Source organism: Lagenorhynchus albirostris, chromosome 1 (assembly GCF_949774975.1).
Source record: "Lagenorhynchus albirostris chromosome 1, mLagAlb1.1, whole genome shotgun sequence".
NCBI classification, from domain to species: domain Eukaryota; kingdom Metazoa; phylum Chordata; class Mammalia; order Artiodactyla; family Delphinidae; genus Lagenorhynchus; species Lagenorhynchus albirostris.
In genome coordinates, this window is record NC_083095.1 from 175,664,621 (window position 1) to 175,952,978 (window position 288,358).

The 288,358-nt window shown below is 42.9% G+C and overlaps 1 protein-coding gene and 1 pseudogene across 7 annotated transcripts; one reads left to right on the top strand and one right to left on the bottom strand.

Annotated features, from left to right (window-relative positions):
• The first annotated feature begins 73,340 nt into the window (after positions 1-73,340).
• Positions 73,341-213,799, top strand: NRP1 (neuropilin 1). Of its 7 annotated transcripts, XM_060161072.1 has the most exons (19): positions 73,446-73,598; positions 74,179-74,693; positions 78,065-78,239; positions 129,960-130,141; positions 136,242-136,469; positions 142,377-142,532; positions 144,549-144,715; positions 170,580-170,735; positions 173,858-174,002; positions 182,667-182,998; positions 187,533-187,677; positions 191,810-191,914; positions 195,976-196,035; positions 202,163-202,300; positions 205,830-206,104; positions 206,594-206,690; positions 208,801-208,851; positions 210,965-211,274; positions 211,594-213,799. In XM_060161072.1, exons 2-18 carry the CDS (start codon positions 74,621-74,623, stop codon positions 211,252-211,254), a joined length of 2,775 nt encoding a protein of 924 aa, XP_060017055.1. In that variant the 5' UTR covers positions 73,446-73,598; positions 74,179-74,620; the 3' UTR covers positions 211,255-211,274; positions 211,594-213,799. The 7 variants fall into 7 exon arrangements, with proteins under 7 accessions (XP_060017048.1, XP_060017055.1, XP_060017040.1 ...); XM_060161065.1 differs by lacking the exon at positions 73,446-73,598 and adding an exon at positions 73,341-73,424 and having other exon boundaries at positions 210,965-213,799; XM_060161057.1 differs by having other exon boundaries at positions 210,965-213,799.
• LOC132526776 (protein archease-like) lies at positions 83,360-83,919 on the bottom strand (annotated as a pseudogene).
• Positions 213,800-288,358: the final 74,559 nt, after the last annotated feature.

Here is a 288,358-nt window from a genome sequence, read left to right on the forward strand (position 1 = left end):
GCCTTGAGGAAATGTTGTGTTATGGAAACTGCTGTGGGGATAACTTGGGACATTTCCTAAGACCCAGGTAAAAGCAGAAGCAAGAGAAAGACTGTCTCAGCTGCTTCCCAGGGAGTTTTCATGCACTGAAAACTGTGAGAGTATCTCCATGACTCACTTAGTGGAGAAGGTACTTGGGATCAATTCTCCTAACTTTGGTGGAGTTGGACCAGTGCTTAATATAAGCACAAGGACAGCGGCCCCAGCAGCCTGCTTTCTGAAGTCTTTCTGTTGGTCCTGGACTCCTTCTCTGTGGTGTTCACACCACCTCTTCAGCTGGAAGATCCTTTTGAAGCCTATAGCTATGAAGACCCATATCTCCTCCAGTCCAACGTAAACCCATTCATCCATAATAACCAATATGATGGATTCACTTTCTCCCTTTGACTTTGAACTCTTAGGTATCACCTTCAGAGTCCTTCAATACGAAGATGTACCGAAATGGCTGAGGCTGCACGATGGCCACAACTTAAAACCTGGTTTAAATGTTACTTCCGGGAAGAGTTAGTTATTGTCCTAATGTTGCCCCAAACTGGTCCCCTCAGACCACTCCTGGGAACTCTGTCACAGTTGCTCGCACTGTTTCACCTCTACGATTTTAATACATATTAGCAAAAACTAAATGAGCTTTTTCATGGAGGTAATTTCAATTCCTTCCCAAAGATCAGCAGAGAAAGCAGCATGACACTGTGCTAGCTGCAGCTTTAGGGCTTTGATGGAAGGACGCAAGCTCATTCTTTATCTCTTTATGGGTCACAAAGGCCTGAACTAATTAGTACTTATTAGAAAGCCAATTAGAAATACATTTTATTTCTCCGTGTGGTGTAAATGGAATATACCAAGGTGGATTGTGGGCTAAGATACCCTCTACAGCACTAATGCCGAGATGCAGACGCAGGGTCTGGAAAGCACTGCACACGGAGTGGGGGGTTTTCACCCCATAGATGCTGGGTGGATCCAGTGCTATGCCAATGCTGGGTCTACTGCTAGGATCCATATGCTTTGGGTAATGAATATACTTCCCCAGTTTGGGTCTAACGTCCTAGCATTGCAACAGGCCCCTCTTCTATAGCATTTCCTTTTCATTCTCATTCTCCTCACGCTCAATCTTGCACATCCTGGATTTTGTTTAACTGACTTTAGACACCGACAGTTAAATATATGTCATCTATTTTTGAGAACCTTCCATCTTCCTCTCTGACAACGCTCTTATTCAGTTACCCAAAGCTGCACAATCAAGGTTGGTGCGTCTCCCCCGCTCCCTCTAACCACTCTATCCTGGGCTGACCTACGTGTGCTCCTGATTTTTCTCTAAGGAATCTTCACCAATTATCCAGCTGATGAATCCAAAGGATGCAGAGCCATATTCTTCCACAAATTTCCCATTCACTCAGTTGATATTAGAATGTTAATGACTATTTATTAACTATAAAATTCATGTATATCATATGTATGTATGTATATATCCATCCATCCATCCATCCATCTCTCCATCCATCTTTCCATTCATGCATCTATATCTCTATCTAGCTACCTACCTATTATCTATCTATCTTTTTCTCATATGTACAAACTTCAATAGCAACCTATATACTTATATGGCTTGGGAGGTTGGAAGGGGGATGACTTTTCCTATCATATGCTTCTTTTGATTCAGACTCAGTAAGTAAGCTATTTTTGGCCCTCCACTCACCATTTAGGTTAGGTGTCACCTCTCCCCTCATTAGGCTAAATTTTTCTTGCTAGCCAACACTGTGTCCATTTAGAAATGGATATCATAATCTCAGGAACCTCCATGCAGAAAAAGCTATTTGCTAGTTCTCAGAAGTACTTGCTCAGGACCTCAGTTCTGTCCCACTGTCACCGCTGAGCTGACTAAGCCATCTGCCCGCCTGCTTTCTTTTCTTGTACACTTTGGGGCCTCCCGTGTGTCGTTCTGAAAGCTGCCACTGCTGCTCCCTGAATTGCTTTCCACTGCTCATATTTTTATTGCCTTTGTCTTATTTTAGAATCTTACATTATTCTCATCCTTCACCTGCCTTTGAGCTTAGAAGAAATTGGTCCAGTTGTATGGGTCACTCTTTATGGTTATTCAAAATGAAATGAAAGCTTTAGCACAGAAAGGTCTAATAAAGACATTTACTTATTTCCTCCTGTAATATCAATGTTTATTTGGGGGGATGGGGGACGGTGGTGGTAGTAGGGACAGATTTTCAAGGTTTGTGATTCTAAACAAAAATGTTCAAGAAGTCCCATTACCCATAAAGTACAAAATAAACAGGCTTCCACAGAAAGGGCGCTTCCTTATGCCCCCAATATTGCTTTCAGGGCACTGGCTGCTTGGCTGACATTTACAATGGTATTTTCTTCTAGTTTTTCCATGAGATTTGCTTCCTCTTATGGGCATCTCCCTCATATCAATTTGCTATGAGTAGAAATCAGTCACATGTTTCTTCTTCTATCAGGTGCCAACTAATATATAGAACCTCATCTGTTCCTAAAATCAACCTTTTCTTTTCATTCCAGGGCATTATAATATGCTTTTTTATCCGCTCTCATATATCTTCATTTTAGACAATCGAAGTTTTGTGCCCACCTTGTGTCAATTAATGAACACAAGTGTATTAATGATTTTGGAACAAAAAAGCTGGGACTAGATTTTGAGTCATTGCTGACCCAGGGGTGCCTCCGGCATTCCCTGATCCTCAAAACCTTCTCTAATATGAAGACGGTTCCAATAGAATCTGGGTTCACTTGCCACAAATTAGAAGTGTAATTCCTTCTCTCTTCAAAGACTCATTGGAATCTCAACAAGGAGGTTCCCCAACTGTACAAAAAATTTCACATCATCCTTCTGTATCACGTATTATTCATCCTTTTTGATTTTATCCCAAGTTCCTTGTTGCTGTATAGTTCGCCAACGCTACATTTTCTATACATATCTCCAGCCCTATCCTCAGCTTCTCTCTCATCGTTCCTTCAGGCTTCAGGAAGGATCCGTAAGCATAATGTCTGTTCTGTCCCCACTTTTCTCTGCTGGGTTATGGGAAGCGTATTCCTGGGTTTGTTACACAGCTCCCCCTCATCCTCTTGGACCACTCAGATCCAAGCCACTTCTGCTATGGGAATCAGAGTTAGCTCCTGAGATAAACATAGCTCTTGGATTTGCACAGTTTTTCTGAAAGTAGGGGCGGATTGTCAAAGCAGGGGTGGATTGTCTCATCTCCTGGGAAATAAGACTGCTGGTGTACTCTCATTTTCTGAGTAACTAAAAATGCATTTTTGTGATCTATCAGGACATGATTTAACTATAACTGATCTTCAGTTATAGTTTTGATATCTAGAAATTATGCATACTTGGTCATACCTTTTTTGAGATTGAACTGAATTCATAAATTGACTTGGGAAAACATTACATTCTTATGATATTGAATCATACATTCAACAAAGAGAGGATTTAAAAAAATATACCCTTGTACTTTATTTACTTTATACACAGTAGTTTGTACCTCTTAATCCCTTACTCCTCTCTTACCTCTCCCTTCTTTCCTCTCCCCAGTGGTAACCACTTGTTTGTTTCTGTTTTGTTATATTCATTCATTTGTTGTATTTTTTAGATTCCACATATAAGTTACAGCATACAGTATTTGTCTTTCTCTGTCTTATTTCACTAAGTATAATACCCTCCAGGTCTATCCATGTTGTTGCAAAGGGCAGAATTTCATTCTTTTTATGGCTGAGTAATATTCCATTGTATATATACACCACATCTTCTTTATCCATTCATCTGTTGATGGACATCTAGGTTGCTTCCGTATCTTGGCTATTGTAAATAGTGGTGCTATGAACACTGGGGTGCATGTATCTTTTCAAATTAGTGTATGGTCATACATTTTCATAATCTTTGCCATGATGTGCACTGTTTAGAATTTGGCAATCCTGAGGAAGGAAGGCTAAATCTCAGAAAGATACTTTTCATTGTTTCTCCTGTCTCTGGTTCCTTCCTCACAGGCCTATCCTTTACTGACTATGAGCCACAGAAGTAAACGCAGCTTTCCCTGCCACGTGAGGTCACAAAGCACCACTTCCACTGGGCCCGGGCTCATATGTGAGTCTGAGAAAATTATTAATGAGAAAATGGTCTCTGAAGACCTGCAGTGTGGGTGTGCAGCTACAGAGCCTACCTGTAGATATTTCTCACTCCTTCCCAGAGAAGGGTTTCGGAACAAAGCAAAACTCCCTCTTCACTCTGGCATGCACTCCCATGATTCCACCCCAGGTCAGGTCAGGCGTCTACGACAGACCCTTGCTTCTGTCCATCCAGCTGTGCCCCCTCTAGTAAACGTGATCAAATAACATGCCTTGTCCTTGGTCTGCTTATCAGTATGGCTGCCAAGTCAATGCCCATCTCAGCTCCAGAATAAGTCAGAAACTGCCCCGTGGCTAAAGGTTACTTTATACTCTATACTCTCTCAACTCTGGAATCTGAATCATGACTGAAATGTGAGTGAGTCAAGGCCAGTGTTTGAATAATGAAAGTTCCCAGGATGGATGCCCCAGTGTGGACAGTCACTGACTTCTCTTTCCAACCTCGTCCTGATGATGAATCAGCTTTTGTCCGTCTCGTGATTTGCCCTCTTCCTCCTGGTTGACCCTTCGCAGATCTGCTCTCTTCACTGTCAGCCAGTTGTTGCCTTCTGAAACTTTAGAGGAATTAACTGAGTAATTCTACCCACGCCAGAAACATCAACTTTTTAAACCAAGCATTTTCCCATCCTTATTATTTCTCCTTCCTTCTTTTTCCTTCAAACAGCAATTTCCCTCATGAGGTCGTCTGTACATCTCTTTCCCGGCTTTTACTAGACACCCATTCTGTAGGCGTCTGCCATCTTCCAGGACATTCCGTTCAAGCCCTGATCTTCTCCTAGGCTCTCACATCGTCTCCTCCCTCCCCACACCATCGCCCTCTGTGGTTGCTGTGGAAGTGGTCCTCCCCTCACCCCACTTTGCATTAAAGTGCCCATCCAGGCTGAGCTCGTGCATCTCTCAGACTTTCAGGAACTTGCACAGAAGTATAAAACCTCAATTTCATGACTGTACTTTGGGGGGAGTGTTTCTCATCCATCCAAAACTATCACTTCCAGAATGGACAGAGAAACTAAATAAATAGTAAATCTGGGTAACAAAAATATTCAGAACAAAACCCCCAAATCTTATAACTATGTTTTAAATGACAATGAGAGGTAGAGTAGCAGTGAACTGAAGCGAGCAACCCTCTTTCTTCAGGTCAATGGGCCAACAGTCGCTATGGTCAGCTTCCTCCCTTCACCCTCCCAGATGCTAGAATTTCTGCAGTAAAAAGCCACAGGCTGTTGGAATTCCTGTCCTAACCCCACTTTTTTCCTAACCCATCTTTGCTGCACTAATTCTTTAAGTGAAGGTGGATGAGAATTTCTGCCTCTCCAGAGCATCAGGGGACACCCTACAGACATGAGGCGACGGCAGCAAAGGAACAACCAGCTTGGCTTTCTCACTGTGGTGGCTTCTCTTGTTGGGAGCACAGGCTCTAGGCGTGCAGCCTTCAGTAGTTGTGGCTCATGGGCTTAGTAGCTCCGCGGCATGTGGGATCTTCCCGGACCAGGGCTCGAACCCGTGTCCCCTGCATTGGCAGGCGGATTCTTAACCACTGCACCACCAGGGAAGTCCGTCCCACTTATTTTTATATCTCCCTTAGTGTCTGATGTGGTAACACCTACCTACCTAGAAGGTCAACAGATTCTTGTTGCATGAACGCCTCGTTCCCAGACTCCTATATGGTGTATTTGAGGGCTCAAATAGCTCCCCAGAGAAGTCAGTGTAAAATGGGATTGGGGAAAGTCTGGCACCTGTGTAAGGTGATAATTTATTATCAGGTGTTGGACTCTGAGATGTGTTACTTTTGCCAGTTGGATCAGCTGTGTGTCAAACTCCTTTCCAGTGTTAATATTAAATTCTCTATCTGTATGTGCCTCCCTCCCCTGGTCCCCTAGGTCTGAGGGCTTGACAGTTTCGGTTAATGCAAAACAATGGTAGTGCTCGGTTTTTGCCTGATTTGTGATTAGTTTTTCTTGGTTATTTTTGTACTTTCGTATTTCATCTGCCTCCAGAGACTTTGATGCTGGGCACATATTTTATTTATCTGAATTTTAAAATGCTGTCATCCTTTGTGAGAAAAGATAAGTAAGAGTGCTTTTCGTTTGGTCCCCTGTGGAGCTGTTCTTTGTTTTATCGGCAATGCGTGTGCTAGAGAACAACGTTAAAGGGATCTGTCCTGAGTGTCTGTAGGACGTATACGAATTGGAATTCATTCCTTTAGAGAAGATTTCACCATCTTTACTGTGTCCATGCGTTAGCCTGTTCGGGCTGCAATAGGCTGGATAATAGCCTCCCAGAGATGTTCATGTCCTAATTCCCACAACCCGTGAATGTTAGTTACCTTATGTGACAAAGGGGCATTTATTTGCAGATGTGATCAAGTGAAGGATCTTGAGATGGGAAGATTATTCTGAATTAACCGGCCAATGAAATCACAAGAGTCCTTATAAGAGGAAAGCAGAGGGAAATGTGACGACAGAAGAGGAAGAGGGGTTGTGAGGATGCAAGGAGAGATTAGAGTGATACCCTTTGCAGACGGAAGAAGAAACCACAAGCCAAGGAATACTGGCGGCCACTAGAAGTGGATAAAGGCAAGGAGACAGAACTCAGAGTTGCCAGAAGGAGCCAGCCCCACCAACACCTTGACTTTAGCCCAGTGAAGGTGGGCTCTGAGTTCCAGAACTGTAAGAGGAAAAACATTTGCTGTTTTAAGCCACTGATTCTATGGCAATTTGCTACAGCAGCAACAGGAAACTAATACCCATGTCATATAGTATAAGTATCCAACTTGCTTACAAAATGGCACAGAATCCTAGAAGCTCTCACTTAAACAGGGCTTTAAAGCCCACATAGTCCAACAGCCCAAGGGATGTTTGAATCCCCATTACAATATCCATGGCAGTGATCACTGGGTGGATTGGAAACTATCTACCTGGCACGTGGTCCATTTCACCTCAGATAGCTCCACTCAGGGGGGAATAAAACATTACAGATTAGCTCTTCCCAAGAGAACCTTGAAGTATCAGAAAAAGAGAGTCAGACAGATAGGTTTGCGTCTCGAATTCACCTGAGGCCCCTCAGCTGCACAAGGAGGAAGAAAACATTTATCTTACAAGGTCGTTGAAAGGATTGGAGATCCTAGCGTAATATCTGGTGTGTATTAGTCACTCACCAAATGATAAGCATCATAATTTTTATTGTGCACTAAATCACATTTTCCTTTAGCTTCATCCAATTGTACAACCTACAGCTGTACAGCAAAAGTCAAATCCCTCCTCCTACATGGAAAACACTTTTAGTACTTAAAAATAGCAATGTCTCCTGTGAGACTTCATCTATCCCAATAAAACCTTCCCGTATACTTCAGCTGTGGCTCCTATGTCATGATTTAAATCTCCTTCATAATTTTCCAATCTCAAACTCTATCCCACCCCTAGTGGAGAAATAACACACATCGATGAGGACAGGATTCATCTGAGGGGTTCCCAGCACCTGTGAATGGGGAGGACAAGATATCAGCACCCATGATCTCCATCAGCTTCCCCACCCAGTTGTGATGACTCAGTGTTCAGACCTATGTACAGACCCTGCCAGGTGATAATCTCTGTCCACTGACATTTAAAGGATAGTCTCTTTGTAGCCCAGTGTCCAGAGAATAGGCTGGGCTCCGGAGGAACAATTTGATGGTAAAATATATATATTAACACTCTGAACCACAAGGTATTGGCTTCCCGATTTCACTTTCTCTGGGCAGCTAGCAAATGCTCTGAGCATGCAGCAAAACTTTCCCCTAGTTATGCATTCTCTTCGTGTCATTGGCCTACATCAAACCCTTCAATAACTGTCTGTCCTTGGCTCTTTCCCACCTTTGCAGCCCTCACCCCTTCCCCCTTCCAGACACCCCACCATAGCAAACTACCAGCAGTTGGGCAGAGAGTCTCTTGTTCTCCCCCCACACTTCCATCTGCCTGGCACAATCTTCTCTCCCCACTATGTCTGCTGAGCACATTCTTATTTCACCCTCAAGACCAATCTCAGTGCTCAACTCCTCTAGGACATCGTCCCTTACCCATCCTACCCCATCACCACCACAGGGATGAATCAGAGCTCCTCTGTCTGTCACTAATACCACGTGCTTGCTGCCATCCTAACACTTATTATATCCCTTTCTATTAGATGATCATTTGCCTCTCTCCCATGTGAGTTTCTGAACTTTTTGAGAGCTGGGATTTTTTTATTTGTGGATTGCAGGTACTTAGCACAGAACTAGACTATGGAAGGAGCTTGATGTATACATGCTGGATGCAAAGATAAATGTTCCGGAGTTCTCTGGTCCTATGTGCGCACCTCTACCTAACCTCTGGCGCTCTGGTATTGTCATTATGCCACCAGTAGGGCCTGCCACACATCCACCCACGTGGAGAGATGGCGTGTTAGAGTACCATCCTGCTGCAGATGCCTGGATCTGTTCCAGGATGGCTTCTCCAAAGAACAAATGCTTAATAGAGCCAGCAATCCCAGAACTTCCAAAATGGAAATGATTATTCTTCCATGTATTTTTTTTTATTATTTTTGTTTCATTTAATTGTAAGGTCTTACAGAATTCTTTTGGTTATATTCTGTGCTAGAGAGAAAATCTGTACAAATGGATATGCTTGTAAGTTTGTTGGAGAAGGTGGAGAAAATTTTCACTTACACTTTCCAGCAAGGGTCTTTGATAATTCTCCCTATTCCTCTAAATTAACTATTTACATATGCTTGATCTTAATTTTGTTTAGAAAATTTTTATAAATACTGATCCAGCAGTTATGACTTACTGAAGAGAGATAAAAGGTATGTCCGTCTTCTTGAACTCATTGGGTAAAAAACACAAATAGTAAATCTAGGACACATTTCACAGGATACACCAGAGGAGGGGAAGTGCCTCAGGTGCTGAAAGGTGGTCCTTTCTATCAATAAGTGAGAACATTTTTCCAGTTTCCAATCAAACACAGACCACTGTACAATGATCTTCTCTCCCTTACCTGGCGCACCACCTGAGTGCCTGGCCAACAGTATCCTTTAGAGATGCACAAATAACAAGCTTTAGCTGGGCCTCAAGCCAGACTTTTTTGCTTCAACACAAGTCCCATAGTACCAGTCTAAGTAATGAGTCACCCTTCAGCAGCTGTATGCAACACAGGATACTAGGAAACATCCAGTGGCTTCGAGGGAAAACTAGTCTTCGGGACCAGTTCCCATTTGTTTCAACAATAAAATGACTTATACTAAGTAAGCCATCTAAGTAGAATGGTTGGAGATTTAATGGGACTTTTGATTCTTTCCCATGGAAAATCTCTTTAGTGAAAACATAAAAATAAAATTCAGACTATTGGGGCTTCCCTGGTGGCGCAGCGGTTGAGAGTCCGCCTGCTGATGCAGGGGACACGGGTTCGTGCCCCGGTCCGGGAAGATCCCACATGCCGCGGAGCCGCTGGGCCCGTGAGCCATGGCCGCTGAGCCTGCACGTCCGGAACCTGTGCTCCGCAACGGGAGAGGCCACAGCAGTGAGAGGCCCGCGTATCGCAAAAAAAAAAAAAAAAATTCAGACTATTTTCTGGTTAGACAAATGCACAAGAGGCTAAGAGTAAAAAAAAAAAAAAAAAAAAGACATAAACAGACACTTCACTGAAGAGGATATACGGATGGCAAATAAGCACATGAAAGAATATTCCACATCAGTAGCCATTAGGGAAATGCAAATTAAAACCACAGCAAGACATCACCACACAACTGTTAAAATGACTAAAATTAAAAATACCAAATGCTTGCAAGGACGCTGAGAAACTGGATTCCTCAGGCATTACTGATGGGAAGATAAAATGGTATAGCCACTCTGGAAAAGAATATGGCTGTTTCTTATAAAACTAAACCCATGCTTTACCATAAGACCAAAAAATTGTATTACTAGAAGTTCATTACAGAGAAATCAAAACTTATGTTCACATAAAAATCTGTACACAAATATCTGTGGCAGCTTTATTCCTAAGAGCCAAAGCCTGAAAACAACCCGCGGTCTTTCTGTGGGTGAAATAATTAATAAACTGCGGTCCATCTGTGCCGTGGAATACCACTCAGCAATAAAAAGGAACTTGGAACAATTGATACACAGATCTCAAGGAAATTATGCAAATTTTAAAGTCAATATTGAAAGGTTCGATACTATATGATTCATTTACATAACATTCTTGAAATAACAAAATTACAGAAGTGAGGAACGTATTAGTAGTTGCCAGAGACCAAGGAGCAGGAAAGAGAGGGAAGTAGCTGGGCTATAAAGGGTAACGGGGGTAAACCTGGGATGAACTGTTCTGTATCTTGACTGTGGTGGTGGTCACAAATCTACACATGGGATGAAACTGTATAAAACTAAATACATACACGGATAAATAAATGCATGTAACCGGTGAAATCCGAATACGGCTGGCAGAGAGCATCAGTGCGGTCTAGTTACCATGAGGGGGACGCTGGATAAAAAGTACACAGGAGCTCTTGTGTTATTTCTTACAACTGCCTGTGAATCTACAGTTATCGCAAAACAAAAAGCATTAACATTGTTAATGTCTGAAGAATATCTGTAGGCTACTGATTGATAGGATTGAGGTTTCAGGTTGATGAGTTGCTCCTCCGAAAGATCACCTTAGGGCCACGTGGCCGGTGAGTAAGAAGTTGGAGCCTTAATTCCGGGTACCAAGGCAATGGATAATAGACCTGGATATCATTCCCACTTTTTCCTTTTCTTCATCCTCCTCCACACTAAATCATCAAGTCCTGCTTCCTACGCCTCCCTTAAATCTTATCTCCTCCTTTGTTTCCACCGCCATTGTCTTGGTACATCTTTGTTCCCTCAATGGACCAGACTATTCCAATAGCATTTTGACTAGCCTCTACTCTTCTCTGCAGTCCATTCGTTATCAAAAGTACCAAAAGCTAGGTGCCTTTCTTAAGAGAAATGTTGCCACTCATCTGCTTCACCAGCTCCCAGTTACATCCAGGATAATAAATAATTCTTAAGCATTAGAGAGAAGCCCCAGCAGCTCACACCATTACCTCATCATCTACCTCCATCACTTATCTCCTGCTTCCTCCTTCCCACAACCCGATACTTCAAGGATTCTGAACTACTTGGAATCCCTATTCTCACCACAAGCACTTATGCCTCTAACCTTTGTCCATACTCTTCCCTCTCCTTTGACTGATCCACGTCACCCCCTTGTCTCCCAGGAAACCTCCTGTTCTGCAAAGACCCAAGTTAGGTACAATCTTCTCTAGGATACTCCCTCATCCCCCAGTGGAATGTATCACTTCATTTTCTCTCTTGAACGTACTGCTGAATTTATAACATTGTCTTGTACATGCTGGTTCACATGTCCAGTTCCCTTTTTAGACTATGAACTCCTTGAGGACAGATTCCAAGTCCTTTCACCTTTGTCTCCTCAAGATCACACATAGTGTTTATCAAACGACAGGCACTTGATAAATATTTGCTGAATTGAATTGGGGAAAAACTATGGAACTCCAGCTGTCCGATTGAACTGGCTGTGGCTATCTGGTGTCCGTGATGAAATAACAGCTGGGATTGATGGCAATGATGGCCTCAATTAATGGTCTCCCTTTATGATGTAGCTTTTCAGCCCCTCCCATCAAGGGGGGAGTCTATTTCCCGACCCCTTGATTCTGAGCTGGCCTTGTGATTTGCTTTTTCAGAGAGAGCACAACAGAAGTGTCTGTGTGCCGGTTCTGAGCCCAGACTTTCAGGGGCCTCGTGTGGTTCTGCTCTCTTCCTGGAGCCTTGCCCAGAGGCCTCGTGTGGTTCTGCTCTCTTCCTGGAGCCTTGCCCAGAGGCCTCGTGTGGTTCTGCTCTCTTCCTGGAGCCTTGCCCAGTCACTATGTGAAGGAGCCAGGCCGGCCTGCTGGAGGACAAGAGCCCACATGAAAGAGAGCCCACTGGCCCTAGCCAGGCCATGCCAGACAAGCCTATAGTGAGCCAGCCCCCAAGAGAGACCAACAGAGCTCTCTGACCTACAGCTGACAGCAGGTACATAAGCGAGCCAGCTGAGACCAGAAGGACCATCCAACTGACCTGCAGATTCATGAACAAAACTAAATGATTTGGGCTTCCCTGGTGGCGCAGTGGTTGAGAGTCCGCCTGCCGATGCAGGGGACACAGGTTCGGGCCCCGGTCCGGGAAGATCCCACATGCCGCGGAGCCGCTGGGCCCGTGAGCCGTGGCCACTGAGCCTGCGCGTCCGGAGCCTGCGCTCCGCAACGGGACAGGCTACAACAGTGAGAGGCCCACGTACAGAAAAAAAAAAACCAACTAAATGATTATTATTGCATGCCCCTGGTGTTTGATGTCTTTGATACAACATTATTTTGGTAATAAATAATGATGTGGAAATTGGTACCAGAAGTAGGATGTTGATGTAACCAAAATCTAACATGTGCAGCATTGATTTTGGAACCAATGGGTGAGTGGAAGATGGAAAAGCAGGAAGCACACTGTTAGCAAAGGCTGGAGAAGTGGTGAGGAAATTGTTTTCAAAGCTAGGAAAAGTGGTGACCTGTGTTAGGTAGTAAGGGGCAAAACTATTACTTGTAAAAGTAGAGCCCATGATGATTATGCCCAGAGAAAGAAGCCGGTCTCAGAAAGCCCCCTGTTGTATAACTCCATTAGCGTGGAGTGGCCTGAATAAACTAATCAATAGAAGTAGAAATTAGATTAATGTTTGAAATTAGAAAACAGAAATATTAGAAATAGAATGAGAATAACGTGCAGGGGCTGAGGTAGGAGAGTAATGGGAGGTGACTCCTGATGGATACAGGGTTTCTTTTCGGAATGACAAAAATGTTCTAAAATTAGACACTGTACAGTTGTAGCATTCAAAAGAGTGAAGTTTAGAGTATGTGAATTTCTTAATAAAGCTATTATTGAAAAAACTGTCACCTGCAGCAAAATCAAAGATACTCGATTGATCAACTGATCAATACAGTTATTTTCTATCATATAGATACCTGTATTTATAGATATGTGTTTATCACTGTATATGTATATAAACTGACCCTTGAACAACACGGGTTTGAACTTCATGGATCCACTTTGGATCCATGGATCAGGGCAGCAGGCAGATGCTCTCGGCATGCGGCAAAACTTTCCCCTAGTTCTGCTGTTCTCCTCAGGTCATTGGCCTACAACAGACCCTTCAAGAACTGTCTTTCCTTGGCCCTTGCCCACCTCTGCCCCTCCCCGTCCCCTTCCACACATCCCGCTGCAGCAACCTACCAGCAGCTGGACAGAGGGTCCCTTGTGCTCTCCCGCCCCTCCACCTGCCTGGCACAATCTTCTCTGCCACCTATGTCGGCAACTAGAAGTGTCCAAATGCAGCTCCGAACCTCGACTGTCTGCCTCCAAAACCTCTTTCACACTGTCCGTCCCAGACTGGACTCGGCCCCAGAATGTCCTGATTCGCATGGGTGATTCCTATTCACTCCATAAACCAGTTAATTGTGCCACTGAAATTATATCTTTGGGAATTATAAAGAAGAATTATTTTTTGTCCTGTTCTCCAAGATTTTCTGGGTTGATTCCTTCGGCTTTCTTCTGAAAATTCCCTCCTCTCTCGGCATCACGTTGGAGTCCCCTCTTTGCTCGCCCTCTCTCTCCCCTTTAATGGCAGCCATCCCACAAGCACACTCTCTGACGTGTGCTGGCCCCTCCTGGACCGTCCCCCCACCGAGACTCCACCGAGAGCATTCCAGGAAGCCCCGCTCTGGGCAAGTTCCTCCTGAACCTTCCTCTGAGCCCCACCTTGTCCCCAGCTCGCCTGGTGGGTGGCCACCTGCCTGTGGACACTTCGTCCCAGGAACCTGCTCTCAGCCTCAGGCTGTGATGTCCGAAATGATACCTCTTACCTTTGCCGCCCCTCACCCAAAACTAAAAAGAAAACTTAAATAAACTGACTCTGGCTTATTTTCCTTTTTATAGCAGAGTGTCATTATCTTCTGTATTACCCAAGCTCTAAACCCGATAGCTGCCCTGACTTTTATTCTCCTTGGTCCGCAGTCCCCTCCCCGCTTTCTCCCTCTATTGTTACCCCTGTGTCAGACCCCAGCCTCCCCCGTCAGGGCACTGGCCTCTCCAGGCCTCACCGTGTGCAAGCAGCGTGCCCTGGGACTTGGAGCCTATATCCCTGCAGCTTTCTGTCTCCCTCATGGGTTCCCAGAGCCCTGCACGCTGGCTCCCTGGGGCCCACCCGGGACTTAGATTCAGGGCAGGATCCTAGAGTGGACCATGGCCGTGGCCCTCTCTGCCCCGGGCTGGCAGCACCTCTGCAGAGGCGAGCCTCTCACCCAGCTGCATCCAGGATCCCAGCACATCCAGGGGTGATGCGTGCGGTCACCCACCTGCCCTGGGCTGGAGTCGTGGGCCGTGTACCACGGGAAAGGACGATGCCTGGTTCCACTTCGTCACTAAGGCACACTGATCCAGCGGCTGGCAGGAGGGAAAACTTGGTCGCTAGAGGATACCACCCCTTACCACACCCCGAGTCGTGGGCTGGGCTTCTCAGGCCCCCAGGGAGCACTGCACTTTCCCTGAGAGTATCCTGTGCCTAGGGAAGCATGATATTAAACAGCAAACCAAACACCCATAAAAGGTAAAGACCACAGGGGGAAAAAACTAGCTTTCGATTTTAGGAATTCAAAGGAACTCTCCCCCCACCCACGTTTTTAACAAGGGACCTCGTGTTTTCATTGTGCACTGGGTCCTGCATATTATCCCTGAAACTTCCCGTCACTCTAGTATCTTCATCTCACTTACTGGGTAACCTAGCCAAATGCAAACCTGTACAAGCTTTGGCCTCGCACGTTAAATGGCTCCCTGCTCTGGACACCTGACCCCGTCCATCTCCACCCCTCCCCGTCTCTCTCCTTCATCCTGCTTGCTGGCCTTTACTGTTGCTGAGCCCCGGTGGGAATTGCCAGTCCACGCCCCAGCCCATCGAAGTCTACCTATCTGAATATTGCTTGTCCTCCAGGGCTCAGTTAAACGGTTAAGTGCCCTCCGCGATGTCTCATGGCTTCCCAGGGGATGAGCGCTCTCTGCATTTCTACATCACTCCCACGCACTGGGCTATTTTATTGCCTTATGTTTCTAGTTATCTGTTATACATTTGTTTCTTTTCACTCTGAGGAGATTTTAAACCCCTTGAGGGAAGTGCCTGGGTCTTAAAAATCTGAATTCCATACACTTCAAGCAGAGCAAAGACTCCCACACAGCCGGGCTGCAGTGAATCCGGGTTGCTTGTTAGGAGACACACAAAAGCCTGTGGAGCAGGCAATCTGGGTAGAGCAAAGGCAGGGAGGTGGGAAGGGGAGTAAGGGACAGGAGGGACCTAGGAAGGGTGTGGAAGCTTCAGGAGGTGGCTTCCTGACAAGAGCTGGGGCTCCTGGTGGAGGTGTGGCAGCATTACAAAAGAGTCCCCTTTCACCGTATCTAACAACTGTGTCAGAAGAGTTGTTGAATCCTCAGCACAGTTTTGCATTCCCACCTCAGTAGCCCCAGGTGCTGTTTTCATACACTGATCTCCCTAATTGTTTCTCACTGCTCGTTTGAAACGTGATTTGCAAATCCAGCCCACTGTTTCGGAGCCCAAGCCCTGGCCGCTGCCTGTCACCCGATTCAGACGTTCTGCCCCGACCTCGCCCAAGTTTGCTGCAGGACTTGTCTCTTGGAAAGAGCCTTTGTGCCACTGTTTTACAATAATATTTTGGGTAAAATGTTCAGTTTCCTCTTTGTGATTCCAGGCAGAAAGAGAAGATCCATGAGCTCCGCGTGCAAGAAAGGGTAGAGGATCTGTAATTTTCCTTAAAACGGTTCTTGGCCAGAGCTCTGGTCTAATTTGTATGATGCATAGCTCGACAATGTTATGAAACACCATGCTAGCCTGCAAGGCTAATTTATGGAAATTACAAACATGCATGGATTGGATTCTTTTTTATATTAGAAAATGGTTTGAACGGTTTGAATTTTTGTTAGGTTTTTAGTCTCCCAGGGATGAGCGGACCCAGAACTTCCTAATGTTTTCCTCTGCACATCAGAATCTTGCTGACCTTTGGGTGGTCTGTGAGTCCAAAGGCAGAAAAGCTTTTGAAAACGGCTCCCGCATTCTGTTTGGCGTTACATTTCTAAGTTTCTCTGAGATGATTTTATTTTCGTGAGACCTGCAGAATACTGCATGTGAGCTGCCTGTTTTGTTCACCTTGCTTGATGTTTCACTAGCATCTCAACCGACGGGAGTTCAGCCCAAAGGACCATAGGCTCATACATCAATGAAATCCTTAATGAAAGTACATTAAAATCAGCCTTCAGGGTCTGACTTAAATCACTAGAAACACATTTACACTGCAGAAAAAGATTTAATTGAAAGGATTTTCTTTTTCCCCAAAATATGTGTAGTCATCTGATCCTGAGTATATGCAACACCATCAAATCCAAGGTTATCTTTATAATGTAGCAAATAGCTACTGATTTGTTTAGCTTTGATGATAAATTCCATTTTTTTCTAGGTGCAATATAAACTACCAAGGATTTGTTTTTTAGGAACTAAGGATGATGCAGTGGGTTTGTCTCAATTTAATATGTAATTGCTATTTGAGATAATGTTTAAATAGGTCCTAGATACTCCTTTTATACCAAGAAAGGTAGCCTAGCATCAGTTTTTGTCTAAATGAAGAAGGTTAGTAAATAATAAAAATACAGTTTTTACCTCTTTAATCCCATCTTCAATCCTATAGACCAAAACAAAAGCAAAACTGTTTCTTAAAGTCATAAATTGCTCTCTTATCTTCTTAAAAACCTCAATTTCTTTGCTAAAATCTTCCTGTAATTAGGTGTGGAATATCTCACTTTTGATTCATTCATTCATTCATACAACAGACATTTTCCCCAAGAATTCTCATTTCTCCATTCCAATTTTAGCTTTGCAAGCAAGCCTGCTATTTATTTCTGGAACTGATCGATGTCTTTCAGTTTAATCCTCAAATAATTGTATTCAAACACCCAGAGAGCACAAGTGTAGCAACCTAACTCTAACTCAAATTCTAAATCACTAGTTATTCATGTCAATGGTTATAATGAGTTTTTCAAGCATATATTATCATTAACATGCCAGAAAAGGAGTTTAGTGTTTCTTTCCCTTGATAAATTTCAAAAATCTCTGGGATTAAAATAAGGCCAAACCCCTTTGGTTGTGTGTATCACAGGGCAGCTGTCATCCTTTTCCATGCCTTTGTACCTCCTTTTGTTACTGAGTCCAAGCTCATACTGCTAGCCGCACGACAGGCTGATAAATCGAGAGATGAGGTATTGGGACAAGGAAGAGTGACTTTATTCAGAAACCCAGCAGACCGAGAAGATGGTGGACTAGTGTCCTAAGAACCATCTCACCCAAGTTAGGATTCAGCCTTCTTTTAGACTGAAAGGGGAGGGGCTGTGGCTGGTTGTTGCCAACTTCTTGGTTTTGAAATCCTTTGTTCTTGCAGCTGTCCACACAGGTCTGGCCACAATGTTTCTGTAAACCTCCAGCAAGACAAAGGGTATTCTCTATTCTGCAACTTTTTATCTCTATATGAATGGAAAAGGGTTACACCTTTAAAGATCAGAGCCTTGAGAATGGGCATCCTGTGTACCAGCGGTCCCCAACCTTTCTGGCACCAGGGACAGGTTTTGTAGAAGACAATATATCCATGGACGGGGTCGAGGTCGGGGTCAGGATGGTTCAGGCAGTAATGTGAGCAATGCGGGGGCAGCAGATGAAGCTTTGCTCGCTCGCCCACCACTCACCTCATGCTGTCCGGCCTGGTTCCTAACAGGCCGTGGACCAATACTGGTCTACGGCCGGGGGATTGGGGACCCCCGCTGTATATTTCAGGCTATAGACAACATTCTTTTACAAAAGGTGTAGAGCCAGCATGACTAAGCTCAGGCAACAGAGCACAGGGTTAGAGCTAAAGGAATAGATCCGATATGGAGTCAGGTTTGTTCTCCGTAACACTTTCTCCTTCTACAGGTAGACAGTGAACAGCAACAGGGGATCAAATGAACTGTATCTTTTCTGTATTTCCATATCTCGACCACACACTTACACAGGTCTAATTGGCAAGATAATAAACATGATGGTGGTTTTCTGACAGGAGAGTTTGTGACACCATGGGTTCCCCCCATGCCCCCTTCACACACACACACGCACGCGCGCACACACACACACACACACACACAGAGGCACTCTTACTGCTCCCTGATCTCAAGCCCTTGGGAAACTGCTCCAGCTGTTTGTGCTGGGAAACTCGGCATATCTGTGGGTTTACTCTGCAGCAAGTCAGCTCGTTCAGACAACGAGAGCCTAGAAGCTAGAGTTTCGTGTTTGGCTTTGAGCTCCTCCACAAAAGGAGGCAAATGCCAGCGCTGTCACCAGGCTCTGTACCGTCCCCACTATTCTCTCCCACTTTCCCTGCCTCATCCAGGTCACTGCCAAACCAAGCCATGGGGACGGAGTAGGACCACAGACACCGGGGGACAGGCTTAGACCAGTGGGGAAGCGGCAGGTGTAAAGAACCCAAGTCTCGATTCCAGAAGGACTCCATGCCTTGACCCTGCTCTCCCCTTTTCTCTCCTGTTTCCAGCCACATTCAGCCTTCTAGGGCCAAACTTCTGATTTTCTTTAACCTCTCTTACTCAAGCCTTCCTCGACCTGACATCTCTCCCCACCTACTGCTCCAAGAATCTCTCTCACTTCCTTCCCAGAAGAAAGCCCGGAATATGCTACTGAAGTCTACCCTGCAGATTCACCCTAATTCAGTATTCTGTCCTGAATTGTTGGTCTGCAGGGCGGTAACTATACCTGTGACTCTGGAAAGGATCTCCTTGTCAAGTGGGTCATCAACCCTCAGGTGGAGACAATAGCAGTGAAGGCTAGTTAGTCTATGGATGGGCTTTTGTGGGGTTCATCTAGCTGTGATGCTTTACACCCCACCTATCTGGCCTTGTGGATGTCCCCTGCTGTCTGAATCTAGCCCAACATTGGAAGTAATTCAAAAAGGTAATCTTCTTAATACCGATTCTTCCATCAAAGGCTGCCTGAGTAACAGGCAAACATTCAGGCGTTGATCATAGCGAGGCTTTCCTTTTCACTTAGGTTGTCTTCCAAAACATACTGTCTAAGCCAAACACGACAATAGCTGCCCTGCCTGCCTGCCTAACCACCAATGACACCGTGGGAAGTTCTCTCCGTCAACATCAGAATGTCTTCACGATGTTCTTTTGGCTGTCTCCAATGTCATTCCAAAAAGCATTCCTCCGGCTCTGTAATAGAGGCCAACTTTGGTATTCAACGGCACAAAGACTTCCCTTCCCTTTCTGCCAACTTGAGGCATCTCTATAGCTGCAAAGGACAAGAAAAATTCAGTAAGTGCCAAGACTAAATGAATCAGTCCCCAAAAGCCATAGTGAAGATTATGTAGGAAATAACAGGCCAAGAACACCCAGTGCAAAACAATGGTCATTTTGAGTGTAAATTTCATGGCCTTTATGTTACAGAAGAAACAAACAAATTAGTCAAGATCTTAGCCTCAAAGAAATTAGCCTGGAATTGCGAAAGAAAGTGTGACAAATAAATTTAAGGATTTTAAGAGAAATTGGCATTTTTATCCAAAGCACACGTCTTGTATTTCTTCAAACTTCTCCTTAGAAGATCATAAAATGCTCCATTATGAGTGTAGTGGAAACTTGATGAACTATTGTTTTTGGCTCGTTTGCAAGAAAGCAATAAAGTTGCCTTCTCTTGGCTGTTACTAGATTGTTGTCATTACCCAGGACATAGCATGAACCTATGTTATCTTCAATTTTGTTTTTGCAAGCTAACAGTCACAAGAAAAATACCCTCTTTCCCACTTGGTAAATTACTTTATTTTCAGTCTCTCCTTTGGTATGATCTCAACTCAGAGGGAAAAGAAGTGGAGAAATACATAGAAGATCTCAGTCGGCAGATAGAGCTGTGATAGAGCCCTGGAGAATCGATAAACATTTTTGGTTCAGTATCTTAAGCACCACTGTCATGCCAAATTGGCCCCAATATAATGCTAGTAAGGAAATGATTCCAAACTGTGAGACACTTTAGTGGATATTCTCCTTTCTCTGGTCACCCAGCGCTGCAGGACAGCCATGCTTTGGAAGCTGAGCTATTGTATCTGTGAGACACTTTAGTGGATATTCTCCTTTCTCTGGTCACCCAGCGCTGCAGGGCAGCCATGCTTTGGAAGCTGAGCTATTGTATCTGACTGATGTGTGAAGGGCAGGTCTGTCGTCTGGAGAGAAAGGTATGGTCAAGTGGTTAACTTCGTCCTCATTATGATGGAAAGGTTAGGTAGTTAGCTAGAAATGAGCAGCTTGGGAACGGAAGGGTGAAAAACTCAAGGCCAGGGGCCTGCCTCAGCCAGTCTTGACAAGGAGGGGCTGAGGTACAGGCTGTGGTCAGCACATCCTGAGAAGACAGGAAGAACCCAACCAAAGAGGAACTCCCCGAGGTGTGCAGGCGCAGCAGACACCTGCAATAACTTGAAATAACCTGACCCTCATTATGTCATCATTGTAATAAATTTACATTGCGGCTTAGCCGTCCCACCTCCACCCAGTGGGCTTTTCGAATGGATTAGGGGTGATAAGAAGGAAGTTACAACTGGGGCACGTGCAATGTCACCCGTCACTCAAATGACGAAGCCTGACCACCAGACCTCAACCCAACCCCTCCCCTCCTTATAAACTTCGCACAACCTGTGCAGCAGGGCTGCTTTCACTTCACAGAAGCCACTCTGCTCTCCCTCCGAGAGTGTACCTATGCTTTAAATAAACTTTGCTTTGAGCTTATACCTGAAGTGTTAGTCTGCTGTTCTTCCCTTACTATCACAAGGACCGAGACTGCTGGTCCGGATTCGTCCGTTGACCTCCTCGGCTGAAACTCTCCAACCAGAACGCATGCCAGCCCGGTAACAGAAGCGTAGATTATGAGACAAACCCTCCAGTGTCCAAATTTTTACCTTGGAGTCCCAGGGCCGGCCCCTCCAGAGTCTTGATTTACTGCTCAGGGATGTCATTCACAGAACAAGGTGGGGATTGTGATGGCAACTAAAAGAAAAAAATGATTATTAAAAACATTTCAACATTGGATATGAAGCAAGCAGAAGGAGAAAGCTTCATGTGTGTCAAACAAAGGCATCCTGGTCTAGAAGAAACATGGAACGCTTAGCATCTGGTAAGGCAAAAACAACCAGGACCAGTGATGGTGGCAGTCAAGGACACAGGGGGAAAAAATGTGGGCAAACACTAACAGCACACAGAGGGGGAGCTGAGTGCTTGAGACCTTCCAGGTCACAGAGCTGTGCTCCCCACTCCCCGTCTTCCCTCTGTCTCTTGGGAGCCTCTTTTCTTTAAAAAGCTCATTTAGTTGAAATGTTAAAACATCTACAAAGAACGGACAGACCCATAGTGAGAAAAGCCGCCTACAAACAAGACCCCACACCTTCAGGTCCTGGAGGATGCCTGGGGAGGGAGGGAGAGGAACGCGGAAAGAGACACTAGTATAGGCGGAGAGGTGGGAGCATCCCAGAAATCACACAATTGGCTCTAATCTTATGAATAAGGAAGGATTGAGATTTGCTCAAGATCATGGTCACCAGTAGGACCCAAGTCTTCTGGCTCCATCCATTTTGTAGCACTGCCTATCCAGGACTCAGATTTCTGAGGAATAACGAGGCTAATGGAATTAGATAACTCATAACCCAATTACTCATTTCTCAGTGAGATCAGGAAGGGAAATACAAAGTCAGGATGTGTGTGACAACAAGATAGGGCAGCTCAGAGGAGACCACGGGCAGACACGGGCTTGCGCTGATGTTATCAGGGAGGTGACTCTTGTCCAGGGTCTGGGACGTCCGCAGTGGTGGGCAGGAAGGGCTGAAAATTACAGGCAGGTGTGCGGGGATGACCACAAAGGTCAACAGCAGCCGGCAAGACCAACCTGTTCAGAGGTGGGGCTGAGAATGGATTATTTACTCATCCCAGGTCAAAGGCTCTTCATCTCCCAGGTTTATGGGGTCCCTGCTGTGTAGAAACACAAAAGATTGTCCCAGAGACAGTCGCTGAGTCACAGGTGCAGATAAACGTTGCTCACAGCAGATACTGGGCACGAGTTTCTCTGAATGAGGATTCAATGAATCTAGTCAACGTCCAATTAAACGAACTTTCATTATTGGGAAGAATGTATGTGTATATTTAGCTGGGCCTCTGAATACAAGTAACAAACTAATTAGAGCTACTTTTCATCCTAAAAAGGGGGAAAGGGGAAATTGACTATCAGTACCCAAGCCAACCTAAGGCACCCGCGGTTAGAAGGCTGTAGGCTTCAGGGAGAAACTGGGAATTGCCGGAACTCTCCGCTTGGCAAGCCTGCTCTGCTCTGTAGACTTCTTTTTCTTCTCGCTGCCTTCTGACTCTGCCTGTCTGTCCACGCTGGGCAGGAGGTGGCCACCCCAAAGTCCCCAGATCCACAGGTCACAGCATAGCCAAAAGCAGACTCTGGTTGGCAGGTGTCCAGGCCTAAAGCCACATACCTAGAGAAGAGAATGGGATCGTCCTAGCTAGGTTCCAGATCCACCCCTGGACTGATGGCTACATCCAGGGAAGGTGGTGCAGCAGGTGAGAGGTAGCTGGGGGCTGAGTCGATGGTTCCCAGAGAAAGAGGTGATGGCAGGGCCCTGAGGCACCCACCATGGATTCATTTAAGGAATTTAAGGCTGGGGACCTTGGAGAACTTCCTGGCCGAACGAGCCACTTCATAAATAAAGAATCTGAGGCTCTTAGAATTGAAATGCTTGCCCAAATTTACAACTTATAAATTTCAGAGCCAGCATTAATCTGATTCCATCATTCATTCATTCATTCATCAACTCCTGTCAACTTACTATATGTCCGGCTCTTCTTGACCTGGGACTGTTAATAAACTGGGTACAAACCAAACAGGATGTCCAGCTTCCTGGAGAGTACAGACATATGGAGAAAAGATCATACAGATAAATAAAAGTATAACCCTGATCAGTGCTAAAAAAAGCTAGACGGTGCCAACTCCCATTTTGCTGTGTGGGGTCATCAGCCAGGTCAAAAGAGTAGGTCTCAGCATGGGAACTCAGAAGAGGAGTTACATCTAAAATAAACTTTGACATGAGTGACATCACCACGATGGTGACACAGGAGGCTCCTGACTTTTCCTCCTGCCACAGATACACTGAATATACAGCTGCACATGGACCATTCCTTCTGGAAGAGATCCAGAAGTAGTTGAGTGACTCCTACACATTGGATGACAGAGAAATTATCCACATCAAACTGAGGAGGAAACGCTGAGACATGCCCTTGCCATAAACCACTCCCTAGTCTCAGTGACATACAATCCGAAGAAACCCCCAAATCCCAGCTTCTCCCTGATGAGCAAAGGGCTAGGACCACACGTACAGTACTCCAACTTTAAAGCATCCAACCAAGGGGCAGACCCCCAAATCACCTACTCCGAGAGCCTACAGGGCTTGCATTCATAAGCCCCACAGAACTATTCACAGCGCAGAGGGAGAAGGCAAAATGCCCATCTCCCAGTTTCTCTCTGGAAGAGGATTGACTGCATACTTTTCTAGCTGTTGCCTGAGGGTCCAGCTTCTAATCAGCCTGCATTGAGGTGCTGAGTGCGATCCTCCCAGCATCCCAAAAGACCTGCCCTACCTCCTCCCTGCAGCTCACTCCATCAGAAAAAGCAAGACTTCAGCTTCTCCCTGGAAGGAACTTGCCCTCACATCTAGCACTCCATCTTTTGTGGCCTGCACCCAAGGAATGGGCCCTCAAATCACTTAGGATGATAGCCAATCCAGGTTGGCATTTACAGAGCCATACTAAACAAAACAAACAAACAAAAAAAGCAGTTTTCAAAGGAGTATGCAAACACTTCCCACAGCTATGCCCCCTGGGCTCAGTGCAAATCCCAAACAGAAATAAAGAAAACAATCTCATTTACAATAGCATCAAAAGAATAAAAATTAAGAATAAATTTAACCAAGGAAATGAAAGATCTGTACATGGAAAACGCCAAAACGTTGTTGAAAGAAACTGAAGAGGACATAAATAGAAAGATATTCCACATTCATGGATCAGAAGAATTCATGTTTTTAAAATGTCCATACTACCCAAATGATCTACAGATTCAATGCAATCGCTACCAAAATTCCAGTGGCATTTTTCATAGAAATAGAAAAAATAACCTCAAAATTTGTATGAAATCACAATAGACCCTGAATAGTCAAAGAAATCTTGAGAAAAAAGAACAAAGTTGAAGGCGTCATGCTTCCTGATTTCAAACTATATTACAAAGCCATAGTAATCAAAACAGTATGATACTGACATAAAAACAGTCACAGAATGGATGGAAAAGAATAAAGAGCTCAGAAATAAACCCATACATATATGGTCACTTAATTTTCATAAGGGTGCCAAGAATATACTGTACAGAAAAGATAGTCTCTTCAATAAATGGTGTTGGGAAAATTGGATATCCACATGCAAAAATATGAACTTGAACCCCTCTTTTACATCATACACAAAAAATCAGCTCAAAATGGATTAAACACTTGAACATAAGACCTGAAAATGTAAAACTCTTAGAAGAAAACATAGGTGATAAGTTCCTTGACTTTGTCTTGGCAATGATTTTTTGGAATTGACACCAAAAGCAAAGGCAGCAAAAGCAAAAATTTTAAATGGGACCAAATCAAATGGGACTAGAAAACTTCTACACAGAAAAGGAAATCATTAACAAAATGAAAAGGCAAGCTACTGAATGGGAGAAAATATTTGCAAACTACATATCCAATAAGGGTTAATATCCAAAATATATAACAAACTCAATAGCAAAAAACAAACAACAATTAAGAAATGAGCAAAGAAATAGAAAGGGCATTTTTCCAAAGAAGCATACAAGTGGCCAACAAGCACATGAAAATACAAATCAAAGCCACAATGAGATATCACCTCACTCCTGTTAGGATGTCTGTCATCAAAAAGATAAGAGCTATCAAATGCTGGTGAGGACACAGAGAAAAGGAATCTTCATGTATTGTTGGTGGGAATGTCAAATGGTGCAGCCACTGTGCAAAACAGTATGGCGGTTCCTCAAGAAGTTAAAAATAGAACTCCTATGTGATCTAGCAATCCCACTTCTGGGTGTATACCCAAAGGAAACAAAACCATTATCTCAAGACGATTATCTGCACATTGTAGCATTATTCACAGTACCCAATGTATAGAGACAACCAAAGTGTCTGTCAGTGGATGAATAGGTAAAGAAAATGTGGTATATATATATGTATACAATGGAATATTATTCAGCCTTAAGAAGGAAATCCTGAGAATATAGATGAACCTGGAGAACATTCAGTATTTGGAGACAAATACTGCATGGTATCACTTATATAAACAGAGAATAGAATAGTGGTTGCCGGGGGCTGGGGGTAGGGAAATGAGGAGAGGTTGGTTAAATTGTACAAATCTTTGGTTATAAGGTAAATGACATCTGAGGATCTAATGTAGAACATGGTGACCATGGTTGATAGCCTGGTATTGTATAACTGAAATTTGCTAAGAGAGTAGAACTTCAGGGTTCTCACCAAAAAATAAAAATTGAAAGGTAAATATGTGAGGTGATGGGTGGGTTAATTAACTCAATTTTTGGAATTCTTTTACAATGTATACATATACCAAATCATCACATTTTATGCACTAAATATCTTACCATTTTACTTGTCAATCATACCCCAATAAAGCTAAAGAAATAAATATAATAAACGTTGACATTTTATACTTTTGTCAATCAATATCACTTATATAGATACCATATGCTGTTTTAGAATCTTGAGAAGCAGTTTAAAAGCACCTGTAACTGTGGCCCAGTCCTCACACTGTGTGATTGTTCACCAGCAAACAGCATTTTCTCAAAAAATCTTTATTTTGTTTAATTGGTACTGGCTGAACATTTGGAACTAATGGAGCTATTTTGTCAATTCAAAACATACTGTCTTTTTCAAAGATTCTTACAGTACAACCATCCTAAATATTTCCTTTTCAGACATTTGTGACTCCTCCACTTAGACGTTGTCATCAAAAATATAAAGGCCTATGAAAAATTAAAATGACTTTGTCTTGGCTAAGGCCCTCAGCTAGGATAATACAATCACATGTCTTCACTTCACTCGTATTTATGAAATTGTACTTGGGGGGATTTTTTCTCTTCTTTTCTTTTCTTTCTTTTTCTTTGTAACTAAAACCAAGTCCATTTTAAAGTAGCTGGCTGCCTTTCTTCTTAAGGAAGTACGCTTGATTTTCGTGTATCATTGTTCTGTCCTATTATAACGCAGCTGACCCCATTCTCTGAAAAAGTGACATTCCTAATCTTTTCTTCCATTCCATAAAACACAAACTGAGTTGGAAAAAAATAACTCCAAAATAGCATCCTTCTATATCTGCAGTTTTATATGATCATAGCATGCTAGAAATGTCACTATAATTATAGTAACAAATTATTTCAACAATCCTCACAAGTGATGCTATTTATAGACAATCAGAAGAGTTTATACAGGATAAATCCATCCTGGTAGGAGAGCTGGTAATGGCTGTGCTTGAACGTTAGGCTGCGACTACCTGGAACCAGGTGACTCAAGTGTCCTGTGAAAACAAGAGGTTCTATTCCAACGCAGACCATGAGAAATGGGATAAATAAAAGAGGATTTTAAATGATTATAGCTTGGCACTTACTCTGCATTCCTAGTGCCTTAGGTACTATTTTTAAAATTACAATCACTGCTTAACTCTCTTTCAAGGCTTAAAACTGATTGCTCTATCAGAGAGACCTCAGGTTCAGAAGAGGTAAATGACAAGAGATCAACTCAAACAGACAAACAACAACAACAAAAAAAACCCCAGGATATCCACATGTTCTTTATCTATGCTCATTTATAGACTATTAAAGTTGGAAAAAATTACAAATAGTTATCTGTGCCACGCTTACTTTCTTCATTTCATCTTGGGCAAGGGAAAAGAGCTGGCTGGATTTGCTTGTTTGTTATTGGTTTTTCCCTTTTTATTTTTAGTCTCTTTCGTTTCATGGTTTTTATATAGTTTTGCTTAACAAAGCTGTAAATTCAGGGATGCAATACATTTCGCAGTGGCTCTTTAACCTCCACTGCTCGGATGCATTTACAGAAACTCCCATTTAGCTCAGAGATTCGGCTTGGGATAGGGTTTAGAGAGGAGGGAAAACCACTTAACCAAAAGTAATCCCTCAGTAAATCACAATTTGCTCCAAATTATCTGTGTTTTGGCATATTGGGTAATGCAGCTCTCTCCCTGGGTCTCTGAGTAGAGCTGACAGTGAGGCCATTCTGAGGGTGTTGGGTAAGGAGATTCCCACCTCTACCCCCAAACCTGACCGTGGGACTCTGGGATGTCTCCTGCGTAGGTGAGTACCAGCAGGAGAAGCTGATGATGCAATCCTGGGTTTGACCTGTTTAAGCTGACATAAACAATGTCCCTAGTTTTCCTAACCTCTTTGAGAATGGCTGCCTTTGTGTCATTAAATGTTCACCTACCATATTTTAGACTCTATCAAAGACTGCTTTTTTTCCCATCTCTACATCTCTGCTGTGCATCATTGCCTAGAGACTGTGAGGGTAAATTTGCCACTAGTTGGCTGTCATTACGTTGTGGGAGCACATGTCCAGAGTGAAGCTTAAGGCATGAGGTTGAACTTCAGTGACTATTGCATGGCGTCCGGAAGGTGATCTGGGGATGCACCTTACAGGTAAGTGGCAAGTGCAGAAAGGTGCCTCAGAGACAAAGGACAAAGATTTCTGGAGTTAATTGCTGGTTGCTTCTTCTAATCCTTGGGCGGAATCAACCTAGGGAGGAAAAATAATAACAACAACAAAACAAACCTAATAACATGTGTGCAGCAGGGACTGTAGCCATAGCTCCATTTGGAATGAATAAACACGTGTTAATCATTAGAGTTTGAAACTGATCCCAGAGTATGTTGCATTATAGGTACAGGCATGAAAAAAATGAATCTCTGCACAGACAATAGCCATGAAGGCTTAGATGGCAACCAAGCCACTCCTCAGAGTGTGGAGCTCAGGATGGGGTGGGGGAGTCTGCATGATGTCACTGGGTCACCCTTAAGGAAGAAGGAGGTGAATTTTCTTCGGATGCAGCAGGATGTCCTCTGGTACGCAACCTACCAGCTTTGTAAGAGAGCTCCAGATGGATGCTGAGTGTAAGATACCAAACACAGCAACACCATGCTAGTTGGACAGCTACCTGACAGCACTGGAAGGAGTCTGCAGAAAGGGTCCCTTCATTAAGCTAATAATACACCAGCTTATGTGGTTAACTGAAGCCAAGGGCTGGGGATAATTTTACAAAAAGGAAAAAATTTAGCTGCCATGGTAACCTGGACAACGACAGATCTTCTGGATGTGACAAGATTCCAGTCTGAATTACACAAAGTCACCATAAGCCCAGAAAGCAAAATGGATTTAATTAGTTGGTTAAATCTGCAGCACAGATAGAATGGTAACATTTGTCCTTTATTTTCTTTCCAAACTAACAATGCATCGCGAGTATGTACGTTCCTGGCAAAGGAGCAGTTTTAGCTAAGCACGTGATGGCAGAACGAGGCTTCACATGGGAAATCCCCACATTTAAATTCCCTCAAACCTCCAAATCCAAATTAGCTGTGACTGCTTGAAGGAGGCTCAGAGAACAGGCTTCACTATATGTCATTTCTAAACATGGAGTCCTCAGCGGCCCCTTCCCATGGCCACAGTTGCCAAGATTACCACTTTCTAATTTTAAGTCCATAAAGATAACTTTAGCACAGGAACCTTCTTCATCTTATTAATCAAAATATATTTGGTAAGTACATATGGCATTGTATTGAGCATTAGATAAAGCGACTTTCAACAGAGCAGAACTCGGATTTTACTACACAAAATTACATCTGTGTTATCATAGAGAGATCTGTGGAGGGACATTAAAGGGCACTGAAAACTTTTCTAAAATGGAACGATTTATAGGACTGTTTTGCCTTTCTATAATCCTCATTTCCTTGCTGTCTTGGCTGTGTTTCATAGACTACTACCATTAAACTATTAATTACGGTTACTACTTTTGGTAGCAATTACTATTACTATTATATTTGCTTTTTAAAACTTTCTCCTTTGGTTTCCATGACCCCCATCTTTGGCCACTCTTGTTCTCACCCGGAGCCTCTCTCATGTTAATGAAGGACCTGATCTCTCCTTTCTCAAATTTACCATTTGATATTTATATCTAGTTTCCCCAAGTCTCCTCACATACCTAAAGTTGAATTCTTCTCCCTTTTTCCTTTATTTCCCTTGCTTTATGTTGCCATCATTCTTCTGGAACTTCAGAATTGGTGATCTGTGTGTCCCATGTGTACTCAGACACCAAGTCCTGCAGGTGCTTCCTTTAGATTTTCCTTCAACCCACATATTTTACACTCAGAATAGCAAGCGAGTTAAAGCTTTGTAAGCAGATTATGGTCTCTTAGGTCTGCATGCCTTGGAGCACATGCTTTAAGCAAACATCACTTAGAAACTCAAAGTTGTTCATCATAAGGGAATCTTGACTGTGAAGATTCCGAAGAGACCTCACACCACTCGAGGTAGGAAGCACAGTCAAACTTGGAGACCTGGAGCTGAGGATGGAAAACTGCTGGGAAGCAAGGTGGCATTTCTGTCCACCCAAGAGGGGCACCATTCCCTCATTTGCTGAAGCCCACTCTCTTTGTTTATTCATCAACATGCAAGTGACAACCAGGCAACAAGACCTACCAGCTCCCTTTTCTATCACCACCAGGCGACATGCCTGGCTTTCTTAGGTCAAATGTCAAGGGAAAGAATAGACTGGACCAAATTAGCCATTTAACCAAGACCACACATGGCTGGTTGCTGGACCATGGGTAGGTTTCCTGTGTGTCCAGTACCAGGTACCCACCCCTTAGACAAGCAGTCCTGGCTCAGGAAGTGGGAGAGGTAAACACCGCTGCTGTTCGGAGAGCCTGTGGGTGGAGGATGGTCTTTGGAAGGGGCCATGGGGGAGGGCAGGCAATGAAACAACTCTTTTCAAAAGTGCTGTTTCGTAGAATACGCTTTCCCCACCCATCCACTCAGAACACTCCTCTTCCTCATTCTTTGAAACCTAGGAAGGGTCACTGTTTTGTTCCACATTTCACTCATTTTGTGCCGAGCTCTGAGCAGAAACAATCACACCCTGCTCTTTCTTGAGCTCATATCTATTTCTGCACATAATTCACTAAACTGTAATTATCTAGTTGCGTGATTGGGTCCCCTACTGGACCAGGCATCTCTCAAGGATAGCTTCAGAATTTTATTCGTCTCAGTATTCCCAATGTACTACCAGCACAGTGTCTGGTAGTAAGTGCTCAACAAATGTTTTTTCAACTGAACTGCTTTTAATATGTTAATTAATATTTATGAATGTTGTCTCCCAAGTCTGCCCCTTGCTTTAGGGAATTAATTGTATGTAATTGAAAGGGCAGAAGCTGCAGTTAGAAGCAATGAATTAGAAGCATCCATAGAAATATGGATGAATCTTTAAAAATATGTATATAGTCCTTAGTGGAAAAAACGAAGGGAAGCTATATAATTAATATCATTTCTATAAATTAAAAATATATGCACACAAAATAATACTGCTCATTTTTCAAGAACACATAAAGAATGCATATCAAACACACTGAAATTTTTGATTATGGAAATAGAGTAATGGAAACAGGGTATAGGGATTTTAAAAGGGAGAAAAATAACATAAGAATGAGGCCTTGCTCAGATGGAAGAGGATGATGTGCCTTGAACCGAGGAGAAGGGTTAACTCAACCACCCACTTCCACTTCAAAATAAAGAATAACAAACGGGATCAGCCACCAGTTTGATTGAACAGTGGTGGTAAAGTCAAGGTATTAGAAATGACTTAGACCTTGTTATCCGTGAGTGTGATACAGTGGGGGATTGAGGTGACTGGTAGCGATGGCATGAGAGGACAGAGAAGAACTGCCCCATATCCATGGAGTTGCCCCTGGACACCCATCCCTCTTCTGTAAGATAAGGAGTGGCCTCAGCTGCCACCCACTGACCCACAACTCAATGCTTGGCCACTCAAGGCTGTTCTATCAACTTCCTTTCATAAACCTTCATCTCTTGGTAAACTGATGTTGTTACCATCTTCAATGCAGGAGCCATGAGATTTCCTAGATCTATGACTTTACTGAAGATATTCCACACTTGGAATGTCTTGTCTTCTGTCCCTTATTTCAATATTATCCATTCTTTAGGGACAAGCAAAAAGCCCCAACTTCTGTAAAAAAGATACTTCCCTATATCACCTCAACGTTTGAGTCATTTCTTCTCTCGAGATGTTCACACTTATTTGGCACTATCTCCTACTTTCTCAGAAGTTTAAGTCATCTACTCAATCTGAATTATAGCTGTATTGAGTGTATAGACATTTATTTTTATGGTATCTTTGATTGTGCCTTGTATATAGTAAACCATCAAAGAATACTGTTTAATGAAGAAGCCGCTTCAATAGTTTAAATTGGGAGACGCAAGAGGGAAGACATATGGGAACATATGTTTATGTATGACTGATTCACTTTGTTATAAAGCAGAAACTAACACACCATTGTAAAGCAATTATACCCCAATAAAGATGTTAAAAAAAAGTTTAAATTGATGTCATGTTCAGGTGAGTTAATTAAGGATTAAAATCGCAACTTACTCAATCACTCAGGAGAGGGTTGGCAGAGAAAATAACTATCCAATCTGTGAGTCAATGGGCAAATCTGTCCATTTAAATTTTGAGTTTCCCTCTCTTTTTTCTAATCCATAGAGGTTTATGATGATCTTGGGATAAAAGTCACAACTACAGTGGGCCTTAGTTTGGCCACTCGTAAAATGAAAGCGTTTGATTCGAACTTTCTTCAGTTGAAATCTTACATGGAAACACAATCAATAATACATTGAAAATACATAACTGCCGAGACTGAAGTTGGGCAGGGGCTTGGACGCCCATCTTCTTGTCCTTGTTCCACTTCCCAGTCTCTTTGAAGATGAGCTTGAAAAGCCCAGGATGAAACCATTCCAAAGGCTCTCAGACACCTACCAGTTGCTGACTCTGTGAATGTAGAAACCAAACAGTCTCTTGCTTCTTTCCTGCCATTTACCATTAAGCTGGCTTTCAGGTGATACAAATCACTCAGCAAACTGTTCTAACTGGTAGGACCCTCACTGCCTTCCCAAGGTCCTATGAAGATTGGGTGGAATAGCACAGGTCAAAGTGTTTGCCAGTACTAAGCCTTAGCATAAAGGTATAGTGACATTATTTATGTTTAGGCAGCAATTATTTTTACTGTTTTTATTACTACTTTGCAACGCTACTTAGATATATATTAGTTTTACTTAAAGAAGAGGAAATGGGAGCTTAAAGAAGTTAAATAAGTATCTCAGATCAGGCTAATCGTAATTAACAGAACAGTGATTCCAATTGCAGGTTTTTCTTACACCAAAATCCATGATATTTTCACAATGCCATGCTGCCTCAAGCTGAATTAAGAAAGGCTTCCTTAAAGGAAAGATGACTTTAGAAGAAAGTGTTTAAAAATAACACAACTTATAGTGTCCATCCTAATGACAACCCTGACTAACATCTCAGAAGAGCTTGGGGTCCATCTCGTTGGATCCTTGATATGCCCTGGAACATGGGCAGTGCTGGGGGTGATGGGATAAGAGCCTTGCATGAGCTTGGGCTACAATAAAAGATGTCAGAGGGAGCAAAGACCGACAGGTGGAATTTACACGGAGCCAAGGACTACAGCTTCTAACATGAGTAGACTGGATTTCTGGGCTATTTCTCTGGTTCCTCTTTGTTAGCGCCCACTCTTGGTAATGGGTTGACCCATTTCTATGTTTAGTTTCTAGGCACCAAGCACATGCTAGTTAATTCAATCTTTGCTTCCCAAAGACCTCAGTCTAATACCTCTCATAGCCCGGATAAGACCTGCACACGTTCACACGCTTACTCTTTGCTTTCTGGTGTCAGACTTGTGTTCTTGTTTATGCTTCTGTCCGCTCAGGGCCCATCAATCACGACAGGAAGGACATTGATGTTGCCTAGATTACGAGATGAAGCGACTTGACCAAGATCATGCAGACAGTAACAAATTCAGTTTCCAAACCCTAAACCTGGCTGTCCCTCCACGGCATAGCTTTTGGACAAAACATTAAAAATTGGCCTGCCTATTACTCTATTGGCTCCTGATCCCATTAGTGACATACAGACTGTGTGAAATACTGTTTTCCTCCTCAGGAAGCCAGTTGATTCTTGTATAATCAGACACTGCAAATGTTGTGTTTCACGATCTCTATGGATGGTGATAGGAATGCAGCATGTCAACCTGTTTCATTCTAAGAAATCTCTACTCAAGTGTGAAAGGGAGCAAGTATTGGCGTTTACTCATTTCTTTGACCTTTCAGTTTCTTTTCTTTTGCAAGTTCTTGTTTAAATAATTAATCAGCCCCAATGAATGAGGCTTTCTTTTCTCTTTCCTAATGTCTTCTCCTTCCATAACCCCCTCTAGATCCCAAAGACTTCTATTCAGAGAAGAGAACCTCGGAGGGAGCCATGCTTTGGAGAAGGCCCTCAATACAGGCCACGTCTTAGGGTTCCACATAGCTCAGTAGCTTTACTTCCAGGAAGCACTGACACAAGAATTCAAACCCAGGACAGAGAATCCAAAGCCTCTGCTTTCAACCTCTGCTCTACTATTGTCAGTGTCTGAGTCTTCCACCCAAGGGTTCATTGTTGCCCTCAATACTTCAAAAATAGATGTGTTTTTGATATAATTCACAAAAGCCAGTTACATTTGGTACATTATTAGTAAAACCAAATAGCTAAACCAAAATAGTTCAACAAAATTTGAAAATAATATCACTGAGGCAATTTCCATTTAGAATTTCTATTACATGCTCTGATTTAGTCTAAAATTCATACAAAATATACTTACAATTCACCAAACCTTAAATCTCATACTTCAATGAGGTAAGAGAAACAGGGAATGAAGAAATAAGATTATTACAGTCCTAAATTTCTAAAAACATTCAACGCTAGTTTGGGGGTTTTTTTACTTGGTTTTCATCTCATTCAAATTAGTGTAGGCACTGCAAATAAAATTTTGGAATGTAGACAGAAGGTCTGTGAAGCATAAATTATAGGTGTTTTCCCAACTGGTTTGTATGAAGGATTTGCTAAGATCATAAAAGTTTAATTCACTAAAACTCAATTCTTCTGAAAAATAAACTAACTTGGCTTAAAAAATCACATTCAGTCCCTTAAGGGATTTTTACCGGGTGCCTAGGATTTGCCAAACATTGTGCTTAGCACCATAGGAGACACAGAAATACATATATATGTATACAGTGTGTGTGTGTATAAAATAATCTCGAACATTAATTGGTACACAATCTAGAAGTTTGGCTGGAGTTATTTGAAAAAGAGGAGAAGGACAGAAAGTACATCTATTATCCTGGAAATGTCTGGAAATCCAGTTGTTATAAACACGATATGTGTTGAATTTCCTCTGCTCCACTTTGGTTTCATATACCTTATTTACAAAACATATATTTATCTAGTATTTAAGCACTAATGAAGATACAGTGATGAATAATCTGTAATCCCTGCCCTCAAGGAGTTGACAGTCTTGTAGTCATTTTGATAACTAGGTGGTTTTAAGGAAGAGAGGGAGATCTCTCTGTCCTCCCAAAGCAGGAATAGATAGCTCTGAATAGAGGAATTAGCAGACAAAAGAACCAGGCAACTTCTGGGTTGGATTTTGCAGAAAGAGGATAATGTTAAAAAAAAAATTGACCATTGACTTCCGAGAGACAAGCTCAACATAGAAGAAAAATAGACTTTAGGGAGCCAGCTGGGTCAAGAATTGACTGTGCCTTGGACAGATTATCCAAGCCCAGGGGAAACTGTAAGAATGGTCTCCTTATCTGGACAAAGCTAGATACTTACATATACTCTATGCCTACGTGTTCTTATCAGTAAGAAACTGGTACTCCTATCTGACTAGAAGAAGCGGTGACTCCTGCCCCCAGCCCCGCAAAAGTGGTTCAGAGATGGAAGACTGAATCTCAGAAGCTGGAGGATACACATGCATGCTGCCTCTGCACCCCTGCTGCCCGCCCCCCCACCTCGAGCAGAGCCCAGCAGCCCTAGTCCCCCCTCTCATCATCGAGAGGCAAAGCGAGGTCACTGAAAGGACTGTGTCATCATTGGCAGTAACTGCAACAACCAGTTTAGACCTTTAATGACTGTCCTCCTGCACTTTCTCCCTCTGAAGAATAGAGACGAAATAACAAGCACATCAGAGATGAGGTAAGTGAGAAATTGAAGTCGTAACTTGGACTTTAAGACTGTACCTTGTGGGCTTCCCTGGTGGCTCAGTGGTTGGGAGTCCGCCTGCCGATGCAGGGGGCGCGGGTTTGTGCCCCAGTCCGGGGGCATCCCGCGTGCCGCAGAGCGGCTGGGCCCGTGAGCCATGGCCGCTGAGCCTCCGCGTCCGGAGCCTGCGCGTCCAGAGCCTGTGCTCCGCGGCGGGAGAGGCCAGAGCGGTGAGAGGCCCCCGTACCGCAAAGAAAAGACTGTACGTTGTATAACATTTAAGCTTTAGTATTAGAGATTGTGTATCTATTCATAGTGTAAAGAATAGGACACCAGTAAACCTTTTAAAAATGTGGATCGGAAACTTTTTCATGAATTAGCAGATTTGAAATAGAATCTATGACAAAGAGCTCTCCTGAAAACCCATGAATCACGTAGACAAGAATCTCATAGAACCATAGAAACTCAAGGTATGGATAGTACCTGAGGATGTAATAGCCATAATTAACTATGGATTCTCCTGGGAATTCTCTATTTGGGAATACCCGCGGTATTGGTGATTCTGCCCTGGGGCTAAGGGTTACCTGTGCTTCAATATTCCCCCCAACATCACACTTGACAATATCTCCCTGTGTGAGAGGCTTAAACTAATTTGCAAACGGGATTCTATGCTTGCCTCCAAGAGACAGGATAAGGTAATATTAAACAAGAAAAAAAAAATTGAACTTCAACAAGGAAACACATGAAGGAGTCTAGGCATTCAAAGCAGAAAAAGGAATGATGGAAAAGGAAGCTTCTCTTCTCCCTCACTTTTCTCAAAAACTTGAATTCCTGGCATATCTTGTTCATTCTTTCAATTCTCAAACCCCACGTTCTCTGTTCCCAGCGTCTACATTTTTCCTTAATGTCCTAGTCTCCTCATTTAAAGTCAAATGTGGAATTACCCCAAAAGTCATGTTTTTTAAAGAGAAATAAAATATGGAGGGTATGCAAAAAACCCTACATATTATAAATTATACATCTGAGGCATAAGAAATTTAGGACTTGCTTGAAGTCATACAGCCAACAAATCAAAAATAACAGGGACCCAACTTCTAGGAAGATTATGGTCAGATAGACCTTGACTCTGGGGGCAGAAAAATAATGAGATAATTCTTATATAGTAAATAACTAATAAAAATCATCATCACATTTCCATCCTCAAAGATCTCAGGGTGATAAGTGCTACGGAGAAAATAAAATAAGATGGATGAGGAAAGTGCTGAGTCAAGGAGAGCTGCTCATTTCATGGGGGGGGGGGTCTTGATCAATTCACAGTATGCCTGCCTCCTGCCCCTTAACACAGCCCCTTTTTCATCCTGGCTCTTCGCTTTCTTTTTTTTTTTTTTTTTTTTTTAATTTTGCCTAGTCACGTGGTGTGTGGGATCTTAGTTCCCCAACTAGGGATCGAACCCATGCCCCCTGCAGTGGAAGCACAGAGTCTTAACCACTGGACCGCCGGGCGAGTCCTGGCTCTTTGCTTTAAAACAGTCTGTGGCCTTATATCTTTGGTTTCCTCTACTTCTCTGATCAGTAAACTTTGAACTCCCATCAACATCAAAAATAGCAGCTTTGTGGGCTTCCCTGGTGGCGCAGTGGTTGAGAGTCCGCCTGCCGATGCAGGGGACACGGGTTCGTGCCCCTGTCCGGGAAGATCCCACATGCCGCGGAGCGGCTGGGCCCGTGAGCCATGGCCGCTGAGCCTGCGCGTCCGGAGCCTGTGCTCCGCAAGGGGAGAGGCCACAACAGTGAGAGGCCCGCTTACCGCAAAAAAAAAAAAAAAAAAAAAAAAAGCAGCTTTGCATTCAGTAAAGGGGGACATAAATGCCATGGATACGAAAAGTTTCTTCAGCAGACTGCATAGGAATTAGCTTGACTTTTTGTCAAATGTAAAAAAGAATGTGTTCAAGCTTTACACTTTACACAAAACTAGTAAGCATTGGCCTATTCGTATTCTCTTGAGTGTCCATCAAATGTGATTCTCCAAACACTAATAAGAAAAGGGAATTACAGGCAGGGTATTCAGATAACGTACTGAGAATTTCTACATTTGACATCTGTTAAACTAACTCACCTGTAGGATAAAACTAAAATATTTCATGGGCATCTACCATCTTAAAAAACCTTCATTTCCTTTTTAAAATCGCAGAGTAAATGTTTTCCTTACCACAGTCTACAAAGGCCTCCATGGTTTGGTCCTGGCTGTCTCACCGACTATGCCCACACTCTCCCTTTGCTCAATCCCTCCAGCCATACTGACCCCCTCGTGGCTCCCACTCAGGGCCTTTGCACATGCTGCCCATGTGGCTGGAACCCTCTCCCCTCCTGCACAGGATCTACTGTCTGCCCTTCGCAGAGAATCATGCTGACCTTCACACCTGAAATAACCACGCTGTCACTCTCTATGGATTCCCTACCACCTGCCTTATTTTTCTTAGTACCTCTTATCACCAACGTGTTAGATTGTATCCATAATGGTCCACAATGCATCATGGCTCCTGGCAGCCATCCCATATGTATCTGTCCCTCTGACCTTGGCTCTGAGCCCATTAAGACATGAGCATATATGATGCACAGGGTAAATGCTTTCTCTTTGGTGCTTGTTCCCATGGAACCCTAAGTCCACATGGACAGAGGGGCCTGGCCAGCCCAGCTCTGCCAACTGAGCCCAGCCTCAGCGGACCCTCCAGTTCAAGGCAGCCCCACAAGTGAGCCCAGGGGAGGCCAGCAGGAGAACCCGCAGCTCCTCCACAGAATCGTGGGGATAATAAACCATTGTGCTTTTAAGCCATTCAGTTTGGGGTGGATTTTTGGGGTTTTTTTTATATTGGAGCATAGTTGATTAACAATGTTGTGTTAGTTTCAGGTGTACAGCAAAGTGATTCAGTTATACATATACATGTATCTATTCTTTTTCAAATTCTTTTCCCATTTAGGTTATTACAGAATATTGGGCAGAGTTCCCTGTGCTATACAGTAGGTCCTTGTTGGTTATCTATTTGAAATATAGCAGCGTGTACATGTCAATCCCAAACTCCCCATCTCTCCCTCCCCCGCACTGTTCCCCCGGTAACCATAAGTTCGTTCTCTAAGTCTGTGAGTCTGTTTTGTAAATAAGTACATTTGTATCATTTTTTTTTAGATTCCAGTTTTTATACACCAAAATATAACCAGTACAGCTCAGGTGGCATATTATTTCTCCCACTGTGAACTTCCCATTGGGATGTACATTCCGTGTACAGGGAGGGGCTTGGAGACAGAGCAAACCATGATGCAGAAGTACCAGTAAGGACAGGAAGAGCATCTGAGAAGGGGACCCAGCCAGAAGGAGCTCAGGACAGTCAGAAACGCCATACAATGTTTCAGTTCATTTATAGTCTGCAACCGTGACCCAAAGCACCAGTGTCTTCCCATCCTGTCTTCCCACTAGATCAGAATTTCTTTGAGCCAAAAGCTTGGCTCACTGCATTACTGATTTCTAAACAGGGCCATCGCTGAGCTTCTAATCCCAAGTACAAGGAACAATACACCTTTTAAGTAACAGTTATCATCTGTGGGGTATAACTACAGTTACAAACCTGCCATTCCTCCCAATGCATTCGAAAGACAGCTTCCCTCCCCCCTCGTAGCCTCGGGCCCCGAGGAGTGAAAAAGGCCATGTCCACAGAAGAGCTCAGTCTGCCTACTGAGGATGTGCATACAGATTCAGAAGCCAGACCTAACACCCTGTCCCCTGCAGAGTGGGCTGGGGGACCGAGACTCGGGGAACCAACAGGCACAGAAGCTTTAAATAGAGCGTTAAATTGAGCCTGCAAATGAGCTGAATCGGAGCAGACAGGAGAAGGTGGATGTCCCTTGCTTTCTGCAGCTGCTCTCGGTGGGGATAGGGTCAGGGAAGCCAGATCTGGGCACTGGGACTGGGCTTGCTTGGGCGCTCCTCTGAGTCTGTCACACAGGCTGCATGGTCTGGAGCAAGTTCATCCAGCCGTCTGGGTGGCAGTTTTCTTACCTGCAAGATGAGGACATTGCTCTAGATGAGCTCTCAGGCCTTTTTAAGCTTAGACCGTTGTGAGCATAAATCAGTAACGCCAGAAGCACGCTGTTTTACCCCAGCTGAAGAGGTGAACCATGAAATCACTATTTTCACCAATTGTTAAGCACAGATTAATAGTCCTGTGTAGCAAAATCATTTTCATGAAACTGCTTCCTAGAGGTTGTGTTACGTTGCTTCTAAGGTAACGTCGTGCATTGGTTCACCCCACATGTATGCACTGAACACCATGCATGTCAGTCTGTGCACCAGAGCCGGGGTTGGGGGTGGGGGAGGGATGAAGACCAGCCTCATGGAAGGAGTGGCCCTGTAGTAAAGGATGTTGAGTTCCTGACGGCTTCAAAGTAGGGAGTTACCATCAGAGTGGTGCAGAGGACTCTTTTGGGGTCAGGGCTATGGGAAGGGGAAGAAGCAGGTGGCAGGAGGCCAGCAAGGGGGCGGCTACAATAGTGTGAGCATCCTCTGTGATGCAGGCTGACGGCTGTAACAAAGCGACCACACGGACCACAGCCCAACACGAGAAGCATTGCTCTGGGCAGTGGGTCAGTTCCACACAGTCATTCGGAGACCCAGGCTCGGCATCTGTGGCCCCTCCACCCCCCTGGGCCTCGCTGTCAGCAGGACTCAGCCAGCAGATGACGAAGAGCACAGAGGTTCTTGGTGACCAAGGCTGGAAGGGACATGTGCCATTTCTGTTCTCTGTTCATTGTCGTGGCCACGCCTGGAGCGTGGGAAAACTGTGTGCTCCTAATGTGCCCAAGGAGAAAAAAGAAAGTATTTTGGAGAAGAGTTGGAAGTTTCTGCTAAGAGAGCTCTGAAAGTAACAATGATGATAAAAATGGGGGCATAGAATTAGGACATTTCAGAAGAATCATCACAGAATGTGGTGTCAGTTTGGAAAGAGGCTAAAAAATGAAGGGAAGAAGTTGGATGATGACCCTGATGTTCTATCTTGGAAAACTGAAATTTAAAATACTGGCAATAAAAATATTGGCAATTTTAAAAGTTGGCAATCTTGGAGAATAGAATGGTAGTTGCCAGGGTCTGGGTGGAGGGGGAAGTTATTATTCTTCAATGAGTATAAGGTTTCTGCTATGCCAGATGAAGTTCTAGAGATCTGCTGTACCATCTGTAGAGGTAACACAGTACCTGTAGTTAGTGATGTGGAATTGCGTTTTTAAAAATATTTTTATTTTGATTGTACCACATGGCTTGTGGGATCTCAGTTCCCTGACCAGGGATTGAACCTGGGCCACTGCAGTGAAAGCAAGGACTCCTAACCACTAGACCACCAGGGAACCCCCTGGAATTGCATATTTTAAAATGGTAAGAGGATAGATCTCATGTTAAGTGTTCTTACCAAATACACACACACATATACAAAAAAGAACACAAGGGAAACTTGAAGGTGATGGGTATGTTTAGTACCTTGTTAGTGATTGTATCATGGGTGTATGCCTATGTCCAAACCCACCGAGATATATACACCAGACGTGTGCATCTTTTGTATATCAATTATACCTTGATAAGGCTAAGTATAAAGGGAAAAAATCTGTAGTCTTTTTAGAGGGAAGCTGGTGTTATCAAAATCTCAAATGCACCATTCCTGTCACACAAACATTCTACTCTAGGACCTATCCTACAGAAAAATTGATGTTTTATATCTATATCTATATCTATATATATATGCAAAAACATCAAGAAAATTCACTATAATAAATTATAACGTAGCCATGTAAGTGACAACCGTTAAAATTTGCAAGATTGATCTAGTGTATGTATTGACATGAAAAGGAGTCTGAATTGTACTGTCACCTTCAAGAAGCAAGTTGCAGAATGATATATACATCTGTGTTTGGGAATAAAAATACATGTATGCATATTCATTGAAGAAAAACTCCAAAAGAATATACCAGAATAAGGCAGTAAGTGACTATTTTGAGAGTTATATATTATTTAAATTTCTCTCTACAGAGTGTCTTGTCTTCACTTGGGTAATCAAAAAATATATGATTCGGGGAGGTTTATTATTTATTTATGTGTTTATTTTTTAGACTCTATAAGGCCACGCCTGTTTAGTTTTAGGGGAAGGGCAGGATGTGAGTGTGTGCATGTGTGGACATGTGTGTTATTTTTGTTGTTCCTCTGAAACGTTTTCTAACATCAGCAGTTTTCCCATTTTAGAAACAAGAAAACAAGCTCAGAGAAGCTAATGTGCTTCCCCAAGATCACAAACATCTGAAGGATCTTTACTTGGGTGTCATGGAAACCGTGGGGAGGCCCCCTGCCACCCTTCCTCTGGGCACAGGTACCCACAGACAGATGCTGGGGTCATGGTGGGCCAGGACGGGGCAGAGTGGGCAGGGCAAGAAAGGCCGTGAGCAGAATAAGGAGGGCCCCGTCTTTTCCAAAGAGCATGTGTAGTGGCAGCTAAAACAACCCCTTTGTCTGTTTTCACTTTGACCAGTTCCTCTTACTGCCCCTTCAAGTCTTTTTGCTCCTTCCTTCTCTTCTTTTTTTTTGCGGTATGCGGGCCTCTCACCGCCGTGGCCTCTCCCCTTGCGGAGCACAGGCTCCGGACGCGCAGGCTCAGCGGCCATGGCTCACGGGCCCAGCCGCTCCGCGGCATGTGGGATCTTCCCAGACCGGGGCACGAACCCGTGTCCCCTGCATCGGCAGGCGGACTCTCAACCACTGCGCCACCAGGGAAGCCCTTTCCTTCTCTTTTTGATTCTCCCACTTTTTTTTCTTCCTCTGCTTCCCAACAAAAGAAATAAGAGTAGGCATCAGATGACAAAGAGATGTAAAAATCAAGCCCTTCTGTCATTTTCTATAATTTTCAAATGTTGCCATGGGATTTTTTTGGTTTGGTTTGACTTGGTTTGGTTTTGTTTTTTGTTTCTAATCACAAGCCCTTGAGAGACATGGGCAATGCAGTTTTGAGTATTTGGTACCCTGCTTCCCATCGGGACACAGTCATGCCCATAAAACTGTATTATTAAGCTCTTGATCACAGGGACCATTGGAGAAATAAATGCAATTGTTGAGTTTTTTAATTACATATCAGTGCTTCCAATTAATTTATGTTTTTCTCTCCTTTCTTATCAATCCAATAACCTTTTTCAAATGTGTTGAGTGAAATAAATTACAAGGGTGTGTGTTTTGTTGTAAATTTTTGGTCTTGTTTTTGATGAATCGTAAAAGGATTCATATGAAAGAATATAAAATATATTTTATGTGTTAAGATATTTCATACAGAGTGAAACTAAAACATAAAATATCACATATATTTGTATAAGCTCACAGAAGCCTGTTATTCTGACGTTCCATGAGCTACACCTGAAAGCTGTTTCTTAGCTTTATAGTCACTACAGAGAGAGAGAGAGAGATGGCTTAGCAAATAACCAGTAATGTTGCAACTTCGTCCCTGTTGCTTTACTTGTAAAAATAAATTTAAATATATATTTAAGTAAGAGGATGCTGTTTTGCATTTAATGTAACAATGAGTTTGTTACAATCATTAGCATGCAGATGGTGACACTTTGTTTCTAAATAAAGTTAGTGATAATTACTGAAAATGGTTTATTAGGTTCTTTATTTAACAGAAGAATATAATAAGAATGTAATAAGGCTCAGTGTGTGTAGGATGTGTCTGCATCATGCAGGCTTACTTAAAGCATAGGAATGCAAACTGCTTCAAAGTTATTGCAGTGTATTTGATAAGAAGAAAGAAGGTACAATATTTTAATTTGTAATCCATGGAATAGGCTTTTCAAAAATATTATCATGTTTGAATACCTTAAATGGCTATCATTTCTAGGAATCTTCTTCGGCTTTCTCTGTCCTCAAGAAAATCAAATAAATTAGACTAGACCAACCATTAATTGGTTGCCAAGATTCATTTTTGTAAAAATCATTTTGGAGTTGTAGGCGTTCATGAAAAGACTAATTGCTAAGTGGTTTAAATTCTTATTATTATGATTTAATTGTTCAAAACAATTTTCCTTTGGGAGTATTTTTTTTTCCAAGTCATTTCTTTTACTTTACCAAATGACCTTTTAAGAAGTTCTATAATCAAGCCAAGATAGGCAATATTCAGATACATTGGCACTACTAGCTTTCTTTTCTTCTCTCTCTCTTCCTTTCTTTATGAAAGTCATGCATCTTATTATTAAAATAATTCAAGTAAGGTAGAAACCTATGAAGTTAAAAACGAAAGTTCCACTTTAATTCCATCAGGCTAGTTTAGAAAAACAAAAACAATATTTTAAAATAGCATACTGAGCATTAATATGAAAAATAACATGAAAAGATTTAAATATATATTATAGAATATTAACATATAAAATATAATATGTAATATATAAATATAATAAGAATATATGTATGTTTCTTCTGCACAGATCTTAATTTGCAATGAAGTATAGCATGTTGATTTAAAGTCTCCCTTATGGGAAATCTTTGAAAGCCCTGAAAGATGTTCCTTTCCACAGAGTACAAGTTAGTAACATTTCCTTGCTGTGCACTGACTAGTGGTACTCAGGTGTTTCAATCATCAAAATATATACAGAGGGCTTCCCTGGTGGCGCAGTGGTTGAGAGTCCGCCTGCCGATGCAGGGGACGCGGGTTCGTGCCCCGGTCTGGGAAGATCCCACATGCCGCGGAGCGGCTGGGCCCGTGAGCCATGGCCGCTGGGCCTGCGCGTCCGGAGCCTGTGCTCCGCAACGGGAGAGACCACAGCAGTGAGAGGCCCGCGTACCGCAAAAAAAAAAAAGGATGGAGATGAGCCACACAAGGAAGGGAGGTCAGTGGATTTCAGATGCAGATAACACTGAAGAATCGCTGGTGCGAGTTAGAGGGACAGGTTATGGTGTCTCAAGAGAGAGGTGCTTCAAATCAAGATAGTTTCTCCTGCATTTCAGGTCTTAATCAGTAATTCAAAGCCCCTTTAGCTAGAGTTCAGAGTTTTTCAAATTTCACAAAGCAGATCTGGTCCAAATGTCATATCCTAATGGGATCCATACAGGTGGTACCCTCGAATCAATCACATTAATATTTCTGTAGCAAAACCATGAATTGTCACACTAAGTGGGACAAATAAAGACCATTAAGAGCCTAGCAACAAGGCAGATCAGGTCATCTTGCCAAGTGAGTTGTCCAATCTGGTCAGTTTTGGCCTCCAGATGAATAGTCAACAAATAAATAAATAAGTAAACAAACAAAGGCATCAGAGCTATTTGGTTTGGATTGGGATTTCAGATAAGAGATTGTAAATATAACAATCCTCCGTGCCCCAAGTCGTTTGACTTTTTATTTTCTCTTTTTCTCCAAGAGACTTTACACACTCCTTGAGGAAGAGGGCCATAATGCTCAAACAATAGGGTAATAATTGATGTGCTGTTTCTCTGAATATCACATACGTCTACCACTGCTCATCTAGAGGAATAAAGTTTTACACACGACCCATGAAAAACTTAACCTCCTATAAAACTATAGGAACAAAAGTAGGCTCACTTCTGTAGGGTCGGAGAGGGGTGGAGGGAAATTATCCTGGAGTGAGCCAGCTCTGAGGTCAGCCCCCTCCTCTGGTTTACATTTGTGGGGAGGATCCGCCCAACAGCTGTGCTTCGATCATCTTTAGAGACACTGTCTCCCACCCCCTACCCTAAGTTAGTGAATTGTAATTAGGAAACACAGCATTGAATGTGCCGGAAAATATACATTATGCTCCATTGTGTAACTGTGTAATTACTGTACTATACATGCCGGACCAGAGATTGACTGAAAACTGGAGAACTGAACAAAGTTTGGCTACTCCTGAAACAAATCCAAAAGGCAGATGAATGGGGCCATCGGATCTTTCACAAAGGCTGGAGCTATACGTAAGGGAACTGGGCATGGGGTAGGTGAAAGAACTGGTTGAGGGAAAGTTTAGATTAGGAGGTTAACAGATGTGGTAAGTTCGTTCAGAATGGTTGTTAAAAAAACAACAACAACAACGTTCTATATCCTTCAGTTTCAATCATCTTTCCATGTTTCAAGCAGTGTTTCTGGCAATGTTTCATCATGTTGATGGAAGTACCAATTTCTTTTCTTCTTTTGTAATGTACCAAAGTGAATCGGTTTTTCTTTAGGGTATTTTTGCAGCGGGACATTCCTGAACTGCCATAGAGTTTGCAATGGTGGCCCATTAAGAATTTCATTTTTCCAAAAGCTTACGAAAACCATATATTTAATTATGATAAGGCTAAGTAAGCTAATTAGCACTGCAAGTATCTTTCTGACAAAGTGCATTCCAGGGGGGAGGAAGAGTGAGCAAAAGTCGGAAGGTAGAAGGATGCATAAGTCCTCGGAGTTCATTCCACCAGGACAGAGCGTGTAGGTAGAATTCATGGCCGTGAGGGGTGGAAATGAATGTCGCCATCCAGCTTTTTGCTCCTAAACGCTAGGCTGAAGAATTGGAATTAGTTAGTTTGTCTGCAAAAACAATGCAATTGAAAGGGTTTGGAATAAGAAAATGTCATTATCATATTTATATAGCTTTTTTCCCTAGAACTCAGACCACTTCTCGTTTCTTCTGAGTCATTTAATGTGTCTATGGCTTTAGGGGAACTCAAGTTAATTTGAGTCCTTGTCATAGTTTTTACTGACTTCCAAGACCTGGAATCTATAAATTAGAGTCTGCCAGTGACTCAAACTCTCTGAACTTCATTTTACTTAAATGTAAGTGGGGATAATAATACTAATTTTATCACATCCCTAAGAGGATCAAATGAGCGAAGATGGAAACCACATTGTGTAGCGCACGGCACAAAGTAGATGCTCATTACAAGTTAGTTCTCCTCCCAGGCCTCCCATGTCTTCTAATAATTAGGATGCTAACATCAGAAAGAAAATATCCCCTATGTCAACCTTTTTATTATTTCTCTATTCAATTTAACAGACTTTTATATGACACACTGCGAGGCCCTGGGAAAAAGATGAATCAAATAGAATCTCTCTTATCAAGGATTCTGTAGTCCAGTAAAGGAAGCGAAGACCACATTAGTAACCAGAACACACCATGTAAGCAGGAGAATTAACAAAATACCACGGAGCATAGAGGGTAGGGAGTCTTGTAGCGGGTGGTTCTGGGAATACATCACAAGAGAGCTGATACCTTAGGTCAGCTTTGAAGAATGAGGAGACAGATAGATGAGCAAATCAGAGATATCAGACTGGGAGTTCCTAAACCAAGAGGGTGAACAGGGCAGACCAGCAGAACATGATTCCGGAAGGAATATGAGACCAGCTTATTAAGGAATATATTTATCCTACCATGAGTGTGAATTTTATCCTATACCCACGAGAAACCGTAAAAGGTGTTCAAGCAGACTTGATATTTTTGAGAGTGGTATAATAGGGTGGATTGGAACATCAGAGCTGGGAGACCCACAAGAGCCACAGAAACTTCCAAGCTCTTAGCTTTGGTATCTTGATGGATGATGTAACCAAGATGAAGAGTCCAAGAAGAAAAGTTGGGGGAATGGATTGAGGAGAGACATGAAATTATTTGGGACCCTTTGGATTTGCATTGACTGTGGCTCATCCACATGGAAATCTGTAGTTTGAAGTGCAGTAGAGAGATCACACCGGATTTGAGGAATCACAGATTATAGGTGAGAGCTGAAGCCAAGGATGGGACCGGGTTCAACCAGGAAAATTTGGAGTGTGAGGGAAAGAGGGCTAAAGGTGGAATGATAGGAATCATGGTGTGGGACATAGTATGGAAAAAAGGAAGGAGCAATATCAATTATACAGAGGGAAAAAGAACCAGGGAAAAGAACATCTAGGAAGTCAATGGAGAAAGCCAGAAAAGGCTAATTGTGCTTAAAGCAGAAAGAAGTCAAAACATATTTAGGGATATATATATATATATATATATATATATATATATATATATATATATATGGACTAGCCATTCAAACACCAGGTGAAATGTTCATCTGATTTTTTCCTTCTCCGTATCTTATTACAGAATGGCTCTAGGAAGAGATTATTAGTTCTCTTCATTCTCGGATGATCTCTGTCAGATGATTTTCCTTCTTAGATGGCAGTTTGGTCTTCCTGTGTCCACTCTCTTTACAATACGATCAATCCCATTTAATGACACAAGACACATTTTCCTGAGACTCTACCAAACATGCTACTTTCCTATCCAAACAGCTTTAGTTGCTTCTAACTGCTTACAGAATCAAGTACGAAATCCTTCTCTTTGGCATTAGCGACCCTTCACATGCAAGCAACAACCTCGTGTTCTGTTGCCGTACTACGTCTATCTTCTCCCTCTTGTCTACTTATTGTCCTCAGACAAATCTTATTCACTTATGCCTCTAACAGTGTTTAAATATTTGACATAATTCCCTCTACCCTCCACTTAGATGGGAACAGAGAAGCCATGTCATCCTTACACGTCCTTGAAGGCTCAGCTCAAGTTCCTTTCCTACTGAAGTCCACTCTGCCTTTCTAACCTTCCATGGTTTTTACTTGGTATTTATCAGGCCAGAGACCAGTAGACCTGAGCCAGGCCCCTAAATGACTGTGTGACCTTTGGAAACATCTCTGGGTCTTGGTTTTCTCACCTGTAAAATGAGATCATTTTTAAGCTTCTTAAGCTCCAAGCTCCGAAGCTCCAAAGTCATTTGATCCTATGTGCTACAGTGTGTATGCAGCTGAAAAGATAGGAGTCTCTAAAGCAGAGCAGAACAAAACCAAACCATGATACTGGGCACGTGCATGCACATACCACACACACACACACACACACACACACACACACACACACACACACACACAATTCCAGCAAGGAATGAATATTTTCCAAGAAATGAATGTGCTAACACTAGGACTTCACCAATGGAATGACGGTGACACAGTCATGGACTTTATTAAGGACCTCACAAAATTGGAAGCGAAGTCCAGAACAAACTTTAGCTTTTGATCTTTTTTAAACTTTTTATTTTATATTGGAGTATAGTTGATTAACAATGTGTTAGTTTCAGGTATACAACAAAGTGATTCAGTTGTACCTATACATGTATCTATTCTTTTTCAAATTCTTTTCCCAATTAGGTTGTTACGGAATATTGAGCAGAGTTCCCTGTGCTATAGAGTTGGTCCTTGTTGGTTATCCATCTTAAATATAGCAGCGTGTACATGCCAATTCCACACTCTCTAAATATCCCTCCCTCCCCCCCACCCTTCCCCCCTGGTAACCATTAGTTCCTTCTCCGTGTCTGTGAATCTGTTTCTGTTTTGTAAATAAGTTCATTTGTATCATTGTTTTAAGATTCTGCATATAAGCAATATCACACGATATTTCTCTTTCTCTGTCTGACTTACTTCACTCAGTATGACAATCTCTAGGTCCATCCATGTTGCTGAAAAACACTATCAACAAAGTGGAGTTAAGGCCCCTGTTACCTGGCTTGGATGACTCACCTCGTGTTCCCCTCTCACGAATGTCGCCCCATCTTTTCAAGTTCCTCTGAGTATCCTAGTCATAGTTTCTGAGTATTTTTTAAGTTCTTTTTTCCTCCCTGAATTATTTCTCTTTCCTTTGGGGTCGGTTTTCTTTTCTGGTGTTTTACTATTGTGCTGCAGGCTTTTCTCAAATGCTTGGTGACCCATGGTTGGCCCTTCAGATTTAAGAATGAGAGAATAAGAAAGTTATTTATGTGTCTGCCTTTCTTACTGGACAGTAAAATCTTTGAGGGAAAGCCTTATGTTTTGTTCACCTTTTTTGCTACAGTACCTTTGCAAACTTGGGATGCAATATTACAAGGATAGTATTTGGAACATAGTAATTGACCCTCTCTTTTCTATTCATAGTTATTTGGAGTAAGGGTGGCATTAATAATCAACAAGGAAGACTGAGTCAGTTATGATTACAGCCTATTCTGTGATCAACAGTTGAATCCTTATACCATTAATCACACAAACGGAGGGGTTTCACCTGGAAAAGAGCAGGCAGAAGGAGGAAGAGGAAATGAGACATTCAAGGTACAATGAAATATTTGAATGACTGTTGAACAAATACCATTTGATATGATGGTCACTTACCCCATATCAGACACTATTCTGAAAATCAAACATGGAACTCTCCCAAGCCTATGAGTAGGTATATTTTCCCCCGTTTTACATATGTGAAATCGAAAGGCAAAGACATTAAGTAGTATTGCCAAGGCCACAAGGTTAATAATTGATAAAGCCAAAATTTGTCTCCCAGCTGACGATTCCTAAAATAGTCATTTAACCTCTATAAACCTAATTATCATACATTAAAGGCTTTAGGATTGAGAAGTGGGTAAAGTTTATTAGCAATTGGAATTTCCCAGTGATGAACTGATAGGATCAAAAGCAGGGAAGTCAAGAGGAGATATTTGCAGCAATCAATAAGTTAGAGCTTCAAGATCTACACCAAATTCAGGAGTCTCTGATGGTAGTTTTATGAACATAAATGTATCTACCCTCTCCCAATGAAATATAACGTCTTGGGGGTAAGGATAACACCATATTCCTTGCTCCATATTGTTCTATCTACATATTAAGCACAGATATTTGTCAGTTAATTTTGAAATACTTTCCACTGCCTAGCCTTTTAGAACAGGCTAGGTTACCTCTTCTCTGTGATGTTTAGCATGAAGGCAACGGCACAGACCAATGACTTATAAAGCCCCTTCCAGGGCTATGCTATGGTAGAGGACAAAAATAGACAGGAAAAAGCACCAGCGTCCTTGTGGCCTTCTGTGGCACAGTTGGAGAGTGCTATGTCGGGGCTCTGATTTTTAAAAGTTGTTTTAAAAAAAAAAAGATAAAATGGAGTTCTGAGCAATTCTCAAAATGGCTTATTGATCATGTCACCCAGGTTTTCTAAACTCCACCCTGGATATATAAAAAATATCAAATTGGTGTTGGGAAAATGAGCTAACCTTTCTGATGGCCTCAAGGATACGTCTGACATAACGGCAAGCCATCTAAATATTTCTAGACTACAACATTAAACAGAAGAAGAGCAGTCAAAAGATTTTACAAAACAATCTTCAGCTACAAAGCATACATCTGAAAACGTATAGCAGGATTGGGGATAATATTTCTTAAATGCCGCTCTAGATTGTTGAAATCATTTTGAAATGATTTTTTGCCTCCAAACAATGGCAATTTGATATTAAAAATAGCAGTTTTGAAGCAAAAGCTCCTGGGGTCACTCTGCAATTGACTTCATCCTTGGATCCATTAATCTAGTTTTTTAAAGGCTAAATGAAGTGCAAAAATTATTGTTGAGTCATGAAAGGAAGAGTAAAGGATAATGATACTAATCCTTCAAATATACTCTGGAAAATTTAAAAATAGTGCATTGTATATAACCATTTTCATCCAATAGCAAAAACATAAAGGCGTGACTCAAGGAAAGAGAACTAGATGGCCTTGCTTTAAGAGAAAAATGATGAGTGTTCCTCAAATCTTTGAAAACATCAAATGATCCTATAATAGAGAAATATGGCTGACTTTTAAAGTTGTAACGACATTGACTAAGAGAGCCCCTAACTTCCAAATAAGCCATTTACCAATAGGAGCAATCTGCTTACCTGCTGCTCCACCCTAGGTGACAAAGCCATCCCTGGCCTCACCGATAACACCCGTTCCCTCTGACGGTCTTCTTCAAATTGATGTCCTCGGTTGTGAGGGCCCTCCTTCCTGGAGCCGTGAATCCTGTTAGGACCCCAAGCTACCACAGCGTTAGGGGCCTACTACCAAGAAATTCCCCTCGCCATCCCAACAGAGGAGCACTGCTAGCTCTTGCTAGCCTGTCCTTATCAGTACGCTATTGACTTAGTGCCCTGACCCCTCTTAAAAATAACCAGGGCTCAGGTCATCAAGGGTCCCACAGCTCGGAGCTACCAAGAATAGAAGTCCAGAGTCTAGAATGTGAGTCTAGAATGTCTTGGTGGACTGGCCTGTGGTTTATCTTTTATGACATTGTTTCTGTGGGGAACCCTGTAGAACTTTAACAAACTAATTTTTTTTAAAAAAACATACTTGAGGGCTTCCCTGGTGGTGCAGTGGTTAAGAATCCGCCTGCCAATGCAGGGGACATGGGTTCAAGCCCTGGTCTGGGAAGATCCCACATGCCGCAGAGCAACTAAGCCCGTGAGCCACAACTACTGAGCCTGCACTCTAGAGCCTGCACGCCACAACTGCTGAAGCCCATGCGCCAAAACTACTGAAGCCCACACGCCACAACTACTGAAGCCCACATGCCTAGAGCTCGTGCTCCGCAACAAGAGAAGCCACCGCAATAAGAAGCCCGTGCACCACAATGAAGAGTAGCCCCCACTCGCCGCAACTAAAGAAAGCCCGCGTGCAGCAACGAAGACCCAACACAGCCAAAAATAAAAAATAAATTAATAAAATAAATTAATTAAAAAAATACTTGAAATATCTTCTGAGTTTCTTTTATATGTATATATTTATTTATGGCTGCGTTGGGTCTTCGTTGCTGCGTGCGGGCTTTTCTCTAGTTGCAACTAGCAGGGGCTACTTTTCGTTGCGGTGTGCGGGCTCCTTGTTGCGGTGGCTTCTCTCATTGTGGCGCACGGGCTCTAGGCTCACAGGCTTCAGTAGTTGTGGTTCGTGGGCTCTCGGCGCGTGGGCTTTAGTAGTTGTGGCACACGGGCTTAGTTGCTCTGCAGCATGTGGCATCTTCCGGGACCAGGGCTCTAACCCATGTCCCCTGCGTTGGCGGGTGGATTCTTAACCACTGCGCCACCAGGGAAGTCTCTCTAGCAAACTAATTTTGAAACACATACCTAGAGCATAACCCATACCTAAGCTAGGGACCACACACAATAATAATGACCCAAAATAAGCAGCAGGAGCTGAAATTACAGAATTGAAAATATTCCACCAGGGAAAGAAGAGGAACTAAGATATTGGGAATGTATATTTAATAGTTGTAGCTATAGAAAGGGAAAGTAAATTGGCCAAAAAAAAAAAAGAGAGAGAGAGAGAGAAGAAGAAGAAGGACATTACGAAGGCTATTTAGGTAAAACTGCTAGCTAATAATGCTGTCATGGGAACCCCTATAAAATGCTTACACTGCAGTCTCACAGATCCCAGAATCCTCCAATGGTTTAGGAAATGGAGTTGTTGAAAGTACAGTAGCTTTTGTGTTTAGAATGGCCTCCCTGCTTTAGGCTAAGTGTGTCAACCCTAGATGCTAACAATAACCAAAGATAAAAGAAAGCAAAAATACCACTCTCTTGGTTCTTCTTTTAAAAGAAAGACACTAGAAGAAACAGAAAAATAACAAGGCCATGGCACCGATCTAGGCAGAAGGGAAAGGTCACAGTTGTGTAGAAGGCACGAACACAACACCAACAGGATACAGAGTCATTCAGCTTTGACATAGGACTGTGAGAGTGTTTGTGTTTAATTATGAAGCCCTTGAGGGCTCTTCCTTTTCCCCTTCAAATGAGGGGAGTCATCAGGAATGGAAACTACCCGATTGTGAGATTAAGAAGACAAGGTGTTGGAGTCCAATCAAGGGCCACCACAGTTCAGACAAATTGCAACCCGGCTTCTCTTTCAGGGAGGCAGGATACCACCCTGGGGGATTTTTCCATCATCCAGAGCACACCTACCTAGATCTTTGTAGACCTGACCTTCAATTAAGGCATTGATTTCCTCATTACCCACAGGTTAATTTTATAGAGAAACTCCCAGGGAGCACGAAATGGGAAAACTCAGAAGGAACAAGACAGGGGATTTTAAAGTCAGGATCATCATTACAGCCTCAGGGGAACAGGTGGAATCTTCGGGGGCCTTTATAAAACTTTATTTTATTTATATTGTTTTCCAAGGACAGCTTTTATTAAGGGACGTGGTTGTTAAAACCACAGCCAATGTAGGCTTTGTTAGGTGGATGGAGAAGTTTCTCTCTGACCCCCTCAAGCTTTGGGCCAGCACATCACTGAGGAACATTTTTATGTTAGCAACAGACCCTACATCCTGGATTTCACAATACTGAGAATATTTGCTGCAGCTAGCCACAGCTTCAACAGTATGAGCCCACCTAAGATCTCCGTGAAGACCCCCATATTGGCCAGAAAACTTCTCGGTCAAAAGCACAGTATGTGGTAGGTAGAGCTTGCAACCTTATATGCAAATCTGCAATTAAGCTCAAGACTGGTCTGAAAAATACTCTAAAAATAATACTGCTGGTATAGAAGAAGCTAGATGCAAAGTAAAAGGAGACCTACAACCAAAATGTGTTATCATTTGTCTTCAACTTGACCTGCCACTAGGGATGCTCCATTACTGCTCCTGATTGGAACTGGAAATGGAGAGCAGAAACCCAGTTTGGTGTTGATCTGTTTCCATTGACAAGGGTGTCTAGAAGGGCAGACATTTTCCAGTAGCACAACCGCACATGATCAGAGAAATTAAAGAACAGCCATGCTTTAACCCGTATTTTCTCAAAAAATCATTTCCTTAATTTTTAAATTTAGTTAACTCCCAAATATCCTTCATGAAACAAGCACACTCCTGATCCCGCTGGATGGGAATATTGATTTGCCCTATACTTAAGAGACATCAGGCAGAGAAGAGTTTTGATGAGGGGTGTCTGTGTCTGTGTGTTTTGTGGTTTCTTTGTTTGACTTTCTCATGATTTTGATCATCCCCTGCCATTCCTCTGATAGTACGTTATTTTATTATCAGATTTCTCATGCGAGCTCACAGTATATACAGATAGACATAGGACACGCACTCCATGTCACCGTCCATGTTAGGAACACAAACAATTCAGAAAGAAAATATACTGAGAAGGTTTCAAATATCAGAAGCACAAAGGAGCCCCGTTGGTATGAGTTACTCCATGTGACGTCCTGGTACAGCCATACCCCCATTCCAGGTTTCACGTGACGTTGGATGATAATCCACCCACTCTCAACAACGTTTAAAAAACTGCTCACAAGATTGTAGAATCACTCAGTTTTGCAACTGATAAGGTATTAAAGGATGACGTGATTCAATATCTGTCTTTTACAGATGTAAACCTTGGCAGTCCAGCAGGATTAAACAATGTGTTCAGAATTGCATACAATCATGGTGGAGCTGGGTCTGGACTCCCAGCCTCTGAAACTAAGTTGTGCTTTCTCTCATGTGCTTGCATGGGTGAGGCTTTCCCCCGCCATTGGTCCCATCCCCTTTTAGGCATGTATCTTTTTTTTTTCCTACGTTGTGGTTGAATGTTTTTTGGGGTTTTTTTAACATCTTTATTGGAGTAAAATTGCTTTACAATGGTGTGTTAGTTTCTGCTTTATAACAAAGTGAATCAGTTATACATATACGTATGTTCCCATATCTCTTCCCTCTTGCGTATCCCTCCCTCCAACCCTCCCTATCCCACCCCTCTAGGTGGTCACAAAGCACCGAGCTGATCTCCCTGTGCTATGAGGCTGCTTCCCACTAGATATCTACCTTACGTTTGGTAGTGTATATATGTCCATGCCTCTCTCTCACTTTGTCACAGCTTACCCTTCCCCCTCCCCATATCCTGAAGTCCATTCTCTAGTAGGTTTGTGTCTTTATTCCTGCCTTACCCCTAGGTTCTTCATGACATTTTTTCCCTTAAATTCCATATATATGTGTTAGCATACGGTATTTGTCTTTCTCTTTCTGACTTACTTCACTCTGTATGACAGACTCTAGGTCTATCCACCTCATTACAAATAGCTCAATTTTGTTTCTTTTTATGGCTGAGTAATATTCCATTGTATATATGTGCCACATCTTCTTTATCCATTCATCCGATGATGGACACTTAGGTTGTTTCCATCTCTGGGCTATTGTAAATAGAGCTGCAACATTTTGGTACCTGATTCTTTTTGAATTATGGTTTTCTCAGGGTATATGCCCAGTAGTGGGATTGCTGGGTCATATGGTAGTTCTATTTGTAGTTTTTGAAGGAACCTCCACACTGTTCTCACAGTGGCTGTATCAATTTACATTCCCACCAACACTGCAAGAGGGTTCCCTTTTCTCTACACCCTCTCCAGCATTTATTGTTTCTAGATTTTTTGATGATGGCCATTCTGACTGGTGTGAGATGATATCTCATTGTAGTTTTGATTTGCATTTCTCTAATGATTAATGATGTTGAGCATTCTTTCATGTATTTGTTGGCAGTCTGTATATCTTCTTTGGAGAAATGTCTATTTAGGTCTTCTGCCCATTTTTGTATTGGGTTGTTTGTTTTTTTTGTTATTGAGCTGCATGAGCTGCTTATAAATTTTGGAGATTAATCCTTTGTCAGCTGCTTCACTTGCAAATATTTTCTCCCATTCTGAGGGTTGTCTTTTGGTCTTGTTTATGGTTTCCTTTGCTGTGCAAAAGCTTTGAAGTTTCATTAGGTCCCATTTGTTTATTTTTATTTCCTTTTCCCTAGGAGATGGGTCAGAAAGGATCTTGCTGTGATTTATGTATAGGGTGTTCTGCCTATGTTTTCCTCTAAGAGTTTGATAGTTTCTGGCCTTACATTTAGGTCTTTAATCCATTTTGAGCTTATTTTTGTATATGGTGTTAGGGAGTGAACTAATCTCATACTTTTACATGTAACTGTCCAGTGTTCCCAGCACCACTTATTGAAGAGGCTGTCCTTTCTCCACTGTACATTCCTGCCTCCTTTATCAAAGATAAGGTGACCATATGTGCATGGGTTTATCTCTGGGCTTTCTATCCTGTTCCATTGATCTATCTTTTTATTTTTGTGCCAGTACCATAATGTCTTGATTACTGTAGCTTTGTAGTATAGTCTGAAGTCAGGGAGCCTGATTCCTCCAGCTCCGTTTTTCGTTCTCAAGATTGCTTTGGTTATTCGGGGTCTTTTGTGTTTCCATACAAATTGCGAAATTTTTTGTTCTAGTTCTGTGAAAAATACCAGTGGTAGTTTGATAGGTATTGCATTGAATCTATAGATTGCTTTGGGTAGTAGAGTCATTTTTACAATGTTGATTCTTCCAATCCAAGAACATGGTATATCTCTCCACCTATTTGTATCATCTTTAATTTCTTTCATCAGGGTCTTATAATTTTCTGCATACAGGTCTTTTGTCTCCTTAGGTATGTTTATTCCTAGATATTTTATTCTTTTTGTTGCAGTGGTAAATGGGAGTGTTTTCTTGATTTCACTTTCAGATTTTTCATCATTAGTGTATAGGAATGCAAGAGATTTCTGTGCATTAATTTTGTATCCTGCTACTTTACCAAATTCATTGATTAGCTCTAGTAGTTTTCTGGTAGCATCTTTACGATTCTCTATGTATAGTATCATGTCATCTGCAAACAGTGACAGCTTTACTTCTTCTTTTCCGATTTGGATTCCTTTAATTTCCTTTTCTTCTCTGATTGCTGTGGCTAAAACTTCCAAAACTATGTTGAATAAGAGTGGTGAGAGTGGGCAACCTTGTCTTGTTCCTGATCTTAGTGGAAATGCTTTCAGTTTTTCACCAGTGAGGACGATGTTGGCTGTGGGTTTGTCATATATGGCCTTTATTACGTTGAGGAAATTTCCCTCTATGACTACTTTCTGCAGGGTTTTTATCATAAATGGGTGTTGAATTTTGTCAAAAGCTTTCTCTGCATCTATTGAGATGATCATATGGTTTTTCTCCTTCAATTTGTTAATATGGCTTATCACATTGATTGTTTTGCATATATTGAAGAATCTTTGCATTCCTGGAATAAGCCCCACTTGATCATAGTGTATGATCCGTTTAATGTGCTGTTGGATTCTGTTTGCTAGTATTTTGTTGAAGATTTTTGCATCTATGTTCATCAGTGATATTGGCCTGTAGTTTTCTTTCTTTGTGACATCCTTTTCTGGTTTTCATATCAAGGTGATGGTGGCCTCATAGAATGAGTTTGGGAGTGTTCCTCCCTCTGCTATATTTTAGAAGAGTTTGAGAAGGATAGGTGTTAGCTCTTCTCTAAATGTTTGATAGAATTTGCTTGTAAAGCCATCCGGTCCTGGCCTTTTGTTTGTTGGAAGATTTTTAATCACAGTTTCAAATTCAGTGCTTGTGATTGGTCTGTTCATATTTTCTATTTCTTCCTGGTTCAGTCTTGGCAGGTTGTGCATTTCTTAGAATTTGTCCATTTCTTCCAGGTTGTCCATTTTATTGGCATAGAGTTGCTTGTAGTAATCTCTCATGATCTTTTGTATTTCTGCAGTGTCAGTTGTTACTTCTCCTTTTTCATTTCTAATTCTATTGATTTGAGTCTTCTCCCTTTTTTTCTTGATGAGTCTGGCTAATGGTTTATCAATTTTGTTTATCTTCTCAAAGAACCAGCTTTTAGTTTTATTGATCTTTGCTATCGTTTCCTTCATTTCTTTTTCATTTATTTCTGATCTGACTTTTATGATTTCTTTCCTTCTGCTAACTTTGGGGGTTTTTTGTTCTTCTTTCTCTAATTGCTTTAGGTGCAAGGTTAGGTTGTTTATTCGAGATGTTTCTTGTATCTTAAGGTAGGATTGTATTGCTATAAACTTCCCTCTTAGAACTGCTTTTGCTGCATCCCACAGATTTTGGGTCGTCGTGTCTCCATTGTCATTTATTTCTAGGTATTTTTTAAATTTCCTCTTTGATTACTTCAGTGATCACTTCGTTATTAAGTAGTGTATTGTTTAGCCTCCATGTGTTTTTTATTTTTTACAGATCTTTTCCTGTAATTGATATCTAGTCTCATAGTGTTGTGGTCGGAAAAGATACTTGATATGATTTCAATTTTCTTAAATTTACCAAGGCTTGATTTGTGACCCAAAATATGATCTATCCTGGAGAATGTTCCATAAGCACTTGAGAAAAATGTGTATTCTGTTGTTTTTGGAGGGAATGTCCTATAAATATCGATTAAGTCCATCTTGCTTAATGTATCATTTAAAGCTTGTGTTTCCTTATTTATTTTCATTTTGGATGATCTGTCCATTGGTGAAAGTGGGGTGTTAAGGTCCCCCACTATGAATGTGTTACTGTTGATTTCCCCTTTTATGGCTGTTAGTATTTGCCTTATGTATTGAGGTGCTCCTATGTTGGGTGTATAAATATTTACAATTGTTATATCTTCTTCTTGGATCGATCCCTTGATCATTATGTAGTGTCCTTCTTTGTCTCTTCTAATAGTCTTTATTTTAAAGTCTATTTTGTCTGATATGAGAATTGCTACTCCAGCTTTCTTTCGGTTTCCATTTGCATGAAATATCTTTTTCCATCCCCTTACTTTCAGTCTGTATGTGTCTCTAGGTCTGAAGTGGGTCTCTTGTAGACAGCAAATATATGGGTCTTGTTTTTGTATCCATTCAGCCAATCTGTGTCTTTTGGTGGGAGCATTTAGTCCATTTACATTTAAGGTAATTATCGATATGTATGTTCCTATTCCCATTTTCTTAATTGTTTTGGGTTTGTTGTTGTAGGTCTTTTCCTTCTCTTGTGTTTCTTGCCTAGAGAAGTTCCTTTAGCAGTTGTTGTAAAGCTGGGTTTGTGGTGCTGAACTCTCTCAGCTTTTGCTTGTCTGTAAAGGTTTTAATTTCTCCATCAAATCTGAATGAGATCCTTGCTGGATAGAGTAATCTCGGTTGCAGGTTTTTCTCCTTCATCACTTTAAATATGTCCTGCCTCTCCCTTCTGGCTTGCAGAGTTTCTGCTGAAGGATCAGCTGTTAACCTTATGGGGATTCCCTTGTGTGTTATTTGTTGTTTTTCCCTTGCTGCTTTTAATATGTTTTCTTTGTATTTAATTTTTGACAGTTTGATTAATATGTGTTTTGGTGTATTTCTCCTTGGATTTATCCTGTATGGGACTCTCTGTGCTTCTGGACTTGGTTAACTATTTCCTTTCCCATATTAGGGACGTTTTCAACTATAATCTCTTCAAATACTTTCTCAGTTCCTTTCTTTTCCTCTTCTTCTTCTGGAACCCCTATAATTCGAATGTTGGTGTGTTTAATGTTGTCCCAGAGGTCTCTGAGACTGTCCTCAATTCTTTTCATTCTTTTTTCTTTATTCTGCTCTGCAGTAGTTATTTCCACTATTTTATCTTCCAGGTCACTTATCCGTTCTTCTGCCTCAGTTATTCTGCTATTGATCCCATCTAGAGTATTTTTAATTTCATTTATTGTGTTGTTCATTGTCGTTTGTTTCATCTTTAGTTCTTCTAGGTCCTTGTTAAATGTTTCTTGCATTTTGTCCATTGTATTTCCAAGATTTTGGATCATCTTTACTATCATTATTCTGAATTCTTTCTCAGGTAAACTGCCTATTTCCTCTTCATTCGTTAGGTCTGGTGGGTTTTTATCTTGCTCCTTCATCTGCTGTGTGTTTTTCTGTCTTCTCATTTTGCTTATCTTACTGTGTTTGGGGTCTCCTTTTCGCAGGCTGCAGGTTCGTAGTTCCCGTTGTTTTTGGTGTCTGTCCCCAGTGGCTAAGGTTGGTTCAGTGGGTTGTGTAGGCTTCCTGGTGGAGGAGACTAGTGCCTGTGTCCTGGTGGATAAGCCTGGATCTTGTCTTTCTGGTGGGCAGGTCCACGTCTGGTGGTGTGTTTTGGGGTGTCTGTGGACTTATTATGATTTTAGGCAGCCTCTGGGCTAATGGGTGGGGTTGTGTTCCTGTCTTTCTAGTTGTTTGGCATAGAATGTCCAGCACTGTAGCTTGCTGGTCGTTGAGTGAAGCTGGGTGCTGGTGTTGAGATGGAGATCTCTGGGAGATTTTTGCCATTTGATATTATGTGGAGCTGGGAGGTCTCTTGTGGACCAGTGTCCTGAAGTTGGCTCTCCCACCTCAGAGTCACAGCACTGACTCCTGGCTGCAGCACCAAGAGCCTTTCATCCACACAGCTCAGAATAAAAGGCAGAAAAAGTAGAAAGAAAGAATTAGTAGAAGTAGAAAGAAAGAAAGAAAGAAGGGAGGGAGGAAGGAAGGAGGGAAGGAAGGAAAGAAAGAAAGAAAGAAAGAAGATAAAGTAAAATAAAATAAAGTAAGATAAAATATCATAAAGTTATTAAAATAAAAAATAATTGTTAAGAAAAAAACAAAACAAACAAACAAAAAATAACGGACGGATAGAACCCTAGGACAAATGCTGGAAGCAAAGCTATACAGACAAAATCACACAGAAGCATACACATACACACTCACAAAAAGAGGAAGAGGGGAAAAAATCATAAATCTTGCTCTGAAAGTCCCCCTCCTCAATTTGGGATGATTCGTTTTCTATTCATGTATTCCACAGATGCAGGTACATCAAGTTGATTGTGCAGCTTTAATCCGCTGTTCCTGAGGCTGCTGAGAGAGATTTCTCTTTCTCCTCTTTGTTCTCACAGCTCCCGGGGCTCAGCTTTGGATTTGGCCCCGCCTCTGCGTGTAGGTCGCCGGAGGGCGTCTGTTCTTTGCTCAGACAGGACGGGGTTAAAGGAGCCGCTGATTCAGGGCCTCTGGCTCACTCAGGCCGTGGGGAGGGAGGGGCACGGAGGCGGGGCGGGCCTGCGGCGGCCGAGGCCAGAGTGACGTTGCACCAGCCTGAGGCGCGCCGGGCGTTCTCCCCGGTGAGTTGTCCTTGGATCCCGGGACCCTGGCAGTGGCGGGCAGCACAGGCTCCCGGAAGGGGGTTGTGGACAGTGACCTGTGCTCGCACACAGGCTTCTTGGTGGCGGCAGCACCAGCCTTATCGTCTCATGCCCGTCTCTGGCGTCTGCGCTTTTAGCTGCGGCTCGCACCCGTCTCTGGAGCTCCTTCAAGCAGCGCTCTTAATCCCCTCTCCTCGCGCACCAGGAAACAAAGAGGGAAGAAAAAGTCTCTTGCCTCCTCGGCAGCTCCAGACTTTTTCCCGGACTACCTCCCGGCTAGCCGTGGCGCACTAGCCCCTTCAGAATGTGTTCACGCCGCCAACCCCAGCCCTCTCCCTGCGCTCTGACTGAAGCCCGAGCGTCAGCTCCCAGCCCCGCCCGCCCCGGCGGCAGAGCACACAAGCCTCTCGGACTGGTGAGTGCTGGTCGGCCCTGATCCTCTGTGCGGGAATCTCTCCGCTTTGCCCTCTGCACCCCTGTTGCTCCGCTCTCCTCCGCGGCTCCGAAGCTTCCCCCCTCCGCCACCCGCAGTCTCCGCCCGCGAAGGGGCTCCTGGTTGTGTGGAAACTTTTCCTCCTTCACAGCTCCCTCCCGCTGGTGCAGGTACTGTCCCTATCCGTTTGTGTCTGTTTATTCTTTTTTCTTTTGCCCTACCCAGGTACGTGGGGGTTTCTTGCCTTTTGGGAGGTCTGAGGTTTTCTGCCAGCGTTCAGTAGGTGTTCTGTAGGAGTTGTTCCACGTGTAGATGTATTTCTGGTGTATCTGTGGGGAGGAAGGTGATCTCCGCGTCTTACTCTTCCGCCATCTTCCCGGAAGCTCCGTGGTTGAGTTTAAGCATGTATCTTTTAAGAAGTTTTAATGGGTAACATTTTGTAAAAGAAAATAAACTGGCACTGCAGAGGCTTGTTTCCAATATATCTCAATATAGTCACCTGGTTTTGATTCTTCATTTTGTTAATGTGGTGTATCACAGTGATCAATTTGCAGATACTGAAAAATCCTTGCATCCCTGGGATAAATCCCACTTGATCATGGTGTATGATTCTTTCGATGTATTGTTGGATTCAGTGTGCTAATATTTTGTGGAGGATTTTTGCATCTATGGTCATTAGTCATATTGGTCTGTCATTTTCTTATTTTGTGGTATCATTGTCTGGTTTCCGTAACAGGGTGATGCTGGCCTCGTAGAATGAATGCAATTTTTTGTAATAGTTTGAGAAGGACAGCTGTTAACTCTTCTCTAAATGCTTGGTAGAATTCACCTGGGAAGGCATCTGGTCCTGGACTTTTGTTTGCTGGGAGTTTTTTTTTTATTACTGATTCAGTTTCATTACTGGTAATTGGTCTGTTCATATTCTCTATTTCTTCATGTTCTGTGGAGCTTAACATAATTCAAGAAAACATACTACACAAGATTTGAAGAAGAACATAGTGTTCCAAGCCTTTCCTTTTATGATGTGATTGCTGTTTATTACAAACTTCATTCCTAGAGTCCACCAATCATGTTAACCTAAAAACTTTTCGTTTGTTAAAGAAAACGTATTATTTTATTGGGAAGTCTTAGGCCATGTCTTCATGGCAATCTCTCCAGAGTAAATATGTCTTCATTTTCCCCTCAAAGGCAGCTTAGAATTTATGAACCCCCAGTGATATACCCTGACACCAGTGCACACAGGTGCCTTATTCAGTATCCTTATGAGGGTATCCTGGAAGATTCCTCACCTCTAAAACCTTCCCTGAATCTCACCATTCTGTGGGTTAAGTATTGTGCTCTTAAAGTGATCTATTTATTTCAAGGTCTTTGTGAGGGAACCGGGAAGAGAGAATAAAATACAGGACATTCACCAAAAAGAAGATGAAGTTAAAACTGAACTGCTTCACCTGCTTTATAATTTTGACTGACAGTCAACCCTGAATGAACTACTACCCTCAGATCGTGAAATAAAAGCTATGGATTCATGCTGTCTGCTATGAGTGGATATTTAGGTGAAAAACTAAAAATAAAGAACACAATAACATCAACCCTAATCAAAATGAAGAACTAAAAGTTTCAAACGCTCTCACTTGAAAACAGCTAAGTAACAAAGAGAGGGTTCTTCTGAAGAGCAGACAACTGTGGCTTCGGTGGTCTGGCATTCCTTCCCCTTTCTTCAGAGTCCAGAGACCCTCTTTTTCTCTGGGAGAATTCCTCTCTGCATTTTGTCCTCATGGCCACAGGTAGGGTGGGCAAGTGACCCAGGTTGGCTAAAAAGAGTAACCCATCTCCCTTGTGCACATGATCCAAGTGGAGCCAATCAGAATTTTATTAAGATAATCACATTCTTCTGGGGGAGGAAGCACCCTGCCCCTGAATCCTTCTTCTGTGATCACAACCTGGAAGGAAGGCTCACTTAGCCCGGAACAGCCATGACCACCTGGTAACTCTACCTGGAGAGCTCTTGCTTGAGTAGGAAGCCAGCTCAGATGAAACACAGAAGATGTCCTGCTGATTGGCACAAACTGAACCTTTGGCTACACTTCTGCGGGAAGCCAAGTCCACTCCTTCACTTCCCTCAGATATGACCATTAAATTTTTTGTTTAATTAATCCAGATTTGTTTCTTGCTATGCAATGGACAACCCTGATTACCACACACTCATGTATCCTGGAATTGACAAGGTGCTTCCTCTTATATGTTACAGGAAAGTTGCAATCTTATATCTACATAATAAAAGATGTTTGCTTGATATGATCAAGGGTAACATCAACTTCATAGATGGCAGAGTTGGTCTGTCTAGGAGAGATAAGACAGACTGTTTAAAAGATAAAACTTGGGCTGTTTAAAAGCCCAAGGCAGACATTTTCAAATCAAGGCCCAAAGAACCCTAAAAATCAAAGAGATGGGAGTCTGCTTTGGCAGACAGCATTAGATCTGAGTATTTTTGAGTCAATTTGAGTATGAGTTAAATTTGAGTATGTTTGACAGCATCCAGTCTGTGCCTCAATATAATCCCAAAGTCTGTAAAATCACAAAGGGGTTTTAGAAAAGAAAAAACTATAGTGGAGAAATGTGCCTTGGCATACCAGACTAGAGACAATAGCACAGTATGAATTTAAGAAGCCGTTTGATGTCATAAAACACAAGCTATTGAATATTACTATGAATTTTCAAAAGAATAAACCCACTGTGTTAGTTAATTTTATTAGAAGGCCTTACTTCCAGCTTTTATAAGATACAAACCTAAATTCAAAACATCAATTTCCTATATTTTATTCCATCACAGAATTGCTGCATAACCTTGCTAAATTCGAACTCACCATGTATCCTGGTTCTCCCATCTGTGGCATGAGAGAGACAAGCAGTGCCTCTAGAGGCTGGTAAGACCCAGGTCTACTCTGAACTCTGTGAATGCAAATTATAATTAGAAAGGCCTGATGTGCACTTGCTTTTTGGCCTTACATTTCAAAAGGCAAACCTATACATATATTTTCTTATTCCCTGTCACTTTACAATTTTGCTGTCTAAACTTTTACGGTTCTATTATTTCCAGCTTCTGCAACTAAAACTTACACTGAAAAAATGAAGGCGAGAAAGTGCAGGAGTGACTCTTGACAAATATTTTTCCTTCCTGTCTACACTGCTATTTATTGTCCCTGCTGGGGTGTTTACAGCTTTTGAGCAGAAGGAAAATGTGCCTGCAAAGGTAACCAGCTGTACTAATAAGCTGAAAACTTTTTAAAATAGAAAACTTCCAAGAAAATCTGCCTTGTTCTGCATGACTTTCTCACCTCATGCAAGCTTTTGTATGGCATTAGGGCAAGTCCATCCAGGCAGTGAATTTTGTAGCTGAAAATCAACAAGTATTAATGTATCACCTCTTACATAGGAGAAAAAGCACTTTAACAATCTGATGGTTTAACATAATACATTGAAGGAAGATGCCCACTGACAAATAGTCTACCCAATACGTTTGTCCAAACTATCAAGGCAGGAAATTATACAATTCAAAGCAAGCAAAAAATTCACATAAATATCTGTGAAAAACTTGTGCAACATCGATGTTGATTCTGGAACTTACAAAACTAAAGAAATATTTTGGTGGTATTTCACATGAATTATACAAATATGCCAGTCTGTGGATGTCTGGTATAGGGTGTAAATATGCATTCTAAATTCTCCTTTGGCCATCTCTAGGAGATTAAAGGACAAAGAAGGGAATGGGTAGGGGCAGACGTTGTTGCAAAGAGATATTTGGGGTACTTCCCTGAACATCAATAGATACAGTCACTGATTTGTTGTAAATAATGGTTAGAAAAATCCCCTCTTCTATGGGGATTCCCCTTTTTGAATGCCTTCAAAAAGCATTTATTGAGCACCTACTTTAAATCACTAAAGCTGAAACAATACCATTCATATGCTATTACTAGTTCAGTAGGAGTTAAGCAGATTTTTGTGAGTTTCAGGAAAGACTAGCCAGTTTTTCTAGGAAAATGTGTTTTTCAGTCAAATTCCCAACCTAAAAAATTATCAAAACCACAGCAACAGCAATAATAGCTCCTCTGGTGAGTCAGGTCTTCACACCAATTTCACTGCTTTCTGTTGACTTTCAGTACCTCTCTATCTCTTGTTATAGGAGGAAGGAGATATGAAAGAGAGAAACTGCTGTCCACTCATTCGACAGAATAACAAACCTACTTGCAATTATACTGATCCAGCTCCTCTTTCCCTATAGTTATAACGGAGGACCTGTCCCTCTTTCAATCTAGGGTAAATCTGTCCTTCCGTAATCCAGATTATTATCCCCTCCTGCCTTCTCAGGCAATTTACACTCTGATTATCTTTTCTGTGGCTTATCTTCAACATCTCCCCCAATACTAGATTCTACCCAACAGCATTTAAGAATGATCAAGACCAAAACAAGACAAGGATGCCACAGGAAAAGAAAATTACAGGCCAATATCCTTGATGAACAGAGATACAAAAATTCTCAACAAAATATTACTAAAACTGAATTCAACAATACATTAAAAGAATCATACACCATGATCAAATGGGATTTATTCTAGGGATGCAAGTATGGTTCAACATCTGCAAGCTACACAGTGTGATACACCACATTAACAAAATGAAGGATAAAAATCACATCATCATCTCAATAGATGCAGAAAAAGCATTTAACAAAATTCAATATCGATTTACAGTAAAAACTCTCAACAAATTGGGTATAGAGGAAATGTACCTCAACATGATAAAGACCATATATGACAAGTCCAGAGCTAACATCATACCTAACAGTGACAGGCTGAAAGGTTTTCCTCTAGGATCAGGAACAAGACAAGGATGCCCACCCTTTCCATTTTTATTCAACATTGTATTGGAAGGCCTAGACTGAACAATTAGGCACGGAAAAATAAATAAATAAATAGAAGACATCCAAATAGAAAAGAAGAAGTAAAACTGTCAGTATTTGCAGGTGACATGATAGAAAATCCTAAAGACTCCATCAAAAAACTTAGAACTAATGAAAGAATTCAGTTAAGTTCAAACTACAAAATCAATACACAAAAATCTGTTGTGTTTCTGTATGCTAATAATGAACTATCAGACAGAGAAATTAAGAAAACAAGTCCAGACTCCCCGGTCGTCCAGTGGCTAAGACTCTGCGCTCCCAATGCAAGGGACCTGGGTTTGATCCCTGGTCAGGGATCTAGATCCCACATGACACAACGAAGACCCAACACAGACAAATAAATAAATAGACATTTAAAAAAGAAAGAAAAAAATTCCATTTACAATTGCATCAAAAAATAAATAAATAGAACATCTAGGAATAAATTTAACCAAGGAGGTGAAAGACCTGTATATTGGAAACTATACGACATTAATTTAAAAAATGAAAAATACACAAATAAGTGGAAAGATATTCTATTTTCATGGAATGGAAGAATTCATATTGTTAAAATGTCCACACTACTCAAAGCAATATACAGATTCAATGCAGTCCCTATCAAGATTCCAATGGCATTTGTCACAGAAATAAAACAATCTTAAAATTTGTAAAGAACCACAAAAGACCCCAAATAACCAACACAATCTTGAGAAAGAAGAACAAACCTGGAGGCATCACATTCCTTAATTTCATACTATAATACAAAGCTACAGTAACCCAAACAGTATGGTATTGGCATAAAAGCTGACATATATATTAATGGAATAGAATAGAGAGCCCAGAAATAAACCCACACTTATATGGTCAGTTAATCTATGATAAAGGAACCAAGAAAATACAATGGGGAAAGGATAATTTCTTCAATAAATGATGTTGGGAAAAATGGACAGCCACATGCAAAAGAATGAAACTAGACCACTATCTTGCACAATACATGAAAATTAACTCAAAATGGATTAAAGACATGAATGTAAGACCTGAAACCATAAAACCAACTGGTACATGAAAAGATGCTCTATATAATTAATCTTCAGGAAAATGCAAGTCAGAACCACAATGAGGTATCAGCCCATATCTGTTAGAATGCTTATTATTGAAAAGACTAGAAATAAGTGTTGGTGAGGATGTAGAGAAAAGGGAGCCCTTGCACACTGTTGGTGGGAATGTAAACTTGTGTAGTCACTATGAAAAACAGTATGGAGGTTTCTCAAAAAATTAAAAATAGAACTACCATATGATCCAGCAGTTCCACCTCAAGGTATTTATCTGAAGAGAACAAAAACATTAGCTTGAAAAGATATATGTATCCGCATGCTAATTGTAACATTAATTGCAATATCCAAGGTATGGAAACAACCTAAGTGTCCATTGATGGTTGAATGGATAAATTGTGGTATATGCATATATGTATATAAGATGGAATAATAGCCATTAAAAAAGAATGAAATCTTGCCATGTGTGACAACAAGGAAGGAGGGTATTATGTGAAGCGAAATAAGTCGGACAGAGAAATACAAGTAAGTGTCTGATCTCTCTTATATGTGAAATCTGAAAATAAATAACCTAATAGCTAAACCAAGCTCATAGACACAGAGAACAGACTGGTGGTTGCCAGAGGAAGTGGGGGTGGGAGAAATAGGCGAACTGGTTTTTTTTGGTTTTGTTTTGTTTTTGTAGTTTAAAAAAATTGAGGAAAAAAACATGTTCAAGAGTACCCCAGCAAACAAAAAAGAAAAAAAAAATCAACCTCCTTCCACACCATTTCCTTCTAGAACTACTGTCTGTCTCCTTCCCTTCAGTAGGAACCTTCAGAGAGAGTGACCTTTACTCCTTGTCCCTATCTCCTTACCTCCATTCACTTCACTTCCACTTCCACTAGTCCACTCCAACCTGGCCTCTAGTCCTGTCTCTCCCTTACTCCTCTGAAATGACTCTTGTTCAAGTTAATCCTCAATAACCATCAAGCCACTACATTCAAGTGTATTTCAGTCCTCATCCAACTAGAACTGTCAACATTATCCAACTCCTTTGCTTAGCACTTCCTTTTAGAAATCCCTCTTCTACCTGACTTTTATGACACTATGTTCTACTGTAGGTTTTCCTCTACCTCTCCAGATGCTCATTATCAATGTACATCAGCAACCCACAGATACATATCTCCAATCCAAACCATTCCTCCATATTCCTGACTCATCCGATTATCTCAAAGAGACTAAAAACTGAACCTGGACCCAATCAAACTCATGATCTTCCTTCCACACTAGTCTAGTGTTCCATGCCTAAGTGAAGGCTATCACTACCACCCATCCAGTTATGGAAGCTGGAATCTTAACAGTCATCCTTGAGAACACCCTCTCCTTTGCTGGACTATCCATCTCATCATCTGTCTTGTTGATTACACCTTCTAAATATGTCAGGAATAGAACCTTTTCCAATCTCCACCGCATGATCCTTGTTCATGGTCTTCTCTTACTTCCTTCCTAACTAGTCTTTTCACTTCTTCCCTTGCTCCACTCATACCCCATTCTCATGTAAATAGCTAGAGCCATCTACTAAGAATACAAAATAAAGTTCTGTTAGGATAAATTCAGCTCATCTTAACTGTGGGTTTTGCGGTTTCTTTTTTTTTTTTCGCCTTTGGTTGATAGTTTTTTAATTTTTTTTTTTACTGATTTTTGAAATGCTTTAGAATTTTTTTTGGCCATTGGTTGTTGATGGTTTAAATTTAGTTTTTACCGATTTTTTAAATTCTTTAGAATTTTAGTTTTCTATGATTAAATTTTGAGATAGCCTTTCCTTATTTGATTGCTCAAATTATATTTTATAGATTGTCCTACTTAAAAATAGTCCTTTTGAGATGTTGAATAGGTTCTCTCTAATGATGTTTTTATTGGTTTTATGAGTGTTTCTATTGGTTATTATTATTTTAATTTTTTTAATTAAAAAGTAATTCAATGAAGGCAGAATAATCTAAGATTATTCTTTCAGACAAATAATAGTTTTCAAATTCTAGCCCTAATGTCTAACACCAACAAATACTGTGAATCTACTCACATGATTCAAAATTTAACATTGTCTTCCTGCATCTGCATGTACTTGTATTATAGAAACTTTACAGTGTAACTTTGTTTTAAAACTTTGATGGCAGGCTTTTCTCCAATATTTAAAGAATTTTCAGTGTAACTTTTAAAAGGCCCAAAGTGAAAGATCAGAAAGTAAAAGTTAATTTGTTTATTTTCGTCCTTCCTCTGCCAATCCAAATGAAGGAGACAGCTCTACATGAGGTCCAAAAGACACCCCTTGAATGATATTCATTTAACAGCAGTGCTATTTTTAATAGAATTATTTTAAATAATAGGAAATTAAATTCCAATTTTTAATCTTTTCTGTTTCACTTCTTCCATTCTTACATTTCAAATGTAGGTTAGCTCCTACTAAAAATATGTTGTGTCCTTGCTTTTCTGAAATATGTGGACTTGATGCTTTAAAAAACTTGACTAGACTTGATACAGATCTGAAATACCAGTCTCCATATGCACCAACCTGAAATACTTTGAGGACGTTAGCGGCTCAAATGGCCTTATGGGAGCAATGGCTCTCACCTTATTTTTGACAAATTGATGAGCGCTTGATGAAAGAAACCATACATTTACCACCCAGTCTATTTTTTTAACATCTTATTGGAGTATAATTGCTTTACAATGGTGTGTTAGTTTCTGCTGTATAACAAAGTGAATCAGCTATACATATACATACATCCCCATATCCCCTCCTTCTCACATCTCCCCTCACCCTCCCTATCCCACCCCTCTAGGTGGTCACAAGGCACCGAGCTGCTCTCCCTGTGCTATGCAGCTGCTTCCCACTAGCTAGCTATTTTACATTTGGTAGTGTATATGTCGATGCTACTCTCTCATTTTGTCCCAGCTTACCCTTCCCCTTTCCCCTCCCCGTGTCATCAAGTCCATTCTCTATGTGTCTTTGTCTTTATTCCTGTCCTGCCCCTAGGTTCATCAGAACCATTTTTTTTTTAATTCCATATATACGTGTTAGCATAAGGTATTTGTTTTTCTCTTTCTGACTCACTTCACTCTGTATGCACCCAGTCTGTTCTTAATGATGGGCCTCGGTTCCAGCCCCGCTCAGGAGGCAGAAGCGAAGGGCCTTCTTCCCGCAGCAACCCCTCCTTGGGAGTCCATTGCGCTGGGCACTGCCCATCCAGGGCCTCTGACTGGCTCTCGGGTGTGATGAATCTTCCCTTCAGTGGAATTGGGTCCTACCTAGTCTGGGGATTTGTGGTGTCCGGAAGAATGATGTGTTCACAAGACCAAAATAAAATCAACCTAGGAATACTGCCAAACTCTTCCTGTGTCTATCACTTACATCAAGTAAAGGTCGGTCTGTCTCCCTTTGCAGGGGAATTGCAGAAGTCTAAAACTGACCCTTTTTTGCGCTTAGTAGAATCCAACAGCAGAGGAAAGAGGTTGTTAGCGAGAACAATTTGCTCTGCACCAACCCACTTATTTATTATCAATCAATAATAATTATCAATTATTATCAATCAGTGCGGTAGGGCAATTATCAATCAGTGCGGTAGGGCTCCCATTACCCAGTACTGCGTGTGGAAACTCCGGAGTCCAGAAAAGCCTCAGATCAGCTGAGACCAGAAAAATCAGAGGCAGAACTTAAATATGATATTTCCCCCAGAGTACCTTCTGCGTGTCTTATTAGTTGGTTGGAGAGAGACTGGCGAAATGCTCAGCTGGGGAGCAAGAAAGAGACAGACGTTTTCTGCGCCTCGACCCGCGGGAGGTGCCCTTCCCCGGGAAAGGCGGGAGGGAGCCCGGGGGCGAGGTTGCGGAGTGAGGGCAGTGCCTTTCTGAGTGTAGGATCTGGTGGCTTTATTCGTTAGCTGGTGGCTCCAACCTGGGAAATGCACACTCAGCAGGGAAAGGGAAGAGAGATTGGCGGCAGTTTTCTAAAAACAACACAGATCAAGTCTCCGCTTGTGCCCCTTCGCTCACCCCGCGGAGGCACAGAGACGGGTCAAAACCGCTTCCCGGACCGAGCGCGGCCGCGCAGTTCCCACTAGGAAGGAGGAGGGCAGCCTTGACTCCAGGACGCCCGGGCGCTGCGCCGCCCGGTTCGCCTTCTCTGTCAACCGGCCAGGTTCAGAGAGGCGCCTCTCCCTACGAGCCTCGGGCTAAGGTCGCCCGGGGTCACCCCAAATCTGACGATGCCGCTCGCCCCGCGCAGCCGGGGACTGGGACTGGCGGGGGTGCGCCGGGGACCGAGAGGAAGGCGGGGAGGAGGTGTCGCACGCTCGCGGTAGCCAAGCGCCCGGGCTTCCCTCCGCGGCGCTGACTCCCCGGGGTCTGCGCAGGGCGCCTCTGGCGCCCTGTCTCGCCCCGCCACTGCCCCTTCCGCTCCACCCAGGCGTTTGACTCCCGGCCTCGTAGTGCCCCCTTCCAACCCCGCGTCCGGGGTGGGATAGCCGAGAAGCAGGAAACCAGTGAGGGCGAACAGGCGCTCTCGGGCAGGGCGACTCGCGGCGCCCTGGGTGCTGGTCTCCAGCTTGGAGGCGGGGACTTCCCGGGCGCGGGCGGGCGAGCCCGGGGTGCAGCTTTGCACCGCGCGGGGCTCGCCTGCACCCCAACCGGCGCGCGCCACCGCGCCCAGCCGCCATCCGCGAGCGCTGAGCCGTCGCCCGGGGCCCGCGCGCCCTGGGCCTCCTCTCTCCCGTCCCGCCCCTAGTTCTTCCGCCAAAACCTTTGACCAGAGTCTTCCTGCCAACATTCCTAAATCTCTTTTGCCAGCTCTTTGCGCCAGGTAGGAATAAGGCTCTGCTTTCGGGTGTGTGCAGAAACGCCGTTCCCAGGAGGCGTCTGACCTTTTCACCTTCCCCACGAACTCCTTCGGAGGGGGTCCGCGGGCATTTACCCCTCTGAAGGGCCTGATCCGCTGCCAAAACCTGTCTGTTCCCTGAAATGTCCTTGCTGTTCCTATCCGCAGAGGCTTTCTGCAGCAGTTCCCGGAAAGCCCTCGGGGATGGAACTGGGGGGCATCCAGCCCACAGTGAGGACGCGCCGCCGTGGGAGGCGGGGGGGGGGGTGGGGTGGGGTGGGGGAGGAGCTGGAGGGCCGGCGTGACCTTGGCCTGTGGTCTGAACTGGTACCGTGAGAGCCCTGCCAGGAGCAAACCCCGCCCCCGCCACTGTTCCCCTCCCCCGGACTGCACAGGAACCCGGGGCACTGGACCCCTAATTTCCAAACCCCGAGCACCTGGGCTCCGAGTCAGGATGCTGGGCGGGGTCGGGCGACGACTGCCCCCTAGCTGGAAGGCACACCAGCTCCCACCCTCCAGGGTCCCCTCTGACCCAGAGGAGAGGACACCAGATCTCGGGTAACAATGGAGCCCGCGGCGCGCGGCGGGCACCCGAGCACGCCAGGCGCCCAGCAGCGCGCCCCTTTACCGGGCAGGGAGGCCGGGTGGGGCCGCAGCACAGCCTCGCCCGCGCCAATCTACTGACTCGGCTCTACGTGGCAGCGACACTATCGACCCTCGCCCGGCTCCGGGGTGCGTCCCCCACCCCTGCCGCGCTTTCCTCAGCCCCTCCGGGCCTGTCCCGCAGCGTCCAGGGGCACACTGCTGCTCCTGCCCTAGGTCACTACCCAGCCGCCCCGGGCGCCTCCCGGAGTTGGGAGCAGCAGCCGCTACCTCCCGAGCACCCCGCACGCCTCGGCGGCGGATCCCCAAGATCCTGGGCTGGGACCCCCCGGGGTACCGAGCGAGCACGCCGAGGTGGGCCAGCTCGACCCTGGCGCTGCCACCGACCTCGACGCCCAGTCCCCCAGACACACCCGCCAGCCCGCCCTGGGCGCGGACCCCCGGCGCCTCCCTTCCCGGGAAGGTCCCAACAGGGCCTGCGGGAGAGACGGACAGACGCACGGGGAACGCACACGGAGGGAAACTTGTTCCTCCCCGTCTCCTGTCAGGCAATTGCTGGCGAGCCCGTGCGGGGAGAGGGGCGGGAGGAAGCGAGGGAAGGGCTCCAGAAGGGGAGGGGAGGAGGAGGTGGGGGAAGCAGGGGTGCAGTTGGTGAAACAACTCCGTCTCCCGCTCATCTTTTCATTGCTTGCTCCTCTCCTTCGCGCAGACACCTCGGACCTCCCCTGGGCGCCAGCTCCTCGGCTCCAACGCGTCCAGAAACAAGCCGGATTTTTTTTTTTCTTTCTTTCTGGAAATTGGCGTTGGTGTGCGTTTCTCTACGTCTCTCCTCCTCCCACCACCACCCTCCCCCCTTTTTTTTTTCTGAGACATGGCCCGGGCAGTGGCTCCTGGAAGAGGAACAAGTGTGGGAAAAGAGAGAGGAAACCGGAGCTAAATGACAGGATGCAGGCGACTTGAGACACAAAAAGAGGAGGGTTTCTCTCGGATCACGGCATTGCCTCGCCGCTTTCCTTTCTCCAAGACGGACTGAGGATTTTACAGCTCTGGGAGGAGTGGAAGCGCTCCGGATTGTTGAGATCGCCCCGGTGCTCTGTTTTCCCTGCACGTTCGGTTCTCCCGCGTCTGCCCGGGAACCCAGCGAAGGGAGGATGGAGAGGGGGCTACCGCTCCTGTGCGCCGCGCTCGCCCTGGTCCTCTCGGCGGCCGGCGCTTTTCGCAACGGTAAGTGACAGGCGGAGACGCGCGGCCACGGGCTGAACCCGGCTCCAGGCTGCCCGCGTCCGGACCCCGGACCCGCGCCCAGCTGCCGGGATCCACCGCGGAGAGCCGCCTCCTGGGCGAAGGAAACTTTTATCCAGGCGGAGAAATCAAGCAATAAGATCAGTCGGTGTAGGGCAGGGAGATTTCAAGTGCTCTGACTCCCTCCTGAAGTTGGTTGTTTGGCCGTGGAGGTTCTCCTACCTCTGCTACAAGGCAGAACTGCTTACCTTCCCGGAGCAGCACACCAATTATCTTAATAATGTTTCCTCCCAAAGGCAAATTAGATGAGACTCCCTTTCAAAAATCTGATGGCTGTTGAAAGTTAATGAACACTTTGCCAGGAGAACTTCCTGGTTCTCGAGCAGCTCCCCCGAACTGTTTCCTCTGGTGGGTGCCTGCAGGAGATAGCGGTTTGCTGGTGGATGTAACTCCCTCCTCCGCTTTTGTAAATGGCCCTGATCTGTCTGGAGTATGAATGAAAGTTACATCGTGTCAATAAAGGAATCTGATATATACAGTGTAAGGCACCAGGATATCTGAAAATCCCCAACCTAGTTGCAGCTTCCACTTAGCTTTTAAAACCACTCACTGTTAAGTAAATGGAAGACCGTGCTGGGTTATAAACAGTATCCTGTAACCTAAATAATGTGTTTTAAAATGGGATCTGGTTGTAGGCACGTTTGACTTACACTGTAAAGTAGGTGGGAGCAAGGGGATGGCATTATCTTTACAGTAAGTCTTCAGCAATTATTATTAACTAATTATCAAATATTTACTTTTGTCTGGCTTAGATTTCAATCAGAGTAATTAGAAGGAAAGACCATCCGCTACTTACGGTGGTATATTGTTTTAATAAGAGACCACAAGTGGAGGAGTTCATACCGAGAGGAATGTAAATCACATCTTTACGATGGAAGTTAATCTTTCTAATATGCTTTCTGGAGGTTTCGTGATTGAAGCAATCGATTTCCCCAACAGCTACCAAGCAGTGTTCTAAAAGATACACTTGGAAGCAAAACACACACACACACAATTGTGAATGTGGAGTTCAATTTGTTAATGAACCTCGGATGATGGCATCTTTCTATAGTCCGGCAGGGAACGAAATAACATTCACTCCAATTGAAAGAGCTCAAGTGGTTAGACTTTAGAAATTACAGTAACCCAACCTCTGCCTCCACAACTCTGGAGATTAAATCGGTGGTGGTGTTCATAGGATGGATTTGAAATCCAATGCAAATAGCTTTCAGACTTTAGGTTGTGAGCTCCATATGTCCGTGTGTGTGGGTGTATGTGTATGTACATACATGAGAAATATATATACTTCTTAATTTTCTTCACAGACATCTGGGGAAGGCTGAGACCCTGAGCTTCAATCGGTGACTTGACTAGTTAAACCCATGTTGCTGTGCTTGCAGGGACCAGAGCCAGTTAATGCCTCTGTAGCTCAACAGACCTCTTCCAGCCATGTCCACCTCCTCCAAGTACCAGGGTCTGCTAAATTAATTCATTAACCTTATTTAGGACTAATGGTCCAGAATCGTTAGAAACTGCTCTTTCTTAATCAACTGTTGGAGAGATTTAACAGAGCCAGGGAGTCTAGGAGTCCGCATTATCTTATTACACTGTCACTTTCTCAGAAGTCACAGATTAAAGAGCTCTGGTGTGGTACTGAATCCACCTAAATGTCTTCTGAAGTGACTCTGTCGAGTGGCTACAAGCAGTGCTGTTTTATTTCACTCGTCTAACAGATGCCAGACACTGCCATGATGTTTGTACAGAGCTGGAGGAGACTTAATGAGATGGGGTCGCTTTCCAAGTTTTCTGCACATTTAAAATAATGCAAGAGCCTCGGCAGAATCACATAACAGAGTCCAATATGATCATTAGCTGAGATTCTGAACTCCGGTTACAACATCATTTCTTCTTGGCAAACCTTAAGCTTCTAAAAGCCAAGGCAAAGGAAACCCATATAAGGCTACCCCCAGTCTAAGAAACAAAGTCAAAAACATCTAGCAATCGAGAAAAACAATGTAATTTATATTGTCTTCTTTTTAATTTATGGGAAATGATTTCTGTAATGCATGTAGCTTTATGTATTTTTGATGTGCACTTCATCTTTCATTTCCATTTGACCTGGTTTTCCTGTAATAAAATTCTGTAGATTTATAAATTCATGCTGAGAGCAAAGAATGCCATTTGCTTTCCACAGGGAATCTATTAGATGCAATATTAAAATCTATATATACCATTACTGAAAATTTGTGATTGATAGGCTTATATATTTCACTGCTTTCATACCTGTTCCTCTTACATAGTTTATGCACCAAATTTTTATTGCTCGAAATTAAGCATCAGTAAATGTGGCAGCATTGCAGGCTGAGGCTCTCCAATATGAAATCCATCATTAAAAGTGACAATGAGGGTCCACACTGAGCAATAAAGCAGCCCAGAGACTGGTTTCTTTGGCTCTCAGTGAATCACTTTGGCTTTTGGGTTTTTTGAAAGGAGGGCTCAAAACTTGTTAGCTCACCTTTCCGAAACTGTGACAGTGTAGCTCATCATATGTGATACCCAGACCTCCCTGTGGTGGAGCTTTTTTCCAACTTGTAGGTAATTAGAATTAATGCTGTGTAGCTATTTATTTTTCTTTCTGCCCAGTTACTTTGATCTGGTCTCCAAGACTGAGCAACTTGGAGCAGTAGAGCAGAATTATTTCTGCTTCACCACATATACTTTGTTCTCTGATGATCTGGATCTCAAAAGCAGAGGTAACTCAAAATCACTTAGGTTTACAGGCAGATAAAACAACAACAACAAAAGGTCTGGCTTTAAGCCAATTGAAATCCTGGATGACAGTCCCCACTGATCAATGACACAGACCAGGCTTATCATCAAAAAGCAACACAAAGGGTCAAATAGCATCTTTTAGTCGCCTTCACTTAGAACTTGCTCCTTAATGCAATTACACTTCTGGGGGGATAATTAAGTCTAGCAGAGGCTCCCTGGGGACCATGTTAACATCCATTGAGGGGACTTAATGTTTTTAATGCTAGAAGACCTTTTTCTTGGGAGGGAACTTTGTGTGGGGTGGGGGTGGAGTCCTATCAGATCTCAGTCCGCTCTCCTCCTGAACCGACTTCCTGAGATCAAAGAGTGTCCTTTGGTGGCGTGTTGGTATTGGCGCCACCTGAAGGACCTGGAAGCGCCTCTTGGAGCTCCCCTTAAAAAGTTATGGAATGTTTAATAACTAACTGGTCATTTATATGTAAATTTAGAATACCTAACTGGTTGTCAGGAAAAGGTCTACTAAAATATTATTTTTATTGCAGATAAATGTGGAGATACTATAAAAATTGAAAGCCCCGGGTACCTTACATCTCCTGGTTATCCTCATTCTTATCACCCAAGTGAAAAATGTGAATGGCTGATTCAGGCTCCTGACCCATATCAGAGAATTATGATTAACTTCAACCCTCACTTCGATTTGGAAGACAGAGACTGCAAGTAAGTGAGAATGTTTGAACAGGGCGCCACAGCACCATCTAGTGGGCGCAGGTGTCTATGGGGGGGAAGTCTGTGAACCACCTAGAATGTAAATGGATCCAGGAGGGATTCTGATCTAGGCCAGATCATGTGTCAATGGTATGGAAATTAAATTATGTTAAGTGATTTCTGAGTTCCCTAAACCAGGGAGATTATATTTAAATGTGTAATTTCTCATACTCTTTTTTCCTGTTAACACTTTTGGTTTTGGAACTCTTTTGTTAAGAAATGTGTATATATGTGTCTCTTTTTCCTGGAAAGGTGAAGAATTAGAAACCCAAACTCTCACTTGAGTTCTTACTAAATATCGTAGGTCACTCTCATATAGTGCATTGGCAGACGGTGAGGTCGGGTATTTTTTTTAAACAAATCTGGGGCATGTTTTGTGATCTAAGAACTGTGTTTATCTTACTGAGTTTGACATGACCAAAGCAAATTGTCATTGAAAAAAAAAATGAGGACTATAGGGTAAGTCTAATGAGGGATTTTTATAGTAGATTAATAACTGCAAATCTCTTATGGAACATGCTAAAAGAACTGTTAGTTCACGATGAATATAATGTTTGTTCATGTGCTTTAGCATTCCTGTCTCCTGCTGTGGTTAAGTTACTAAGCATCAATTTATACCAGGTTTCATTATTATGAAAACATTCTCACTAGAGGGACAGTCTAAATTATATTTCCTCACTTGGTATGAAAGAACTGTGCGTAGGTTTTGCTTTCCACAGTTGGAAAGTATGTTTGAACATTGCAAGCGGCAGTCCACTCAGATCCAGATTTGCTTTTCTCACTGGACATCCATGCAGCAGACCACCTGTCTCTGTCTTATCTGTGTCATCCTGTTATGGCACACTGCACATGGTGTATTCTCCAGAGACTTGAACCTGAATAACAACCTTCAGTGATGTTTAGATATATAGTTTTAGCAAAGGAAAGTAATCTATTTAAATCTCACTTCTAAAGTGTTTCTCAAAGACTGATATGTTTTCCCAAGTTTTAAAATGAGTTTCATTATTTAAAATATTTTCTTTGCCAACACATAACCCTTTTAGAGAAGAAAAGAATAGTATGAAAATATTCCCACCTGCAAGAAGTCCTCAAGAACCTGTTGGTTTGGTGGGGTAAACTAGTTTTTCATGGTCAGGGAGATGAGGTCATCTGGTTAATTCAACATCTGGTGCCTGGAGAATTAGCATACATTCATGTCCTGTTGGTCAAGTTCCAAATAATCAGTGGAACACTACAGCAGGTAAAATTATGCCAATTTCAATTGAATCTTTGTTCTGTGATTCAGAAGTGCTTCAGGGCATTATATTGACTTTTTAATCTTGTGTGAAGGTTGACATTAATAGAGTGTTCCAGTAACTTCTTGGAAACAGGGAATTCTTTTTTTTTTTTTTGGCCAGTATTCTGTATGGTGGTTTTTACAATGTCAGTCACCTAGACAAATTGGAGGCTTGTTTTCCATTTCATTTTATTTTGTTTTGTTTTATGTTTTGCATTTCACCAATACTTAAACTGCTATAGGAGATATTTTTAAGAAACTCTGGTAAAACATACTCAAGTAATAACATTATTCCTCAAAATAAGGTGCTGTTAGATTTCAGTAAACTCATGCTTACTAATTCCTGATCTGAGAGTTTTGACCATGTATATATGTAATATAATAGTTAAGGAATTCAAAATAGTTATTAGCAGTGGTGTGCTGGTCAATGTTAACAACTGGATCTAGGGAGGGGATAGGTCAAGTCCTGATCTGTGATATTTGCCGATTTCTGTAGTGTAAATATTCCTACCATGGCCAGTTTCAAACTACAGTGATGTCACTGTGCACAGACTTGCAAAGAACTGTGTACATCTGGTTCTTGTGAGCTGGTGTGAGTCAGCTCCAGCACCCAACTGCATAGGAGTGTAAGAAGGGGAAGCCAGTTGAATGAGATAATGTGTGTAAAGTGTTTACAAGTGTCTGGCACGCAGCAAGCCTTAAATAATTCTCTGCCATATCATGATGTGAGGTAGAGTATGGTAGGATGGGGGGAGCAAACTTTTTTGTTAGTTTTGTTATTTAAACATGATAAGAAAAGGGATAATTATAACTCAGAGTAAGGGACCATTTAAGTGATATCAGCAAGAAGCTGACAAGGCCAAGAAGATTGTTTCTGTAATTATGATGGTGAGTTTTGTTTTTGTTTTTTAATGCTACAGAATAAGGTGGTTTTTTAATTGTAGCAAGTGAGTATTTGTTCTCTGTGAAGGAGCCATCTCCTGCCCAGTCTTGAAGGCTGATACCTTTAGCTTGATATGGTCAATGGAGATTATGGCCCTGGAAAATACCTTTGTGCCATGTTTCCAAGTGGTGCTCCCTGATTGTTTTATCAATGAAAATTCCAAAAATGATATAGGAAGACCAACTTAAGACATTTGCCATCACTATCTTTCCTGACTGGTCCACATGACTCCTGGTTATTGTTGAAGGTTGCAGCTGAAAATTCTACACATGTGGCACAATTATCTCCTTTTGGTTGTGAGAAGAATCCACAGCTTTAAAATCTACAGGGGGTTAGAATTCCCTAGCAAAATAGAAAGCACCAGAAACTCCTGTAGGAATAAATTCATAGACTTCCAGAGTTTATGTTGGATGTGCAAAAGTATAGATTTTGGGGGTTTGGTGGATGGTGGGGTTTTTTCGTTTATATTAAGCTACTTCCAAAAATGTATTTGAGATGACACATCCCGTTCAGAGAACTGGGAAGCTTTTACTTATCATTTCTGTTAAGAACAAGCCGTTTGTCTTATTTGAGATATTTAATGTCTTTCCTTGTCTCTGCTATATTATATGTCTAATAGCTGTAAAAAGTACTTGCTGTTCCCGTTTTATAGTAAGATAAAATAGGGTAGTGGATATGAAAGCCCTTTGAAAAGCTAGAAGCTCCCCTCAGAAGCCGTTACTATCATTCTTAGGATATCTTTAACAACTTGGTGATTGTTAGAACATTTGGACATAGGAAACTAAGCAAACTAAATGTGTTAATCCAATAATGGGATGATCCTGCATTTCTCTTGAAACTGTCGGTATTCGAATAGTCAGCTTTCATAATGGGAACGCTCAAGAAATTGATTCCTTCACAATTTGCTTATTGCAAAACATCCTGGAGACCCAAGTAAACAATTGTTTCTTAGAGTGTAGGAATAAATAAGTAATTAAATAACCAAGCTCTGGTAGGAAAAATACCTTTATTTCTATTTTATTGTTTTCTTTATCATGAAATTAAAATATACTCTCATAATTTTAACCATACAGTGAAATGCACACAATCACATATTTTCATGTGAAGAGTACCAGGACTGGCCCAGTACATAGTTAACCTGTGCTAACCTTACAGAAAGGTTTTTACAGTGGATGTCGGGGGGGCGGGGAGGAGGATATTTCCTTAAGGAAAATGAATGTCCAAGTTGTGCCTGGTAGCTTTAAAAATTCAACCATCTATGTGTATGCCACCCCTGAATCAGGTTTCATTACAAATAAGCATCAAAGACATAATATGAGAACTCCCTGAATTCTTTCATTGAACAAGGTGTGGTATCAGTCAGTCAATCCATGGAGCCATAGAGCATCTGTCTGCAGGCTAATCTTGGGCTGGGATTTCTAGCTAGCTAGTCTGTGCCTGGTTTTATTGTGATGTTGATACCAGAGGTGGCTATAGAATGCTCTGAATGGAGAAGAAAAGGAGGAATCTGATTTCTGTCTTTTGCACCAGCAAACCCCTCCATGCTTGTGAAGTGTCAAAGCAGAGTTAAAAGCAGGAAAGAAAGAAAAACCCACCTGCAGAGCGTTGGTCAGAAGGCAGTGTTCATGGTGCGTTGAAAATGGTTTTCAGAACTTACACTGAGCTGGTTGGGTTTTACTCCACTGGAGTTTCCTTCGGTGGTAAAGCGGCCATCTTGACTCTCATAAAACTTTATATCTGCATAATAAACAAGAATGTCATTGATACAGTAGTTAGAATTTATGGAGCTTTTCCGGTTTCCCAGCAATGCAAACTATCAGCATGATAATTTATAATGGTTTGTGACAAATACTGCTGAGCAAAGAGGTGTGTGGTTACATTCAGATCAGATGTCATCTGGGGAGCAATAAAAATTTCACAGACATTGGGTTAAAAACATTAGGAAAATGAATGTGAAGCTCCAGAAAGAGAGTCTAAAAACGTGGTGGTGATGGGGGAGAAGGGAGGTCTTCTGAGTGACAACTTCCTGACTTCACTGCCTGATTTGTCAGGGCTGTTTCGTAGGATTTCACCAAGACGCAAGGCTAACATCCCATAAATGCTTTTCTGTCATTACGATTTGTAGCCTTTTCTTTGTGTAACCAATAAATTGGTGTCTTTTTCTTTTTCTTTTTTTTCCTTCTCTAAATATAATGGCTTTAATATAAAACTATATGTTAGAAAGAAGGGCCCATTTGTACATGCATCAAATTTTTCTTATGGGAAAACAGGAAAGTGTCAATACTTCAGTGCTTAGAAAATAGTGAGAACAGTAAATCAGGGCTCTTTCTAGAGAAACCTTCCAATTGTTCAACTATAATTGTTTCATCTGAGAAAACCAACTGGATTACAGGATGGCTCTTTCCCACAGCAATCTAAAACGACCTCTTTTCATGTACGTATAGAAAATATATGTGTTAACCAATTTGGAAGAAAAGCAAAATCCTGGTTGTAGGATTCCTCAAATTTCTTTTTTTTCAAGCTGCATTCAGTAAGAGCATGGGGGCTTCAGAGTCTCTCAGGCTGCTCTTAGATCAATGATCCTTTCTGGGACCAGGCTGGAGGGCTGGCATTCCATGGGAAGGGTGTAAGGCACCTGCTGCTACAGCAGGGAATTAACAAATGAGATACCATACTTGCCACCTAAAGGTTTCTTTAAACTTTGAATATTTGGATAACACAGACCAAGGCTGTACCTAGATTTTCCATTTCTGTAAGTCACATTTTAATTTAAAAATTTCTGTTCTACAAATCTCCATATATTAAGATACTGCAAAATTTATACCATGGTATCATGGTATCTTCTCAAAAGGAAGAGAAAAAGCAGTTCTTCATAGGGAGGCTCTTTTTTGTGTGTGTCTTAAATGTCAATGATCACAAAAACTTCTGGCTTCTCTTCATTATAGACCTGCATTGCTGAATATGTTATTGCCTTGACTTCAGTTCCCTGAGGGTGCTTGGACAATGAGAATTCTTCTCCCCACCCAATTGACCGTAATTTGAAATTTCTTTGATCAATATTAAGTACTTTTACTTCCCGGGCTATGAAGAATTCATCAGCACTGAATTTATAAAGCCATTCATTCAAAAAGTGAAACAGAAGAGATTGTCAGTCATCTCCTTGGGTTTCTACTTCTGTTGCTTGGAGGGGCTCCACTGTCCCAGTATCTGTCATATAACCAAACATGGCCATTGCACATTGCTCAAATGCTTCCTCCAGAGAATCTCCCCATGCGTGTAACTGGACATCAGCTGTATGATCCAAATACTCGTACTTCCGATTGACTGGAGGATACTTGGCCTTGATCGCCTTCTGCTTCTCAGTCAAATTGTAATCTCTAACATTTTCCCCTTCCAGCGCCATGATTGCGGCTTGGGCCGGTGTCTTTTTCTTAATTCAGTGCAATCAAAGGAAGATTTCACTCTTGTAACTTCATATGAAGTTTAAACACATAAAACTGTAATTAAGTAGAGACAATACTCAAGTCTAGGGATTTTGTTGGAATAAATCACACATTGTCTTTAATGCTACTTTTAAAATTTCCTAAGCTGTTATAAACTTTGAAACACCATTTATTTTCATAGAATATAAACTCACTGAATGAAAATTAATCTTCCCTTAGCTCCTCAAATCTGATTTTTCCTGAAAATGTAATTATACAATGGTAACTTTGTTGTTATAGGGAATTTGGGGACTAAAAGTTCCATTTTTGGTTTCCCTAAGTTATATTTTTTGTTTTGATCTTTGTTCAGCATGGATTTTTGCATTAATTTTATTTTTTTTAAATTGCGTTAAAGTATTATCTATCCTGATTAGTGAGTTTTTTGGTATCTGAGGCATGGGCGTACCGCTAGTCCTAGACTTGGGTTTTAGAGCATCACTTAGACCAAAGCAAACAAGGACTTTGTTTTATGGAAAACAGTGGGTGTTTTTTGCCAAAGTAATTCTCTTTTTTCTATACTAAATATAAAAGTATATTAAATTATAATCTATATCTAGAAAAATATACAAAGTAAGTGTAACATTTGATACAATTTTACAAAGTGAGCACACCCATATCACCGAACCAGAGCAAACGTTTCCAGCTTCCTAGGAAGAGGCCACCTCCTGTCCACTTTAAGTCTCTGACCTTTGGCCTCAAGGGCAGCTACCATCCTGACTTCTGTGATTCCATTTTTATAAATTTCAAAAGCAGACAAAACTCATCTATAGTCTTGAAGTCTGGATGTACTATCCTTTGAAGATCACCAAACTCTTTGGAATGGGGATAGAAAAAAATGTTCTAATCCAAAAACAGTCTTACTGAAGCATTTTTTCTAATTGTTTTTCGTTGACTACTATAGAAATATATTTCTTGCTTATACTACAGTTATGTTAAAATAAACACAAAGTTTTTGGTCCAAGAGCCTGCTTTTTATGCCAGGCAAATTCAGAACGATCTTCCTTTGCTTTATTTTTCCTCATCTTTTCATTGCTGATTTTGATCTCAAGTAACTTCCCAACATGGGCAACGTGAGAGGCACCACCACCAAGCTAAATTCAATTAAAAAACTACTGAATGGGTAAAAATGAACTCTTCTCAGAACAGCGGATGTCAGTGTGGTTGCTACCACCTGCAGCATCCTTTGTTGCTGCTCAAGCAGATAATCATCTACTTTCTTCCTTTTGATTTCTTTCCGCATTAGCACTGATTTAATTTGAAAAGAACTCCATGTGTTTAATAAAATTAATTTCCTTTATTATTTCTTCCTATAAGCAATCACATTGGATCATAATGAATTTTGAGTATTACAAGGTTGTTGTGTGTTGGGCATTTCCGTAATTTGAAAGAAGCAACCTTTATGAGAAGATTAGTTGAAATCTTATCCAATTGAATCAACATGTGCATGGCATTTCCAACCAGATTTCATTTTGGGGAGGCGGCCCTTCAAAATTGATCCAAGGGAGACATATGCCTGCAGCCGGCATGCGTATTATCAGCTCCTTTCCGTCCAGCGTAAAACGTGATACTTGTATGCGTGCTGACATCCTTCGGAGAAGCACATACACAAACACACATGTGCGTGTGTGTGCTTGTGAGGGAGACTATAAAATAGACTTAACTAATGGTCGTTGTAGTATTCATCAAGGCTGATCGTTAAGCCCGAAGAAAAACAAGAGACAAGATTAGTGTTCAGATCAGGTTCCAAATGCCTCTTAATTGGGTGTTTGTAATCAATCCTGACTGTAGGAGTCAGTGACCTGGCAGAACATAGCACCTCCGAAGAAGATATTTCCTGCTCTTCTCTGGTTGATTGAACTGTGTCCAGTATCCAGGTCAGTTAGGATGACACAAGGTCGGGACAACCCTCAGATTGGCTGTGAAGCACACCAAACACATTATGATGGCTTATGGCTGAAGTCATTTAGTCTTCACAGATAGCACAGAAGGTGAACTGCTTGCATTCAGAATTCTACTAAATGCTGCAGAAGCACGGAGAGGAAAAAAAAAAATCTTTTGGCTTCTGTCCATTCAATTGCTTGTAACGTAGTTTTTCTCCTCATCAAGCCCAGGTCTGTATTGTACATATCTTATGTCTTATTTATTAGGTCAGCGTGTTTTTTCTCCTTTAATTTAAATCATCAATAGAATATTTATTTATTTATTAATTTTTAAACTTTTTTATTTTAATTTTTTAAACTTTTTATTTGATATTGGAGTATAGCCGATTAACAATGTTGTGATAGTTTCAGGTGCACAGCAAAGCGACTCAGCCATACATATACATGTATCCATTCTCCCCCAAACTCCCCTCCCATCCAGGCTGCCACATAACATTGGTAGAAAGGAGTCGTCGTGGCTGGTTCTTGCTGCTTAGTCCTCTGTGGCTGCCATGTGCTCACTAAACACTCTGTGCTTCATCGGACTTCATTTCACTCAATCTTTTTATCATCCTATTTTGCAGATGATAGCACTGAGGCTTAGAAAAGTGAAATTAACTGACCCCAAATGCTCAGCTGCTGCACCAAATATCTTTCCATCTTTGTGATTGAAGGGGCTTGGGATGTACTTTTTGAATGTGAAAATTCGAATGAAATATTACTAGACTACTTTTTATTCAGCAACCATTTTCTTCTATGAAACACACAAAAATTTAAATACAAACCAGCTGATTCTGAGGAAGGACTTAAATTTTAAACTCTTAGTTTGGATTAAGTGAAGCCTTGTGCACAGAAACTTCCAACAAATTGATGATTTTCCACTGAGTCAAGACTTGTCTTAGCAAAGAAATTTGCGGTGGATGCGGCAGGGGGTGTATCTGAATTCTGGTTCCTTCGGTTGATGGAGTTTGAAAACACAAAACACACATAAATACAATATTTATTTGAAGGCCTGGTAACCAGGCAGCACAAAGTTTCCATTTATACAGTTAGTTCAAGGGACATATGAGATACCAGCTGTACCAGCTGTATACCAGATCCCCACAAGCCCAGGAGTAAGAAGACTGGGTTCTCTTCCAATCACCCCTCCTTCACTTAATTTCAGGCAAATAGCAGGAAAGTTTTGCTTTCCCACAGCTCCCCTATTTGTAAGATTTCGATACTTGTGTTGGCCACAGTGACTCTGTAAGGGTTAAAGAGAGAATGTTTGCTCAAGGCACTGGGTCCCTATGAGAAACAGAAGAGTGTTTTTTGAGAAGAAACCAATGCTCCAGAGTATTTTGTTTCTATCTGTTCAGACACTTGTACAAGCAGCCGGACAGGTTGGAGGTGATGGCTTGTTGCTTCTGTGATAGATTGGCATGTCACGGAGAGCACAGCCAAGTCCCGTCTGAAAGAGGATGCTGAATGTCTCCCCATTCGAGTTCTTACATTTCTTTAGAACAGCCAGAGGAGGCAAAGGCCAGTCAGTGTAGTCACGATTTCAAGTCCTCATCTGACTCTGTAACCACCAGATGCTGTGAGCAGGCCTGCTACTGTGTAAGATACCCTTGGTCACTGAAATGGCACGGAAAAAGTTAAGATGTGGTCAAAATCTTACTCCTGGCTAGATAGCTTTACAAAATTAGAAAGCACTAAATTTCCAAATTTAAAGAAGAAAGAACACACTCTTGACTCAAAGGCAATGAAGGACACGGATCCCCACAAAGTTGGTGGCACTGGGTTGACTTGGTCTGATTCAGGATTATGTTGTTTTTTAGGTGTAGTAGCACCTACAAGGGGTAGCCCATAACTTGATTTTTCATCGAAGGTTGTTGACATTAAGCTGAGGGAAGGGGCAGGGGGGTGGGGGGAGTTAGCACTGATTAGAAGCTTCCTTTTTTTTTTTTCCAAGGAAAAAAATTTGCATTTTCCTTACCTTTTATTCCAGTGCCAATTTCTTTGTCCCTGGCTGAGGCCCCTACTGAGTAACCGTTGGGCTACACTGGTTCAGTCCTTCAAGGCACATCCTCATTTCCCTCTGTAGCTGTGCTAGCATCGTGCCTGATGTGTGTGTTAGCTCATTAACACGAACTGGGGATTTCTGATTGTCAGGGGATCATGTTAGCAGCTCCCTGTGAAAAAGTGTTCTGATGAGAATTAGGGACGTGGGTTATAATTGCCCCTCTGCCGTGCATTCCCATCTATGAGACAGGACACAGGTCATATGGGCAGGGTTGCAATCTATGAATGGCTTGGTTATGCCACCATTAATACTGTGGTTTGACAGTGTTAACAGCATGGCTGAGGAAGACTGAACGACATCAAGGTCTGTGTCTACCTAGACACAGCTTCAGTTAATCTTTTTCCTTCTCTTTCTGAAGAAAACAAAATGCTTTCCTTTCTCTCCCAATCTTAATAACACAACGTGGATGAGATAATGTAGGTGGAAATATCTTAGGAATACAAGATAAATATGTTAAATAAAGCCTAGGTATTACTCTAACAGGAACTGCATCCGCAGGTTTTCTTCCTTAAAATAAGTTCAGACTGTAAACAATGAAGTCTGCATCCTTGGGAGGAGACACATAAATATTTCAAGAGCATGGCACACACCACAATAGAGATGATATCTCATGCTCAGCGTGTATTCAGCCAGCAAGAATTTCTGAATGTTCTTATAATAAATTGGCCGGTTAAGTGTGTCATAATTGCAGTCTTCTAAAAATCTACACTACTGTATATAAAATAGATAACTAATAAGGACCTAATGTATAGCACAGGGAACTCTTCTCAATACTCTGTAATGACCTATATTGGAAAAGAATTTTTAAAAGAGTAGGTATGTGTACATGTATAACTGATTCACGTTGCTGTACAGCAGAAACTGACACAACATTTAAAATCAACTATACTCCAAAAAAAGTTTTTTAAATAAAAAATAAAAATCTGGATGGGTGGAGTTTCTCGAAAATTCAAGGAAGATGCTATCTCAGTGTCACAAACTTGATAATAGCATTAATGGCCTTTAAAGAGCCATTATTTGCCAAGGTGTGCCTTCGGACTTATAAATATATTCAGTACAATCCAATGGGAAACCAACCCATCCTTTAAGGCAGGAGCCAGTGTCATGGTGGTTATTACAACAGGGATGTCCGTTCTTCCCAATCAGTGAAACCAAATAGTGCCATTATAGTTGTGTCCAAGAGAGAGGAAACTACATGGATTTTGTATTATAAATTCATAGCGAAAAGCAGCTGGGAAAATCCATGTTTTAAAACTGATGGTCCCTTCCATCCTCCCCGCTTTCCCTCAGTTCCTAGCAGCCTCAGCCCCTTTCACCTTGCCATCTCCTTCCCCCCATTTCTGGTTAGGACAGATTTCCCAATAGTGGGGCCGGGCGGAGGGGGTGATTCTCGGTGGCCTCGAAGAAAAGCACGTCCGCAGGAAGGCTCTTAGGATAGTGGCTGAGAAGATTACTATTTTAGACTCTTCTCGTCACCTCACCCTCAGGAATGGTCGTATGTGATGAAAATGATGTCTGCAGCCTCTCAGAGTTCCCCCAGCACTGTTTTCCTTTGAAATGACCACAGCGGTGTATGGCTGCGGGTCCCTCAGAAGGGCTTTTCTTTCTTTCTTGTGGGACCTCATGGGCCTCCCCGGTCCAACAGATTCTGTAGGACTTTCCACTCGTGAGTAAAAGAAACCCTCCTTGGACCTGTTACTCTTCAGACTAATCTCTCACCTCTCTCTCCCTTTCCTATGACTGCCAAGGGCTTTGAACGTGGTGTCTACACCCCAGAACTCCACTTTCTCCCTTAACCCTTCTCAGCCTAAGTCCTCTCCCCTCCAGTTGACTGAATTGTTTGCGCAGATGTTATGTTAGATTCCAGTGACTATTCTCATGCCCCAAACCACTGGCCTTTCCTCGGCCTGAATTTCTTTAACCTTGCACAACACGGTCCAGAACCCTTGAGACTCTGGGGCATCTCTTGATTCCTATTTGTCCTGCACGTCAGTTTAAAGCCTCTAAATCATGTCACTACAATATCCATCGCATCTATCTTTTCTGTTATGTTTCTCTTGTTAGCACTCAAATTCCAGCACTTGTTAACCAATCCCTGTGCTGACACATTAGCCTCAGGAATGGGGCTTTCCTCCTTCTCCCCCCGCCCCCCGCCACTTAGAAACATGGAGAGTTCCCCGTTCCCCCCTTACTTTATCTGTGTTTCTCAGCCTTGAATTACGAGTTCAACTAGAAATGAAACCATGTCGCTCCCACCTGCCTCTCTGGCCTTTCTCCTGTGGCTCTCTTATATTCAGCCAAAGTGGCCGCCTTGGAGTTCTTCATCGTCACTCCTGCTTTCCTATCCCATGCCTCTTCACGGACTGTTTCCTTCCCAGACGGACGAGGGGTCAGTGCCTTACACAGACCTGCGTCTCCCTGTCAACGTGTGGCCCATCATCCGGCCCTACCCGCAGCGATGCTTCCTTCTGAAAGCCATTTCTGATTAAACGTGGTCTCTTTCTCTGTCCTCAGACACACCCCCAAGAACTATGTTTATGCATCACTCATGTTCCTTCTAGTATTCTGTGTCTGGTCATAATCATTAATATTCTACTACTGTTCACCCAGCTAGTTTGGAAGATGCTCCAGAGCAGGGGCTGAGAGTGTTTCCCAGCCCTGCAGAGCCTCCCACAGTGCTTTGCCTGTAGCAGCTGCTCAATTAATATTTGCCGAATTGAATTGGCTGACTGACATCCTTCTCAGCGTGTTCATCTAGCGCCAAAGAACCGAGTCAGCTGCCCGGGAAAAGCTCTAACTTAATTAGACTACGAACATGCACACTTACACTTCTCATTTATAAGGTAAACCCTTCATTTTCCTGGGTAGTGGAGTCAAACTTACATGTTTCCTCTAAAAACCTCTACTTTGGAAAGCCTAGAATTTCTACATGTGAGTAGCTTTAGCTAAATCTCAAAAAAGATGCAGAGATACTGCTTGACAGAAATCTCTTCTTTCTGTTTCACAGTCATCTCCACAATCTGTTTTGGGGTTAGAGGCATCAAATGTATTAACCTTGTAGCAACAGTCCAGGTTGCTGAGCATGTTCTGACATCCCCAAACTCTTGGGACTTTGTATCACAACTCTGTAAACTTTGTCTATTGTATATTACTATCTGGGCTCACATCCAAACCACCTTTACCTAAATTTCACACAAATAATTTAGAGCCTTCTTCCATTCCAGCTGGCAACCCCAATAAATGCACATGTTAACTTCACAGCAGGCTTGCTGGGGAAGATGTAGAACGTGAACCTCCCCCTTAGAAAGAGCAACACGGGATGCATCCTGTGCTGAGTGTTGTAAATATGTTTGTCCACGTCACCAGGTAAAAACCAAGCCCTGTGTCCTAGAGCAGCCATGTCAAGATGCTGTCCTGGAGAGCAGACAGACCGAGTCAGCCCAAGGCGTTTGCTGACGTGGATAGTGAGGGGTTTCAGTTGCTCCCCCCGGCTCTCACCTTTCTCACCATAACAGTGTTTGCTAAGCATTTCTTAAAGCTGTGTGTCACAATAGGCAAGTGTCAACCCAAGAGGGAGGGACAAAGAAGTAGCAGGTGCATGGCCATGTCCACAACAGCAAGCACCTCAGCCACCATGGCTAGTTTCCACATTCCTGCTGCCTCCCCGACGCCAGTACCTTACACGAGTTCTCTGGGGTATTTCTGGATGTTTGTGTGACATCTCTGGTCAGGAAAGCCCTTCACTCTCCCATCTCAGGTTTGTCTGCATCCAGAGAACAGAACGACTCGTATGATAAGCTCTTCCATTTCCCTGCGGGGGAAAGGTGAGCTGGGGCCGAGGCAGAGGGCCAGCTGATCATGCCCTCAACTTGTTCTCCTTTGGGTCCGTCCTGTGTTTTCACGTTCACAGTTCCCTCCGGAGACTGGCTTAGTGGTCAGTGTGATGCCTCTAGGAGCCCAGCGTGGTCCTGAGTTCTAGAAGTGACAGCCTCCAAATAGCTGTGGGCTCGCGTGTTTCATCTTTCTGCACCTGCATTTCCTCGTCTGTAAGGTGGGAGGGATGGGTCCTGCGCAATGAGCCCCTTTTGCCTCTAACGTAGCAGGACTCGGCTTGTGCAGGGGAACCCTGGTGCCACAAGAGCAAATTCCAAACATGCCTTTTCTGCCCGTTCAGCCTGGCCCTGATTCCCGTTCCTTTCTTTGGTTTTTAACAAGACCCCTCATCCCTCCCACTTCTCTCTCCAAGCTACCCCAGCTCAGCCCAGACCCTCCCTGCCTTTTGCAACACAGCCTCTGCCTGCTGCTTTTTTGTCTCCAAGACACAGATTTCATGTCCGTTTTCTACCCCCCAATTGTGTCAGGCATTTTAAACTCTATTTTGGCCGCATTTATTCCAAGGAATCGTTCACGTTTTCACCTAGACCTTAATCTTACCCACGAACAGCCCTGTTTTAGCGAATCATTTATTTAAAAGAACTAGGCATGTGGCCTCAGAAATACTCATTTATTGTTCTGCTGTTGCCGAATGTAACATTTGCAGGCTACGGAAATTCTCTGTGGGAATGAGTTGTTTGTTCTTGAAACTAGATGAGCCACAGGCCCAGTTCGAAGGGTAATTTAACTGCAGTTGATAACCTGACTATTAACCTAAACTCGGGTTTGATCACTAACACAGAAGTAGCTTTTACCTTATCTTTTTGTTCAACATAGCTTGTTAAAATTAGATGGTAAAGAACAGAGATTACATTGGCAAAAGTACAAAGGAATGACAACAGCGATTTTGTTCATGAATCCCACCTCACTCTTTATGTCTCCGTGGCCGTGTAAGCTACGTATCTGTTTGTAAAACAGCCTTGAGTTAAGGCGCTTACTCAGACGCCGTTGTAAAAAATCATTTTCTGAAATTGCGGTCTGTCAACAGGAGAGAAGACAGCGCTTCGCTGTCCCCTGCTGAGCCCCATTATGAATATTCTATTTCAGAAGCAAATCACACTGTAAATACAATGTTCAGATTCATTTATTCCCGCAACAGCATTTTTTGCAAAGGTGTGATTTCATAATTTGACTTGGCATTGATAGCACATCATCATTTCAAAACTCTTTATAACCACAGGTTAATTCACCCATCCTTGGGACATCCTTTATTTGTACCAGACCCATTTTAGAATGAAATCACCCAAATGTTCAGAGACTAAGCAGCTTGCCAAAGGCTGAACAGGGGCAGAGATGTGGATAAAATCTGCTGTCCTTCTATGTTTGTCCTTTCCTGAGCACATCTGACTAGGTGCTTCTGAAGAATTTAAACACAGATGCGTTACCAATAAAGATGAATGTTAATGATTCTATTACAGGCAGGAAACTTAGTTTAAAAAAATAAGCCCAAGTCGTTCAAGATGCAAATGTAAACAGGACCTGAAATGAATGAACGTACTAATTGTACTTTTCTCCTCTGTTTGGTCCTCCTGAGCCATATTTTTGTTAAAGCGAATGATCAATCGTGGACTAACGTCTAAAGTTATTTAGCTAATTCCCAGCATTAATTGAAAAATGTCTAGTATTTCTAAACACCGTCCTAAAAAAAGAACTCGAACTGTCAACCCCCATTATTTTTGTCATTACAGTTTTCCTGGGCCTGACCTTGAGATTTTAAACTATTCATGTTTCTTATCAGTGTTGTCTGAGGGTTTGGTTTATGTATTGATTGCACAGGCCCTGAGATGGATGATGAACACGAGTTCACTGTTAAACATTCATCGTGACATAGACTTAGAAAAAAAATACACGTGGTAATAAATTCAGAACTCACAAACTTGAAAGTTGGGATACATGCAGGCACTTTGTAAAGCATTGTTTATTTGGACACCAGAATTCCTCCTCTAATAGCTCAACTGTTGCCTGCTACCTCATTCATTCACTCATTCACTACGCATTTACTGACTACCTAGTATGTGCCGATTACTGTTTGGGTTTAGGGCATCATGCCCTGCCCTCGTGGTGCTTACATTCCAGGAAGACAAAGGAGAGCTGCTGCAGCAGGAGTGTCCTTTGTGCCCTCTGTGCCCTTCCAGCTGGTAGATCCTCATTAGCTTCCCCTGCTATTCCAAGACAGGCCCCCTGGGGACCTGGCTCTTGCACCAAACAAGATGCATATAGAAAATGTCTGGCCGAGGCAACGGTTGGCTGAGCATCGAGTGTGTTCCTGGCTGTGATGCTCTCGACTTGTAACCCTCTGCTGGGGCTCCAGACCTGCTTTGATTCAGCCCTCAGCTGGGCTGCTCTTGTTCCCCAAATTCACTTCATCTCCAGCCCCGAATACTTGACTGGTGATGCCTACTCTCCACGCCTGGCACTGACTGGCTCTTCTAACTTCAGGTCATGTCTTCTTTGCCTGACATTATTGGTCCCAGTCCATCCCCGTTTCACCCTCCAGCAGGCCCTGAGTGACGGGCCTCAGGAAGCACCAGACGTGGCAGAGCAAGCATGTGGCTTCCAAAGCGTCCCAGGATGGTTTGGGGTTGCTGCAAAGTATACGTTGCCAAGAGCCAGCTCAGCAGGGCTGCTGGGGATACGGCCTCTGGGTGATTCACATACAGGAATCTCAGTGGGGACTGAACACAGTCAGCTATGACTTTTTGGAGTTGGTTTATAGCCCTACCAGCCATTTTACTGGCTCTTCAAGTGGAACAAATTCAACAGAAAGGGAAGAAAGAAGCTTTATGAGATCTTTTCTACCTCATATCCCTAGCCAGGGCATAAAAGTAATAATTCTTTGATAAAAATATTAGTGACTGGGCTTCCCTGGTGGCACAGTGGTTGGGAGTCCGCCTGCCGATGCAGGGGACGCGGGTTCGTGCCCCGGTCTGGGAGGATCCCACATGCCGTGGAGCGGCTGGGCCCGTAAGCTGTGGCCGCTGAGCCCGCGCGTCCGGAGCCTGTGCTCCGCGGCGGGAGAGGCCACAGCGGTGAGAGGCCCGCGTGCCGCAAAAAAAATAAATTAATTAAAAAAAAAATTAGTGACTAAGTAAATGGGTTGATGTTTCATCTTACCATTGCATCTTCATCTCTTCCCCCAAAATGTCCCCATCACTCCCTGAACGTTAAGTAATGGCAATGGAAATAGAAAGAAAGAGGTATCCTCAAGGAGACGTGGTCAGAACTTGACCAGTGATAGGATTTGCGTGGAGTTGAAGACTGGGACTTCAATGATTAAATGTCTCCATCCTCGGGTCTGAAAAAACAGTAGTACCGGTAATGTCAATAGTCAAAGAAAAGAGACAGTGGGTCCCATTTCAGACATTTTGAGATGCTGTTGAAATATACACACAAAATTCTATTGCTTTCGAAGTAAGATGATCAGGTTCAATGCTGATCAAAAAGGGTTTGACCATTTAGTCTTTTATTTTTAATTAATTAATTTATTTATTTTTGGCTGTGTTGGGTCTTTGTTGCTGCACGCGGGCTCTCTTTAGCTGCTGTGAGCGGGGGCTACTCTTCTTTGCGGTGCGTGGGCTTCTCATTGCGGTGGCTTCTCTTGTTGTGGAGCACGGGCTCTAGGAGTGTGGCTTCAGTAGTTGAGGCACGCGGGCTCAGTAGTTGTGGCTCACAGGCTCTAGAGCGCAGGCTTAGTAGCTGTGGCGCATAGGCTTTGTTGCACTGTGGCATGTGGGATCTTCCCGGACCAGGGATTGAACCCGTGTCCCCTGCATTGATTGGCAGGCGGATTCTTAACCACTGCGCCACCAGGGAAGTCCCCCATTTAGTCTTAAAAGAAGGAGGGCGATAAGAATTAACTTGCCAAACCTGTTATGTCACCATGTGGAGGGTGGCAGATATGTTTGCTATCGCGATACCGCTGATTGATTAGTAGTTGCCACTTGGAGTGCATTCGAGAAAAAAGTAGCAGAATGGACTGCAGTGCCTGCCATGGACTTGAGGAAAAAGTGGTATCACAAGGCTTACCAATCTGCCATCTTTAATCCATACGATGAAATGGCCTCTTTGGGAAATGGGCCAACCACAGAATGGCAGAGAAGAGTTTTATTTGGGACAAACGTTTTTGTTAATTAAATAAAAAGGCATGCATGTTTATTTTTCTTGAGCACAGAGTTATCAGAAATAAATTTCAAAACCTAATTGTTATGTAAGTCCATTGACAATATTTGGATTAATTTCTCTGTTTTAAATGAAGTATAATGTATGTGTTCCATAGAATCACTTTGTAAAACTCAAGGTTTGCAGATTCTCTTTTCTAAAAAAAATGCAATTTTTATAGTTCTAAATAAAAATGTTCTGTGTGGCTTGGCAAACCTCGTCTTCTGTTTTGCACAATAGGCCTTTTATGGAGACATGTACACACACTGAGTTTGCATATGTATGAGGGAGCCATGCTGCATATTTTTCCCTTAAATAAATATTTGAAAAACACAAGAAAATAAGTCACCCATAATCCTGGCACTCAAAGACAACACTGTCTGTATTTTTCATATGCCTTTTTTCAGCCTTTTTTTTTTGCATTTAGAAATATACATATGTTTAAAAGATTGAGACGGTTCCTTATAGACACCTTTTACCCTACCATTTTCTCTAAAAATTACATTTTAAGCATTTTATGTTAGGTCCTTAAATAGTTTTTAAAACATATCTTTTATGTCACATGACTTTGCAAAATAATAATTTTAACCCAAACTGCTTAGGATATTTAGATTGTTTTCAGTTACTCAGAATTACAGGCAGATGTGAACGACGCTCAGTTGTACATCTGTATTCACGTCTTTATGTATCTTTGAGAATTTCTTTAGAAGAGATTCCTAGATGTATGGTTCCTGAACTGAACAATGATAGTAATAAGACTCCTGATACAAATTACCAACTTGCTTGAGAGGGTTATTCTCAGGGATGAAGGAGATTGGTGATGTTTACTTTAAAATTACATCTACGTTTTTAAAGAAATTGATATCTTTACGACATAAATTGATATTTTAAATTAGGAATTGGCACACTTTCTGCAAAGGACCAGGGAGTAAATATTTTAGGCTTCTCTGGCAAAACAATCTCAATTTCAATGACTTAACTCCTCCATTATAATGAGAAAGCAGCCGTAGACAATAGGTAAAGGAATGGGCATGGCCGTGTTCCAGTAAAACTTTATTTATAAAGACAGACCAACAGGGGTTGGTCAGATTTGGTCTGCAGGCCATAGTTTGCCAACCCCTGTCTTAATTGAAAATTTGGCTCTTCTGTGAAAACATCTGAATTTGTGGCTATCAAAAATTGGGAGCCATGCTTTGCAGTGTTTCCTTTCTGAAGATTGGAGCTTGTAGGATTGTGAATCCCAGTTACAGACCAGGGAAGGGAGTCAATCTGCTTCTGTTGCAAGGCAACTTGGAAACTAAGCAAGGAAACTATGAATCAGCCTGTTGTTTCAACATATGTGGAGTATGGAAAGGTCTATAAAGTTAGGCTTCTGTCTGCCTCTGTCAGGCAGCTGTGTCTGCCCTGCATCTTCTCTTGGTACTTTTTTGAGAAATTCACTCTGACTCCCACGGAAAGAGTCACATCTATGTATACAAATGACTTTCACTCAATATTGATTCAATCAAGGGCTCCGTCACTCATTAATTCCAGTGTTACTGCACTATTCCTAGGAAAACAAAGCTGAATCCGGAAGGGAAAAATCTGAGAAATAACTTTGTTCTCGTGGAACCTACCCAACAGGCAGTATTTTTCCCAGATGTTAAGCATACAATTGCTTTTCCTTAGGTGACCCTTTGTAGAGCAGCTAAAAGACATCACTGACTACCTTTAAAAAGGTGTAAAACACTAAGGAAATACACCAAGTGTAACTGCCTAAGTAATGCTACTATGACAGAGATCATTAGCAATTATCTGTCAAAGAAGCTTGTAAATTGACCGGGGGGATAAAATATGTTTTATCATGTTGTTTCCCTGGTTGTCTACCTCTCTTGTGAAGGTGCTTTGAATGAAGAATCCTTCTGGCACAATGAGGATGAAGGGATGTTGCTTTCAAGGGCTGTTGGCTCTTACGTAGATGCACGCACTCACGCACACATCCTTCTGACCCCAAGGATGCAAAAGCAGCTGCCTTCGTAAACACCACATCTGAGTCCAGCGGTGGTTATATGCTCATTGTTTCTGTCTCTCTTATTTATGCTAGAGAAACACTGTGAGCTTGATGTAGACAGCCCTCTGCCAGTAATAGAAGTGTGTGCCCAGTCAGCCCAAGCAAGTAACCAAGAGCTGGGGAAAAAATGGATTTGACCCTAGCAGATTAGTGTAAACGATAACTTTCCTGCACACACACACACATACACACACAAACCCCATATATGTATAACAGCTATAAGTTAAAATTTTGTTTAGAAATAACTCTTTTTTACTAAAAGACCCCAAAGTGTGTTCCCACCATAAGCTTCTAGTCATAATACACATTTTTTAAAATGTGTAGAAAGTGATAAACACACATCTACCGCTCGGCAGCTAGCCAGGAAGATGACCCCAGATTTACATTCTGACCCTTCTGTTGGATGGATGAAGAAACAGGCGTTTCAACAGTGAGTGACTTGCCCAGTGAGTGGGTCCCTGGTGCAAACCTGGTTCTCCTGGTCCCCAGAACAGTGGTTCCCTTACCTGTCCACCCTTCCTTTTCAGCTCTGGTGTGTCTCCTCTTTGTGGTTTGTTGCAGGTTGTGCCCATTCGTGATGTGGTGCTTTGGGATGCTTGCACCCCCTTCTGCAGTGAGTCCTCCAGGGGGTTTAGAACTTATTCTGTGTCATCTCGAAGGGTAGAACAGGGACCAATAGGTAGAAATTATCATCCTAGTACACCGTAACAAACCTCCTAACTCATAAAATATGATTTCTCAGGGATGTCCAGGTTTAATCTTGAGTTATTTTAACTTAAGAGTTTCACATATTTTTTAAACGGTCTTAGTACATTACGTATGTTTATACAAATGCAATTCAGCACATTAGAATAGTCGTTATCCACCTCAATATGTGACAGCAAATCTTAGAAGGGAATTACCAGCGAGGTCACCCAAACCATTGATTCCCGCTGCTGTCCCTGTGTGCTGTGGATTGGGCCTTTGTAATGTCACAGGCGCTCATCTGTGACCTGGCAGGACACACCGTCATGGTGTGCATGGTTCTATAGCAGATCACTCTTCAGTTACAAAGAACTGATTCAACTGTTTACGTTGCCTTAAGTCGTCGGGTGGTATGGATGCTTTTGCTTTTGGGGGTTTCATTGCTTAGACTCAAGACATGGTTTTCTACTCTCTCTCTACCCTGATGACGGACCATTTCATAACGTGGTGAGCTTCTCTCCCTGCAGAAGCTTTCAAGCCGTGGCCTGATGCCATCTTTGAGGGGTGCCGTGCATTTTTGTAAAAATTCGGACCTCGATTGAATGGGTCCACAAATAAAAGGAGATGAGCAGACTGAATGCCAATCACATGGCCGTTGGTTTATGGAGTCGTTTCATTTCGTTCCCCAGAGCACGTAATGAAAGACACAGCTTATCTCAAAGCTAAGTTTCCATTGGATAATGGCACTGGGATGGCCGCTAAGGGACAGTCATTGTGTACCAGCCTTCTGGTGCCCTGGGTGCTAAAGAGCAAAGGGACCAGTGAGGCAATAATTTGGGGCCTTTGGGGGTGGGGGGAGATAAATTAGGAGTGTGGGATTAACATATACACACTACTTTATATAAAATAGGTAAACAGACCTATGGTATAGCACAGGGAACTATACTCAATATCTTGTAATAACCTATAATGGAAAAGAATCTGAAAAAGAATACATGTATATATGTATAAATGAATCATCTTGCTGTACACTTGAAACTAACACAACATTGTAAATTAATTATACTTCAGTAAAAAATAAAATAAAAATAATTGGGGGCTTGTGGGTTAGGACAGAGATGGCTGACGGGGAACCCAGAGAAGGAAAAGATGTTGCCAAGGTCTCTTATGCGGTGTTTGTTTTCTTCCCCATTCTCCTAGCTTTCTCAACTTTTTTCAGTGATGATACAGTTCTTCTGGGGGTAGGGACTCCATTCAAATAAGGAAAAGCAAATCAGTGAAAGAAGAGGGAATGGAGGCCAAAAATGCAAAGTATTTTACTGAAAACGTCTTGGGTCACCTCCTAAACTAATTATTATAATGTGTTTCAGTTCTTTTCAAGTGTTTGACCTCTGTTTATGTGTTAACCAAATTTCATCTAGTTATTTCCCAAGAACAGCTAAGTATTACACAGGAAATGCTTGTTTCCTCATGTGATTTGGTTAAATCCCCCATTTATGTCATGACCGGAAAACAGATTCTCAAAGTTTGAAAAAATCAGAATCTTCATTTCTTCTTTCTCAATCCCATGCCAATATTATTTGATCTTATTCAGTAAAAAAAAAAAAATTGTGTGTGTGTATATCATATGCCAGTATCACTAGTGGGTACCGGATACAGAAAGATCAGTAATGCTTTGTTTGTTGTTCTTGAAGGGGTTACGGTGAATGGGGAAAGCAGGACTTGTAAATAGATATTTTACAGTTTAGGATGGTAAATCCTATGGCTGAAGGGTAAGTAAGATGTTTTCTAAGTCGCCGTCCAGTGTGGTTTTGTGGGCAGTTTCACTTTCCTCTCGTCACCTGCATCACATTTAACATTTACTTTCTTCTTATTAACCATCAACCTCTGATCTAGAAATTAAAACTAAAATCTGACTTAGAGATTGTGAAACCCTTTCACACTGACAAAGTTTGTCCCCATCACTGTTCCCATATGATAATGAAATAAGGTCCTGATCATTGTCAGTTGGAAAGGAACTAGGTAGAGTTTAAACGTGAAGTTGTTACTGATCTGTTAGTACCTATGGAATATGGAAGGGAGAGACGAACAATTTTACTACCCACCCCCCTGGGATTTAAAAGCGTGTAATCTATTTCAGAAGGTGGAGATTATCTGAATAAGGAGATAGCAAATGAAACCAGGCAGTCTGTAAGGGCCAGCTGAGAGTCACAGAGAAGTGTGTGATAAGAATTCAAAGCACCCCTTTTCCTTGTCAGGTAATTAAAAAGAAGAACAGGTTCTGTAGATAAGACCGATACAGGAAAGCAGGTCTTTTAAAAATGTTTGTTTGTTTTGGTACAGACTTCGATCTGTTTGCCCAACTTAGAAAGAAGATAACGGATGGCGTGATTGCTCCCCCTCTCACTTTACTCTTATTCTTAGGTTCACAGCCGGGTGTGATTAACTAGAAAAGAATGCAAAATATGGTGACTGGTGAGGGACAGATTTTGCCTGAATTTGATAGATTCTGATGAGGTGATGGGGGTGGGGGGGAAGATGAGATGCCTTGGATAAAGATGTCTTCAACTTTGAAAACAGGAACTGTGGCTATAAAGTAATAAAGTCGACTCTAAAACAAACATAACCGGAGCTTTTTCATGGAAGGATATCTCCAACTAATGTCATCAGCTATGCTTCCATTGCTCAAAAACAGTTTTGAAGTGGCCTCTGGTTAACCATGGGGATAAAAGCAGCCTTTCTGTGTAGGGTCATTGCTTCCAAACTCTGGGGTCCCTAGGGTTGCCAGAGCGCCTCATGCAGCTTCCCTGTCCCGCTTTCGTGCTCTGAACTGAAGTCTGATTAGCTTGCCCTCCCTCCACGGCTGTTCACCAGCCGGGACTGTTGCTCAGAGGAAATCTTTATGTCTCTCCAGCCCCTACCTCCTCATTAACAGACAGAGCAGCTGCAACTGATTCCTCCTGCAATTTCTGTGTGGCCCTTGGACCCCTGGCAGGATGCCCAGCGCCTCTGCCACGGATGGCTAGTAATGTGCCCTCCAAGAGAACATCTGATCTCAAAGTGCTAATGGCTGAAAATTGGGGGGAAGTCCTTATCCAAGGGCCATCTTTTGATCAAGGAGGGGCCCTCCGCCTCAGAGGAAATCTTTCCTGTTTACAGACTGCTGGGGCTTTGAAAGCCCTGGCAGGCTGTGGGCCAGGCTCCTTAGCTTCTACGCAAAGGGGCCAAACAGGATGAGACCAGGATGGAAACTGAATATCATAGGAACTCAGAAAGGCAGGAAGTAACAACATAAGAGGGAATTCTTGATTAAAAGTATAATTGGAAAGGTTTGTGCTGGGAGAGTAGGAGATAATGGTATTAAAATATGTCTGGATTGTGTACATGTTTATAGTTAAGAAAGCCATTAGCCCACCTTTTCTTCGGTTCTGTTTCCCTTGTCACGCATGTTTTTCTCCGGAGAAATCTGAAATAGTTTTTCTACCTCAAAACGCTGTGCTAAGTGCGTTTGGGAGAAAAGACAAACTTCATTCTTTTTAATATTATTTTATATGTGAAATAGAACCTGGGAAAGACCTTATTATCCTTCGTAGAATTAATTATTCTAGAACTAATTATTAGGAAATTGAAAATTGTGTGTAAAGGTTAAAGATACTATTCACAATGCTTTTTCCACACGCCGTTCTCTAAGAGTGACAGATGTTTGTGAACCTTTAAGAAAATGGCTCAAAAGTCGGGCATTACTATGCATTGCTTCGAAAACTGTGTGTGTGGTGGTGACTGGTGAAATCCCGCTTGTGGAATCAAGATCCCCACCAAACGTCCCGCTCATTTTCCAATCCGGCTCCTAGCACCACCCGGCCCCCAAGAGACCCCTGAGCCCCACCCACCGGGTCTATCTCCACACCCAGGTTGAGCCGCCCACGGTCCACGGTTCCAGACGTAAGTCAGTAGTAACAGGTTTTATCATTGTCGTCCTGTGACAGCCAGAGAATAAATTGTCCTTACCAGACGCTCTGTGTTGCAGAAAATGTGCTCGTGCAGAATTCAGTATCAGCCTCCTTGCTTCGCACCCAACAGGTGATATTTATGGACTGTTTACAAGTTGCTCGCATTCTAAGGAGGTTAGTAACTTTCATATGCTGTCATCCAGTTTATTTATTTTATGAAAACCTCCCTCCAAAGGTCAGCCCTCTTTGCCTACCTCCCTAACTTCAGGCTGAAGGAAAGATCCTGAATGTATCTCAAGGCAGAAGAGTTAAAATAGGCTTTCCTGCTCTCCCCATGTAGGGCTCCCGCGCATGCGTCTCTAACTTGACGCTCCAGACAGAACCCAAGCGGGAACCCGGTAGCGGCTCTTTTGATGCCGGTGATGCTACAGTTGTGTTCCTTTGCGTGGAAACGTCTGCCTGCTTTGGACTTGGCTCAGCTCACATGGAGGAGAGACAGGGCAACAGCCCTGTGGGAAGGAGTGTGGTCAGCACGGGCGGTCAAGCCAGCGCACCTCCCAGAAGCTGCCCGCAGCATTCCTGCTCCTGCTTCTGTGGGTCCAGGACAGCAGGTAGCAGCGCTTCCGAAATCCTCTCCCCGCTACCGGCCAGAGTGGGGCTTCAGGCCTCCGGCACAGCAGAGGCAGTGACAGAGCTGTCCCCGAGAACAGTCCAGACTTTACAATCCTCCTGCCAGGGGGACACGCAAAATGTGTAGAGATTTTTATCACTGCCAATGAAACAGGAGGAAGGTGTCTTCTTGTCCTTTTGAAAGCTAAGCTAAATGGGTCATTGGAAACATTTCACTAGCACTGGTTTGAAGAGGAGTCCAGGCGGATTCCCATGGCCGTGAAGAGGACACAGGTGGGCAGGCACCTGAGGACTGTGAAAAGGCAAGTGTCTGGAAGGTCAACAACGTTGTTCATCCTGATTTGGTAGGAAGTAGGAGAGAGCAGCAAGCTCAGAGCATGAACTTTTTCAAGTGACTTTTCCAGATCACAAAGGTCATCTTTTCCCTTTTCACGGATGCTCTTTATGTAAGTAGAGAGCATTTAGCAACCCGGAGTTCAGGTAGGGAAACCGGGAGGAGGCCCAGGGATCCCCCCAAAGTGCAACATCTGCTCTCAAGGCCACCAGGACCTATTCGTGATTCTCAACCAAGCACATCCCTCAGAATCAACCGCCTGCAGCAATTTAAAAAATTTACCCGGAACTGGTTCCTGCCTCAGCCGTCTGGAACTACAGTTCTAGGGATGGCACTCACGAAGGACCAGAGACAGTTCTGTGAGCAGAACAGAATGAGGGGGATTCCCCGGTGGCACAGTAGTTAAGAATCCACCTGCCAATGCAGGGACACGGGTTTGAGCCCTGGTCCGGGAAGATCCCACATGCCGTGGAGCAACTAAGCCCGTGTGCCACATCTACTGAGCCTGCGCTCTAGAGCCCACGAGCCACAACTACTGAGCCCGTGAGCCACAACTACTGAAGCCCATGTGCCTAGAGCCCCTGCTCTGCAACAAGAGGAGCCACCGCAATGAGAAGCCCACGCACTGCAAGGAAGAGTAGCCCCCGCTCACCGCAACTAGAGAAAGCCCACACGCAGCAACGAAGACCCAACGCAGCCAAAAATAAATAAATAAAATAAATAAATTTATTTTAAAATAAATAAAAGAACAGAATGAGGCCCCATCTCAGCACTCAGGCCTCTGACCCAAAGGCTGCTGTTCTGGGCAAGCCTGTGGGCCTGGTGGACCCCTGCTTGGAGAGCTAGTGGACAGAAGGAAGAGCAGTCCGAGGGGGGAAAGGGGGTTTCCGTGGTGGTGAGGGGGGCAGAGTTGGCTTATCCTGCAGAAGGAATAAGGCATGGCTTCCTCAGCCCTAACCCAGGGTCAGCCACTTACTCTGTGACCTTGGGCTTACTCATTGGAACCTTATTAAACCTCCTTGCTCTCAACTACAAAGTGGACCTAAAATCAGTACCTTGTGGGGTTATTGGGTATAAAATGAGATTATGCAGGGAAAGTACCTAGTTAAGGTCCTGTCACAAGTCAGTGTTCATGAAGAGTAGGTAGTAGAAGGTATAGTAGTGGTGGTGGTGGAGGAATATTTTGATTAGTGGGAAGAATATGGAGTTTACTTTCTAGCAACGTGCCAGCCTAGACCTATCATGGTAACGGCTGCAATTCATATTGCGTCTCTGTGTGCCTGGTGGTGGGTGGGGATGATGTTTAATCCCCACAAGCACGCTGCAAGACATTCTCATTCTCATTTTACTAAAGAGGAAGCCAAGTATAAAAAGGTTATAAGATCAGCCTAAGAAGAAGACCTAAATAGACATTTCTCCAAAGAAGACATACCGATGGCCAAGAAGCACATGAAAAGCTGCTGAACATCACTAAGTATTAGAGAAGTGCAAATCAAAACTACAATGAGGTATCACCTCACACCGGTCAGAATGGGCATCATCAGAAAATCTACAAACAACAAATGCTGGAGAGGATGTGGAGAAAAGGGAACCCTCTTGCACTGTTGGTGGGAATGTAAACTGATACAGCCACTATGGAGAACAGTATGGAGGTTCCTTAAAAAACTAAAAATAGAATTACCGTATGATCCAGCCATCCCACTACTGGGCACGTACCCAGAGAAAACCGTAATTCAAAAAGACACATGACCCCAACGTTCATTGCAGCACTCTTTACAACAGCTAGGTCATGGAAGCAACCTAAATGCCCATTGACAGACGAATGGATAAAGAAGATGTGGTACATATATACAATGGAATATTACTCAGCTATAAAAAGGAACGAAACTGGGTCATTTGTAGAGACGTGGGTGGACCTAGAGACTGTCATACAGAGTGAAGTAAGTCAGAAAGAGAAAAACAAATATCGTATATTAGCACATGTATGTGGAATCTAGAAAAATGGTCCAGATGAACCGGTTTGTAAGGTAGAAATAGAGACACAGATGTAGAGAACAAACGTATGGACACCAAAAGGGGAAAGCAGGGGGAGATATTGGGATTGACATATATACACTAATATGTATAAAATAGATAACTAATAATAACCTGCTGTATAAAAAATTAAAAAATTTAAATAAATAAATAAGTAGCTGAAAAAAAAGAAAAATCTGCCGAAGAGTACAGAACTTGAGGTGGCAAATGAGGGTTTGAAGCCAGATCCTTCTGATGCCAAAACCACGGCCTGTATGTTGCCCAGCCAGATGCTTGGCTAGGGGACCTTGTGTTCCCCAACCAGGGAAACAGAGATTATGGAGTCCCCGTCAGCCTGACTAGTTACAAGTGTGGTTATTTCCTGAGCAGTAGGTGAAAAGCACTTGGGATCTTGGGAACTCAGGTTAGAACATGAAGGGGGCCCTTCTACTTCAAGGTTGAAAATTCACGAGGCATTTCTTGGAGTTAAGAATGGCTTTGTACACACAGAAACAGCTCTTTCAGATCCGTGAGACTCTCAGCCTGGGCGGTCAGGGCACACCTGCATCTCTAAGTGCCCAGCAGGTGAGTCCTGGTCACCCAGGGTAGACATAAACTGACCGTGACTTTTACACACTACTCCTGGCACCTGTGCTGAAAACAGGCTCTCTGGCAAGATCCCTTTCACCAAATGAAAAAATGTTTCCGGAGATCCCAAGATCTTGAAAACCTCGCTTGTCTCCATAAAAATATGTATATTTTATGCCTGCCAAAATGAGTGAGATTAACAGGAAAATGAATTTCAACTGTGAATTGAAGTTGATAAGTATATTATTAACAGGAAAATATGGTACTTGTTTTCAAGGATAATGTAACGCTTAGGAATTTTTTCTTAGCGCAGCTGATTTTCTCCCAGAATCTCATTTTCTAGGGCCATGAGGCCCTAGGATTCCAGTCAGTCACCAAGAGGGTCAATCTCTGTTTTCCCCTCCCCTCCCTGTACCCTTGGGGACTGTCCAATTTAGGACAGTTAATCCTGCTTTTAAGCCCAAAGCGTTTGAAGGAAAAGTAGTTTCCTTAGAACAAGATGTACTTTGACTACATGAGATGTAAGGTAGGAAATAAAATATGCAGAGGCCCCAGCAGTATTCCAGAATCCTTACTTATATTCAATCTAAATCTAAAGAAACAGAAATTCATAACAAACAGCTTCTAAAAACATCCTTGGAAAAAACTGTTAACTCAGATTACGGATGAACTAGTCTCCCCTTAAAAGTGCGCTGCTGCTTATAATGAGACACAGCCCGTGGCCTTAACTAAATTTGCCGTAAATTATACGGCATCACTGTAGACAACAGTGTTTAGCGTTTGTTTTGTATTAGTTTGTGTTGACCTCCAGTTTGTGATTTGTAATCAATATGTAGAGTGTTTGAAGTTGTGCTGAATGACTTTTCTTTGTTTAAATTGGATTATTAGAACTGAGATGCTAATCCCATCTGGGCTCTGGTGACCCTGTCCCTTCCAGGGAACCCACTGCCTGGCCTGAACCAGCCTTGGTGTGCAGCCTCGGGCCTGCTCCCATCCCCCCCCACAAGCTCTAGAGTAAGGATGGCCCCTTGTGCCTCCCCTGGGTCAGGGGGCAGTTACTGCCCGAGATCAACCCTCCCCAGCTCTCCTGTCCACATCCAGGCCCTCCCTGAGGGTCCAGAGACATCTTGTCCTCCTCCTTCAAGCCGGTTTGGAGATTTCCGGCTGGCTTGGGTATAAGTAGTATTAAAATGAAAAGAACCTTTTTTCATGAGTCTACTTAGAGTCACTAAAAGGAAAAGGAGACCGAGAGTTCCAGAATAATCGAACTTAGGTCAGTGGACCAAGAGGCAGCCTGGCTTCAAACAGACCTTCCTGTCTTGGTGCCGGCTCCTGCCTGAGGATATGACTGAAAGAAAAGTGTTTCTCAAACTTTCGAATATACTGACCCCCTTTGATAGAAAAGATGTCCATAGACCTTTCACATTGAAAACTATTTTTTATTATAATCTTACTTATTATACATATCCCCAAAATTTATTCATCTTTTATTTATGCTTAAATTCCCCCTAGAATAAATAAAGCAATGCAAGTTTACACACTCATCCCAACCAAACTGCAAAACCCAGACACTCAGATAACAACCTCGATTTGATGTAATGAATGATGGCATTTGGTAGAAACAAAATCCTTCTTATTGGGTAACGTAATAATGGTAGGATGTGTTTGCAATTTTATGCTTTACTTGTCATTAACTTATTTTCCTTGAGTTTCAGCATGATGGACAACCCTTTTAGCCATTTTCATGGTCTTGTTTTCAATTTTTGTTTTGTTTAATTTGTTTTGGCCACTGATGGCTTAAATTCATAGTCTGTTAATGGTGGATTAATTTAATGGTGTACCCCAAAATATCATGTTGGATAAAACCCTTTTAATGAGAAGTTCTACACTGCCCACTTATGCCTAGAGTTGCTGTGGGTGAGCTACGGCTTATTGGTTTCCCAGTGAGTAGACCATGGTGCCAGCAGCCAGGATGCTGGTTAAGAGTTCAGTTCTCTGTTACTTCTGGTTCCCAAGAGATGAGGCATTCTCCCTCCACTGGGTCTTTGTCCACACGGGGAGCTTTCTTGTGGCCTGCACGTGACGTGCATTTAATCATAAACACAAATACTCATGTGCCTGCAAAAACGCACGGCCGTGTTCCTTACATGCTGGTGACCGAGCTTGTGTTTGGGTTGAGCTTTTTAAAAGATAATCATCAAAATGAAAACCTACAGTTTCTAAATTCTTTTATAACTGTCTGACACTTGAAGAATGACCAGCTGAGATCCACCACCCACATCTGACATATTAGAGATGGTATCAGAGCAAGTCAGAGGCTCTGGGCTGTGACCAGAGGCTATGATGGAACCAGAGCACAACGTGACTATTTTGAATCCCAGTGTGTTTTTATGCAAAGGGCCTTGGAGATCTTCTAGAGCAAACCCCTTAGGGTGTAGATGAGGAAACAGAGGCCCAGAGAGGTAAGGTGAGTCACCCAGCATCACCCAGCTGGTCAGCAGCAGAGTTTGACTTCCAATTCTGCCCTCCTGGTTTCTTGGCCAAGGCCATCCCCATCACAGCTGCCTGCTGCAACTCGGGCAGCTTAGTGGATGGGTAGCTATGACGCTGAGGAAATAGTCCTTGTTTAATGTTATTATTATTGCGCAGGTGTAATACAGATGTTGGTTCTCTCCCAGGTTCCCGTATATAGGGTGAACCCTTCAGGATTTTACAAGAAGGGCATATTCTTTTCTTCCTCATTAACTTTCAGACACTTACTCTTCTGGCCTGTTGTATCTCTCAGCATAGTTACTAGAAATGGGTTTTGCTGAAGCATTATTCTGCAAAGAGACTAAGCCCCCAAAGAGGAGTGATGCCATGAGGAAGAAGTTAGATGTGGAATTAGACTTCTGCTACATTGTCACATTCTGAGAGCTTACTCCCAAATTCAAATCCTGCATCTGAGAGATGCAGGAATCTTGCCACTACATAAAACGTCACGTATACATAAAAATCAGTATGTGATCAATGCCTTATGTTGATAGAAATGCACTGATTTTAACTTGAGGCTGTAACCCCTACTCTGATTTTATATAAACAAGTCCTGCTTAGTTGAATTTGCTCACACCTACCTGGCATTGTTCAATGGTAACATGAAATAAAGAATATATTTAATTGGTATTAGGGATTTCTTCAGGTTGCCTGATTAAAGAACATTATCCACATTACACCTGTGACGGATGAAAGAATACACATTGGATGTGGATGAGTGAAATTCATTCATTCACATGGGCATGCAAAAAAAATTGCTAAGTCCACAGTATAGCAATAGTGCCACCTCCCTATTATTCAAATCAGCTGTGTTTTAAGGGATTTTTGTGGATTTTGAGTGTGTGTGTGTGTGTGTGTGTGCGCGCCCGCTGTTAGTAGATATCAAGCATTCTTTCAAAGATAATGAATATGTTTTCTGTTTTCTTCCCTTTGCTGAATGCTGACTGAGTGTGTTTTAATAGGAGAAGTACTGGATTTGCAAGAGAGAATCCAGAATTCAACACTAACTCTGCTGCAGACTGTTGGTCGTATGACCTGTGGTCCACATCACTTACTAGGGTCTCTGCTTCCTTATTTGTTACATTTAGGGGTCAGAGAAGATGCCCTCCAAATTCCCTTCTGTAATTCTGGTTCCTGATAGTTTTCTTTGTTTCTAGCACAATGAAATGAATTGTATTTGGTTAAATACACCATCACCATTGTAAAGACAATAGTGCAAACAGGTTGTAAAATTCTAAGGAAGCACTTTGTTTCTGTTTTCCTCTGCACTGGATGCCAAGATATCTACTAAAGATGTTACAATTAAAGTTTACTGGGCCAAAAACATTCCAGGGAAGGAAAAGTCTGGAAAAAGTCCCTGTCTGTATTAGTGTGTTGAAGTTAATATTTTATAAACATTTCTTATCTCGTCTGAAAAGAAATAGAGAATTTGAGTATAGTGGGATAAAAATAGCTTGTTATTTAAGTACATGTGCATATGTACATTTAAATAAATTCGGAAAAAGAAAAAATGGTATGAAAATAAAATAAGACAGATTGGAACAGTCTGGTAAAATTTGTTTTAAAGTCAGGGTCATGGAATATAGGAAAACGTTAGCAGGGAAGCTGTGGACTTTCTTCCTTTGGACAGGCACAAATCTGCTCACTTGCCTGAGTGGGATTAGGTTATCCAAATGAACCCAGAGCCTTTTCAAGCCCTTTGATGTTATGATTCCCACCAAAATGTTCAGACACTTGGCCTCTGGAGGTTCAGTGTGAATGTCAGCATAGTGGCACAGACATAAAAACTTACTTTCCTCTTGACCTTATTACAGTTAAGCATTAACTAAGTCCATCAGAACCCTCGAAAATGTATATTTTTTGAGTGAAGATATTTAAAATCACTTTGCTTATTGTTCAAAAATATGCTAGAGAGACAAAAGAGTCCATAAACAAGCGTTGGTAGAATTCTGTTCTTCGTGAAAAATTAGGAAAGAAGTAAATCCGTAGAGAAGATTTGCATTCTTAACCAGCAGAAGTGGGAAAACATGTTTGAAACGTCTGTGGAAAAGTACTAGCTAGGCAGTCAGAAGTCCTGAGTCTTTTGACACTAAAACTAACTCTGTGATCTTGGGCGATTCAGCCTCCCTGCGTCTCCGTTTCCGTATTTAACATAAAGAGATGGAACCAGTTCATTTCATTTCAGCTTGAGGATTGATGTAGATAACCCTCTCTGTACGGTGTATATAATTATAATATTTACCTCTTCTAAATTGTATCCCCATTTCATTAATTCTCTGCTTCCAGGAAAAACTTTGTAACCCATGTTTTGAATGGTTATGGTCAACAAATCTGCAGCCTCTTTGAGTTTTTTTCTAGAATTCTTGCCAACACTTTCTCTTTGGAAAACTGCATATTTGGTCCCCTTTCTGTGCTCCCATTAATTTCTCACCACGCCCCAGGTCTCCACAACACACTTCTGTTCAGTGACTCGCTATGGTTGCTGTCGTTCGCAGCTGTCTGGAAAAGTCTTGTCTCCAAATTACAGTGGCTTTCTTTTCTCTTGCCCTGAAGCAACAGATGATGGGAGAGATATGTGTATGTTTCTGTTCTTCAGGGTCAGAGCTGGCTGGCACGTAAAATTCTTAACCCTCCAGTTTAATCCAAATGCAATGAATCACAAAGTAAATGCAAACCAAGGCCTGCATATCCCAGAGGGATTATGTAAGTGAAATTAATTTTTAAAACCAGATTGCATCAGTTAAGCCTGGGATCTTAATGTGTGCTAACAACAATGTCCCATCAGCCTACCAAGGTACCCGAGACTTACTGCCCAGATAGTAGCTGAAAATTTGAACTTGGCAGTTTTATGAATTGGTTTGTATCTAAAAAGCAGGCAGCTTTTAAGAACCCTGAATAAAGGTTGCTTTCTGCGGACACCTATGGTGTGACTATCTGTAAAAAGTACCCAGTCATTTGTCGCCTCCTCAAAGTGCTATTGGCAGAAAAAGACTTGGTGTTTAATCCATAACCTGCTATGCACTGCACCCCACAGTGGCAAAGCACACACAGAGCCAGAAGAAAGAGATCAAGAAAGCATTAAAAATGTCAGGCCACAAGACCATGTTTAAATGATTAGGTGAGACACCGTCTTGGTTTAACGATGGCCAGGAACACCTCGGGGCCTGACCTCCCCACTGGCTCTGTTTTGATGGGTTATTGCAATCTGCTCCGAAATTGAATTTCAGTTTGTTTCGATAGCATTTTGCAGTAAATAGGAGTGCCTGTGGTATCTCGTTTGTGAATCTTGATGTAATAATCAGAGGTAATTGAAGCATGCACAAGCCACAGACTTATGACATGTTTTTAAACAAGTATTGACTGATATGAAACTAATTTAACAAAAACTGGAAATCAGACTCCACCGAGAAGGTGTGCACAGAATACAGAGTCCGTTGCAAATGCACCAAGTTTGGCTTTAAAAATGGCATGTTCCGAGTTCCTTACCTTTCCTGAGGAGTTTGGGTGCAACGTACTGACAGGCAAGGTTGTGACCCTACGACTTGGGCTAATCACCTGACGACTAGAGTTCATCGTTTCTCAGTCCTGGGGTTTGGGTTAACCTGTCCGTCATCTGTCATCTCCACCTGCCTCAGTGGCTCCCATGGATAAGAAAATCTCTTGGTAAGGGAAGCCCACAAAATTAACTCCAAATGGCAATGTTTTGTGTAGACTAGCATAGATTTGGAATCTTTTTATTTATAAATTCATCTTCCTTAGATAAGATTGTAATCTTCTGTATTTATGCTCATGCATACACCAATATATGTGCATACGGGCATATCCCATGTAGGCATCACATATATCCTCACTTACGAAGTGCCTGCTGGACTTATATTCATTGTAATGTAAGTTCAGTACTAAAAAGGAGAAATGAAAGAACAAAACCTGTAATTCACATCTCTAAAAGCCATACAACAGACAGATTATTAGAGCAGGGCGTGCAATTCTCCTTAGACTCTGGATTTCAAGAGGGGTGAAAAGCATTTGAGGATAAGAATTTGAAATTCAGATGATGAAAAAAATAGTCGAAAATGTTGGCTTCTACAGATACTGACCTTAAATACAAACGGTGGTGAATTTATGCGTTCAGGCACTAAAGAAAGGAGAATGGGGGCTTCCCTGGTGGCGCAGTGGTTGAGAGTCCGCCTGCCGATGCAGGGGACATGGGTTCGTGCCGCGGAGCGGCTGGGCCCGTGAGCCATGGCCGCTGAGCCTGCGCGTCCGGAGCCTGTGCTCCGCAACGGGAGGGGCCACAACAGTGAGAGGCCCGCGTACCGCAAAAAAAAAAAAAAAAAAAAAAGGAGAATGAATTGTGTGTAGTGCACTCAGAAAATCAGTATAAAAATAAAGCCTGTGAAACCTTATGATGCTTGTCCGCTGACTGAAGGAAGCAGCGGACAGTGATAATGCAGAGGCAGGAACATAACAGGGAGAAAATAATGAACAGCTTCATTAGGCAAAACTCGCCGTTTGTATGTGTTTCGAACACATACTAATGTCCATTGGATTGAGACTTTATGTGGAGCAAACTACTTTAAAAGGTCATGAATTACAGCTTCTTAACATACGATTCAAAATGCATAAATGTCACCCTTATCCGTAACACGACCAGGGATGGCTGAAAAGTTGAAGTCTAAACATGGTATTTTTCTAAATAGAAATCTTGAGGACATGGACCTCATTAGAACCATCATTCCACCTGTGGAAACTGAAACAGGTAGGCTTGACATAAGTGTCTAGGTATTTATAGACATAGAGCTTATTATCACTAATAGGAATTGGGCTCTTGAATCCAAGAACATCTAGATGAGGCTATGCCCCTAAGTATTTGGTGTTCTCTTCCAAAGAGACGTTGTTGTCATGATGGCTGTTTTCATAAGGTTTAATGTAATTGGAACAAAAGCAGAACACAGTTCCTTGAGTTTTCCCAAAAGCAATTTACGTGATTTGTAGAAAAAAATTTTGAAAGTGTAAGATGTTTTCTTTCAGAACTATTTACTAAACAGTTTACAAGATCCCGATTAAATGATGTTAAAATATGTATACATAGTTATGCCATGTTTGTTCTCATTTTTCTTGTTTATTTATTTTCTCAACAAGCATGAACTTGTTTCCCAGGAAACTGTTTTTGTTTCTGACTCTCAGAAAAATCCAAGATAAATAGAGAGACATATTTTCTATCCACAAGAAGTACAATCTTATCAGGGAAATAAGTAAGTCATGGTAACACCTAAGAAAATAATTCCAGGTCGGCATTGGGCAAATGTATGATTACTCAGTCCATACTGGCTCAGGGCTCCATAAATTCAAGTGGAGGAAACATTTACAGGCGATTGAGTCTAAGAAAATCTTCACAGAACAAATGAACCTTGAGTTGGGCTTTGAAAGTATGGAATTTGGATCGGCAGAAAAAGGAAAAGAGAAACTCCTAGGGAAGAGATGCCAGAATAATTCTGTGCAGTTATCCTTAGATGGGGGACATCAGGGCAGTTGTCCCTGACCTTTAGAAGAGTTAACACTATCCCAGGGTGGTAACTGGTCAGAGACGTCACGGAGTCCCCAGGACTAGCCAGGGCATGGCTCCTTCAGTTTGTGCTTTAAAATGAAAGCCCTGCAACTAGTACCTGGACATGCATTTGACCTCCAAATCACCCTTTCTAATTTCCTTTTTACTCTGCCATTTATCTTCTAGGATTCATGTTTTATCTTTTGACTTTTTTTAGGGCCATTATCAAAAGTCATATTAACCAGGTTTCAACACAGTTTTTAAAAGTTCAGTTTAGAGCAAGAAGGAAATGCTGCGTTTTGTTTGCAGCCCTAGCAAAGCCTGGGCTTACAGCCTTCCTGAGACAGCCCTGCAGCTGTGAAATAGGAGAGCACAGTCTGGAGGCCGTGGAAGATGCGCTGCTATAGAAGTGTCCTCGGATTACCTTCCCCTGGCACAGCTTCCGTTTCTTTTACCTCCCCCCAGCCCCCAGCACCAGTGCTACCTCTAGTCCCTGACAGCGAGGTCCAGACCCAGGGGCGAGGAGTCCGCTCTCTGTCTGGACCACCACTCAGACCCTGGACTCCATTCCAGGTGACTCTGGGCAAACCATTCAGGAGTTAATTCAGTTGATTCACTAGTGAATTCAGTAATGAGTTGCCTGTGAAGCCAGTGGTTTGACAAAATTGACCGGCTGGTCTAGGAGTGATGTGGACACAACTGCAGAAAAGACATCCTCACATGTCATAGGATGCTACCGGTTCACTCTCTCTTTTCAAGCCTGTACCCCAAGGACAAGCATAAAAGCCTTCTCAGCTATTCAGAAAAGAGTGCTACATATATATAAGCTATTACTACTTTTTTCACCGAAAATTTTATATATATAATTATGAGCTATTGCTATTTTTTCACCAAAAATTCTGTATATATAATTATAAGCAATTATAAGCTTGTATATAAATATAAGCTATTACTACTTTTTTACCACAAATTATATATATATGTGTGTGTGTATGTATTTCACACATGCTAAGAATACTTTCTTCGTTAATTGCAAAGCATAATGGGAGTAAAAAATAAAAGCTTTTGCTAATGGTCTTCTACCATTTGTATGGAAGATTTCCATTGAAGAGATCAATATTATTACTGTTCAAACATTTACCCAGCCAGTGTTTGACATGTCTGTCACACATTAAGGGGAAAGTATGTTTGAAGACATTGGATTTTAACGAAGAAAAATTAGAGAAACCTCCAGTTGAAGTTATTATATGTAAAGACTGCCAAACCCAACATTACTTCTGCTTTGGTAGTATTTGAACTGTTGTTAACCTGTGTTTCTGAGTGTACATTCATCAGTGAATAATTAGGGAGGAATTCAGTAGTAAGTCATTGATAGAAAGCCCATTTGACTTCCAAATTTACAAAAGCCTATTTTAAGGTTTAAAAGATTATGGAGGCTGTGTGTGTGTTTAACTAGTGAAAATGGGTATTTTATCTCTGTCTGGGAAAGAGAATAATTACAATCTGAGTCATTCAGGGAAGTGTCCTAGATCAGTGACATTTTTGCAAGGCAGCAATAATCTTACTACATTCCACACACAGAAAGGTGTTAAAGGGACTATCGGTTGTTATGGAATTACATAGTAGTATGAAGAGGAAAGCAGTAAGAGAAAATTCAACATCGAAAGTTAACAGTTACAAAAAGAGGAATGTTCTCTGTCCAGAATTTGGAGATTTTGGCTGGCATACTTAGTTTGTAAAAGAAAAATCATCAGGACAAATTAAATTTTTTCTTTAGTATCAGAAAGCCAACACTCAAAGTCGATGTGGAAATTGTGTTAAATTGTCACCCAGGCATCTTTTGACCTCTGGCTCCATCCATGGGGGGTCCTGGATCAGCCCTTCCTTCTGCTCCACACCTTCCTGGATCCTTGCTCCCCAGAGCTGGTTTTTCGTTCCCAGGACAAGACCCTAACTCTAGATCACCTAGTCCCAAATCAGTAAGAAGGGCAGAGTCTGGAGCATGTGGAATGGAGGAGAAGGAAGGCAGAGAATGTTCTGGAAAGAGAGGAGAATAGAAGTCTGGCCCTCCACCCTGCCCTTGGTGGCACAGATACCACCCCAAGTCCCCAAAACTCAGTTATAGAGCCTTTGAAATGGATACACGCTTTCAAAGTTCTCAGCATCCCTGGGTTGCTAAAATAATGATGTCACATCAGCCTTCAAGCAATTAGAGAAGTTTCTATACTTATCTGTGTTTTGCCTGTTTTTTTTTGTGTGTCGATCTAATAAATGAATTCTTGGAATTTTTCTCTTCTTACAGTACTAACAAAGTGAGGGATGAGGGGCGTGATGGCTATGCTTAAAGAGCTGCAAGGCTCTCGTGTGCAAGAGGAACTAAATGTGGTCTTAGGATCAATGGGTGGAAACTGCATTAAATAATAAAGAAACATTTATTGAGGGAACAGATCTGAGGCAAAGTCAGGAAGGCTTGGGATCATTGCCAGGCAATGAAGATGGGCCAGACTCCCTGCCTGGACTCAGTGTGTGCCTTCTTCCTGGAGGTTTTTGAAGAAGGCTGAGAAATCCCTTGGTGGAAATCTCAAATTAGAAGTAGACCCTGATGATCATAGAGACCCTTTTCATCATCTCCTAAACATGAGATGCAATGGTTCATCTTTCATCATAATACTGTAGAAAGTTCTGATTCTTGTGTTAACTGGATTTGAAATATGCCATTCCTTCAGTGTTCTGGGCTTCAGTTTTCTCATCTATAAAATGTATCTCTTAGATCTCTTCCCACGGTAAACTCTTGCTAGTTCTATTCATCGTGTTCACCTTAACATTAACTAGGTAGTAAAACAAGTGTGTTCCTGATTCCTGTGCTCAGAGAGACTCCGGATTCAGCCATGCCCAGTGCATTTGTCAGCGTCAGTTGAGTCCCTTTTACTGAGTATAGGCACAGTCTTACATATCGGCACCGTATTTACGTATCTTATGTATCGGCACTGACTGTCAGAAACAGTCGCTAAAACAGTTTTTCAAAGCACTGATTCAAATTAAATTTCTAACATGTAAGGCAGAATAGGAGAAGGAATTCGGTTGCCAAATTTATCTCCATCTTCCCAAATTTATGTCATCATTTACGAAGTTGATTCCCTTCCTCCCTGGATTTTTTATTATTTCTGACCTGTGGCTAGTGCAAAGTAAGTGACTTTTCAAAAGAGCATGTAGAAAATACTTTCTGGCCAACACGAGTTCCACCTCTATTGTGTAATAAAAGGGTCTTATGATCAATGAAATTGGTATATGTTGGGTTAAACCAAGTTAAATCAAGGTTTCATACCCATGGGACTTCTCAGAGCCTTATACTGACACAAATTATGGATATTCACAGAAGGAACATTATGATGTGCAGTGTTCCCAAATGATTTTGGGGAAAAAATATTCTTTTCAGAAGCATTTCATAAGACTAGTATTCTGAGGGACACATTTTAGGGCCAGTTTCCTACGATTTCTGCTTCCTACTTAAAAAAAAAAAAAAACAGCAAACAAGATCGGAAAGTGATGAAAACAATAATAATGTAATCTAGGTAATTTGCCATTATAAGAGGGAAATGCAATCAGAATTAATGAAATATCTGAAATATGGGGTATTTTTAAAGTAATACAACTTCAAGAGCTGCAATGTTTTAAATGTTTCCCCTAAAAAGATTCTCAAAGGATCTGTTTTGTCATGTATTTGTAAATGAGCACTTATTTGCCCTCAAATCAAGAACCAAAATGCGGAAAACTGCCTTATTCCTCTCTCTCCCTGTGACTGTACACTGTCAGTTCTCTTAATAAACTTTATAGATATAAAGCGCAGTGAACTTTAGCCCTCTACATTAAGACCGTTCAAAGAACTTAGGCTGTGAAATGTTAAATTGTTTTATGTATTCTGGTTTTCGGTGAAAAAAACCATCTCCTTTCCTTATGAAATAATTAGTCAAAGTAAGGAAGGTGGAGTACAGCTTTCTCTCTCCTATGCCTACCTGTCTTGTTTTTACAGCTGAGTCTTTAGTATTATCAAGGGGAACTTTTTATACCTTTCTCTAGCTTGTGCTGTGCTTAGGAGAAGCATGTGTTTGAAAATGCTCCCTTTATGCAATGTTTTATTTTAGCTAACTTGACCCTTTTCCCTTTTCCTTTCTGTTAAGCTTACCATAAAGATGTTTTGGGGCTGGGGAGTGCTTTAGATGGTAGGATGAGGGCTATATGATCTCCTGGTTGGGTTAAATCCATGCTCCAAGCACAGAGCCATCTCTGCAAGCTGACCCTTTATGTGGCAAGAGGGTACTTCTGGTCTTAGGCTACCGGTAAAGTTTATGGCCACTGCTTTTCTTTCTTCTAAACACAAAATTACTCCTCAAGACCCATATAAATCATGAGGCCACCTAAGTCATTAAAATCCTTTCTTGTCTCCATGAGCTTGTTCCTAACACAGAGATAATTAAAGGCTTGCTTTATACCAATTAATTAGTCTGTAAAGCAAGTCAGCAATAAGAAAAAAAATCATGCAAACTAATGTTTAGGCCAATAACCAATGATTCTCTGCATATTTTGTTTTTTAACTAATTTCCATGTTGTAACATAAAAAAAAGCCCTGGTTGACACTTGAAGTATTTTATGTCCGTGGTATATTTCTCATTATTTAAATTATTCCCTGTATCACAAATTGACTTGGGGTTACAGAATATATCCTAGGTTAGTTAGTAAGACTACTAGTAACCCAGTCATCTGCAGTTGAAACACCTGCTTTATGACTTAGTAGAATTCTAAATTCAAAATTCAAAAAAGAACACATACCCTAAGCATGAATGCTTCGGACTCTAAACGTGACTTACGGCAAACAGAACGCTGCTTTCAATAAACACGAGGGATTAAGAAACTCTCTCTACGCCATGATCTATTTTTCTCTTGTGCATTTCTTTCTAGCACCATACATGAATCAGGCCCGTATCTAAAAGCTTCATATTTCTTGGCTGTGGTTAGCTCAGGGGTTTGTACTCTTAAGTAAACCTTAAGGGTCTACTGAACAGAATAGCACCATTTTGACTTGGATTGGTGCCAACTGGCCATCATAAAAGTCAGCTCAACCTTTCTCTCACCATCAGTGTCACTAAAAGGAAGAGACATCTGTCTGTCACTAGACCCATTTTTCTTCAGCATTTTTTGCTTTCCACTTTTTCAGAAAAAAAATGGGTTGTCATTACAGACTAAGGAACTTCCCCACTCCAGGATGAATAATCTCACCTACCTGATGCTGAAAAGGTTCTACTGTAATTACTGCAAAGAAAGAAAAAAAAAAGCCTTTTAAAAAATGAGTATTTGCCAACGTTAGTTCCTGCAGCTCTGATTAGCAAACTACCTAGATCCCCACTGAATAATCACTAATTAATCAGGAGGATTTTTTTTTAACTCTTAAAATTAGCACATTAGGTCCTATAGTCTAAAACGGAATTATGCCTTTATTTCTTTTTCCAAATAATTGAAAAGGAAACTTGCAGATTATGATCCTGCTATGCCTTAAGGCAGAGTCACTGCTTTTCCAGAACTGGAAGTTGTCCCCTGGTGCGTCCACCATACCAACTGAGGGGGCTTTCTGAGCAAATTCAGCACTGCATGCTGATAGCACTAATCCAGTCGCAGATCATTAAATCAGTTGGGTACATCAGTGGAAACACTTAACGGATTTAGTGATTTCTTTAAAAAAAAAAAAAAAGTCTCGTAGTATATATATTTTCTTTAACTCCATTTCTGACTATGGCTTTAATTGACTGGTTTTTGGTGGTAGTACTAGGACAAGACATACTGTCATTCCAAGTAGTATTTTTCAGAGTATCAGGTTATGTCATCTTCTGAGAGTTAGTCATCTTCTGACTGATAGATCCCCCAGGGAGATAACAATAGCCAAACTTCCTGTACTACCTAAACTACAGTCTGTCTTGAACTGTGTAATATATACCTTTGGGAAAGTAAAGCTGTGCTCCATTGGGTTCTCTGTGCATTTGTCTCTTTGCTTCTCCTGCATTCCAGCCTCACTTGGAAGGGGACATCACCGTGTAGTATCTCACTGAGTCCTCCCTGTTATCTTGTAAGTTTAATTATCATTTTGTCCATTTTGCAGGTGAGCAACTGAGGCCCACAGACGTTCGTTAGTGACACTCAGCTAGTCAGTGACTGAGTGTGAGGCCTTAATCGCAGCTGTGTCCCAGTTTGGCTAATTTGATGGTTGGCCAGGCAGGTGGCACCTCCTGCCCCACTGTTCCCTTTGAGACTTTGTGGGAGGTCAAAAATGGTGGGGCTTCTTGATAGATAAAAGGTGCAGGAGTGAGTCCTGAAGCTCAGAGCCCACATCAGAACCCAGTTTTTAACTGGGTTTAGCTCTCTCTCCACTTTATCCCCCTGAGAAGCCTGAGAGAAGAGGAACAGAGAGGAGAGAACAGCCTTTATTTAAAACAAAACCCAAAAACTTAAAGATATAAGTATATTTAGGGCTTCCCTGGTGGTGCAGTGGTTGAGAGTCCGCCTGCCGATGCAGGGGACACGGGTTCGTGCCCCGGTCCGGGAGGATCCCACATGCCGTGGAGCGGCTGGGCCCGTGAGCCATGGCCGCTGAGCCTGCGCGTCCGGAGCCTGTGCTCCGCAGCGGGAGAGGCCACAACAGTGAGAGGCCCGCGTACCGCAAAAAAAAAAAAAAAGATATAAGTATTTAAAGTAAATAAGAAGGAAGTAAACGTGTCCAAGACTTCCCCTCTGTCACTTTTTGATGGTTTGACTAGCTATATAAACTCATCTTGAGACAATCCATGAAAGTAATTCTTTTTTTTTTCCCTGAGAACAGTGGAAAGTTGGCAAGAAGTAAAACTTTTCTATGAAATAGGGAGGCGAACAAGTTGTAAATGATGTTAATATCTTCCAGACGGCACCGTTTTACTTGGGAACCAAATTTATGGTAATTAAAGGCATGTGAATTTTTCTATAAATACTGAACTTTGCAAGTTTGACACTGGAAGACTCCATTACCTCGGAGTGTAGTTGTTTTAAAGGAGGCGTCCCTGGTCTTCCGTTTGAAATGCATCTTTGGATTTCATAATCGGAGTTAAACCCTAAAGATATTTCCCCATGTGAAGGATTTTTTATCTTCCATGCCAGTAAATCTTAATTATAAAGTGAGATTCCTCAGAAATGAGAAATTCAAACTCGAAGCACTTTCCGTGAAAATTATATATATTTTGACCATTATTTTACACCACATGTCTTGAGTTCTTTTATATATTTATTTTTGAATTAAGCTATTATCACTCTTCTGTCTCTAGACATATGTGTTGGACAATCTCGGAGTGTCTGTTTTGCTTCAATCAGGAGAGCGTGACTCTCTCCAGAACCCTGCTTTCCTTTCTGCAGGCGAGGACCATGGTTGGCTGAGGGCTTTCAAACCAACAGCCGATGATGGGAGCTGAGAACATTGAAATAGCTTCCAGCCTTGTGCAGTTTCCCACCCCTGCCCTTCATCTTACCCTGGATCCTTCTAGCCTTTGCCCTGCCAGGGGATGTAAGTGGACAATCCCTGCTGCTTGGGTTTGTACTGCAGCTTCCAAGCTCCATGTGTCCATCCAGAGCTGGGTCTGAACGACAGGCAGAATCCCAAGATCCTCGGCCCCTGGTTACACACATCTTCTCCCAGTTACTCAATCACCTATTATTAATCTAGGTGCTGCTGTACAGGGATTTTGCAGATTTAATTAAGTTGCCAAATCAGTTGGCCTCGAGAAAGGGAGGTTATCCTGGGTGAGCCTGGCCTAATCAGGTGAACCCTCACTAGGGACTCAGCTTTTCCTGAGGAGTTTTGAAGCAGAGGAAGAATCCAATGGGAGGGAAAGTCTCTGTTGCTGGCTTTGAAGCTGGAGAGGGCCAGCTCCCTTGTGTGGCAAGGAAGGTGGGTGGCCCCGGGGATCTGAGAGCAGCCCCCAGTTGGCAGCCGGCAAGGAAGTGAGGACTGCAGTCCCACAGCTGCAGGAAACTGCATTCCGGCACAGCAGTGTGAGCTGTGACAAAGACACAGAACTCAGATAAGAACACGGCCCTGCAGACACTCGATTTCCATCTTGTGATACGTTGAGCAGGGACCCCAGCCAGGCCAGACCAGACTTCTGACCTACAGACTATGAGCTAATAAGTGTGTGCTGTTTTAAGCCCCTACGTTTGGGGTGACTTGTTATGCAGCAGCTGGAAGCTGTCCACTACCTGCTGAATGTTTATTATCTCCGTTTCTTTCTTTCCAGTTGGTCTTGACCAGCTGTGACCCACTGCCTTTGATTATCCCTTTGTATTACTACAGTGAAAACCATTTAATATTTCTTTTTACTCCAGTAAAAGTTTTTCCTTAAATATTTCTTTCTTTACTTTTGTAATACCTCATTTCCTGGGACTGTTTGCTCTTAAACATATTATGTTATTATCTAACCTATTAATGATCCATTTTTCTATGGCTGCAGTAAAATTATTGATATTCATTATTATGGCCCTGAGGCATTACACAAGCTTAAAAATGAAAATTTTAATGTGTGAGCTCAGCTTTATGAGTTTTACTGTACTCTGATTATTTGAGAAGGGGTTATCTGACCATCATACATATAGAAATCTTTATTGAGCTTTAATCAGAGGAGCCACACAGCAGAGGTGTCAGGTGGACTCTATGGCATTGGAACTTCCTGGAGGAGAACGATCTGGAAGCCTGTGCACGAGTAACAAGAGTAACACCATGTGGGCCTTTGAGGAGGCCAGTGGCATTAAACGAAAGACAGTGTTTGCAGCAACTTTTTGTTCCAAGAAAGGTGAGATGTTTGACGTCCCATTTCCCATCAGTGGAGTAGGTTGCTGGAGAGATGGTCTGGCTGAAGTACATCCAGCAGCCACTGAGCAAAGCTGCCTGGTCGTCGAGCACCAGGCTCCCCTGGGCTCTGTGGCGTGGCCCAGGCCAGCCAGCGGTTGTACCTGCACCCTGGCACTTGTGCTCATCTTGAAGTTCAGTAGACGCTAGACCCTCCTCGGTCTCCTCATAGCTGGAGCCTGAGTTTGGGTGATAAGATCAGTGAAGGAACTGGATGGTGGGGCAGTGGAAATGCCACTCAGATGCTAACCTGCTACCCCAATGTCTCACGGGCAGCCACCCCCAACTGGAAAAAAGTGCAGACAGTGTCAAGAGCGTTTTACTTCGTGCAAATACGCATAAACACACGACAGGTAGAGAAGTGATAATGCTGTGGATTAGAAGTTAGATTCACGGGGTGTATGGAAAGTACTACTAGAATAGAAGTAAGAAAAACTGAATTTTAGAAAGTGTTCTAACAAATGCAGATGAGCCCCAGGTGGAGGCTGATGTCCTACAGCCCTGCTCATAATCCGCAGAGTGTGCATATAGGAAGAAAAAGATAATATATATATGAACAAATATATCTCTAGGAAAAATATATGCCATTATTTTAATGAAGCAACAATTACTTTATAAACCTAGAAGCAAACTTGAAAGGGGACTATACCAATGTAATAAACAAAGAAATATCAGTTCACGGTACAAATTTTAAAATTTTGTAGGGATTTAGAATGACTTTCATAGAAATTGGTACTTGACCCTAGGCCCGGGGGCTGGAGGGACAGCAGCCAGGTCACAGCCCAGCCTCTCTGTTCCTCTGAAAGTGCTGCGGGATTCTCCGCCGTTCCGCCAACTCAGGCCCTCTCCCCAGCTCTGAATCTCGGCTTTGCCAGCTCCATCCTGGGGGTGCTGCACCAGGCTGGCTCCAGACTTGGGGGTCGTCAGAAGGTCCTGCCCTTCCCACCTACCCACCCTGGGGATGCAGGCTCTACCTCCGCCCCGTCTTTAGTGGAGCCATCTGTGTCCAGGCCCAGGTGCTGGCACCAGGGAGAGAACGAAATCACAGCTACCTTTCAGCCCCACTCCCATTTCTGTTGTCCAGACTGGGTTTGGGTTCTAGCCACGTGGTCCCTGAACATTAGCCTGAGCTGGAGGGCCAGGACAGCTCCAGGAGGAATCCCACACAGTGGCCACCATCAATTCCACTGAAACTTTTAACACATGTGACTCCTGAAAGGCCAGGGCTCCCGCTGTCTCTGTCTCTATCTCTCACACGCACACCTGCACATATACCTTTGCAAACACCAGGATTCTTGTTTGTACAGCTCTAAGCACACTGTTAAGAAGACCACCAATGAAGTGTTCATTGATGTGGCATTTTCTAGCAACATTGACCAGTTGACCAGTTGTTCATGACTAATTCTAAAATAATAAGCCATACCCATCTCCCACCCTCAAAAACTACGTATGAAAGGGAGTAACAAGAGCAGATACTAGAATCAAACTTGTCCCAGACTGGGCAATGTGGAAAAGATACTAATTATTTCATTCATGTGTCTCTTACCCGGTGCTTCTACTGCTCTGGGCTCCTTCTGAGATGGTACCACCTAATAATCTCCCTCCTGGGATTACTGTAAAGACCGTGTTAGACAGTGATCTGAGAGTATATTGTAACAGGGAAGTTACTGTACAAATGGCAGGTATTACTGCCAGCATTTCAGAAAGTATGCTATCAAATCAGATTCACTTTAACTTTCTAGTACTCCCCAAAAATGTATCACACAAGGAGCCTCATTGATCCCATGGTTTTAAAAACAAAAGGCAAAGCCTTTGTTTTATTTCCAAATAAAACATCAAAAAAGATAGTGTTTTCTGAGCAAGAAATATAAAATTGTTAGCTGGGCAATAAGGTATTGATTTGCTACTTCATATATAAGTAGTTAATGCTTTCAAAATAAACTTGATTAAGAAAGAGTACTTGTCCATTGTAAAAATTTTGAAAAATACAGAAATAATAATACAGAAATAATCTCCCTACCCAGAGATAAACACTTGTTAATAGCTTGCATATTTCCCTCCTGTTCTTTTACTTCATATGAATGAAAATTGAGAATATACTGTGTAAAGTTTTTTTCACTTACTTATCATAAGCATTTTTCCTTTGTTATAAAAAATCTTTTGTTGAACATGCTTTTTAATGGCTGAATAATATTCCTCAATATGAATGTACGTACATTCCTTCTTCTTCCTGTAGGCCTTGTTCCATTTTTCCCCATTATTATAAAGCTTCAGGCAATACTCTTTGCATACATATTTGACATTATTCCAGATTATTTCTTTTGAATAGATTTCTAAAAATGCTTTTACTACATGAGTCTATGAACCTTATAAAAGGCTTTTCATATATTTATCTTGATTAGAACCTTGCAAAGAAGCCAGAATGGTTAGGGGGTGGGTCATATAAAACTGCTCAGAAACACCGATGCGAGCTAATTGGCCCCTCCATACTCCATCATCGTATATTTTTATATCCAACTCCTCTTTCTAATACTCTGAGGAAAAAAAAATCTGTTTTCTTCTGGGGAAGAAGGAAGGTAATTCTTGGACAACAATACAGTAATCGTTTACAGCTTGTTCAGTTGGGATGGCTATTAATGCCTTCTGTAAAATAAGCCAAAGATCCAAAGAAACACATTTTTGTAGGTGAAAATTATGTTAGCCAACATCATTTCTCACTCTGGTTTATGATGTCAGGTATCGAATTTCTCCATTATTAACGTACGTATGCGTGTGAGGGGAGAGCCTCTTGGAAGGAGATTAAAAAGACACCATTACCTAAAATCCCCCTTCCTAACAACTCGAGAATGTCCAGAAGCTGTGAGGGGGTTGGTACGGTAGCTCCCCGTACAGACAACACCCTGTAGAGGATTCGGGGTTTTTTTCCCATTAACAGACCCCACCATAGAGTCGGGGGTCATTTGTACTCACAGGAGAAAACCCGACTTAAGTATAAGTGTGCTGTTCGTCTATTCAGCACCGCATACCTAGAAAGCCTCCCAAAGCACTCTTTAGTGACTGAAGACATTTCTCATTTTCCCATCACTTTTCCCTTTCCTTGGCCATTTTCCTAAAACCATAATTCAAACTTTCTAGAAGAAGAAGAAAAAAAAATCTCTGAGTAATCCTTTCAAGAATTCTTAGAAGGAAATCTTTATTCTTTTATCACTCTTATGGGAAACTAAACTCGTGATTAGTATTAGGATTCAAAATGTTTTCACCACCCACATTACCTGGGTAGTGTGAGAGCGGGGGTTATGGAAGCAGGAAGGCGTGGGGCCTGAGAAGCACGAGCTTAAAGCCAGGGATACTCATGGAAGAGCCACCCAGGGCCGCACACCCGAAAACTGAAACCTTGAGAAAGTGTCTTTAATTGTAAGAAGCTTAGGTAGAGAGATCTATGCCTTATTCCCACTAAAGGTGGGCTGCTTTACCATTATTAGTGCAGAAAGGGAAAGGTTTAAGGTAGAAGATTGATGAAGAGAGATGGGGAGTGAGGGGGAATTCCCTGGCGGTCCAGTGGGTAGGACTCCATGCTTCCAATGCAGTGGGCCCGGGTTTGATCTCGGGAACTAAGATCTCACAGGCTGCACGGCACGGCCAAAAATAATTTTTTTTTAATTATAAAAAAGAGAGGGATGAGAAGATGGCTAAATCCACTTGATGTTGGTGTTCCTGTGATGAAATGTGGGGAGGTGAGGTCTGAGGAAGGCTTTCCTGCACAGGTGGGCGGTGCACTTTGGACCCAGACGCAGCCTCTTGGTCACCTGGAAACATTCTTTTTCCAGAGCCGGGCTCCAAAGGGACAGACGGGTTAACTTTGTGATCCCTCCTCTAGCTTTTATGAATTAGATTCCCAGGATTCCCCAGATCTCCTCCCGCAGCCTGTGCTTGTCGGTTCGGGATGCAAGTCGGATAGGTACCTCCAGGCTCACCTGCTCAGGTCTTTGGTTCCAGGACTGAGGATCTTAACATCCCAAGGAACGTGGTGCTTGCCGCGCCGGCAGCAGTAACAGAGCAGTGCAGCCGTCTGGGGGATCGAAATTTGCAAACTCAGGATCCTGGGCCTCAGGCCAGTGCAGGCGGGGTGCGTCGCTGTGGTGACACATTTAGTCTCCGGGGAGGGATGCTGCCACACCAGCTGCATTCCTGGCACCATGTTTGCCAGCGAGAAACTTATGGGGTGGAACTGGTCTCAACTCCAGAGGGAGAAGCAAGCTGCTTTCTTAACTTCCTTGGCAGTATCACCCTTTGCAATTTTTACGCATACACCCTCTTGAATATTTACATGAACTGCTATCTGTGATACATTTGGGGGCCCTGGTGGATGGTAGAAAGTGCTAAAGTGATAGCAGCATCCCAGTTTATAAATGTAACTATTGTATCCCCGAATAATCCCATTGCCTAAAATTGGCACTTAAGATGCGACGATTTATCTCTTGCTGGGTAGAGCATCCAGTCCCTCTGCCCCTTTTCAAAATAGCTTTTACTGTTGCCAAGGAGAGAGTCTAGTATTTACTACTAGAAGATAATGTGAATTAAAAGACTGGCTTCATCCACTGTTGTAATTCCCCAGCAGTGTAATAGCTGAGTTCTGTCATACCTGGGAGAAAGGTCTCCTCACAGAAATGCCCTTACTTCTTCAGAATGCCTGACCCACCTCTCTTATTTGTGTCTGGAAGGCAAAATGCACTAGGATGCGGCCACTTAGTATTCAGACCATGTCGAGATGCAAGTAAAAAGCCTATAGAGCAGAGCCGGACGCACAGTCACCAGGCCAAACGCAGTCAACGGCTCAAATCACAGTTAAATTATAAGCAAGCGTGGGGCAAACCATGCAGACCTGTCTGGTCAATGAAGCAGCAGAGATAAAAGGAAGTACTGCATAAATGCCAACTTGTGAGGCTTTCATGAGTATAGAGATGGGGTTCTTTCCAGCTGCCCTCCGTTGACTATAAAAAGTCCCTGAGGATTTTGAAGGTAACGCTGTCTCCATCCTCCTCCTTTGTCTTGTCTTAACATGCAAAGCATCTCCCAGTGTCTAGAGAAACAAACAATTCCTCTGTATAGCTCCGTAGTTCTGCAAAGGGACAGCGATGCTAGCCGGCCAGTGATTTGACTCCTGGAATCAGCAGATGCAGCAGAGGAAATTCAGTTACTACAGTAATTCACACACCCTAGTGCTTCATTCATTCAGTGTCAGCTTTATTTTCTTCTTGATATACACAAAGCTGGCACAATTTTGACTGATGAGGTAATGTCATTTTTAATTTAGAGAGCCTTAAGCTATCCACTTTAACTCTTGATAGCATCTTTGCAGTTGTCTCATGAGACTTTACATAAACATAAGTCATGTGTCCTGGACAGTTTGCAAAGGATTGCTAAGGGTGACATTGGTCATCATGAAGATTTCCCACACTTTGATCTCTTTTAAATCGCCAGATACAGTTTATGTTACTGCCATATTTTAGCCGTTCCTGAAATTAATATATCCCAGGACTTTTGAACCAAGTTAAACACAGAAATAATGTTTTGCAATGAATGGATTGTAATGTCTTCACGTCAGTTCTAGAAGACGTATGGAAGACAGATCAGATTATCTGGCTCCTAGGTGACTTGGCAAATAAAACGAAAAGAAAGAGCAAGACACTAAGAAATAGATAATGCCGAACAAAAGAAGTCTTCCTGTTTTCCTGGGGGAATGCTAGTTTATTGGAGATGGATTTCCACCTTTTAGTGAAAAAAATGGTCCAGACACATGCATTATCTCAGTGCAATCTTTAGGGTAATATTTTATTGCTACTTCCTTCATCGTTTGTCTGCTTAGTGTATCATTAAGCCTGAATTTTTAAAAATCGTATCACTTTGATGATTTCAAGTGTGTCATATTTCCATTTCAAATGACAATATTCCTTTAAAGGTAATAAGGCTGGTAGTAAATAAAGTTACTTTCCATTTTTAAATAAACTTTTTTCTTTGAAGAGATTATGTTCTGCAATTCAAGTTGTAGTTTGGGGAAAAGATGATCTGTGTTTTGACCGCAGTGGATACTGAGAGAGTTTTTTTTTTCTTCTAAGAAGCCTGGAGCTTAGTGGAATTGAGTTAAATAGTAAAGAATCTGTTTATTATTCTGTGGCCATATGTTTAGAGGGTCGCTCACAGAAATCAAAGTATTATTTATGGAGAGCTCCAGCCAAGGAGACATTTTGAATTCCTAAAAGAACTTCACAGTTTGAAAAGAATGCATAGCATTATGTATTGACAACCCCCCAACCCCAGACAAAGGAACACAATTTAATAAAAGAGAATTGTGCTCATGAGATTTTCCTTTTTCTTGTTAATTGGTTACTTTAACTGACATTGTCTGCAAGTATAATGGACACCATTATTCTTAATAGTTCTGTGTTGCCAGATGATGTATATGGACATGATGTAGTCCATTTTAATGATTTCATTTTGCTAGACTTCTTTCCCTCTCCATGAAATCCAGCAGTGAATGCAGATAGCAGTTTTGCTCCTGACAGATGGTGGTGGAGAATGCTGGTTTCTAAATTACTGAAATTAAAAGGACTTTTCTCGTTAACCTGATGTTTTCTTCCATCTTTGTGTCTTAGGTATGACTACGTGGAAGTCATCGATGGAGAGAATGAAAATGGGCGTTTATGGGGAAAGTTCTGTGGAAAAATTGCCCCTTCTCCTGTCGTGTCTTCAGGGCCATTTCTCTTTATCAAGTTTGTCTCTGATTATGAGACACACGGGGCAGGATTTTCCATACGTTATGAAATTTTCAAGAGAGGTGAGTAACTTACAGGAGAACAAGTGTGACTAAGTGGTCATTAACATTGCTTGAGCTCGCGAGAGACAAAGTGAAAAGAGAGACAAGGAGTAACGTTTTTAAACTTTTGGTAAAAAGTCATATGTTCCCATTACAAAAATGTTGGAAAATACTTTAAACAAAGGAAAATTACCCAGTGTATGGAGGAAGCATGTTTAAAAAAACTTTTAAAATGTATTTTAAGCATCACAATTTCATCATTCTAATATGCTGACCAGTGTTTATAAGGTATATACTCTGTAAAACTCCTTGAAGAACATTTATTCTTATCTTTCCTATTCAAAAATAAGTTTGATCTACTCTTGAAGTTTCATTTCTTTAGTTAAAAATGCATGAGTCCCTCTTACCTTAAAGTCACGTACATCTTCTTCCCTTTTTTTTTTTTAACACCTCATTTAAGTTTATTCTTTTTTTTAACATCTTTATTGGGGTATAATTGCTTTACAATGGTGTGTTAGTTTCTGCTGTATACCAAAGTGAATCAGTTATACGTATACATATATCCCCATATCCCCTCCCTCTTGCCTCTTTGCTTTATTTTATTGCAAAATTCAAAACTGGTATTTCCCAGGAAAAGCAAAGCGCTAGTCCACTAGCCTTAGAGTTTCGAAAGCTATTGGAAGAAGAAGAGGCTTTCTGTTGATGGGAGGCATGGTTGGGGAAAGAACTTCCTGGAGGAAGCAAAATCGTCCTGCATTTAAATGGCATTCCCCTTCCAAATTAATTATCACTTGCCCTCTGCAGAATAATCACTTACTGATCTTCAGTCACAATGGTATATATTGGGATGGGATAGAATCTGAGAATGCACAGTCTCCCAGCTTTGAGGAATTCAACACACATATCAATTGATACGAATTGTAGCTTTACCTGGATGTCACTGTTTTTCACAACAGCCTGTAGGTTCCTGCTGTGTGCTCAATCCAGCCTCCCCTTTTAAGTGGACGTTAATGTGCGGGAGACCTTCCAGGGACAGAGGCTCAAGATTTAAATGTATTGTCCTGGAATATTGGAGAAAGAGCTTTATTTAATAGAAAAGAAATCCAGCCACACCAAATACAAAAGCCTAAGATCCTCTGGGTCGGTGGCCACCGAGAATAACCAAAAAGAGAGTTTTAAGTGTTTCTGGGAGCATTGGCACAACTTCTTTAAATGTCAAAGAAATCTGGTACTGTCCCATATAAATATGGATAGATGGAGAGAACTTTCTTCAGAAATTCATCTGGGCACGTGCTCAGAAAACCTTTAGTAGAAATAACAGCAGACATAGGACCTCAGTGTGTTCACATGATTACATATGGACATATTTCCTTGTGTTGAGAGCTGTTTGACCTATCTAAATCCACGTATGTGTATGTACACACATGCACAAACACACACATTTGCTTGCTGACCTGCATGTGACAGCATCAAAGAAAGTGTCAGAAAAGGAGGCAAGAATAACTTTTCATTGTCAGTGTTTCTCAAAGATCTGAAGATGGTGGATGGAGAAAGAGCGAGATCCTTCCTAAGTCATTAACAGTTCTTCAGCTTCCTTCCAGATGAACTCATCCCCACACTTCTGTTAGTCTCAGATGCACCGTGATTTCCGCCCTTTTTTCCCCTCAATGCCGTCCTTGAGACTCGCAGCCTTATTTTCTTCTTTCTCTTCTTGCCTCCCTACATCCAATATGGCTGCCAGTTCTTTTGGATTTTCGTCCCAAAGTCTCAAAGAGTCATGGCTTCAGAAATCTTGAATCACCTTGCTGTACACCTGAACCTGTTATAATCTTGTAAATCAACTATACCTCAATTAAAAAGAGAGAGAGTCACAGCTTCCTTTCCACGTCCACTGCCGTTGGCCAGACAAGCCTGCCTTGTGGTTAATCCCCATGTTATCATATCCTAGCACAGCTTCTCAAATAGTCATCAAACTACTGTCCGCAAAACACCTATGGCGGGTGTCTGTCACCTGTCGGGTCAAGTCCTCCAAGGTCAAGCTCAAGCCTTGACATCAGCTGCTCCCAACCTTCCCAGCTTCACTCTTACAAACCCACAACCTGGCTTCCTGCCCCAGGCTGGTGTGCTGAGTGAGGTGCAGCAGACCTGCATGTGAATTTTGATTTGGCTACTGACCGTCTGTGTGGAGGTTCAGAGCTTTGGATTCCTCATCTGAACAATGGATGACAGTATCTAGCACAGGCTCTTTGTGAAGATCAGCTGAAATGAAAACATGTAGCCAGTGCCTGTCCCAGAAGATGCATCCCATGCACACTAGCTATTACAGTGATTATAGATGAAGGGGGTGCCTTATCCAGATTTCACAGCCCTCCCTCTCTTCTGGTTTAAGCCTTTTAACCTCCATGGAAACCAGGCTCTAAGCTTATTCCTCTTCATTAATGTACTTTTTATTTTCCTACGCTTGTACCCAGCTTGTCCCTTATAGACACACACATAAATATACATATATACGAACTGTATATATATATATATATATATATATATATACACACACACACACACACACACACACACAACTGTGTTTCACTAACCAAATGTTTTTCCTAAGTAATCCCAAATTTCTTCATGTGTGTATGCATCATTTCCCAACTAAATTGGTACCACCTAAAAAATGCAAAGAAAACATCTTTCTTTCTCACTCATTGCACATATTGTAGTCCTTATAGATACTCCATAAAATCATGAACTAGGAGAATACATTCACGAACACACAGACAGGTTCACGGGCGTTCTTTCCTCTAAAGCCATTTAATGATGTTATAGAATCTCCATTCCTTTGAAAACATAGCACTTCTTCCAGGCTGCAGCAATTTCAGGTTTCCTCAAAACACATAAATTAGACTAATCATAGTTGAACCAATAGATTAAATTTTCACTTGTTGACCTTGAGGTTTTCTGACAGTAGATCACAGGGCCATTTCTGCATCCCTGGGGCTGCATTTCTAGAGGACCACCTTTGCCTGACAGTGGTGGCCAGTCCTTACCTCTTCCCCATGCCTCCTGGAGCCCCCTGGACACCCTAGTCCTCTCCTCAGGTACCACATTCCCCTTCTGCAGGTCTCTTCCCAGATGCTAGAACCTTGGGCTACCAGCCCTAAAATGATTTCCATTCACTGGAAGAAATTTCTCTAGGAAACCCCAGCCTGCACACCTCCCACTCTGCCCCTGTCCTTCCCTGGGTCCGGGTCATCCAGGCCCAGATGCTGGAAGAAGCCATATCCATTTCCTGTGGGTCTCAGTGGCGGGGGCAGGGGCAGCATTTATTGAGAGCGGGATCGGTCACTTCCTACATTATTTGACTAAAAGTCTGTACGTTTAATAATAATTCCAAAGAGAATATTTTAGCTCTTATCATTATCCATCCTTATGGTCCTTAACAATGAAATGTGGGGTGCCTGTAGCTACACAGGATGCTCTCAGTCTTACAAGTAGCGGGGAAAGCATGGTGTCACTGGCTGCCAATGCTGTGTGTGCCCCCCTCACCCCAGTAGCTCACTCACTCCTGGGCACACCAGCTGCTCGCCCTTAGTCTTGTTTACGGCTTGTGTATTCACCATGGGATCCCTCAACCCACTCCCGCCATCATCGTTTTTGGGGAAGTGCTCACTCAACTGTGGCAAACTTACACAACAGGGATTAAGGAACTGAGTAAGACAAATTTTGATGTATAATGGAGGAAGTAGGAAATTACAGAAGCTTTGAGTTTGAAAGGAATTTTTTTCAAATCCTAAAGCCCACCTCCCATTTGTGATGCACAGAATCTGAGGACCAGGAAGGTTAAGAGGCCACGGAGGCTACACAGCAGGTCAGTGATAAAGGCAGGACTAGAGCTCAGAGTTCCTGGTGATCCATCCAGCCGTCTTCCGCTTCCCCATGGAATGTCCCCAGCCTTTGTCAAAACGTTAGAAAACCTGGGCTGGCTTCTAAAGGGATCTGGGGCTTCCCCGGTGGCGCAGTGGTTGAGAGTCCACCTGCCGATGCAGGGGACATGGGTTCGTGCCCCGGTCCAGGAAGATCCCACATGCCACGGAGTGGCTGGGCCCGTGAGCCGTGGCCGCTGAGCCTGCGTGTCCGGAGCCTGTGGTCCGCGACGGGAGAGGCCGCAACAGTGAGAGGCCCGCGTACCAAAAAAAGATAAATAAATAAAATAAAATAAAGGGATCTGACATGACAAGGATATACAGTGAAAGCATGGGAATTTATTTGATTTTGAAATTATGCCCTTAATTCCTGTCATTTTTTTCCCTCTCATTAAATCTTAACCTAATCTGGGTAATTTTATTTTTTTAAGAAGGAGAAAATACTGGAACCTGCATTAAACTCTCCTGTTTGCTTTGCCAGCCAAATCCCCAGGGAGGAGGTTGGAGGTCTCCAGAGTCACTGTTCCTACATCTTGGAAATCAAATTCTAAAGGGTTCCCAATTACCTACGTATAAATGACTTTGTCAATTAATGACAAATTGGCCTAGTCATCTCAGAAGCCACCAAATAGCTTAGAAGCATATTATAAATTAGACGCACGTTTCACAATCTCTTTACCTGAAATTGACATGGCAAAATGCCACATGGTAATAACTTTTTAACCAGAATCAAATAGATAAGCATTCAAGGCCATCATGCTAAAGGGTGAGCCCCATCGTAGAAGGCTTGGGAAGGTATTCAAGTCAGAACTCTACCGACCAGGGTTATTGTGCCGTCTACTAAGTAGTCTTCGTCTCCAGGGCCATGGCTGTCTAATACGTGCGTGGGGAGAAAGCGATTGATTTGTTTTTTCAACAGGCTGCCAGATGCGCTGCGGAGGAGATTCAGCTTACTAGCCCTCGCCACTAAAAATAGAGATCTGCTAGTTAAATTTAGTGTGTATTAATGCCTAATATGTTGCCTTTAGTACTTGGCACTTTGGAAGAATATTTAGTTAAGAACAAGCCCAACAAGCCTCCTTATTTAGAGTTGAATCCTTACACTTCCTCGCAGGGTCCCCATCAGTGAGGCAACAGTCTGGGAAAAGAATTGTTGAACTAAACATCCCCGCATTGGATCCTGAGATTCAAAAGGGTCAGGTCATCTCTGTTTCCCAGGGAGCCCTAAGAGCTCTTTGACGATCAGGGCAGCAGTGGTGGTGATAAGGGGCAGAAGCTGACAGGCTGATGTCCCTGTCCATGTAGATGGGCGGTTTTCAATTGTGTGGTGAATAGCACCCTGTTCAGTGCTGATTCCATGAACTGAAATTGTGGTAATTCATGTAGTCATAAGGATGACTTGCAATATATGTAATTTAAATTACAGATCACTGTAATTTGTTGTCGTGATAACACTGAACCGTCATTTAAATTACGCGTTATAAACATATACATTAACATTTTAGAATGACCTCCTGTACTGTATCTGATACTTTGGAGAAGGTTAGGATGTCAACATTGGTATCAGGTGACTTGTAGCCACAGGACCTGCATCCCAGTTTACCACCAACACCCCCAGTTTACTGACACACCTGTGTCAACACCGTTCCAAATGAGTCACTCACCCTGCGCACATGTACGAATTACCTTTCACATTCGGTTTGTCAAAGAGGCAGAGGTCACATCTGGTAGAGTTACTGAGTCACTGGTGTAGGAATCTGAAACCCAAACTCCCTCCACTGAATTCTCTCCCTCGCCTTTGTAAATGTTCTATTTCACCAGTAAAGGGCTGTCAGCCTCAAGATTTAAAGATTTAAGCTTGAAGGGGCTGTAATTATTTCTCTAGGGCTCTGTCGAGATTTCTGTAGCTTACTCATTCCATGTTCCCACATGATTTTGTATTTGTCATTTTTTTTTCTCTGCCAGAGCAGAAGTTTTAAAATTGCTCCACACAAATGGAAAACTAAGGTGAACACAATAAATCTGAACTTGACTTTCCATACCTATCACCACTGCGGAAAAGGCTGAGTAAGGAGTGATTAGGGCTGTGATTATAATGGTGGGCTTTTATTAGAAAGATAAACCGTCTTTGCCCAGGTTATTTCTTGGGAAGGTCGTTTAAGTGGAATTTTCACTTTGCTCCTTTTTTCTTTTACTTATAGGTCCTGAATGTTCCCAGAACTACACAACACCTAGTGGGGTGATAAAATCCCCAGGATTCCCTGAAAAATATCCCAACAGCCTAGAATGCACCTATATTATCTTTGCACCAAAGATGTCGGAGATTATCCTGGAATTTGAAAGCTTTGACCTGGAGGCTGACTCAAATCCTCCTGGGGGGATGTTTTGCCGCTATGACCGGCTAGAAATCTGGGATGGATTCCCTGACGGTAAGAATGGCAGGAAGCACCCCCAAAAGGGAGGGATCTGGGGGAAGGGTCCTGGGATCCTTTTACAAGCATCATGACACATGCGTCACTTTAAAAAGTAGCTCAAAAGGAGGAGGCGAAACAAAGCAAAACAGTAACTTTCTTTATGCAGAGCCATGACGAAATATTTGAGCCCACAAAGACTTGGTAACTTTCTAATCTAATGCCTTCATTTTATAGATGAGGAAACGGAGGCCATAAAAGTCTATGCAAGGTCTCATAACTATTTTGCTGACAAAATTGGGACCAATCCATGGTTTTCCTGACTTAAGTATTTTGCTCATTTCAATGGCTTGCCTGTAGGTCATTAATTCATAAACTCATCAGAGGGTGAGCTCTTAAGACATCAGTTAAATCAAACCATTCATTTTGTAAATGCAGAGACTAAGGGCCAGAGAGGTTAAGTACCTGCTAAAATTTTAACAGTGAAATATGTGTCTATTATGCTACCAAAACATTTGGAAATTTAGGAAAGGAAGGAGGAGAACATTTGGACATTCCTCATTTAGATGGATTCCTTGTCTGCTCTCTAGGGAATTTTTATCTTTGGGGATTCGAATTGCCTCAGTACATCCTTGGTACACCTTGTTCCTATCGTCTGAATTCATCATCCATTCAAAACATATATTTATTGAGCACCTGCCATGGACCAGGCACTGTTCTAGCCTCTTGGCAAACAAAGCAAAGATGGCTGCCCTGTTTAGATTCTACCAGGGGGAATGAGGTAATAAACAGGGCACATTACAGACAAATGAAGTATGTGTATGGAATGTTAGAAGATGAGAAGTGCTATAAACAAAGAAAAAGAAAAGAAGAAAAAGTAGAGTAAAGGCATGAGAAGAACTAAGGTTAGGGGAGAGGGATGGGGGGAATTTTTAAATAGGGCAGTCAGGTCAGACCTTATTAAGAAAGTGAGAGAGATTTGAAGGAGGCGGGGGAGGTAGCCATGTGGCCAGCTAAATGAAAGTTCTCCATTTCAACCCCTGTGAACTAGAAGGTGAATGGCAAAAATACACACCCAAGTTCTGAACAGAGGGAGATAATATCAAATAATTTGTTGCAGCTGCATTGCTTGTCTTGTGTTTAGTCTGGTTTAATAGTAAGATTTCTCTGGAGAACACACTCTGCACAAATCAGAAAGGGTGGCTTGGAAGTTCTTACAAATCATGCAATTAGAACTTTGGAGCCATCTATGAAATAGTCAGATATTATTATCAAGATGGAGGAAAGAATATTTAAGTAAACTGTAAACAAAGAGCTAGTATAATGTGAAAGAAATTGCCTTTGTCTTTGAAATGAGATGAAAATGATCAGTGTAATTCAGTTTAGGTATGTTCCTCAATAGTAGAAAACACTGGAGAAAATCTGGGTTTAGAGAAAGCTTATGTTGTCATTGGAGCACATGGCTGAGTTATCATTACTTTAGCCTCTTCTTTGCTTTTTTACCATATAAATAGGGTTATGATGATCTTATCGGAACTCCTTCATTAAGTAGTGAGATTTGCCCAAACAGAGCACTGATTGATTTCCAAGTATTCAATCCGATAATTAGGAAAACAGTATTATAATAGTATTGTAATAATAGTTGGAACATTTAATAATGGGTTTATTTGTTCACAATCCAAATTTGCAGCCTTCTTTTCTAGAACTTATATTTAAATTGACATCTGAAAAGAAGGTCCAATCAACCAACTTATGTAGAAAGAAGCACATTGTTATTAGTGTCAAGGGTTTTCCAAAGTAGTAATTTTCTGGCTCTAGAAAATCACGGAGTTGAAGCGAAGAACAATTAACAATACAGGTTGTCAGCCTTGCAGTTCACCCATGTTTTAAACTATGCTGTGTTTGACTTATTCCCAGAGAAAACTGGCTTTGGAATATGAAAAATGTGATCGTGTATTTGTTAGTATCTATCTGGTCTCGTCCAGTGTACAACAGCATCACAGCTCACTCTTTTTTAGGCAGAATGAAAGACTGTGTCCTCTTGGGTTTTTTATCAGTGGCACTAGGAACATTTTTGTCATGTAGTTCAACACATAGAGTTCCTTGCCAGCAAAATCGCTTTTAGTCTTTGATAGCCTTTCCAAAAACAACAACCAGAAGGTGCTGAAGGCTTGTAACCATCAAGTGATTTTATGTTGCATTTTATCATAAGCAGTGAATTAGACGACTGAGTAATTGAAAGTGACCCATTGATTCAGATTGACTTTGAAGAGAAGCAGTTTACTCCAAAACTTGAGATCCCAGGCATGCACGTGGCAAACCCCACTCCTCCAGCTAGCACTCTCTTTGAAGCAACATAGATTCCCAAGTAGCGGCTCTGGAGTCATTGGTGGAAGTTTACATATGGTTTGAGAGCCATGAGCTAAGCATGCCTGCAAATGCTTGTGCTGAATCATGGAACCAAACATGAATGCCTGGCTCACAAAACCTGGGTGCAGATGAAGCCAGCTGTCCATCCAGGCTGGGCAAAGAGTTGGAACTGAGGCTGTGACCTACGCTCCCCAAATTATCAATGATTTTAGGAATAAGCATCATGAAAGCTGGATTGAGTTCTGTTTGGTTTTTATTTACTTTCATATTAAAATTAACCTTCTAAAATATAAAATATCAATTATATAAATATAAAATATCAATGAGATCAACCTTCCAAAATATAAATGACACAAATGTTGCAAATTCTTTTCTCTGGGGAAAAGTTGCAAAATCCAGATATTCTCCGCCAAAAGGTTTATGCTAAGAAAAGTAGATGTAGCCTATCTTGTACCTTCTCAAAATGATCCCCTTTCTTGTTTATTTATTCAAAATACCTCGTTTTAAAAGTACCTCCTTGTAGTAGACTGTTGCCTTTTTTTCTCATAAAAAAGGGGCAGAAAGCCAAATTGTCTGATTCTGAGGTAGGGTTATAATTAATGGAGGGATTAGTGGGAAAATACAAAGAATGGGCTTTTGCCATTTCCTGTTGCAGGTGTATCTTTCAAACAGCACAAATCCTGTGTTGCCTTCACACCTGAGAAGCTATGATCATCGCAGGCCTGCTCTCCCCCAAGAGAGAGCTTAGTACCTGTTGCTTAAATTCTCCAGTCGTTCTTTTTTTGAATCATACTTCTGTTTTTGTGACAGTTTGAATTCATCTCCTAGGCCTTTGGCTCCACAATAACCAGAAGTAGGGAACCCAAGAGCTGTGGTCATGTAAATCCACAAATGAGCGCATACACAAGACAGATGAGGGTCTTGCAGCCGCTCTGGCTCAGATCAATATTGCATTAGCTTGCTAGGCTAAGGTCTCGCTGTTGTTCAGGAAAATTCAATACTTCTTTGTATTATGGTCGAAAAAGGCTTTCACTCTCCTATCTTGAGGGCTCCTAAAGAGAGTTGCATGCTGCTTGCTGTCCCGGGGCAATATTCAAAAGGACAGAAGGCAGATTTACCCGGCATGTCTTCAACATTATAAACCAGTGAGTCATGGAGACTCTCTAAATTCTGAGTCTGCACTAGACAAGTTCTCTTCTGTTTGCTCTTTCAAAGAGACTCCACCTCCCGCCCTCCCCAGAGGAACTGGTGACAGCAGAGGGGAGGGGAGGGAAGGCAGCCGGAGGAGCGTGGGGTGGTGAGGGCGTGACTGCAGCTTTCCTTGTGTGTTTGTATTCTTGGTAAGGTCAGTGGCTGTGGCGATCTGAGAAAGACCGCCAGGAGTAAGGCTGTAAAAGTTTGCCCACAAACTCAAGAAAAAGAAAATTATGAAACCACAATAATGGAATTTAAATGAGGGAAAAGACTGAGGGAGGATGAATAGACTCTAAGCCTCCCATTAAGATTACAGACCAGAAATGGGATTCTTTTTGAGGAAAGGAAAGACCTGAGTTTATGACTCCAGCAAGATATTGTCATGCATATGTTGCCGGCAACTTTGCGCTCTTAGGGGAAGGGGAAAGTGTTGAATTGGTGATAGGGCCACATTCAGAATGAAGAAAACTTCGCGAAGAGCTAGTACTTGTTGTGGGAGAATCTGTGGCCAGGATTAAAGCCAGAGAGAAACAAAAAGCAGTGAGAGTTTCATCTGAGATGCTGTCTTCTGCCAACTGGGAAACCTGATATCATGACCTTTCCCCTCATTCTGCAGAGCCACTGTCCACGACCACGTGGTACCTATGTATCCGTCCTCTAAATGGGCAGACACCTTGTCCTCTTCGTAATAAAGCAGTTGACACACACAAACATTTGGGTGCTAGAGAGTGAGGGGTGACAGTAGAGAGAGAAATCGGTCACATCCATTACTTTGAGCACGTGGAGAAGTTATCAGCTATTCAAACTCATCATTTTACTCTAACTCAAATAGTAAACCACTTTAGCTTAGTTTCTTTCTTTTCTTTCCTTTTATTTTTTAAAGAGGGCTGGCCAAGAACTGAAAACCTGTTAGCCCAGGATCCAAGCACTCTAAAAAGCAGGGCGCTCAGATAGCCACCTGCCAGGAACTCAGCTAGCATGTGGGGCTCCAGGGAGGCCAGTTCGCGTGGGGTTCACTTTCTCGATCACACCTGAAGCTTCACCCAGCTCTCACCAGCTGCCTTCGCCTTCTGCATCCAAGCAGCACACACCGGCCTGGGAACCCCACCTCCCTGCCGAAGGCCCATCCCTCCAGAGAAAGGTCCACCTACTGTGCCTCCTTGAACACAGCAGTAACTCTTAGTTGAAAGGCACAGAACCACGGATTTCTTGGAGGGGAAAATGGTCCACACCAGATTGTCCTTCAAAGCCCAAACCATCTGGTATGTTTTTACCATATGTGCAATTAAAAAAAAATCTAGAGAAAAGGGGATTTTTTTTTTTTTGTCTTGCTGCTGATCTGGACAGGGAAATGGAAAGATTTTCCAAGCCCAGGGGGCTTCCACACTGTCTATAAGGCAACTTACAGTGGCTAATTGCCACGGTTGGTCTAAAAGCACTTCAACAAAGGGACGGCCAGTATGAGCCAAATAACGACTTGACTTGATCGCCAATCAGTCAGTGTTCCCAGCCTTCTTCTGCCTCAGTTACTACCTGTTTCCTGGTGTGCAGTCAAGTGGCTGCTTTGCGTCATCTCTTCGTCCCTGGACACAAGTGCAATGCAGTCACCTCTCTAAGGTTTTGGGAGATAAAAAACTGAGAAGTCAGAAAGACTCATTTTCTTTTGTTTTGATTACAATTTGCTATTATGTGTAAGTTATTGGTATCTATAATTTCTAAATTTTTTAATTGTTACCATTATGAATTAGTCTTCAGATACAGCCCTGATTAGGACATAATCTACTGTCCTTTGTCTAATTCTGTGGTGTTCGTCATAACGAGGCTCCAGGACTGAAAGATGGAAAGAGGAAGGGGGTGGGGGTCACCCAGGGCTGGGTCGGACCTTGGTACTGCTCTGGTGCCAGGACTGGTTTCCAGAACATTCGCCAGGATCCCCTCCTAGGGCGGGGGCATTGAGGACAGATGACTCCAAGAGCCCCCTGTGGGTGATCACAAGCTGGCTAGAGTTCCTAGGTGCCGGACCGTGTGCACCGTGCAGTCCTGGAGATGAATGCCAGGGTGCACTTGACAGCCCAAATCTCCTTTGCAATCAAAGCAAGATTTTCGATTTTGTTCCTGAAAACAGTCCTGCTCACTGGGGAACGTGGTTATGCCTGTAATTGCCCTTCAGAGCACACTTGAAAACCCTCTCCGCAAACCCGATCCAATATGTTCACTGCAAAACAATTAGCTAGCGAAGACTTGCTTGGGGTAAGAAAACACTTCCGGGTTCCACTGGGACCCATGTTCACAAATGGCTCTGCTGGCATCTGCTGCAGAAGAAGAGGTATTTTCACGGTCTCTGCGTTTCTTCCTCTGCAGTTGGTCCCCACATTGGGCGTTACTGTGGGCAGAAAACACCAGGTCGAATCCACTCCTCATCCGGCATCCTGTCCATGGTTTTCTACACGGACAGCGCCATAGCCAAAGAAGGCTTCTCGGCAAACTACACTGTCTCGCAAAGCAGTGTTTCAGAAGGTCAGTATTTACGCCTCTTGCAAAGCCCTGCGGTAAATAGTCGCTATTATTCCTCCTCACACACCTGTGGCCCTGTGAACACTACAGATGTGTTTCGTGAGTTGGAGTGCCCAGGGTTTCTTTTTCTCTTTTAAATGGTTTATATGAATATCAATGGGAAGAGCTCTTTGGGGTGCTTTCTTAAAACTATGTGCGAGAAGGCTGCATGTAAGCCTCTGAAATTATGGGAGAAAAAGTGGGAAACGGCAAAACTGTGCCTGGAAACAATGAAATATGGCCAGACCGCCTACCTGGTACCCTCCAGTGTGTATTGGGCTGAGAGCCAGGAAAGGACAGGCATCGATCCTGGATGAGAAGAACCAGTCAGCATCAGTGGAGTTCATCGACAGGCAGGCAGGTGGAATGGATGGTGCGTGGTGGTTCGATTTGGGGAGACCCTGGTGGAAGCTGTTTTTGTTTTTCTTGTGTGAATGAAAGCGGATATTCACGTAAAAGAAGCATGTTTTAACTTCTGCTATAACTTTCCATAAAAGAAAAAAATGTAATATGTTTTTTGTATCTTCTTAAAATACACGACTAGGGCTTCCCTGGTGGCGCAGTGATTGAGAGCCTGCCTGCCGATGCAGGGGACGCGGGTTTGTGCCCCGGTCTGGGAAGATCCCACATGCCGCGGAGCGGCTGGGCCCGTGAGCCATGGCCACTGAGCCTGTGCGTCCGGAGCCTGTGCTCCGCAACGGGAGAGGCCACAACAGTGAGAGGCCCGCGTACCGCAAAAAAAGAAAAAAAATACACGACTAAGTTGATGTGGTCTCTAGCTCTTTTAAGAGCCCGAGGGAAAAAAACCTGAAAAAACAATGAATAATTTGTGTTTCATCAGTTTTAGCTGCCAGGTTGTAACGTAGCACAGGGAAAAGGCAGGGGAGTTAGGAGACCTGTTCTACAGATATGCTTGTATCTTTTATGCCAGATCTTACTGGAAAACAAAAAGGCCAATTAAACTTCAAAATCTTATCTTTACTTAATTTATTTGGTTAATCCATTCATGTATTTTTGTGCCATTTTATATTCCAGATAACAAACCTAAGCTTAAAAGTAGAAAACCAGTGAAAGAAAACCTTTTATGCCACAAAACCTTATTAATTATGATAGAAAATTCAGAAAATGTGGAAATTTGGTTAGTTGAAGTTTTTCTGGATGGTTGAGAATCTTCTTTTTAATCTCTAAAGTTTTTTTTGCACTTTGGTACTTTACATTTTCCTAAAATGGATTATTCACTTCCCAGTATCGTAGTTCATATTTCATTGTTTGCTGAGTATATGAGGCCCAATGGAATATATGTTTTCACGATTCATGGTCATCGTTGTGAATATTACTATTTATGCTGTAAAACTGTGGTGCTCTTTGGGACCCTCTGATACTGCACTTTACCCTGATGGATACTGTGGTGTTTTAATAAAATAAACCAATGGTGTTAATAACTATGGCCAGTCCAGGGCAGGGGCATAACAAAGGCGGAGGCCTGGGTGCCAATTGCAAGGACTCTGAAAGATGGAGAGTTAAAGTCTACTTAGCCCACCAAATATGGGCTATAAATGGACAAAGGGTCTTTTTCACTTTTATTAGATCTTAGAGGAAATAGTACAATTTTATTTAAATGTAACTCTTGATGTGTATGCATATGACATGTCTGCATACATTCAACTTTGAAAATAAATCCAACTTTCCATCATTTCCTAAAAACTTTCTAATAGTATTTATAGTATTTATATCAACCTAAGCCCTGTTGGAAAAATAATCAACCGTGAGATCTTCATAGCCTTGCTTTTCAGAATTCTTGCCATGAAAATGCACGTATCGGTGCTACAATCCAATAAGTCCCTCGTTGTCATCTTTTGTAAGACTGTGTGAACATCGAAAAGACCGTTTTAGTTTTCCAGATCAAAAAAGGAAATATGCATCCTAGGTCCCCTTCGTTTTGATGACTTAGGGTCATTTTTTTTTTTTTTTCCCCTTCAGACTTCAAGTGTATGGAAGCTCTGGGCATGGAATCTGGAGAGATTCACTCTGACCAGATCACAGCTTCTTCCCAGTACAGCACCAACTGGTCTGCCGAACGTTCCCGCCTCCACTATCCTGAGAATGGGTGGACCCCTGGAGAGGATTCCTACAAAGAGTGGATCCAGGTATGTGGCTTATACCTGGCACACTCAGGGTGGAAGATTTGGGTCATCTAAAACGGTTGTTGAAAAAAAGCAACGCCGTGACTAATGCCTTCCAACGAGAAGGACAGGGACCATCACCGAGTGTAATCACTTTGCAGAATTCACAGGATCAGAGAAAAGCAGGCCTAGATGACATCCCTGAAAACCCCTTATCTTCTCAGATACTTACATATGACTCTTACAGAATCTGAGCACAGATGTCTCACTTGGGTAACAACTGAAAGATCTGAGGGTTTTTTTTCCACAGCAGCCATACATTTTCCATGGATGTGCGTCCTACTTCAACAGATTTTTATTTCCTTAATGAATATATTACCTGTACTTCGAGGTGTACCTGCAGTCATTGTTTTGTAAGGTGTTTTGTTTGTTTGTTTGCTCAGGGTAGGAGAAGAGCAGAACGGGGTTGAGGTTTCCTTTCCCACGCTGGTCCAAGTAGCACGTGCCCAAGAAGTGGTCTAGTTGAAGGTATTGGTCTCTGTGGATTACGTACAGGCACAGACGTATGAAATGTACACGTCTCTGTCCTTAAGAGTGATGTCGGTTCTGCTCTCCCCACTTTGCTCTAATATTCCCCTCCCTGCCTTCACCCTTCCACTCCCCGCAGGCTCCCCTCCTCTGCACCTCCACCCGGACTCATCTCCAGCTCATCCCTGGCACCACTCCCAAAGCCTAAACTTGCCCAGCCTTGATGTCTGGATACTCCCACCCAAGGCCTGATGTTCATGTTCTTGACTTTTTCACCCACTGTCAAATGAAACATCATATCTGGCTGTGTGGGTTAAACTGTGGGCAAATTATCCAATGTTATTTGCTGAAGGATCCAGATTTCCTCTTCAGGAGAGTAGGCAGAGCCTGTCCTGCACTAATTGCGAGATATATAAAAATGACTAATTCCCAGGGAGAGTTTCTAAGCAAGAAAATATACCAGGATGATTAATCCCCTACTTTCTACATCTATGCCTGTTTCAGTCTGTTGAGCACAAATACCAGATTTTGTTTTACTTTGGAAAGGTCAATATTAGTTTAACATACACTTAAAGTGAAATGGCCTATTTCAGAAGGCTGAACTCACACTAACCTCGAAATGATAACACTGAGAAATGTGTAGAGGGTGAGAAAAGAAGAGGCTTTTACCTTGGGTGGGATTGCTGAATCCAGCTCTAGATTAAGTCAGAAATGAAATGAACTTGTCTGCGTCAAAATAGCTCTTGGAGACTTGTGTTTCCACATCCCCACACCAACCAGCAGTTCCATGTGATTGACAGACGTGCCTCTAGAGAGAAGCTTACGTTTTGCAGTGCTAAGCATGTTTGCATGGTAATGTCGTTGTATTCTCGGCAGGGTGGAGAACACTCAATAATTTAGGGATGTTAGTCTTGCAAGAGTTCAGAAAATGCAACGGTAGCAATTCTTCTGGGCAAGGAATTCTGTGTCAGTAGATGCGTGGAGACAACAGGCTCTCACAAAGCATTTGTCAGCGGGACAGGGTTTACATCACTCTCAGGACTTGGGCACCATTTGAGATGGCCCCAGAAGAAAAATCTCAAATAGTCCAACTCTTTCTATCAAAGTATGGTCAGAATAAGCTAAGTAACCCAAACCCCCCAGGCAAGAAGGTTTCCTTTTTGCTCATGCCACCCCCTATCTCTGGCCGGCAGGGGGTCTGCCCCACGTTTTCTCACACCAGGACCTAGTTGGAGGGAGCGGCCGTCATCCAAAACCTGTCACCAAGGCAGAGGGAGGAAGGGAGTGTGGCCAAGCATGCTAACCCATGAGGCTCCGTTGAGGAGCATGACACCAAGTTCATTGCCAAAGCATATCCCACGGCTGTCCACGCTTAACTTCCAAGGGGCAGCAATTCCACACGTGCTGGAGGGAGGACAGCACAAATGACACTTGTGCCATTCATGGGATAGTCGCCATGTATCGAGTATTTCCTGTGTGTCCCAACTCTGCTGAGTACTTGACTCATGTTTATTCAATCCTCAGAGCAGTCCTGTGACAGAGGTTCAGTTATCCTTTTTTTGTTTTTTTTTTTTGCGGTACGCGGGCCTCTCACTGTTGTGGCCTCTCCCGTTGCGGAGCACAGGCTCCGGACGCGCAGGCTCAGCAGCCATGGCTCACGGGCCCAGCCGCTCCACGGCATATGGGATCTTCCCGGACCGGGGCACGAACCCGTGTCCCCTGCATCAGCAGGCGGACTCTCAACCACTGCGCCACCAGGGAAGCCCTATCCTTATTTTTAAAATGAGGACCCTGAGGTTTGGAGATATGAGTAAATGCCCAAGGTCACAGGCTTGGAAGCAAGGTCTGTTGGACTCCAACACCTGCTTCTTTACTCTTTGATGTGCTTTATCTTTATCACTAATTCCTATATATTCAGGTGTATCTTGTGAAGCATCCGTCCGCAACCCTTTATGCTTTTCCTCGTGCTGAGAAGCCTCACACCAGGATGAGCGGGGGCTTCCTGCTTCTAAACCAAGAATGGGGAGCCCTTACTCCTCGGCCCCTCTGGGAGGTGGATGTCAGAGGAGCTCAGCGTCAGTTCACCTTGAGGGAAAATTATCTTTTTCTTCTGCGGGATCTCAGCGGGCTCATTTCCACGCTAGTTGCGTCTGTGTACTTGGTGGGAGGTCTTAACATCCACCCATCACCTAATTATGAATAATTTCATGTGCTTCCAGCTTTTCTGAAACTCCTTGGAAGTGGCGGGCTTGTTTTCATTGGATAGATGTTTTATAATTTAACCCATAAGCACAGCATAAGGGAGGCTGAGGGCGGGAGGTACATACCTCCCATCACAGGACCATTTATTTGTACTTGACAGTCCTATTTGTATGCACATCAGAATGAGGATGGCATTTGTTTTCTTTTTCGGCTTTGTCACATTTTGCATGAAATATACCCCACCAAACATGGTGCTGTAGCAACAAGGACAAACACTTGCATGTGTTAAATTAATAAGGCAGCCCTGGAAACTGACTCTCCCTCAAGACAGGAACAGTCTTTGGTTCAATTGTTTTCTCTAGGAAATTACCGAGTGACATAAAAAAACAATGCATCGTTAACCGCTGGTGTGGATGTCCTCCATGGTGCTTCCTGTGGGATCTGTTGTCTGGCAAAAAGCTTAAGAACCAGGGCAAGAAGCCCTTTAGTGAGGAGAAGCATGAAGGGAAGTCCCGGCTTGGACATTTCCACGTGGTCACATCCTGTTCTAAAGGCCACTTCATATCCTGACAAGCGAAAACCTCCTACTTGTCAATTGCAGAGTTAGTCACCCTGTGAGATTTGCCCACATTCTTCAGAGTATTCCATTCTGTTCCGTGTCCTAGAACTGCTGATCTTATTACTCATTTCATCTTTATCTTCTTTTTGTTTCTGGTTAAATAATCAAGGATTCTAAGGAAAGACTCAGTGTATCGTTGGCGCTATAAAAATTCTTAATTTTCAAGCACATTATTAGATCCCAAGCCATTAACCTCATTGACACTGAATTTCTTTTCCTATAAAATGAAGGTGACGTAGCCTTCTCCATTCAAGCTCTGGCAGTCTACGAGACTGTGGATCTCAGAAAAGAGCAGGCTCGGATTTTTCTTTTCAGATCTGCAAACTAAGTGTGTAGAATGTGTCTGATCAGAAAACGTGTTCTCCTAAATCCTGGTGTAGCCATTCACACACAAAGCAGAATTTAATTCGTTAATTATTTCAATGTTTTATTAATGATAGTGTTCACTGCACTGTAAACAGATTTATCCTTCTAGCTTTAATTAAAGCTCTTGGGAGTGCTTTCCTCAAAACAACTGTGACTTTGCCCTGATTAGAATGCCAGGAGACAAGAGAAAAAAAAAAGTCAAGAGACATAATGCCTGGATGGGTTATGAACTTTGTTGATCCAAAGAAATAAAAATGGCACTAGGGACTAATCGATTACTACACCCTCCAGTGACTTTAGAAATAGAATTACTTGACGAACCAACTCAGGCTGAAACTCTGCTCATCTCCAAATTTGGTAATATTGTCTTTTGTGGGAAAAATTAAAAATTGGTGCTAGATTATTCATGTCTTCTCTTATTCCAGAGGAGCAGAACGCAGTTGGCTTCTAAACCACATCCTGTTTGGTTTGGTCCATCAGCCCTATGATGGATTAATCCCACAGAAGAGAGTAATCTCCAAGAAGACCCTCTGTAGCTGTAAGAATACATCAGCGAGCCCCTTCTCTGTTCACTACATTTTCTGGTAGAAATATTCATTCTGAGGGATGAGGAGAAGGAAAGTTCCAGAAGAGAGGAGCTCACGCTAACCTTCTGCGGAGGCTTGTTTCAGTGTTTTCCTTTTGCTTTACATGCATTTCCCTTTGATAATATTGCACATTTCCTAACTGAAGGAACTTTGAAAGCAGACACCAGTAACCAAAGGCCTTGGTGTAAGGAGTTGGGCTGAACTGAGTCAAAACACAGCCCCCCCCCCCACTCTCTCTCTCTCTCTCTCTCTCTCTCTCTCTCTCTCTCTCTCTCAGGGTTCACTTACTCACAGCCACAGCTGCAGGGTTGAAGAAAGTAGGTGCCCTCATTCAAACTGCTCAAATCCAAGTGGCCCTGGGTTGATTTGAGGATTTTAAAATTCATTGTAAGACATGTTCTAACAACAAAACCTTATGTTTCTATAGCATTTTCCCTTTATAAAAGCCCCTTTTCATACACATCCCATTTTAGTCTTAGAGTGTAGGTTAAGTGGACCAGAGGTTCTTTATCTGCATCTTCCTATGAGAAGGCTAAAGCCCAGAGAGGTTAAATAGTTCATCAAGTCCTGATTTGGGGAAAAGCTGCAACTTGTGGGGAAAGTCAGCCTCACAGGGCCTAAGGGGACTTCTTTCCTCAGACTTGGGACCTGAGTCACTGGGCACTGGGAGAACCGGAGGGCGGGAGGCGAGTCACAGCTCGGGGTCAGATCTGAACCAGGCCCGAGCAGCTGGCCTTTGCAGAGCTCTTTGGCCATTGGAATTGTGAGTTTTTCACCTCCTGCTCTGTCAAATGCAGTAAGCCGGGCAGATACTCTCACGCCAGCTAAACTGGGCAAAGCGAAAATCCTGGCGAGGTCTTAAGACCTCATGAGTCACAGAGGAAACGGTCCTTCCTCTCGCCAGGTTCCCAGCCCCCAAGCCCCAAGGTCTGCCCTGTAGTCCAGGGGGTCCTTCAAGGTTTACTACCCACAGGTGCCTGCACATCCACCCAGGGGTGCGAGCTGTTGCTACCAGCAACCTCCGAATCTCACTTGCAGCTTGCGGAGAATGGAGACAAAAGATCATTTAAAGGCATGGACCTGATTTCAAGAGCTAAGAAGGGGGGCTTCCCTGGTGGCGCAGTGGTTGAGAGTCCGCCTGCCGATTCAGAGGACACGGGTTCATGCCCCGGTCCAGGAAGATCCCACATGCCGCGAAGCAGCTGGGCCCGTGAGCTATGGCCGCTGAGCCTGCGGGTCCGGAGTCTGTGCTCCGCAACGGGAGGGGCCATGACAGTGAGAGGCCCACGTACCAAAAAAAAAAGAGCTAAGAAGGGGCTAGCTGGACATCATTTACGTGCCAAATGGGATGAAATAACTCATGAATTGGAAATGTTCCGTCTGACACACAGTATTGTTACACATTTTTATCGCATGGGAGAAGTGAGTGTTTCTTACTCGATTAGAAGAATTTGTTATCTGAAACCCTACTTTTTTTCTTCAAAGTGAGGGTTTCCCCAAATTGAAAGTAGAAGCTGATGTAATTTATCTTAAAACTTTTAAATGTCATTTATTTTCACAAATTTCGTATCTCATTTTCTTTCCTTCTCAACTCTCTTGGACAAATCTTTCATTCTCTTATATGAATGTGTTGAGTGTGGAACAGGGATCTCCTATGAAATAGTTTGTGATTTTTCATACAGTTTCTAGTTTCTAGTAGGTTTTTTTTTTTTTTTTTTTTACATCTAGTAGGTTTATAATCTGTGTTCAAAATCGGTTCTATCTGATGAATTGAAGTAATCCAGAACATGTATGGAGGCAAGTTATCCTGACTGTAAACACTCTGTACTTACAGACCAGACACTTCGAGGATCGGGGGGCATTTTCTCATTCAGATCATTAGCAAATTACTGAAATTGCAATAAAATGCTTTATAAATGTGTGACTAGAGAACGGACGAAAATAGCTCACTGGGTTACCCAAATGTGGAATGATGCATGTAAAATATAATGTTGGCAAATTTAGGGAAAATACAGCTGTTCCAATGAATGTTTATCCCCCAGGTGTGCTCTGTGTGTGTTTTGCAATTAATATTAACTTGCTACTTTAGCTGAAACATTGATCTGGAAGGGAGATAATTTGCTTTTTTTTTCCTTTTTAAAAATTTTATTATTTATTTATTTTTGGCTGTGTTGGGTCTTCGTTGCTGCACGCGGGCTTTCTCTAGTTGCTGCGAGCGGGGGCTACTCTTGGTTGTGGTGCGCAGGCTTCTCATTGTGGTGGCTTCTCTTGTTGCGGAGCACGGGCTCTAGACGCGCAGGCTTCAGTAGTTGTGGCACATGGGCTCAGTAGTTGTGGCACATGGGCTCAGTAGTTGTGGCACATGGGCTTAGTTGCTCCGTGGCATGTGGGAATCTTCCTGGACCAGGGCTCGAACCCATGTCCCCTGCATTGGCAGGCGGATTCCCAACCACTGTGCCACCAGGGAAGTCCCGACAATTTGCTTTTTAAAAAAGTAGCCCAGGTGAGACTTTGGTTATCTTACCCTAGTTCTGCATTGACTTATACTTCATGCACAAAATAAATGCTTTACCTCTGACCCTTCATGTATCACAGGACTGTTATCTCTAACTAGGTTTCCACCCAGGAAGCCCATGTTCCAAAATTTACTGTCTCCTGAGGAACTTTGCCTAATGCTTTCTCTGGTACCTTACCTTAGTGTTTCACATTATAGGAAGTCATTTGAAGGAAATATGTGTTTATAGGGACAGATGAAATTCAGAGCTTTTTGTTGTTTTTGAAGGAAGATATGATTGGGGGAAACAGAATGTACATGTGACATAATTATTTAGACATTTTTAGCTGTTGTTTTGTCAGATAGAACATAGCAAGATAATTTTAGCCATTTTGGTCAAGTTGACCACTTAATTCAATTTTAAAAATCAGTCAAAGGATTTTACTAGTTAGTATTTCATGTCAACACACTTTAAAGAAAATGTATGACATTTAAAGAAGCCTCTGATTTTTATGATGAAGCATCACTGGGAAGAGAGTGTTGAAAGAGCGACAGGTGTTCGGGTAGAATTACACTAAGTTAGTTTGTAGAGCATGAACATTTCCTTTTTTTTTTTTTTTTTTTTTTTTGTGGTACGCGGGCCTCTCACTGCTGTGGCCTCTCCCGTTCCAGAGCACAGGCTCCGGACGCGCAGGCCCAGCGGCCATGGCCCACAGGCGCAGCCTTTCCGCGGCACGTGGGATCCTCCCGGACCGGGGCACGAACCCGCATCCCCTGCGTCGGCAGGCGGACTCCCAACCACTGCGCCACCAGGGAAGCCCCAGAGCATGAACATTTCTTTTTGCTTTTGCTGTTGTGGTTTTTTATTGTTTTATGACAGTGTCTATTTGGAACCAACATTCATAGTTAAATTCTAGAGGAGAGGTTTTTATATTTCCTTCCAGAATATCTTGACTTTAAGAGTAAGATTAAACATAGGTACGAACATCCTTTTGTCTAAATTCCTTATTGTTCATGTGTTCAGAAGGATTAAGTTATTTGCAAGACCACAGGGCCAGTTACTGACAGACCCGGGCTGGAATCTCAGTATCCTGGCCACCACTTCTTTGCTCCCACTCAGTTGTAACAGTATGAGGACGTGAATTTGGATCCTCTCAGAAGATTGTGTCTGAAGACCAAGCAGGCACGTTTAAATCCCAGTATATCCCGCTTAGCTGCTGATTGGTAAATGACGTCTAGTAAATTGAACAGTCGCTGCAGAAGCTTTAATTTAAACAAATGATTGGACTTTGTCTGGAGCAGGGGTTCTGCGTCTGGACACTCCTGACATTTTAGATTGGATAATTCTTTGTTGTGGGGCTGTCTTGTGTGTTGTAGGATGTTTAGCAGCATTCTTGACCTCCAGCTACTAGAAGCCAGTAACACACACACACACACGCACACACGCCCTCAATCAAAACGACAACCAAAAACGACGTCCCCAGGAGTTGCCAAATGTCCTGTTTGGGGGCAAAATCATCCCCAGTTGTAAACCACTGGTATAGAAGATGCGCAAAATCCTAATCAAGTCATTTTCAAAATAATCAGACTGATCAGAATTTTGAAAGAAAAAGTAGCTGGTTGCTTGGCTGGTTTCTGTCACTTTTCCACCGTTTACTGTAGATATTTGAACAGAGTCGTAGTTCTTTTGTTTTCCAAAAATACAGATGCATCTGTTTACCTGATGCAGGAAAACAGCATCATAAACCTGCCTGCTTATTTATCTTAAGCTTCACTACTTTTAGCTGTTACAAGTGGACGGGGGCTTCCCTGGTGGCGCAGTGGTTGAGAGTCCTCCTGCCGATGCAGGGGATGCGGGTTCGTGCCCCGGTCCTGGAAGGTCCCACATGCCGCGGAGCGGCTGGGCCCGTGAGCCATGGCCGCTGAGCCTGCGCGTCCGGAGCCTGTGCTCCGCAACGGGAGAGGCCACACACACAAAAAAAAGTGGACTGTTTTTAGCTAAATAAATACAGATGTTATTTTAGAGTACTGCACGATTGGGTCTCAAAATGCACTGATAAGAATGGGATTAAGAAAAGGAAACACAAGGATAAAATCACCAGTCATCACTGACAAGATTTAGGAAAAATAAGACTGAAATGAGCTCTTCCACAACTGTATGTTGTGCGTCCCTGACCTTGACTTACCTGTTTTAGTTTTTCTGCAGTATGTAAATAAACAGTTCTTTTTTTTTTTTAACTTCAGATGCAATCAAGAGTAAGGAACTGTGTTTGAAAACCTGTCTATTGCTTTATTAACTTATCTTTTCATGGGAAACATACTATTAAGTTTCCAATTCTGTAACCTAAACAACAACACATTAGAAGCCATCAATTACCATCCAGTTTCATATCTGTGGACCAATAGGAAGGCAAGGTTGATGGTTTCACATCTGTTTTAGGTGAAAGGCTGTTCCTGTCTGTGGTATTTAAAATTTAAAGAACTTCTGTTATTATACAATTGGGAATCCTTGGGGAGTAAAATGTTAATGAAATCCATAACGGGCACAGACTTTATGATAGCAGTTTTAAGAAATTCCTTTGGTGGGGTTTATTGATTTCTGCCCTGGCGGTAATAACTATGTTTTACAGAGTGCGTTAATGTTCACGTCTAGGAGCGATGGCTACGTTTATGCAGCATGTAATGTAGCACACAAACTCCTAAGCTCTAAATAACTTTCATATCAGAATTTGAAAGCCCCAGAGCAAAACAATGTGTGTTTTTCAGAAGTGGCAGAACCCACAGTTGGAAACTTTTCAAGCACCTCCACAGCAAACTTCTCCAAAAGAAAGGCCCACCCTGGAAATTCCAAAGCCGGGATGCAACTGGATATTCTGTGCCCTCGTATATTTCTCATTTAATGCACCATTTGAAAGGTCCACATCCAAATGGCAGTTTTGATCCACATCAAAATCGCAGTTTTGGATGCTGACCTGAAACAGAGACACGCACAAACACGCATACGTATTTCCTTTCTCCACTGCAAGCCCCCAGCCTTCACATTTCATTCAATTCTACGTTCAAATAACGAGAGGAAAGTAGATTAAATTAAAAATGCTCTATAAATCCCAATAGTAATGAACTGCATTACGCTTTTATATTTCCAACTATCGAACAGAGTAAGCAGTTGAGACTAATTGCACATGTTATGACTAATGTGCAATTAGAATAATCACATATGAACTTGTACAAGTGACTTGTACATTTTTTTTCCCAGCTCTTTTTGCCTCCACGGGTTAAAAACACATTCATGGCCTTCCTTTAATTGCCTTCCTTCAGAAGAATGAAGTCTTAATTTTACCAAGGTTTTATTTTTCTTACAATTGCAGTGCTTTAAACTTCTAACTACATTTTCTGGATTTAGCAGAAAAATAAATAAGCTTCTTTATTCTTCTAGCAAGCCTGAGACGGCAATAGATAGAATTCTTCAGGGGATGGGTGATTGGACCTGACAGCTTCTGAAATCCTTTCAAGCATTTAAGATTCTGTGATTCTATTAAAAATAAATTTACTCTATCAGCTGGTACCATGGGCTTGCTTAAAAGAAAATATAAATATGTGAAGCATAGCTCGAATTCGTTTTAAATAGTACTGATAATCATATCAGGCAACACATAGCAAAAAAAAAAAATTTTTTTTTAATTAAAAAGATTTTCTTTCCTTAGATCAAGTAATTGTTTAGGTCGGCTTCACCCTGAAGCTTATCTGAGGATTTCACATAGAAACCTCACTAGTGGGGCTGTTTTGCTTGATTCTTTTGTGCTAGTTCAGGGGGAAGTGCAGCTCACTAGGGGAGATAAGATGAAGTCTGGGCAGTTCATCTTTCATGTCTCTCTAATCTTTGACGGAAGTATCTGAAAGGCAAAGGCTTACCCACCATTCCAGGCTGTTCACACCTTAAAGTCTGGCCAATACTCCGTCTTTTTTCTTTCCTTAAGAAGACAAATACCACATGCAATTCGGAGCGTGTTATAGGCCATCATACTAATGCAGAAAAGTGGAGGGGAAAAAAGCAGCACCAGGGATACAGCTTAAGAAGAAAGTCATCACGGCGATCTTCATGCGTGTATGACTCGCTGTGTTTACTTAGGGCTAAAGCTGACAAAGACAGACCCCATCTCCAAAGAGAAAGACCGAGACCCAGGTAGAGGCACAGGCTGATGGCTAGAGGTGCAAGAAATTTGACAGAGCCTTAAGTTTGAACATCCGGAAATTAAAGATAAAATTTCCAGTGGGAAATACTCATGATAATAAACGAAGTTAGCAAATTAAATGAAATATGAAACACTGAACAAATTGTTTTTGATATTTCAGGAGGCACACAGAGTTCATGGGGAAAAGAGAAAAGAACTTTTTTTTTTTTTAAGTTCCCAGTCTTAAAAAATGAAGACAGAGTATGCAGTTTTCCTGGCCTAGTTTTTTAAACATTATTCTGAAAATCCAGACTAGTCACTGCTGTTGTCAACCAGCGACATTTTGTAGCACACACATTATCCTATTTCTGTAGTTTTAACTTATGTTTCCAAATACTGCATTCGTTTATAAGGATACCTTTATTTACAAAGCTCTAATACCAAGATGGTAAGAATTCATTTATTTAACAATCATGTACCACGTGAAGAAAAATCAGTCAATACATTTGTTCATTTAACATATTTCCTCTCAATCAACCACTCGTAAATAAAAGAATCTCATTTACTAAGACAAACGTAGAAGGCATCTTACATGATCTACATCTGGACATTCCTGTCTCTTCTGGAGAGTAGGACAAAAAGGAAAAGCAGACAGGAATAAGTAATTTGGGGTTCAATCTGTAATATGCTGAAACTGAACTCTTATCAACTTCTGTAATATAATAATTTAGTTCCATTAGTCTAAGAACTTTGCTGTTTTCCAGAAGAGTTTATGGGAACATCTGTTTATCTACCTATCTTTTTTTAAAGTGTCTAGATTTAGAATATTCATGTGTCTCATATAAAATTCATCTCAATTAAAATCTTTTTATCAAAAGATTTTAATTCCATGTAAAATTTGTTTATTCCATTTCTTCTTATATACCAGCAGCTTTATTAAAACCACGCAGAGTAATGTGTTCTCAGGCCTGACTTTGCATCTTAAAGTGTAGTGACAAAATGATAGGATTCTTACTGTCCTGGAAACCTGCAAGGTAGCATAAAGAAATGCTTTTTTCCACATTTCCAAATACGGGCCTTAGCTCTATTTTTTCTGCCAAGAAGCCCACCCCGCTACCCCCAACACCACACACACCACAGTATGGCCATGTTCACCAAGAAAACATTTCACCTTGTGTCACCTCCAAGGATGTGGTGAAATAGACGTGTCTGTCCATGTGTTAAGAATGGTTCCAGTGGATAAATGCGAATCACAGCTTCTTCCATTATGTTAAGGACTCCGGGCAGGGATAGGGGAGGAAGAGCATGATATGTTTCGTGGCACATCTGTGCTTGTTCTCCTGTGCTTTGAAAGTAGACGTGCAGATGCATTTTTTCCCATTGTGTGACCTGGACTGAAATGCATGAAATTACTATAGACAGATTTTTTCTTTCAGAGCATTAAAAGAATTTGCAGTTCTGTTCCCTGACAACATTTGGATGGCAAAACAGTGTGTCTTCAGAGCACAAAACATTTCCCCCTTCCTCACCTTGGTTACCCACCTCCATCCATGCAGTTTCCAACTTTCCAGCCCTTTTCCTGCCATGGGCTGGCCTCTGCTCAGTCCGAAACTGTAGAACATCCATTGTGAATGGTAATTACAGATGATTCTTTTAGAGAGTAATTCTTTGAAAATGCATTATTTCAAGCGCTTTTCCACCTCCTTTATAAGTCATCTTCAGAAAACAAAAAAATCAGTATACACTTCCTGACTGAATGGTAAGCTTCCAAACAGGGAAAATGCACTTGACCAAATATATTAAATCATGAAGTTCATCTCATCTGTTCTCAGGAATGATTGGCATCCCTTCAGAGACCCACTGTTTACACACAATTTCTGACAACCAACTGTACCTAGGCAGCCTGTTCTTTGTCTTCTCCCTTGTCTCCGGGGCAGTGTTTGTTATAACTTTTGGTGGGTGACCGACTTTAATCTCAGTAATCCCGTCAGCTCCTTGCAGGATTTTTAACGCCAAGTAGAGGGGTTTTCTTGGACACCTGCACGTCCAGATTCCACATCAACACATGAAACTCTCATTAACCTGAGAGGCCCATGTAGATCCCTGAGAAATACATGGGAAGTCAGTGTAAAAGGATGCTGTCAAAGTTTATAGGCCAAGAGCCTGATTTAGACCATTGCCCCCATCTGCAAGTCTTTAGTTTCTAGAAACTCATCCTTGTGTTTGTTTTTGAAACCAAGCTTTTAGAAGGAGGGAGAAAAATTAAAGGCGTGACTTACTGCAAAACTAATAATAAACAAGCCATTTTGTTGGTGCTGAAATAGACAGATGCTGTCTGAGTACAGATGTGTGTTGATCTTGAGTCATTTAGAAATCTCCCCAGTACTGCAGATAATAAAACTTTATGGGGAGCATAGAACAACAGCTTTTGAAACAGAAATAGACCTTACCTGTACCTGTTTAATATTTTCTTGGTCTTTCAGGTTTAAAAATCTCTTTAAACTGCTGATAGATGGAAAGATGTATGTGTCCATAACTGAGGTTCTTGCACCTTGGAAAGGTGTTATGTTGCCTGGCCTCAATGCAGAATTAGTATTACTGCTTCTCCTACTGGGCTGCTTCTCAGAGACCATGAGACAAACACAAAGATCACAAAAGGCCTGAAACCTGCACTCAATTCCCAGCCACACAAAGCTACAGTTCCAACATCGTATGAGGATCATATGTTAATTAGGTGAAAACTTGGAGACCTATAGTTAGACAGTGAAATATTGATGTTGCTAATTTTTCAAAAATACAGAAGTGGTCTGAGAAAAGTCTAAGATACCAGATACAGCCAATCCATAAATATCCTGTGGACGTCAGGATCCCAAATAAGTTGGCTCTAAAACAAAAAGATTGAGAAGAGGTTGGAGAGCATGATAGATACGGCGAAAAAATGATTTAAGCCTTGCTGCCCTTTGAGGCAACTTCTGGGAGGAGGGACGCTTCGTAAGTTAGTGAGAGGTCTTTTGAGAAATAAAAAAGAATCCTTCACGTGGCATGGACCTGGCCAACAAAACTCATCATCCAGCAGACCTTCCCTGTAAGTGGTGAACTTTTCAAAGGACTGGAAATTTTGAGTAGTTTTAATATTTGCAGTTTAAACACCAAGATAAGACTAGTCATATTCCTCAGTTAAGAGTACAAGTTTGGGGCTTCCCTGGTGGTGCAGTGGTTGAGAGTCCGCCTGCCGATGCAGGGGACACGGGTTTGTGCCCCGGTCCGGGAGGATCCCACATGCCACGGAGCGGCTGGGCCCGTGAGCCATGGCTGCTGAGCCTGCGCGTCCGGAGCCTGTGTTCCGCAACGGGAGAGGCCACAGCAGTGAGAGGCCCGCGTACCGCAAAAAAATAAAAATAAAAAAAAGAGTACAAGTTTGTTGCTCAAATGCTAACATTGGCTTAACAATGGGTAGCTGGCTTTATCTGGAAGAAAGGAGTTTCAGGTCTTGCCAGCAACGCTGAACTGACAGAGTGTTGAATTTAAACTCGGCAAATGTGTATTGAGCGTTTGCTAAGGATGAGATGCTGCAGGTCGGGCTAGGTGAATTTAAAGTTAAAGAGGGCTCTGTCCCTCTTTCAAACAAGTTACAACAATCTAGCTACTACAGGCAAAACCACACACACACACACACACACACACACACATTCCAATTATCCAAATGACTAAGGGAAAAAATATTAGGGTCACATTCTTATGTTTAATGTGTGTACCAATGCATCATTATGACTCTCATAAAACCAGGAAAAATAACTAAATGGGCTATGCATTGGTATTTTTGTTGGAGAGAAGAGGAGACCACGGCTTGGAATGGCTAATTAATTTGCTAAACATACTCCAGGTGGTTCTTTAATATCAAAGCCACAGAGGTGCTCCTGGGGCCTGTGCTTTTTTGCCACCGTGTGCTGCCTGCATCACCCAAGTATCTTTCCCTGTAGCCCTAGAGTTCATTGAGGATATTTAATGCAGCCAGTTCCCTCTATATTGAGATTTATCGTTTACTCGACTTTTTCCCTCACTGACGAGAGGGCAGGAATCTGGTAGCCTTCCCTCTCTTGCACCCAAGTATCTAGCACTTATTTGTGTGATAAAAGAAGAATCTCCAGCCACCAGCTTCCCTCCACAGTGCAAGGGATATTAGACACGGAAATACCCACCACCGGAAGCTCATGATCTCAACTCATGGCCCTCTCTTTAATTGTTTGAGGAGCAAACAGTGTGATTTCGACAGCAGTGTGGACTCCTCAAGAAAACACGCAGTTTTGATGCCATTTCATTGAGATGTTTTCTTTCAAACGTAGATATAAATGGAGGGTAGGGCTGGACAGTGTGCCCTGAGACTCAGGAGAGAGGTATCTGGCTCATGCAGACTGAGGGTTAGGTCTTATTCCCAGGAATGCTTGGATTCCCAGAGGCAGTGAAAGCACACATTTTAGCAGAATTAGCTCAGCAGTGCAGTGCATGGTCATGAGCTGAAAGTTTAATTACAAATAAGATTGCATGGTCTCTCTGTCACCAGCCCAGCACTTCCTGGCCTGGACCCATGGATCCCAGGAAGGCCTCTGCAAAGGGGGATGTGTGCTGGGGGCTAGGGGTGGGGAGGACACTTTTCCTTGCTCTCTAAAGGACTTTTGCCAAGAGATACTAGACAGAAGGAGAATGTTCATCATATCAGATATTTTGAAATGCAGGAAATTGGCTGGGATTTTTTTTTCCTGTTCCTTCTGCCTTTAACTCATCAACCCTGACCCCTTCCACAGCCAAAATCTTATCCTATCCTATGAGGTCCAGTTTGAATGATTCAAATGACCTCTTTTCCATAAAGCCTGAACTTTTCCCTTGTGCATGTAATCGTCTTCTGGACCTCACAGCGCCTCATCTGTGGGCACGGTGGCCCTTCTTCTTTTCAGTCTGGTATTATCATTTTTCTCTGCATAGGCCTGTTTCCTTCCCGAGCCTGGCATACCATATATATCTATTGAATTTAATGGATTAAATGGTTTTATCTGAACCCTTGGCATCCTTCAGTTTACTTTAATTTCACACTTTCAGTTTAAGCGTCTACAATGCGTGAAGCACCATTATTGGGCTTTAAGACACATCCGTGTGGGCATGCACCCTGGCTCCGTGCATCGGTTTATAGTTTGCCCGAAATGTTTTTAATCATAAAAGCAAGAATAATAAATGCTTTATCTGCATGATACAGTCCTACTGAAATTATGTGTGGAGGTCATAAATGCTTCTGTTACGTTTTAAAATGGTTGTCATCCAGACCACCCTTTAGTCATTCTTCCATTACTGCGCCCCCTTTGTTTTAGCAGAGACAGACATCAGAAGCAGAGATCCGTTCACACAGTCTGCTTGATCTCACAGGATGTTGATCAATGCAGAGCAATTCCTGCCCATTAAGCCTTCTAACTAGGAGAATGCTCCCCTAGTTTTCATGAGTATTACAATAAACAGTTAATGGATGGAACCGAGAGTTACAGCAGAAGAGCCTAAGCCAGCCTGTGTCCTCCATGCAGGAGATGCTTGCTAAATCTTTGCTGACTGAATCTTCTAGCAAGAGCCCATGGTACAATGGTCCTATAGGCATTTGACTAGATCTACATCATGTTTATGCATATCTGAGGTTGGTTACAGTTTTTTTTAAAACTGTAGCATATTTATTTTTCTTTCTTAAGACATTTCCACTATGCGATTTTTACTACAGAGTTTGTAGGTTAAATTCTTAACCAGGTTTCTAGGGATTACATTTGTTCTGTTCTGAGTACTTATCCTCTTTCCAGATCAAAGTATTAGGCTCAGGTTTTCAATTTAGTGTAACTTACAAATAAGTATTCAAAAAATTTTAATAAAAATATTAAGTCCCTGAATCTTTTACCACCCAGTAAGAACTCCTAAGTATCTAAGTTGGAAGAGGGGACCATCTAAGTGTCATCCTCCTGACTGAGCTGTTAAAGTTTCTGAGGTCCCCATCTGCCAGTGAACATGGTGTTGAAGTAATGAAGCTTCTTCATTTTAAAGAAAAACAGAGTTTTCAGGTTGGAGTATGTCTTAAAAATGTACAACAATCTTTGCCAAAGCCTAGGCATTCGGTCAGCCTTTCTCTTTAACTCTACGTAGAACTTTCCAATTGTCTTTGATGCTGATTACTTGTATCACAGAGTCTATAGGAACCCCCATACGATCTCATTTTCTCCTCCTTTGTTATCAGAATACATTGTGTCCTGGTGTCCAGATTTTACAGGTTTATTGAGTAAGAGAGGAACTCAAATGGAATATTTGTTTTCTCTGAACACAATTATATCTGTTCTAGAAAATATAGAAGGGAAAAAGAAGCCCTCAGATTTTGCATGGAATATGTGAAGACCCCTCCCATATTTCTCTTAAATTGATGTCATCAGTGAAGCTGAGCGTTTTCCGGTGGGTGTCACAGTCCTGTTGCCCTGCTCTCAAAGGTCTTTGAAATGCTGCATCAGACACCCTGAGGAGATGTGGACCTGCCGTGCTCTCCTCCCAGAACAGTGTCCTCCTCTTCAAGTTCCATCTTCGTGGTTTCCACGTGGGAGTGATTTGGGTAGCTGGGTTCTGGAAATGTCTCTAGTTGAGATGCTGGTATTAACCTGCAGTACGGAGTCCCTTTCCTTTCCTCCTGCCGACGCCACTTGCCCGTTCTAACAACTTCAAGAGATCTTACTCTTCAGAAAGAACCACATGGCACTCCAGTTCCAAGAACATATCAGAATTAAATATTTCTTCTTTAATTTGTTGCTCCTGGTTTATGCCAAAAAATATTAATGTGAGAATGAAAGGATATGCCAACATCCAAAGGCAGTGGAGCCCCACAGCATAATCTCCTTTATCAGCCAAAGGAGACAGAGGTCAGCCCTTGTTTGAGGACTTCATTTGTCTTGTGCTTTCCTTGTTGTTCTTTTGCACGAAGTACAGTGGCATCAGGGAAGCCAGGCTTTGCGCTGCATCTGGGCTGCACAGCCTTATCTAGTGTTATTCTAGCTGGTTGACTCAAGTCTTCGGAAAGGAAAATTCATCAGTTCATTCACTTGGGATTGTTTTACTATCAGCACAGGCTTTGTTGCAACCAGTAGTTTGCTTCCACCCAGGAAAATGCTTTCCTTTATGGAAAAAAAAAAATTAATTCAAGCAATTAAGACGAGAAGAGAAAATTGGTGAGGTTCTCCCTGCACTGCACTTTTCTTGCTCTTGGATATTTGTATTCTTTACCAGAATTTTTAAATCTTTTCTCATTATCTTTTGCTAAAAATGATCTGTCACCACTGTCTTGTTTTTCAACAGCATGAGTGACTCATTTGCAAAATTTGGCTTTCCAGTAGTCCATGTAAACGTTAAACGGAGTCAAAGTAATCATAAATGGTTTCATATTCTCGATAATTATACAAATATGTAATTTCCAGAAAGAATAACTCTAAGATTTAATTTTTTGTTCACTAAGAAATTCTAAATTACCTTTTGATAATTGTGCTTTTTAAGATAGGAATTGAGGAAGAGCATGGGTGTAGTGGCATATACATGGGCCACCAGTCTGATCTGGGGTAAGTCCTGGCTTAATGACTGACAAGTTACGTGACTCTGAGCAAGGTTCACACATCACTTTGTTCTCAGTTCCTTGTATGATTGTTAAGAGTTGAAAAGATAATGTATATAAATTTAGCCCTTAATAAAATGTCTGACACATAGGGGTTGCCTTATGAATTTTCTATATATAATAGTAATTTTAGCCATCCGTGTTTTTTCTATGTAATACAGTAATCATGAAAAATACATAAAGAGAGAATTATGTCACCAACTATAAAATGGTTGTATTCCTACTGGCAACTATAAGAAGTCCAAGATCCTAAGTCAAGGAACATGATGATCAGGTGCTGTGAATTAAGCCCCCAGATCCTGGAACAGCACCGATGTTCAGATGCTTAGGCATTATCAGAAAGCACGTGTGTTATCTAAGGAAATGAGACAATTGCTTAAAAATATTTTCTTTAGCTTGTAGTGTCTAGTGATGAATTAAACAGCTCTTTGAGTCATCAGAGATGCTCTAAAAAGAATCCGACACACTCCACCTCCCCCCACCAAGAAAGTATTTTTCCTGTTTTTAATCAGACTCCAGTTCTTTGTCCTTTATTTTTTCAGGCTCTTGTACTGACCTGTCTTGGGAATGTTAAAAGCCTGGAAACACTCCCTTGTCAATGCTCGCTCCATGGGCAGTATTTTATTGAGCAAGACAGATTTTTCATTTTAGAAATGAGACTTTGCACATTATGACATTACCAATAGCTAGTTGTGTATTATTATAGGAAGCGATGATGTCTATTTCATGGCTGGCAGGCTGCATGCTGGTATTTAACCAGCCGTTTGCAGAGGTTTGCTTCATGATGTACTGCACGATGCTAAAACATGCCCTTTGTCCTCCAGTGATTCCCAGTAAAATGTGTATCTCTCCTGGCTTCTGTTTATCTGGGGATTGTGTTTCCTGTCATTACTAAGACAATGCCATGGCCATAAAGTGCATGTAGGTTAATACCTGTAGACATCTTACAACGAAGAGGGAGTTGGAGGTGGACAGTTCACCCCACAGGAGCTGTAGGACACCATCCCCTGCCCCCCAGAAGGGGATGAAGACAGCTGTTTTCTTCTACTGGTGTGCCTCTCCCCACCCGGGATGAAAGTTGCGCTTTCCTCCTCTGTGCCTGATGTCTAGCTATGTCTTCTTTTTGTGTGGGGAGCACAGTGAAGATAAGATGTAGGTAGACATTCTACCAGCAGTGTTAGGCTTTTATATTTATATTGGAAACAGGATGTCGTATGGGGTCACTTCTGCTAACAGTGATAAGCTAACTCAGAGTGGCCACTTGAACTCAAAAGGAGTTTGGTAAACTTCCGTCAAATTGCCTACAGACCATCAGATAAGTACCAGATGTTTATGTTTGTCACACACACGGAGTGAAACGTTCCACAGTTTCAGTGAATGCAGTTGACGTTCAGCTCTGTGCTACCCGCCCCCCCCCCCGCATCCTCCCACCCCATCGCCATCACCCTTAATGTTAAATAGAAAGTACAGGGCTTCCCTGGTGGCGCAGTGGTTGAGAGTCCGCCTGCCGATGCAGGGGACGCGGGTTCGTGCCCCGGTCCGGGAAGATCCCACATGCCGCAGAGCGGCTGGGCCCGTGGGCCATGGCCGCTGAGGCTGCGCGTCCGGAGCCTGTGCTCCGCAACGGGAGAGGCCACAACAGTGAGAGGCCCGCGTACCGCAAAAAAAAAAAAAAAAAAAAAATAGAAAGTACATCAAACTCAGATGTGAAATCACACCCATCTTCCAATTAAAAATAAAGCAGCTGTGAAATAATGAATGACATTCTTTCAAAATAAGAAAATAGTGATGGGAGCAGAGCTGATTGGATTTAGGGAAAGCATGTGGCCTCTACCGCTGCAGAGCACAGGCTCCGGACACGCAGGCTCAGCGGCCATGGCTCACGGGCCCAGCCGCTCCGCGGCATGTGGGATCTTCCCGAACCGGGGCACGAACCCGCGTCCCCTGCATCGGCAGGCAGACTCTCAACCACTGCACCACCAGCGAAGCCCCATGTGTGTCTGAATTTTTAGGAGAAGAAGGGAAATATTGTTTAGGATGATGAACCCTCCAAAACACAGAGGGCTGCCATTATGTAGAACTGCTCGGGGTTGTGTCTTTGTCTCTCCAGCTGCCTGTCTTGGGTCGCCAATCTTGTCTAGTGAATGTGAGGTTGGTGAGAGCTCATCAGATTCAGAAAGGTGACCCACCAAGAGGATGGCCGGATTTTGAATGGTGGTCGTGACAACTGATTCTTTTGGCCTCCGAATGAGCAGAGCATAGTAGTCTTTAGAGATCAATCCATTTCTTGACAAATAGTGTCTATAGCGGTGAGGGAAACATGGTAGGTTGTCTAGTGATGTTATTTCATTCATTCATTTCCTCCCCATTGCCTCTGCCCTTCCTGTTCCCCCTTCTCCCTAGAACAGCCTTTCCCTTTTTATCCACTTGTGAGCTCCTACTGTGCATCTTTCAGTAGGTGTCTTAGACATCAAAGTCAGCTGTGAGATGTGTCCAATCCCACTACCTCTCCTTCCCCCGTGCATTGCCCCATCCTGTAATCTTGTGTTTGTGTCTCCCATTCTTGCTGCTCTTTGTATCCTCACCACTTAATACAGAACTTAGTGGAAACGCAGTACTAAGTGTCCACTGGATGAATGTCAGTCAAGGTGAGTAGAAGTGTTCACAGGCGGCCGACTGATTAAATAGATGATGCTACGGTCAGGCCATAGAATACCATGCAGCCATTGAAATTGATGATGTAGAAAAATACTTCTGGCATGGAAATATATCCATAAAACTAAACGAAAAGCAGGATATCGAACATAGAGGTAATACGACCTCATTTTTACAATAACAAAACATACACATGATGGTTACATATATTTTGCATAAGGAAATAGAACTCTGGAAGGCTATTATCAGCCTTTATTTCCTATTGGTGGTCTTATGAAGATTTTAATTTCTCCTTTAATCTCTTCTGCATCTTATGAATTTTCAATAGACATCTATCACTTTTCTATATAGAAAAGCAGATATTCCTTAAAAGAAATCGTAAAAGTCTGGATGGAAGTAGAGGAAAAACACAATATGATGAATTGACAGATGGAGACCTGAGCTTTGCACTAAACATCTTGGAGTCAGAAGTGCCTTATTCTGCCCATCAGACCAAAAAGAGGAAATAGTCATTTGCAGTCAAAAAAAAAGAGGAAAATGTTCTTTTAAGTTGACAAAACTTTACATGTGAAGGCACAAAGACAGAAAAGGCATATCTTGTGTTAGGAAGAATAAATACTTTATGCGGCTGGAAGATACGGTTGGAGGGAGGTAGATGCAGCAGGTGAGACTAAAACAGCAGGTAGATCGAGGCCAATGTCATGATTAGCAGAGACGGCTTCAGCCCTGGGAAAGGTATAAACACCCAGGTGTTAAGTCCCTCTGGGTCTCCTGACAGATACCTGTGGTGTGAGCAGTTGTGCTTCTGAGGCTGAGAGTTATCTGTCTCCTCCCAAACTCTCTCAGGCGCTGAGGGTCTCTGTTAGGGCATTCCACAAAGGTCCCCAGGGAGAAAGGACTTAAAAGAACCTCTGTGGTGTTGCCAGTGAGCGTCTCCACAGTGCTGGTCTGTGTCTTGGTAGAGTTCTGTGTACCATTCAGTTTTTTGTATTGTTTTTCTTTGCGGTACATGGGCCTCTCACTGTTGTGGCCTCTCCCGTTGCGGAGCACAGGCTCCGGACGCGCAGGCTCAGCGGCCATGGCTCACGGGCCCAGCCGCTCCGCGGCATGTGGGATCTTCCCGGACCAGGATACGAACCCGCGTCCCCTGCATCAACAGGCGGACTCTCAACCACTGTGCCACCAGGGAAGCCCGCCATTCACTTTTAATTGCAGTCGTTCAAGTCCCAGTCCTAATCATTTGGTGAGGTTGTCATTCATCCTTTCTAAACCCAGTAGTAGTAATGTTAGGAAGAAAAATGAAATGAAATTTCAGGTATCCCAGCACAGTGAGCAAGAGACTCTGCAGAGTTTTAAAGCACAACAGGAAACCTTATGCAATTACAAGGGGAGGTTGTGAATGCATTTCATTGCTGTTGAGAAAAGAAAATACCTTTTCTTCTTTACGAGTGATTCATACGTATGCTTTGGGGCCTTTCAGTCTGGGACTTTAATGTGTTTTCATGTCGTTTCATGTGTTGGCACCCGGTTAATTTCAGTCAATGGCTCCTTCCTTTCAAGTCAGTTGTTTCTAGTGCCTAGGTTTCTTCTAGTTGACCACCAGTTAACTTCTTTCTTACCTAGTAACTAAATCTTACCCTGAGAACAAAATTTTAAAAATAGGAGAAGTACAGCCAGGGAATGAAGTTCTAGAGTTATTTCCAGTCAGCCTAAGCTGCATATACACTCATGGGAATTTAAGCGTTTCCAAACTGAAGAGCCATTTGTAGGTTTGACAGCAAGAGTTTATTTGCACAGCTCTACTTCATGCCCCCTTGGATGTCAAGGTTTTAAGGACCCTTCAGGTTGAAAGTGGATTCGGTATTAGGCATGAGGGCATGACTCAGTGGACAGTCAGCAAAGCACTAAGTGTCTGAGAGCATCTGAAAACAGTTGAAAAAGTTCCGTGCAGCCATGTCTAGAGTACCCATTAACTTTCAAGTTGCAGCATTAGGAAATCAGAGTTTTTGCAGCAACCTGAAATCATCTGGTTATTTGTCCAGAATAGAGTTAGGTTTGGGCTTGCCAGATAACATCGAGAAAAGAACACCCAGTTAAATTTGAATTTCAAGTAAGCAATGAACCTGTTGTTAGTATGTCCCAAATATTGCATGGGACATACTTATACTAAAAACATTTGATGTTTATCTGAAATTCAAATTTAACTGAATAGCTTGCATTTTTGTTGGCGAAATCTGGGAAACGTGGACTGCCTCCGTTTTTTGAAATTTGTACACAAATTCATACAAAGTACTAGTATTCACTTTTGGAATAAATGCAAATTCCAGTTAACAAGTATAGGCACTTGATAAAATACGTTGGACAGATACTTATTTGTTAAATTAAGATTTAGAACATCCACCACTATTATCTTAAAATATTTATTGCTATTAGAGGCTTGCTCTTTTTTCTTTTAAATCTGGTGAAAGCGTTTATAGCCTAGACTTTACATCTTAAAATTCAGGAAAATGAAATAAAGATTGTTTTACATTGAATGGTATCCCCTTCCTTTCTAGATGAAATCTCCTATTGTTGAATTGTGTTAAGTTCAAGTTGGCTTCTCTGTGGCAGGGACATTGCTGTTTTTCCTGGATGTAAGTCTTGGTTCAGTTTTGAAGGAATTGGCAACCTGTTGATTTAACTACTCCAAGGGCCTTCAGGAAAAAGCAATTCGTGGAAGACAATAGCCGTTCTTTACAAGGCAGGCTGTACATAAAATGGAAATTCTTTAGCTGTTCATGACTCATGGGCACTAGAGGGTTAATTGAAATATTGTTTTCAGAAAATTGGTTTGTCATCTAGCAACTGGAAAGCAGGATTCAGAAGTTGTGGTTGGGGGGGGTGTGCTTAGGGCTTTTGGGGGGTTTTGTTTTTTGGCTTTTGTCGCCGTTTTCAGGGAAAACAGCCTCTTACTAGTGAATATAATATACGGTTGAAATATCTTGTTACTCTTTTTTTTTTTTTTTTTTTTTTGCGGTACGCGGGCCTCTCACTGTTGTGGCCTCTCCCGTTGCGGAGCAAAGGCTCCGGACGCACAGGCTCAGTGGCCATGGCTCACGGGCCCAGCCACTCCGCGGCATGTGGAATCTTCCTGGACCAGGGCACGAACCCGTGTCCCCTGCATTGGCAGGCGGACTCTCAACCACTGTGCCACCAGGGAAGCCCCTCTTGTTACTCTTAATCAGTTGTAACGTGCAATTACTTTTTGTGTCCTTTACAAAATATTTGCCGAATATTTGTGCTTCATTTCTTTAAAATCTCTGTATTATACAGAAATCCAATAAATAGAGGACATAGTAGAGGAAAACAATTTTATAGGAATAATCAAATGTATTCATAAAAGGAAAATATTTCTAATATAGAGAAACTGGTAATGATTTTTGTTTTAAGATGATTCTTGGTTATTAACAATGGAAATAAGGAAAGTTAAAGAAAAAATACCTATTTCACTTTTCTGAAAGCATGGAGTCCTAGGAAGTTGGAGAGGGAAGGGGTCTTCCGGGTTATCTGGTCCAACTCGTTCATTTTACAAATGAAGAACTAGAAGCCTAAAGATGAAGTGACTTGTCAGAGGCCCTATAGAGCAAATTCAAGGCAGAGCCGGTACTGGAACATTGAGGGCCTGATCTCTGTCCTTCCCATTCACATCACAGGGCCATGGGAACAACTCAAGCCACTGCAGACCTCTGGGATGCAATCAGGGACCTCGGGCTTTGGTCACCCTCTGGTCATCACTACTGTGGTGCCCTCCAGGTGGCCCAGCCGTCAGGGGTGTGAGAAAGTCTAGTGAGGGATGAAGGTAAGGCCATTGCGCTGAGGAACATCTCCCCTGGAAACTCACCAGTGGAAGCTTGTCAAGTCCTAGCTGTTGTCCCACAGAGGCATCGTTCCTTCCCAGATTGATGCCTGGGAATCCTTCTGCCTCTCAAGCTGAACTACAAGGAGAGATACGGCAAAGGAAGAAATTTAGATGGATCAAAAATCCTAACTTTGCCCTCCTTCCCTCGACTCCATTCCAGATTATAAATCCGTGGCCCGTTTCTCAACCCGCAGTACACACAAGTACTTTCAGAGTCAGGATCGTTCTGATCCACATTCTGTTTGGAAAGAGGTAGGATGCTGCAGAGGGATGGGAAGTGGGATCATGTTAGACTCAAGTTCTAGTCCAGGCCTCTCCGTATCCAGTATGTGAGCTTATCTTGTTTGTCTTGATTTTCTATTTGTAAAATGACATCTATTAACATGCTGTTTAGAAAGTATTGTGAATCTCTTAGAAAATACAGTAACACAATATTGAACCCAGTTTTCTCTTTTGTACCAAGGATCAAGCAATCTTGGTGGCAACGATGAGAAAGGTCTCTTTTTTGGCCATTGCCAACCTAGGGCAGCTGCTGTCTTATCATATTGGAGGCTTTCTTGGGGTTGTTGGTGCCGATGGAATTAGGGTTTGTTGATCCCAGGTGGATGAAAACTACACCATGGTACCCACAGGAAAAGATGCTCCACATTCCGGACGTACAAGGATGGGCAACTGACAAGGCTGGTATTGTCTTGTAGGTAGACCTGGGCCTTCTGCGCTTTGTCACTGCTGTCGGGACACAGGGAGCTATTTCAAAGGAAACCAAGAAGAAATACTACGTCAAGACATACAGAATAGACATTAGCTCCAACGGGGAAGACTGGATCACCATAAAAGAAGGAAATAAACCTGTTGTAAGTTTCCCTTCCACCTCCCCCAGCAATCGGGTCTTTGAAGTGGATGATCAATTTTCACTTGTTTGTTTGGGAGCTTGCTGTCTTGCCTGGTTTATTTTCGAATTGATTTAAAATGAAAAGTGCAATTAGAGGTTTAAATCTGACCAAGGGGTCTCATGTTCCCAGATCCAGAAGCCAAAAGGAAATTATATGGATGTTTCCAAGAAAAGTCAATACCGGCCAAATTAAGTCAAACTCAAGAATCACTTTAAACCTCCCTCGGGGACACAGACTATGCACAGGATAAACACCGTCCTCTTAGAACCTCTGGAGTTGTTTTGTTTCGTCTTTCTGCCTGCCTTTCCTCATTCTCTTTCATAGATTGATCCTTTCTTCCTCTCTGTAATGGGCTGGTTTTGGAAGACTCCTTTTTATCTACCCTCTGTGGCTCACAAACTAATTTACAAGTGTGTTTGGCTGCTTCCGTGCGCATGAGCAGAACTACAGGTGTCCCCTCAGATCCCACGAGCCACACGCCACCTCCTCACTACTTTGCTGTCGAGGAGGCCACACTACGCCCTGCGCCCCGGGCACTGTGCTCTGAATTATTTGGAACTGAGATGTTTTTCTCAGCCTGCTGTTTATTTGAAGTTGTACTTGCTCTGATTTACTAATCAAAAGATTTTGGAGAACTCATGCTTGCTGTCTCCCCAAAATTAAAAGCTTGCCCTGGAGGCCGAGTGAAATGCACAGAATTGGTGAGGATAGTAGCAAAGATCCAGGTAACCTGGAATCCTGGGTTTGGGAAGAGACCAATTACCATGTCCTTGTCTCCATCTGGGGCATCCCTGGCCTTGATTTTCTCCTTCTGGGTCTGAAACTGAGAAAAGCCTCCTGGGTGTGAAGTGAGAGGCCTATAGATACGCTTTGATTAGCTGCAAAGCCCTCGCTGTCCCTTAGGGCAGGCGGGAAGGCCGAAGACACAGGGATGCAGCTGCTCTGTGAACAGACCAGCGCAAGGCCGCTGTCTAGCCCTAGCGGATGTGGAATAGGTCCTCCATCTGGGGAAGAAAAACCCCCATAGTCATCATTGGTGGAGATCTAGTGAGTAAATTTTGACCCTGAGTGTAATGACTTATTCTTGTTTTGGAGTCGTTTTTTGAAGGCATGCTTTAGTTTCAAACAAACGAGAAAACACTAATGCCAAGGACACAGCAACATACAGAAGAACCTGGAGAGAGTAGGGAGGGCTGACCCCAGCTTTCAGGCCATCTCTTTAATCAATGAGCACTGTCTCTCCAAGACACGCTTCTCAGCCATGGTCCGCAGTGGTCTGCGTGGCCCGGATATGGGTGTGGGGAGCACACGAGGGCCATAGGGGCATCTGACATGCACACAGCTCACTCCTGGTCCATGATCTGGGTCACCTTGGCACACAGAGGGCCTTCCAGAGTAGGAGGCAGAAAGAATAAAGGGTCAGCAAAGACCTGGCATGTGTCTGCACCCTTTCACTGAACCCGAATGAAATCCCCACATCCACCCGGAGTCCAGCTCTCGTCGCCCACCTGCCTTTCACTACTTTGGGGCCTTTCAGGCACACCCCCTGCCCTGCTTTCCTCAGAGAGAGTTGGCTTATGTACCTCAGCAACAGCGGCCTTCGACCACCAGCATTCCAGCAGCCCTCTTTCTGTTGGTGGCATGTGTGTCCTTACCTGGTTTTCAGCAAATATAAAATGCCTTCAGGGTGAACCAGACTGTGGTCCCTCCCTGAGGTGGATCCACTGGCCCTTGAAACACTGATTTGGGAAGCTCTGCTCCTTCAGGCATGTCCCCATTATTCATCGTCACACAAAAATGCTTCCACACAGATTGTTTCCGAGAGAGATTTGCTGAAGTAAGACAGAAATCTAAAGGCTGTCACAGGCTGGGATAAATTTGATATTAAATCATCTCAGGAGAGGGATCCGGCTAACAGCCGACGTAGTAAAGCATTTGACCACCTCCCATGGAGCAGGCCTCATGGGCTAAATGGAGTCAGAACTCCAGGCTGACTCTCCTAAGCCCCTTCTCCCAGGGGAACGGTGGTCCTCCTCCTCCTCCTCCTCCTCCTCCTCCTCCTCCTCCTCCTCCTAGGACTCATCTGGGAAGGTGGGTGGGAGTCTGTGCACCTCTGATGGCCCAGGGATGCTCTAGCTACACAAGACCTGTGACTGAGACATGGTGCTTTCACACAGCTCTCCCCACCCAGAGCTGGAGTAAAATCCAGGGGAGTGGAGGCTTTCAGTCCCATCTGAGACTGGTCGAGTGCCAGGGGGTTCCACGTGGCAGACAGTCCCCGTTCCTCAGAGATCTCACTGGAGGACACTGCCGTGGCGCCGTGCCCAGGCTGAGTGCCTCCGACAGACACTTGTGGGAAACCGGTTCATGACTGGCACTCATCACATCTGCAGTTACATGCCTCATCTTTCTTAGAATAAAATGACTCATTTTTGAAACTAGAAACAGAAGCCCTGGGAAAACTGATTCTCCATTACATATCATTTATAACTCAGTTTTGATTTTGACCACTAACACATAATTTTACCAATAACTGAAAAAGATTAAAGTCTTTCATAAACGTCAGGGATAAGATCTTCCATCAAGAAATGAAGTTAAAAGGGAGGAAGCTCCCTGACCTCCTGCTGAACATAACCTAGAATTTTCAAAAAGTCAGACCCTACATTGAACTCAAAAAGCACTCCTTTGAGGGGTTCCTGGGAAAGTACAATAGTGAGAGTTCCCAAGAATTGTCTACAGTATTCTGTAAGTCCTTCTGATAATGTTAATAATTTTCCCACTTTTTTAGATAATAGCATAGTATTCTATAACAAATGCTATCCTTATAATAGTACCTTTGGAGGCGCTGTCCTTTCAGAAAATTGAATAGATGATTAGGACAACATTCTATATTAGACACAATTCTTTCTGATTGCCATTATTTGGAAAAATAACATGACAAATTATTAACACTACCTCAACCATGGTAAACAGTGAGGAAATTGTAAATAATTTGACAAGCACTGGTGAAAACATATTTCTGGATTTGTTTTCAGACAATCCAAAATGTCTGCTATTAAAGGGCCCTTCCTTTTTCCATCTAGATCTTTCAGGGAAACACCAACCCCACAGATGTTGTGATTGGAGTTTTCCCCAAACCCCTGATAACTCGATTTGTCCGAATGAAACCTATGACTTGGGAAACTGGTATATCTATGAGATTTGAAGTCTATGGCTGCAAGATAACAGGTAAGATTGAAGATCACCTGGGTTTGATTTATGTAAACTTTTAAATATTGGGAGAGTCATTTGGTGTAAATGGGGTCGGTCATTTTCATTTGATAGTTAAGAGCATACGCTTTGGATTTAGACAAAAGTGAGTTCAAAGCCTCCTTGTACTTACTCGCTGGCTTATTTCTTTGGGCAGTTTATGACCTTTCAAAGCCTTAGTTATCTCACCTGGAAAACAGGGTTGTTGTGATAACGGATCAGCTAGTGGATACGAAGCATTTACACAGCCTGACGTGTGGTGGGTATTTACTAAGTGGTGCTTTTCCACTAGACGGCAAGCTCCAGGAAGGCAGGTAAAGCTCCAAGAAGGCAGGTACCTTCCCCGTCATCCTCTGTCTCCTCGGTACTTGGCACACTGACTGCTACTTAGTAGATTTACAATAAATAACTGTTGCGTGAAATGTTCTTCACCTGCTTTGTCTTTTTACTTTTTCTTCTAATTTACATATATATTTTTTAATTGAAACATAGTTGATTTACAATGTTATATTAGTTTGAGGTGTACATCATAGTGATTTGATATTTTTGTAGATTATACTCCATTTAAAGTTATTACAAAAGATTGGTTATATTCCTGTGCTATATATTATATCCCTGCATCTTACTTGTTTTTGTTTTGTTTTTTAACTTTTTATTTTACACTGGAGTATATCCAGTTAACAATGTTATGATAGTTTCAGCCAAAGCAACTCAACCATACATATACATGTATCCATTCTCTCCCAGACTCCCCTCCCATCCAGCCTGCCACTTAACAGTGAGGAGAGTTCCCTGTGCTATACAGTAGGTCCTTGTTGCTTATCCTTTTTAAATATAGCAGCGTGTACATGTCAATTCCAAACTCCCTAACTTTCTCTTCCCTCCACCCTTCCCTGCCGGTAACCATAAGTTCATTCTCTAAGTCTGTGAGTCCGTTTCTGTTTTGTAAATACGTTCATTTGTATCATTTCTTTTTAGATCCTACATATAAGCAATATCATACAATATTTCCCTTTCTCTGTCTGACTTACCTGTCTTTTTAATTTTGAGGTCTAGAGGTGGCCTCATCAGCTGTAGCTGTTCAGGAGGAGTTTAATTTACCAGAATTTCTCCTTTTACTCACTTAACTGCCCTGACAACTTTCTCCTAGGTTTTGGCTCAATATATGTCTATCTTTTGTTGAATGAATATGCTAACATTAGAAATCAATTTGTCAGTATTTCTCGTTTTTGAGTTTGTTTCTTCTGACATTAAAAGAACTTTAAAAGTCTCTGTTAAATTTGGAACAAGTAGGTGGATTATATCCACTTGAGAGGCGAAGATGAGGTACTGGGCGATTAAGTGGCGAAAAAGATAGGCAGGTACCGAGCAGGGAGTAAAAGAAGGTCCTGTTATTCTCACTGTGTTTCTATGGCGACCAGTACTGCTCTTACTTGTCCATTGATCTTCTTGTACAACCACTGTGTATTCTGAAGTAAGTAGCAGTCACATTAGAATTCCTTTCCATTTAAGTAAATACACTGCAAATTTTTCATTAAAAAAAAAAAGTACAGTGTAACCTCCATAGTAAGCTTAAAACTTCAAAGACAGAATCAGTAACTGATTCACCAAAAAGTAATTAAAAGTGAACAATGTTTAAAGATCTGAGAACTGGGACTTCCCTGGTGGTGCAGTGGTTAAGAATCCGCCTGCCAATGCAGGGGACAGGGGTTCGAGCCCTGGTCTGGGAAGATCCCATATCTAGCAGCTAGAGAAAGCCCGAGCACAGCAACGAAGACCCAACGCAGCCAAAAATAAATAAATAAATTTATTTTTTAAAAAATCTGTGAACTATCCTTCATATAACGTTAGTATACATATTAAGGGCGTTTAACTTCTCATTGCATGAATGCCAACACTATTGTTTTTATTTTTATCCTCTTAAGTATAATTGTTTTTAGAGAAGGAAACTATTGACTTTTGAAGGAAAAAAAAAGATCACCTGGGCAGTTTTCCATGAAATTACAAGCAATTTGAAAAAGAGCTAATGAAGGAGGAAAAAAAAAAAAAACATTTGTTTACAGTACAGTTCGTTTTGGAAAGTGAAAACTGACTTTTGATTTCTTCCCCAAATTTTATTTATTTCCATCCTAGAGACAGACTTGTTTATTGTTTTAGGATCTAAGCATTTAGAAAGTTCAAGTCCTTAGAGGCAGGAATTGGGTGGAGAAGGGCTTGGAGGGACAAAAGGGCTTTATTCCTTTTTTTTTTATTTATTTTTTATTTATTTATTTTTGGCTGCGTTGGGTCTTCGTTGCTGTGCGCTGGCTTTCTCTAGCTGTGGTGAGCGGGGGCTGCTCTTCATTGTGGTGCACAGAATTCTCATTGCAGTGGCTTCTCTTGTTATGGAGCACAGGCTCTAGGCACACGGGCTTCAGTAGTTGCGGCACGCAGGCTCAGTAGTTGTGGCTCGCAGGCTCTAGAGCGCAGGCTCAGTAGTTGTAGCACACGGACTTAGCTGCTCCATGGCATGTGGGATCTTCCTGGACCAGGTGTCCCCTGCGTTGGCAGGCAGATTCTTAACCACTGCGCCACCAGGGGAGTCCCACCTTGGCTTTATTCTTGATCAGCAGTTGCATGAAAGTTCTAGGTCATTTTCAGAGCATTACAAATGTGAGAGACTACCCATAAATTCATAGAAACAAGGCCATCTGAGGGCAGGGTGGAAATTTCTGGTCCATTCCTCCCACCTAATTTCACATCACTGTACCAGAAAAAAAGAAGTAAACTTCATAAAGACTCCAAATGCGTTAGTGTGAATCCTGAATTTCTGGCTCTCCTTTTAATTAAACAAAATCCTTGTTTAAGCCTGAACTGCCCTTTCTCATTTTCACAAGGATTTTCCTGAAAGGTAATTCTAGGCGTATGAGTCTTTACAGGTAAACAAGGCAAATAATTTACTGGATTTTTAAAAATAGTTAAATGACCTAGTTATCTAAACAGAGGTCTAAAATACCATGTTTTGATATTTTCACACATATTCTATTTTACAGTTACTTTAAGTAGCTAATTTTTTTCAAATTGCATACTGCTGCTGTCTTAATCACGACCCCTAATATATTTTAGACACTTCCTAGTAAGATCTTTCTAGTAAGATCGCTACAACTGCCAAATAACTGATCAAAGCAGGTTTTGGGAGAGGCCAGTGTGTCATAACGATGGTCACACAGAAAGAAGGTGTGCAGACATATCCAGGCTTTGCTCTGGGCTGTCCATTTAGTGAATGAGTGACCATGGACAAGACCCTCAGTCCCTCTTATCTCCATCTCCTTGTCAGTCAGTAGATCTCCATCTCCTTGATTCAGCTGTAATGAAGATTTAAGTGAAAGGATTTTATAACGCTTGGCTTAGAGTAAATGCTCACTAAATGGTACCCAGTAAATTAAACAGTTCATGGTACTCAATAAATTGAACCTAGAATAGGCCCCAGCAAACAGAGCCCCTAATGAGACAATGATATCAGTGTTTTCTTCTTTTTTTTTTTTTTTGTTTTCTGGGGCTTTTGTTTGTTTGTTTTCGGTACGCGGGCCTCTCACTGTTGTGGCCTCTCACGTTGCGGAGCACAGGCTCCGGATGCGCAGGCTCAGCGGCCATGGCTCACGGACCTAGCCGCTCCGCGGCATGCGGCATCTTCCCGGACCGGGGCACGAACCTGTGTCCCCTGCATTGGCAGGCGGACTCTCAACCACTGCGCCACCAGGGAAGCCCTCCGTGTTTTCTTCTTAATTACCGGAGTAGATAATTTTCATCTTTTAGAGGCCATGGTCCCCTCCGTGGAGACCAATGAAAGAAATACAAGACTGCAGGTTCACTGGGGGTCTGGAAGATGCATGAAAGCCGGAGCCATGTTTATCTTCTTTTCCTTGCGTCCTGTGTGCCTGGAACAAATACGTGCCCAGTACACTTATTTTTTTAATGAATGAATGAACTGCAGTTTTATCCATTTCTTACGATAAACAAGTGACTGGATTGCAAAATTTTACCCTTTCCGCTTGAGTGGGCAAGCCCCAACTCAATCTGCATTTTTTTAAAAGAAACTGTTGAATTAAAAGTTACCATGAGAACACATCACTTGAATCCAAAGTCTCCAGAGCCCACAAGTTTTAAACCAATTTTTCCATTCAGAAATTATTTTTTAGAAATACAGCAATCCTGGAATAACCAGAGGATACAATGGTGGGTCACCATATAGAGAGATAAGGAAAACAAAATTGGAGCAAACGGTTCTACTTTGTAGGTAATTGACAAAGGAGCATTTTCATTATTTTGCCAAGGTAGGCTTCATCATTTTGGCAAAGCCGGAAACTGGTGAAAATGCCCTTGCTGTCTGAGAACACACCACAAACGCTGTTGACTTTTTCGTTAACCAGAAGTTAATTAACTGCGGCTTCTGCACAGGTCAGCGTGTTCCTGTGTTGATCAGAGTTTGCAGGGATGATCTCAGGCCCTACAACATCCAGAGGTACCTTCTGAGTCATCGAGGGAAGATTAAATTATGCTCATTCAGCTTCACCCATCAAATGCAGTTATTACCTCCTCATTCCTTGGTTAACTATTTGGTTTACCAGTATATCTGTTTTCACGTTAAAGCTCAGTTCAGAGATTCTACTGGAAAATAACATCAATGAAAATAACCACTGCCAGAGGGGAAAGGAGTTGCGGGGGTGGGGGGTTGAAAAGGGTGAAGGAAATTCAGAGGTACAAACCTCCAGGTGTAAAATGAATAAGCCACAGCGATGTAATGTACAGTATAAGGAATATGGCTAATAATATGGTAAAAACTTTGTACGGGGACAGATGGTTACTGGACTTATGGTGATCGTTTCATAATATATGCAGATGTCAAATCACTATGTAGTATACCTGAAATTAATGTAATGTTGTACATCAGCTATATTTCAATAAAAAAAGAAAAGAACCACCTAATTCCCCATCACAGAACTCATTTCTCCCTCCCATCTAGGATTGGTTTTAAGGTTTCTAAACAGGGTTGCCAAGTGAAATACAGAATGTCTAGTTCAATTTGATGCAGATAAATGCATAACTTTTTAGTATAAGTTAGGTCCCATGCAATATTGGGGACAAACTTATACTAAAAAATTATTTGCTGTTTATTTGAAATTCCGATTTAGTTTGGCAGCCTGTTTCTTGTGTTGTTGTTTTTGTTAGATTATTTGTTCGTTAAATCTAGCAACACTATTTCCAAAGGATCTGAGATGGAGCCAGGCTAATCAGGGCACATCTGAGCTAGCCTACCGTGGACGAACAGAGCTAGATCCTGGCAGCTTATGCAAACCTTGAATTGTTAGTGGAACCTTTCTCCTAATCGTGGCTAAAAGTGAGTCACTGGTTTTCAGTCAAAGGCAAATCAAGGTGCCTCTTCCTTGATCTTGGATGAGGCCGACTTGCAGAAGGAATGCCCTTCTGACTGCACGAGGGCCATGTTGGCAGGATGTGGGCTGGCATCACGAGGCTTGTGGATGCGAGGACTGTGCCCCAGCCAGCTCTGCACTAGAGAAGGGACATTCTTCCGGTAAAGGTTCTGCCCTCCTTACAATATTCAAGTTAATTGTGTTTTTCTCCAAATGGTAACATCTGGTATATATTACCAGCTAAACATTGTCTTTGCAAAAGCTGGTTTTGAACCGGACAGGTGTGACCACAGTGACCGAAAATGTGACTTCTATTTTTAACACTATAACTTCCAGAGACCCTCAGTAAAATCTTTTTTGTCAATCTTTTTATAATCCCCATTGAATTTATTCTTGGTTTCCAGATCCCAGCCTGGAGCAAACACTGCGGCTGAATTACAGGAAAGGGTGCTTAGGGAAAATGACAACTGCCTTTTATTGTGTTAATAAGCTGATTCATTCAACAAATATTTGCAGAGTAAATACCAAGAATAAAGGGCACAAGGAGTCATAGAAAAGTTTTTAATATGACTTGGTTCACTCCCTCAGAGAACTTAAAAACTGGGGAGGCAAATAGCAACCCAAAGAACTGAATATGGCCAGTATATAAGAGACATGCAGGTGGAGAGCTAGGAGGAGTCCCAGAAAAGGAAAACCATGTCTAGTTGGAGAGATCAGAAAAATTGAATATATAAGGTAAAATTTGAAAACAGGTCAAGATTTTAAGGTAGTAGGAAGGACAAAATGATGGGAAATTCTTTAGTGGAGGGAACAGAATGAGAGAAAGCCCCCAACTACTACCACCACCGAGGTGAGGGAGCCTTCATGGAGGAGGGGCCTTGCAAGGCCATGGTATGGAAGACCTGGCGCACTGGGTTGGAAGTACGTGCATAATTTGTAGGTGAGCAGGCACCGAATTTTTTTTTTTTTTTTTTTTTGCGGTACGGGGGCCTCTCACTGTCGTGGCCTCTCCTGTTGCAGAGCACAGGCTCCGGACACGCAGGCTCAGCGGCCATGGCTCACGGGCCCAGCCGCTCCGCGGCATGTCGGATCTTCCCGGACCGGGGCACGAACCCGTGTCCCCTGCATTGGCAGGCGGACTCTCAACCACTGTGCCACCAGGGAAACCCTGCACCGAATTTTTGAGTAAAGAAATGGCATGATCTGAACTGCACAACTCAGGTGGAAAGTATCTGAATAATTCATTCTTAAGGGTCAGCTGGTAACACGGACACAGCCTAATAGTATTAGAAACATGCCTCTCACGATGGTTACATTTTAGGCTGAATTTTGATTTATGCAGAATGGAGTTGTTTCAGAGAAAAACAGATTCTCCTTCCTGGCATGTCCTCAATGGAGATGTACAATTTTGAAAAGAGAATAATTGAAGTGTTGAACATTTTGTTATTAACCCACCAATCAATTAATCAGTGATGGGTACTCTCCTGCTCAGAAGCTCCTTGGGCTGCTATAGAAGATATAGAAAGATCTATGATGCCATTCATTGCCTTTGAGGAATTTCTAATCTGGTTCTGAACACAGGACTCCCAATCTTAAAACATGGAGAGAACGGCTTAATACTAAACTCTGTGCTGCTTCCTGTATGGTAGTCATATTTCTGAGAAGGGAGGGTTCGGGATAAAGGATAGAGTCATTTGAGAAGTTTTCAGGAAGAGCCTTAAGCTGGGTTTGAAAGTCTGGGCAGAACTCACCTCTGTCAACAGGAGGATGAGGGGGCAGCAGGAACATTTTGAACAAAGGCAATGATGAGAATTCTCTCTATGGTATGTGGGAAGAAAATGGATTACTGTCAGTAATAGGAAATAAAATTAGATACCTAGGAGGAAGCCAAAATGAGGGTGTTGAAAAACCAGATCGAGACTTTTTATAGTGTCCCATAAATAATGGAGAGCCATGGAAATTTTTCAAAGATCTCTCTTTTTTTTATTGTGGTCAAATGTACATAACATAGTTTACCATTCTAACCATTTTTAAGGATACAATTTAGTTGCTTCAGTAATCACATTATTGTGTAACCATCACCACAATCCATCTTCAGAACTTTTCATTATCCCAAACTGAAACTCGACACCCATGAAACACTAACGCTCCACTCCCGTCCCCCCAGCTTCTGGAACCCACCATTCTACTTTATGTCCTTTTGAATTTGACTCTTCTAGGTACCTCATATCAGTGGAATCATGCAGTATTTGTCCTTTTGTGTCTGGCTTATTTTCCTTAGCAACGGAAGATTTTGAACATAAGAGTGACATTACAAAAAATTATGAAAAACGATGTGGGTGTTGTTGATTCAAAACTGGGGTTTGAGAGGGTAGTCAGGAGACCACTTGGCATGTAGCCATGGCATCAAGACGATGCCAAAAGAAATGAAGATCGCAAGACTTTTTTTTTTTGACAAAAATATGACAGGATTTGGTAGCAGAACAGGAATGGAAAACGGAAAACAGAAAGACAAGATGACTAGGCAGGAGCTAGCTGATTGGTGGTGATTCCACCCATTAAAGTGCAGAGTTGGATAAAGGGATTTGGTGTCGAGGGGAAAGGACTGTTTCTGTTTGGACTTGGGACATCTGAGTTGACAGTGGGATCGTGCAAAGTTCTCGTGCAGTTTAGAAACGGGGGTGGGGAGGACACCTGGGGGGAGGATGGGCCCCTCCTTCAACGCTCAATCCAAAGGTTTCCCCCACCCCCGGGAGGGGGCCCTCCTACCTCTTCAAGCTGAGCCGAGCACTTTCTTTCTCTTCACCACCTCATCATCTTCTTTTTGCTTTTGTCTTGGCAACTTTCCTGCTGTTGGAATTACTGGTTTACACATCTCCAGCCCCGCATAAACTGAACCTCCATTGGGCAGGGCCTGTACTTGATCTAGAGATAACTTCTGGATACCAAAGGGACCGAACGTCAATACTTTGACCTTAAACTTAGAAGAACTCAAAAAAGGAAGAAATGAATGTTCTTATCAAAGATTTTCTTTACCGGACTGTGAGTGTAGGGCAGGGAGTGTAGAAAGAGGAACGGGGAAGCTCTGGTTTAATGTCAGATGATCCAGACATTTGCAGATCTACATGAATGCGTACAGACCATGTTTTTATTCAATATGTTGGATTCTCTTTCTAAGCATGGAGACTTCTAGAAAATCATTTTACATCGCCTATTCCGTTCCCCTTTCTAGATTATCCTTGCTCTGGAATGTTGGGTATGGTGTCCGGACTTATTTCCGACTCCCAGATCACAGCATCCAACCAAGGGGACAGGAACTGGATGCCTGAAAATATCCGCCTGGTGACCAGCCGCTCGGGCTGGGCACTGCCGCCCGCCCCGCACCCGTACGTGAACGAGTGGCTTCAGGTGGACCTGGCGGAGGAGAAGATCGTGCGGGGCGTCATCATTCAGGGCGGCAAACACCGGGAGAACAAGGTGTTCATGAGGAAATTCAAGATCGGGTACAGCAACAACGGCTCGGACTGGAAGATGGTCATGGACGACAGCAAGCGCAAGGCCAAGGTGAGGCCCGGGCGGGGGCGGCGCCGGTAGGGGGCGGGGCGGCACCGGGAGGTGGGGGCGGTGCCGGGAGGGGGCCCTGCCTCACGGCCTTGACTTGAATCAAGGACCCCGGCTTCTTCCTGTGGAAGCGCTGCTTCTCATTTCCTGAAAGCTGTGGGATCTGCGGGGGCGAGTGATGGAGACAGTAAGATTCTAGGGGAGACAGGAATTCCACGGCTGAGAATCGCGTCGCCGGTCACCTTTCTCTCCCGTAGGGAACAGCAGGTGGCTCAGGGGACCTGGAGGTCGTGAGGGTGGGTCCAGGGGGCCACTGCGGTAGGAATTCAGAATCTCTCTGCAGACTCTAATCTTTCCGTGAGCACCCGCCCCCAGGCCCCTTCTGTCACGCATCCCTTAAGTGTATTTTTAAATTAAAAAAATTTTTTTTTATTGAATGAAAGAGTCTTTAAATTCTGTAGTGCTTTACAATTTTCAAAAGTTTCATAATTGTGCTGAAATACACATAACAGAAAATTTGCCATCTTAACCTTTTTAGGTGTACAGTTCAGTAGGGTTAAGTACATTCACGCTGGTGTGCAAGCCCACCTCCAGAACTTCCTCATCTTGCAAAACAAGCTCCGCCCCCATTAAACAATATTTTCACCCCCTCTCCCCCAGCTCCTGACAACCACCATTCCACTTTCTGTTTCTATGCATTTGACTACTCCGGGAGCCTCATGTAAGTGGAATCAGACAATATTTAGCCTTATTTTACTTGGGATGATGTCCTCAAGGGTCATCCATGTCGTAACCTGGGTCCGAATTTCATTCCTTTTTAAAGCTGAATAATATTCTATCGTATGTACAGACCACATGTTGGGTATCTATCCATCCACTGACGGACACGTTCATTGCTTCTAACTCTTGGCCATCATGAATAATGCTTATGTCTATTTCTTATACGTTGGAAACTTTCAAAAAGCAGTTGGCCCTTGAGGATCTAGTGAAAAAGAAATATTCCAACCTTCACCAGAACACGTGGCATGATTTTTTTTTTTTAACGCAACAGGTATTCTTTAGTGATTATGTTTTTCTAAGGCTCTTGGTTAAATATATGTGCATTTCCTGAGCACAGAACACCAACTAGGAAAGGACACCCTGAGTATGCTGCATGGCCTAGAAACTGATTTCAGATTAAAATAAGGAAGAGCCCCCAGAAGTTCAGTTCTGCATGCAGAACTGTATGTGGGTTCTGTATTCAACTGATGATACTTCTCACGCCTAGCACAATTGGCCTTTCGGTCCCAGTCTTTCCGTCCCTGCTTTGCCAAGGACCTACTCCTTTTATGAAAAGATTTTAGCTCATTAGAGGGAATGGGAGTGTGGGAATATGGCTTCATACAGTCACTGGGGCCAAAGGCTTTGCAGACAATAAACAAAGCCGGGCCACGCAGCCAGCTCCCACTCAGCCCAGATGTGGAGGCTCTGCAGAGACTGTCCCTACGGCTGCACTCCGCACCAGTGGGCGGGCCACCAAGAGGGATGATGCTGTCGGAAATGTAAGAATTCCTCTCCCATCTCATCCCCAGTTAACTTGTGGTTTCTAAAACATTTCCAGTGTCGTGGGTTTTTTTTAATCTATGTGCAGCTACTCTCTTGCTTGTGTCCATTTCATTTTCCCCTTTTATGTCTACCCCTCTTGTTTTGGTAGAAGAAAAAGTAAAATAAACATCAGAAACTGGAGTTCCCCTAAGAGGCGATCTTTTCTGAGGAGTTGTGAGCCCTGTGGCTTTAGCACCAAGTGTGAATATGCTGCAAATCAGCAACTTCCCGGAGCCACTGTCGCACGGCAGTGTGAGCTGTTGTGAGACTTTCTTCAACACTCGGTTTCTAAGAGGGAAAGGAGACAAATTGCCATAGGCTTTGGATGGGATGCGTCTTATGCTTCCTGGCCTTTAGTATCCAATCCACTCGTCTGCGATCAAGTCTAAAGCTATCACTCCCTTTGTAGGACATCGCATATAGCATTCACAAGAAGCCAGCACACAGCTTTCAATTTTAACAAAAAACTCCAAGATTGGTTGAATGTGTTAGACTTTTTCCTAAAACATTTCATCCATCATTATCATGTTCTTATGTATTTAAACCATAAAAGTTTCTAAATTGTTTACATGGCATCTGATCTCTGATTCCTAACATGTCCTTCCCCTGGAATAAAATCTTCAAGATGAAAAAAGAAACTGGTTAAACCTTCCATTTAGGAGCAGTATTTATTTCTAAATTGCACAAAGATAGTTAAAACATACTATATTTTAACTTGCAAATGAAGATTACCTGCTGAGGATGCCAAGTACCTTTTACATACGGTAAAGGGAGCACACTGTTTTGTGTTCTAAAACAGCACTTTGATGGATTTAAAATCCTCTACGCCCTCACCTTACTTCCTACCCTTAAATAGTGCATGATGGACAAGGTACCCCAGAGTCTTTGAATCAACTAGACTTTTCAGGGGCAAATAGATCTAAATACTCCAAGCCCTCTTCTTCTAAAGCATGATTAGTGAAAGGACACAAAGACATTTTGTAAACAATCCTATGTTAGCAAACTTAGCCCAATTCCATACGGCCCTTCCTTGCTAATATTCTGCCCAGTTCATCACTGACAACATTTATAATGTATTTACATTGTGCTAATTCTTTGCTCAAGGTAAAAGTAGGAGAAAAGCCCGGGACTCCGTAGATATAAGTGCTTTTCTCCTGAGAATGTTGGAGCTATGTTAACGTACACAGAACTTGCATGTGTAGTAATACTATTTTTACTATAATTAGTATCTTACTGAGAACACTTCATTGGGCCTGACGTTATACGTCAGATTCTCCATTAATGGCAGCAACTGCAGTTCTGTCAAGAATGCAGAGGCCCCCGGTAGTGAATTTACTCTTGAAAATGATAGAAGGAAACTTTAATTGAGAGAGGTGGGTCTGTATTAGCCCTGTACTTCTAGATTCCTGGAAGATTTTCTGAGTTGGAAAAGGTCAATTCATTTACTTCTAGAACTCAGAAAAAACCTCTAGTTATGTCACAACCTTCCCAATCTAGCTTCTCTTACTTGTGTCACCCATTTGGCCTAGATATTTCCACCACCGAATGATGGCATCTTTGGCTGGTTTGTGATGTTTTGACCCAGGTATTGGGCAGGGTTCCCACTCCTGTTGGATATGGCCACCCACTCAATATGATCTACCAGATTTGGAAGCCCAAATCACAGTCCGTTTAAAGAAAAAGCAATGAAACTGAATGTGTGGCCATGGGAATAGACCTCAGTGTCCTAGACTTCAGTGTTGTCATCTATTAAAATGAGGAAATCAGACTAGATTGTTTCTAACGGCAGTGTGGTGAAGGGCGCCAGATAAGACTGGTAGGTCTGAATCCCAAGGTCATGGGCAAATTACTTGACCTCTCTGTGCCTTGCCTGTAAAAGAAGGTCAATAATAGAACCTACCTCTTGGAGTTGTCTTGAGGATTAACTGAGTGAATACATTTTAAGCACATGGAACATCACATGATGCTTGATATATAAAAGGATACTCCCAGTGATAAGGCAGTTTGATTTTTCTAATCCCCTCCCCTCTTCCCATTCTGGACAGAGTGAGGAATGATGTTGGGAGAAGAGGATACAGAGAGGCTTATCCATTTCTTAAAAAAGAAAACAAACCTAGCCATTGCTCTATTTTCTTATGATTCCACTCAAGGATTTTGACCTTCCTGTCACTGTAAAAAGGAAAACAGAATAATCCAGTGGCAGCAGGGCAATAACGGCCGGGCTCCTGAACGTGTCACAGTGATGTCGAGTTAGGAATGCTCTTCACCAAGAGGTGCCAACTCACTGCAGTGCAACCAGGCATCAGAACATCGCTTAGCGGTCAGGACCCTGTCACTTTCCTGAGATGAGAAAGTCTTTTATCTACAAATGCCTCCAGCTGGTGGTACTGCTTAAGTCAACAGCAGTTCCAATGGATTGGAATAACCCAAGTTCCTGGTTACAGAGAGCTTGAAGTACGTGAAATTTACTATCTCCTCCTCCAGGAATGGAATTCCTCGCTCTTCTAGAGGACGGAGTTTTAGCAAAACCAGGACCCATTCATTTAAGAGAATGTGACAGGAGTCGTTATTGGAAATGTGGTGTCTGTTACAAGCTCTGAAAAATGGCAGGCTCCCTTCCTGAGTTTTCTTCCTCCACTTTTTCAAGGAAGTGGTAAAAGTGTCACTTCTCCCAGGCACATCAGACTGTCATTTAAAAATGTGTCTCATTAAATCCTCAGCTTCTGGTCTAGCCTCCAGAAGTGTATCCTCCAGAGTTTCTAAGAAACGACATCTGTCACTTCTTAGAGAAGGTTTGATTGTTTTTTCCCTTCTCATTTAGGAAAGGAATGTCAGCCGTTTATGAAGTAGTAGAATGAGGCCCATTTCTCTGCCCTGCTAAGAGTCGTAAAGGAAGGACTTTTCTGCTGAAAGGGAGGTTTTGTTAATACCTGGTGTTCTTCATACTTCACAGTCTTTTGAAGGCAACAACAACTATGACACACCTGAGCTACGGACATTTCCACCCCTTTCCACGCGATTCATCAGGATCTACCCCGAGAGAGCCACTCACGGCGGACTAGGGCTACGGATGGAGCTGCTGGGCTGTGAGGTGGAAGGTAAGCACGATTTCCAGAGCCCCCCCTGGTTCCTCAGATGTTTTATTTCCTTCATCATGCACTTATGCCCCTGACGGTGCTGCTGCAAATTGCCCCATTTCTCCTGGGCGATCCTGTGTCTCTTGTGCCTGCTGGTCCGTAAGGCTCATCACCTGACGCCCTGCACGACTTATTCAGCAGATACGCTACTGACCCTCATTTCTCCCTGTTTCAACAGGAAGACTTGTAGACAAGCAGCCTTCTCCTGTCCCTAAGTGCACACTGCATCATTCCCAGATCTTCCCCTAGTCCTTTGTCTACCCGCTTGGGATTAGTTTATCTTCTCATTTGACAATGTTTACTGAGTACAAGTTCTTTCCCAGACACAAAGGAGGCACCAGGAACACAAAGGTCTATAGGACGTGGACCTTACACTCAAGTAGTTCAGCACGGATGGAGGTGGTAGACCAACACACCAGCACTTGCTGCCCCTGGGCTTTGCCCCTAGAAACCGTGCCCATCCTTCAGGACTTGGCCCCGTGCCCTGTCTTCCATAACAGTGCCTTCACATCCTAATTTTTTGTAGGTTGTTTCCATAACGCTCCTCAGATTCTGTGGGGTTGTCTTCTTTGACTTTTTTTTTTAAATGATGTATTGTGAAATTCACATAACATAAAATCCTCCATTTTTTAAAATTATTTTATTTTTATTTTATTTATTTATTTATTTGCGGTACGAGGGCCTCTCACTGCTGTGACCTCTCCCACTGCGGAGCACAGGCTCTGGACGTGCAGGCTCAGCAGCCATGGCTCACAGGCCCAGCCGCTCCGCGGCATGTGGGATCCTCCCGGAACGGGGCACGAACCCGCGTCCCCTGCATCGGCAGGCGGACTGTCAACCACTGCGCCACCAGGGAAGCCCTTAATTATTTTATTTTATTTTGTTGTCGTTGTTGTATTTTGGCCGCACCTCGTGGCATGTAGGATGGTCCCTGACCAGGGATCAAACCCAGGCCCCCGCAGTGAAAGCTCCGAATCCTAACCACTAGGCCACCAGGGAATTCCCTAAAATCCACCACTTTAAAGTAAACAATTCAGTGGCATTTAGTACGTTGACAATTATTTATGCAACTGACACCTCTATCTAGTTCCAAAACGTTTCCATCGCTCCGAAGTGAAACCCCCTACCCATTAAGCAGTCCCCCTCCCTCAACCCCGGCGACCACAGATTCCATGACCTTCTTAGTGTTGTTCAGAGGTCCATGTCTGGTCCAAGTTGGCATCTGCAGTGTTGACTACCATCACATACTAGCAGGAAGCAGCATTTGACAGGCTGAAACGTCAAGACATTATCTTGGATGAATTTTTGTTGGTTTTTTTGTTTTGTTTTGTTTTGGCTTGGTTTTGGGGTTTTTTTGGCCACGCTGCGAGGCTTTAGGGATCTTAGTTCCCCGACCAGGGATTGAATCCGCCGCACCCCCTGCAGTGGAAGCACAGAGCCCTAACCATTAAACCACCAGGGAAGTCCCCTGCCTGAATTTCTTAGGCTGCTGCGGAGAAACAAAACTTTACATGAGATAATATATATAATGTACAGTGAGGTCTGTTTAAAGATAGACTTAGGTTATCATAGGAAGGTCATATCAAGGACAAATTCACTTCTCACATTGACCTCAGAACTGCACTCTCCTCTGCATTTTTTCACATAATGAATGAGATGAATGTTTGAAAAAATATGATGGTTGCGTAGTGTACTATTTAATGCTTTTGTGCCTTGGAATTCCCATCTGCCTTCAATTTGGGCATAAACGAGTAACCTTATACCAACTTTTTCATCCCCATAAAGGTCTTTCTCTAGGTTAGTGCAAAGAATGGCTATTGTTGGTACCCAGATGTTAATCCATTGAGCATATGCTCAGAGTTGTTTGGAAGGATGCCTCTTAAATATCACCTTCTTGGGATTTCATAATTATTTGTATTTTGAGCTACCCCAATATAATTACATTCCTGAGCACATTAAATATCATAAAACATTTCTTACACACTAAAGAATCTTAAGCTATAAATCACCATCCTAGTGAATAATTCATAGCTGCTTTCCTATGTGTTTATTGAAAAGCAGGCCATTATCTCCGATTCTTTATTAGGTAGTTGTTTCCATATCTGTAGTTATGTCCCAGGACCTCTGAATCATCTAGTCACTGTCAACACAGACCAAGAATGACCATGTGCCAGGACTTTGGCAAAGATGCCAAGAAAAAGAAGGGATGGGCAGACTGAACCACCTGCAGACACATTCGTTCAGTGTGCTGAGCAATGTGGTTGCCTGGAAAAGGGCGTCTGCTGCTCCGATGCAGGACTTTAGCCCCGATTCTGGGAAGCGACATTGATTTAGAAGGTGGAATGAATGGATGGTTGAAAAGACTGAGCCTGGTGGCAGTTTGCCAGTGTCAACTCTGTGGTGAGGTAGCAATGGTGGTGAAGGGGTTTGCTGCAGATGTTTGCAGGCACTCACCGAGGCGGGGAAGTTGCCCCGAGCCACACGAGGAGCCAGCACCCAGGGAAAGTGTTGTCAAAGCTGTTTAACACAGTTGGTGAAAGGGAGTGTTTTTCTTCTCCCTTAAAACGATTAACAGGCCCTTATTAAATACTGACTTTGTACCTTGTGCTACAGGAGATACCCAAAGATAGAGAAAGAGGGTGATGTGCAGCCCAGCCATCTCGGAGTCTCCATCTTATTTGGGGCTAGCACTTATGTTTAAGAAACAGAGAACCACAGAAGATAAAAGATTTTCAAGCAGTAAAATTGGGACATCACTTTTTACTTTTTTCAATTTAATCCCCGTACTACCCTGGTCCACTTCCAGTGCAAAACTCCTCCTTTTTAAATACCATAAGGAATGTGGAAAAACCAGCAAGATGAATAGAGAGTTTGAAAGTGGCACGTTACCAAGAGCAAAGGCAGCTTAGCAAAGGCAAGCATCTGGATTGCCAAAGAGGATTCTATTGATTCAGTGTTAGCAATAAGCAGAACCCAGAATACGTGTGTATGCATTTTACAGAGTCTAGTTTGTACCCCTAAACGGTGTGAACATTACCTGTACGTGGCGATGTCCTAATTATTATTGGTGTGTGTTTGGGGCAGTTGAGGAAGTTGAAACTAGCTATGTTTCTACATTTATTATAACTCTGCTCAGGCCTTTAGCACAATAACAAACAGGGTCAAATTTTTATTGAGAAAGCAGCAGTTACCAGCACATTCCAATTGGCCAGAAGCTGTTAGAGAACAGGCCCCCACTCCCAGCATCTTGTCTGGTTTTCAGACATCAAGAGAACTGTCCATTATCTCAAGTCATGTAAAGTGAAATGTAATGCCGAAAACTGTAAGATATTAAACAGATTGCAAAAATGAGTAACAGGCTGGAAAAGAAAAATAGACGGAACTAAATTTAAAGAACTTCAAAAGCAGTCTTTGATTAATGTTGGCTACTTTTCAACTACAAACTCAAAGCTATGGGAATACCTGCCAGCAGTGGAATGTAGTCCTCTGGGAGTTAAGGTAAAATGACCCCAGGGAACTCCCAGACACCTGCCTGGGCTCACAATCTGAGAAGCTTACTTAGAGGGAAATGGAGTTCCTCTTTAAAAAAATAAAGAAGTAAAGAACAATATTGTACTAAAAATGAATGCTGAGACTCCCTTTTGGGGAAAATTTTACAAGATAAACTTAGTAAATACCAAGAATATAAAAGAATTCTTGACAAGTGAGTCCTCTAGCACCTTGAAAATGAAAGGAAAAACAGTTCAAGCCAAATCTCTATCATCAAAGTTCCCAACTTCAGGGTCATGAATAAATAACCAGTGAGAATACAAGAACTTTTCAGAAAAAGGATGTGTATGTAGATAACAATGTATAAAATGCTAAGGCAGCCAATTCTACGAAGGAGATACGGATCAAATACCAAAACAAAGCAGTCCCCAATGCATTCTGCAAACTCTGAGTATATTTCGCTCCTGAAAGAGAGGCAAACCACGCTCCCGGTCTTCTAACCACAGATTAGAGTTTTCTGCAAAAGCATTAGCAGGATCAACAGCCGGGGGCTGGAGAATACATTTCAGAGGTGTGAGAAAATAATCTTTGGATCTTGTTTCAGCACCTACAGCTGGACCGACCACTCCCAATGGGAACCTGGTGGATGAATGTGATGACGACCAGGCCAACTGCCACAGCGGAACAGGTGATGACTTCCAGCTCACAGGTGCAGAAACCATCTTCATCCCATTGCTCTGCCATCTCAGTTCATGTTGTAGTCCGAGACCCGCTAATTAACGTCTGTTTGTGTTTGCGGAAATCCTCACGGAGGCAGGCGGGAGGAAGCCTTGCCAAAACACGTGCATCTTCATTTCCTCATGTTGTCATGTAAACAAATTGTCCTTCACAGCCACAGCCATTCGAGCGATAATTTTAGCCATTTTCAGAGCCAAAGGCTAGGATTGTCTTCATTGGATAAGAATTCCTCCATGGCTAAATGGAACATAAACTGATTCTCATCTTTGACCTCCACCCCCTTCCGAGATAACATGTGCACCACCCGTACATAACCACACGCTGGAGAACGTTTCTTTTCAGTTTCTAACCAGGATCAAATTTTTTGAGTGCATCCTTTAAGCAACTAATTAATGAAATCAAGCTTATATTTGAAAGGCAGCTTTGAAGCTAGGATTTTGCGAATCATGTTACATTAGAATTTACAAGGGCAGAATTTGTTGTTATTTGACATCACCACTAGCAGATATATCAGGAATGGTGTGTGCCACGTGCCTCACCAACTTATTTAGAGGATTACTCCATGATATTCTAAAACTCTAAAAGCTAGAAAGTGACCTTCTCTTCTACTTGGACTGGCAGAGGAAACATTAAGCAAGTGGGGAAATGGGAGGCCACCATTTGGAAACTGGCCAAAGCACTAGAATTATCACCCTATTGCTGCCAAAGGTACCGTGGGGCCTTTACTGCTACCCAGATCAAAACACAGTTTCTTACAGCATCTGACTCTCATTTTACATTAAACACGAGCCCGTGGATGCAGGTCTGTATTTTTACCCAAAAGGGATTCAGGAGAGCCCACGTAATTCATTTTCATGGGCGAAACTGAAGGCGTTACCATGTAACTCCACAATAGTGCCACGTTATTAGCTAACGCATTAATGTAAAATGTGGAAGGAAATGTCCCAGATTTCCAGTTACTTCAAAAGCTCTCTTCTGAAGGAGGAAGACTGCTCTGCACCCTGAGATGGAATAAGGGGTAAAATCTAGCTCAGAAGTTTAGTACCATGAAGGGAGTTTACATTTAAATCCTACCTCCTAAGGTTCTCTGCCTCCAAATTTCCAGGATAATTGCTTACAGTCGAATGGCCAATAAATGTCACGTGGCTATGGGCTTTTGAAAACAAATCTTGTATATAAGTAGTTGCAAGCCACAAAAATTACTCTAATTAATGCAGAGGGTTTTTCTTTGTGAGATGTCAAGCTCCAGCTAAAAAGCTTATACAGCTGATGTTAAAACAGAGTACCAGTCTGGTGAAACAGGTCCTGCAGAACCTTCCCAAGGTTGCCTGTGAACGAACACTCTGCAAACCTCAGGCTTTTTGCAAACCCGGTCACACGTCCCATCCGTAGTGAAAATCCTCATATAAAGGAACGTCTGCAGTCATCAGAGACTCCCCTGTTCAATTACCCTCTTGAGGAGAGGTTCTTTCCTTTATAAACCCTAAAGTGGTCAGTTAATATTGATTAGAGACAAAGCCTCAGATTTATTCCTTGTGTCAGAACAACCAACCTTCTCATTTGTGCATCGGCTCATGACTGAATCAATTGAAACCTAAGCCTTTGAATGAAATAGGGTGAGTCTGTTAGCCTGGAGCAAATTGTGTATGGCCCCGAGTTGCAAACCACAGAAAATGGGTCATTTTGACTGGAAACACTGACAGTCCTTTATAAGTACAAGGCGATAGTTTATCTACAGCATTTAAAATCATTTATTGGGTAGATAGAAAAAAATCCATTCTAGTTTTTTGGTTTTTTTTTTTTACATATTACCCTGGCGAAAAAAAGTCATTTTCTCAGGCCAGCACGTTTGTTTCAATAATTTGATCTCTACGTGCATCTATTAAGAACTTCCGGGGGTGCTGCGAAGGCTCACTCTATTGCCCCAACAAGAAGAGGTGATCTAAGAAGACATCCTCATGCTTTGTATTCATTTACTGCATGACGGCCCATTTGTCCTTTTTTAAAAGCTTATTTTGCTCTATGAAGCTCTGTGTTAGTCTTTTCTGAAGAAGGGCGGGCTGACATTTGCCGGTGTTTGCAAGCAGCCCAGCCTGCCCCTACCTAACCCACTATCTTTTCACAGGTGAGCATCTCACCTCCTGGGCTCACACACAAGTCTGTACCCTCCTTGCTCTTTCTGTCACAGCTGCAAACTTTGAATGTTCAGTGTCCAAAACCAAACGAAAAGTATTCTCCCTTTCACCCTGATGGTTGGCAGCATGGAAATTGGGATCAATGCTCCCTTAAGGTTCGGTTCCTTAACAGAGATGATGTCACTTTAATGTCTTCTCCTGGGGGGGTGGCCTATTTGAATATAGGGTGAAATAAGTATTTAACAAAATGCTCATTACCTATAAACAACACTGAATTCCAGGTGAACTGTACCAAATGCATGGAAATGAGGAGAGGTTTTGCTCTCCCTTGCTTGCTTGTCAGGGTGAAAATTCACCCTTGAAGTTACTCATTTGCAAATGCCTTTGATGTCATTAGATAATACAGTTGGCTTCAAAGGCACCAGGAGGCCAAATTTCACATTGGATCTGGGTGTCCCCAACAGCGGAATTTGGCTCCCAACCTCTAACACAACTGACAGTGCATATCTGTTTTTAAAAGTGAAGTTTCACCTTGAGTCTTTCTCCTTTAAGACCACTGGGAACGGAATGCTAATGCGTCTGGCCTCCCTCCAATTCTGCCATTATAGATTCACCTTCTTAACCCATAATATATGTAATGGCTTCTCCTAGCGCCTGCCTCATTGAGGCCGTGCACACGTGAGACCACTTATCCAGCATATTTACTGGGCCAGCAGGGGTACCACGACTTGGTGCTACAGTGGACTAGCTCAGAAATCTTCAGGCCATTTCAAGAGCTCAGCTTTACGGCTCTCTGATTCATGATCCGGGTGATTTCTCACCCATGGGAGCTGCAGGATAGGACTAGGCCTCGGCCAGAAGAGACATGATTACAGTCTCTATTGAATGACACTACTGGAAGGTGTACAGTGGCACCTCAGAGCCACCTCCAAACTTTCCACGATGGGCATGAGCCCCCCATGCCCTTACCCTGAGTCTACCCAGGACTTTATCTCTCGGGAAAGCAAATAGATGCTCTCGACCGTGATCTGCAAGGCAGGCACACATATGGAGAAATGGCTTTCGCAAGCACCAAAGTAATAAACAGCAAACCAGTTTTTCAAGAAGCGTTCAGGTGATGCTTGTGGGTTGGGCAACTTGAAGAACGGGGCTTTAAAACAGAAGTCTCATGACGAAGGGCGGAAAATGGCTGAGCTAAGATACCCAAGCTAAGAGGGTAAATCTAAGTTTCCACTGGTCCCCAGACCACGAATTCCAAGTCGACCCGGGCTGACTGAAGTTGATGGCATTCAGGGTGTTGTTTGTGCAGCCTTCCAGCTCCTCGGGACTGTGAAGAAATGTGCCCCTCCGCCCCTTCCCCTTTTCCTGCAGCTTCTCCGAACTGCATACTGGGCGGAATTATTTGTCCTTGGGAAAAACAAACAACCGCAGCCGCAAAAGAAAGGAGGAATTACTGCCATCTGCTTTAAAACTTCAGTTTTTAAAATAGATTGTGGGGACCAGCCTTGCAACTCCCCCCAAGACACACATCTGAAACCTTGGGAAACTATTTGAAGCTTAGAGGTCTAGGTCAAGTTTAATACTTAAGTCACTAAGGACCTTGGGCGGCCTTTGCTTTTCACTCTTGCAGTTGTGAGCGTCGTCGATTAGTCTGGGAGTCAGGGAATGCCCTTGGAAGGAAGTCTGGAACTCTCCATACTGCCTAGATGCTTTATGAATAAATGTATTGTGGTGAACAAAATTTAAGACATTTGCTATAGCTGGAATTAAAGGAAGAATTATCTGAGGGAACTGCTAGCCTCTAACAGATGTATGTAAGCATACAGCATTCTCTACTAAATATTACCTACAATGCTGCCTTTTTCTCATCTCATATGTTACTGTTTCTGTGTTTCAGGTGGTACCACTGTGCTGACCACAGAAAAGCCAACCGTGATAGACAGCACTATACAATCAGGTATCAAATACCAAAGAGAAAATGTGGTAGATTTCACATATGCCTGTTCTTTCCCACAAAATAGCACATCGCTACGGTTCTCAGTTTCCGTTTCCCTCAAAGTCCTAGCAGAGATGCCACCAGCATCTGGTCCCCAAGCATGAGCCATAAACACTGCTTTCCTTTCATCCACATGTATATGCAGCAGGGAGCAACATTTCCTTCCCCATCAGTCATTGCCAAATGGTGACAATCCCCGCTCTCAGCGGAAGGAACCGAGGAACATACTTTGTTTAAACGCAGCACATCTAGGACACGGACTGTGTTTGCAAACTCAGGAGAAGGAAGTCTCCCAGGCAGCAGCCTGACTATTTATTTTCATCGCCACTCAGCAAATCGGAGACAGGCGAAGTTTGTCAGTTTTGTCTGCCACAGAGTTGGCAGGTTTACAGCCGCATTGCCAGTGGGTGCGCCGCGAGATGGGGTGCAGGAAACCAGGGCTAGCAGTGCGCCCGGAGAGGAGCGCCCTCGGGAAGGGCACCTCTGCATCCTTTTATTAATAGAGGCCCTGTGATGACTTTTAGAGCCTCTGGTTTGCTGTTGATCAGGGCCCAGCCACAGGGGTAAGGTGGTCTCCCCCTCACTCTCTTTTGTATTCTGTTGGTATTTTTTGAAAATCTTCCCCACAGACACACACCAGGGGAAACTGTCGGTATAAGCAATCAGAAGTTTTACATACTTTAAAGTTAATCATTAGAGTGAGGTGAACAGGTCAGCTCACCAGCTTCTCCCATTTCCTCTACTGAAGCCCGCAGCCTTGGCCTCCACGGTCACTTCTTAATGGGGCATGTGGTGTGCATCACTGTTTCCTCAACAGCAGACCCTCCGCAGCCAGCAGAAAACAGAAAGGACTGCTCTGATTAGCATGCTTCCTTAAAGGGTGCTGTCACTCTTGACCCAATTAACCAGCAAAACAAACTTCCCTTTAGCTGAACTTAACCCCAGGTTTCCCCATGGTGGGCTCAGGGTGACAGACTCCCTGCTACCACTCAGCTCAGACACCCCCAAATACCAAAGATGAAACTGAAGAATAGTGTTCAGCTAAATTCCAACAGCCAGCTGGGAGTCCCATCCACACCTTTTCAGGTTATAAAACATAGCCTTGGGGGATTGGCTGGCTGCCCCTGCCTCCCGGATGGGGCTCTTGCTCTCTTCCCATCTTCCCTGATAGGAAATTCCTGGTTTCCCACTCAGCCCCATCAGGGCGGTTTTTATGGGGTAACTTCCTTGCAGGTTCTTTATGACCCTCTGTCACAGGGAAGAGGGGTAAGGTGAACAAGTGATGTTCTAATAATGTAACAAACATTTTAACTGTCTCTCTAGTTTTTCCTCTTACCAGAGAGTTAATTACAATCACTAGGGAGTTAACAGCTAGCTTGTTAGATCTCATCTCTTTTCCTGCCTGTCCAAAGAACTAGGGGGGTCATCAAAAAACCAAATATGAACAGCAGCCTTGGAGAAAATGGAAAGGTACATCAGATCCCCAAATGGGATGACTCTCCCTCAGTGCTGGAAGTCTTTGTTATCAGACCAGGAATGGCTCTGTGAACTTTTGATTTGTGCATGAACTCAAGGCCTTTGTCTTGATAGCTTCACAGAGGAGATCCAGAGCAGACAGTCATCTCATAGGGTCTCCTGTGGTCAGAGGGCAGAGGTACAAATCGTGAACCAGTAAGACCCCTTGCTACCACCACCTGAACAAGTTCACGTCAAACTGTTACCGAGCTCAAGCTCATACTGCTCACCCCACGGCAGGTCAATAAATCGAGAGACGAAGTATTGGGACAAGGAATAGCAACTTTATTCAGAAAGCCAGCAGGCCGAGAAGATGGTGGACTAGTGTCCCAAAGAACCATCTTACCCGAGTTAGGATTCAAGCTTCTTTTAGACTAAAAGGGGAGGGGATGTGGCTAGTTGTTGTAAACTTCTTAGTGCTGGAATCCTTTGTTCTTGCAGCTGTTCGTGGACGTGTGGTCACAATGTTCCTATAAACCTCCAACAAGACAATTGTTATTTTATATTCTGCAACTTTTTGTTTCTATATGAATGGAAAAGTGTAATACCTTTAAAGGTCAGCCTTGAGAATGGGCTTTCCTGTGTATTTCAGGCTATAGGCAACATTCTTTTACAAAAGTGCAGAGCCAACAAGACTAAGCACCCGCAAGAGAGCACAGGGTTAGAGCTAAAGGAATAGATCCAATATGCAGTCAGGTTTGTTCTTCTTTTTTTTTTATAATATGGTTGTGTTCTTTTTTTTTAAATGTATTTATTTGTTTGTTTGTTTTTGGCTATGTTGGGTCTTCGTTATTGCGCACAGGCTTTCTCTAGTTGCGGTGAGCGGGGGCTTCACTTCATTGCAGTGTGCAGGCTTCTCATTGCGGTGGCTTCTGTTGCAGAGCACAGGATCTAGGCACTCGGGCTTCAGTAGTTGTGCCACGTGGGCTCAGTAGTTGTGGCTCGCTGGCTCAGTAGTTGTGGCGCACAGGCTTAGTTGCTCCACGGCATGTGGGATCTTCCCAGACCAGGGCTCGAACCCACGTCCCCTGCATTGGCAGGCGGATTCTTAACCACTGCGCCACCAGGGAAGTCCCCAAGGTTTGTTCTTTTCTATTACAGGACCACAGGGCTTCTTGATGGGGTTGTCTGTTCTACAGTCAGCCCAGAGTCCTTTACAACTTGCCTTGGTTTCCTGTTTTTCCATTGTCTGAGTCATGAATCTGGCTCTCTAGATCTTCGTTTATGGATAGTGAACTGTCTGAGCTTCTTTGAGGAGTTCCGTTCATTGTCACCTCCTGGCTAAGCCAATGCTCAGAGATCAGGTCTAACTGTGGTGTTCACCCCATGGTCAGAGGCACCGACTGATACCTGGATCCCCACTGTCCTGCAGGCACCTTGACAAGCAGCAGCAAGTCAGACCCTAAACTTGCATCATCATCTGATTTTGCTGAAGCTACTAGAGATTCAAGCAGAGTCTGAAGTCTTCATGTTGAGGATTCTTCTCAATATAATACATTCATTGGGCATATAATATTCATATACTGTCTGGGTTGTAATCGGATGCATAAGAGCCTATTTAAATGCTCTGCCAGGAACTGATGAGAAACCCTGCATTTTAAATCCAGCTCCCCCTGGTGAAGCCTCTTACCCTCCAGGGATCCCCAAACATCCACTAGAGCAGTTCAGAGTATGTTCGTGACCCATGGTTGCGTTGACCCAGGCACCCCCACTTATTTCCACTGCAAGACCAGCCTATGAGTAAGCAAGCTTGCATACCCAATAGAAGTTTTGAAGACCAGATTTAAAAATTAAATCCTTGTACGTATATGGTGCTAACGACGATCTCACTCTGGGCAAACTGGGTTCACCAGGCGCAGCTGGTGCTGGCTCACAGGGGCTATAAATTTAAGTGCAGAATATTGTTTCCTGCTATTTTGAAGAGTCAAGGAGGGATTTAGCCAGATTATTCCCAATGAATTTAATGAGAATTGTGCAGCCACAGGGCCTGGGTAATATTTTGAAGATTGAAAGGTCACACGTACTTAGTCCTATATACACATTTCATTCGTCCATTTGCTTTTTTTCTCTTTCTTTCTCTGCCCTTTTCTCCTCTGCTCCTGTCCTTTTCTCTTCCTCTTTCTTTCTCTCTTTTTTTTTTTTTTTTCCTTTCTGGAAATGTTTTTGTGTGTTGTGTGTGTTAATAGCCTTTCTAGCCAGGCTTGAATCTTCAACATTGAACTATTCTGACTCCATACCCATCCCCCACAAAAGGTACTGATTAAAAAAAAAAAACATTTATTTTAATTTAACAAGGTTGCCATAAATTATATGATCGGGACAAGCAGATAAAAGAGTAGTTAGAGCAGATCGCCATGTTAAATTCGTAGATTGGGAAGAACAGTGGAAGATAAAGGCTGACTTCCATTCACTGGAGCAGAAGTGCCTGAATTACTCCTTCAGGCAAAGCCATCCTCTGTCCTGGCCATGACAAAAATACCCGAGTTGTCCTTATATTTTATGACATCACCAGAATAGTAATAGCCAAGTTACGGATAGTATGGTTTTCTGTAAATTATACAATAAATTTAATGTATTTACAAGGCAAATATAACCAGAAATGTGTATGCTGTAATGGCTTATGCCCTTCTCTTTGTGCATGTCTTATAAATAACATTTAAGTAGAGACCCCCAGAACCACACACATATTAACATTTTCCCATATTAACATTTTCTAACACGAGATTACACAACAGTACCTTTCGGGGCTGTGGGCGTTGACATCCAAGGTTGTTCAACCATTCTGTCACTGTTCAGCTGACCACTACTTCTGCAAAATTCAATCTTGCTGTACAGAAGCGGGGCAGATTTTGGAGAGCGTTTCTCATGCTTTAAGAAGCCCTATTTCATGGTTATGATGGACTAGGCATGAAATCTATCTCTCCAGTGACACCACCGCTGTGAAATACAGCCCTTTGCCCGAACTGAAAGCGCTCACGTTATACACATCACGTGACTTACTAGGTTTACTTTCCCAGCTGTCCCTGTGAATCCTTTGGCAGGTCACACTGTCATCGATGGGAGAATCCATCCTGCTCAGTTTTGACAATGCGTGTGGTGCCTTCCTTCCAAATTTCACATTAGCATTTGAAAAGAGTTCCTTGGAAACTGAAAATGCAAAGTAACTCATTCTTATCTATTCAATAAACCTTTCCATTACAGTCCCTCCTGCCATTGTTAAAGTGGGGGAGGGGCAAGGGAGCCCAGACTCGGAGAAGAAAGCAAGATATTTGTGTTAAATGCTTAGACAAAGTTAAAGAAAAGATCCAAATGAGATAGGCTCTCAGCCTGACCCTAACACAGCATATAATACCATACTTCCCTTATTGTACAGAGAAGTTGTTTTGAGGCTTTATTTTTTAGATCAGTTGGCTAGCTGCCCTAGGCACCTTCCTCCTCGTCTCAATGCTGCCATCTTGTGGACACCTGAACTCAGTGAGAAGCAATAACCCTCATTGGAGAAACCAGCCCCTATTGTGTGCTTAATTTTATTGTGTATTCGGGGGATGAGTGGACTGGCAGAAGCCAAGAGAATTTTATCTTTAGGATTATTTTTTATTGTTAGCTCAAGTTTACCCCCCCCCCCAAAATTCCAAGCATCAAAGACTTCATTTTCCCCATTCTTAAAAAGTTAACCAATTTCCCAAAAAAAAGGATTGAGTAAAAAAATAAGGCTGTGGAGGTTTAAAAAACCCCATAGCCAAAGAGCACCTTGTAGAACACACGCATCATTCCTGAGAATCCCTTCATACTTTCCTTTTAGATTCCAAAGGAAGCATTTTGAACGTTACAAAATATACAAGTGGGTACCTATTCCAGTATGCTTTGTCTTTACGTGACTTTACATTGAGGTTTTAAGGGGGGCAAACAATTTATAGGCAAATCTGAAAATTCACTAAAACAGCAGAGGCTTCCAGTTAAAATTACCTGACCTGATATAAAGCACAGAAGTAAAAAATAATCTTATGCAATGCTTCAGAGATCTGCTGGTAAAAACCTGAAGCATGAGCTGGTGTGGTGAGAATACAAATAACCTCCAGGGTGAGATATTCAGCCAAGTCACGTTGCTAGACTTTTGAGGTTCATGGGTCAATCTCTAATTAAGATTCTTTTCATTGGTGGATATCAATTTATATGACTCATCCTCAAGAGCAGAGTATCTTTCATATTAAGTGTTGCGGAAATAGGGAGAATGCTAACATAATATACATGTAATATACATGCTTTGGAAAGTAACCTTCCTGGAAATTTTATGTAGCAATTTGACAGGCAGTCCATAATCTTTTTGAGCTGGATTAAAAAAAAATTATTTTTAAATGTTACTAAATATGATGTTGTAAGCATTTGGACTTCTCCATGCATCTTTTGAGTTTCGTGGTAATCCTGGATTTTGTGGCTTTCCTGGAATTTTCAAACAGACATGAAGTTATGTAAATCATGCTTTCCATGAACGAGTTAAGGACCTCTCTGACCTAAATGATTAAATGTGTCTTTCTCTGCTTGTCTCTGTTTTTTTCCTTTCCACCCACTGAAGAGTTTCCAACATATGGTTTTAACTGTGAGTTTGGCTGGGGTTCTCATAAGACGTTCTGTCACTGGGAGCATGACAATCACGTGCAGCTCAGATGGAGTGTGTTGACCAGCAAGACGGGACCGATTCAGGATCACACAGGTAACGGAGGGTTCACTGTGGCCTCATTTCTTTGAATTAGAGAAAGTGTTACTGCGGAGGGTTGATGGGTCTCTGAGTTTAGGGAGTTTAGAAAATACTACAGAGCATTCACTTTTGCTTTTCTTTTCTGGAATTAACATCATGTCCTTCCCTAGTAGAGATTCCCTTAGGCCACTTTGTAGAGAATACTGATTAAATGTGGCAACTCATTGACCCCTCTGAAAAAATAGCAAACTTGGCAAACCAGTGTGTGTGAATTAATAGCTGTTTTCTACTTTTTCTGAACATTTTTCATGGGAAATTTCAAATGTATTCAAAAGTAGAAAAGAAATAGCAAAATGAACCCTCTCTGTACATAACCCAACGTCAACAACCATCAAATCCTACGAGTCTTATTTTATCTCTAGCATCCTGACTCTGGATTGGTTGGAAGCAAGTCCAAACACCACCATAGATGGTGTCATCTCAGTTATTTCGCAGCTGCAGAAACCATAAGTGAGCTTAATGCTTACTCTCTTGACCCATGAAGTGGAAATGGATTGGGGTAAGGGTAGAAATCTTGTTCTTTTGAGGAAGATTGTAAATGTAGCCCATTCCCTCTGAGCAGATAGAAACCTCGCCACACGTCAACCCACCTCACCTCCTGTCTTACTTTCCTTCTAAGATTAATTAGGGTTGGGGTACATAGGGAGCCGTCAGCCACTTTCCTCCTAGTCATTTTATCACCCAACTTGAAATATGGAATAAAGAACCATCAGTGTCCTGCAGAAAAACGCACATGCATACCCTCACACACACACACACACACACACACACACACACACACACCCCACAAACTTCTGCCCTAATCAGTGATACCGACAGGACTGCTTCCTCAAGTCATGTTTCCCAAAAGAGACCCCAGAGGGGCATTTGCTGATGCTGAGGAATCTCATTAAGCCGAGTCTCCCCATGCCTGTGCTTGGGGTGAGTGGGCCAGTGGGCCGATGGACAGGCACAGGGTACTTCATGCCTTTCCCACTTTGTTGTTCACTTTTTCCCCTGTGAATACAACCATTAAGTAGGTTGAATAGGCCTCTTTCCATCACAGCTACTTCCTTTCCTAATAAGAATGACAAGGAAATTGGATAAAATTGGACTCCTTCAATTCTGAGACACTTTCAATTGAATCTTAAGACAAGCAGTTTTAGAAAACTTAAAATACTTTGACTGTAAATGGCACTGTACATAGAAATGGCATCAAATTAACCAAATGCAATTAGCTGAAATGAAGGCAGTAATGGTGGAAAAATTGATGCAAAGTGAAGCAAAATGGCTCAGTAGGATCTGACATTCAAAGGAGGTTAAAAGCTATGTTAGCCAGAGAGAAAAGCTAAAAGGCTTGCAGAAGTACAGTGCTAATTGAGAAAACGGAGAGAGAGTTCCCGACCCAGAGCTGTGATAAAATCCCTGAAAGGAGAAACATCAGCACTTTATGTGTTGGAGTGTCAGAAAAGGCGGGCTTGTCTTAGATTAGCGGCTGAGAAGTGCGATTCCTTCAGAAGGATTGGTCTCTTTTGTCCTCCCAGACGCCCCATTTACTTGGCAGTGGTGCCAGGTCTGCCCAAATCAGGAGGAACCCCCGCAGCCCTAGACACACAATCACTTGCCAAGAGAGATGGGTGAGCCCGACATCTGAAAGGCAGGAACTTGTTAACATGAAAAAGTCTGAATGAAAAGAGCCCCCCACACAGGACACACGCACACAGCCTGCCACAGATCACGTGCGGCACTTTGCAAATCTAACGTGGAGATTTCGGAAAATGAACACCATCTAGGTACAATAGCCTGCGGCTCAATTTTGGATTTATCAAAGGAATCCCACATGCTTTTCTGCATTTGACCTCTAACAATGCAGCTACGTTCCTCCTTTCAGAGGATTCCCGAAACCCGCATCTTCCTCTGCTTCATTGCACATATGCTATCGAGCCGCCCACATACATGGCAGATGCAGTGAGGGGCACTGGAGATTCAGGTGTAAGGGAGGGAACCCAACCCTGGAGGTGCTCACAGTCTGGTTCTGGGTGGGAAACGGCTCCAGCGCAGTGGGATGAGGGTGTCCAATGGCCGGGGGAGCAACAGTGGCAGAAGACAGCACAGGAGGGGGCAGAGAAGCGGCCTGACTCGGGGACCATCTAAGCTAAGCCTCCTCAACGTCATTCTTCTCCATAAGATCGGGGACGGGGGGGGGGGGGGGGGGGGGCGGCAGCAGCAAGATGGGGGCGTGTCTTACCAGCCCGTCTTGGTGGGCTGAGTGAAGGGGCACCGTAGACAGGTGAGCTCACAGACAGGCGAGCATCATTTGGTAAATCAGCGGGAGGAAACAGACCCCAGGGGTGACGAGTCTGCGCGGTCCAGAGCATCCCACGTGACTGCCGGGGCCGTGGTTTTTATTCCCGCCCTCCTTTCATTTTCCCCGCCCACCGGTTGTATGAAGCGTGCTTGAGAGCCATCTCAGACAAGCAGCCAGGTGAGGGAGGAAAGCGACTGAGGACACATCCACTTCACTTGGACGCTGCTGACTCAGGATGCGCCCACGTACACGCAGGGAAAGAGTATCTCCCAAGCACACCAGCCCCTGGGGCAGCACACCGAACATCCCGCTGCCCGCTGAGGCTCAGCATCAGATGCGTATTTTCAGCGGGTGCGGCATTATAGTAGCATTGCTATTTGCAGAGCAAACAGTGAAACGCGAGTTGTGTGTTCAGACCAGGTGGTGGCAGAAGGCAGTGCTCCCACAGGGGGTCATTAACAGCAGAGCCAGGAGTTAGTCCTCCAAGCTCGGCAAGCATCTCTGTTGCCAAAATGGCAGGTTCTAATAAGCCTCAGAAATGCAGCCTCACCTCTCCTGGAACCAGAAGCCCACATCAAACAGAAGCGGGGCTCACAGCTGAGTTTCAGGCTCTCAGGTGTATTTAAGGAATTTATAAGCCATTAAAACAAACTAGGGGAAAAGAATCGAAGTTTGGCGGAAAAAAAAAAAGATTGCCAGATTATTTGGACAAACTGCAGCTTCATTATCAAGCAGTTACAGTGACCAAAGCATCATCAACCAGAAGTCTACCTGTTCCAATGGTAAATAGATAAGAATACATCTAAATGTTTCCATTTAGTGTCTGTGTTCACGTGCGTGCTGCTGAAGCAATCTTAAAGTTGCATGAAAATCGGTCTTCCTGTACATCCGATCTGCTTGCAATGGTGCAGAGACCAACACAAGTCATAGCCCGCGTCCGTGTGACAGTGCGTTCCAGATATGTGGTATCAGACGAGCGCTGTTTACAGCCTCTGTCACAAACGTGCTTTCACAGAAGCTGAGAGCAGAGCCTCCAGTGTCGATGAGGTTTCCATCTATGGCCCACTTTCCCTTCCCCTGCACAATTGGGTTCTGGTGCTCAGCCCAGGAGAGAAGGTTTGAGTAGCAGAACTTGACAGAAAAGAGACAAAGGTTCATCCATTTGGCCACTCTGTTTAACACAGCTTTTTGTCACAGCAGGAGATGGCAACTTCATCTACTCCCAAGCTGATGAAAACCAGAAAGGCAAAGTGGCTCGCCTGGTGAGCCCTGTGGTTTATTCCCAGAACGCTGCCCACTGCATGACCTTCTGGTATCACATGTCTGGTTCACACGTGGGCACGCTGAGGGTCAAACTGCGCTACCAGAAGCCAGAGGAATATGACCAGTTGGTCTGGATGGCCATCGGACACCAAGGGGACCACTGGAAAGAGGGGCGTGTCCTGCTGCACAAATCTCTGAAACTTTACCAGGTGGGCCCTTCTCTAGAATGGGGCGGATAGCTGTTTTGGGGTCTCTGGGATAATATTTGAAAGTTATGCAAATGAGATGCAGAAAAAATTCCAAATCTTATTTCAGGTGTTTCGTGAACCTGAGATACTGCTGCAATGATGATAATCTCAGTAGCATATTTCACAGTCTCCTAGATTACAGACGTAGGACCGACTGCTGAGAAAGAAGGGAAAATGCTACTCAATAATTATTTGGGGCTGTCACAATGAACATTCCTTTAATTTGCTGCTTTTTTCCAGTTTTAAATTCTGTATCATACAAAGATACAGTGAGGAGAAGTTTTATGCCATCCCCAAGCAGTTAATATGGATTGAAGAGCAAATCGTGTGATCATTCGAAACCTCACGAATTTCATTTATGTTCTGTGACTTGAGCTGAACAAGCATTTGTAAGCACTGTTATCTGGGACCCAACATTTAAATACTGTGAAAACGATCTCATTTTCTTAGGTGATTTTTGAGGGTGAAATCGGAAAAGGCAACCTTGGCGGGATTGCAGTGGACGACATTAGTATCAATAACCACATCCCTCAAGAGGACTGCACAAGTAAGTATGGGTTGCTGTAGAAACCAAAGCAGTGCTTGCTCAGGGCACGTGTCTTTCCACTGAATGGTCTTTGTCGTGCTCATTTGGACCTCGAATTTTAATGTGGGCTATAAGCACGTCCTATAGAACGCATGGTCTGGTGCAAAAGGGCATAAGGCCAGGTCAGTCTACCTTTAGCTGCCCCATTATCTAACCTGGTTCACTTAGAATGTCTGGTTGGTACCCACAAAACTACACAAATAATATGCAATCCAAAGATCGTAGCAAAGAAGAAACTCACAGTTTCTAGGCTGTGTACGCCATGCCTAAACATTGTGATGAGAAGCGGAAAACTCAGACAGCTGGATAATTCCAAATATCTGAGTGTGTCCACAAGCAGCAGGCCTTTGAAATTTTTTATCACAGTGGATTTAATGAAGATTACAATGTGAATGAATCATAGACACCATCATTCTTCGCTTTATTACAAATAAGTAGACGTTTCTGACTCTAAAAACAGTTGAGTTGACTCAAAAGAATAAAGGAAATTTAGAGACTTTGCCTAGTATTTCAGAGTTTATGGATTTCATCGGTCTGGTGTATATGAGTAAGAGTCTGACGTAGGAAACCAATTCATTCTCCCAGTTCTTGATATATAATTATAAATAGCACCACTAATGGCAATGTAATAGCACAGTAATTAGTCTTAAGCTCCATTTGCTACACTTAAACTTTTGTTATATATCATTATATAATAGGATGTTAATTATAACAAAATGGAATAATCCTATTGGGCAAATTTAAGACAAAGGAGGCCTGTTGGCTATAATGGGTTTTTGGTCATTTCGGCAATTTACAAAGCTTTTATTATACAATGTATTGGATATACATAATCCCTAAAGTGGCAATAATTTGATAGGGTTGATTGAAGAAATTGGGGGAAAAAGAGGACAGTCTCACCCAAAGACTGCTTCCTGCCACAGTACTTTGCAGATCTTCACAGAAAATAAGGCTTAATATTTAAGTTGCAGCTACTTTACAAATTCCCCACATCCAGATCTACACAGTTGTTAAAATGTATGTTTCATGCCGTTACGCAGGGCACGTACTGCTTGCTTTCCTGTTCCAAGATGAGAAGGTTGATGGTGATGTTTTTGGAATGGGAGAGCAAGCTCTACCAGCTGAAACCAAGAAATACATTCAATCTGGTTCAACAGGTTTTCACTGACGACCTTCTATGTGCAAAGCAGCATCCAGGGCTACAGTGAATGTATAGAAGCTAAGACAAGTCCGTGAGCCTTTCTGTTTTCATGTGACTCATCTGCTTAGCTGTGCTTACTGCTGGGCATTATACTCACAGCTAAAGTCACAGCTAAAGCACCATTAAAACTTGGTGTTGCTGTAACAATGAAAAGGCGTCTAAGATAATTCTACAATTATTCGACAAATATATTTCCTTGAATATTTAGCCATGGATGCTGGGAGATTATCAGCTCTTTGTTAATTATTCATGCATTAATAAATATTTATTGAGTCACCGCGTATGTTCTGAACACTGTTCTAAATGCTGGGGACATAGAAGTGAACCAGGTCCCTGTGTTCTACTCAGAACCATAAGGGATACCAGAACTCCACTCCCTCCAGATGCTTTCTTTTTTTGGTAAGACACAGGACACAATCTCTGGCCTTAATGAGCTGACATACCATATGAGAAACTGACTAACACTTACAAAGCAGTTATCTACAAAAGCACAGGATGGTAGCCATATGTGCAACTCCACTTCTGTTTTCTATTTTCACCAGATTTCCCCACACTCCAAATGCCAAACCCATTTCCCTCCTCCCTGCTCTTCTCCTAAGACAACACACTCTGCTCCAGCAGTGCTTCCTGGATTTAGATCTGACACCAATTCCCTAGTCATTTAACACTGCCTCTCTATAGCTCTCCAGTTACTTGGTGGGGTCAGATTGTACTAAAAACTCCAAAGGAAACCCAGCAGAGCCATTAGTGGGATGTGTGTGTGTGTGCGTGTGTGCGTGTGTGCGTGCGTGTGTGTGTGTGTAAAGGTTTATGTGTACTGTATTTGGTTGGCAGTTCAAATATCTCTTTCAATTTTGTTTGACTTGTCAGAACCAGCAGACCTGGATAAAAAGAACCCAGAAAGTAAGATCGACGAAACAGGTAAATTTGTCTTGCTGACCGATTTTTAAAATATTTTACTGTGGCTTTCAGTATATTTATGAAGAAGCTTTCTGGAACTTCGGTGCACTGGTGTATCAAAGCAGCTCACATGAAATAAACACCCGCATCCGTGGTAGTGTGCCTGGGCTGTCGTCAGAGTGCCCTCTCCTACCTGCTCTGCAGACTTGGGAGCCTCAGGCCGTAAGAGGCGCAGCCTGTGTAGGGGGGTGAGCCCTGGGGACGTGTGCTACCCTGGCCATTCCCTGCCTGAGCTGCAAGAGGGGACCCAGAGGGCAATGATGTGAAACACTCTCATTTTGTAACTATGGGCACAGGAAACTAGTGAAGATTGTTTCTTACCCAAAGACCTGCGATAATTTTCATATAGTAATTTGAAACTAGCCCAAATTCTTGTTCCTGGTTTATATCCAGCTATAATCTTTAGAGACCGGGAGCCCAATTTCTGTGATAATCTGTTTTGTTTGGGCCATCTGTTCCCAGCCTCCTCTACTGAAACCCTCGTTTTGTGATAATTATCACAGTATTGATGACAATGATGCTGACGATGCTGATGGGGGTTTATTGAGTAGCTAGTATGTTCCAGTCGCTTTACATAAGTTATCTTATTTAATCCTCACAGCCGCTCTCTGAGTGTATTTATCCCCATTTTACAGATGAGGAGATTGAAGCTCAGAGCAGTGGCTTGGCCTTAAGTAACACAGCAAATTACATGGTAGCCTCGGACTTCAGACTGATTAACTCGAAAATGCGTGTTATCGTTGAACACTGCTTTGTGATCCAACGCAAGACATGTGGTCGGAGTTAGGCCTTGCCTGATATTATTTTATTCCCAGAAGTCTCTGCGCCTCCTGCCAGCAGTGGTGGTGTTGGACACTTGCCCCAGCATCACTCACAGCTGCTGCCGGCAGTTCTGTGCCCTACCCATCAACAGCAGCACCTGTTGCCATTAGAAATGTGGACCTACTATAGCCAGACTTGGACTTGATGGAGACAAATAAAGATGGCCCCATGTCTGCGGTTGGTCATATTAACACGTGACTCGTTTAGCTTAGTTATGTAGTCCACGCTGGGTTGTAAACTTTATTAGAGGTTGTTTCAAAACAATGTTGCATCAAGGGAGAGAATACTAATATGTCCCCATGGCTTGTTTCCCCCTATTTAGGGACTTGCGTCTCATTAGTTTTCTTTGATTGGAATCCTTGTTGATCAGAACACCATTAAGGAAACACCAGGCCTGTTGCACATTGACATTTCAGTCTCATTTCTAGTCCCAGGTAATGAGACTCAAAGCTCCCATGTTAGTAATTTCTCATGTTCCACTCTAAGGAAAACATTTCCCCAGTGCCTGAGTACAGAGCTGTGTGACCATCTGCAGCGAAACCACCAGGGCAGCAAAGATGCTGATTATTAAATGTGTTCTGTTCAGCACAGCACTGACCCAGCTTCTAGACTGGAGCCATAAGCCACTTGAAATGTCAGCAGCAGGCATGCCCTCCTTCTTTCTGAAAGCCCTCTCCTTCCTGAGTGAAACCACCATTGACTCAAGGAGGAAACTTGAAGATTTGATATGTGGTAGCACTACCACACAGAAGGACAGCTTGGGCGGGTTCCTCGTGCCGGGTTTTGGGATCAGGCAAAGGTGCCAGGAATGGTTAAATCCCCCTCTAGACAAGTGTGTGACGAAGCATTTTGCAAAGTTTACAGACCTCTTATCTGGCCAGGACGATAAATGCAGATTACAATCTCACAGATGGCGGGCTGCATGAAATCGGGATTAGATTAGAACCGAACCCTCATCGTTTACCCAGAGTCAGTGGTTTCCATGCGCTAAGCTTCCTGTCAGAATCACAGCACCAACACCCAATACCCTTCCCTCCCACCTTCAATTCCCAGCGATGAGTCAAACCTAAACGCTGGTGTTTCTTGGCGATGGGGGAGCCAAGTGGTGATGTCAAATCCCCCGCAGGCTCCTGGGGAGGACAGCCCAGTCCGGATGTGTGCTTCACTCCTTTCTCTTTCCTTCTTCTCCATTTCTCTGTCTGCTGTCTGGTACGTTGGCGGCTCATGGAGCCAATTCCGTTTTTCTCCCCAGGGAGCACCCCGGGATACCAAGGCACGGGAGACGGTGATGAGAACATCTCCAGGAAGCCGGGCAACGTGTTGAAGACCCTGGACCCTATCCTCATCACCATCATCGCCATGAGCGCCCTGGGCGTCCTCCTGGGCGCCGTCTGCGGGGTCGCGCTGTACTGCGCCTGCTGGCACGGCGGGGTGTCGGACAGAAACTTATCTGCCCTGGAGAACTACAACTTCGAACTTGTGGATGGCGTGAAGTTGAAAAAAGACAAACTGAATCCACAGAGTCCTTACTCGGAGGCATGAAGGCAGACAGAGGTGACCAGGTGAGCAGGAGAGTGGAGCGGAGGACAGAGCTTGAGCTGGGGACCGGCTGATCTTTCACTGTTCAGGCTGGGAAGTGCGTTAATGATGCCAAGCCAGGTTTTCTCAGGAGCTTCGATGAGTTCGGCCGACAGACATGAACGACTTAGCTGTGTTAACCATCGAAATGCTGTACAGTCAGCTTCCTTCTGTTGGTTTCTTCTGAATAATCAAATGCTGGTGTTGAGACCAAGTATGATTGACTTAATAATTCATTTGGACTCCCCTTTCCCTTCTCTCTCTCCCTCTTCTGGATCCTCTTCGGAAACTGCAAAATCCAAGATGCTGGTACCAAGTGTATTCAGTGGGGCCCTTTCGACGGACATGCTACCTGCAGCCCAGTGCCCAGAATATATTCGCGTAACCACATTTCAGTGGACTCCTGAAGCTGGCCTTGTGTATCATCGCCTGCGTTGCGCATAGGCAAAGAAGGAGTAGGATGCTTTCTGTTAAAGTACCGTAGCCTCAGTACCAGTCTAGCGTGTCAGCTCTGTTTACGAAGCAATACCGTCAGATTTCCTCGATGTTTTCCAGTGTTGTACTCAACCTTGTGCTGTGACCTCCACACAGAAAACTGTGCGATCACCAGACACTGCTGGCAACTGGGTGTGATGCCGACAACCACAACGAAGAATCCTTGGCACTGGCTGGTCTACGTCCTCTCAAGTGCCTTTTTGTTTGTACTGGTTCTCATTGTGTTACATTAACCCGCCCTGTTTCTCGCTGGTGAAAGCCCTCCTCTTGAATCAAACCCTGGTGGCCCACTGACTAAGAAGAAAGTATATTTTAGTGTGAGATGTCAGCCTCCGGGTAGGCAAGGGCTCCGAAGATTTGGCAACGTGGCTTAATTGTTCTGCTTTTTCCGTAGTTCAATTTCATGTCTCTTGACCCTTTTGTATAAAGCTGCAATATTCTCTCTTACTGTTCTTTCATATGGAATGTATTTTCAAATGTAAACTCCTTCTCTCCTATCTCTCTGTCTTTTTCCTCTCTTAGGATTTAAGCATTTGCCATTATCCAGAAAAGAAACTTGCAGCTTTAACCTGCTGGTAATGGCGAACACTTTTACTAGACTTTATGTTGGAAAGTAAATAAATAAGGGAAATTCCTAACTTTGCCCTCCAAAGTCTAACTTTGGTTTCCTTGTTAACTGGTTAAAGTGACAGTATCTCTTTTCCTAAGCCATTTGTCTGTATATTCCAATCGAAATGATCTTCAATAGAAATGTTTGCATTTAATAAAAATAGTGATAAGTTGAGAGAAGAAATAATACTAATTGGCTTTCAAGTGAGACCCAAAGGAATAGAGTTCTCCCCATATCCAAAAACAGGAGATTTTTACATCCAAATACACAAAAATGACCCGTGAGAGCCTTCTTGTTTTGGTATTGAGTCAGATAAGGGAAGTGGAAGAAAGAACAGTTAATTTAAGAAAGCGACAATAAATCATGGTGCCTGGGGATGAAGTATTTTAAGATGACAGAGGGGAAGAAAATGAGTAAAGTCAAAACAAATGTTTTTAAAAATTCAGTCTGCAGCAACCCTGAAATAACAGAGACTTGAATGAATGCTTCTAGAAACTTCCAGTGCCTCACAAACAAAAAGCCTGCCTTGGGGCTGTTAAGACCTAAGCCTCCAGTGGCACAGAGAAGTAAATATCCTATCAGGCAGCATTGAATTAACCCAAAGAAGCTTTGGTTGTTTTCCGTGTATTTGTGCCATGCCTGTGTTGTAGGTAAGAACTTCCTCCCTTCCGGCACTGCTGTAGGTCTCACTCGAATATATTTGTGGGAGTCACATTGCATCATGGAGGGGAAAGTCCATTCATCCTGGTCTAATTGAATTGAGAATGCCTTTTGTTTCCAGGAAAGTATTGATCACTATGAAAGAAGAATAGATTCTTATCCCCAGAGGCATCCATTCAGCCGTTATAATCATACCAGGATGAAAGCATTGAGACTTGATTTACCTTTAAGGCAACAGACTTACAGTTGTCTTCAGCCAAGGAAAAATGATACTGCAACTTTAAATTTGAAAGTATCTTGCACTGATAAATATATTTAAAAATTATATGTTTATAAAGTTATTAATTTGTAAAGGCAGTGTTACAAAATGTTCAGTTTATATTGTTTTAGATTGTTTCGTAATTTTAAAAGGTGTAAAATAACATATTTTTTTCTTTATTGAGATCTATAAAACTTTCTGTAGTAAAATGTTTTCATTTTACTGGTATATTATTGCTTCATGTTTTGTACCATCATAAAATTTTGTGCAAATTTTTTTTACAGAAATTTTTATTTTCTATGACAATATGACACTTGTAAATTGTTGATTCAAAATGAACAGCGAAGCCTTAACTTTAAATGACATTTGTATTCTCAGACACTGAGTTGCATAAAAAACCACACAGAACTGAACTGTAACTTAAATTCCAAACTATGACTACTACATTCCAAAGAAACAGTTGAATTAAACATTTTCCTAAAATATCCCAAACCTGATGGCTTTTATTATATTAGCTTTGTTATTGTTAAAGAAATTGGTATTATTCCAGCATCAAATAACTTTCAAGATTTTTTAAAGTTCTCTTTTAAAAATAATATCCTAATAAGGAGAGAAGATTAAGAAGACATTTCCTGAAAGAATATCAACCCAAACTGGATACTTGTCAAGATAAGGCATAAAGAATTTGGCATTATAAATGGAAAATTTTCAACTCCAAATCTTGTGTCAAATGTTTCTATATTCCATTTAGTAAAGTTTTTTTTTAATGAAATTCCCAAATATCTGTTGGTAAGTTTTGTTCTTGTAGTAAATAGATAATAAATCTGACAGTGTTTAGGCATGCAGCTATGCTAAATTTTGAGAAAGGGCAAAGTTGAGCTACTTGGTAATTCTTAGAAAAATTTCTTTTCCATCTGGGACTAAAATAATATTAGTGGTAATAATAATAATAATAAACAAAGACAAGAGGGTAGGGTAGAGTAGAGTAAACCCTTAAGAAAGGTTGTTGTGGGCTTCCCTGGTGGCGCAGTGGTTGAGAGTCCGCCTGCCGATGCAGGGGACACGGGTTCGTGCCCCGGTGCGGGAAGATCCCACATGCCGCGGAGCGGCTGGGCCCGTGAGCCATGGCCGCTGGGCCTGCGCGTCCGGAGCCTGTGCTCCGCAACGGGAGAGGCACGACAGTGAGAGGCCCGCGTGCTGCAAAAAAAAAAAAAAAAAAAGCTTGTTGCAACACAACTGGCCTCCCCTTATCCCCACCATGTGCTAATGGTTCTTTCTTCACCTTTCTCTGATTATAGGAAAACTAAATTCTGAAGCACAGGGGTGGACTGCTCTGCACAGCTCTTCCCAGTGAATCAATATTCCTACTTCTCTCTGGACACTGACACCTTTGGCATCTTCCAAGATTTAACTAAGAAGAGGACATTTTCCCTATTCAGTGGAGTTTTAGGTCTCTCTGCTTAGAGAAAAGATCCAGAGTTGGGTAATCACTTTACTGAACTTAAATTCTATTTATGCTCATGGGTGTTTCCAGAAAACATGATGACTTACAAGGAGTCTATCAGAATTAATCCGGAGATACTTTCCGAAGAACGCTAAGGGCCATATAGATTAATGTTTTCTATTTCATTGTTTGAGAAACCTTAAACATACATGCTTTTCACCCATTTCTTATCCCTAGTTAGCTGCTAAGCTAGGCTTTTCTTCCTGGGTTTAATGAGCTAAATCACTGTAGAATTCTTCCCAAAGTCAAGAATTAAATAGGTCACGAGGATTGAAACATTTAACTTCAAACATGAAAATTATTTATTGTTCCATCTCCTGTCTTCCCTCCTAACATATTAATCACCACTTGGGCTGGATTGCACTTTATCTTTTTGCAAATCAGATGGATTTTGTAGCATTCCATAATGTTTCTGCTTCCCAGTGATAGAGCTGTTGTGTTGCATTGAAAAGCAGTTCTGCCAAGAATTAGCTCTATTTCCCTAAACTCTATCCACGAAGGGGTCTTAAGCAGCTTTTCAGCTCAGGGGTTGAGAAGCCAGAGGGAAGGGAGCTTCAAACTGAGTACAACTTAGCACCAAGAAGCAAGTGAGACCAGGATGATCTCTGGCATTTTTTTTTTAATATTCCAAAGAAACATTGCAAGATGATACAGATAAGAGCATCACGTTATCACACATATGCCACTTCTTAGTAGCGGTAAAGTTCCCACTAACCGATTCTATCATTTTAGGAGAGAAGGAGTAAACTCTATGGGAATCTTGTATGGTGATAACACTATACTTCTTAATATTGAGAGCATTCTATTTTCACAGCAGCTCTGGGAGCTAAGCTTTCTCATTATTCCACTTTATAAATGAGGACTCCAAAGTTTAGGCAGGTTGAGGAATGAGTCCAACATGTATCTGGTCTCATCTCCCCCTCCATTCCTCCTACCACGCCATAGTACTGCATGATCTCGACAGGTGCCCACAGAGGGACTGGCTACTCAAGAACCAGGAGCAACAGCACCACCTGGAGGCCTGTGAGAAATGCAGAGTATCAGGCCACACCCCAGACCTGCTGAGTCATTTTAACAAGATTCCCCAGATGACCCATACGCCCATCCATTCAGGTCTGAGAAGCAGCGACCCCGCCTGCAGGTACACTAAGCTAGTGGTTCCAGGATTTGCCTGGTGGTTTTGAGACACTCCAAGACAGAGAACACATCACTGCAGGTTTCTCAGAGCACAATACAGAAGAGCCTGGGCACAATGCAGCCTGGAAAACAAAGTAAAATTAGGAAATTGGAAATCCCACTCACTTAGCCCAGAAGCACGTTGCAGCCATCCTGCCTCATTGATGGTGAGAGCCCTACATGTGGACTTTTCTGAGAGGAAGAGAGTGCTCACAAAGTATGTTGCTTGGTGGAAAACTTAAAGTGCTATAGACCAAAGCGAATACTCTGTTACTCATCACGGTGTGGTCAGGAGTCAAGGGGGAGGACCAATTTGTGAAAAGCCAAATCTTCCTGTTCAAAAGAAGTTGCCTCATTCATCTCACACAGTTTACTACTTTCCAATGGCTTTAAAATCCTGAATGGTAAAAGTAGGGTGAACCCAATTTAATCTTTCTTCAATAATTTCTACTCTTGTTCCTTAGGGTCCTTATTACAAATAAGTAAGAAACTATCAGACAGTAGAGTTTCGTTGTCCAACGGTCACTCCCAAGAGAAGGCTTTTCTTTATAGAAAGATTGCCTCTCATCTCCACGTCTAACTAGAATGATACCTATTATGATGTAGGAGTTCCGTAAACGTGAAACATTCATAGCCAATACCAAATTTTATCACTGCCCTATTAATAGAGTTGGAAAGTCACTTGCTCTGGCAGAATGTTGGATTGAAATGGACCTGCAGTCTGGGGATGGTACAATTGAGTCTCACCCTTCGGCAGCTTGATTGAGATGACTTCTCGGGATGGAGAGCAGGTTCTAGTCTTTGTAATGCTCCTTTCAGTGATTTGGGCATCTCCCCCGACCATCACTTTTGACATGAGTTAACTTAGCACCCTTCTTCATGGCCCCATCATCATCTTGCAGAGACGTGATGCTGGCAAAACTAACGATCTTGATGTAATCCTGTCTGAAAACCATTCCATGGCTTCTTAGGCTGTCACTGCTCTACTTTTGTCCAATTTCTGAAGATTTTCAATGTTGATTAAAATGCTTCTTGACTTTGAATATGCGATATATATTTTTTAACATCTTTATTGGAGTATAATTGCTTTACAATTGTGTGTTAGTTTCTGATTTATAACAAAGTGAATCAGTTATACATATACATATGTTCCCATATCTCCTCCCTTTTGCATCTCCCTCCCACCCTCCCTATCCCAGCCCTCTAGGTGGTCACAAAGCACTGAGTTGATCTCCCTGTGCTATGTAGCTGCTTCCCACTAGCTATCTATTTTATGTTTGGTAGTGTATATATGTCCATGCCATTCTCTCACTTTGTCGCAGCTTACCCTTCCCCCTCCCCATATCCTCAACTCCATTCTCTAGTAGGTCTGTGTCTTTATTCCCATCTTGCCCCTAGGTTCTTCATGACCTTTTTTTTTGTTAGTTTTTTTAGATTCCATGTATATGTGTTAGCATACGGTATTTGTTTTTCTCTTTCTGACTTACTTCACTCTGTATGACAGACTCTAGGTCCATCCACCTTGCTACAAATAACTCAATTTCGTTTCTTTTTATGGCTGAGTAATATTCCATTGTACATATGAGCCACATCTTTATCCATTCATCTGTTGATGGACACTTAGGTTGCTTCCATGTCCTGGCTATTGTAAATAGAGCTGCAGTGAACATTTTGGTACATGACTCTTTTTGAATTGTGGTTTTCTCAGGGCATATGCCCAGTAGTGGGATTGCTGTGTCGTATGTAGTTCTATTTTTAGCTTTTTAAGGAACCTCCATACTGTTCTCCATAGAGGCTGTATCAATTTACATTCCCACCAACAGTGCAAGAGGGTTGGTTCCCTTTTCTCCACACCCTCTCCAGCATTTATTGTTTGTAGATTTTTTGATGATGGCCATTCTGACCGGTGTGGGATGATATCTTATTGTAGTTTCGATTTGCATTTCTCTAATGATTAATGATGTTGAGCATTCTTTCATGTGTTTATTGGCAATCTGTATATCTTCTTTGGAGAAATGTCGATTTAGGTCTTCTGCCCATTTTTGGATTGGCTTGTTTGTTTTTTTGATATTGAGCTGCACGAGCTGCTTGTAAATTTTGGAGATTAATCCTTTGTCAGTTGCTTCATTTGCAAATATTTTCTCCCATTCTGAGGGTTGTCTTTTGGTCTTGTTTATGGTTTCCTTTGCTGTGCAAAAGCTTTTAAGTTTCATTAGGTCCCATTTGTTTATTTTTGTTTTTATTTCCATTTCTCTAGGAGGTGGGTCAAAACGGATCTTGCTGTGATGTATGTCATAGAGTGTTCTGCCCATATTTTCCTCTAAGAGTTTTATAGTTTCTGGCCTTACATTTAGGTCTTTAATCCATTTTCAGTTTATTTTTGTGTATGGTGTTAGGGAATGTTCTAATTTCATACTTTTACATGTACCTGTCCAATTTTCCCAGCACCACTTATTGAAGAGGCTGTCTTTTCTCCATTGTATATTCTTGCCTCCTTTATCAAAGATAAGGTAACCATATGTGTGTGGGTTTATTTCTGAGCTTTCTATCCTGTTCCATTGATCTATATTTCTGTTTTTGTGCCAGTACCACACTGTCTTGATTAGTGTAGCTTTGTAGTATAGTCTGAGGACAGGGAGCCTGATTCCTCCAGCTCTGTTTTTCTTTCTCAAGATTGCTTTGGCTATTCGGGGTCTTTTGTGTTTCCATACAAATTGTGAAATTTTTTGTTCTAGTTCTGTGAAAAGTGCCATTGGTCGTTTAACAGGGATTGCATTGAATATGTAGATTGTTTTGGGTAGTATAGTCATTTTCACAATGTTGATTCTTCCAATCCAAGAACATGGTATATCTCTCCATCTATTTGTATCATCTTTAATTTCTTTCATCAGTGTCTTATAATTTTTTGCATACAGGTCTTTTGTCTCCTTAGGTAGGTTTATTCCTAGGTATTTTATTCTTTCTGTTGCAATGGTAGATGCGAGTGTTTTCTTAATTTCACTTTCAGATTTTTCATCATTAGTGTATAGGAATGCAAGAGATTTCTGTGCATTAATTTTGTATCCTGCTACTTTACCAGATTCATTGATTAGCTCTAGTAGTTTTCTGGTAGCATCTTTAGGATCCTCTATGTATAGTATCATGTCATCTGCAAACAGTGACAGCTTTACTTCTTCTTTTCTGATTTGGATTCCTTTTATTTCTTTTTCTTCTCTGATTGCTTTGGCTAAAACTACCAAAACTATGTTGAATAATAGTGGTGAGAGTGGACAGCCTTGTCCTGTTCCTCATCTTAGTGGAAATGGTTTCAGTTTTTCACCATTGAGGACGATGTTGGCTGTGGGTTTGTCATATATGGCCTTTATTATGTTGAGGAAAGTTCCCTCTATGCCTATTTTCGAGAGGGTTTTAATCATAAATGTGTGTTGAATTTTGTCAAAAGCTTTCTCTGCATCTAATGAGATCATGATTTTTCTCCTTCAATCTGTTAATATGGTGTATCACATTGATTGATTTGCATATATTGAAGAATCTTTGCATTCCTGGGATAAACCCCACTTGATCATGGTGTATGATCCTTTTAATGTGCTATTGGATTCTGTTTGCTAGTATTTTGTTGAGGATTTTTGCATCTATGTTCATCAGTGATATTGGCCTGTAGTTTTCTTTCTTTGTGACATCTTTGTCTGGTTTTGGTATCAAGGTGATGGTGGCCTCATAGAATGAGTTTGGGAGTGTTTCTCCCTCTGCTATATTTTGGAAGAGTTTGAGAAGGATAGGTGTTAGCTCTTCTCTAAATGTTTGATAGAATTCGCCTGTGAAGCCATCTGGTCCTGGGCTATTGTTTGTTGGAAGATTTTTAATGATAGTTTCAATTTCAGTGCTTCTGATTGGTTTGTTTATATTTTCTATTTCTTCCTGGTTCAGTCTTGGAAGGTTGTGCATTTCTAAGAATTTTCCCATTACTTCCAGGTTGTCCATTTTATTGGCATAGAGCTTTTGTAATAATCTGTCATGATCCTTTGTATTTCTGCAGTGTCAGTTGTTACTTCTCCTTTTTCATTTCTAAATCTATTGATTTGAGTCTTCTCCATTTTTTTCTTGATGAGTCTGGCTAATGGTTTATCAATTTTATTTATCTTCTCAAAGAACCAGCTTTTAGTTTTACTGATCTTTGCTACCATTTCCTTAACTTCCTTTTCATTTATTTCTGATCTGATCTTTATGATTTCATTCCTTCTGCTAACTTTGGGGTTTTTTTGTTCTTCTTTCTCTAATTGCTTCAGGTGTAAGGTTAGGTTGTTTATTTGAGATGTTTCTTGTTTCTTAAGGTAGGATTTTATTGCTATAAACTTCCCTCTTAGAACTGCTTTTGCTACATCTCATAGGTTTTGGGTGGTCGTGTTTTCATTGTCATTTGTTTCTCGGTATTTTTTTATTTCCTCTTTGATTTCTTCAGTGATCTCTTGGTTATTAAGTAGTGTATTGTTTAGCCTCTTTGTGTTTGTATTTTTTACAGATTTTTTCCTGTAATTGATATCTAGTCTCATAGTGTTGTGGTCGGAAAAGATACTTGATACGATTTCAATTTTCTTAAATTTACCAAGGCTTGATTTGTGACCCAGGATATGATCTATCCTGGAGAATGTTCCATGAGCACTTGAGAAGAATATGTATTCTGTTGTTTTTGGAATGAATGTCCTATAAATATCAGTTAAGTCCACCTTGTTTAATGTATCATTTAAAGCTTGTGTTTCCTTATTTATTTTCATTTTGGATGATCTGTCCATTGGTGAAAGTGGGGTGTTAGAGTCCCCTACTATGATTGTGTTACTGTCAATTTCCCCTTTTATGGCTGTTAGTATTTGCCTTATGTATTGAGTTGCTCCGATGTTGGGTGCATAAATATTTACAATTGTTATATCTTCTTCTTGGATCAATCCCTTGATCATTATTTAGTGTCCTTCTTTGTCTCTTGTAATAGTCTTTATTTAAAAGTCTATTTTTTCTGATATGAGAATTGCTACTCCAGCTTTCTTTTGATTTCCATTTGCATGGAATATCTTTTTCCATCCCCTCACTTCCAGTCTGTATGTGTCCCTAGGTCTGAAGTGGGTCTCTTGTAGACAGCATATATATGGGTCTTGTTTTTGTATCCATTCAGCCAGTCTATGTCTTTTGGTTGGAGCATTTAATCCATTTACATTTAAGGTAATTATCGATATGTATGCTCCTATTACCATTTTCTTAATTGTTTTGGGTTTGTTATTGTAGGTGTCTTCCTTCTCTTGTGTTTCCTGCCTAGAGAAGTTCCTTTAGCATTTATTGTAAAGCTGGTTTGGTGGTGCTGAATTCTCTTAGCTTTTGCTTGTCTGTAAAGGTTTTAATTTCTCCATCAAATCTGAATGAGATCCTTGCTGGGTAGAGTAATCTTGGTTGTAGGTTTTTCTCCTTCATCACTTTAAATATGTCCTGCCTCTCCCTTCTGGCTTGCAGAGTTTCTGCTGAAGGATCAGCTGTTAACCTTATGGGGATTCCCTTGTATATTATTTGTTGTTTTTCCCTTGCTGCTTTCAATATTTTCTGTTTGTATTTAATTTTTGATAGTTTGATTAATATGTGTCTTGGCATGTTTCTCCTTGGATTTATCCTGTATGGGACTCTCTGTGCTTCCTGGACTTGATTAATTATTTCCTTTCCCATATTAGGGAAGTTTTCAACTATAATCTCTTCAAATATTTTCTCAGTCCCTTTCTTTTTCTCTTCTTCTTCTGGGACCCCTAAAATTCGAATGTTGGTGCGTTTAATGTTGTCCCAGAGGTCTCTGAGACTGTCCTCAATTCTTTTCATTCTTTTTTCTTTATTCTGCTCTGCAGTAGTTATTTCCACTATTTTATCTTCCAGGTCACTTATCCGTTCTTCTGCCTCAGTTATTCTGCTATTGATCCCTTCTAGAGAATTTTTAATTTCATTTATTGTGTTGTTCATCACTGTTTGTTTGCTATTTAGTTCTTCTAGGTCCTTGTTAAATGTTTCTTGTATTTTCTCTATTCTATTTACAAGATTTTGGATCATCTTTACTATCATTATTCTGAATTCTTTTTCAGGTAGACTGCCTATTTCCTCTTCATTTGTTAGGTCTGGTGGGTTTTTGCCTTGCTCCTTCATCTCCTGTGTGTTTCTCTGTCTTTGCATTTTGCTTAACTTACTGTGTTTGGGGTCTCCTTTTCGCAGGCTGCAGGTTCGTAGTTCCCATTGTTTTTGGTGTCTGTCCACAGTGGCTAAGATTGGTTCAGTGGGTTGTGTAGGCTTCCTGGTGGAGGGGAGTAGTGCCTGTGTTCTGGTGGATGAGGCTGGATCTTGTCTTTCTGGTGGGCAGGTCCACGTCTGGTGGTGTGTTTTGGGGTGTTTGTGGCCTTATTATGATTTTAGGCAGCCTCTGGGCTAATGGATGGGTTTGTGTTCCTGTCTTGGTAGTTGTTTGGCATAGAGTGTCCAGCACTGTAGCTTGCTGGTCGTTGAGTGGAGCTGGGTCTTGGCGTTTAGATGGAGATCTCTGAGAGATTTTCACCATTTGATATTACATGGAGCTGGGAGGTCTCTTGTGGACTAGTGTCCTGAACTTGGCTCTCCCACCTCAGAGGCACAGCCCTGATGCCTGGCTGGAGCACCAAGAGCCTATCCTCCACATGGCACAGAATAAAAGGGAGAAAAATTAGAAAGAAAGAAAGAAGATAAAATAAAATAAAATAAAGTAAAATGAAATAAAGTTACTAAAATAAAAAATAATTATTAAGAAAAATTTTTAAATAGTAAAAAAAACCTCCAAAACGGACAGACAGAACCCTAGGACAAATGGTAAACGTAAAGCTATACAGACAAAATCACACACAGAAGCATACAAGTACACACTCACAAAAAGAGGAAAAGGGAAAAATATATATATATCTTTGCTCCCAAAGTCCACCTCCTCAATTTGGAATGATTCGTTGTCTATTCAGGTATTCGACAGATGCAGGGTGCATCAAGTTGACTGTGGAGATTTAATCCGCTGCTCCTGAGGCTGCTGGGAGAGATTTCCCTTTCTCTTCTTTGTTCGCACAGCTCCTGGGGCTCAGCTTTGGATTTGGCCCCGCCTCTGCGTGTAGGTCGCCGGAGGGCGTCTGTTCTTCGCTCAGACAGGACGGGGTTAAAGGAGCTGCTGATCCAGGGTCTGTGGCTCACTCAGGCCGTGGGGAGGGAGGGGCACGGAGCGCGGGGCGGGCCTGCGGCGGCAGAGGCCGGCGTGACGTTGCACCAGCTGGAAGCGCGCCGTGCGTTCTCCCGGGAAAGTTGTCCCTGGATCCGGGACCCTGGCAGTGGCGGGCTGCACAGGCTCCCCGGAAGTGGGGTGTGGACAGTGACCTGTGCTCGCACACAGGCTTCTTGGTGGCGGCAGCAGCAGCCTTAGCGTCTCATGCCCGTCTCTGGGGTCCGCGCTGTTAGCCGTCGCTCGCGCCCGTCTCTGGAGCTCCTTTAAGCAGCGCTCTTAATCCCCTCTCCTCGTGCACCAGAAAACAAAGAAGCAAGAAAATGTCTCTTGCCTCCTCGGCAGCTCCAGACTTTTACCCGGAATCCCTCCCGGCTAGCCGTGGTGCACTAACCCCCTGCAGGCTGTGTTCACGCCGCCAACCCCAGTCCTCTCCCTGCGCTCCGACTGAAGCCCGAGCCTCAGCTCGCAGCCCCGCCTGCCCCGGCGGGGGAGCAGACAAGCCTCTCGGACTGGTGAGTGCCGGTCGGCCCTGATCCTCTGTGAGGGAATCTCTCCGCTTTTCCCTCCGCACCCCTGTTGCTGCGCTCTCCTCCGCGGCACCGAAGCTTCTCCCCTCCGCCACCCGCAGTCTCCGCCCGCGAAGGGGCTCCTAGTGTGTGGAAACATTTCCTCCTTCACAGCTCCCTCCCACTGGTGCAGGTCCCGTCCCTATTCTTTTGTCTCTGTTTTTTATTTTTTCTTTTCCCTACCCAGGTACGTGGGGAGTTTCTTGCCCTTTGGGAGGTCTGAGGTCTTCTGCCAGCGTTCAGTAGGTGTTCTGTAGGAGTTGTCCCATGTGTAGATGTATTTCTGGTGTATCTGTGGGGAGGAAGGTGATCTCCACATCTTACTCCGCTGCCATCTTGAAGCTACTCCTCGCGATGTATTTAAAGCAGATTCAATCATTACCCTCAGATCATTTTCAAAATTTCTGCTGTGATTCATGTCCTCTATCTAAAAAGACCTTATATCTGGAGTCTTAAACATAATTTTTCTTGGGTCAACTTTTAATTTTATATATATTTAAGTTACCTAAGTTCCTATGAGTTGTAAGAAGAAATACCCTTTCGGTCATCCAAATAACAAATCATCCCTTTGATTTATTTTCATGTATTTATTAGAAAGTTTGGGTGGTTGGAGAGGTCCAGGCAGTGACACCAGTTTGGTTTTGTTCTCTGTTCCCTAAGCACCCAGAGCTCGGACATCAGATGTGTGTGGTTCGGCTAATCGGCGAGCACATTATTGGATCTACTCTACGTAGACTTCTGAACTCCTTATCATCATGACTGCTACGATTTTCTGTGTGCTTACTGTGTACCAAACCTTATTGGATGTTTCCATCAACCCTTAAAACAACCTGATGAATTGAGGTTACAAAAACTGAGGTTCAGAAAGGCTGAGCAATATGACTCATGTCTCACAACCAGTTAGTATGTAGCATCTGCAAGATTCAAACCCAGTTCTGTCTAACCCAAAGTTTGTAATCTGAGATGCTGCCCCACACGGCCTCCTCCGTGTGAAGGAATGGTCTCCTTGTTGCCAAATGTCAAGTGTTATCGGAATGCTTTGGAATGCCCAGTGCTGTGATCTCACTTGACTATTATAGGCTGGGTATTAGTTTAACTAAGCTGTGGTAGGAAAGAAACTTCCAGTTGTAGTGGCTCAACACATAAAGGTGTATGTTTTACCCACACGGAGTCTACTATGGGTTTGGTAGCTCTGCATGTCAGCTCTGTTCAAGGATCTGGGCTGTTTCCACCTCTTGCTGTAATGCCAGTCAGAGCATGGGCTTCTAGCCTTTGTGCCAGAGAAGACGAGAAAGTTTGTTCACTGTTTCTTCAATGCTGCCTGAGACCGACCTATGGCCCCACCAAACTGTGAAGGCTCTGAGCAAAGTGGGGAGCGCATGTATATCCCATAAGGAGTGGGTGTCGCTGCCACAACCCACAAGGGCAGTCCTGCTGGAGAAGGCGGATGAGATCATCCATGACCCCCACCACCTGGGGCAGTGAGGTGCCTCTCGGGCTGGAAACCAATCACAGCTCAGGGAGAGGAGTAACTTAGGGGGAGCGGGCAAATAAAATGAGACATCTTGTGTCAAAGATGAGACTCCTGAATGTTGGCTTGCGAGGGGCCTCCTGCATGTGGGGACAGGTCAGCAGAGAAGATGTGCAGCACCTGGGCTACGGGCCTGTGGAATTATTGCAGCCCTTCTGTCCAGAGACTAGGGAGGTCAGGAAGCAGTGTGTAAAAGGAGACAGGCTCCGTGAGTCCTGGGAGCACACTTTTTTATACTTCAAGTATGTTCTGTGTATTTCTACTTGAATCTCCCTTAACAACTAGCCACTTAGTATTAATTCATTTTAGTACTATTTAGTCATTTGTAAAGTCCTCGTGCATCTCAGCTGTCCAGATGGGAGACTGGGAAAAGTTTGTGTCCAAAACATAAGAAAGGAGGTCAAATTATATCCAGAGTCCTATCCCATCTCTGTTTCCTATTTTCTTTCTTTCCATAGAAATTATCACCTTTTTGTTTACTGTATACTTTACTCATTTATTTTATTATCCATCTACACTAATAGAATGCAGATTCCACGAGGGCAGTGACTTTCATCTGTTTAGTTCACTGCAGTTTCCACAGCATACAGAATAGTGTCTGGCACACGGTAAGTGCTAAATAAATATTTGCTGAATAAAGGAGCCATGGTGATTGGTTGGAATAAGAGAACTTTCATGGAAATGGGAAATGAGGGGAAAATTTAGGGGCAGGTTTAACCTACCAGGAGTTCGTTATGGAGCAAGAACTTGGAGGGTTCACATATCAAGATTTTTTTCTTAAAAGACATTTCTTTCACACCCTACTGAAACGGACCAGGACCCTATGGTCCTTGCCCACCATGTCCTCAGACTGCCTTATGTCTGTGGAAAAATTTTAGCCAAACAATAAGTTTAATCAGAGAAGTGAGAAATTACAGAAACAAGGGAAAACAGCTCCCGTGAGCTGTCTTATAGATGTTGAAAGCCCCACCAGGTGGGTGAAGTTAACTGCGTGATGTCCAGACTGTAGCCATGACATAGCTTCCACAGTTCTGAGAACTGGACTCAAAGAAATGGGAAAAAAGTAACCCTGGAACTGAAGATTAACTGTACTTAAAACAATCAAGATGATGCCGATCAGACCTCCGATGACCAACGTCAAGATGACTGTCAGAGCTGACTGTGCTGTTTCTGCGTGTAGCCCCCTCCCCACATCTATAAAAGCTCTTGCCCACTGATTGTCAGCGCGGGGAGTCGGCCTTCGGACAGGCCTCTGCCCCCTCCCCCGCCAGGCTGCCGGCCTCTGAAATAAAGCAAACTTTCCTTCCCACCAACCTGGCCTCTTTATTGGCTTTACAGCGGCGAGCAGCCCTACCCCACTTCCGGTTACAGTCTCTGGCTCCCAACCTGGGGCTGCTGCACTCTCGCGACATCTGCTCCCGGGGTTTTCCCGAGCTGAGCCGCCATGATGACGCGCCGGGATGGCTGTGAGGAGCCGCCGCTCGAGGCTCGCTGGCCCCGGGAGTGGGGTTTGGGGGGACGCTCCTAGCAGCTGCCGAATCCATGTGTTTGGGGGATCCTCCCTGTTTCTCCCCTGCTCGGCACTGGCTGTCAACGTACGCTTTTCCTTGGTGGAACGGAAACATGCATCTGGACATGCTGACGAGCTCCAAGTCCAAGTAAGTCCACTGGTGTTTCCCGGGCAAACTTGTCTTTTGAGCACGAAGCGCTCTTGGCCATTTTGCCAGTTGGTTCTGACGAGTGTCTGACGTCGAGGACCATTTGTGAGCCCGAAGTGCTGTTGGGCATTTTGCCAGTTGGTTCTGATGTGTGTCTGACGTCGAGGACCATTTGTGAGCACGAAGTGCTGTTGGGCATTTTGCCAGTTGGTTCTGATGTGTGTCTGACGTCGAGGACCATTTGTGAGCACGAAGTGCTGTTGGGCATTTTGCCAGTTGGTTCTGACGTGTGTCTGACGTCGAGGACCATTTGTGAGCGTGAAGCACTGTTGGGCATTTTGCCAGTTGGTTCTGATGTGTGTCTGACGTCGAGGACCATTTGTGAGCACGAAGTGCTGTTGGGCATTTTGCCAGTTGGTTCTGACGTGTGTCTGACGTCGAGGACCATTTGTGAGCGTGAAGCACTGTTGGGCATTTTGCCAGTTGGTTCTGATGTCTGTCTGACGTCGACGACCATTTGTGAGCGCGAAGCACTGTTGGGCATTTTGCCAGTTGGTTCTGACGTCGAGGACCATTTGTGAGCATGAAGCGCTGTTGGGCATTTTGCCAGTTGGTTCTGATGTGTGTCTGACGTCGACGACCATTTGTGAGCGCGAAGCGCTGTTGGGCATTTTGCCAGTTGGTTCTGACGTGTGTCTGACGTCGAGGACCATTTATGTTGGGGACGTGCTTGTTTGGGACACCGTATCGGTCGTCTTGGAGGATTGTGACAGTTCTGTCTTGGGTGTGTGAATGTATATTCCATTTGTGTGATTGGTATCTTTGTTGTCTTTTGTAAAATGAGAAATTCAGGTTCAATTTATTAGAAGAATTTTAGCTATGAGATTATGACTAAAGAAAAAGAAAGATAAATTTTTTAACAATGTATGGCAACAGTATTCTTTAGACTCTGGAGAAAATTGGTTAAGATGAAACTCTTTTGAAATTCCAAAACTGGTTCTTTTCACATATGCAGTTAGAGAAAGCTGGCTTGATTAAAAAAAAAAAATTTCAGAATTCTGAATCCAAGAGAACAAAAGTTCCTAGTAAAAAACTTGAAGTTAACTCATATCATGTCCTTGAAATACAAAAACAGCCCACTTTGCCTGAGACTTCAGCCTTGGGTTAATTAGTAGAACTTCAAGCCAGGAAAAAAAAAAGGAGGAAAGATATTTTAAACTGAAGTTTGTAAACTTAACTTACTCCAACTGTTATTAATAGACTAATGAGCTCTGTATTAAAATATTTGATTCATGAATAAGTTTTAAGATAAAGCTATGAGGTCTCTGTCTGGAGGCACATATGTCTATGTGTGATATTGCCATAAATAATAAAATAGAGATAAATTGGATAAAAGCTTTTGGATAAACACTTTCAGAGTACTTATGTTTCAGGGATGTTTACTTAAAAATAGTTTTTACAGATGCTGGTATAACAGACAGTTCAATTACTTGTTTCTTGGTTTTGTTAAGATTTTAAGGGTTAAAAATTGTAATATGTAATTAAATCTACTAAAATGATAAGGGAAGCATTTCAGTGTGTGAAGCAAGTAAGATATGTGCTGTCAGCAAGAGAAGGTATAAAGAATGGAGATTTTTTTTTGAAGAAAAAAAGAAGTATTTTGTCCTAGAGCTGTTTTGCTTATATATGGGGAAAATAAGTGAAAAATTAATATGGGTCCAGAAAGTGATAAAAGGTTTGTGAAAAAGGAACTTTGAGAAAAGAATTTTTTATATTGTCAAGTTTGATTTAGATTGAATTTAATTAGATAAATGAATTTTGTTATATATAGTAAGCTAGCATAAGACTGGAATTTGGTTTTCTCTCTCTGTTGAGAGAACAAAGTTTTTCTGGAATATTGAACTGCTTTTGATAACAGATTGTAAGTTTCTTTCTCTAGCTAACTTTGAGTATTCCAAAGGGCCCCTAGGCATCTCAGAAATTAATTAAAGTTGAGAATTCCCTGGTGGTCCAGGGTTGGGACTTATCGCTGTCACTGCCAAGGGCACATGTTCGGTCCCTGGTCAGGGAGCTAGGATCCTGCAAGCATGCCGCATGGCCAAAAAAGAAACAAAAGAATATTAAAGTAACTAGGATTATTTGGTACGATATTATATGGAAAACATTTGGTAACTTTCAGATCATACTGCTGAACTGGGTAAGAAATTTAAAGAATTCTAATGGAAAGTTATTGTTTTGCTTCAAACCATATTTTTGACCCCAGTGTTCAGGACTGAAAAAAATTGTCTTATGAAGTTATCACAGAGCATAATTACTTATGATGTGTATCACTGCTGGCTTTAAGTTTACTGCTAAAAGCACATGTACAATGCTTGTGTGACAATTGGGTGTAAGTGCTAAAATGTATAGCCTATAAAATGTTTCCCCTTCAGCAAACCTCTGTACTTGTTCGTTATGCCTGATTAGTTTCCCCCCAACATGGACAACTAGGCCAATATATAAACAAAAAGCAGGCCTAGCAACAAGGGGACATGAATGGACCCAGAGCAGGCCACTGAGCTACTCTGGCAATGCTGGAAAAAATATTGATTATCAGTGCTTTCTATGGAAAGATTTGCAATTAAAAGGGGAAAATGATGGAAGAAATTTTCACATATTGAGGTATGGGGAAGTCATTCTGGCTTATACATGATTTAATTTGAACTTTAGGCTAACCAAAACAGTCTGTTTGTGGCCTATTAGACATACATTGTATGTCTGCTTTAACCATTAAGAAAAAAAAAAAACATTCAGAGAATAATACAGAGATGCATTTTGATTATTATCCTCATTATAATATGTCTACTAATTTTCAAATGTTTGTCCAGGTGGTATGACAAAGCAATCAAAGAGAGAGGTAATGTTTTCATAATATGAAATATCGATGCTAAACTTAGAACTTATCCTCACCTTATAGGATTTATTAAGTGATAAATCATCTGTGGTCTCATAGAAGCCTATCTCCCAGCAATTGTGGGAAGACAAACTTTCTAGATACCTGATTGAAAATGGCATATATGTTTAGCCTGTGGGATGCCAACAGCAGTGATAAATTTTTGCAACACAGCTGGGCTACCACAGGATTAGTTAGCAAAGCAGACCTCTTCCTGAGTGGTATTGCTTGAGGATGACTGAAGGTTCTCCAAAACCCTAGCTTTGACCCTTCTGTTCAAAAAGATAAAGTATAAATGTTTTCCCTTCTCCTAAAATTTCATTTTATGTAAAAACATGATACTTTTAAAGTAATAAAATAGGAGTATGGCTAGAAAAACAAGTACAATAGCAAAATGCAAAAGCTGATGAAATACAGGAACATAGCCAATGAATGAGATAGACTATGGGGCTTTTTAGCTAAAATGGTGAATAGTGCTTTGTCTGCATTACATAAGTGCAATGAAGAAAATTAAGCAAAGACGGAGATAGGGAATGCTGGGAGGAGATTTATAAATAGTAAAAGAGAAAATAGAGAAAAACAGTAATTTGAAAAAAGCCCCTTATGTCACTAACTTTCCCTCTTCTGATAACTGTGAAAATGAGATTAATATAGCAAAAAAATCAATTAAACATGGTAATGACTACAACCTACTTCACTAAACTTCAAAACCTAAAACCAAACTAACAGAAAACTCTAGAGCAGCCAGGAGCAACAAGGAGGTACAGCACAGCCTGGCTTCTCACCTGATTCTGCTCCTCACCCCCACCCAGGAGGGAGGACACCCATGGGTGGCTCAAAGGAATCCCAAGGATGCTCACTAACAACACCAAACCTTGAGTTATTCAAACTGAGAGGATGTTCCCATCTTTTTCTTTTTTTGAGTGAGGAGAAATGGAAACTATTGAAAACTATTTTGTTTCCCAAAATAAAGGGGAAATTGGTGGGATGGGGAGAGGAGGTTTCCATGAAGCTCTTTGAATTGGGGAGCCATCTGAAGCCTAAGGGCACCCCCATCCTGGGAAGGAGCTACATCCCCCCATTAGGTGATGGGATATCTGGTGTGGCAAAGCCAACTCATTCACCAGTTTCTTCCTTTAGTGATAGAATCCCCAAATTTCACCTGCCCATCTGACTTCCCAGGAGAAAGACTGCATTTCCCAGCCCCCCTTGCTACTCTGTGGCCATGTGACTATGTTCTTGCCAATCATATGGGAGAGAAAGTGATGCTTCAAACCTCAGGTTCCTGTCTTTTAAAAAAGTAATTATGCCCTTTCCTTGCTCTTTTTCCCTTCAACTGACTGCATGTGGATGTGCCAATAAGAGCCGAGTGCCACTGTAATGCATAGAAAGCTTGACAACAAAATAGAAGAATTCAGGATCCCTGATGTGTCTGTGCCACCAAACCAGATGGCTTACATTCAATTAGTTACATAAGAGAAATACAAATTTTATGTTATTTAAATCACTGTTTTGGCCTTTGTAGTTAAACCAGTATCACATCTAGTACCTGATTAGATGTCTAACTTAGGATGTTTAACAAAATCTTAAAACTGAGCCCAGATATGCTAACAAAGACTGCACACCAACCAAGATGATCTTGCCTCTTTCCTTTCTCATTTTCTCACACTATAGGTCAGATATAGTGGGAAGAAAGTCAAGAATTAGCCATTCTATATCAGAGCAAAGAGAAGGTCCAGGCTGAGTGATCTAAGCATAAACAAGATAAAAAGAAGCATCTTGGCACCAGGCAAACAAATAACAGAAAACACAAAAACAGCACAGAAAAAAAAAAAAAGTAACACAATCTGGAAAAAAACATAAATCAAGAAACAAAAGAGATGTACTCACAATTACTTGATGTTATATATAGAATGTGAATAAACAAAAACATATAATTAGAAAATAAAATAACAGGATATGACAGAAATAGGGCTTTCAAACTTAAGCCAAATTGCTGAACAAACTAGCATCATTACAGGTTTAATAAATTACTTAATAAAGAGGAAAATACTTTTGAAAATAGAATTACTGGCAGAATTCATCCAGATCCGTAGTGGCCAAGGTAGGAATGAAACACAGCTCCTTCTAGAGAAACCTGACCCCAGAAATTCTCTCCCATTTGTTTTAATCTCTTGGTGCATGAATCCCTGTCTCAAGGACCGTGCTTCCCTGTTTCTGTGCAGCTCCTGGAGAAGTTGTTAGTGAGACTCAGAATGGAGTAGAGAACAAAATCTCAGAGGGAGCTAAGAGAAAATTCAGAGATCTTGTAATATTAAATCATGGAGATGTGATCATCTGAGTTCCTGGCATCCTAGAGGTTCACATTTCATTAGCTCTTAGAGAAATGATATCAGAATATGATGCTGTCCCAGTGGGATTGAAATTTGTCATTTCCTATTGAGGAAAAATGTTTTTTTAATTTATTAGGTGCCGAGGTGTCTGCATGTTATTCTAACTTCTAAAGATAAAGTACATTCACGGGCTCACTACTCTGGGGAAGGCTCTGGAGTGTGCAGTCACCTTGCACACTGGAGAGTGGGGTCTCCAGATGATGCCTCAGGCATTTTCACTCCTGGTACAAAGATCCTCAGAAAATCAGCTGGTGGCCATCTCACCCCAAACATGAAGGAAAGAGGAACGAAGGTTGTAGAGGGAACAGGGTAACTGAAATTGGTCGGCTGATTGAGGAAGACAAACAGGAGAGAAAAGTCCTTCACCGAAAGTCTTCCATGGAATCTTGGGTATTTAAGATAATTCCAAAAAAGTATTCTTCAGGACTAATGTTTCCTGGAAATGCTATATACAACTACATCCCTCTATAAGAATCACGGCTGCTTTGATATGCTAATGCACACTTTAATCTTTAATTCAGAAGGCCCCACACTTATTTACCCGTGAAAAATATTTTGTGTACAATGCTTTGACAATATCCTCATTCTGAGAAGTGGTTAGAGAGTAATAAACTAAGAAATAGATTTGGTTGCATGAATACAAGACAGGAACATTAGGCTAAGTTATGGTTGGAAGCGTTGCCCCAAGATGTGAAGTGTTCCTTAAGATCCTTTGTCCTAGTTGAGTAAATAAAGGACCAAGAAAACCTAAGAGAATTATTGATGAGGGAGACACAAACATATAAGAGTTGTAGGGAAGAACTCTAGACCAGAATTTACAGCATGTTCTCTATTCCTTTCTCTCAACAAATTCTTTATGCTAATGAGCCTAGAATTATCTCACATCATCATCCCCCAGCTTAATCACCTTTGATTACCTCTGTTGGGCGTCCATAACCTTGGGTTAAACAATGCAGACAGCCCCTTCCTTTTCTCTGACTGTGACAGTGTATTATAATTGAGCCATTTCTGTGTCTCTGGTCACCCTTGTATTCTCCAAAGTGCATCCTCTGTACATTAATTTGCTAGTTAAATATTGATAGCAAGCCTCTGCCTTAATATTTACTTTGTTGCTCCATTATTGCTACGCACAGGGTGATTATTTGTTTCTGTCTTCCCAGCCTGTTTAATCAGGACTGAGTCAACCTTCCCTATGTTTAACCTTGTCGTCCCATCATAGCAGGAGAGTGTTTAGGAGAGTATTCTGATATCAGCTCGGAAATGATTCTCTATGCTTGCTCAACGTGTGTGCCACCACAGCCAGTAGGGGTCAGAAGGGCATTTCTCTTGGGGTCAGGTGGTTGGTAGTGAGAAAGGAAAGCCCTTTCCTTGAGGGCTTGAACATCTTTCTTTGAACGTTGCCTCCTAAATGTAGCCTAAGGGAAAACCAGGGCCAAGCAGGTAGCTTCTGTGTTTTTTATGGAATGTTGACCCTGGACCTCCTACAGCACAGAAACTTGCTGTGACAGCAGGCACCCCATCCGCACAAGGACTGGGGAAAGTGTTCCTGCCAAAAACAGAGACCTGGGTGCCATCTCTGCTCTTGACAGGAGTCTATTAAAAGCTCTTGGGCAAGTAACTGCACTCTATTTGCCTCACCGAGTTGTATGGAAGGATTTAGTCATAAGTGAACAGGAAGCATCTTTGAAAATTTGCTGTGCTGGGAAGGAAAGATGCATTATGGCATAGAAGTGTAAATATCATCCTTGAAGGCAAGCGGATCCTTCTGCTTTAATCCGGGTGGTGTCAGTGGCAGGCTTCAACATTTGTTTCCCAAACTGGAAGCTGTGACTGCCCCCAGCAGAAAGGCCACGGTTGCCTTTGGCATGTGCATATTTGGGGAGGGAGTAAAAACTAAATTTTAGACATATTTGTGTTGTTATCAAAGGAAAAAGGCTTAACAGATGTGCTCTGGGCTGTTTGCAAGCAGTGACTTAGGAATTTTCTTTCTGCCTCTCCACCCCCCAATAGAACGGAGGCAAGCAAGTGAATCTTCCAGAAGGTCACTATCAGATTTTCAGTGAGAGTGCCTTGCAGCTTAGAGACTTTAGGTAACATAGGTATCACATTAAGCACACAGTTTAAAGTTCCCCCAGTGGGTGCCGACTAGGCAAATGGTCCTTTGCGTTGGTAGAATGAATAGAGTATTGATGTTTCCATCTATTTCCCAGGTGGTTTCTCCCATCCCGAGTCCTGGGGAATTGAAGGCTTCTGTGGCCAGAGTGACATCTCCAGTCATAGAAACTGGAATCCAAATAGCCACCCTCCAAGTAGGCTACTCGTTTTGTGCTTGACCCATTCATCAGTGGTTTTTGATTATTTGACATCCCTCTAAAACTCCATCTTCTGTCACCCTGCCATGCTTTCTACAGACAATTGGAACATTCTCTTTCCTCCTGCTTCCTCCTCTTCGATTGATTGCCTTGGAACTTCCAACTCATTTTTGGAACTGCAACTCAAATTTCCCACTTAGTATAAGCCTTCCTGGTCCCCACAAGTGAGAGAGAGCCACCATCTAGGTCCCCATAGCACTATGCACAGACCGTTTCTAGCAACATCACATGAACTTTATAACTATTTGTTTACTTTCTTTATTGGTCAGCCTGCAGACAAGAAAATCAAGGTCATTCCAGGAAGTTCAACAGGAGGAATTCAATGCAATAAACTAGTGACAGAGGTGCTGAGAAGGTTGACAAGCCCAAGAGGGGACAGTGAGGCAATGCAGATTTTAATTACACTGGACAGCTGCTAGCTACCTCCTGGGGCTGAAAGAACAAAGGGAAAAGGAGCTGCTATCAGAGCCCAGAAGCCAAGGCTACTTGGCCAGATCTGGTTCATGGGAGCTGGCACCCCTGGATCACCACCCAAAGCAGTGAGAGAGGGGGATGGCTATCCTGGCATCTCCTTAACACCCATCGTCCACTCTCCTGCTGGTGCTCCTACTACCTTGAACATGACCTGAAGCTTTCAGGGAAAGGTCTAAGATTGGATCTGAGAGCAAAGAAGCAAGTGGCTAGCTCAAATACTTTTCTCCTTCAGTTGACAGTGAACTTCATTTTGGTATCCTCAGCACAAGATACTACATAGATCTGCTGAGCAAAGTACTGACTTAAAGCGAGATCTATTTTCTTTTTTTTTTTTTTTTTGCGGTACGCGGGCCTCTCATTGTTGTGGCCTCTCTCGTTGTGGAGCACAGGCTCAGGACGTGCCGGCTCAGCGGCCACGGCTCACGGGCCCAGCCGCTCCGTGGCATGTGGGATCCTCCCGGACTGGGGCACGAACCTGTGTCCCCTGCATTGGCAGGCGGACTCTCAACCACTGCGCCACCAGGGAAGCCCGAGATCTATTTTCTTTGTAGTCTTGACAAAAGGGCTTATGCCTTTTTAGAAAAATAATATCAATCTTCTCAGCCTACCTTAAAACATTTTCTTTCTTTTCATCAAATTGAAAAGTTCTCTTTTTTTCCCCTTTAACTATGGTATTTCCATCTTTTGCAGGCTTTTCACAGTTCCCACATTCCCAGCATTCCAAGGGGATGATAAGAAGCTGCTGGTAATCTTGTTTGAAATTTGCATTGAGTTCCTAGGGCCCTTCTCTGGAGGCCAGTCAGGCTAAGAAAGGAGCTTCTTTTGGATCAGACACTTTTTAAGTCTTTTCATTATCAATTCACCAGTACAGCACATAATGAGGTCTTATAGTAGCAGATAGGGAATTCATTTCTCAGGCAAGTGGCTGAACTTGTGAGCTGCCAGATCGTGGACCATTATCTATAATTACCTCATGGGTATTCCACAAAGATCGTTTTCTTTGTAGGATTTAAAAAAAAAAAAAAAAAGGCAGATCTCACTATAGGTTTGGTAGATTAAGCCCAGACCAAAGAAAGATAAACTAGTGTTGCTGTCTAAGAGGGGGTGTTTTTCTCCACCAGGACGAAATCATTTGCCCTCTGCCTTCACCAGGAAATCACCTTCAGCGAAGCAACTGACCATGACAAACGATTGTACATTTACTGGTCTCTGAAACTCTGGGTTCTTTGCTATTTGCCCACTTTTATATGCAAGTTCTCTGTCAGTGAGTTTCTATTTCAGCCATGACATTCCTCGGGACTTGCTTACAAATCAGCCAGCCAGGTGTCAGATTCCTCACACAAATGCAGGGAAAGAAAAAATCATAAGCTATTCTACGGAGAACAAGTTCTACAAAACTCAATGAGCGAAAAAAAGGTTGTTGCTTGAGGAAGACGGGTGAGAAGGTGGCAGAGACGTGCTGGAGCCCACTGGTACAGACCTCCGGAAAGCTGATTATGTACGCCTCTTCCCAACTAAGTGTTCAGTGAAGTCATACTAGTAGCTTGAAATTGACCAGAGTGGGAATATTTACATCACAGAAATGAGCAAACACTACAAATCAGTGCTTTTTCCTTTTCCTTTCTTTTACTGAAATCCTGTAAAACATTTACCAGTGCACCATGGAGAGGGAAAGAATCTCATTTTTGCCAATCCTTGCCCTTTGATAAAGCCCATCAGATAAAGACCACCAGGGACACACCTGCAACCAAACAAATTTAGGTTCATAACTTGCTACACCAAGGGGGATGGAACACCACAGGAGACGTGGGGCTGCTCATCAAGAAGGAGTTGGGGCGACAGAGGATGATTTTTAAGAGGGACTGGGAAAGAGGGAGCCTCTTTGCACTGGAGGCTGCCATGCTGCAGGCAGTTTAGAAACCGGGACTCACGGGGAGGAAGGATGAAGTGAGGCTGCGGGAGTCATTGGGAACATTGTCATTAGGTAAGAAAAGCAGTGATCGCTCCAAGGAGGGAGGTCCCCATCATTTCCCAGCTGTGGTTTTGCCCTGGGAGGCACCCTGTGTAGCCTCAGCCAGATGCCATCAGAAACTTGTTTTATTTAGGTTGTGTTGGAACATCACAGTCTGATTACCAGCAGTGCTAAGAAGTAGACTCAGGGTCCTGTTTCCTTGGAAACTGCCAAGTTGAGATAACTGTGGAATGTTGTCTTCAAATGGAAGCAGCACCAAGGCTGCTTCCCTGTGTCAAAGTGACCCACAGACTCGGAGCCTCCAGGCAAGAGCGGCCGTGCATTCCCACTGAAGTGAATCAAACAGCAAAGCTTCTCGCCGTCTAGGATGTGAAAAACTGTCATCAGTGAACAAAAGTGTTTTGCCGAGGCTCACACGTTAGCAGCCTTTACCTGCTCACCGTTGCTTATTTCACCGGTCTGGCCACTAAATTCTCAGGGAACATGGTTGCATTTTTACCCAAAGGAAGTGCAGACGCAGGGGAAGCTTTTAAGACTTGAACAGTTTTATGTCTTAAACACCTTTTGTCTCCAGAACCGAGCACGGCCTGATACAACATCAGTGCCTAATGAATGCTTATGAAATTCAGTCCTAGGGAATGCGGTTATTAGGCAGAGAAATAGGACTCTCGGCACTGCTTGAGCCACACTGTTTAGACAGTTCTACACTCTGCAGGTTTACAAGTTGTTTGTTACCATCACAATCAAGTTCCTTTTTCTGTAGAAAATGCCACTCCAACCTCTCACGGATAGGAAGGAAAATGTGGTGTCTGCAGGTGTGCCCTCTAGGTGTGGCCCTTGCTGCAAGTAAACATGAAATGTGATCTTTTTCTATAGGTCTCATCCACACAGCCACAAATCCCCAGAAGGTTTCAGCAGTGTTGCTCTTATTTTGGTCCACAAACCACCTGCAGCTGGATCACCTTGAGAACTTGCTTTAAAAAATGCAAATTTCCATCTTGGGGGCACTAAGGTTTGAGAACAGTGATCCTGATGGTATGATTTTTTTTTTTCCTGTAAGTTCTGTTCATCTAATAAATCAACGGGAATGTATGGATTCACTTGTTCACTCAACCAACATTTCCTGAGTGCCATGGCTACAGGAAAAAGACACTCAGGGATCTTACAGTCTTCCAGTAAACCCATATGCCAAGACTATTTACCCTGATCTGAGAGAGATTTTGTTTTCCTTTATTTAGACCAAAAAGAAAAAATGACATCACGCTTCCTGACCAACAATCAGAATTGCTAATATTTACGAGCTAGGCTGTTTACAGCAGTTACTTCTCAGAGGATGGGATTGCTTGGGAGTGGGAAAAGAAATATACTTTATTGCACTGACCCAGGTTTTCTTTCCTCCTGCACCCCAGTCCACCCTCCATGACCCGACCCTCAGCTGATAGCTCAATGCAGAGTCTGGTGCCCAGTCGTTGGCCCCACCTGAGCAGCCCCCCATGGAGGGCCTGCTTCTCCCATCCCTTCCAGACTCCGAAGGTTGGATCTCACCTGCTCGAAAGCTGGCAGGGCAGGTGGTGTCCCACCTAGAGCAAACTTTGACTAATGAGAAGCAAGACAAGCAAGAGCCATCAGAGAAATATCTTGCCAACCCACTCCAAACACACACACCCATGGACTGTTCCAGGCACAGGCCTCCCTGGGAGAACACCCCTAGGTACTGGCACATAAGCTTTGCCTCAGGCTCTGTTTTGCAAAGAATCCAGGCTAAGACATTGTCCCTATAGCACTTTCTAAAAATTAACTTTCTCCCCAAATTGTCTATTAAAATATTTTAAATGTCTAGCTTTGGTTTTATGAGTAACCATGTCCATGTCTCCCTTGACATCAGGGATGGTATTTTGCTCGTATTTGTATATCTAGCCCAAGGATCATGCCTTCAATAGAGTAGGAATTCAATAAGCATGCATTTAATTGAATAATTTGGAGGCTTGCAGTCAGAATTACCAGGTACCTGGTGCTATCTTTGAAATGGGCTTGATCCCCTTAACCATCAGGTACCTGAGCTACCCTATGTCATCATGCAACATTAGAGGTAAAAAGTGAGTGAGAAGAGAATAACAGAGCTTATCAATTATAAATTTCAAATTTCCAAAATGAACTGCTGAGGGCACTGTGATTTCCCGGGCTGTGCCAGTCACCTGTGCACCATGGGCCCCCGGGAATCACCTCCATACAAGAGCAGTCAGTTGAAGTCGTTAGGAGGCTCAACCCATACAAGCGTGTCTCGGATTTTAATATGCAAATCACCACAACCTTATCTTTCAAAGGACTTTTCTATTTCGTAAATTTTCGTAAATTGAGAATACTCTGGTTAATTTATATCAAACAGATATTTGCAAAAATCCAGTCAAATGATCTAGGCATGGTCCCCAGAGTTAACTATAATCAACTCTTTTGATTTCCCTCAAGTATTTACAGTTATATTTCTAAATAATATATTGCTATTTCTAATTCTTGATTTGTCAATTTGGACATTAACTTTAAATCCCACCATGCTATATAAGAACTTACCTCTCATGCCCCGTATCCCTGCTGCCTTCCCCCACCCTCCCAGTGCAGGTTTATCACAGTATTGAGTTATATCAGTAGTCAGTTGGGTATCATTATACAATTACCATTCACTACTGAGCCCATTAGCACACAGGTCAATACTCCTTTCCTACACAATTCTCTTCCTGTTGTTAATGATTATTCCATTCAGTTCATTTGCCCGGTTTTCTTTGTATGGATCCCAGTTTCTCTCCAGATATTCCAGTAATTCTGTCACATGTGTATATGTGCTCCTGTCATACACTTATCCATCTCTCCCCCCAACCACAGTTCTGTTAGGACATGGCCTGGGCTTCCTGGGAGATGCCTAACTGAGCACCTGTCCTCCTGGGACTGCTCCACTTTGGGGTCCTCTGTTTCTTAGATTATTTACTATCCAATAAGTTTCACTGTAGAACAAAGACTTTGCTAGTATGTAGGGCCTCAAATTTTCCATTTCCCTAGGAAGCTGTTGGAGGATGTGCTCCTGCCAAAGGAGAGAGTAAACCAAGAAACAGGAAGTCAGAGGCCAAGGACACAGGGTCTCAAAACCAGGAGAATAAAGAAAGGAAGCTGAGTCACTTGTCACTTCTCTGGACTCCTTCCCTGCTGTGACAGACTCTCATGCTGTCCTAGGAGCAGATGACACCAGGTACCCACACGTCAAATCCCCATGATGTACACTTAAATACCTTACATTCTATATGCCAGTTATCTCCATAAAGCTGAAATTTAAGAAAAGGGAACAGAGGAACTGAAAACGTTTTTTATAAAGTGTTTGATGGCAAAGACCGTTTCTTAGTCTGACAGGCCTACAGAGCAGAGCCTTAGGGAACAAATAATCTTACAAGAATTCAATTCAGCCTGCAAAAATGTTATCCTCACATTCTTGTCGAACTTGGCTGAGCCTAGAATTTTAGGCTGGAAATCATTTTCCCCGGCGCATGGAAGGCACTGATCCACATCTCCAGGCTCTCCGTGTCACTGTGGAGACACCAGTGCTGTCCCCATCCCCCATTCCAGTCCTTTGTGTGTGACCTGTTTTCTGGAATCTTTTAGGGTCATTTTATTACCCAGGTTTCATGATGCTGTCCTCTGTGTGAGTCTTTCTTCAGCCTTCAGTGTGTTGCTCTGAGCACATCATGGGCCCTATTGATCTAGACAACATCATGCCCTTTAGTTCTGGGAAATTTTCTTGTATTAATCCTTTCGTAATCTGTGCATTCCATTCACTCTATTTTCTGTTTCTGGAACTCCTGTGAAGTAGATGCAGAACTTCCTGATTCAATCTATAATTTTCTAGTTCTTCATTTCCTTTTCTCCATTTGTCCTTTTATTTTTTTTTCTGGGATAGTTCCTGTCTTCTAATTTTTCTAATAAAATGTTAGAAGAACATTAGTTAGTTTTAATTTCCACGGTCTCTTTCTTGTCCTTATATTTTCCCTTTTTCTTTTTTTTTAAATTATGGTAAAATACATGTAACAAACGTTTTCCATTTTAGCCATTTTAAAATGCAATTCAGTGGCATCAAGTGCATTCACAATATTGTACAACCACCACCACTATCCATTTCTGGAACTTTTATATCATCCCACACTAAAGCTCTGTCCCCATTAAACAATAACTCCACATTCATCCCCCCCACCCCGCCACCCAACAGCCCTGGGCAACCACCATTCTACTTTCTGGTGCCTCATATAAGTGGAATCATACAATATTTATTCCTTTGTGCCTGGCTTACATCACCTAACATAATAGTTTCCATGTTGTAGCATGTATCAGAATGTCATTCCTTTGTAAGGCTGAGTAATGCTCCATTGTACGTATATCCACATTTTGTTTATCCATTCGTCTGTCAATGAACATTTGGGTTGTTTCTGCCTTTGGCTATTGTGAGTAATGCTGCTATGAACATTGGTGTACAAATATCTTTGTACACATTGTTGTACAAACATGTTCAGGTCTCTGCTGTCAGTTGTCAGGAGTCTATATCCCAAAGTGAATGCTGGATCATATGACAATTCTGTTTAATTTGGGGAACTGCCATAATATTCTCCACAGTGGCAGCACCATTTTACCTTTCTAAATGCACAAGATGTCCAGCTTCTCCACATCCTCACCAACACTCGTTATTTTCTGATTTTTTAAAAAATAAGAGTCCTCCTAACAGGCGTGAAATAGTATCACATTGTGGGTTTTTTTTTTTTAATATTTATTTATTTTGGCTGTGCCAGGTCTTAGTTGCGGCACTCGGGATCTTTAGTTGCAGCATGTGGACTTAGTTGCGGCATGTGAACTCATAGTTATGGCATGCATGTGGGATCTAGTTCCCCGACCAGGGATCGAACCTGGGCCCCCTGCACTGAGGGAGCAGAGTCTTATCCTCTGGACCACCAGGGAAGTCCCCACATTGTGGTTTTGATTTGCAATGTTAGGTAACTTTTCATGTGCTCATTGGCCATTTGTATATCTTCTTCGGAGAAATGCCTGTTGAAGAACTTTACCCATTTTTACACTGGGTTGTTTGGTTTTTTTCTTGTTGAGTTTTAAGAGTTCTTTACATATTCTGGATATTAATCCTTATCAGGTATGTGATTTGCAAATATTTCCCCTGTTCTATGGGTTGTCTTTTCACTGATAGTGTCCTTTGATACACAAAACTTTCGATGAAGTCCAATTTATCTATATTTCTCCCTTTTGCTGCCTGTGCTTTGTGAGTGTGTGAGTCTCATTCTCTTTTTTATAGTAATGTGTTCTAGTTTCATGGATGCAAAAGCATCTCTTATCTTGCAAGTATATTGATGGCAAGTTTGTTTGTTTGATTTTTACATTTTCTTCTGTTCCCTACGTTATCTCTTGTTTTCATCAGTGTCACTATTTCTGGGCTTTGTTGTTTTTGTTTATTTTGTCCGTCATGATGGAGGTTTTCCTTAAATGCTCGCCAAGCTTTAGCAGTTTTTCAGATTTAAAGGTGAGGTACTAAAAGCTTGATGGGGCCTCACTTGGCATGAGTGACGATGGCCAGAACAAAATAGTGGGATTTACTCTAAGATGATGAAACAGCAATCCAGCCTTTTTACGGGAAGGATTCCCAAATGTCAATACATGCAGGCATTTCTCTGGGGCCATCAAATTCCTCCATGGAGAAATTTTTTCATCTGACCTCCTGCTTTTGGGACATCTGGCTAGCAGTCCTATAGAAGCTGGGTGGGGGAAGGGGATATTTGAGGCCATCATACATTATAAATGCATTTACTTAACCTCCTTGTTTTCAGGTGTGTCCTTCTCCATTGCCCACCCTCTGTCTCTTTGTCTGATGTCTTGGAGTTCAGAGCCTCTCAGCTTCAGTTTCCCCAAAGAAGAATGAACATCTAGTTCTCAATGGGAGGGGGGCATGAGAGAAGGGAATGTGCCTGGGGAACCTTTCTTCACATAGATGTTCTACCTGCTTTCCTATTTTAGCACCTTTCTCAGTCTGCTTAGGCTGCTAAAACAGGATACCATAGACCGAGTGGCTTATAAACAACAGAAATTTCTCATGGTTCTGGAGGCTGGACATCTGAGATCAGGGTGCCTGGATGGTCAGGTTCTGGTGAGAATGCTGACTTCTTGTTGAGTCCTCACCTGGCAGAGAGCAGAGGAGAAAACAGCTCCTTTGTTACTCTTGTAAGGGCACTAATCCCATTGGGGAGGGCTCTACCCTCATGACCTTCCCAAAGGCTCCTCCTCCTAATACCATCACATCAGGGGGTTAGAGTTTCAACATATGAATTTGGGGAGAACACAAACATTCAATCTATAACAGCATCTCATCCACAAACTATGTCTCAAAGCAGTATCCTGTACCTCCCGGTTCTGAGCCTCTCTGGGTACAAATCAGCTCACCTTTCTATAGTATCTCATCTCAGGAATCTAGGTTTTAGCTCCCTCCGCTTTCCTAAGTCTTTGCTATCTCTGTGGGCTTCTCATTCCCAGGAATGTATTGCAGTCCTTCGCCCACTGTCATCTTCTACCGCCTTTGAGAATTTATCTTTTGTATTCCTTCGCTGGCATATTGGGAGAGAAAAAAGAGATATATGAGGTCAATCTACCTTGTCTCACCAGAAGTCCCTTCTGTCTTCCTGAGCATTCCTGTGTGTCCTTTTCCTTGTAATTGCTGTAGTCAGCATTTCCCAAAGGACGTTTTGAGGAACAGTGGTTACATGGGCTGTTAATAAAGATATATAAAGAAAGGACCCCACAGCCAAATAAGCATGGGAGATGTTAGGCCATAGACATCTTCCAGCCATGCCAGTATCTTTCAAACAAGTGGCGTAGCACTCCTCAAGAAAGGCTTCAGCATTTCCACATAAGAAAACCATTCTCACTGCATATGGCGCATGCACGCGCGCGCGCGCGCGCGCGCACACACACACACACACACACACACATCTACATTAAATGTAACACAGCTTGCATGTCTATCTTACTCCCCAGATTTGGCTCTAAATTATTTTAGAGCTAAAGTATTCAAGGAGAATATGCTTCAGCCTCTGAAGAGGAATTACAATAATGTTTTGAGTAATGACACAGTCAGTTTAAGTCTAGAGCCACCCATGATAAGTATTTAGAAAGGGACAGCACGCAACTGAATGCAGACGCCCTGCTTTTGAATATTGCTTAAGTGTTTTGATTTTATGACCACTTCTTATATACTCAAATGAGGCACATCCTGTACTGTGGCTTCCAACTTCCTAGAAAAACAATTAATCTTCCTCAATGACCAATGAAGTCTTCCCTGACAGGCATCGAAACCAACAAGGGCTTGGGCTCTTGTCTTTATTTTTCCTGCTAAGCCCTTCCTATGAAGTTGTCCCACATTTGATGTGTTCTTTGTTAAATACCACTCATTCTCTGCCAATTTAGCAAAATATGCTTTAGCTCCACAGCTACAGCTGAAAGGGTGGGTAAAAGATCTGGGATTTTTTTTTAAGAGTGGGTGGGAAGACTTTCCAGAGGCACTCAGCAATTTTCTCCATTCCAGATTTTGACATTTCTTTCATGGTTTGTCTCATTTCTGAGGAAGGATGCTTCTTGGATGCCAAAATGCCACTTGTTACAAATGCAGTCAACATCCCTGAAACACTCAAGGGGGAAACTTCATGATCCGCTGAGGTGTCTGACTGACACGCAGTGTGGCTCAGCTGCCAGGACCCTAAATGAATTCTGATTACAATTAAATGCAAATTAGTTGCAGCAGTACATACAGAATTTCTTCAGCTGCCTCTGTATTTCAAGGCACAAATGCCATTCTAGACTGTTACAATTAATTGCCTCCAGATAAGTGTACGGCAAGGATAGCCCTATCATGTCATCTGTCAGCATTGATTTACACATCTGACATAGGGAGCGTGTAGTTTACCAGTTAGGCGGTTAAATTAGGTTAACTGACCCACCACCAGTCTGCTGCAGAAGTCACTAGATGCTTTGTGACCCACCCACCTGTCTTTCTGAGCACAACACACACACACCAGACTCCAGCTGAAACCAGGCACGAAGCCTGCTGGGGGGTCCCTTGCCTCCTGTCAGTCTAGTTCACAGTGTTTCTCCAGGGCTCAGCCCAGAGCCTGGCACATAGTAGGTGCTCATTAAATTTGTCAAATACAAGGAGGAATGAATGTTCTAGAGCCTTCCTTGCATCACTGTGATGCTTTACTTCCATAGGAAATCAGAGCAGCTCTATGAATAAGGGGGCCAGAGGATGAGCAGGGAGAACAGCAGGAGAGGGCAGAACCTGTGACCGAGTGTCCCACTTGCCATGTTTCTGCAGCTGCTCAGCTGAGCCCAGGTCCGTCTAGCCTGGCTGGTTCCACTAGACTGTGTTAAAGATGGAAAGTGTCAGGATGCCGCCTGGGCAGCATGTGGTCACACTTTCTCCTTAAGCAGAACCTCAAAGGCTCACAGCATGGCTCTGCTTTCTCTGCCAACACCCCACAAAGTGTCTCTACAGATGTCTCCGTTTGACTGGACCCGTGAGCATTACAGGGGGCCCATTCATGACATGGAGAAGCTCCTTATTGCATGTGGCCTGCTAGCTACAACCCAAATGGGCTTTCCTGCCATCACTGTCACTTTAAAGTGGCTGCCCAACTACGGCTATATTTCCTAAGCTCATCTTGCATCTAGATGGCCTCACGAGACTGGTTCTCACCGATGGAATTGTGGCCACTTGTGTTATCTGAAGACAGCCACACCAAGAGGGCTTGTGTCACACGTCCTACAATGTGATGCTGCACTCCTGTATCAAGTGGTGGGGTCTGTGTCCTCACCCTTCCATCTGGGTAGACTCGTGAGGCTTAGGAAGCCAAGTCATAAAAGGCGATACAGCTTCTGTCCAGTCATCTTGGGACACTCACCCTGGGAATGCAGGCACCAGGTTTTGAGGTAGCCCAGCAGCCGCAAGGCAAGTTCAAGTGTAGATGTTCCGGCTACAGCCACAGTTGACGTACCCGCAGATGCTAGCCTTCAATAGAGGGGGGTGAGTTGGCCAACTACTCCAGCCCTCAGCCTTCAAGCCATCCCAGGAGACACCAAATGGAGCAGAAACAAGCGGTCCCCACTGAGCCCTGTCCAAATTGCCAGTTCATGGGCAAAAAGAACCTTGTCATTGTTGTAAGCCACTAAGTTTGGGGTGATTTGTTATGCATCAGTAAAGAACTGGAACAGGAATGCGAGTGGAGATGATGTGTGTCACTTCCAATGTGAGGCATTCAGGAACTCAGGATGCCTTGTGCACACGCTGTCTGCCTCGGGCCCTGGAGAGAGCTGGACCACAAGGTGGGAGGAGCCACGTGCCCTGACTGCCACACTGTGACTGCTCAAATACCTTCATCTAGCTGGTCAGGAGATAGAGATAAATTTCTGAAGACATTAAAATTTGAGTTTATCTTTGTTTTAATTTAATTAAAACAATTAAATTAATTTAAATCTGGAATTACCCCAACTCACTCATATCATTTTTTCTAGTCTGTCCCAAATCTTCTACTCCTCTATTTCCCCAATTGAGTAACACTAACTGTTGTAACTTGGGTTTCTGTTCAATTTTCTGCATACCAATACACATTTCTGTGTATTATCAGAAGGACAATACTGACAAACTTCAAATCTCTTGGGTGATGTTTAGGCAGAGGATGAAGGAAAGGTAGGAAGTCACCATTCTTATTCCTCTTCCTCAACCCCTCAGTGACAAAGGCAACACTAGTCCGGGACACAGAGGGAAGGAACCGCCATGCTTCATAGAAGGAAACCAATGCAGGTCAACAGAGCGGCTCTCCAAGCTCTGTTCCAGAGGCAGCCTTGTGTGGTAAAACTGAGACCATCACCTGTGGACCTTTAGGAGTAGGCCATATTGATGTCTTTCCACATTTCAGTTTGAGGGGAGCAGATTTTGGTTCCCATGGGCTTTGGTGTCAGATAAAGGGCTAAGAAAATCAGAGGTTCAGAGCATCACCTGCCCCACCAGTGTCCAGCCCCTTCCCCACGGGCTCAGGGATCCGAGTCTAGTGCTCATTTTTAAGCTCTCCATTGATAAGAGTCTTCCTACTTCCCTGGTTCTGAAGGGTCATAGGCCACCAGATCCTCCCAAATAATAATGCAATGTCCTATAGCATTGTTCCCGATACTTTGGGAACACAAAAGCAGAGAACACTGGCTCGTGTTTATATATGAACAGAGGTCGGTGCTACAGGGGGTGGAGGATGGGCCTCACAAGGTCTCTCTCAGCATCTCTGGATTCCGAGAGAGCCCCAAAGATCTGGCCCTCTGCCTAGTATTAAAATTCACTTCCTCACCTGAAATACATTTGGAAAAATTGGAGAAATTCTGCTGGGGACCTCAGATTGTGTCCCTGACACCCTGGGTGGGGAGTCTTGGTGTGAAACGTGGTGTTCCAGGAAGTAACTTTTTGAATGTTCAGCATAAAATATCAGTGCCCCTGACCTGATACGTGACCCATGCATCCTCCAGGCACCCAGGGACCTGCCCCACTTCCCCCCGCAGCTTCCTTCCTAATGGTATCTTCACCTCTATTGCTTGTAGCTGCCTGAAGACTTCTCTGCTTCATTTTTATTTTTTCAAAACTGCCCAGGGAGCAATTGGAATCCAATCCAAGATGAAAAAGCTTTACCATTAGATGGAAAAGTACAATAAAAATACCCCTGGCTCATGTTTACTTTTTGAATTCCAGTAAGAACTCACTTTATCAGTGAATTTCGAATCCCCTAACCTGACAACACCCTGGCATTTTGGGGTGTGACCACAAACAAAGGAATGTGGGATTCTCTCTGTGTTGCCAGCCCTAGAACAGAAGAAATGTGACCACATGCCATTTCCCCAAATGGCCAATGGGAGAATTTTGGGATTTTTATGCTTCAACAGGGACCCGCAGTGTGGAATTCTGCTTTTAACAGCTCATTCCTAAGTTGAACAAACCTCTTCCTATGGGACCTCAAGAATGTTAGAGATTCCCTCACCTTAACTTGGTTCCAAGCTTGGTTTAATCCCTTATCTCTTCATGAGCTGTTTTGGCTCAAGCTGTTCTGATTTCACAGAACGGCTGAGCCTTTGAGATACCTGCTCCAACCTCCTCTCTTCAGTGGGTCGCTTTGGGCCTCTGGGCTTAATGTCTTCAATGGAGATCTTGTGGGATAGTGTTTCCAAATTTGTTTTCCAGAGCCTTGTCCCCTGGGAGCCGACTTGCCTGGGTTTTGTCAGTCTCTGCCCTGCTCCTCCCCGCTCCTTTCCACCCCCCTCCCCCCTCCTCCCCCTCCCACCTCCTCCATCAGCAGCTCCCTCCTGGTTGGCTGCATCCTCACTGCTGACCTTGGAGAAACCATAAAGGCCTTTGCTGCCTGTGCTCACTCGGGAAACTCAAAGGTGTCAAAAGCCAATTGCTGGTTCTCAGCCTCCTCCTTCTTTCACCAGCTCCTAACAGATTTGGGGGTTTCAAAGGCTTTGTCAGTCCTCGAAACCTCTTTTCACCCATCCCTGTCCTTTATGTCCTTGCTAAAGGTGACCCCTGTTGACAAGCCCCTCTGTCTTCTTAGTGCAGGAGCCGGGCCTGGTCTGCTTTCCTGCTGCACAGAGCTGGGAGTGGAGGGTAGCTTCACTGAGACCCCAGGGCTAGGGAAGGCTGTTCCCCCACTTCCTATGACCTAGTCAGCCTGGAAAATAGGTGGGGATGGAGCAGGGGTCTTCCTAGGTAGCCCATCCACCAGTGCTGCCCCCTCTGCTCCTGCAGACCCAGCTCCTGCTTCCACTCCCTCGACTGCTAGGCAAATAGGACCATCAGCCGGAAGCAAACGGGCTGAGAGCTTTGACAAATGCAGATTCTCTAGCAAATCAGATGAGGAATGTAGCTCAGGGATGAAGTGCATCATGATCCAGGCCCAGTGCCACCCAGGCACACAGCTGGGTGATGCTCTTATGACTTCAAGTTGCTACCAGATTTCACATGTGACCCTTCACACCCTGACTGGCACGCTTCACGTGTAGAAGAGATGGTCTTGAAGTCACATGGGAAAGGAAGGATGGAGCCTTCTAGCAGCATGTTTCCCAGAGGCAGACACTCACTCCAGGGCACAGGACTGGGTGTCACTCCTGCACTCCATATAGAAGCACTTACAAAACAGGGCTCGCAGCCAGGGGATGTGAACATCCACAGACACAGACCCTGGGCTCAAGGAAGCCTCACTCTAATAAGAAAGACCAGCTGGGGAGCCTTGCTGCTCCCACACCCAGCCCCTAACCCCTTCCTCACTAAGACTCTCTGGGCTGGGCCCACGGGGTGCGCATTCTTTTTATTTATTTATTTATTTATTATTTATTTATTTTGCGGTACGCGGGCCTCTCACTGTTGCGGCCTCTCCCATTGCGGAGCACAGGCTCTGGACGCGCAGGCTCAGTGGCCATGGCTCACGGGCCCAGCCGCTCCGCGGCATGCGGTATCCTCCCAGACCGGGGCACGAACCCGTGTCCCCCGCATCGGCAGGTGGACTCTTAACCACTGTGCCACCAGGGAAGCCCGGGATGCGCATTCTTTACACACCAGGGTTCATCCTGATGTTTACTCAGGGTGGGGGAGTCCTGGGAGTGAACACAGAACATGGTGGGAGGACCAAGGGGGAACAGCTTGCCCACCCAGAGGGGAGAAGAAAAGAATGCAGAGAACCAGGGGAGTTAAGTCATTCATTCATTCACTCATCCAAGAAATTCTCATGGAGGGCCTATGATGTGCCAGCCACTCTTCTGGATGCTGGGACTGTGGTGGTGCACAAAACAGGTAAGCAATCCCTGTTCTCGTAGAGATGATAGAGCTTGATCTCCTTGAAAAGGATCCAGCCTGGTGAAGTGAGAGAGGGAAAGGGTGTTCTAAAGACAGAACCACAGTGCAAGATGAGGGAGGCTTAGGTGATGGATGAGGAATCTCTCTCCTGAGCAGGGATGAAGGGCAGGGTGACAGATGGAGGCAAAGGAGGCACCTAGAGGCTGGGGCTTCTGCTGAAGATGCGGAGGAGGAATACTGGGAGGAAGAGGAAGAAGAACGGAGGGGACAGGGAGGTTAGGATGCAGGCTGCAGGACGCACTGTGGATGACGAGATTCAGGTTGTGAACATGGAAGCTGCCGTGAGCTGGAGTGAAGCTCGTGGGGGCTGAGTGATTGCCCAGCAGGTGTCAGGAGTGCCTGTCAGAGAAGAGAAATCCAGGGACCTACCCATCATGAGAAAGGAAATCCTACACCGCAGCCCTGTGTTTGCATCTTCTACCTATGAAAGGACAAATTGTTATCAGCTGAATAAAACCAACCAACAGTTGTTACCACTTCAAGCATTTGGGGTTTGTTTTCTTGCTTTTCGAAAAGGAAGTAACCATGGGTAAGTATGTGTGTATCTCAGTTTCCCTCTGAAAACCAAGCTCTTGCTGAGTTTCCCTCACAAAGTGTATTCTTTCCTGTAACCAGTTTAGAATTGAAAAAAAGAAATTGCTGGAAAGTACCAGTTTATTCCCTGCTCCACTCCTTTAGCTGAGGATGGTTATTTTTTTGTTAATACAGGAATTTCAGTCTTGGTCTGAAATATCATACATATAAAATCCCCTGAAATATGCATGTTTGCTCTTAGAGTTGGTTCTGAAAATAATACAGTGATAAACTCTAGGCCCTTTCCTTGTATGTTTGTCAAATTCTGGTTCTTAATTGCAACTTTGCATAATAAAAAATGGTTACACACGTTTTGTTGGTTTTTTTGTTATGCTTTGCTTTGCCTTATTTTACAGATTTGATTGCTGTTTCTAAAATATATTAAATTCCTGAAGGCAGTTGTGTTATTTGTGTGGATGAATTATCTCTACTTGATAGGCCTGGAACTAATGCTAAGAGTGCTGACTGAAACGTGGGTGCGTTTGTCACCCTTGTCTCCCCAGAAACTTCTGTTAGGAAGGGAAAGGTAACGGAAGAACCAAACTTAGAGTCACAACATTTGGTGCCAGTGTCTCTGCCATTTCTGCCAGGGCCCCAGGACTCCTCTTTCAGCTGGTCCCTTTGTGTAGCAGCACACAGTGGGGGCTGAAAGGCCAAGCTGTGCCTTGGGTCTGCCGCTTAGTAGATGGCAAAGCCTCAGGTTCCTCAATGTTATACTGAAAACAGAACACCCTTCCCCTCCCCGCCCCCAACCTCTCCACCAGGCTGGATCCTTTTCAAGGAGATCAAGCTCTATCATCTCTACGAGAACAGGGATTGCTTACCTGTTTTGTGCACCACCACAGTCCCAGCATCCAGAAGAGTGGCTGGCACATCATCGGCCCTCCATGAGAATTTCTTGGATGAGTGAATGAATGAATGACTTAACTCCCCTGGTTCTCTGCATTCTTTTCTTCTCCCCTCTGGGTGGGCAAGCTGTTCCCCCTTGGTCCTCCCACCATGTTCTGTGTTCACTCCCAGGACTCCCCCACCCTGAGTAAACATCAGGATGATTGATCCCTGGTGTGTAAAGAATGCGCATCCTGAAGACCCAGCCCAGAGATTCTTAGTGAGGAAGGGGTTAGGGGCCGGATGTGGGAGCAGCCCAGGCTCCCCAGCTGGTCTTCCTGATTAGAGTGGGGCTTCCCTGAGCCTAGCACCACGTCTATGGGCGTTCGCATTCCCCGGCCGCTGCCCCCGTTTCATGAGTGTTTATGTCTAAGTGTATGGCCCATAACAAATGCTTATCAAGTGAAGCTACGGGAGTATTCCGATACTGATGTCTACAGGTCTTCTCACCCCCCACCCAGTGGCCCAGGAGCCTGGCAATCTGTCCCCAAGTCCTGTTCACAACTTCCCCCAGACAGCAGGACTTCAAATTTTAGGGGAACTAACATTCTACCCTACAGACCATGAAGCAATATGGTAGCATGCACGTGGGGATCCAAATAATCTTGGAAAAGTCTTGTCCCCACAATCTGTGTAATTTTCTGAAGAAAGAGAGTATATTTCAGAGGAGAGAACATTGGCTTTGGAGCCTGGGACTGTGGTTTGAGATCCGTCTCCGTCTTCCCTAGTGTGTGATGTAGGGTGACTCACATAGCTACTCTCAGTTGTCCCACATCTGCAAAGAGGATATTAGGAATAGCCATCTCCAGGGTTTTTATTAGACTCACATATGAATGTAAACACTGACCCCAAAAAGGATAAATCAGAGCATAGGTGAGGAGCCATTAATGGTTGCTAATCAAGCTGTGTATTCCTTCCCTTACCTGTCACCCCACCCCACCTCCCCCCACACACAGCCCCTTGGTCATTTCACTGCATCTTCCAACAAAAAGGAAATATAAGAGACAGGCACTCTTATTTTAAAATTTTAATAAATAGCTTAATGGAAGGCAGGGGACGCAGGGGAGGTTGTATCTGCTTGGGTTGAAAGGAGTTTGGGGAGCGCGCTGCAGATGGCTGAGTTCACCGTGCCCGCCCTGCAGTTTCCATGGAGATAGGCTGCCTGCAGAGCACACCTGTCTCCTGTCCTGTCACATCCGAGTCAGCTCTTCATCTTACATTCGCAGGCTTTCTCTTCAAAACACTCCAATTTTGCTACTACACAACCCCCTCTCGTGCGGGGGAGTTTGCTGCACACACTCATATTGGCGTGGATCTGTGCTCATGACTGCGTGGTCTGTGTGGCTTGGCACATCAACGCAAATAACTTTGATTAGTTTCAGTCTCTCTGGATAGTAACGCTCGTATCTGCTGAGGCAGGCTAGACTGGAGCTGAAACTAAACCAATGAGCCGCAAGACTCCCACCCCCACCCCCACCTTTCTGTTCTCCTCCTTCATCAATGCTTGAATCTGCAGCTGTGCCATGTTTAACCCAGGACCCTCAAAGCCCCACCTGGCTGTTGCCTCCTCTGGGCACAGCCTCTGAGAGCCCTGGCCTGTGTGGGCTGAGCCTCCCATGTCTGCTGTTAACTACCTTCAATGTAAGATGCTCTTCCCATGGTTTCAAAGAGTCCATCACAGTTGAATGCTGGCCTCTAGTTTTAGCTTCACCCAGTACATCAAGGTCACCTGATTTTTAAGGTTTTTAAAAATATTATTTCAGTGCTTCCCTGGTGGCGCAGTGGTTGAGAGTCCACCTGCCGATGCAGGGAACATGGGTTCATGCCCCGGTCCGGGAAGATCCCACATGCCGCGGAGCGGCTGGGCCCGTGAGCCATGGCCGCTGAGCCTGGGCGTCCGGAGCCTGTGCTCCGCAACGGGAGAGGCCACAACAGTGAGAGGCCTGCATACCGCAAAAAAAAAAAAAAAATTATTTCAGTTATGTAATATTCTTTAAACTCTGAAACCCATTGAATATGTAAAAATCCCCAATTTCAGCTCAATGCCAAGAGGCTGTACCAGCCGTCTACACACCCTAGGGTGTGTGTAAGCTGGCAGACAGGCTGGAGGGAAGAGATTGCTTTGCCACCTGTGGTCCCTCTGAGCTGCCTGATCCTCAGACCTGGCAGTCTGAGCACAATCTAGAGATGACTGGTTATCTCCTGTTTATAGTGATGGTTGAATGGAAAATATTACTGGGTGGTGAACTGGCACAGCTTCACCTTGAAATGACTAAGCCTGCATGAGTTGGATGAGTCACAGACACTGCCATGTTCCAGGCACAGGCCCCAGGTATGGGTTTTACCACTTTGTTTAGGGTACAGGCCTCATCCAGGTGGGACTCAAAGGCTGCCTATCCCCACGTCCTCCATTAGGAAGCAGGTGACCCCGCTGCACGCAGCAGAGCAGGGATGACAGTGATCCCTGGGGAAAGTGAGATTTTGCCTCCTGCTCATGATTTGTGGTAAAGATTTGGCATCAGATAAAGATGGGTGGCTTTGCCCCTTGCTCACAGCCAGACCTGAGTCCTGTGTGAGGATGGGAGAGTTTATTCCTTTCCTTATTCAGTCACTAGATCCCAATACTGAAACCTCAAGAGATTTATGTTCAATCACCAGCACATCATCTTTCTCCTCCCTTTGTATTTTATTTCCAAGGGGGCAGGATGGTAGTGGTCTGGGGCATTTTTATTTAATTAGCTAAAAGGCTCTGTGTCGGCCTGTGTCACCTATAAATTCATGCCCATTGTAACAGGCCATGTAGAGAAATACTCAAGGTTAGGATTAGCATGTCAAGAACTAGAGCTGGATCTTTATCATTAGTCACTGTCCTGTCCAAGAAAATAGACCCAGAATAAGAATCTGTGCATCATGTAACATCAAGTAAGGAAAGCAAAGGAAACACACTGTCACAGCTAAGATGAGCTGCTTCTGCACTGAAGGCCCCACTTTCTCTGCTGGGGGTAAGCTCAGTGTGGTGCGATCCAGGGAGGGGCATCCCACCCAGCCTGGTGGAGGAAATCACGGAGGTGTCCTTGTGTTCAGTCCCACAGTTCAGTAGGAATTGGCCACGAGGAGGGTGTGAGCTGACTGTTCAGAGGGAGCAGGAAACATAACTCAGAGGAGACAGGAACTCTGAGCAGCTCAGAGGGAAAGCGGTGGACTAGGGTTCCAGAGAGGAAGGCTGGACTGGATAGAGAAGGGCTTGTGTGACTTGCAGGAAGGATGTGAAGCAGGGGAGCAACAGAATCAGAAGCACAGTTCATAAAGCTCACTCTGGTGGAGGAGTGGAAGGAGGCAAGAGGGCAGCAACACAGCCTGCAGGAGACCAGGAACGAACAGGGGTAACTTGGCATCTGGGTAGCGGAAGGAGATTGAACAGACGAACGGAGAAATGGCCAATGAGATGTGGGGGATTGGTGAGGTGACAGACAGGAAGGCGGTGCGCTTAGCCTCCAGGACTTCTGGCTTCAGCATCTGGAAGAATGTCAGAGCCATTCATTGAACAGGGCGCACGGAGGTGAGCAGTGGGCAGGGTGGGTTGGGGAGGGAGGATAGAGTGATGGTGAGTTCCATTGGAGGCCTGTTGCTCTGGAAGCTCCTGGTCCTTGATTTCCGGTCACGTGCAGCAGTCAGGCTTGTGGTCTAGTTCCACGTGTTATGGTAGTTGTGACACACTTTGTGCCCCATGGGTCCCCTCACCCCCACCCCAGGGGGGACACAGCAGGACCTGGAAAACTGGTCAGCTCTTAGTGTTCTCTAAATCATGTCAACACAAAGGAAAATGCATTTGTGCACACCATGGAAATGCTATGTGGTTCATGAGATTAAAAAGGCAACAATCTTGGAGAAAGATATTCCATGCAAATTGAAATCAGAAGAAAGCTGGAGTAGCAATTCTCATATCAGACAAAATAGACTTTAAAATAAAGACTATTACAAGAGACAAAGAAGGACACTACATGATGGTCAAGGGATCAATCCAAGAAGAAGATATAACAATTGTAAATATCTATGCATCCAACATAGGAGCACCTCAATACATAAGGCAAATACTAACAGCCATAAAAGGGGAAATTGACAGTAACACAATCATAGTAGGGGACTTTTAACACCCCACTTTCACCAATGGACAGATCATCCAAAATGAAAATAAATAAGGAAACACAAGCTTTAAATGATACATTAAACAAGATGGACTTAATTGATATTTATAGGACATTCCATCCAAAAACAACAGAATACAGTTTCTTCTCAAGTGCTCATGGAACATTCTCCAGGATAGATCATATCTTGGGTCACAAATCAAGCCTTGGTAAATTTAAGAAAATTGAAATCGTATCAAGTATCTTTTCTGACTACAATGCTATGGGACTAGATATCAATTACAGGAAAAAATCTGTAAAAAAAAAATACAAATACATGGAGGCTAAACAATACACTACTTAATAACCAAGAGACCACTGGAGAAATCAAAAAATACCTAGAAACAAATGACAATGGAGACACGACGACCCAAAACCTATGGGATGCAGCAAAAGCAGTTCTAAGAGGGAAGTTTATAGCAATACAATCCTACCTTAAGAAACAAGAGACATCTCAAATAAACAACCAGACCTTACACCTAAAGCAGTTAGAGAAAGAAGAACAAAAAACCCCCAAAGTTAGCAGAAGGAAAGAAATCATAAAGATCAGATCAGAAATAAATGAAAAAGAAATGAAGTGAACAATAGCAAAGATCAATAAAACTAAAAGCTGGTTCTTTGAAAGGATAAACAAAATTGATAAACCATTAGCCAGACTCATCAAGAAAAAAATGGAGAAGACTCAAATCAATAGAACTAGAAATGAAAAAGGAGAAGTAACAACTGACACTGCAGAAATATAAAGGATCATGAGAGATTATTACAAGCAACGGTACGCCAATAAAATGGACAGCCTGGAAGTAATGGACAAATTCTTAGAAAAGCACAACCTTCCGAGACTGAACCAGGAAGAAATAGAAAATATAAACAGACCAGTCACAAGCACTGAAATTGAAACTGTGATTAAAAATCTTCCAACAAACAATAGCCCAGGACCAGATGGCTTCACAGGCGAATTCTATCAAACATTTAGAGAAGAGCTAACACCTATCCTTCTCAAACTCTTCCAAAATATAGCAGAGGAAGGAACACTCCCAAACTCACTCTACGAGACCACCGTCACCGTGATACCAAAACCAAAGATGTTACAAAAAAAAAAAAAACTACAGGCCAGTATCACTGATGAACATAGATGCAAAAATCCTCAACAAAATACTAGCAAACAGAATCCAACAGCACATTAAAAGGATCATACACCATGATCAAGTGGGGCTTATCCCAGGAATGCAAGGATTCTTCAATATATGCAAATCAATCAAAGTGATACACCGTATTAAAAAATTGAAGAATAAAAGCCACATCATCATCTCAATAGATGCAGAAAAAACTTTAGACAAAAGTCAACACCCATTTATGATAAAAACCCTCCAGAAAGTAGGCATAGAGGGAACTTTCCTCAACATAATAAAGGCCATATATGACAAACCCACAGCCAACATCATCCTCAATGGAGAAAAACTGGAACCATTTCCACTAAGATCAGGAAAAAGGGTTTCCCACTCTCACCACTATTATTCAACATTGTTTTGGAAGTTTTAGCCACAGCAATCAGAGAAGAAAAAGAAATGAATCCAAGTTCGAAAAGAAGAAGTAAAGCTGTCACTGTTTGTGATGACATGATACTATACACAGAGGATCCTAAAGATGCTACCAGAAAACTACTAGAGTTAATCAATGAATTTGGTAAAGTAGCAGGATACAAAATTAATGCACAGGAATCTCTTGCATTCCTATACACTAATGACGAAAAATCTGAAAGTGAAATTAAGGAAACACTCCCATTTACCGTTACAACAAAAAGAATAAAATATCTAGCAATAAACCTACCTAAGGAGACAAAAGACCTGTATGCAGAAAATTATAAGACACTGATGAAAGAAATTAAAGATGATACAAATAGATGGAGAGATATACCATGTTCTTGGATTGAAAGAATCAACATTGTGAAAATGACTATACTACCCCAAACAATCTACAGATTCAATGCAATCCCTATCAAACGACAAATGGCATTTTTCACAGAACCAGAACAAAAAATTTCACAATTTGTATGGAAACACAAAAGACCCCGAATAGCCAAAGCAATCTTGAGAAAGGAAAATGGAGCTGGAGGAATCAAGCTCCTTGAGTTCAGACTATACTACAACGCTACAGTAATCAAGACAGTATGGTCCTAGCACAAAAACAGAAATATAGATCAATGGAATAGGATAGAAAGCCCAGAGATAAACCCAGGCACATATGGTCACATTATCTTTGATAAAGGAGGCAAAGATATACAATGGAGAAAAGACAGCCTCTTCAATAAGTGGTGCTGGGAAAACTGGACAGCTACATGTAAAAGAATGAAATTAGAACACTCCCTAAGACCATACACAACAATAAACTCAAAATGGATTAAAGACCTAAATGTAAGGTCAGACACTATAAAACTCTTAGAGGAAGACATAGGCAGAACACTCTATGACATACATCACAGCAAGATCCTTTTTGACCCACCTCCTAGAGAAATGGAAATAAAAACAAAAATAAACAAATGGGACCTAATGAAACTTAAAAGCTTTTGCATAGCAAAGGAAACCATAAACAAGATAAAAAGACAACCCTCAGAATGGAGAAAATATTTGCAAACGAAGCAACTGACAAAGGATTAATCTCCAATTTTTACAAGCAGCTTGTGCAGCTCAATATCAAAAAAACAAACAACCCAATCCGAAAATGGGCAGAAGACCTAAATCGACATTTCTCTAAAGAATATATACAGATTGCCAATAAACACATGAAAGAATGCTCAACGTCATTAATCATTAGAGAAATACAAATGAAAACTACAATGAGGTATCACCTCACACCAGTCAGAATGACTATCATCAAAAAATCTGCAGACAGTGAATGCTGGAGAGGGTGTGGAGAAAAGGAAACCCTCTTGCACTGTTGGTGGAATGTAAATTGATGCAGCCACTATGGAGAACAGTATGGAGGTTCCTTAAAAAACTAAAAATAGAACTACCATACGACCCAGCAATCCCACTACTGGGCATATACCCTGAGAAAACCATAATTCAGAAAGAGTCATGTACCACAGTGTTCATTGCAGCTCTATTTACAATAGCCAGGGCATGGAAGCAACCTAAGTGTCCATTGACAGATGAATGGATAAAGAAGATGTGGCACATATATACAATGGAACATTACTCAACCATAAAAAGAAACGAAATTGAGTTATTTGTAGCAAGGTAGTTGGACGTAGAGTCTGTCATACAGAGTGAAGTAAGTCAGAAAGAGAAAAACAAATACCGTATGCTAACACATATATATGGAATCTAAAAAAACAAAAAAAAGAGGTCATGAAGAATCTAGGGGCAGGATGGGAGTAAAGACGCAGACCTACTAGAGAATGGACTTGAGGACATGGGGAGGGGGAAGGGTAAGCTGGGATGAAGAGAGTAGCATCGACATATACACTACCAAATGTAAAATAGCTAGCTAGTGGGAAGCAGCTGCATAGCACAGGGAGATCAGCTCGGTGCTTTGTGACCACCTAGAGGGGTGGGATAGGGTGGGTGGGAGGGGGGGAGACGCAAGAGGGAAGAGATATGGGGAATATGTATATGTATATCTGATTCACTTTGGGGTTTTTTTTTGCGGTACGCGGGCCTCTCACTGTTGTGGCCTCTCCCGTCGCGGAGCACAGGCTCCGGACTCGCAGGCTCAGCGGCCATGGCTCACGGGCCCAGCCGCTGCACGGCATGTGGGATCTTCCCGAACCGGGGCACAAACCCGTGTCCCCTGCATCGGCAGGCGGACTCTCAACCACTGCACCACCAGGGAAACCCCTGATTCAGTTTGTTATAAAGCAGAAACTAACCATGGTAAAGCAATTATACTCCAATAAAGATGTTAAAAAAAAAAAGGCAACAATCTTTTTATTCCTAATGTTAAAAGACTATAATCATTTTTGTTACATGAAGCAAAAACTATAGCCCTGTTATAAATTCTGAAAGAGCTGACTGGTAGTAATCAATTTTGTTACATTAGTAAAAGCTTCGAGATTCAGGTAGCCAACCAGTAAATAATTAATAATGCCTATGTGGAAAGGCATGTAAGAGATGCAAAGATGTTTATGATGGACCACATCCTAAAATAATTTGTCATTTTAATAGGCATTCGTGAATACAAATAGCTATAGTTAGAGGTATATATTTTATAAGAACTGTTAGCCGACTATCAGCAAAACGCCAGGATGGAGAGGTTAGCTCTGATTGGGGTGGGGGGAAATCGTGAGGGGAATTTTCAGGACTAAGGTCACTTGGGTTGAGGATGCTTTATGAATCAGACTGGAGCTTTGAGCATGAGTACGATTTCATTCTAAATGCCACAGTGGGTATTTCGGCCACCATCAAAGAAGAAGGTCACATTCAAGTGTCAAGGGCACACATTAGGTCAAACCATATGACACTACCATTTTTATAAGTTAAAAAACTATTTGAATATTGGCAATCTTATGAAGCTCAACACAATAATCGTATTTGATCCGAGGCCCGAGTTCCAAGAGTCCCCAGCACGTGCTCCGGATCCTGCAGCCTGCTGACGGGGCTTGGCTGGTGAGGTACCAGCATCCACACATCCTCCACATCCTGAGACATTCCAAGGAGCCCACACTTTTCACTGGAACAAATTCATGTCGTTGGAGGCCTGTGGACAATTTGGAAAATTCGCTGGTGACATCAACCTCATTCCCCAGATTCTTGTGGACAATAAAGGGAAAACAATGATTAAGTCACGGTCCTGATGACAAATGCCCTGGGCAGGTCTTGCATCTGAAATTCTCACTAAAACCAAGGCTCTTAAGCCTTGGCAGCTTCTAAGAAATCCAAGTTAACTTCCTGTTCAATCTTTCGTGTAGGAGATTAATCACAAGAGCATCACCATCGTCCCAACCTTACTTTGCTGAAACTTGCCCAGGGTTGAAAATACCAGTTTGAGTCCAAACCTGTGTCCCGCAGGAGCATCCTCTAAGGCCAGGCTGAGTCAGGCTTTTTGAATCAGGAGTGCTTTTTGGAGCCAACTGATTTGATGCTGTCAGCTGATGGGGACACAGTGATTCCTGGAAGTTGAGACCATGAACTGGGGCATATTTTTAAAACCATATTAGAAAACCATTTCAACATATGGATGGAGATGAGAAAGACAATTTTTCTGATAAATAATTGAAGTGATTACATTTTGGCCCTGCCCAGGATTGTGGATTCAACTACAGCATGACAATGGGATTATTGTGCACAGCTCTAAATTCCCCCCCCCCCCCCCCCCCCCCCCCCGCAAATGGCCTCTTTTTTTTTTAAAGGGACAGTCTCCTTCTGGAATTAGAAAAACGCTTTGGGAAACCGAAAGATCCCACAAATGTTTTCAGACATTACTTCATTGGCCCTGCAGCCCTTTTATGGCTCCTGTTTGGCTCGGTTCAGATGCTGAGGCAAAGCAGGGAGCTGGGCCAAGGTCACCCCCCAGCACTGGCCCGAGGTGTGCCTAGCAGAGGATGGCATGCATTCTGGTTGTGACAGAGAGAAAACACTGCCTCAGCAGCTTGGATTGGTGACTGCTTTCCTTCTGTGAGCAGGAGAGAAAAAAAAATTCAGTTAGAGCTGACTTTAGCAGTTTGGTGAATGGAGCCCGGGGTCCATGGGCACCCCCGGCAGCCACCCACGTAGGCTGGGAGGGCAGTTTGGAGAAGACTCATGGCCCTGGGTCAACATGTCCACGAGATCAGCCCTGAGGTTGTCTTCCCCAGCCATGGTCCAGCCTCCTGCTTTTACACACGAGGATGTGAATCCCAAGGGGGTGAAGGCCTTTTCTAAGGTCACAAAGAGATGGTGGCATGCCAGGTCTCTTGGTTCCAAAAAACTGGGCGAGGAGGGGAAATTGATTGGGCAGGGGAAGGGAGAGAAAAGAGAAGGGGAAGAATGAAGAAAAAGGGGCAGAAGGAGAAAAGTGTTGGGAGAGGAGATGCTTTCATGTCCCTGGCCTACGGCCTGCTGACCACCTGTGGAAACGTGTTACCATGGGAGGTGGCTCAGGACCCCTGGGAAGCAGGGACCCCAGCGCTGCCCCTGTAGGATTGGAAATGCCAGAACTGAGTGCCACCCCATCCAGGTGCTGTGCACACATGACCTCCTGCAAGAAAAGTGGGGCCCATTTTATAAATGAGTGAACTTCTCTGCCCCGTTCTATTGCCGTGGCCAGGCCTGTGTGGGCCCAGCCCTCCCCGTGTCCATGCCCACCCTCCCACAGACACGTGTCATGAATGCCACGGGTCCCCTGGCACAGGAGCACTGGGCCGGCAGGTGGAAGACACTGGGGAAAAGCAGGGGAATGTTGATCCTGGCCAACATGGTGGTACGTTTCCTCTCTTCTTGTGGTTGTAACCAAGAATCTCCCATGTTGTTTAAAAAACAAACCGGAGGGCTTCCCTGGTGGCGCAGTGGTTGAGAGTCCACCTGCTGATGCAGGGGACATGGGTTCGTGCCCCGGTCCGGGAGGATCCCACATGCCGCGGAGCGGCTGGGCCCGTGAGCCATGGCCGCTGAGCCTGCGTGTCCGGAACCTGTGCTCCGCAGCGGGAGAGGCCACAACAGTGAGAGGCCTGCGTACTACAAAAAAAAAAACAAAAAAACAAAAAACCGGAACAAGGCAGTTGAGAGGGAGGTGACATCATCTCCAACAACCTAGCCCCACGTGTCCGTTGCTTCCTGGGATTGAGTGTGGTTTTTGGTGTTTCATTTCATTCGTTTTTCAGTTGAGTGGAGGATGGTGAGGGTTTTCTGGGTTGACTGAACCTGAAGGAAAGGGCAGCCCTGTCCTGAGCTTTATGCCACAGGTGGCTGGCAGCACTGATGGAGGAGTCCCCATGGGTGACAAGGTGATGTCCAGGACTTGCAGGTGACATGAAGCACCAGAAGCTGCAGAGCCTCTGGCATCACACTGCCCACTCACAATAGCACTTCTCCTGCAGGTGAGAGGGACGTGAGGTTCACAGTGCGCATGACTGAAAAAGAGAACGTCCTCTGGGCAGGCAGGCGTGGTAGTGCAGAGGGACCCTGGAAGGACATATTCGGTCTTGCTTTGCTCTCTAATTGTTTCTCCTAAGTGACTCCCAAATAGGCCATGCTTCCCTGAGGTCCAGGGTCCCATGATTGATGCTCCTCCTTTCTAGAGCTGCAGGGGGCAGTGCCAACAGCCCAGCTCCCCCATGGGCATGAGCACAGCAGGGAGCTGGGCACATGTTAGCATGATGAGGGCAAGAGACAAAATGGGAAGTCTTCACGTGCCTGGCAGGCAGGAAACGTGAGCTTATCTCCTATTCCTCATGCCGCCCAGGGCAGGACCGACACGCAGGATGTGACGACACAAGTCTGTGGATAGTTCATGGGAAGAAAGGGTGAGCAGAATGGGAGTGTTTCCTGGATGCCTGTCTTGTGTGCAGGGAAAACCCCTATGGTCACTACACCCTGTCGGCCTCCCTTTCACAAAGGGTGTGCTGATCCCACTCCTGCCCTGACTGTAAATTCTGAACTGACTTCCTAAGGATGTGTCAGATCTCAAAAGGAGAAAGAGGCATTGGCTAAAGGAAGCACTGCCACGTGCTCCTTTCATAGAAACTAGCAGGAAGTGGAGGCAGAGACACAGTGTTTGGAAATAGATCAAGCAAAGGGGTGGCCTGGAGAATCACCTTCCATTTGCCTTCAGAGGCTACTCAGCATGGAAGGAAATTCCCAAAGAAAGAATGAGATATCTGTCCCTGCCTATCTCTGCGAACAGCCTAGATGCTTAGCGCTCCAGAATGATCCAGGCTGGTGGTCCCCACCGAGGGCAGGGGAGGAATGAGCCCATTGTGCATGCTTCCTCCACCAATTGGCACCCGCACTTCAGCCCTGGTTTTGTTTTGCCAGCCAAACTCACCAGGACACAGACTCTATTGGAGCGTCATTATTCACATTATATAAGTAACTTCATAAGCGTTACCAGAATCTTCCTGGTGCTTTGAAAATAATGTCCCAGCTTCTCCACACTTTCCGGGAACATATTATATGAACGAAGAGGTGCCTGCCCGTCAGCCCACCTCGTGGCCTGTGGTGTTGGTGCCCAAACACCCCTTTGCAGCTCTGGATGTCCCAGCTCCATCTTCGTGCCTCAGCATCTTGGCTCTTTATCTTGCTTTGTCTCCAAGTTCTGATGACTGGGCAGTGCGCCTATTAATCTTAAATGAAATCAAGTCTCCGCCACTGCCATTTGAAAAAGAAATCACTTTGCGTTTCCCATTCGATTCCACAGTATAAAATCTGTATGATTGCTCCAGCACCTCCAAGCCCCCTCGCTCCATCGATTCTCTTGGTCGCCACTGTGCTCTCACTGGAGGAAAGTACTTCCAGTCCATCAGGGACAAGCCCCAGATGACAACATTCCAAGGGCCCAGCTGCTCCATCCACTGTGTCCACAGCAAAGTTCCTGCCGCTCCCACAGGGGGCTCTTGTGGGTTTCCAGGCCACTCTGCAGAAGGTCGCTGCCCCCAGGGCTCTGGGGTCCTGCTTTTGCTTCTTATTTCTTCCACACAAATATTACAGACATCTTCTGTGACTTCAGGGGCTGAGTCAGGGAGACTGGGGGTGCAGCTGGTCTGGGAGGTCCAGTGTGGAGCCCCGAGGACTGGGATCTCTAAGTAGCTTGGTTGACCCCAAGGTGCTTAGGTCTTCCAGAGGAGAAAGCACCCACACTGTTGTTCTTGAGGCTGACGAAGGGTCTTCTTCCTGTCTCTCATAAGTGACTCCTGCTGGTCCCTGTACGCTCCTGACTTCACTGTGTACCTACACATAGTAGGTGTTCAATAAATGCTGAATATCTGGGTTTATGCTCAGCATCCCCCACATTCTATTTTTTCATCTTCTTGGTGTCCCTAGCGTGTCCCTAAGGAAGAACACCATGTTCTTTCTCCTACCCGATACCACACCATCAACACATACCTGTCAGGTAGTATCCCAAACTCCCAAACTCCCACTCTTTGCCAGCTGTGTAACTGCTGTGCAGTGGTTATAAACAAGAGTTTTGGAGTAAGGCAGACTTGGGTTCAACTCCTGGCTCTGATAGCATATCCACAGTACCTTTGGCAAACTATGTCACCTCCTGAGCCCCAGTGCTCTTATCTATGAAACAAGGATAACAAAAGTGACTGACTCATCAAGTTGTCACTCATACAGCAGGGATTTAATGAGGTATTGCAAGAAAAGACGTCAGCCAAGCGCCTACTGCGTGCTCAATACATGTTGGTTATTATGGCCACTGTTGTTCATGAGTTTATCCACGTAACCAGGGGGCATTTTACTTTTACCAAACCTTCCAGAGGCAACCGTGCCACAAGACTATGGGGACTGCACATTAGTTACTGATGAACATTTTGTTCAGCCAGAGGGAGAGATTTTGGGGTAAGTGATGCTTTGGACAGACACCTCTCACCACCAGCAATGGAGTGTTACTTCCTCCGGCCCTGACCGAGGAAAGCAAAAAACAGAAGCCCTGCACTGAGCTGGAAAGTGAACTGAGCTCATCCAGCCCTTCCCTGTGCCAAGAAGGCAGGATGGGGAAGAGACAGAACAAATCGAAATCTGATTCTGAGTCAGTGGGGCTCATCTCAGTCACGAAGTTATTTTAAGTGGTGGCAGCAGGAGTTCGGTTTGAGGTAGCTTCATTGTATTATCTGCCCTGCGAAAAGCTGGGGAACATAAAAGAAATAATTAAAGGTCACTACGGCTAACCTGGTGTATTCCCCTGAAAGCTCACCAGCGGGGCTCCTATCTGCTCTACCAATGTCTACTGAACTGAGCTGGGGCCACCCAGCCCTTCCTGGGTGGACCCTGTGAAAGCCATTAGCTGTGTGCCTCCCAAGTGTGAAACTTCTGAGTCCTATGGGAAAGAGCTCAGCAAACCGAGTTGTTTAATGCAGCTGCACTTGCCCAACCAGTGTCAGCATGTTCCAAGCTGGCACTTTCTCCATCTGTTTACGTTTAGAATGGGACTCATTGCCAAAGATTAGGGATCCCTGGATTGTGAAACCCAGAAAGCACAAGCCAGAGGCTAGAAGTAAAAACAAATGGAAAAACTACTTGTAGCTTAGTTGGATTCAGAAGGACTAAGAATTTTCCCCTAGAGTGTTCAGTCCCAGAGAGAAGGGTCTTCGTGGTAGAAAACCTGGGTGGGCTTCACAGGGTCCCTCCCCAAGTTTATCACCTTGACTCTGCCCCCTTCTCCACCACCATCAGCCCAGAGACTCCTCCAGGCTGGCAGGGATGTGTTGAGCTCTTCTTAGCTCTCCCAGCCCAGAACCTGGTATCTGTGCTTGAGAAATGCTGGTTGGTTGAATGAATAAATGAATTACAGTCAGCTCTTTGTGGTGGTTTTCAAACATGGCTGCAAATTCTTCAACAGTCTGCCATTGAGAAGTAACATCAGCATTCCCTCCCCTTGAATCTGGATAGGGTATTCTGACTACTTCCACCATCCTAGTTGAGCACAAGTGACACTTTGTGATTTCAAAGCCACGCAGCTTTTGTACTTGTTCTTGGAGCCCAGAGCCACATGTAAGATGTCCAGCCACCCCAAGTTTGCCATGTTGGAGAAGCCAATGCAATGACCACCTGTAGACATCTGAACTGGACATGGAGACAGATGCCCAACATGACCCCAGAACTTTGACATGTGAGTGAAGACACCTATGATTGATTCCGACCCATCATGTAAGTTCCTCCCAGTCCTTTGAATCTTCCACACTGAGGCCCCAGCCAGTGTGGAGCAGACACACACCATTCTGTGGCCTGTCTGAATCCCTTACCCACAGAATCCAGGAGCATCGTAAAATTGTGCTTGCTTGTTTCACACCATGAAGTTTTGGGGTATTTTGTATATGACAACAGACAAACGTAACATTCTTCAAGACACAAGGCAGGAGCCTCGTGCTATGCTAGCCCTTTCCAGTTGCTAAAAATCCCTACAGTCAGGAAGTTGATCTTAAGAAAACTTAAATACCCTCTTCAAAATGAAGCCCGTAACTTCCTTATTTGACCTCTGAAGAGATAGGTAACAGCTGGTTCCCACTCACACTTTATCATAGGACTTCACATCCTTGCAGATATTAAGTAGCTTTTCAGCTTTTTCCTCTTTGGGTCAAATACTCTGAAATTTTTACAGATCCTTTCATCTTTCTTCATTTTACCTTTGTCATCCTCTAAAAACAGATGCCAATAGCTTTTTAAAGAGATGGAGAACATCATCATGAAATGAGCCTTTGATCAAAATAACAATCCTTTTGGCATTTAAGGCACTTTATAATATGCAAACCATTTCCACCTGTATGAGTCCCAGGTTCCCATAACCACCCCATGACATGAATGAGATGGACATTTATTTCTACTTATTAAAGTAGAAATAAGCTCCTTTCTCAGGATCATACTTGCTAATAGCTGAGCTGAAAACAAACCTTCTTGAATTGCAAGGCTATGAACAAGGACAGAAAGGAAACTGAAAAGAATACAATCATCTGACGTGCTTAAATAATGGACTATTTTCTCTTCAATTTTCCTTGATTGTAATTTTGTCTTTTCAATAAACAAAATCAGAACATTTTTAAAAAAGAAATTCTAGGTCTTTATAATGTGTTTAGACAGTGTTGAACTATTTTGAAGTACGTCATTTTAAACATAAATAACTCAAATTATAGGCAAAAGAGAAACTACACAGTGAATGATCTTCTAATTGTTGTCATTGACTTTAATCTTTCTAGTTCTAGAAGAATGGTAGAAAATTTGTTATGGTCAGAATCAGAGATAAAATATATTGAGTGCCACTGGGGTGGCCTAGAAAATGTACATGCGTTTGTCCTTAAATACCAATTAACAAGTGTGTTCTGTTACGTGGACAGTGTTAAGTGTTAGACCATGGAGAAGCACCAGGATTTTATGGGTACCATGTAACATCTTCATCAACAAGACACTTGAATGGAAGTCCCACTGTGTCTAGTCCTATGCTCGTGATGGAACATAGCAAGCAAGCCAGGACATAATGAATGGCCCATGCTCCATGAAGTTGGCATGGGGGCACACTTACTTGCAAGGTCAGACCGTCTGGCGGCCTTAATAAGGCAAGCAGCTAGACAGGCTGTGTATGTCTATATCCTGAATAGAGCAAAGGGAGGAGAGATGGAGATGGAATGGAAGGTGGATGAAGCCAACCATTATTCCTACTTAGTAAAGTGAGGCTACATTCTCGGGATCACACCTAGAAAACAGAGTGAAGAAACCCAACGGGATGCCATGCCACACTGAGACAGCAAAGATCATAACTGTCTTCACCATGCTCCTCAAAGACAGACCCGTGGAAACCTGACTCTGAACCTCTGCTGGAGGGTTGGCAGGGAGTCCAGAATCAGCATGTCTATCAAGTCTTCCAGGCAGTGCTGAGGCACACGGAAATAAGAGTGCTTATCCGTGTCATCTTCTCAACAGCTCAAAAGGTATCAAAGAGTAATGCAAGTGTCAGAGAGGTCTGTTCAAGGGCAACTGGAGGAGTCACACTTGAACCTCTGACTCTGGAAGCAGAGTCTGTTCTCTACCGCCCATCGCCTCAACCTGGGACAAGTCTGCACTTCCCTGAACCTCAGTGTCCTTGTGCATAAAGTGAGCTGAGCAGTTGGACTACATCAGCTTTGAGAGTTCTTTTGTGTCTGATGTTTGATGATGTCTTGAGATGAAACAGTTGGCTGCATCCAAGGCACCTGGATACAAGGTGCCATTTTGGATCAGAGAAACTTGTCCAGACTTTGGGCCAAATGGTTTTCTAGTGGTCTCAGAATGCCCCCAGCATATGGCCCATTTATATCGAGATCCAGTTGAGTACTGGCTGGCACTGCCTCTAACAGATCTTGCAAAATTGATTGCCACAAGCAACCCAGCTGTAGTGGAAAGGATGTGGGTACAAACTCTTCAGACTTGGGTGTGTCCCTTTAGACCAGGCCAGAGCCATCAAAGCACCATGTTTTCCTCCACCCTTTCCGACTGCCCCGAGACTGGCACAGCGCTTAGTAAGAGCGAAAGTAACACTTGATTATCTGGGGGCCAACAGTCTTTTTAGGTGGTTGAAGGAGGTGCCAGACAGAGCTACCACCAGAGAAAGAAATTTTTCACAGCCCCAAACCAGATACTTACGCTGCCTGGTGTGCCGGCATCCAGGCCTGACCCTGTGCTCCACGCGACCACTTTGCAACAAGCGACAAGTGTACGCTTACTGGCAGGGTTTGACTGCAAATCCTTATTTTAATCTGTCATTCCGAAATACACAACGGCACTTACTTAGGCCAGAAAGCCTTCTTTAGCCTAACGGTGTTTTAGAGATAAATTGGCAATGAGAGGAGCCTGAATGGTTACAGTGCTGTTTGTCAGCCGATTCCACTTATCAATTTATTATCAATGCCATTTTGCAAGAAAGTCTCCACCTTAGAGATGACACTTCATACATAACAGGGAAGTTTCGAGTCTTACTTGACTGCCAGCACATTACATAAGAGAATGTGTCATCAGGCCTCAAACAAAGCAGCAAGGCTCTGTGTGTAGGTGACACCAAAGCCAACATACGCTTAGCCAAAAAGTGATTCAACGCCTTGAGAATGTTGGATGCAAAAGGAGATTCTGTAGAAGTCAGGGGTCGATGGTGGGAGAGTGCAAGAGAGAGATCTGACAGCTCCTGAGCTCTGGACAAGCTGTTCTCAGTTATCTCATAGCAGGGAGGAAACACTGAAGGATGAAACTCTTGATACCCCTAATCACTTGAATCAGTTACACTCTTTGGCTCCATTGTATGTGTCTGTTTCTCATCCCCCTCTAACCCCTTCCTCGTGCTGCAGAATGGGCTTAATTAGCTGGTTTGGTCACCAGTTATCAACCTTAACTGAGATAAATGGCAGTTAGGGTACAGTGGGGAAAGGGGTCCCATCTGTGAAGTCCCAGTGACTCGCTAAGCCAGACAACCATTCCCAATTAATCATGAGCAAAGGAAGGCCATGGGTGGTTTTCATTCCAAGACAGCATTTTGAGAACTCCCCAGCATAATGCAGAAACCCCGAGTGTTCTTTCTAGCTCTGTCTGGTTCTGGACTGAAAGACTCGCACCATGCAGTTAGCTTCTCTGGATCTGTCTTCTGAAAAGTGAGGCTAATGTGGCCTTCTGCAGAGAAATACTGGTGAGGAATAATGATGAATTATTATGAAGCCCTTTCCAGTATCAAAGTGGTGATGTAGCAATAATGAGCTTTGACCAGAAGCCATCTGTTTCGTGACGTAGTTGCTTTAATTGCTCCTGTTCGTTAATAAACTGGTGCTGGAGTTGCAGGAGGACCGGAGATAAGTGCTTAGGTGGTCTTGTTAGGTGGTGGAGCGTGGGCTTTTGCAGACGTACAACACTGCCCTCTATCGGCGCCCAGCGTATTAACACGCCGCGGAAGCTGACCAGCCTGGCATCATCAGCCAGGCGTCTCTGTCCCTCGAAGCAGAGGCCGGGCTGGGGGTGGGGGTGGGGGAGGGCTGGTGGGCAATCCCCGTGACCAGACCACGCGGTGGAGGGCTCCTGCTTCACAGAGTGTGGTGCGTGTCCATTGGAAAGCTGCTGAGCGGAAGTCTTATTCCCTGGGATTTTAAACAGCCATGTTTCTCGGTATTTGACATCCATGGGACACTTAGCAAACAGAGTGCCAGATGGAGTTCCTGGCTCTATTTTCTGTAAGACACTTGAGAGTGAGAACTCTCCGGATGTTTGCATTTGTTGGGCTTGCTCCTGCTAGGGCTTGCCATGGCTCAGTGGATGCGGGGCACTGTGCAGAGGCCCAGTCAGGGGAGGGCTGGATGCCTGCAGTGCTGTGCATAAAAGCATGCTTGGTCATTCACTCTAACACTCAGGCGCTCACTTCTCTTACATACGTGACTTTCTGACAAGCCATGGGGAAGCAGCAGATGATAATTGATTACCACCTTCACAAGCCTCCAAAAGAAGATAGGGCCTGCATGGGTGTCCCCATTTCACAGATCAGAAAACTGAGGCTCAGGATGGTGAGGGACTTGTCCTCAGTTTACCGTACATGTGATCAGGACCACACAAATACAGGAAAGTGATTACATCTCAGGCTTCTCTTGAAGCTCAGCCGTGTGCCCACCACTTTCTGTGTGACCCCATGTCCATATAGAAATTATTTTGGTTATTTGGTATTAATCATAATTCACAGTCATGTGGATCACTGCCCAGGATTATAATCATTTGAACGTGCTTTATTAATCACTGTATTCATGAAGGCGTAGAGACAAATCTCGGTGGTGATATTCTGAGAGCCTTTGATAAGCTCAACGTTGTCCTGTAATTATAGCGAAGATGGACAGAGATCAAGTCCATCAGCGATGATTCTCTGAGAATGAACATTTGGATTTTTTCTTGCCATGCAGTTGCCAGTGTCTTTGTGTTCAGGCTGGTAGATGTCACATAGCTTTATTATAATAAATTGGTGTGATATAGCACGGCTGTGGTTCTGTGTCCTATGCAGAGATTACGTAAAACTCTAGAACCATGATTCATCCCTGGAGGAGTTTTCACTCATATTGTACAATAACCAGAAAGTGTTTGGGACTCAAGGTGCCCTGAAGTGGGCCTTCTGAAGTCCCCATCCTTCTGAAGTTTGCAGGCTGCTGTTTTTACAGATGTTCTCCTCAGCTCCCACCTTAATTCACATCGGAGGAGTTAGTGGGAAATGAAACTGCATTTCCTCGGTGTCCCTCCTCCCTGCACGGTTGACTTCAACTGTGAGCCCACAGATACGCTCTACCGGCCGATGCCTGAATTGTTTACCACATCAACCCGAAGATGCAGTAGTTACCTGTTTATGCTGGCTCAAGAAAAGGGCTGCCTCATAAATATTTAGGGAGATGATCTGTATATCTGATGCACCTTACCTTTGCCTGGGCTTATACAGCGGTACCTCCTTCCTTAAGGAAACGCTAAGCCAGTCTTGACCTGCTCTTACAGAAGGATCTGTGACGTGTGTCCCAGTTTAAGATAATTTCCCATACGCCATACAAACTAAATTGCCCTTTTCTTGTTCCAAAACAAAAACCCTTATCCCACATGACTCAACAACAAAAACAAAAAAGAACATTTTTACTTTTTTGAGTAAAACTAATAATTATGGTAATAAAACAAAAACCTTCCATTTATATTTATTACTCTTCCCTGGGCTCCCCTACATTGAACTAAGTGAGTATAGTTTCAACAAATCTTAGCTTCAGAAGGAGTTCTAGAAAGTATCTATTTCAACCTTCAGGTTAACATGGATATCTGTTCTCTTTATAAATACTTCCACAACCAAGCGTCCTCTCTTTAAAATGTTGTCCATTTCATTTCTGGAAAGCTCTAATAAGGTTAATCCACAGGAAAGGCCTTTCTTTTACTGGACTTATATCTTACAAGTGTTCTTTTCAGATATATTCACAAGGAAAAGGAGAATAAACTACGAGGCTCAAGAATAGGCCATTTCTGTGAAATAATAGCACAAGGGGCAGAAGGTGATAGATTTGATCAATCTTATCAATTGCAAATAGACAAGTCTTGTAGAAGGAGCCTTGGCAAACCCCCAAGCCGATCCTTTTCCATGCTTGGTGATCATCTGGAGACAGTTGTGGAATGTGACATTTTGGTCTAACACGAGCACAGGATAACGTGTAGCACACACCCAAATTAAGTGAGCCTCTAGTGAATAGGTCCGTACAGTCTCCAGAAACCAGCCACAGGACTGTAATGAAAGAAAGTGATGACAGACAAGTTATAACACACAGCCAGCCAATTTCTGGACACACTATTTTGGCTGACTAGCCTTGGACATGGGAAGAATTATGTTACTCAATTTACAACTTATTAAAGAGGCAGAGAAGCCGTCAATACAGATGGCTGGTTCTATATCAAAGAAAACCAGGAGAGGTGATATTACAGAGCTTCTATTGAGCCAACCGTCAGGCAGTACTTAACTTTTACCCATACCTAATCATTAGACAAGAATGAATTTTCGAAAGGTTAAAAAAAAAAACCTGCAGTATTCTTAGGAAGCCAAGCCGTTGCTGTCTTGTTATCTGCAAAAGCTTGGACATGCTGATGGAATCTGTTTCATTCCTTACGCAAGGCAGTAATGACTTTTTCACATGGTGCGTGTTTCTTGCGAGCAGTTGCCTACAACAGGCAGGATGGAATGCCTCTGTGTGGGGAGGGGGCCATATTGGACATTTGTGATAATGTGTCATGCTCATAGATGCAATCTGCCCCCAAATACAATGTAAAAATGACTTCTGATTTACCAGAAGAAACACGTGGTACCTTATGTACAGTCGAGGAGCGTTTTTAACAGTCAGCCCCAAAATAGGCACCAGCAGTGTTGAGCATGAGAAGAAAAGAGCCATCCTGGCCTAAATGGACTTTGAGTTTGTTTTGAGACTCCATGAACGAAATAAAGTTCACCGTTGCTTTCAGTTGGTGTAACAGGGGAGCCAGAAGACTCAGGCTGTAGACATGAATTACACCTGATTTTTAATAATCTTGCAGAGGCCTAATTTACCTTGTCTACAGAAAGGGGAAAGCTGAATTAAACTCTCCAAGATTTGTTCAGCCCTTACAGTCTGTGATTTTATCTTCTTGGTTGAATAACTTCAGCCCCTAGCAGTGGGAAACAAAAGACATTAAGCCTTTTGTCCATAAGAGGGCTTCTGGATAATGTATTTTGGAAGACAAATAGGATGTTAGTCCCCTCACTGCCTAGTGGGTATGAATTAACACCCCACCACTGAGTCATCTGTGACCTTAGAGGGACTCTTAAATTTCTTTCACTTTTATCCATTTGAAGTGGTGATAATTTATCTAACCAACTCTGTACCGACCAGATCTCACTCATAAGAATTAATTAGATAACATCTTACATTTTCTATTCCATGGAAGTAAATGTTCTAAAAAGGTAACCAATGATTATTTTTTAACTTTAAAAAAATTTTTAAATTTTTTTGGCTGCACTGCATGGCTTGCAGGATCTTAGTTCCCCAACCAGGGATTGAACCCTGGCCATGGCAGTGAAAGTGCTGAGCCCTAACCACTGGACTGCCAGGGAACTCCCTATTTTTTAAAACAACATGTCAACAACCTATGTGCTATCATACATAAGTTAAACCTCCGAAGAGAATATTTAGAGTGCGCTCTGACTCATGAATTAATCGCCAATTTTCTTTACAACCAGGATCCTTCTGATTTTTTTCTGAATTTTCAAGCTATTTATCAGAATAAGTCACCAGCTTGGGTCATATTTCCTTTTCTCTGCAAGAGGATTTCACATCGTGAGCTGGAATTTCCTTTATTTAAGATGCTTGGAAAATCTGGAATGGTCTCACTGGTTCATTTCTAGAGTGGGAGGATCCAACCAAGAGCTGAAACTGATACTAAGCCTAAAGGATGTCTTTGGCACGGCAGTAATTTATACTTTACATGTGACAAGTTAATGCCAAGCAGTTGTTCAGTCCACGCAGAAGCAGATTTCATAGAATATAAACTCCTGAGTCAGGAACACCCTGAGGTAGTTCAGACCTGGATAAGGGGCCCGGCACTATGTATGTGGAACAGCTATGTATGTGGGCGACTGTTGAGCTTTAACTGGTGATTAATGAAAAACACTAACAGTTCCATGGAACTTTCCAAGACTCTTCAGCAACTATTTGGTTTCTTTCCTCCTGTTTAATTTGACTCATCCATCTATCTGGCCACCCATTTATGTCAAATTTTAACATTTCAGGATAATAAATTATGTCTTTCACATTAACATCACCAGAACAAGATACGAAGCTATGGATGAGTTTTTTTTATTTGATGCTAATTCCTCCATAACGATTCTTCACCTTCAAAAACCCAGCCATAGCTTATTTTTCAATTTTTTATTGGAAGTATAGTTGATTTACAATGTTGTGTTATTTTCAGCTGTACAGCAAAGTAATTCAGTTGTACATATATATATCCTTTTTCAGATTCTTTTCCATTTTAGGTTATTACAAGGTACTGAATATAGTTCCCTGTGCTATACAGTAGGTCCTTGTTGTTTATCTAGTTTATATATAGTGGTGTGTATTGGCTAATCCCAAATGCCTAATTTATCCCTCCCCCCGTTTCCTCTTTGGTAACCATAAGATTGTTTTCTACGTCTGTGAGTCTGTTTTGGATTTGTAAATAAATTCATTTGTATCTTTTTTTTTTTTTTTTACAAATAAGTGATATCATATGATATTTGTCTTTCTCTGTCTGACTTACTTCACTTAGTGTGATAATCTCTAGGTCCATCCATGTTGCTGCAAATGGCAATATTTCATTCTTTTTTACCCAACCAAAATTTAGAGCAGAAAATAGATGATTCGGGCCTTCTGTTTATTTTTAACACATTCTATGGGAGACAGGGGGAATTTTTAGTTAATTTCCCATAGATACCTAAAATTGAGAAATACTTTTTCCCAGTACTATTTTTAGGAGCTAGTCAAAAAATTCCATTGTGACCCTGAGTTAACTGAGCTATTTCTGGACCCAAAATACAAATCCGAAAATTGGAGCGTGGGGGACCCCAGGGTGATCTTCCCATCATGGCAGCCTCTCTTCAGGAGAGGAAAAGTAGAATGTGGCAGGGTTCAGAGGTAAGCTGAAAACACAGCTGAGAAACTGGGACCCCAAAGGAAACGTTAAAGAACATTTTCTGGGTTTGGTCTGGAAAGGGAGGTGTGAGAGGTGATGGGCTCTGAGCTGTCAAGGTTGTGAAGGACCTTGACGCACAGGCAGTGGGAGAAAGCAGAGGCAAATTACTACATGGGGTGGGGGAGAGGTGGCCCCGGGAAGCATCTCCTGGCAGTGAGAGCTGTTAAGCACCAGAGCTAGGTGCCAGGGGAGGCTGGGCAATCTCCATTCTTGGCAAGTTTGGAAATTAGGTAACTGCTTATCTGCAGGGATCAAAGCTGTGGAGAAAGCACTGACCCAGCTCGGGAGACCCCTTTCAAGTGTAAGAATCTCTCAGCTATGGTGGGAGGAAAGTTGATCATGTAGAAACGAAGAGGACTCTCAACTGACTCTCTTTATCCATTTCCCTTTTCTGTCAAAACGAGAATTTTTATTTTTTTCTGAGAGGATGTGTATCCTGAGGAAATTATTATTTTCTATTTGCCTTTGACAAAAATAGTGCTAACCACTTCTGGCTTTTTAGCAGAACCCTCTGGCAGCGAGGATGGCAAGCTTGGGGTGCCTGCCAAGGCTCAGCTATGAGTCCTTCTCCAAGGTGTCCATTAAAGAGCTGTGACAGGGCAGGGCCACTCGGTGCCGGTTTGCAGAAGCCCTGAGGATGTCGGCCTGTGTGGTTCTTACAGAGAAAAAGGGGCATTTGAGTTCTCACATATCAGCTACCTGAGGGACTGGGTAACAGCATATCTGAGTACTGGGAAAAGCAAGAGAAGCCTTTCCAGGCTACACTTGCTTACAGTCAGATGCTTCTAAGAAAGTGGCACGTGTTTCTTATAAGCTTCCGGATAAGAATTGTGTTGTATTGCATCGAAACGTGTGGTTTTCATACCTACTGCTGTGGCCATCACAGGATTTTTGCACTTACAAGAACATCTTGGGAGGAGGACCAAGAAAGAAATTTGAACCCCTCTGCAGACTTTTCTTCCCGCTCATGAATCTTCACCCAGATGTGATCTGCTTCACTCTGGCTGTTCCCGTGCCTTAGGCCACTTGCGCTATAGTTTGTTAAGTAAAAATGGAGACTCACCTGCAAAAAAGCAGTACAGTCATTCTAATAAGTAAGGAGAGGAATCCATTGTGTCTCTTCTAAAATACAGAGTTAATAGTAACTTCAAGATTGCTTATACAGCCCTTTCTGAGGGAAGCTGAAGCGAGTGCCCTTGGGAAGTGATTATTATCTACTCTCTCGGTTGTTATTTAGGGTACAATGTGTAGTTTTCCCCTGCCAGCTGGGAAGTTATGTTGGGGCAGGAAGGACATCATTCTGCCTGTTTTGAAAGGCTTTCCCCAAGGGATCTCAAGCTGAGGCTGTGCTGATAAAATGCACATATAGAGAAGAGAAATATCTTTCTTTCTTTCTTCCTCTCCTTCTTTATAATCTTTTGGTTACACATCTTTGGACGGGAATAAACTAAATATAGAAATAAAATAGAGAAGAAACACGAATATCTAATTTGATTAGATGTTTGATTAGGGCAGCTTCTTAATTGTGAATGGACTAAATTGTGGCAGTTTCTATATAACTGTTTCAGCTCCAAATGGAAATTGCCCCCTTTGTAGATTGGGCATCTTTCTACAAATAAGCCAACTGAACTTTTTCAAAAGTGTACATGCACACAGATCTGCAACCTCTCTACAACTGACTGTGGTGTAGCCACGAACGGCTGGCTGAAATCCCCAAGGGAACAAGTTATCCTGCCTTCCTAGGCCTTCCTAACTCTCAAACATTATGTTTCAGAAGCTCTCTCTCTTCTCCTTACTAATGAACTTCACTGTTTTATTTACTGTGCTTACTAGTAACCACAAGCCCTTTCAAGTTCCATCCCTAAAGTTACCTACATTTCAGGTGGTTTTGAAGAGCTGCTCTAGTTATTCTCCATGCAGGAAGGTAGTACCCAGTTAACTGTGTTTGGAGTCCTCTGTGAACAGACTAGACTTTAGAAATGAGTGCAATAAAACATATTCTTAGACGCTTTTTGGAAAAATGAGTTCCTCTGACGTAAACTGTTCCCCTTTCCTCCTCTGAGATCCTAGAATAAGTAGAGGAAAGTGTATAGGCATTGTACTCTGGTACAGCTGTGTTTGAATTTCAGCCTACCATGTCTGAGCTGTGTGACTTTAAACAAATTGCCTACCATCTCTGAGCCTCAGATTCCTCATCTGTAAAATGAATGTTCTCATCTCTTCCTTACAAGGCTACTGTGAAGATCAACTGAGAGGATATATATGAGACACATGATGCAGAGTAGGCACCTGGTACTACTGGTCCATCGGTAAGGACATGCCCCAACCCCAAACACACAGGAAGACTCCTGGAAGAAAATCGGAAAGAAAACTCGCAAGAATACTAAGGGAAGGACAGAGCCTAACACTGACACAATAGACTGCACCAAAATCCAGTCAATTGTTCCATCTTTCTTCCTGATTTCTTTCTCTTACTTCCTGGATCTTCTGCTTGGGTTCCCAGATGCAGAAACCGGTTGAACTTCTGAAACTTGTAACCCTCATTAAAATGATTCAATTCTTCTGCTCTCTCTTTCCAGAAGAATTCAGAACGGCAACGACCACATGCTTTCCTAAGCAGTTCCCACATTAGTGCCTTTCCTATTCTCTTAAAAAAATGACCTTCTGGCCCATCCAACTGGAAGGCTGTTGCGAACTTCCAGGGCCAGGGTCGCCTGGGGTCAGGTACATTTATAGCCATTCCCTCCTCTGAACCTTCCTGGGAATTTTAAAAACCTCCCTGATACATGATAATGAGCTGTAAGGACCCTATTTCCAAAGGACTGTGGAATTTGTGCTTTACCAACTATCCAGCAAGGCTGTGCTACCTCCCTACACGTTTTCTTCCAACTCCATCAAGGTATCCTACAGCATTCAGTAATCTGGGGATATATTAAATCCCCTGTTTGTACAAAATGTTTCCCATTGATTAACTTGCTTGTTAAAAATAAAACTAAGTCCTTTTTCAGGAAGGGCTTTGCTAAGGCATTGATAGATCTTCTAGTAATTGGTATATTTATTGAACACATACTTCAAAGCACCATCTCAAGGAATCCTCCTAACAAGTACTTGTGGATAAGGGACACTGAGACCTGGAAGGTCACAGAGGCACCTAAAGGGAGGATGCAGAACAAGCTCAGGCCATCTGATATCAGAGCCCAAACTCCCTCCACTGTCCTCCCCGCAGGTTCCAGCGCAAACCATTCATTATCCCGCTGTAGCGGGATCTGCACTGGTGTTTCAGAGAAACTAAAATAAATCATGAAACATACTGTTTTGGTTGCTGTCTTCTAAAGGATGAGTATGAGGTTACTTCACTTCTGAATCGCACCTCCATTTACTTAGAACAAATGCCAAACTGAAGAATATTCTAGAGTTCTCAGAAAGAAGGCTTATTTTTTTCTTTGAGCCAAATCACCATAGTATGTGCTTCCAAAGGTCAATAGGTCTTCCCCAGAGTTGAATGGGTCCTGTAGGAATCTGAAGCTGTTATTAGGAGCAAAGCCCAGGCGTCATTTCCCTTTGCCGGGATGCTGTTCGATCGTGATGCACAGAATTCACCTCGGTCTGGCATGGACAGTTTTCAGTCTTTCTTCTTTGAGAAAACTAACATAGGAATTGTATAGAAAATGTTAAGTTTCTGTCCAGTGCAGGAAGCAGTTTCAAAGCCAGCTCCTAAACTCCTATGCACTTCATCTCCACAGACCTTCTCTGTTTCTTGCTGGATGACCAGCTGTGGTTTGAGTGCCCTCCTCCTGGGCCACATAAGCTTTCTAACAGGTAGCAGTGTGGTGTTGGATTTAAAGAAGCAAGTTCTATACCAATTCACTTTCATCTTCTTCCTAAGCGTTTATTACCCCAGCCCCCAGCTCCCCAGTCCCCCGGCTGTCGCAGTGGTGGGAGGACGGCCAAACCCTCCACCTGGCATTTAGCTCATCCACAGCCCAAAGCCCGGCCACTTTTCCAGTCTCTTCTTTACGGTCTTTCTGATCTGCCTGCAACCCTGAGAAGGAGCCTTTGTGTCTTCTTCCTTTCTACCTGTCTGAATCCTATCCATCCATCTAAGTTCAGCTCCGATTAAGACAAACCTTCTTCCTACAACAATCCCTACCATTGTCCCAGCAATCACCCGAGTCTGTGCTGTGGTCCAGAACTGAGACAGCTGAAAGAGTAAGATTCAAGGCAGGGACTGGAATAGCACAAAGAGAACCTATCTGCATCCACAGTTGCCATGTACGTAACATTGCTGCCAGTCCGAATACCTACCACTTTGAAGAGGCATTGAGCTAATAAAGGCCCTCATATGAAAAGCAGGAAAGACTGCATGAAACTCAAGAATTAGGAAAGCAAAAATCCAAGAACAAAATATTCAAGGCTAAGACCAAGATGTGGACCTGGAGAGAAACCTGATCGTTGAGAGCAGTGACCCGGGTCATAATGAAGAGGAACTGCCAGTTACAGAGGAAGACAGGTCTGAACATCACATATGTCATCCACCACATGTTTCTATGTAGTTTAACCAGCACATGATTGGCCCTTCCCAGCATGCTTCTTATCTAAACTAAGTGAAAAATCCCTGTTGAATCCCAAGGATGGGAAAACTCATCTGCTAGGAGCCCAGTTTCAGACGAGAGTCCAGAGCACCCCATCAGGTGATGGCGCCCACCTTCCCCTGTCCGTTCCTCAGCAATGTGAAACCATCAACTGGAAGCACAGCTGACCATCCCCAATGAGAAGGAAGTACAGAAGGCAGCCTCTCCCTCCCTGTCTCACGTAGAAAAACAGCAACAACTCAAGTGCTGATTAGATGCGCTGTGTTGATGGTTCTTCAGTCCCTGGACCCATAAGACGATCAGGATCAGTCTGAGGACTGCAGGATTCCTGGAGCTATAGCCCCGCATCTGGACGGTCTTCTGCCTGAAGACCCTTTAGAAACGAACAGCTATGGGACAGAGTTCTCCGTCCTGTGTGGTTTTTCTCAATTGCTTTCTCTTTTTATAGCAATTGGTTGGGTGCGGTGGGAAAAACAAAGACGGAGAGACTGTGGTCCGTTGTCCTCACGGTGCTTACAATCCCGCCGCTGAAACAAACCACGTTCATCTTAAAGATAGAGTGGCATATGCCGCCAGGTATGATTAAGTACCAAACGAGTAGGTGATCAATCAATGGCGTGGCAGGGTGTCAATCTGCGAGCTGACCTGCCAGCCACAGCTCAGCGCACAGCGACCTGAGTCAGGATGCGGGGAGGCTGCGGCTAAGAATGACTTGAGGCGTTTTGCATACAATCAGGCAGAAAAGCAGCTACAGCAGGGAGGGGCAGGGAGGCAAGGCACGAGGGGAGCCCCCCATTCCCTTCCACCTCCCACCTACTGGACGTTCGATCGCGCCTTGACTCTCCTCGCCGCAGCCCTTTGAGAAGGGTCCTCCTGTCTCTTCCCATCCCCCACCTCATTATAGGGAAGAGGTGCATTTAAGTTCTTGTAAAATTTTATCTCGGCGCTTTTCAGTTCTGCTTTTTGGCTTAGAAATCTCAAGCTCATTAAACATGATTTAAAATATTTTACCTTACCTCTTTATTTATTCAGCTCTTTAAAGTTTCCCTCCCCCACTTGTGTTTTATTATCACCTCTGCATTCTAATCATGTTCCCAGCTGCAAAGATCAGCACACAGCCTTGTTTTAGCAATAGGTTTCTTTTTCTTTTATCTTCTAATTGGAATTTACCTTCAAAACCTTCCAAGACTCCTTCCTGCCAACTCCTGTTTTTATTACCATGCTTCCCTATGATTCACACCCTCTTATGTTAAAGCTCTCTCCCTTCAGGAAGCCAAACACTAGCTTTTTCTTTAAGTCTGTCTCTCTTCAGTTACTCATTTCTTAGAAAGGCCTCTCTTAGAAACTGAAATTCACCATAAAATGCACAGCTTAAGTTGTCAGGAAAACCAGCTAATTTCTATAGGATGAAACAAGACAGAGGTCGGCTTGATTCAACAATGGAGTAGACATCCGTGGAAGGTTGGAAGCAGAAAGAACAGAGTTTCTGTTTTAAAAAAGAAACTACACTTGAGGGCTTCCTGGTGGTGCAGTGGTTGAGAGTCCACCTGCCGATGCAGGGGACATGGGTTCGTGCCCCGGTCCAGGACGATCCCACATGCCGCGGAGCGGCTGGTCCCGTGAGCCATGGCCGCTGAGCCTGAGCGTCCAGAGCCTGTGCTCCGCAACGGGAGAGGCCATAAGAGTGAGAGGCCCGCGTACTGCAAAAAGGAAAGAAAGAAACTACGCTTGATTATAATGCTGTCCTATGTGGATTTTTTCAAAATAAGAAACTAAAAATAGAAATTTTGTAGGTTCCATGATTTTCCAGTAAGTGGCATCCAAATGGTGGAAACAATTGACTATTAACTCCACAGAGAAAGAAAGACGAATGTGAGCATGTCCATCCATGACTCAAGGTCTGGCCACAGATGACTGTCCCCAGCTGGAGACCATGTGGAAACAAGGGGGAACTTGTCCCCGCAGGACACGCCCGGTGCCTTCCAGGCGTGGAGATTGCAGAACAGGCTGTAGGGCAACAAAGCAGGGGTTGGGCCTTCTCTGTTACTCTCTCAAATTTTCCCACCACTGAGAAGAAGCACCAAGGATCTGTCCTGAGGAGGCAACTGCTGCATTTTTTTTTCCTCCCAGTTTTATTGAGATATAATTGCCATACAGCACTGCATAAGTTTAAGGTGTACAGCATAATGATTTGACTTACATGCATCGTGAAATGATTATCGCAGTAAGTTTAGTGAACATCCATCATCTCATAGAGGTACAAAATTAAAGAAATAGGAAAAAATATTTTCCTTGGATGAGAACTCTTAGGATTTCCTCTCTTAACAGCTTGCATGTATAACCTACAGCAGCGTTAATTATATTTATCATGTTGTACATGGCATCCCGAGTACTTGTTTATCTTATGTAAGGAAGGTTGTATTTAGAATTAACACTCAGAAGGGCAGGGTGGGAGGACAAGCCTGGAAAGTGAATTCTGAGAAATTCCTGGACATAGGGAGTGGTTGGGCCTGAGGACTCATTGGATCTGCAGTTGCCCTTGCCCAGAACTGACATCTGTTCTCAGCATTTGAGATTCCATAGCCTACGCTCAGGATGCCTGAAATTCTGGCACAAAATAGTCAGCAGGTTGATATTCTTGAACTGTTATAAATGATTTCCCTTTAATAATTATGTCAAATCAGAAGGAAACTAGAGTACTGAAATGTGTGTAAGTCATAGAAAGAAATTCAGATGTAGTATTCTCAATGGAGGAGCCCAAAGCCCCGGATCTGTGGGAAATAGCTCATGTTGAATGGTGATGCCATCCACTTCAGAAAGATCTCCTGAACCAAATAGTGGGGCTTTCATATCTAAAAGCATCACTTGTATCTTTTTTTAACCACACCACCCAGGCTCTGTGTAGGTCATGGAATTAGCATGCAGTGTCAGTCTTCAGAAATCTGTGGTCAGCTGTTTAGATTCTCTTTCTTGACCATTAGAATCATAGGGAAGGTCTGTACACACAGTGGCTAGTTGATAAATAAGTAAGAATGACTACACTCTTCACCAACATCAGAAACTAGTTAACATTTTGTTTTGTCCCTAGGTGGCTATATTTGGGCTGGGGCCTCAATTACTCCCCTGAAGTCTGTGACTCTGTGCAGGGAAAACTCCCAGAATGTGTCACTTATCTCAGCACCCAGTCAGGCCTGGCCTCTGTGCTTCCAGATGGACACAGGGCACTAAAGGGATCGAACAGCAAGGGCATGACTGCTGTGAAGGACTGGGAGAAGGTCCAGCCTGGGAAGCAGAGGTGGGGAACCAAAGGCTCAGCCGTAGCCATGTCTAGACAAGCAGTGGGCAGTGAGATTGAGGGCAAAGAATGGGGTGTCCTAAGAGTGAAAGAGCTCAGAGTGAAGTTCCCATGCCTACTGTCACGCAAATGAAAAGCAAGCCACGATCTGGGAGAACAATATTTGCAAAACATTCCCCCCACCGCAAAAGACTTGTATCTGGGCCATAGAAAGAAGTCTTGTAATTCAATAAGAAGACAAACAGCCCAAGTTGAAAAAGAAGATAGACAGATGGCATTTAGGTACATGAAAGATACTCATCAGTCATTAGGGAAATGCAAGTTAAAGCCACAGGGAGATACTACTACCACCCACTAGAATGGCTAAAATTAAAGACTGACCTACGAAGTGTTGGCAAAAATGTGGAGAAACTGAAACTGTCGTCTCCTGCTGGTAGGAATGGAAAATGGTAAAACCACCTTGGAAAACAGTGTGGCAGTTTCTTACATAGTTATACATATACCAACCCAGCCATATAACCTAGCCATTTGACTCCTAGAGGAGAAAATGTAATCATATAACCACACAAAGACTTGTAGACTAACATCCATAGTAGCTTTCTTTGTAGTAGCCCAAATGAGAAACATTTCAAATGTCCAACAATAGAACAATGGATAAAAGATTGCAGACATCCCTACGGGAGTAGGCTATAGGACAGTAAGAAAGAGTGGGCTATTGATGTGCGTGACAACAGGGGCGAATCTCAAAATAATTATGCTGAGTAAAGAAACCAGACCAAAAAAAGTAATATTGTATGATTCACATATAAAGTCCTAGAAACTACAAACTTACCTATGGTGATATCAAGCAGATCAGTTGTTGCCTGAAGATGGGGGAGGGGTGAGAGGAGGAAAAAGGAAAGTGTGACCCGGGAAACCCTGGGGGTGATGAAAATGTTCCTTATCTTGGCCGTGCTGATGGATTAATGTGTGTATAGGTACATGTACACCTTATACATGTACAGTTTATTGTGCTTTAATTGTCCATCAATGTAGCATTTTTTAAAAAGAAATGAGCATGTCTTCAGACTCTCCATAATTAAATTACAAGACCTAAAGTTCTGTTTTAACTCAGAAGTTCCAGTGTATACTCACGTGAAATGTGTAATTGAGACACCAAAATATAGTGACATTAAGCTTCTACATCTCAGAAAATAGGAGCATATCCAAGTCCATTTATACTTAAAAGATGCGCTAGGTGAAAGAGTATTGCAATGGAGCAGGAAACAAAAAGTTGGTTGACAACAGTCCACGAAAATATCCTAAACTATGAATACCTGAGTTAAAACTCCTGTCCCACCAACTACTAGCCTGAGGGAGCTTAATCAATTATTTCAACGTTTGTGACCTTAAAGATTTTTTATAAAATGTATGAAAGAGTAATACTAAAAATGTCTAGAACATAGACTGTAGTGCGGATCAAGTGAGAAAACAATATGTGAAAGTTTTTATAAAACTATAGAGCATATAAGGGTTAACAACCATATTCCGATTTTAACAATGACTGCACGCCAGGCAGCATCCTAAGAACTTTTCACTCGTGCACTCTTTCCAACAGCCCCTCGCTGTGGATGGGTGTACAGGTGTTTAGAGAGGATGGATCATTTGCTCGTAGACACATATCTAGGACACAGTGGGGCTGTGATTTTCACCCAGGTTTCTCAGACTCCACAACCATAATCATGAGCGTTGTATGATAGTGTCTTCTATGATTTATGCATGAATGGATTCCAAATGCTTATGTAGATGCATTCACTTTTTGGGAGGGCAGATACCCCACTGCACTGGCTTTCCCAAGCTCTGTGGAATATGATGTTGGCTAGAAGTTATTATGAAGTGCTTCTCTGTAAAGTAGATCTGATATAAAATGGGTCTTCAAATTCCCTGTCTATACATACAAGTAGGTAGAGACCATTTCCACTAACAGAATAGAGAATGATGCCAGTTTTATAAAAAAGTAATACAAAATATACAAAGAATTTGTACAACGCAACATCAAAACAAACAAACAACCCAGGTTAAAAATGGACAGAGGATCTGAATAGACATTTTTCCAAAGAAGGCATACAGATGGCACATGAAAAGATGCTCAATATCACTAATCATCAGGGAAATTCAAATCAAAACCACAATGAATATCACCTCACATCTGTCAGAATGGTCATCATCAAAAAGGCAACAAATAACAAGTATTGGAGAGGATGTGGAAAAAAAGAAACCCTCGTGCACTGTCGGTGGGAATGTAAATTGGTGCAGTCACTGGAAAACAGTATAGAGGTTCCTCAAAAAATTTTTAAAAATAGAACTACCATGTGATCCAGCAATTCCACTTCTGGGTATTTTTCCAAAGTAAACAAAAACACTAATTCAAAAAGATGTATATACCCCTATTATTTATTATAGCCAAGTTATGGAAGCAAAATAAGTGTCCATGGATAGATGAATGGGTAAAAATGATGTGATTGATATATATATATATACACACACACACACACACACACACATACACACACATATACATACAATGGAATATTACTCAGCCACAAAAAAGAATAAAATCTTGCCCTTTGCAACAACATGAATGGATCTAAGGGCATTATGCTAAGTGAAATAAGTCAGACAGAGAAAGACAAATACCACATGATTTCACTTATATGTGGAATCTAAAAAACAAAACAAATGAACTAACATAACAAAACAGAAACAGAATCATATATACAGAGAACAAACAGGTCGTTGCCAGAGGGGAGGGTGTTGGGGGGAGGAAAGAAATAGGTGAGGGAGATTAAGAGATTCAAAATTCCAGTTGTGAAATAAATAAGTCACACGTTTGAGAGAACCTGTGGAGTTCTCTCCACAGGTTCTCCACAGTTCTCTCCACAGTGTGGAGAATATAGTCAATGAAGAAAAAAGTAATACTGTGTGAATGTTTATTCCTAGATCCATAATAGCCATGTTAACTATCAGACGGAATATGCTCTCTTCTACTGTTCTTACTCTGACCACTCATTGATGGCTGAATTAAATGTATCTACCTAATGTCTTGAAATGGCCAGTGAAATAGTCTTATAAAAATAAAATGGGGAAATGAGAGTGAACAGCAGCTTAGAATACTATCCAGCCAACTTTCAATTTCCTCATTATACTGGCAGAAACAGAACGCAATAACAAAAAGAGACGCCAAATCGTTCAAAATATTACTTTAACCCTCTCTCTAATCACCTGTTTAACAAGTAATATTTATTCTATTAACTTAATGAATTTCAAAATGAGCAAACAAATAATAAGAGGTAAAGAGAGAAATTAAGCAAAAGGAGAAATAAGACAAACTACATGCTCTACTCTGCTGTGTAAGTTATGTATATTATATATAGTATATATTATGTTTAAAGTAGAATTATATGTTGTATATTATAGATGATTATTTTATATAGTATATATTAATATGTAACATATATTATGCTGTAGAATAGATTGAATCATGTATCAAATATATAATGATAACTTACTTATATAATTTAATCTGAAGAGCAAAACTGCATTGTGAAGATCCTTACTGAATTTCAACAATTTCTTGAAATCATGTATACAACTATATAAGCTCCAAAGTTCCTCTCTATTGATGTAACAGAAAAAATTGCTATTATCATAAAGAAGCTGTGCTGTGTGTACATTTCAGTCCAAATCTTTACTTCACCCTATCTAGCATTATTTAATATTTTGCATGATATTCCAGAGGACAAATTTTAAATACAAGAATTTGATCTCTTTTTTAAAATTTATTTATTTTATTTACTTATTTTTGGCTGTGTTGGGTCTTTGTTGCTGCACCCGGGCTTTCTCTAGTTCAGGCAAGCAGGGGCTGCTCTTCCTTGCTGTGCCTGGGCTTCTCATTGCAGTGGCTTCTCTTGTTGCGGAGCACAGGGTCTAGGCGCGTGGGCTTCAGTAGTTATGGCTTGTGGACTCTAGAGTGCAGGCTCAGTAGTTGTGGCGCACGGGCTTAGTTGCTCCACGGCATGTGGGATCTTCCCGGACCAGGGCTCAAACCCGTGTCCCCTGCACTGGCAGGCGGATTCTTAACCACTGCGCCACCAGGGAAGCCCAAGAGTTTGATCTTATAATCAAACCTCCTTACTGATCTGCTTATTCTTTCCCTGTGAATCCCATTTCACGTGTGCCCTGTATTTTATGGAACTTCCTCCCTTGCAAAAACAACCAGAATGTCCCCAAAGTACACAAGGTGGAGAGAGATATTCAGGTTCATCTCCATAAAGGAAGTTGAAATCTGGGTTAATTAGTGAAACAACCCAATTTTGGCTGCACTTGCTTGAGAATTTTACCTTCAAGGGTGTTGAGTATTAGCTTTAGTTAGATTTAAGTTTCTGTTACTGTATTTTTAGATATCCAGGGGAATTCCCAAGTTAGGCGTTGGTGGGAAGTGGGCCCAGCTCCCACTACTGAAACTGGAAGGGACAACTTTCCCCTTTCCCCATCTCCTAGCCACAAGATACAAGCATGTGGCCTGGGATCAGCTAGTTGGGTTTTAAAACTGAAGTCAGTGGGAGGGAGGGAGACGCAAGAGGGAAGACATATGGGAACATATGTTTATGTATGACTGATTCACTTGGTTATAAAGCAGAAACTAACACACCATTGTAAAGCAATTATACCCCAATAAAGATGTTAAAAAAAAAAAAACTGAAGTCAGTGACCAGAGCAGAGCATGGAAGCACTGACTCAGGCAGGCCCAGGGTCCACTGGTGAGGTTCTGCTGGGGTTCCAGGGCAGCCCCAGTGTTAGCGTGGCAGTGCTGGGACAGCAGAAGCATCCAGAAAGCC

Bases quoted from the DNA above. Each gene is read 5' to 3' on its own strand.
- NRP1 (XM_060161065.1), top strand. From the start codon at position 74,621: ATGGAGAGGGGGCTACCGCTCCTGTGCGCCGCGCTCGCCCTGGTCCTC. The intron at 136,470-142,376 runs GTAAGAATGGCA...CTTCCTCTGCAG, and splicing joins CTGGGATGGATTCCCTGACG to TTGGTCCCCACATTGGGCGT. The intron at 191,915-195,975 runs GTGCAGAAACCA...TCTGTGTTTCAG, and splicing joins TGATGACTTCCAGCTCACAG to GTGGTACCACTGTGCTGACC.